Source organism: Ochotona princeps, chromosome 8, assembly GCF_030435755.1.
Source record: "Ochotona princeps isolate mOchPri1 chromosome 8, mOchPri1.hap1, whole genome shotgun sequence".
NCBI classification, from domain to species: Eukaryota; Metazoa; Chordata; class Mammalia; order Lagomorpha; family Ochotonidae; genus Ochotona; species Ochotona princeps.
This window is the reverse complement of record NC_080839.1, coordinates 4474879-4763236: the sequence shown is the minus strand read 5'-3', so window position 1 is coordinate 4763236 and position 288358 is coordinate 4474879. Positions and strand designations below refer to the sequence as shown.

At 47.7% G+C, this 288358-nt stretch overlaps 1 protein-coding gene across 3 annotated transcripts; it reads left to right on the top strand.

Annotated features, from left to right (window-relative positions):
- Positions 1-120347: 120347 nt before the first annotated feature.
- On the top strand, positions 120348-274564 carry NCK2 (NCK adaptor protein 2). Of its 3 annotated transcripts, none has more exons than XM_058667449.1 (6): positions 120348-120544; positions 195887-196070; positions 234135-234373; positions 256965-257009; positions 258026-258747; positions 273772-274564. In XM_058667449.1, the coding sequence occupies exons 3-6, from the start codon at positions 234148-234150 to the stop codon at positions 273964-273966; spliced, it is 1188 nt and encodes a 395-aa protein (XP_058523432.1). In that variant the 5' UTR covers positions 120348-120544; positions 195887-196070; positions 234135-234147; the 3' UTR covers positions 273967-274564. The 3 variants fall into 3 exon arrangements, with proteins under 3 accessions (XP_058523432.1, XP_058523431.1, XP_058523433.1); XM_058667448.1 differs by having other exon boundaries at positions 234132-234373; XM_058667450.1 differs by lacking the exon at positions 256965-257009 and having other exon boundaries at positions 120350-120544; positions 234132-234373.
- The last annotated feature ends 13794 nt before the right edge of the window (positions 274565-288358 follow it).

Sequence of the window (288358 nt, the reverse complement as noted above, 5' to 3'; positions counted from 1 at the left end):
TATCTGAGAGTTGCAAGTAAAGCAGCTGGTACCCAAGCTGGCACTCCAAAATGGGATTCTGGGATCAGAGGCAGTGCCTTAACCCACTACATCACAGTGCCATTCCTGGTAGAATATTCTACATTCTTGACATATGACACTTTTGAACAAGGAGCCAGTGCTAATTCAAACCTAATGATTCCACATCCCCTCCTGCCAGTATTCAGGCAGTTCTGAAATAGAAGTAACGGTGTGTACTTGGCTTCCCTGGGCACTTCTAGTTGATTTTCCAGCCATGTCTCAAAGTCAGCAAGTGATCTGGGACTTTGATGCTGTAGGAAGTGGAAGAGGGACTGAAGTGCCCCGTAGATCACCATCCCGGGATACTAAAAGGCAAACTAAGCATTGGTGTTAGACACAGACGTTGGGTGCCTACCACCAGCATTGTATGGGATAGTACTGACCCACATAAGCTGTAAACCTTGGTCCAAAGGACCCCCATTCTGGCAATAGGAAGGATCCAGAATCAGGGAGTGCTGTCACTTACTGGTGTTCAAAGTCAACAGTGGTTCTACCCTCTGCAGTTACGTGGGTCCCAGGACCCTCCACACCATTGTATATGGCTTGCTACAAATAGGACAGGCCAGTAGAGTGTAACAAGCTCTGGATACTCCCATGGCCAATTCAAGGTTCTTCTGCAGAAAGTGTGAACTCAGGCCCTAGTGACCAGCCCATGTCACCAGGCTGAATGGGATCACCATGTGCCCAGACTGTATGAGCAGAAGCCAGGAAGTCAGGGAAAGCCCAGAGACATGGATGGTCCCACAGGGTCTGAGCACTGTTATCCGGATCAGCAATGCATGGTCCCACAGGGTCTGAGCAGTGTTCTCCGGATCAGCAATGCATGTCAACTCTCTTCTTTCCCACACAGGTGAAACCCAACAATAATTAGGTAGTGAGTTATGGCGAATTTTCCTGCCGCCTATTCTTTATAATTCTAGATAGCCACATGTCCCAGTTTATGTTTTGATCAAATTTTAACTGCATTATTGGGGGGGTATTTTGGTACCATGGTGGTATCATTAAATTGTTAATAAAAGGATAGCAACCCAAAATTGCCCTTGTGTCTGACTCCAGAAGTGTACATGGGGCATCTTTACATGATGGTACTTCTCACCAAGATAACCAGAACTCAAGTCTGAGATAACACTAAGATAGTACATCTCAGATAACCAAACGCTCGTCAGCATCCCACTCTGGCCCTTTGAAAGAGCAGTACTGGGAAAAGAAGTAGGGAGCGTGGTTTTGCTATTGTTGGCTATGGCCATCTAGACAAACAATGGTGCTACATGACAGGTTGCCAGGAATCCCCAAGTCGGTGCCTGTTCAATTGATCACATGGTATAACGAAGGCCAGTCTGAAGTTGCTTATTAGTCAAAGAAAAATGAAAACACTGAGAAGTTTGAAGAAAAATCCCACACCCTTTGCACTGGTGCACATTTCAAAGCTGCAATCTTGGGTATTAATAAGGACTTAAAGCAGCATGAAAGCTCTCAGTGTTCGTGGGAAAGAAGCTTACTGCCATGTGATCTCAGCTTAGCACTGCCTCGTAGGATGTGGCCTGCAGCTCCACTGCAGGTGAATTCCTGGGGGAAATTTTCGTTATGTGGACAAATCAGACATGTCCAAAGGCATTAATGGAAACAGTGTTTGCAGCAGAAAAATCCCTGCCAGCAATGAGCATGCCCAGAACAGGGTGGCGGAGACACTGTGTAGATGCAGTACATGTGGCTACATCCAAGAGAGGGGGGACAAGAGGCAACCTGAGGACAGCTCCGCAGCATCCTTTGTTTAAGCTTAAAGGAATACAATTTCCTGCTGACAAATGCGAACATGTGCGGGAAAGACTCAAAGAAATGCACAGCAAAACACTCCAATCTAAAAAGGGGTTGAGCACCAAAGGGGTGTGCAAGGATGCTCAGCTGTTTCAAAAGACAGCATTTCATGTTTGAGGTCTTGGCTATAAAGACACTCTTCCTGTCTTTACGTGTTTAACAATGCAAGAAAGAAAACATGATTCTAAGAGAGGATACAATAGATTATCAGCTGAAAAAAAAAGGCAAGATATAAAAGCTCCTTCAAGAGAATTTCATCTGCATCTACACACACACACACACACACACACACACACACACACCCCAAAATACTGCTGTTTTTATCTCTGGGTGTTGAGATTACTTGTGATGTTCATTTTCTTCTCACATTTCTGCATTCTGAAATGAAATATGCTCTGTCACCAGAAAAAAATTATTGAGAGACAATTAAATTTTTACATGTGAGACACAGAGAGAAATGAAGAAAGAAAAAATGAGAGGCAAATCAAGCTGAAAGCAGGAGCTCGGGCCAGGTCTCCCACATGAGTGTCAGGGACTCAATTGCTTGAACCATCAACCCTGCATCCAGGGGAAGCTGGAATCAGAATGAGAAATGTGCCTGCAACCCAGACACATCAATATTATAGAACACAGGCATCCTGGTCAGCAGCTTAGTCACCATACTGAATGGCCATTTGTATCCTATTGGGTCTCTCATGTTTGAGTTCGTTTCAGGTTAGCTGCAAACTCCGGAAGCTCTCAACAGATGTTCTATTCCTGTAGAAGAATCTATGGAAAGGTCTTCATCAACAAGATAGCATTCTCCTCTGAGACAAAAATAATTGTGGTCAGAACTGGAAAAAGACACCTATTAGTACTTACAAGCCTTAGAAAAGGCCATCTACTCAGCAAGGGAACAAGTATGTTAGGGGAAGGGAAAGTGTTGGACACTTCCATGGGAGGCAGCAGCTTCCAGAGGTATGGTTGGGCAGTTTCAGAGCTGGGATTTCTGGCTTTCTCTAGCACCTCCTCTAAAGCTTTCACACACGACATGACCCAAGTGCTTTAGAACAGGAAGGAGGGACTTCAGGGTGCACAGTACTTGGGCTGAGAGGAAGCTAAGAATCACGTGATGTGGGACATGGGCAACTAAGGGACTGGAGGAGGTCAGGTGATGCTAAAGCCATCACCTAGTCAGAATTCTGTCTCAGAATATGTAGGTCACATAGACAAATAGGATAATTAGGTTCAGTTAGCTGTGCTTAAAATCTACAAAGTCTTTCTGGAGGCTGAGCACTTATCATGCATAATTAAAGGCACTCTACCTTGTTTGCAAATCTATTCTGGTGATAGCAAAACCTTAGAGTCTCAGGAAAAAGTTCTGTTTCCTTTTCTTTGAGAACTTCCCTGACCCAGCTGTCCACTCCGGTTGTTGAGCTGCTGGGAATGTGGTGATTGTGGTTCTACCTGCTGCTGTGATGACTAAAGCAAGCCAAGGAGCCTGGTTCTGAAAACTAAGTATGTGTGCGCGGGAGGCACCTTGCACTGTCTGGTCACATGAAGAACTTATTTAAAGAACCAAATAGGGAGCTGGTGCTTTGGCACAGCTGGTTAAACCATCATGTATGACTAAGAGTCCTAAATTGGAGCTCTGATTCAAGATCCAACTTCCTTCTGATTCACCTGGGAAAACAGCAGAGGCTGTCACAAGTACTTTGGCCCCTGCCACTCACGTGAGAAACCTGAATGGAGGCCCAGGCCCCTGAACAAGCTATTGCAGCCATATGGTGAATGAATCAGCAAATGGAAGATATGTGTGTGTGTGTGTGTGTGTGTGTTTTCCCTTTCTCTCCATCTCCCTGTCTTTCAAATAAACAAAGCAATTTTAAGAAAGGAAGGAAGGAAGGAAGGAAGGAAGGAAGGAAGGAAGAAAGAAAGAAAGAAAGAAAGAAAGAAAGAAAGAAAGAAAGAAAGAAAGCCAGCCAAGATTCTTATGAGTACTAGTGGGGCTCAGATTGGAAGGATGGGATGCCAACTTCACTTTTTGGTAGTTTATTAAACTATAGCAAACACAGACAATTGGTAGCATCATTCATACACGCTGCGATACATTTTAAGTAACAGTGTTAGGTTTCAAAGGAGAGTATACATAAATGAGAGGGTAAAGATGAAAAAACAAGCTCACTTTCTTTGTTCCTCAAGTGCAAACACAGAGCTGAAAGTCAAGCAAAACCGAGGATTTGTACCCCCAGCTCAATAGGCCATGTGTAGCGTATATAGGAAACCGTATGTGCAAAATTGTTCTTAGCACCAAGCGCCAAGACAGGTGGAGTAGCCTCCACTTCTTGGAAGAATACTCAGTTCTTGTAGCCCAGCTCCGGCCCACCCCTGTCTCTAATGCTTCCTTGTGTTTGCCTGGCTTGAAAACCGGCTGGGGAGACCGATGTGCTGAGACATATGTCTGGGTCTCCTGCGGCAGGTGCCTGAGGAGAACCAGGTGAGTGGTGGTGGAGGAGCAGGATCGGGGAGGCTTACCTAGTCCTGTCTTTGCTGGACAGCTCCTAGTTTCACCTCCTCTTTTAGTGGTCAGGGGAGGGGAAGTCAAAAGAGTGTATAATGGCAATCAGAAGGAGATATTGAAGGTGGCAAATACTTCGTCTCTGTTGATTCCTTCCCTCAGGTTTTGTGTTAGTCAACAGAACTCACAAGATGGAGAAGAGGTAGAGGAAGGCAGAGTCATTATGTATGAGTGAGTGCTGTATCCAGCAGTAGCCAGTCCTCTGAAAGTCATAGACACTTGCAACATGGTATAGTCTCACCTTAAAAATGCCACCTAAGGAGACAGTAGGGATATTCTTTATTTACCCCTCAATTCTGGCTCCCCAAGTACATAGCTTTCATGGAAATTTCTTGCTAGAAACCTCTTTTCCACCTTTTCTCAGGGTTGGCTTCTGTCAGTGCTATCTGGATTCCTTATAAATAGCTTCAATATTCTCACGTTGATTCCTAAAACTCAGAAAATGAATCCTAAACCAGTTTCCCTCTGCGTAGAAGGTGTGTGATCTCCAGTCAGGAGTTAATGCAAGGAAGTCTGGGAGTTTTATTTTCTTTACGATGTTCATAAAAACTCCACTTTGAAGCACAACTACAGAATGTATGAGATTAAAAATAAAACGATGTACAACCCCTAGAATTCGCTTAACCAAATTGCTGCCTGACATATGACACAGCATCTCCCTGAATTTGAGGAACTTGCTTTTTCTGGCATCTCTTTTATCTCACTGAGAATGGTCCCCATATGATACTCAACATGGGCTAGCAGGGGCATACAGGGCAAAGTCCAGCCAGGAGACACACAGGACGATGTCAACCCCGCATGCAGAGAGCCCCTTGCCAGGTCCAGCCCTCCTGCAAATCTGGCAAATTTTTCTCTCTTCTCTACCTGTTCATGGAGGGACCAGCTCTCCTCATCAGACAGAAAGTGAAGACATGGTAGAGGGGGTTTGTTTCTCCTCCAGCCATGGCATATTTCTGTGCTCCTTGGTTCCATCCCCTCTGCTAGTTGAAAGTTAGAAAGCAGACAGAAGGTCATTGTTGTGCATGTATTAATCCCTATGGTTCAGGGACTCCTTCCATCTGCACAACCCCTGAATAAATCGATAAAGGATTGGGCCCGGCGGTGTGGCCTAGCGGCTAAAGTCCTCGCCTTGAAAGCCCCGGGATCCCATATGGGCGCCGGTTCTAATCCCGGCAGCTCCACTTCCCATCCAGCTCCCTGCTTGTGGCCTGGGAAAGCAGTGGAGGACGGCCCAATGCATTGGGACACTGCACCCGCGTGGGAGACCCGGAAGAGGTTCCAGGCTCCCGGCTTCGGATCGGCGCGCACCGGCCCATTGCGGCTCACTTGGGGAGTGAAACATCGGACGGAAGATCTTCCTCTCTGTCTCTCCTCCTCTGTGTATATCTGGCTGTAGTGGAATGAATAAATCTTTAAAAAAAAAAAAAGATAAAGGATCAACAGGGAGTTTTCCTTTTCCTAGCGTTACTTTTGAAAAAAAAAGAGAGCGATTTATCTATTTTTATTTGGAAGGTTACAGAGAGTAGACGAAATGGACAGAAGGATCTTTCATTCACTGATTCACTCCCTACATCACTGTATTGACCAGAGCTGAGCTGATGCGAAGCCAAGAGCCAGGAGTTTCTTCCAGGTAGGTGAGGGTCCCAAGGACCTGAGCCATCCTCTTGGTGCTTTCCCAGTGCACAAGTGAGGCGCTGGGTCAAAGTGGAGCAGCCAGGACATGAGCTGGCACCCATATGGGATGCTGGTGCCACAGGCAAAGGATTAGCCCACTACACGGCCACCCTGATCCTAAGGGTGTGACTTTGACAGTTTTTCGTGATGACAAAATGAGTGGGTTTGCACGTAGGCAGTTAAAGGCCAGAATTCCCCCATTAGCTTCAGTAGAAATCATAGCTGGAAGAAGGAACGTCTTCAACCAGTCATCACATTGTAGAACAAGGGGTGGCGTTTGCCTCGACAGTTGAGAAGCTGGTAGAGATGCCTGCAGTGCCTATCATTGCACCGGGGGTAGAGTTCCGTTTCCAATCCAGCTTCCCCTGACTGCTCATCCTGGGAAGCAGCAATGATGACTCATGTAGTTAGGTCCCTGCCCTGCATATGGGTTTGAGTTCCTCGGAGCCATCAGCTGGAAATTCATGGTAAAGAATGAATTTCCGTCTCTTTTTCTCCTGCTATTAGCATGACAGCACATGTGAACTCAGTGGGTCAGCAGGAAACAGGGTCCCATAAATATCTGCAATTCAGTTACTCTCTGCAGGACCGTTATGGCTGTTATCTGGCTAGGCCCCAGCACACCACGTAAAATGAAAACTCACTGTGCCAAATATTCACACCCCTCGCCAACTGCTGGCATTGTAGAATATACTTATTCTGTTCACAGTAGTTAAATTAGCCTAGAATCAAATGACATTTGCTATGGCTTGAATATGATTTGGACTCCAATCTCATGGAAGATTTTAAACTCAAGAGTCATAATTTTACGGTACTAAAGACATGGAAACATAATCCATTCAGTGTTTGGAGATGGGCCCTTTGGGGAGAGGCTGGATGAGTTTGCATCACCAGGATAGAGCCCATGTGATCGAATCCTGCCAACTTTGTAAGGCAATATGCAGACTTTCAGAGGAGAGAAACATCTGGCTCGTGGCCTGAACAAGGCCCAGAAATCCATTTGCTCTGGATTAGCCAAGCCAACTTCGATGGGACTTGAAATGCAATAAATCAGTAAGGTAAACTTAAGTTGATGATTTTGTATGCCTATGAATGATGTTATAAATAACCAAGTGGCCCTCGACAAAAAAAAAGAGGTTTCGCAGCCCTGAAGACAGGCTCGTACACATGCGCCCTGTCTCCTGCCTTGTGGCTTCCTGGGCCATCTCAAACCTGCGTTCTCCAGAGGCTGCACCGCTGGGGCCATCAGACCCTAGACGGTGGACTTGAAGAAACTCTTCTCTTTATAAAGTTGTTACAGTGACAAGATGATGACTAATAGAATGTTTTAGAAGAAGAAATATGCATATTATGGATTAGCAATAGGCCTATGTATCTAAATATGTATTCTAGGTTCTTGCTCTCAAAGAAATAAGAGCTCAAAGTCCAGGAATAAACACGGTGCCTAGATCAGAGCAGGATTTATTTGCGAGCGAGAGAGTGCACAAACGTACTGCCACCCATGAGAGTAAGCCGCCCACATGGAGAGACACCTGATGAGTTGGTCAGAGAGCTGTCTAGGAGGAGACAGAATAGAGGAAGTCATACAAAAATCCGTATGTATGGCCAAGAAACCAGGAACAAAAGAAGGGCTTCTCCCCATTACCAGTCTGATATTGGGGTGGCCCTCTAATAGAATATACAGTGGGGTGGATTTTAGTGTGTGTGAGGCTTCGTTAGAGTTCCATAGCACCTCCACTTGGAGTTCAACTGCCACCTGGTCATCTTGGTATCTCCTCCTTTCTAGTCTTGAATGAGACCAAGTAACTTCATGGGAGAGTGGGAGCACTGGATTGAGGGATATTGTGATAAAATTACTACGTGAGGCTGATACAAAATTTGATTCCAGCTCACCTGTTCTTACCTAATCTTCCTGCTTCATTTCCCCATATCAGAAAGTGACTGCCATGTGACAACAGAAGATGCAGTGAACAAATGCTCTCCTCCTCCTGTGATTCAAAGATAAACAGTGAGTCCCTCTGACTGTGTCGAGGCACTGATGGGAAGTGGCTGCCTAACTAAGGAAGACATCTCTCAGCTTCCTCTCCAGAAAGAGAGGTTGTGAAATGAGAAGAAAAGAGATATGTGGCTTCCAAGCCAACTGATGGACCCTCTGCCAGGATGTTTCTGCCACCTGACAGCTCACATCAGCGTCCTGGGCTACATGAAAGATGTGTGTTGGACATGGTTAAGCCTACATCATCTTAAGTCCATGAATCACAGATCTGAACCCCACACGATTGCTGGATGGAATTAATATGATAGATTTACACTGTGTTAAGCCAATGGGTTCAGGGGTTCACCTGTTACAGCAGCTGGTTTCACTTGAACACTCAAGCATCACTCATTTGAGAAACCATCAGCCTCTGTACACATTGTAGCAGGAGCCACACTCTGGGCTACCACTCTGCACCCATGGTCTGCACAAATGGATGAAGATGAATATCAAGAACTGAGCTGCCCAAACAGGGACCACAGATTAGCAGTATCACCTGAGTTTTCAGAAACTGTGGCTATGTGCAGAGTTACTGGGGCCGGATCTGCCTTTTCATAAGATCCTCAAGCTAATAGTGTTCATGTCAAAGCTGGAGGATGTCAGTTATGAGCAGTGAGGCTGTCCTGCCAAAGTTTCCTATCATACACAGTTATCCTGTGATATTATGAGACATTGGCCCCAAGGCTGTCCCAGGTGCTCAAGTTCCGTGTAATGTATATGATGTATATAACCTATCCACACCTTCCTGTATACTTTAAAAGGTTTCTTAATTAATTTTGGTACCTAATAAAATGTAAATGCTATATAAGCAACTGCCATGCTGCTTTGTGTATGGAATAACAGCAAGAAAAATAAGTCTGTGTATGTTTAATGCAAATACATTTTTTTCTGACTATTATTGTAAGGTTGGTTGCTGAGTGCCAACTGTGTGAGTTGAGGAACATCTTTTGCTACAAGTTCAGGAATTAGTGGCTGCTGCCTCCATCCATAAGTGAAATACATTAGGATTGTGGCACTAGTAGGAATCTAGAGAGAAATAGCAAGTTGATGGCAGAGGAGACAGAATTTCACAGGCCCTTAAGTCATGCTTTGATCACGAAACAGCATCCGCAGTTGTGATTTTATGCTTGAAAACTTGATGCTGAGTTTTTACATTTAGGCATTGCGATGCCACTACTTGTTTCAAATTCCCTGCATTTTTCTTCAGTGCATGCAACACGTTCCCTGAAACCTGCTAAAATTCTATCGTTTTTCACAGCATAAAGCATCTTAAAAGGTAATGTGGTATTGCTTGAGACTGCTGGCTAGGCAGACAGGGAGCCCCGCCTTACTATCTGGAAATGAATCCCAAAAGACCTGAGAAAATTCAGGCAACCAGCCTCTGTGAAAGAGGCTGATGCCTGGTGCTAGCGTTTGTCATCAAGATTTTTCTGTGCCGTTGTACCTGACATGGGGAGCGAGGCTGTTATGCAGCTTGGGGCAAGATTCATGGATCTTCTGTTGTTTTTATCTAGGCTTACCTTTCCCCCAGTCAGCCAATGAAAACCATCACTTCTCAATGCCTCTCCCAGATGAGTCAGTAGAGCCTCTCCTATAAACCGCCTAGACAATCCACTCTCAATTGTGTCCACTTTCATGAACCCCTCTTGGCTGCTGGGAGCTTTCTCTGCTTCTTTCAGTAAACTACTCCTGCTTTATCCACATGTCCTTGTTTATGCTCCTAAAATCTTCTGGTCATGGGAAATGAACCTGAATGAGTAGAACCACAGACTGCTACAATAGTAACAATGTAAGCCTGTATCCTTGACAATCAAAATTAATGCTTGGAGGCGTGTGTTTTGCCTGGTCATTGACATGAGCTGGGAGTGTTTGTTAAATAGTTGGGGACATGCTCTGCTGGGGAAGTTTCTGTTCTGTTTTTTGCTTTTAGATACGTACCTCAGGTTTATAAAGCGAAAATGAATTTCTTAAGTAGTTAAGTTGTTTTTCACTGTTTCCTTCCTTTGATTAAATTTTTCTACTTTTTATTTCTTTTAAGGATAATCTATTAAAGCCATCAAATCATATTCATGAAAAAAAATCTGTCCTGAAGTATCACTGTAGGCTAGACTAGGCTGCCACCTGCAGCCCTGGCATCCCACATGGGTGCTGGTCCGTGTCCTGACTGCCCCATTTCGAATATAGCTCCCTACTTATGGCCTGAGGAAGCAGTGGAAAATGGCTCAAGTCCTTGGGTCCCTGCACTCATTTGGGAGACCCTGAAGAAGCTTGTGGCTCCTGGCTTTGGATTGGCTCAACTATAGCCATTGTGGGCATTTGGGAAATAAATCAGTGGATGAAAGATTCTCTCTCTCTTTCTCTCTCTCTCTCTCTCTCCTCTGAAACTATACCTTACAAATTAAAAAAAAAATTTAAACCTGTCCATACTAACTGTCCAACCCAATGTATAAGCAGATACCACTAAATGCCACAGTGAACGAACCATCTTTCTGCAGCCGCTCTCTCTACATGTCCTCAGTGGCTGCTTCATAGGCCCCAAGGGCCTTTTACAGGCTGATCTCCGCTCCCTGTTTGTGATAACCTGAACTTCAGTCTTTGGATTTTTACTTGTGACTTTTATGATGATCAGCGTTGGCAATCCATCCATTTATACGCCTATAATGCATGCAATAGACTCTCATGATTTTGCTGCATCTCATTCATTGTTAGATTCCACTAACGACAGAAACTAAGAACTCTTGCTGGATAGCTCCAAAGAGCTGATAGGAAAACAAACAAAAGAGGTGAGTTGATCACCTTCCTACTACTCAACAGGGTACTTAGAGAAAGACAAAGTGAGAGGCAACAAATGAAGACGAACTGAGGGGTCAACTTCCATTCAAAATCTGGTGCCCAGAGGCACCCTGAGCATAGGAGCCCAGTGCTGGGACCCTCCTGCCACCCCACACCTGGTGGCTTCTCTTGTCAGACCAGCATGGTTAAGACTTGATTTCTGGTGCTGAGGACAGTAAGGCTGCTTTCAGCCTAGAGAAGACAGGTAGACTGTATTGTTAATTAACAGATTTAATGAACTGAAGGCCCTGATGTGTATAAAAAGGTGTGTATTGTGTCTGTAAATATCCTCACTTTCCAGATGAGGACTTGCATTTATGAGGAATATTTTATTTTCTTAAAAATGACAGGTGTCCAAGGAAAGGTTGACTTCTGAGCCACGAAGATCCATGGGTGACTCTCACTTGGAACAGCTCATGATTTTGCAAGTACCTCTAAATTCTTTTTCTGGATTAATGCCCCTTTCTGAAAAAGAAAAATACATGGATGTGGGTTTACAGATGGCACACTGGAGGATCATTTGATGCTGCCTCCCACTTCCCTGGCACTGCAGCCTTCAGTTCCACTGGGTTCTGCTGGTTGGAACTTCTGAACCCCTCTCCAGAGAACACACTCCCCTCCCCCCGAACCTGAGGTCCTTAACTAGCGAGCTGGAATGAACAGACCTCCGTGTGTGTCAAAATTCAGTCCCACCCAGAGTGAGTAGTGCTGGGCCAGGATGGTTTGTTTCTTCTTAAAAACAAACAAACAAAAACCAACAAATTCCAAAACACGAGTGTACAGATGGATTTGAGAACATCTACAAATTTCATGTGTGAATTTCCCAATTAATTTTGCTTCCAATTAAGCAGTGCACAAGCAGCTGAGTGCTCCTTTCAAGCAACGTTACTTGATTACGTACGGTTTCGTTCTTTGACTATCCTCATTGCTCCAAACATGAAAATCCGATGTATTCGGAGTCATCCACACACTAGAGAATGAGAAGCTGGCGCACACAGCAGCAGCTCATCTTTAATTCAGAGAGTGTCACTCTCCCTATGTGCACAGAAAAACTACCGTTCTTACAAATGGAAGTAGCAACATTTGTTCTTTTTGGTCAGGTTAAGATCCTGTTCAAGTGATATAATATTTTAAATCTAAAAAAAAAAAATTCCTTACCAAATTTCCCACTACAAAATAGCCACCCCTTCAATTAAATAATCAGTGAGAAGCTGGTAAATTTGATACAAAAAAGTACTGGATAAGAAAAAAAATGCTGGGACACAACTTGCCTCACCCCCCGGAGATAAACACATAGGCTTCAGATACCCACTTGTTTATGTGGAGTCAAAAATGGGTCATGGCTGCCCGAAAAACCTGGGGACATCTTAAGCTGTATTAATAAAAGTATGGTATCAGTTGCAAAGGGGACAATAGTCTCGTTGTGTCATGCACTTGTTGGTGCGCAGTCCATCTGTGGGCTGTGGCCAACTCTGATGACTGCCCGGCTGTGGGACTCCATGTGCCAGGTGGCCTGATGGCGCATCTAATGACTCAGAGACGCCAGGCCTGGGAGGGGACGGCAGGCGACATCTACACTGCAGCATACAAAGAGCTGTGGTGGGAGAGGGAATCCACTCAGTGTGTGATTTCAAATGCAGAGCTAAGAGCCGAAGGGTGGAACTTCAAAGGAAGAATGAAAAGAGGATGACTCCAGGTATAGAGTGCAGCTAGACAGGAGAAGTAACTCCTCAAGTCCCACAGGAAAGCAGCTGTGACTGACAGCAAGTTCCTGTGGATTTGGGAGCAGCTGGAGAGTGGTAGCCGGCAGGCATTCAGTTAGGACCCCCATGTCTTATGCCAGAGAACCTGAGTTTGATTCCTGGTTCTGGATGTTGATTTCAGCTCCCTGCTACTGTGGATGCATAGCTCAAGTAATTGGGCTCTCACTCTTCACCTGGGAAACCTAGACAGGGTTCCTGGCTCCCAGATCTGGCCTGACCTGCTGGCTAGAGAGGGCATATGAAATATGTCCTGGTAGATAGCAGTGCTCTCTCTTTCTCTCTCTCTCTCTCTCTCTCTCTCTCTCTCACCCTTTCAAACAAATAAATAAATACATAGGAAAAATCCAGAAGGTTTTTTTAAAAAGTAGTGGAGAGCATTTCAAATGTTTCAGCACAAATAAACAATGAATACAAGAGGTGACAGAATGCCAGTAACCCTGATTTAAACATTACACATTTTACATGTCTTCAACTATCACACTGCACCCCAAGTATATTCACAATTACTGTGTGTGAGCTACAACTTATTAAAAAAAAACAGTTAAAGGGAGAAGATTGCTGCTCCACAGCAACCAAGAGAGTGGAGAGAGAGCTGAGCTCCCTGGGGGCCAGGTGAGCGACAAGGGGCCCCAGCACCACCACCTCAAGTGCTTGCATCCCGTAACAGCTACTGCTCTAACAAGAACAGAATCACAGTTGGCTCCCCTATTTCCACGGCCCCCATACAGGCCAAAATTTCAGGGTTCAAGTTCCTTGTAGAAAACAGCATAGCAGCCAGCCCTGTGGCACAGAGGACTATGCTGCTGTTTGTAATGCTGACGCCTCCTGTTCAAGTCCTAGCTGCACCACTTCTGATCCAGTTCCTTGCTGATCTGCCCAGGAAAACAGCAGAAGACAGCCCAACTACTTGGCCCTCTGCTTCTTATGTGAGAGACTAGGATAAAGTTTCAGGCTCCATGCTTTAAGCCTGGACCACCCCTGGCCATTGAGGTTACTTGGGGAGTGAACCAGCAGACAAAAGATCTCTTTCTTTGTCTCTCCCTCTATGTCTCTTTGTCTTTCAACTAAGCAAAATACATATAATATACAAATGTATATGTGTGTGTGTGTATAATATGGTTTTTTTGCATATGGCCCATGTTCATCCTCTTGTCTATTTTTTTTAATAATTTTCATGATATTTGTATTGTTGAAATTAATAAATGCCCATGTGGACCATCGATTAGGATGAAGAGTGTCAAGAAATGGGGCAAAGTGGGTGAGGCAGCTGCCTCCAATCTCCTTTTTTCTTCCTGTATTTGGAGAAGTGGGGAGAGAAAGCGAGAAAGCCACTCCTAGTAGCCCAACTACATCCATACCTGAGGATGAGATACAGCTACCCAATGTCATCCCAGGGTCCCCAGTGTAGAGCATGCTCTGAGGGTACTGCTCAACTGGTTTTGATAGTTCTGCAATGCTACTGATTTTATTGATCCAAGGTTGAGGAAATCCCTCCAAGGTCTATTTGCCGATATGGTTCAATTTAACAGTCTTGTTGTCAAAGCTTGGCCAGAAGAGTTGTCCAATCTGTTCTGCCTTCATGGCTCTAGATGTCCTTTAGATGCCTTCAGGCCCCAGTGAACTGGTTGTCATGTCCTCTATGAACACCTGGGCATGCCATCCCCTGCACAGGCCTCAACAACTGTGGAGATCCAGTTCTGACACATGCACTGCGCAATACTGTGATTTTCACCGTAGTTGGAGTATTGAACTTAATGGTTCAGTTGCGGGGGTCCCTAAAGAAACTTTGTCCAAGGTGATCCCAAACCAGACTCCTATATGTGCCAGTCAGTGTGGGATCTGGCTCAGTTTATCACCCACATGAGCCTACACATACAGTACTGGCTATGGTCACCCAGTCAGTTCTGTCTCTAGCCCCACAATTATGCAAACCAATGGTGCTGCAGCCCAGCCCAGGCCAACCCTGCCCAAGACACACTCAGCCCTCACATACACTAGTGGGAGTTGCAGCCTAGTCAGAGAGACCTCAATAACCCCCTCCAGGGTACACCAAAGAATTGGGTATTGAGTGGGCTGGGCCACAACATCCACCACAATGCACAAAGGCTGAGACTAGGGGACAGACTGTGTCAGGTAAGGGCCTAGCACACACTGGCATGCGTAATATATGAGCCTGGGAGTGGGCCTGGTGGGGGAACTTGGGGAACTCCTCCTGTGGGCTGTCACTCCCACTGGGAAGCATGTGAGTCAGGTCTGTGTGTTGGTCAGGACAGGCAGGGCTGCATCACTTTACTTTAGAGATGTATAGAAAACACACAGGTTGCACAAAGTTCAGGCATCTGCTAGGATTCCCAGAATGTTTTCCCTAAGGATACAGATTACTGTGTAAATGACAATAATCCAATTGCAAGGCACTGTGTACACATCAAATGCCCCAGGAAGTTAAAGGAGAAGAAGGTTAAGCTGCAGTGGAGGGACACTGGGCCTAAAAGGACAGCTGGGCTGCAGGTAAGAGGGGTGTATGGGAGAGCAAGTGGGAGCAGGGTGAGGAAGGCAGGCAAACCCTGCATTCGACCAACCGTAGTCAGGCAACCCTGAACTTGTTCAGTAGAGATGTTCATTAAGAAGTTCATTCACAATAGAGATCTCTGGGAAGGTGTCTCTCATAGAACATGATCTCTCTCACTTTCTCTCTCTCTCTTCCCATAACTATTTCAAATAAACAATTCTTTTTTAAAAGCTTTCAGCCAGAGAAAAGGACAGGGACATGGAAAACACATGGGTCACTTAACGATAGAGATACAGTCTAAGAATTATGTTGTAAATGAATTAAATGCAGGTGTGCAATCGAAAGCTGTTTCGCTCAGCTGCTACTGTTCAGATGAGCTGGAGTTTTCCAGGCAGAATTTGTATCCTCTGTTTGGGGAAGAAACAAAAGGAGAGAAAAATGAAGGCTTTGTTTGTATCCCCTGCTTGGTTTTTTGCTGGATCCTGAAGGGGGTGACAGTGAGAGAGCACTTTGGGGGGCCTTGAGCTGCTTGAGAACAGCACTTCCCTCTCTGTCTCAAAGCACTTGCTTGTATTTATCCCCAAACAACACAGTGGTGGTTTATTCAGTGACAATCAAATGGCAGTTTGCAAAGGGCCCTGACTCCAGGGAGAGAGAGAGCTCTATTGTGGTCCCCTGTCCACATGCCTGCCTGCCTGCCTGCCCAGAGAGCAGATGAATGATTTTGGAGACTGACATTTGCCAGTTTCCTGTTTTGCTGGTCACAAAACCAGCGTGTGATTTCTGTACTGCCAATGAGACTGTTCTATCACAGGCATGTGACTGCACCCAGCCTGGGGTGGAGGAGAACCCGGGGGAGAGGATGAGGAGCCCCCGCCAGCCTCAGTGTTTGCTGTGTTGTAGTTCCATCTGCCCGTGGGCCTTCCCAGGCCCAGTTCCCCACGTCCAGAAGGCACACCCAAGCAGACTCCATGGATGTCCTTTATCGTGTTGGGATGGGCTGCAGCACAAGAAAACACAGCGGGAGATAAGACCAAGCAAACGGACAGGGCAGCTGTGTCTTAATGACCTACTCACTGGTGTGGCATCAGGGCAGTGCCTGGCACACAGCAGATGTCAAATTCAAGCAAAATCATGTCAAGCAAGAAGCCAAGAGACCCCACACTTTTGGGAAACACAAAATACTAAAGGGGAGAACAGTCCTGAGGTTCAACTTCATTCATTAGAGATGTTTTCTTCTTGTTGAATGTGTCCCATTTTGAACCCACAGAGCTGACCCACAGTAGCCCTTTCTGCCTCTGGAATAACGGGCCTGAGCTCCAAGGTTGCTGTTTGGTTTCTGCTTGCTTTCAATGGGAGCACAGCTGCATTTGAAGTGGGGACCGTAGCACTCTACAGCTGTGTGACTGGGACATGCTAATGTCTGCAACTGACTTACATGGGGGTCGTAAGAATCTACCCGACAGGACTGTGAGAAGCCCCCCAGATCATGTGCTCTGTGCATGACTTCTATGAAGCTGCAAGGTGGGAATAGCAGCAACTTGATGACCTGACCAGGCATTACGGTTTGACTTCACAGCGGGGAGGCTGTGCATTTGGCTCTTGCCTGTGGGTGTGCAGAGCCACAGGACCAGGTCCTTCCTAGTGCTCCCTGTGCATTTATGCTGAGCCCTGCTCACTACAGTGACACAGTATGCATTACCCTGCCTGCAAGACCTCTTAAAGGCGAGTAGTGTTACCCACAAAGGATGCGTTCACTTATGCTGCAGAGAGAGGTCCCTCCAGGATGGCCTCAAGTTCCCTGAATCTCACACTCATGGAGACACCAGGGAATCAAAAGGAGGAGCCCCTGACTCCCTGTTTCCTTTCTCTCTCATTCAGTGTATTCAAGCCCCACTCTCTTTCCACCCTGGCATGCCTGCCATGTCCCAACAGGCTACTTATCGGAAGCAGAAAGCCGAAGCCCCAGCTATAAGAAGGCTCAAGGTCCTCCCAGCCAAACACACTTGACCCTGTTGGAGTCTTTAGGAACCTGCTCCCGAGCAGATGATCTTGGGGAAGCATGGAAAAAATTTGCTCAGCAAACAATACTCTGCTGTTCCAAGTATGTAAAGGCTGTGGCTGGTGGGGGAGGGAGGAATATGACTCAGAGAAGCCCTCTTGGAATCAGGGAGCTCTGCATTCATCCTTTCCTTTAAGGTCCGCAGCACAGCCTTCCATCAGCGTCCAGCGAAAGCCTGAATATGTCCCAGAGAAAACATGGGTTCCCAGGCTCATCTCTCTCTCTCTGGATGATCAGTTACTGGAAGGCAAGGTGTGGGGGAGAAAGAGTGGATTCTTATTCATCTCTGGGCTTGCAATTTTCTAGCACAGGCCTGCTACCCTGGAATAAATAATGAATGACTAAGCAATGGAATGCATGAATGAATAGAGCTGTTGTTACAAAGAAAAGACCGAATTCAAACAGCTAGCAAGTTGAAGTCCCTGTCAATCTAGAGACTAGGGGCACTGCAATAATCTGTGTAGCCCTTTTAATTGTGCATCTATTTTTTAAGGATCTATTTATTTTTATTTGAAAGGCAAATTTACATAGAGAAGGAGAAACAAAGATAGAGAAATCTCCCATCTGCTTGTTCACTCCCCAAATGGCTACAATAGCCAAAACTGAGCCGATCCAAAGCCAGGCGCCAGGAGCCTTTATTAGGTTCATCACACAGGTACAGGGTCTCAAGGCTTTGAGCTGTCCTTGACTGCTCTCCCAGGCCATCAGCAGGGAGCTAAATTGGAATTGGAGGAGGTGGTACATGAACCAGTACCCACATGGAATGCCGGTACTTGCAGGTGGAGGATCAGCCAATTGTGCTAGCCCCAGTTGTGCATCTATTCTGTGCAGAAAATATTGACAAGCAGGAACAAAGGCCTTCCCCAGGGTCCCCTTGTTTATTCAGACATGTGTTTTCCAGAAATAGTTTCTCTCAAGTATTTCTCTAATATCAGTTTTGCACTGTGGCCTCAGAGAAGGTATTTCTACAAAGATAAAGGAATGCCAAGAGTGGCAAGCCAGAAGGGGGAAAGGGAAAGTGAGTTCCTCCACTGATAAAGAATCTATTTTAAGATTCCATAGGACTATAAATGGGGCCGCTCTCCTCATGCTTCGGACACAGCTGATTTGCTAGGTACAAAAGCAGGTGATCTGCTCTCTTCCCCTAGTCAGGAGAGTGTTGGGATTTGTTCCACGCAAGGATGCTTTCATCATCTCAGCAACAGGTGTATGATCAGATTAGTGACTGGAGGATGCCACCAGACCTCTTGCAGCTTCAGGCCAAGCTATTTAGGGCAGCAGGGAACTCTGACATCTCTCTACACATCTGAAATGGTTGATCTATGCAGACAGATGAAGGATAAACACTGCATTGTTTTAAGATACAGCAGAGAGCACTCCCAGTCTTGCTAAAATTACTGTTGGCTGTGACCCACACCCAGTGTGCTGAGAGATCTGTGCCAAGAGTGGAGAATGCTATTGATCTATTTGGAAAGCATACAGCTTCTGCTTATTTCAGGACCTTTGCTATTTGTCTTTAGAGCAGGGCCAATACAGGAAAGACAGGGAAGTAATGAGTAGAAATAATGTCTGGAAGTGAGGGCTTCTGGTGTTGGCTCCAGACTTGTTGCAAAGTCTCTCAAAACTGCTGTGTCCTAGCTGTAATGCTGCCAGATTGAAGTGCTTTACACACAGCCAAGATAAACCGACAGATGAACTTCAGTGACCCTGGGGGCATGGAGCACCCCAGAGGATCCAGGGCAGGGATTCTCAATTCGATCTCTGGCAAGGAGGACTCACTGAAACAGGGAGGACTAGGTCCTTAGCTCTCTGAATTCTGACTCAATAGGATTGGAATGGCATTGAAAATCTGCATTTCTGGCAAGTTCCAGAGTGGAATCAAAGTTGATCATCTGGAGACTGTTCTTTGATCACCCCAAGTCGACTGGGTTCTGTGTCACTACACTTGCAACACCATTGACTGAAACTCCAGCCCTTGTGCTTCCTGGAGCATGTCTTGACCACCTTCCTCATCCTCTCCAAGCCTCAATTTCCTCATCTGCAAAGCAGGGACAATTGCTCCCCTCCTTTATAGGATGGTGAGCTTTGCAAAAACAAAGCACGAGTGAAGGCCAATGCCACGTGCTTAAACTGCAACCAGCATTTTTTGTTGCTTTTATCCGCTGTCCCAGTATATAGAAGCCTGGGGGATTTTAGCATGTCTTACGCCACAATCAAATTTTGTGTCTAGGGGGTGAGAAAATAAGGAACCAAGTCAGGGACAAGCAGAGGTCAGTCACCAGGCATTATGCCCACAAGGGAGAAGGGAATTCCCACGTTGCCCAGCTAGGTACACAACCAGAGTGGAGTGCTTGCAAAGGAACATCACCTCACCAGGAAGGAGGCTGGGTTCTGGTCCCTGTATCAATGGCTCAATGCCTCAGTCTCGTGAGCTCGGCTTCTCTTCGTGTCTCTAAGACTCAATTTCCTTCAAACAAGGAGGCTGCATTAGGTAACCTTCCATGACCCCTGAAGGTCCAAGAACCAAACATTGAAAAGCTCTCGTTCAAAGAAGCATGAGGACAGGGAAAGAAGTGTACAGGGCTGCAGAAGAAGACAGGGAGTCGGAGAGGAAGGACCCAAAACGAGGTGGCAGAAAGGGATGTTTCTTGTGCAATTTTCTCTCTACTCTTTTTTGTGGTTAAGAACTTGCACCCATTTCCAATCTTGAGGGTGCATTCCAGGAGCAATTGTTCTTGGCTCAGGCCTCAGGAGGATTTCATTCTGCAAGCAGCTATGAAGCTTGGTTGGTGCACAAGCCTGGAGCAACTACCTCAGGACAACACGAACCCTGCCAAGTTACTGGAAAGCGAGAAATCAAAGCCGTTGAGAGGGTTATTTTTATAGCAGAAGAAGGAAGGGAAGGGTTGCTGATTCTGAGAGTCCTTGGTCATGTGGAACCTGCACCATTCTGGGAGCTCCTGAAGATTGAGTTGCACGCATATGTAGAGGCTACTAATGACTCATCCTCAAAAACTGGTCTAAGGTGGGCATAAAAATAACATTCCTATAAAACAAGTGTTCTGGATATATTCCTTGGAGTGCTATTGCTGGATCATACAGTATGTTGAATTTGAGTTGTTTGAATGTTCTCCATACTGATTTCCATAGAGGCTGTACCAGCCTGCAGCCCCACCAGCAGTGGAGTAGGGTTCCCTTAGCCCCGCAACCTCGCCAGCAAGTGTTGTTGGTGCTTTTATTCATGTGGGCCAGTCTTACTGGCATCAGGTGGTACGTCATTGATGTTTTAATTTGGATTCCCAACATGCACTCCTATGTTCATAGCAGCACAATCAGTAATTGCAAAAACATGGAAGCAGCCAAAATGCCCATTAGCAGAGGATTGGATAAGAAAGCTATGGTTCATCTACTCCATGGAATACTACTCAGCTATTAAAAAAAACAAAATGCAGTTCTTTGTGGCCAAATGGGCCAAACTGGAAACCATAATGCTAAGGGAAATGAGCCAATCCCAAAAGGTTAAATACCACATGTTTGCCTTAATTTAAGATGATATGATGTTATGTATAACATGTTATGTTATGTATGTTATATGTTGTGTATAAACTAAAATTGAAATGTCAATGAGGTGGTCACAGAAGGTGGTTAAGAACTAGCATTTATTTTTAACATATTGGCTACTCATTACTATGTCAATTAATTCCATAATGATGTAAATTTTTACTGATGGTATGTTGGAGCTTTTAATTGATGATACTCTGCTGGCTCTGCCTTCAGACCAGAGAGGGTATACCTAAGAAGCCGTTGAACTTGACTGGACAATAAGATGCTGGACTCTATGTTTGGTATATGCTTGCAATGGGGGAATCTCAACTGAACTTGAACTGTGGTTATGCAACAAGGTGGAGGAATCCACCATGGTGGGAGGGTTTGGGGAGGGGTGGGGAGAATCCCAGTACCTATGAAACTGTGTCACATAATACAATGTAATTAATGAATAAAAAAAAATTCTATCTGAAAAAAAAATAAAATAACATTCCTACCGTGGCTTCAGTTTTGCCTTTTCTAAAGAAGGACATTAAGTTCTGAAGGGCTCTAATTTTGTTTGAGCAACTCTTTAGCCTTCAACTCTAGGCAGAAAGTCATGGCAGATGGCAATAGGGATCATAGGAGAGTGCAAAGTGGTGAAAGTGGGACTTCCTTCCATTGAAAGGAAAGCTGGTTTTAGGTTCGGTTAAAGCAGGGACCATTGAGGGATCATTTTAAATGGAGAAAAGAGGAGGCTACGGGGAGGAGGAAGGAGCTGGCAGTGCTTCCACCAAGGCCTCAGATGGGATCAGGAACAGGAGAACAGCAATCAGGAGAAGAAACTAGAACCGCGAGTTAAAGGGAAGGTTGGGAGCAAGTGGAGAGACGCCAATTTCCTCACCCCTTGGCTACCGCAGCTCACCCTGAACTGACCCTGATTCAACAGCAACTGGTCATCTTTCACACAGTCTCACACACATCTTACAGGCTTGTAGACTCTCACAGCTACCCCATATCTATTATCCCTAGTTTCATGGACAACAACATGCGAATAGAGCGAGCCTAGAGCACGCCGCATAGCTGGGCAGTGACAGGCTGCTCTGGGCCAGTTTGGGTCATCATTCTGCCCTGTAGTCCTTTGGAAAACAATGTTCCGTATAGGTCACAGTCAGGCTCAGCAGTGGCCAGCAGAGAGGGAGGAAATGCTTTGGCTACAGTCCTCTCTGCTTCCTTCTTGGTCTTCAGAGCTAGAAAGGCCCTTGGGGCGGGGGGCTAAGTGATGAGCTGTGATGTGAGCTCCCAGTGTGAAGCTTCTAATAACAACCCATTTACACGTAGCAGAGGGGACCTGTCAGGCAGAGTTGATAATAAAACATGCAACATGCACCCTGGAGATGGCACATGGGAAGGAGTGGGCAGTATAGTAAACTCTACAGAAGGGGCTCTCCCAGAGAGAGTGGCTTGAAGGAAGGCTCAGTCTGCCCCCACTCCTGCTGGGGTCTGCGTTCACCAGGGATTCAGAAGTGGGGAAAGTGGCAGGCTCCTGGTCATAAGGAGACAAGAAGTGACTCCATGCATGCTATAGCCCTGCCACTTCAGTTGCTCACAGGACTTCACCCTCATTCTGCAAATCAGCCCTTGAGCTGCCTCCTGGCGTTGGATGTTTGTAATGTGTTTGCTTTCCCTTCTAGAAGGCTTTAGGGAGAGGAGGCTTGTATAGACACGTTTATGTCTGCATGTACCTGTGTCTATCTGTATATAATACACTATTTTCTGCCTCTACCTATCCTTATTTTTCAAACTTTTAATTTATTTTTTCAAAGATTTATTTTTATTTTGATTACGAAGTCAGAAACACAGAGAGGAGGAGGAGAGACAGAGAGGAAGATCTTCCATCTGATTCACTCCCCAAGTGACCGCAATGGCCGGTGCCGTGCCGATCCGAAGGCAGGAGCCAGGGACTTCCTCCAGGTCTCCCACACAGGTGCAGTGTCCCAAGGCTTTGAGCCATCTTGACTGCTTTCCCAGGCCACAGGCAGGGAGCTGGATGGGAAGTGGGGCTGCCAGGATTAGAACCAGTGTCCATATGGAATTCTGGTGCCTTCAAGGTGAGGACTTAAGCTGCTGGGCCCAAGAGGAACCTTCTAAACTTGCTCTTCCATGATATTTGAGGACTATTCATGTCACAGTGGGAGGACAGAAAGACATATGGGAAAGTTCACTCTGATGCAGCAGACATAGTTCAGGGCTGTTTCTCACAGTGAGGCCACATCAGGAAAGTCAGACACAGGAAGACGAGGGAGCTTCTCTGCTTCTATTTCCACAATCATCCTGCTGGCCTCCTTCTCAGGCTGTTTTGCCTGGGTGGCCTCATGGGTCTCCTACCCTCTGCCAATGGGAAAGCAGGACACTCAAGGGGGTGAACAGAACATTCGAGGGAGGGAGAAAGAGAGAGTGTGCCTTTCCACCTCCATGGGTCGCTGTGTGCAGATCCCTTCCCTCCTGGGTGGACAGCATCTCTGTTTTCCCCTCCCTGTAGCCTAGGAATGCTGTCGGTACCTCTGTTGCCAACTTGCATGGCTGCAATGGCCGACAAGGCTTCCCTAGGGTTGTTTGGACAACAAAAAATCTCCAGTAATGCTCACTTGAGCAGTGCTACCTGTTTTCCCAACCTAATGTATATTATACAATGGTTGTAGCCAATGATAGATTTTCTATAACCAGTGCCTTACAAGTATATTTTAAGGTGTTTGTAAATAGCTAATCAGAGTGGCTCCATTTGTCTCTTGGGCTTCTCACTGAAATGATGCTTGTGTCAAGTATTGTATAAACAGGAAAAAAAGACTACGCCATGATTTTAAGTATGGGATCAAGTATAAAAAATTCTCATGAGTGCTTGCCATGGACCACGCGGGGTCTGGCCAGTGTCTTGGGCAATGACTTCATAGAATGGCATGAAATGCAGCCTTGGCATCATTCCATCTCATTTGATAAATGGTCGTTCCTAGCAAGGTGGAGTGGCTTAGTCTCTGAAAAAAAAATCCACTTTGCAGCCTAAATTATTCAGGTAACCTGTATATATTAATCACATCCATTGGAGAATGGCCAGATGTCCACTTTGTTTTGTGTGGCTTAGGGCTAAGATGGGATGATGAGGTGAGGTGGGGGACGGGGGAGGGGGCGAGGGAGATCTGCTTTCAAACCCCATCTTCATGAAGATGCTATGAGGGAAAGCCCACTCTGAGGTGTCTATCAAGGCCCTAAGAGTCTGCAGTGAAATCCTTGTTTTTACGATGGCTATGAGGTCCAGATAGGCTGTGTACCCCCAATTATGGATAGTCTGGGGGGAAGTTATTTACAGATATTTGGGGGATCAAATCATGCAGCCAGAAAGTATCTTTCTCTTAGTATGGGATAGTTGTCATCAACCACCAAGGATCTAAGTCTCAAAAGTAGACACAACGTCTAACTTCAAGCTTACAGATAATTACATTAGAGAAAGAGGCTCTGCCATGCTTAGTACTAGACAGCTCCTACTGTGTGAACGCCTGCGCTCTACACAGTAGGTAGAATGAAAATGAAAACTCATTGGAAGCACTGGTATCCAGAGTGTAGGGGAAATGAAATTACTGTGTTTTAAGAGCAATCATTACATGACAGTCATGTATCCTGGGATGCTTGGGATTATTTTGCCTAAAATGAGACTCCTAGTTTCTAGAAAGAAGAATCATGTTTCTGATCTATGAAGCCTTAGTGTGTGTGGTGTAATGCATGGTCCATGAAGGGAGTACATCCTAAGGGCAGCTGTAGGCCCAAAGGTTTGCTGTGACGTTTTAGGAATGCCAGGAAGGGTGAGCCCAGAAAGGCCCCTTGGAAAGATGCCCTTCAGTGGCTGCAGGTCAGCCCATTGCATTCCAGCTGTGCTTAATAGTGCTGTGTAGAGCGTTCACTCAGGCCACAGGAGAGGGATGAACATCCCACCTGTGCAGCCACCATCCCGGTGTGAGGTGCCAGTGGTGTGATCTCTGCAGAACTCATGCAAAACAAAGTCAGTCAGCCCTGTTGAGGAGTCTTTGACCGAAACAGGCTTGGAGTTTGCAAGAAAAATCAGTCATGGAGACAAGGTGGGGCCTCTCTGTAGGTGCTGCTCCCCATAGTCTGGCTCCCATGCTAGGTCTGGAAGTGTGAAGATGGGTCCCCAGGCAGACTAACTGACTGCACCCAGTGATCTTCCATTTCTGCACCAGGGACAAGCACTGGCGTTACATGTTTTGTTTTCTCTCCCTGCCCCAGTGCTCCTTAGTTTTATGTTCCACTCTTCTGTGAAACATTCATTTTTTTCTTGCTGAACTAATTGCTCAGGAAAAAATGAATGACGTTCTTAACAAATGCAGTCATCTTTTCTTTCATTTAAAAAATAGAAAGTTATAACACCAAGTGATTGATTTTTCATACGTAGCTACTCTCAATTTTTTTTTAAAAAAATCTATTTTTTCCAGCCAGCCTTAACACGTAGCTTTGAGTTACTTGCTATGAATGAGTACAGCCAGTTTTAAAATGGATTGTGTTATAGCACAGAGAAGCTGGAAGGATTACCTCCTTTGCCTTAACAATTCCACGGAGGATGGAAAAGCCACAGCTCTGGGTTAGGTTGATTGGATCTAAAAATTTGAAGGTCAAACTTCACTCAATGTCTTCAAGTCTGAACATCCTCTTTGAAAGGCACACAAATCAGGTGGAACCGTGAAACTGTTAGGGACTACTCAGCTTTCACTGCCACATGTATCTTTGTGAGGCTCTTCAGATGGAACACTGACACAGAAGCTGATATGCAGATTCATAATCTTCTTCTAATGATTTATTTATTTTGATTGAGAAAGTCAGATATACAAAGAGGAAGATCTTCAGCCCGATGATTCACTCCCCAAGTGGTCGTAACAGCTGGAGCTGAGCCAATCCAAAGCCAGGAACCAGGAGCCTCTTCCAGGTCTCCCATGTGGGTGGAGGGTCCCAAAACTTTGGCCGTCCTTGACTACTTTCCCAAGCCACAAGCAAGGAGCTGGATGGGAAGGGGGCCGCTGGGATTAGGACCAGTGGCCATATGGGATCCTGGGGCGTTCAAGGTGAGGACTTTAGCCTCTAGGCTACTGCACTGGGCCCACAGATCCACAATCTTACATTTTATTTTTTTAAGACTTATTTCTTTGAAGGGTAATTATAGAGCGAGCAAGGGAGAAACAAAGAGAGAAATCTTCTATCCATTGGTTCCCTACCCTGTTGGCAGCAATGGCCAGAGCTGGGAGAGGCTAAAGCCAGGAAACAGGAGCCAGGTGTGCCATGTGGGTGCAATGATACAGGCACGTGCTTGCATCATCCTTGCTGCTTTCCCAGGTGCATCAGCAGATAGCTGGATTGGAAGTGGGGCAGCGTGGACCAGAACGAAATCCCGCGTGGGATGCTGGTGTTGTAGCCTTGACTGGTTACGTCGCACCACCAGCCGCTCTGCAGTGTCTACTTTTCAGGATCTAGTGCTGAAGTAAGGAGAACTGGATACAAAACTTTTGGTATCAGGTAGAAATATGTAAATGGGAAGCAGATAAAGAGAATTTAAGAATCTCTCCCACGATCATATTATAACACTAAGCAGATTCTCAGGTTGTGAAAATCTGTAGTTTGGAGAATTCCAAGTAAGAATAGGGGCAGGTATTTGAGGCTCTGCCTGAATTCCACACCGGAGGACTGTGGTTTGAATCCCAGCTCCACTTCTGACCTGTCTCTTCTAATGTGCACCCTGGGAGGTGTTGGGTTATGGGTGCTGCAGCTGGATCCCTGGTACCCAGCAGGAGACCCAGATTGAGTTCTCCGATTCAGCCTGGCCCATCCCTGGCTGTTGGGAGTGAATGAACCAGATGGTGGAAGCTCTGTCTCTCTGACCTCAAATAAATACAATCATGTAAGGAAGAAAGATTCCCCCTCATATTTGCAGCCTGCGATGTTCAGGCTCTGTCTTTCCTGAGCACATGAACATGTATGTTCCCAAGAAGGGAAGTGTGGTCAGCCCGGTAAGAGTGATTTGAAGGACATCAAACACTCGTGACATACCGAGAGGCTGAGATCGACAATGGAAACAGAACATGAAGGCTTCTCAAGTCCGTTAGGGCAGCCTTAATTTCAATGTGTATAGCTAAGATAAAGTCTAGATCAAATCTTTAAAAGATGCCTTGTGTAAATTGTGAAAATCATGCTTTGCTGTGAGGATTTGTTGAAATTGTAACTAACTCTCATTTTCGCGTGGAACAGTGCCAACTGCGTTTTCAGTGCTATATCACTGTGTAAAACAAGTCATGCTTAAAATGGGTTGTATGAACACCAAGGATCCATCACATCGATTCAGAAATTCTCTCTGTCGGGGCCGGTGTCGTGGTGCAGCATATTAAGCATCTGCAGGCTGTGCCAGCATTCCACATTCAAATCTTGGTGGCTGCACTTCCAACCCAGCTAGTGTGTCTGAGGAAACAGTGCCTGATGGCTCCATTAATTGGGCACCTGCCACTCACATGCAAAACTTGGATGTGGATGGAGTTCTAGGCTCCTGGCTTATGCTTGGTCCAGCTCCGGCCATCGAAGCCATTTGGGGAGTAAACCAGTGAATGAAAGGCTCTCTCTGTCTCATTTTCTCTCTGAGTATCTGTATCGTTAAAAAAAGTAAATATATCCTTAAAAAATTCACACCAAACAGCAATAATAGAGCAGTTATAATAATACTCTACTATAAAATATTTATAGCATATGAGAGCAATGATAATAATGCACTGCTATAAAGTTATTTAGAGCGTATAAATGGCTTAATTTCGAAGTTTTCCATTTAATATCTTCAGATGGTGATTGGCCCAGGCTAGCTGAAACCAAAGAAAGTGAACCTGCTGGTAAAAGGGGCTTGTGGAGTGTTCCACATTTCTGCTACACGCACTGAGACTCCAGCAAGAAGTTGAGGGGAGTCTGAATGCTTCCAGTCTCTGAAAGTGGTCCTTTGTTGACCATTGGAAGTTGTGTCCACAGGTAAAGTCAGCATCGTTGAGCCAAGACCTAGTCCCCAGGGCTGGCTGAGCTTTCCCTGAGCTGCTCAGCCTGGGCATACAGCAGGCACTGTTCTCTACTGTTGAGTTCCCAGAGAAGCAGCCAGCCATGTGTCCATCACATCTGCACATCCTGCCTTCCCGATGCCACAGTCACAGAGGCAGCACGGAGGCAGGTGCATCCTGACTGAAGACGGACATCCCTTTACACAAGGAGCTTGGGATCATGAACTTCCTCCTGTTTTCCCTGCTTTCTTTCTCCAGAGTCTCAAATGTTCCAGAAGTCCCTTGGCCCCACCAGGACCTGCTGTGCATGGATCCCAACACCTTCTCTGTGCTTCTCATCTTTTGATGCCTTCTGCTCTGACTTGGTGTTTTTGTACCAGCTACTTCCCCAGCCTGCACCACTTTTCTCTGACATCACTCTAACGTCCTATGGAAGCCTTCCCTGAATCACTACAGCCATACTTGTCTGCATTTCCAATTCCCTCCACGGCCTACATAAAAAAAATACACGCTCAATACTTACCACCTCTTATTTTCACATTTTCCCTGTTGTAAAAGGAGAAGATGGCAGCACATTTGGTGCTGTAGCAGAAGAACAGAAGTAACTGGACAACAACCCCTAACAATGACAGCAAAAAATCTCGGTGAATGAAGCCAACGATCATTGGGAGGGTGACATCATCCTCAGATCGGTGAAAACAGCAGCATTTCAGAACTATCCAAGCCACTTGGACAGAACCCTCAGAATATGCACACAGTGAGACTCTGGGTTGATATGAGGTGGTGGTTCCTCATCCCTGGGTACTGGGATGTACGATAAGTCAAGAGTGGTTTCCCCCTTTGTCCCTCCCCTTTCCCCTAGAAACAAGAAGAAGAAATAACAAACCTGGAAGCAATGAGTACACCAGTGTTCCCTAAACCTTGATCTTTCCCATCCTGATCCACTATGCAATCATTGTAAAAATAAAATGTATTAAAAATTTCATGTCACATATATTTTGATGTGTATGTTTATTATTTCTTTTTTTTTCAGTAAAAGGTAAGAATTTTCTCTTTCCTGACTTATTCCAAACACAGCACTATGGGGCACAGAGTAGACACTGGGCCAGTACCAGCTGACCTGAATAGCTACACAAGTCCTGCAGTGAAGCACAAAATCTACAGCTCTTCCTTCTGGCTTAGACGTATGCTTCTTTTCATGTGAACTTGGTCTGGAAAACCAGTGCGGTTTTATTCATTCCTCACTGGACACACAAATCTAGAAGTCTGGCCACATCACCTGCGCTTTGTTTTGTTGTGAACAACATTGACTTGAGGAGGTAGCTCAAGTGGAGTCATCTTCCCCTCTTTTCATTAAAGCCACAATTATCTTAGCAGGTAAATCTTGACCAAACACTACAGAGCCTATGTACAGTTTCTAAGAAGGAAATTGCTTCTTTTGATATTTGTCCTTTATGCAAAGTGGTGTTGAGGTCTATGACACAACTGAAGAATACAATAGATGATGTTATATCTGCAGAGTCCCCTTGAACAGGCCAACTTGCCCTGGTGTTTGTCTCATTGGCTCATTGATATAATTGGAAGAAAAATCTCCATACACAAAGATTGGTTACTCTTCACTAGGGTATCGGGGATTTCTCTGCACACCCCTCCTAAAACTGTTATGCACCCAAACTGTTGACATATGTCTTGTTAGAGTTATAAGCCAGTCTAGACTACCCGAAAAAAAAAAGGAGAGGAAAAAAAAAGCCAAGTTTAGCAACATTATGCTTCAACGCTATATAATGCTAAATAGTATTATGAAAATAGACACGAGACAGCTGAATAGTACCCTATAGCCATTTTAAGGTGTATAGAACCCGGTCGTGTATAAACTAAAATTGAAATGTCAATGAAAAAGTCACAGGATGTGGTAAAGAACTTGCATTTTTTTTACCATATTGGTTACTCAATACTATGTCAATTAATTCCATAATGTTATAAATTGTTGCTGATGTTATGTCAGGGCTTTTAATTGATCGGGATGATACTCTGCCAGCTCTACCTTCAGACCAGAGATGGTCTCCCCAAGAAACCGTTGAACTTATCTGGACAATAAGATACTGGACTCTATGCTTGGTATATGCTTGCAATGAAAGAATCTCAACTGAACTTGAACTGTGGCAATGCAACAAGGTGGAGGAATCCACCATGGGGGGAGGGTTTGGGGAGGGGTGGGGGGGGAATCCCAGTGCCTATAAAACTGTGTCACATAATGCAATGCAATTAATAAAAAAAAGAGAAAAATCTCCATAAAATTAATCCAATTCCTTTTCTCTTCAGTGTGGACAAGGCTGCTGATGTCTCAGCCTAAGGACTGTGGGAAGGATACCTGGTCCTCCACCTTGGTGGGGGCAGTCCAACAGTTGTAGGTTCTACTCCCCAATCCCACAAGAAATGGTTGGCATTGTACAGGCAGACAGATGTGATGGGCCTCACAGCTGAGAAATACGGCCCTAGAAGAAAAATTTGCTTTAAAGATGTATGGTAGGAAAAATGCAGAAAATATGAAGTTGTGTAGAAAAACATACATAATTCTTCTTAGTGGCACAGTGATGTGTTGGCTTGGGTCTATCATTTAAAATGAGAACACTAACTGGCTCTTTTTCATTTGATGCATCAGATTTAAAAGCAAATCATCCTTTTCAATGTATGAAAAACAGTCTCAAATGCTCAATGCTTAATACTAAGCAGTGAGAATGACTGAGGATTTCAACATTTGTTTCCTCAACAACGACTGATTTTCAAAAAGAAGTAAAAGTATGTCACATCTATGTGCAAAGGCTTGTACAGACTTCACTTCGTCATCTGTTCATTGGTGGCCACGTGTTGTGGCTGAGGAGGAGCAAAGCGAATGGATGCAATTTTTATTCTCATGCGGCAAGTGGGAGAAATGCATCAAACAAACTGACATATAAATAAATCACAGACACGATTACCAATTGTGAGAAAGAGCATGAATGTTTCAAGGGCTGTGAGCTGCCTTGTGTCAGAGCGGGAAATCAGATCTTCTTAAGGGAAGCAGAACCCTCATTTCCTTCAGCAAACATACACACACTACACCCATACAAAATATAAACACACAATACAATACTTGTGATACATATAAAACATACGTGCATAAAAAGATATATACACCATGCAATCAAAGCACATGTACTTACAAAATTTGCATGCACACAAACATAAGCCAAATATAAATTCACATATAAAAAGATACACAGACGTACATACTTAAACACACATGCACACAGAACTCACATATAGATACAACACACACAAACACACAGACCTGAGAACACATATATGTATCACAAAACAAACTGATGCATATACATATAAACGCACACAATCACACACAGACCAGTGCACACACTAAGGGCCTTGGGGAGTGTGTCTACCTTGGAAGAACCTTCTAGGAAATCTCTGGTGAAGATCAAAGTTGTAGAAACTTTCTGGTAACATTAGGACCAGCTCTGTTAGCCACAGTGGGGTGTGCATGGAGCTGCAGAGCTAAAGATCCCATGGAGAACCTCATGGAGAGGTCTTCCAAGATAGTTGGACATGCATCCCCTGGGGTTGTGCTATGCCTGGAAAGACCATGTGGGCAGCCATGTCCACATGCCAGCAGCCTATACTATGCTCTGGTCAGTTTACTGTGGGGTCAGAAGTGCTAGAGGAGGACCCAGTGTTCCCAAAGCTCCAAAGGAAAATAATCAGGCCAGAGAAGATAAGAGTGCTGGGGCTGGCATCTGAGAGGAGAGCAGCATTTGGGCAGGTACCACTGGCTGAGCTGGAGGCAGGCAGGCATGTCCTCCAGGCATCCCCCAGCACAGATAGTCTGGGAAGCATTGCAGAGGAAGCCCCACTGCAGTGGCGTGGAAAGAGCTTTCTTCCTCCTTCACCATCACACTGAACAGTGTATGCAGTGGCCCATTTTGTACATATTGTGCTAGTCTCAAACGGAGCAACTGGGATATAAACACATCGAAATTTGGTACCGCCTTTCATCCTTTACCAAAGCACACACACGCGTCTTATTAATATATAGACGTTTTATGTCCTTCCCTCTCAGTTTCAAGTTTACAATCTACTTTCCCATTGAGGTATTCTTAGGTAATATATTTTCAGCCTTATTCTAATGTTATCCATACGTGCTTCTCTGCAAAACCAATAGGTGGACAGCGAACTTCAATTTCCACTGTAGCTTAACAAGCTTCTCCTGGACTCCGGAGTTGTCACACTGATTTCTAGTTTGGGAGTACGATAACAGGTGGCTTACTGACAGGGGTGTGTTCTGGGAAATATGCTGTCAGTTGACTTGGTCATTGCATGAACATTGTAGAGGGCATCACCAAGGCACAGGCCCTTGAACTGGGCTACCCAACGTGGCCCCTTGACATCATCAGGAAACTTGGAAAATACCACCACAGGTGGCTTTACACAGTCAGCTTTTTCTATAAGAAGGAGGGCCCTTTAAGGATCAATAGCAACGTGTAGTAAATACATAAGTCAGGGGCAGTGCCATTGATTATCAAAAGTTCCGACACGCTGCCGCATGCTCTGCTTTTGCGTCATAGGCGGGGCTGTAAGCGTGTTTACGCCAACATCCCCACAAACACGTGATCCTGTGCCGTGCTGAAATCTTTTGAGGAGTATTACATCCCTAGGCAACAGCAAGATGGTCTTCTAAAAATGCAACACTTTCAATTGCTGTCGACCTGGAGTTAAGACCTCTGAAAAAGGTGTGAGATCCAAATCCTACTGAGCCTTTTGGGCCTGGGATGTGTCCTGAAAGAACCCCAAATCCCAAAGCCGTTTATAACACCACAGATCAACTGTTAGGCACTTTCATTCAGACCCAGTGTGAGCCATTCAATAAGCCACTAAAACATATTCTATCTGCATGTATCACAGAATATTCACTCTAATTATGAGCTTGTGCTTCTGTATTCTCATGGGCTATGTGAAGGTTAGAGCATCTGCATTTGTAGAAGTCTGCATTTCTTTTGCATTTGCCCCAATCTGGTGCCTCACTCCTCCAATGATAGCAACAGCCGGGGCTGTCCCCATCCTGGTCTCCCACATGGATCACCAGAGCCATCTTCCTCTGCCTCCCAAGAGTGTCATTAGGAGGGAGCTGGATTGGAAGTGGAGTAGCTGAGATTGGAACCTTGCTTCCTTATGGATTGCTGGTATTGCAAATAACCACAGTGCTGCCCCCAGGTTTCACTAAGATATAGCTGACAAACACAAAGCTATGTCTATTCCGCCCCCCCCCTTTCTATTTCAGATAAGTGGCAATGACAGGGAATGCCTGGCTAGGATGTACCACCACAGCTTCCAGGCAACCACATACCACTGTGCAGCAAGAAGGCTGCAGATGACCCAGAGAAGGGGTCTTGGGGCCTACTGAGACCATGTTTGACAGGGTGAATGACTTCTAGGGTTTTTCACAGACCGAGCTACTGCACTTGCAGGACTGGAACTCCTCAGCTGCTGATGCCTATGCTGAGGACGGCATGCCCAGATGCACATGGGGGGCATGACAGCCAGCTCATCTAGACCAGCAGGGAACGCCAACTGCCTCGTCAGAGGATGGAAAGCAGACCGGTTTGGACAACTTTCCCGGCCAAGCTTTGCAGCAGGTTCTTGGGAGTGGACGCACTCGGTTGGACTTTGTCAACCAATAGACCTTGGAAAGATTTCCTGAACCCCAGAGCAATGAAACCAGCAACTTCTTAGAACTATCAACGTCACTCAAGGGGTCTCTAACATGTCATCAGATGACTGTCCCCCATTCCTGGGTGCTTTGACAAAAAGGAGCTGTCCCCTACCCCATTTCCCTTGTGGACACTGGAGAAGAAAAACTGAAATATATCTCCATCCCCCTTGCTCCTCACCCGAACCTCCCCAGCCTAATCAGAGGCCCACATAGGCATGTATCTCCCCCCACCTCAACTATGTAAGCAATATTAAAAAACTAAAAAATACATGAACAGACTTCAAGATATAATTAGTTTTGGAATTCATAACATACAAATACTAAAATATAATTTGTTAAAGGTGATTTTGAGCTCCAGAATAAAATAGTATGTATAATTCAAGTTGAATTTATTCATTTTCAAAGAACAGCAGAGCAGTCATGGCATTTGTGATGGAATTTTCAAGGGCATTAGCATTGTCATGCATATCCAATTTGGTATTTAAGGAGGTTGACATAATGATATATATTGTAGACATTTAATAAAACATTTATAAATGTTAACTTGGCTGCTTTCCTTATGACTTTTGCTTTGTTTTGTTTGCAGTTCTAGCTTGGGCCCAAGAGCTGTGGAGTCAGTCCGCCTGGAGTCAAGTGCGCATGCCGGCTCCCACTGTGTCTGTGACCACATTTGACCTGCCACAGCCTCTGTTTCATAAACAGCAAAATAGCGAGCCTGCTACCCTTTAATCCCCTGTGGGTGATTTGGAGCTCCAAAGATATGGAAAGCTCAGATCTTGCAGGCAAACCCTGACTGAGGCCAGCGGGAGGCCACTTGCGATTGATCCAAGGAAGATAAACACCACATGTTTCCTCCCCAGTCGGCTCCCTGGGTGAGGTGCTCTCCCAGCACTGCTGGGAGTCTACAATGATGTATGACACATGTACACTATTTCCATTCTAAACTTGGAGCATTTCTGAATCCTGAAACTCACTGACCCCAAAGAGTTTCCACGAAGGTCTGTGAACCTGTAAGACCATTCTCCAAGGGCTGGAAAACGGCAGAGTCAGGGAGCACACAGTGTGTGATCAGAGTCCCGCCTGGTACCTGGTGATCACTAGTGTGCCGGCCAGCGAGGATGGCGTCTGTTAGAATTCTTCCCCAGAGCTCTGTGAAGCTCCAAGAGCCCAGAGCCCATTGCTCCTTCTCTTCTTCCCTCCCCTCACCCTGTGACCATCACTTCCAACTGTACCACTCTGGGTTACTCAGATGGCCACCAACTACCCATCCCCCTTTTAAATTTAAGATTTATTTATTGGACCTGGCATGATAACCTAGCAGCTAAAGTCTTTGCTTTGCATGCAACAGGATCCCATATAGGTGCTGGTTCTAATCCCAGCAGCCTCACTTCCCATCCATCTTCCTGCTTGTGGCCTGAGAAAGCACTCGAGGATGGCCCAAAACCTTGGTACCCTGCATCCGTGTGGGAGACCTGAAAGAGGCTCCTGGCTCCTGGCTTCGGAGGCCACTTGTGGTCACTTGGAGAGTGAGTCAATGAACAGAAGATCTTCCTCTCTGTATATCTGACTTTCTGATTAAAAATAAATATTTTTTATTTATTTTATTTCTGTTGGAAAGTCAAATATACAGAGAGGAGGAAGATCTGATTCACTCCCTAACAGGCCACAATGGCCAGAGCTGAGCCAACCCGAAGCCAGGAGCCAGGAGCCAGGAGCGTCCTCTGGCCTCCCATGTGGGCGCAGGGTCCTAAAACTTTGGGACATCCTCGAGTGCTTTCTCAGGTCACAAGCAGGGAGATGGATGGGAAGCGGGGCTGCTGGGATTAGAACCAGCGCCCATAGGGGATCCCGGCACGTGCAAGGTGACCAATTCACTTTTAAATCATAGATTTGAACCCCCAAGGTTTCTTTCACAAAAAAACTTTACATTAAAAATAATTTTTTTCAAAGTAGGAAAAGGGAGAGGGAAAAAAAGAGAGAGAAAGAGTGAGAGAGAGAGAGAAATAAAAGTTCCCATCTGCTACAATGTCCAGGGTGTTAGAACTTAGGGCCAAGAATTCCATCTAGATCTGCTGCAGGTGTGGCATGAGTCAGCCCCACCTGCTGCCTTCCAGGTGCACATTAATAGAGTACCAATAGACAGCTAGGGCTAGAAATTGAGCCCCAAGTCTCCAGCATCCGACATGAGTGTCCTAAACACCCACTCTGAGATTTCATGACTCTTTAGTTTTAGACTTGACTGTTGATGGAAACTACCACACATTAGGATTCTGCTCACCTCCATCACAAACTGACTCCCCCTACGTCTCCGCAGGAGGATTATAGCTCTACATTTTCCCTTCGGATGCTAATCCTTGTAATTTTAATCAGCATTCTTCAATTTTTATTTCTTGTTCTATATATCTCAGACATGATCTCTTGTCTCCCACTGTCTTCATCCATTTGTACTGTTATGACAGAAATACCAAAGACGGGATCATTTATAAAGAATAAACGTGTAAGTTTCACAATTCTGGAGGCTGAGAAAATCAAGCTATGGTACCAGCAGATTCAGCTCTCTGATGAGAGATGGGAGAGTCCTCATGGACCAGACATCACTTGAAGGTCCCACCTGTTCATACTATCATGTTGCTGATTGTTTCAAAGCCTTAATTTGAGAAGAGACACATTTTATGGCTGCTGGTTCTAATCCCGGCAGCTCCACTTCCTCTCTGTCTCTCCTCCTCTCAGTATATCTGACTTTGTAATAAAAATAAAATAAATCTTTAAAAAAAAAAGAAATGAAGCCAGGAGAAGAGACACATTTATCTATAGCATCTACTTTACAAGATACAGTATTTTGGTTCCCTTACTCCCATGTTTCTTTCATCTCTTCTCTGGTTCTTTATTCCCAGCAAAATGGGTGCCTTTGAAACAGTTAAGACTAAATTCAGCCTCACTGGACCATTTCCTAGTGAAACAGTACAGCTGTAGCTGTCAGTGTAACAGGATGAGACCAACACACAATACAAGTGTGAGATGTGGAAGAACCAGCAATGATGAGGAACAGTGGTAAGCTGCGACTGTGGAAATCCCAGGAGCAGAGACAAATTCCAAAGCTAGATATCACCTAATCCGTGCCGCTGCTGATGAGAAAGAAGCATGGGATTTTGAAGTCCAATTGACCTCTCTCATCTTACAGATGAAAAAAATGGAAATTCAAAGGAACCAATTGACTTGGGCCAAATCATAAACACACTATCTTTGGTGATATCTGAGCTGTGGCAGGATCTAGTGTGTCCTGAAGGCCCCAGTTGTAATGAGAGTCTCTTTCTTCCCCTCCCTCAAAGCCAGAACAGTGTCTGTGCACTGGGAAGCTCATTGTGCATGCTCTAATGTATGTTCTATAGTGACTGTCCTTTGCAATGGGACCACTTCTGATGAGTTTTCTAAGATAGTTGTATCCATGACAAGTACATACACACCTTGCATCGGGCCATTTTCTATTGCTATAACAAGATACAGGAAGCTGGTCATTTACTAAGAAAAGTTGAGTAACTGGCTCACGGTTTTGAAGATTGAAAGGCCTAAAGATCAGGCAGCCCCACCTATTGGGCCTTTGGTGAGGCTCTGGAGTGGATGACCATGGCAGGAGCAAGTGAGGAAGGAGTCCCATGGTAAGAAAGGAAACAGGGAGTCAGGGACCACCCTCGCTCGTTCACAACTGCATGATGACTAACATGACAGCCCTCTTGGGGCACAGCGCCAGGGCCCTATCTACCTTCCATAGGCCCCACCACCTCTCAAAAATGATGGATTAATACGCAATACTGCATATCTTAAGGACTACAGTGCCATACACACACACACACACACCACTGATAAAGCCTGGCAGTTAGTCTTTCCATTTCCTTATCTGTGTTTGGAGCCAACCACCTCCTCCGTTCCAGTTCTTTAAACAGAATATAATACATTACCTTGAGGTGTAGTCACTACACTGTGCTAAAAAACTCTATTGCATCCACCCTTCTGCATTCTTGTATCCGCTATTCAATCTTCCCTAGCCATTAGTGAGACTACTTTAAAAATCAGATAGAACATATTTATGTGTTATTCTTACTATTTTCACTTCTACTTATGAAAGAGCAAACACTATTATCTTTCCATGTGTGGCTATTTTCACTTAAGACGATGAGCTCCTGTTCCATCTATTTTGCTTTAAATGTCACAATTTCGTTATTGATTCTGGATGGATAATATTCCAGTGTGCATATGTACCATGTTTTCATGATCCATTGATCCACTATTGGGTATCTAGGCTGATTCCATAGCTTGGTTTTTGTGAACAATATCATGCAATGAACATGGGACTGGAGGTACCTCTTACACAAGCTTATTTCATTTCCTTTGGATATATTCCCAGGAGGGGGTAGCTGGCTTTGTGGTAGATCTGGTTTTAGTTTCTCGAGTATCCTGTTCTCTATAATGGCTATGCTGATTTGCATTCACTCTTGCAAGTTCCACTATCTCCTGACTTTGCCACACAAACTTCTAGCACATGAATTCTTTGGGGACACCCTCATATCCGTGCCATAATAATGTATAAAGCCCCACACTGTGGCATTTACACAATCACATAACCCTATTTACCCGAGAACTTACATACTACATATATAGTCAAGTAGCAGAAAGATGGTTATTGCTTTTACAAGTGGACTAACGCATATATCTTGTGCCTATTTAAAAGGAGACATAACTCAGGATCATGAGAAGTTGGTGAAGCAGGCACAACAGACATGAGAGTTGGCCAGCCTCATCTTTTCAAGCTCTTTTAGAGTTGGAGTCTTGGACAGCAAAGTTCAGTGTTCATTCTGTTCAGTCTCTCCCTGAGGTCCAGAGTCCTAGCCAATCAGAAGTACCAACAAGTTAACAAACAGTTCACTTCCAGCAATCTTACACCACTGGCCTGATTGAATGCACAAATATCCCAGCTCCCTCCAACCCCATGAAGGATTCATGATCCAGAAGATCCCTCAGAGATCCCCAAAGGGACTGAACACCAGTTGCCCTCAATGGTCAATTGCTTAATAGCATTTTCTTGGTCAGCTTGAGCCATAGTAACAGAAATTCCATAGTCTAGGGACTTGTCATGCCTTTTTCATGATTGTGGAGGACAAGACCAAACGGCCAATCAATTCAGGTCCTGGTAAGACGCTTCTTTCTGTTTACAGGTGATACCTTCTCGTGCTGACACCAAGCGGAGCAGAGAGAGAAGCAGATTCTCTTGTGGCGCATCTTTTATAAGGGCTCTAATCCCATTACAAGGATTCACTGCTCATGATAGAATTATCCTTCAAGCCCCATCCCATAATACAGTTTTGCATAGGAATCCTTGAGGAAAGCACACGTCAGTCCCTGACACTTGTGGTTCTCAGTTCTTCCCTGTTCCTCTCCCGAAAGTTCTCTTTTCTCCTTGCAAATAGACCATTTAATTTAGGCTCTTTGTCAGAGGGTTGGCTCTGAGGAAGCCCCCCAAAAGTAGGGTAGCAAGAATGATCTCAGAATCAGATTCATTCAGATCAAGGATCCTAGATAACTGTTCGAAAGTGAAGGACCGTGTTTTCGATTATTGTTTTTCTCTTGGATATTGATGAAGCAAGATTTCCTAAGGATAAATGGCAGAGGGATTATTGCCTATAAATGGATTAGATCTGTAGGACAAGTTAGTAGAGAACCATTTCAAACAGAAATCCTTAACAGGTGTCTTAATTATCTACTTAAGGGAAGGTGTACATGAGGAGTGACCCTGGATCTGGGAGCCCAGGGCTGCAGGGCTGTAAGGCAAAGCTGGCTTGCAGTAAGGTGGGTGTGGTTCTTCATCCACAGAAACCCTCAACAGTGCCACAAGGGCTAGGGGAACACTTCCGGCAGCTAAGATGTCCACATTATATCACACGATTCCCAACTCTGAATCCTGACTCCAGTTTCTGGCTGATAGAGAGCCTGGAAGGAAGAAGGTGATCGGTCAAGTGATTGAGCTCCTGCCACCCATGTAAAAGGCCTGTGTATGTTTCCTGGTTTCAGCTTCTCAGCAGCCCAGCCTTAGTCCTTTCTTTCTTTCAAGGTGTATTTATTTTTATTGGAAAGTCAGATTTACAGAGAGAAGGAGAGACAGAGAGACACGGAGAGAAAGATCTTCCATCATCTGGTTTATTCTCCAAATGTCCGCCATGGCTAGAGCTGAGTCAGAAGCCAGGAGCTTCTTCCAGGTCTCCCACTTGGGTGCAGGGTGCCAAGCCCTTGGGCTGTCCTCTATTGCTTTCCCAGGCCACAAGCAGAGAGCTGGATGGGAAGTGGAGCAGCTGGGATTAGAACCAGTGCCCATATGGGATCCCAGTGGATGCAAGATAAGGACTTTAGCCACTCTTTCCGTGCCTTTTATACTACTTTTTTTGTATCTCAAATCAATAATAAAAATCTTATAAAAAAAGAAAGAGTATAATAGAGGAAGAAAGGGAGAGAGAGAAAGCGAAAGAGAGGAAAGAAAGAAAGAAAGAAAAGAAAAGAAAGAAAGAAAGAAAGAAAGAAAGAAGAAAGAAAGAAGAAAGAAAGAAAGAAAGAAAGAAAGAAAGAAAGAAAGAAAGAAAGAAAGAAAGAAAAGAAAAGAAAGAAATTCCTAGCCTAGCCTCTCAAATTTTGCAGCAAGATACCAAGGATCGCATTCTCAGAGCTTCCATGCCTGCCCTGTTCAGAGTAACAACACTGAAAATAGCGTAGACAGAACATGCTGCCTAGTCGTCACTTTATACAAACCTATACACTATTTCTACCCAGACCTGGGCTTTGACCCATTGGCTAGAAAATTGGCTGTGCTGCAGTTTGATTTACAAGAGACAAAGATGGCAACTGTGCTGAAGTGTGGCAGCATATTTGTCCTTCAAAGGCTAGAGATGGGGTGGGAGATTATCATGGGGAGAGCTCTCAAGCACAACCCCTAAAAGACAGAGTTCTCACGAAGAAGAAAACAAGAGTGTGGACATCTGTGCACACAGACAAAGCTTGTATTCAGTGCAACGGAGCAGGCTGAGGCTTTCCCGCAGAGCCCAGTGCTATGTGCTGGAAGGCTGCTCTGCACTCACTAAGCCTTCCTACAGGAAAGAGACTGAAAATAAAGCCAGTGATGGCAAACAATCTGAGAGTTGCCATGTTTCCAGACACCTTCCACAGGAGACCTCTTTGGCTGCTCTGGGAGCTGACTCTGGGGTGTAGCCACCTCTGAGATGAACAGGAGTCACAATCTGATGGATTTCTAAATGAATGGATGGATGTGGTGATAAAGACCATGACTAAATCTGTATACCTCTTGCTGGTATCTACAACATGATGTGTGAGCTAGCGAAGTTAACCTAAGGTTAGTTGGAAGTCTCTTGGGGAACTGGCGAGACAATCCCAGAACTGTAATCAGACCAAATCAACCTAGCTCAGAGTAAGTGAATCAAAACTTTTCTCACATGACCGGAATGAAGGTCATTTGATCACAGATGGGGTTAAAGCAGCAGCTGGGCCGAGAACATTCTCCTCTCCCCATTGAATGGTAGTCAATACAGTAGACTCCCTGTTCTAGCGAGGCAAGGATGCCTGTATGACTAGTTCAAGGAAAGCGTGGTTGCATGATGGGTTGCATCACATTCCTGCTGTAGTGAATAGCATGACCTTCCCTTAAGCCCTAGCAAATACCTTCATTGATGGCCTCTGTCTGCACAACATCGCCATGTAGTGAGTACTCATGTGAGCCAGTGGGAACAGGTGCACAGCAGATGGAATAAGTGGCATCCAGGGTCACCGTGGAAACAGCCTTGAGTAAACAATGTGAGGAAGAGGCAGGGCCAGCAAGGTGTGTGCTGCTGAAAACCAGCTGGTGCCACAGGGTTGTGGCACTCGGGAAATAGAAAATTAGGCAGGAGGAGCGATATGTTTGACAGTTAAAAATGTGAAAGGATGAATATATGCAATGTGTAAGGGTGCATACAGACGCACACACACACACAGAATATCTGCTGAGGGTCCCATATACCGAAAGGGCCACCTTGTGACATACAGAAAAAATATATTTCATTATCTTCTAACCCAAAATTCACTTCCTGTCTGCTACTATTCTTCATGTCACATGCACCAGAAACCTAGGAAATGTGAGGCCACCCTGGAAAGCATGTGGAAAAAGCAATACCAAACAAATGCATTTGGGTGCAAGGCATTTTTCAATCCATGTATATTATTTTTAAAATAATCATTTCTCACCAACTGTTCGAAGACTCTTAATATGCACGCATTCTTTGTTGTCCTGAATGTGCCCCCATCACACATGTACCTTTTAGTCTCCCCAGAGTCCCTCTCCTCATTGTCATCCTCCCTTTGAAAGCCTTGGCTCAGGAATACATTGCTTCTTGGCCTGGAAGGAGCCAGCTGTGTGGTCACCTGGCCTCTGTAAATTAATTCCAGCTTCTTTCTCACACTAACTTTTCAGCATAGTCACAAGGAACACTTGGCAGCCACAGGGTAAAAGACTTCTTTTTACAGCTTACAGAGCGAATGTTCAATATGAGAACTGCTGTTAATGGCATTGTATTACATAAGGTTCATCACAAATTACAGTAACTGCTCATGCATATACCCGCAACGCTCAACACCCCAAGAAGCAGGAATTTGCCTTGGAGATGGCAATGAGCTTTGGGAGACAGACTGACCTAAATCATATTTTTTCTTTGTAAGGATAAAATATTATAATAAAAGCAAATTTACAGACAATACATGCTTTCAGAGTGATTTTTTAAAAATTATTTTATTGGGCCCAGCGGCGTGGCCTAGAGGCTAAAGTCCTCGCCTTTGAATGCCCCAGGATCCCATATGGGCGCCGGTTCTAATCCCGGCAGCTCCACTTCCCATCCAGCTCTCTGCTTGTGGCCTGGGAAAGCAGTCGAGGACGGCCCAAAGCTTTGGGACCCTGCACCCGCGCGGGAGACCCGGAAGAGGTTCCTGGTTCCCGGCATCAGATCGGCACAGCACCGGCCCATTGCGGCTCACTTGGGGAGTGAAACATCGGATGGAAGATCTTCCTCTCTGTCTCTCCTCCTCCTCTCTGTATATCCGGCTTTCCAATAATAATAAAATCTTTTTTAAAAAATTATTTTATTTATTTTCTTTTTAAAATTATTATTAGAATTTTATGATACAGTTCCATAGGCCCTTGGATTTCTCTTACCCCTCTCCAAGCCCCCACCTCCACCCTATTGAGTTCCCCTATATTATTACTATAGTATATTTCTTCATACACAGTCATATGTCCATCATTGCAGGCACGGACAATGGCAGAGAGTCCAGCATCCTATTGTCAAAATATAGTAAACAGTTTCATTGGGAGTCCATCTTTGGTCTGGAAGTAGAGATGTATACTGCATTGTATCCTCACATCTGGATATGATAGTCTCCATTACACAGTTACTATACATCTCCATCAATGAAAAACCACAATCAACAACAGGAAGAAAGATAGAAATTTACAACTCCACGAAGTTCTCAAGAGGTTTTAAATTGTTGTCAATCCCGCCACTCCAATCGCGATGAAATCTCTCCAGAATCCACTGGCTGCTGTGATCCACCTTATTAGAGAGACAAAGTGACAGAGAGGGGAACACACACATAACACACACAAGGGGTAAGAAGTCAAGAGCCTCCGTCTGCTGATTCACCCCTCAAATGGCCAGAACTTCTAGAGCTAGGCCCAATTGAAACCTGGAGCCAGGAACTCCATCTGGGTCTTCCATGTGAGTGACACGGTGGACCCAGACCTTGAACCACCATTCATTGCCTTCCCAGGTAGCAGCAATTAATTTTACTCTAATCTTTCCATTCTATGTCTCAGTGTCAGTCACAGATACAGTTGCCCTTGATATCCATAGGAATTGGTTAAAGCAATACTGCTGATACCAAAGTCCATGGTTCTCAAGTGAGACTTGACATAGTTTTTTTGCATAATTTGTGTATATTCTGTATACTTCAAATTACCTTCAGATTTCTTGTAATATCTAATGTCCATGCTACATAATTAGTTGCATTGTTCATGGAATCAGAAAGGACAAAAATATTATTATTATTATTATTATTATTATTATTATTCTAATGGTAGAGTTACAGAGAGGGGAAAAGAGAGAGCTCACTTCCATCTGCTGACTGACTCAATGGCCTCAATGACTGGGCCAGGTTGAAGCCAGGAGTCTGGGACTCCTTCTAATTCTCCTATTTAGATCAGGGGTGAAAGGACTTGGAAATTCTTCTGCTGCCTTCAGAGACACATTTTCAGAAAGCTAGATCAGAAGTTGAGGAACTGGGACTCTAACTGGCTCCCGTATGGGATGCTGGCATTGCAGATGATGGATTAATATGCTTTTCCATAGCAAGATGCCCCATGTTAAAGACATTTTTGTAGTCATAACAGACTCAGCTTTTTACCCCTAATATTTTCAAACTCCAGTTGAATGTAAAGAGATAGATTTTGTGGTATGGAGGGTCAAGTGAAAGTACAGTGGGCAACTGGTAAACCTAGTTTTGCTAGTCCATCATCATGTGAGTTCCCCTTCTTTGCCCTCAGTGTTGCGTTTGACCAGAGCAGCCCAGTGATAAATCTCTCTTTCCTGGGATACAGGGATATATCATGCTGACCATGTAGATTCTCACAGGCAAGGCTCCAGGGAAAAAATCACATAAGACCAGGGAGACTCAAGCCTGGTGCCATAGCTCAATGGCTAAATCCTTATCTTGTAAGCGTGGGATTCATGTCCCATCTGCTCCACTTCCCATCTAGCTCCATGCTTACAGCTTGGAAGAGCAGTGGAGGATGGCTCAAAGTTTGGGACCTTGCACTTGTGTGTGAAAGCTGGAATAATCTCCTGGCTCCTGGCTTCAGATTGTTTTACCTCTGGCTGTTGAGGCCATTTGGGGAGAGAACCAGCAGATGGAAGATCTTTCTCTGTCTCTCCTTCTCTCTGTAAATCTGATCTGCCTTTTCAATAGAATAAATAAATCTTTTTGGTTACCATTTTATTTACCAAAAATCATTGCAAGAGAGTCTCTTGTGTGATGCTAGCAGCACACGCATCAGTCTCATGTTGACTGCGTCTCTGATGGCATCAGAAAGACATTTAGCACACAAACACAGTATGTCTTAGTGCTCGCAAGGAGGTTCACACAAGATCACCTGACAGCACTTCTTAAAATTTGTTCCCATTGTTAAGCAACACACGACTGCCTTGATGTTTAGCAACACATTCTCTCCTGAAATCCTTGCTTCTCTCTATTGATGTCTTCCTTTCAAAAAAATTTTACTTATTTTTATTTGAAAGGCAGACTTACAGAGAGAAGAAGGAGAGAGAGATATTCTTCATTTACTGATTTGTAGAAGGACATTCAAAATCTTGGCTATTGTGGGAGACAATAGCCAGTTGTCTCCTGAAGGCACCAGGAGCAATTAATGATGAGATGAATGAGCAGGATACATCCTAGTTCACAGGTTTAGATAAAGAACCTGCTAGAGGAACAAGCTGCGTTTTGGGAGAGTGCACCTTGCTTTTGAGAGATGTAAATGGCTCAAGCCCCTCCTCCCTGATGCCTATGTGACAACCTTCCTTTAAAAGTCTGGTGCAGTTAATAAACTTCAGCTATTGACCATCAGTCAGTAGTTCATGTATGTTATTATCGCCTCCGTGCACCAAGTTGTTTGCTGCAGAACTGCAACACTGGTTCACTTCGCAAATGATCACAATGGTTGGAGCTGAGCCAGTTGAAAGCCAGGAGCCAGGAGCTTTTTTTCAGGTCTGCCAAGTAGTTGTAGGGTCCCAAAGACTTGAGCCATGCTTCACTGCTTTCCCAGGCCATAAGCAGGGAGCTGGATGGGAAGTGGAGCAGCCAGGATATGAACTGGTGCCCATATGGGAGACCAGCATAACAGGTACAGGATTAGCTCATTATCAGCAAGAGAAAAGGCGGCATATGAAATGTAGGTGACATGTGAGCACACGTACATTTTTAGGAAGGCATCTTTGGAACTCAGTCACTCATTTCTAGAACCACTGTGTACTTGACTTATGGAGCCCCGCCTAACGAGTTGAGCTAATCCAGGAGTCCTGAGCACCTTTAATACAACTTTGCAATTTCTTCAGTTGACTGAAGTCTATTGACCAAGTTATAAATTTTAGGATTAAACTGCAAATGTCCTGGATTTTAATTTTTTTAACTTTAAACTTATTTTATCTTTTTAAGGAGAACTAAGAAAATACATGTATATGATAGTGGGAAGGAAGAGACAAATTGAGAACCTACATACCTGTGATTCTAGGACTAGTCCAGGCCGGAAGCCAGGAACTCTACTGTTTTGAGCCATCACGGCTCTGTCGTTGGGAAGTTGAAATCAGGATCAGAACCAGGATTCCAACCAAAGTAACCTGATGTGGCTGACAGGGTCTCAATCAGTGTCTCGGTCACTAGACCAAATGCCTGCCCTGCTTCTATGTTCTTAGAAAGTTATTAATTTTGATTTGAAAGGAAGATTTCCAGAGAGAGGGAGAGACACAGAGAGAAATCCTCTATCTGCTTGTCCACTCTTTAAATGGCTGCAGCTGGTTAGAGCTGAGCTGAAGCTGGGAGCCAGGAGCTTCATCCAGGTCTCCCCCACACATGCAGGGACAAGACTAGAGCAATCCTCCACTACCTTTCCAGATCATAGGCAGGAGTTGGATGGAAAATAGATCAGCTGGGATTCACTGTGGTGCCCAATAAAGGATGCTGTTACTGCAGGCAGAGGGCACACTGCCTAGGCCATCACGTCACCTCCAGCCCCTGCTTTTACTTCTGAATTAAAATTGTTCCATAGGAATAAATCCAACACCATGGAGATCCACTCCAATCACACTGGCCATGTGTCAAATTGATCACAGTGATCACTGAGTTGGATTTTGCTTCCTGTGATCCCTGGGCAGGTAACTGATCATTGCTCAGAGCATTTGCTTCTGGTCTAACCCAGAATATGCATTTCTTTCTCTTTTTTTTTTAAGATTTATTTTTTTCATTAGAAAGGCAGATTCACAGAAAAGAAAAGACAGAAAGATCTTCCATCTGCTAGTTCACTCCACAAGTAATCACAATGGCCAGAGTTAATCTAATCTGAAGCCAGGAACCAGATCTCCCAGGTCACAAGCAAGGAGCTGGATAGGAAGTGGAGCAGCCAGGACATGAACTGGCACCCATGTGGGATCTAGGCATATGCAACGCAAGGAGTTAGTCATTGAGCCATCATGCCAGGCCCCAAAAACGTGCATTTCTAAACCAGTTCCTTAAAGATCTCACACCCAATCAGTTATGAATATCCTTCAGGGATTTGGGGTTAATCTGGGACTACATAAGCTCCCTGTCCCCTACCCATGTAAAGCAACCACGTAGGAGGGTAGTGAGTTACACCCCAGGGAGGGAGTGATGGACCAAAGAGGGGGATAGGGATGGGAAAAGTTGGTAAATGAGCAAATCCAAAAGAAAAAAAAAATCTCTCTGGAAGACTTCCTTTTAAATAGAATCTCTCTCTCTCTCTTTTTTAAAGAAACCGACTAAGCACAGAATATCTCACCTGAATGTTTCTCTGTAGAAACAGTTCCCACAGCTGCTGCCTCATTCTTTTGCTTCCTAGTCATTCATTCGGTGTCTGGCCCATCACCTAGCTGCTGTTGAGATGATCAGAAGGGAGGCCTTCCTGGGTGGGTTTAACCTAATCTGGTCAGCCCTTCCAAAGAAGAGGAAACATCGTAGAGATATTCTGCTGTTCTTGAAGAAGACGGCTGCCATTAATATGCCACAGGGAATGAAATCCCCCTACCCTGTATGCTGAAGCAAGGCAGAGACAGACCCAGATCTCCATAGGAGAACTACAGCCCTACTGAAACTTTTTTTTTAATGTATCTTTCATTTATTTAAAAGAGTTACAGAGAAAGAGGGAGGAGACAGACAACAGATCTTCCTTCCTCTGATTCGCTCTCCAAATGGCTGCCGCAGCTCAAGTTGTGCCAGGCCAAAGCTGGGAGCCAGGTGGTTCCTCCAGGTCTTCCTAGTGGGTCCAGACGTCCAAGCACTTGGGCCATCTTCCACTGCTTTCTTAGGCACATCAGCAGGAAGCTGGGTCAGTAGAGGGCCAGCTGGGTGTCAAACCATTACCTGTGTGGAATGCCAGCTTGGCAGGTGGCATCTTACCTGCACTGGCCTTTGTCACTTTTTGTAAATCTAGGATTTAAAACTTATTAAGTTAATGTTTATTTATTTGAGAGTAAGGGAGAGAGAGAGAGAGAGAGAAACACTAGCTCTTATTTGCTGGCTCAATCCCAAATGGTAGCAGTGACCAAAGACTGAGAATCAGGAGCTCAAGTTTGGAGCTGAGTTGGGAGATTTGATGTTGCTCATGGACGTCTCAATGGTTAGATCAAATATCTACCACTTAATTCACAATTTAAAACTTTGAGAGATAGTGAGCAGTGGCCCCCAGAGCAGCATATCCACACTTCTGACATGCAGAGCCTGTGATATTAAATGAGCATTGTATTAAGGCAACTAATTTGTAGGAATGTGTCAGGCAGTAATACAAAACCAACAGACATATCCATGCTCTTTATCTGTGGCTATCCATCTTTGTGTGAGCAGATATTTTTATAAGGAAACTAAAATGATTTCTTAAAATGTAAAGTCTGTAGCTAAAACTTGGGGCTATAACTGCTTTTAATGTGTATGTAAACTATTGAACACACATCGGTGTGATGCCATGCTATAAAAAAAATTAATGAATTGGTAAATGATAGATTAGCTCATACTGGATTAACCCTCCAAAGGATAGTAACTATAAACTCTGAATGGGGCCCAGTGTGGTGGCCTAGCAGCTAAAGTCCTCAGCTTGAATGTACCGGGATCCCATATGGGTGCTGGTTCTAATCCCGGCAGTTCCACTTCCTTCCAGCTCCCTGCTGTTGGCCTGAGAAAACAGTTGAGGACAGCCAAAAGCCTTGGGACCCTGCATCCACGTGGGAGACCTGAAGAAGGTTCCTGGCTCCTGGCTTTGGCTAGGCCAGCACTGGCCGTTGCGGTCACTTGGGGAATGAATCATCGGACAGAAGATCCTCTCTGTTTCTTCTCCTCTCTGTATATCTGACTTTGCAATAGAAAAAAAAAATCAAAAAAAAACCAAACCTCTGAACAGGGTAATAAAAAATAATGGCTTGAAGGTGCTAGAGAACAACAAATAATATCTGGGATTTGAAGAAAAGGAAGTAGGGTAGGCATTTGGTAGAGCAGTTAAGGTACCCACATCCCCCGTTAGATTGCTTATGTTTGAGTTCCAACTGTAGGTCTGCTTCCAATTCCAATTACCTGATAATATACACCCTGAAATACTCTAGTATTTAGGCTCCTAGCATTTAGAAGGGAGATGCGGATTGGCCCCAACTGACTATGGTAGGCATTTGTGGGAATAACTAAGCAGATGTATGTTCTCTCTGCTTTTCAAATAAAATGAAAATAAACAAATGCATTTTAGAAATAAAGAATGAGCAATACTTGCTGGAGATCAACATTTACAAAGATTGTTCCCAAGCTCATTCCCAGTTCCTGAGCTGGGGAGAGGCAGGGAGCTGAAATTTTATCTCCACATTAGCTTGATGTGGAGATGATTTCCTCGGAAGCCAGAATAGAGGGAAGAACCATGAGCGTGAAAAGCCACAAGTGGATGAACTCCAAGTTCCACACATAAACTCCCTTCACACCTGTAGCTGACCATAGGACTGTTAATGTTTGTAAGGATCTCCAAAAAGCCCAGGAGAAAACAGCCGCTGGAAGACCCAAATAACTAGATGGAAGTTTTCAGTGTTGTTGCACTCGTCGGAGGAGACAGAATTTAGAACTAGAGTACTGGGGCAAGTTTGAATCACTTGGTGAACATCTCGAACTTTCCATCAAAACCCCAGAAAAGCCGTGCCTTACGAATAAATTCTGTGTCCCAGGACTGAAGATTCAGTCTGGTACTAAGAGGAAAACTATAAAAGATTTGCATTACCAAAGCATGAAACCAAAGTGATTGTCCAGTAATTGAATTGCCTGTTAGTTCAAATTCAATACTCTTCACCTAAGCAAAAGAATTCAGAATCTCTACAATGTGTCATCTATAATTCCAGTGTAAAAATACAATACGAGTCATGTGAAGAAACAAAAATGTTAACCATAGTTAAAAACAAAACGCTCAACACAAAGTGACGTGCACTGATCTTGACACTGGAGTTATCAATAAAGAACTCTGAGGCTGTTTATCTAAAGGTGGGCAAGGGACTTAAAGGAGCGGATGGTCTTCACAAGTGAAGAGACGGATAATCTCTGCCAGAAAAAAAATGAAAATTTAAAAAAAAAGAGATGGGAATTGGTGCTGGCATTGTGACATAGTGGGTAAAACCTATCATGTGGCATCCATATGAGTGTTCATGTCCCGGCCGCCATACTTCCAATCCAGCTTCGTACCAATATTATGCGAAAAGCAACAGCAGGTGGCCCAGCTGTTTGGGTTCCTGCATCCACACAGGCCATGACAGAAGCTTCTGGTTCCCCTAGCCCCAGCCAATGAGGCCATGTGGGGAATGATCGATGCAAGATGTATCCCTGTCCCTCTCTGTAAATCTGATGCTCAAATAAACAAATTTGCCTTTAAAAAGAAAAAGGAAAAAAAATGTTTTGGGGGGGTCTGAAAATTATAATATCCAAAATTTAAAATTTAGTAGACGCCCCAAGGAGCATATGATAGCTAGCTAGAAAGTCTAACCCACAGAAAAAATAACATGTTTTTTACAAGAAACAGAATGTCAGAGACCTGTGGAACATAAACTGAACAATCTAATATACATATAGTTGGAATCCAAAGGGTAGTAAAAACAGAAAATGGAGCAAAAAAATTGAAGAAATAATGGATGAAAATACCTCAAAATTGATGACAAACATCAATTTAGATTTCTGAGAATATAGTTAAAAGACTAATAGAAGAAATACCAACACCCTCTACATTCATACACACACACACACGATCAAAGTGCTGGAAAACAAAAATTAATAGGAAACACTGGAAGTAGCAGCTAAAAAGATGCACTAAATATGAACAACTTCACATAAAAAGTAGCAATGGCCAGAGATAATTAAGAAATATCCTTTAATGCTGGACTCTCCGCCATTGTCCATGCCCGCAATGATGGACATATGACTGTGTATGAAGAACTATACTTGAATAATGACATAGAGGAACTAGGTGTGTGGGGGAGGAATTGGGTAGCGGATAAGGGAAATCCCAGGAGCCTACAGAACTGTATCATAAAATGATAATAATAATACTAATTTTAGAAGAGATATGAAGGATATTAGAAAAAGAAATATCCTTTAAAAACCAATAAGAAAAAAGTGACTATGAATTAAATATTTTAAATTTGACAAGAATGCCTTTCTGGAAAACAATGCTTATTTATTTGAAAGGCAGAGAGAATAAGAGAGAGAGAGAATAAGAGACAGAGAGAGAGAGAGAGAGAGAGAGAGTAGCTGGTGCTGGGCTAGACCAGACTTAGGAGACTGGACCCACAGTTGGGTATCCCACATAGGTGACAGGGTTCCAAAGAGCTGGGCTATCTTCTGCTACTTTCACAGATGTGTTAGTAGGGAACTGGACCAGACGCACAGCAGCGGGGGCTGGAACTGTCACTCCAAACCAGGCGCTGATGTTACAAGTCACAGGTGAATAAGCGGTGCCACAAAACCAGTCCAAGACCTGTCTCTTAAACATTAAACAATAAGCATTTCAAGATTCATGGAAGCTGAGAGAACTTGTTGCTAGTGAATGTGCAGTACAAGAAAAAATTCCTTTAGACTGAATGGAAAATAACTGCAGTTTAAACTTGGATCACATCTGAAGAAAGAAGAAAACTGAAAGTAGCAATTGTGTGTAAGTATCTTTTTATTTAGAAGAAAAGACTATAGCTGTAGTTCTTTCGTGCTAACATTTTTAAAAGAATGACTAAAAAAAAGGTCCTATCTTTGAATTGTGAGGTTTTGATGTTGTGTGAAGATGAACAATATGAGAACAATGGCCGAACACAAAGAGGCGCAGAGAAATCTCTTAAACTTCCTGAGAAATGCTACAATATTATATCCATGTAGACTGTGGTAAGTTAAAAATACATATTGTGGTTTTCCGGGCAAAAGCCAAAATGTAATGGGCGGGGATGTGATTTAACACCCAGCAGAAGAATTAAAATCAATAGAGATAAATAGCCAATTATTCCCAAAGAAGCCAGAATGGAGAAGGAGTTTCGCGTAACTCACATGGGACAAGTGGGAAACCAACAGCAAAATGTTAACCTCAGATTGCAGTGTGTAACTAATTAAATTGTGTAATAAAACTAAATATTCTAATTAAAAGCCAGAAATGATCAGATCAGATGAAAAGGCAAGATCAAAGAAAATGACTTCTACTAGGAATTCATTGAAGATACTGGTAGGAGGTAGCAAAAAATAATGTAGGAAGATAGAGCATACAACAATGAACAAGGGACCTCCATATGATTAAAAAAATATGTTCCATATGTAATCCAGCTCCGGCTAATGTGCCTGGGAAGGCACTGGGATATGGCCTGTGTGCTCAGACTCTTACTCCAACAGGGGAGACCCCAAGGAAGCTCCTGGCCTCTCGCTCTGGCCCCTGGCTCCTGGCTCCTGCCCCTGGTTCTGGGCAATCGGCCCCTGGCTCCGGGCTCCAGGCGCCTGGCCCCTGGTTCTGGGCTCTTGGCCCCAGGTTGCTGGCCCCTGGCTCTGCCTCCTGGCTTCTGACTCTGGTTTCTGGCTCCTGGCTCTTGGCTCTTTGGTCCCTGGCTCTGACTCCTGGCTCCTGGCTCTGGCTCTGGCTCTGTTCCAGGCTCCTGGCTCCTGGCTCCTGGCTCTGGTTTCTAGTTACTGGTTCTGGTTCTGGCTCCTGGTCCCTGGCTCTGGCTCTTGGCTTTGGCTCCTGGCTCCTGGCTTCAAATCAGTCCAGCTTGGATAAGTTTGGGGAGTGATACAGGGCATGAAAAATCTTCTCTACCTCTCTGACTTTCTCTGTGTAACAACCTTTCAAATAAATGAGTAAATCTTTGTTTAAAAAGCCATAAAAAAAGGAGAGCAAATTAAAGTAAAAGTTAATGGAAGAAATAGAATAACAAAAATAAAGCAGAAATCAATGAAACAGAATACAAACACAATAATAAACATAAAGTAATAAATTACTTCCTTAAAATGTTTAATAAGATTGTTGAATCCCTGAAAGACTAATTATGATGAAATGATGCAAAAAACAAATTATAAATGATCAGCAATGCTAAATTGCAGACCCCACAGGTGTTTGAAAGCCAATAAGGGAATATTACAAAAACCTCAGTAACTTGAGAATTTACATTAAATAACCAAATTCCTTGGGAAAAAAACAATTTAAAATATCTGCTACTTAAGGAAATAGAACATTCCGAATAGTGCCCTATTAACTCAGTTATCCAAGAATTGAACTTGAACTTAATTCAAACTTCATCAATTAATTCTATCAGCCAGTCATTGAAAACTACTGTCAATCTTGCACGAAGTTTCAGAAAAATAGAAGGAAACTTCCCAATTCTTTTTAAAATGTTTTTTTTTAATTTCCCTTTTTAAAATTTTACATGATGTTTACATAATTGATCAGGGTGGGAAGGATGTAGGGTTAGGGAGCAGTGGGTGTGATCATTGCGTCCCAACTTTCTATTTCTTGTTTCCATTTCTGAGGAATGTGGGGAGATATGGAGATAGGCCACACTTAGCTTCCCAACCATCCCAATATCGGAGGATAGGGAAGGGCCACCTGATATTGACCCATAGTCACAATGGCACATGTTCCAAAGGTTCTGCCCAGGTGGATGTGATAGTTTTGAAATGCAGTCTATCTTTCTAATCTATGAATGAGGAATCCCTTCCAATGTCTATTGGCTGACACCATTGACCTTATAGTCTCCAGTCACCCAGATACTTGCTGTCATCATTTGACTGGGGTAGTTGTCCATATGCTCTGTTCTCCATTCTCTGCTATGGTAGCAGGTGTCCTCTGCAGGCCCCAATGAGCTAGCATGTCCTCCATGTGCACCGTGGTGTGCCATCCAGCACTCCATCCTCTACACTGAGGAGGAACAGTTCTCCTAGGTGGGCTCATGGACCTGAGCCAGGTGACCAGGAACATGCTGGAATCCCCACTCACCCTGCCCCCAGAGCTCACAGTTCCAGGACCACCTCATAGGCAGGACCATGGCCCCAGGCCATGTGACCCAGGATCCATCAGACCCCCAACTCTGGAGCTTAAGTACTAGGCCCCCACCATGCTGGCACAATTGGTGACTTGGACCAGGAGACCCAGGCCCCTTGAGGACCCCCACTGCTGAAGCTCACTGATTCAGCATGCACCACACAGATGGACCCAAGAACCTGGGCCAGGAGACCCAAGTCATGCTGGACACTCCACCCCCAGGGCTCACAGACCCAACACCCACTATGTAGGTCAGACATAGGACTTGGGCCAGGAGACCCAAGGCCCTTTGGACTCCCACCCCTAAGGCTCATGGGTTCAGCACACCCTGCGCAGGTGTGCCCAAGGTGCTGGGCCATGCAATCTGGGACCCACCGGATCCCTCATCCCCAGGGGCTCACAGACCAGGTTTCATCACTCAGGCAGGCCTGGTGACCTGGAGCAGGAGACCCAGGCCCCTGTGTTTCCCCCTTCCCAGAGCTCATGGATCCAGCACCCAGTGCACAGGCGAGCCCAAGGACCCAGGCCAGGAGATCCAGACCCTGCAGAACCCTCCCCAATCCCTGGGGCTCACAGATCTGACCCACTACATAGGTGAGCCCTGGAACCTGGGCCAGGAGACCTAGGGTCAAGCTGTACTCCCCTCCACTCCTGGCGCTCATGCACCCATCACCCACCTACAGACTGACATGGCCCATCTTTCCTCGACATCCACTAGTGGGTACTTCAACTGCAGAGTCAGCTCCCAGTCCTGGCTTAAGTGTGAACTGGCTGGTGATGCAGCCCAACTTGGCACCTCCTGCACACCTTTCTGGTTCTCAGATCTGCCAGTGGATGTTATGAACTGGCTCGGCCTGGCCCAACCCCTGACCTGACCCACATGTATGCAGGTGGGCACTATAACCTGGTCTGAGTTGGGCTGCTCCTTGCCTTAGTTCTTGTGTGTATCTGCAGGGACTACAACCTGAAAAAGGAGTTTACCAAGCTCCTCTATCCGGTCTTCTCCCAATGGCAGATCTTGCTCATACCAGTGGATCCCCGGCCCAGGCTGACTTTGTCCACCTGTTGACCTGGCTGGGATGATGTCCTTGCTCGATCAGCCTATGACCTTTCTGGTTCTTACTGTTGGGTGTTGCAGCCCATTCAAACCTGATCCCAACCCACACATAGCTCTCACGTGGTTCAGCTGGAGCCAAGACCTAGCCCAGCCCATTCTGCATTCACCCTGACTCTCACGAGTACCAGTGGGTGCTGGAGTCTAGCCCAACCTTGCCCTCCCAAGACCCAGGCCACACCCTGTGCCGAGGGGAATTGAAACTATGTTGAGCCCAGGACAATGCAACAATTCTGGCACTCGCATTCCCCAATGGGAATTCCAGCCCATCTTGGGCATCCCCTTAGCTCCCCAACTAGGCCTATTCCCAGTCACAGTACTTGCGTGCCAACGGATATTGCTGTTCCACAAGGGTGAGCCCACATATTACCCTGCAGATTCTACCCCCAGGCCTGATTCACTCACTTATTTTTTTATTTCATGGCCCAGCCTCACAGAACCTGTTCCCTTATCTGACACTGTCTGTTGGGTTCCATGTTGTAGCCCTTCAAGAAGAGTGGATTTGACCATGAAAGTTCCAGTGAAGTCATTCCTCACCAGGACCTGAACCCTAAGGTCCTTGCTGATTCCCACCTGTGCCATCTCTCTGACTTCCTGTAAGCCCATACCCCCAAGATCTCAGAGTGCACCCAGGCTGGGTCCCCCAGCACCACCACCTGGCTGGGACAGTGGAGCACCTATGCCTTCAGCTTCAGACTCACCTGGGCTTCCCCACCGAGATGGCAGTGGTCAGGGGATCCAGGGTCCTATGTCTGGCACACAGATTATACGAAAATAAAATTATAGATCAATATGCCTCTTGAAAACATATGGAAAATTAATAAAACTCGAGTGAATCAAATTCAACAAAATGCAAAAGGAATGTACATGTGCTCATGTGTTTTTTTTTTCCTATTTGCACTGAAGATTAGAAAATCAACCAAGCTAGAGAAAGAAAATTATCAGGCTGGAGAAGATGAGATGATGAACACTGAAGGGAGACAGAAAAGGCAATTAGCAAAATCCAGTGATACTCACGATGAAGATTCTCAGAATAAACACAGGGAATTTCCTCAAACGTATAACCTGTACAAACTTTCTAAACTTACAACATTTTCAGAATCCTGTGACTACTTAGTTGTGAGATATTGAATGTGCAGGACAAGGTAACACCATGCTATCTGTCTTAGTCAGTATGAGAAGACAGAAAAACAGAAGACCAAGATTGAAAAGGCTGCAGCTTTAGACAGGTGCCTAGGTTGCCATGTACCTAGGCAAGTGTTACACTGCAGGGTGAAAAACAGCCAGTAGCTGGCAGGCATGCTGGGCCTGGCTAAGAGTTGCCTATTCTATTTTTTAAGGTATGTAAGGAAAGCAGGGAATGCCAGGCTTGGACATGCCTGGGAATACCAGGCAGCAGGGTAGGGAAGGAGGGCTGCAAATTGCCTAGGAAAGGGGGTCTGGGGACATACTGAGATGGGCACAGCTGAGGGCATGTTGGACAGTAGAGGAATGATTTCTGGGGTCTTCCACAAACCAGATCACTGTACTGGCAGGTGGGCAAAGGGGGCTGACACAAGCAGATTGGAGGGGGGAAACTGGAGGATATATCTGGGTCAGGCCAAGGCACCCATCCACAAAGAAGACCTGGGCTTGCTTAAATGTCATCAATCTCCACGTACTGGTGCTGGCAAAACTGGATCTGGGACACACACCTAGCTGGGCTGGGCCACAGTGCCCATCCACAAGTGTTGGAGCAGTGGGTGGGCCATATCATGCTGGGTGAGGGCACCCACCCAGAATTCAAGAGATCCAGATCAAGCAGCAAATTCTGTGGAGGGATTGTGGGGTCACCTCTGTAGGACTGTAGCACCTGCCAGTTTGTGCGAGGGCTGAGGGTGGTAACAGGCCAAGCCAGGCTGGACCAAGTAACTCACCTTATAGGAACTCATCTGACATGCGGAGGAGCTGGGGTGGTGAGAATGCCAGGCTGGGCCAGGCTGGGCACATGCAACATCTGGGACTGGGAACAGAGCATGCCAAGTAGGGCGGCTGCACCTACAAGCATGCGTGAGATTTGGGCTGGGAGCAAGCCTGGTAGGGGAACCTGGAGAACTCCCTTATTAGGTCACAGCTTCTGATGGGGACCACAGCAGCCAGGGCTTAGGACAGGGCAGGGCAAGGCATGTTTTCAACACTTGTCAGTATTGTGTGAAGCAGGTCTTGGGTACAGGACAGCCTGGGCAAGGCTACTAGCAGCGGAGGATGGCCTAAGTCCTTGGGACCCTGCACCCATGAGTCCAACCCTGAAGAAGCTCCTGGTTTTTGGCTTTGGATCTATTCAGTTCTGCTGATTGTGGTCATTTGAAGAGTGATCAACAATGGAAGATCTCTCTCTCTGTCTTGCCTTCTCTGTATATTTGCTTTTCAAACAAAAACATGTACATCTTTTTAAAAATGTATATAGCCACATTGGAGAAACTTTAATGTACTTTTGATAATGTGAAATACCTCTAGCTTGTAAGTCACTAGCTCCACTCCTGTATAAAACAGACACAAATTTCCATGAGCAGATTTGTTCCAAATGTTTTTATTTTGTTCAGATTTATTCATAATAGTTTAAAACTGATGACAGCTCCAATGTCTCTTGACAGATGAAAGGGTCAACAAATCGTTGTAAACTCACAGTCAGCATGAATGACAGATTCATGCATCACCAGAGAGAAATCTTAATCATGTTGAGTGAAGCAAGCTGGTGGCTCCACGGCACATTTCCATCTATATGAAATTCAAGAACAGGAAAAGCGAAATCTATGCACTGACACCCATTGAGCCACTTTCTGCTGTCATAGTTTAGGGCTCATAGGAAAGGGAATCAGTACGTTATTATTTATTTAAGGTTTATTAAGGAGTCTTGAGTAACCAAGCTTGGTGATAATAGAGCACAGTAGAAATAGCAAATCACAAGTCCATATGGCAATCCAACCAATCATAATCCAACCAAACATAATCCCAAGGGGAACAAATGGTCATTACCCATAAGTCCATCCATTAAGCTGAAGACCTATGTCCCAACCTCCCCAACAGTACAAATTTAAGACATGCAACGAATAACCTGGACACACTTACAAAGCTGCAGACATTCACGGTTCCCTGGCTTCTCTGCCTACATTACACTACTGGTAAGTCTCACCTCTCCTGGAACTCCTGATAGTACACAAACCAGAAATAACATTGCTATGTCCATTGTCCGAGCTAAGCAGTGCACAGGGGATTACCTGTCCTGGGTCCATCAAGCTGACGCGCCAGTGCAACAGAAGCATCTGGCCAGAAAGAGCAGGAATCGGTAAATCATAAAATATTCTGCAGACAAACCATTTCATTGAATTCAAGAATGACTTAGCTGGTGGCTTGGGTGATTGGGAGTGCAAGTATAAAAGTGGAGGGCGTAGGACTATGCGGAAGAAACATTCTGTATGTACAATGCCACCTTCCTCCCCTAGCAGTATCCACACTCAAGCCTGTGGTAGCCAGTTGTTCCCAAACTGCTCCATGCCTTAGAGTTCCCTTGGTTCTAACCATCCTACTGAGTGTTTCTTCAGTAATTATTGCACAATTCTGCTGCTTGCGGAACCAAAATATCAGTGGAATTTTGTAAGGAATGTATCAGTGTTATTTCCCCAGGGTTGTTCAATAAGGATTATTGGAACCACAGTGTACCTTTTAAATCAAAATACACTCCTCCAGTGACATGTGTTTCGTTCACACAGAGTACTCTTGTGTAACTTGGGGTGCACAGGGAAGACACCTGACTGAGTGTAATCTTATGTGAGCGGCTATAAAACCAGAACTCTATTGTCCTATTCTGCATGACTTAACTGCCAAGCACCCAAGTTTCTGGCATCTGTCCCTTTCCTCTGACTCCCCCCACCAAGGCCCGGGTTTTTTTCCTTCCACTTCCCAGGTTTAGGAGGAAATGCTTCCTGGGAGTTCTGATTTTGAGAGATGAGTTAGTAGCCTCTAATCAGCCCATGCTCACTCCACTCTGACTTTGCTCTGTATCTGGTGTCAGGACTCAGAGGATTGCTTTCTTGCTTGTGCTGCCCCAGCCTCGTCCATTCATCGCAGCCCTGAACCTTGCCTTCCTGGCCACTCCCAAAAGTTCCCCTACCAGCCTGTGCTGCAGATCTTGCCTCTTCTAATGCTGGTTCCATGCATGGATTGCTCACATCTTTGGCTTCTAGACCCCTCTGTGAAGGTGCTGGAACATGTATATGTTCCCATAAGCCATTCCTATCTCTCTCACTTCCAAGACAGATAAACACACACATCCCTCCCTAACTTTCATTATCAAAAGCTTATTTGGCAGCCATGTAGGAGATCTACTGTTGTATATGGAGTGGGAAGGAGTAGAAATAATATCTAGAATGAATTTTTGGTAAATAGGAGGTTTCAGATAAGAACCGGAGCCTTGAGACACTTATCTACATTGATGGGTACTACCAATCTGGAGAGGTGATTTAGAGCTGACCTTTGGGACAAGGGTCACTTGGGTCCAATGAGAACCATTGATTTGTCACGTTATTTCATATCAATCTTTTGCCTTCACTGGCATCCAATTTCTTTAGGAAAGATGATGAATTTATAGAGATTTTTTTTCTACCATGGCCATTTGTTTGGTGCCATTGAGGATCAATGCTAGTTTTCTGCAAAAGGACCACTCGGCCACTTCTTAGAGGGTCCTACCTCATGGTGTACCAAGTTTTCCTTCTTCTATTCTGGGGAAACCTTTGCAAAGGCTGCCTCTGAGGGACGATAGGTGTTGCAGATCTTGCACATTTAATTTGCCCCAACAACCCGTTGGGGAGGTGCTGTTAATCCTACTTTCAGCACACTGAGGTTTGAAATGGCCATGGCTAAGAAGATGTGAAAGTTGAACCCAGGGCATCTGGCTTTTACCATTGCTAACCACTTCCCATCAAGGAAATCAGCTTGGGATCTCTCCCCACAATGCCTCATGCTCACCTGATTTGGGGACTTAGGAAATATTTATGGAGTAACTATTCAATACAAGCTGCTTTACCGCATACAAAGATGAGTGATACATATTTCCTTTACATAAATATTTTCAAATATGGGACCAGCAGCATTATCACCTGAGAATATGGTAGAAGTGCAGATTCTCACACCACCACAGAGGGACTGAGCCAGAAACCAATGGTGAGGGGCACGGAGGCCTGGGTCTCTGTGTTTTTACAAACCCTGTGTGATTCCCATGGCTGCTCAAGTTGGAGAACGTTTGCACTGGGTTATCTGGCTGCCCTCTCTGTGACATTTAACACCCCCAGAATCATTGCAATTCATCAGTTGAACAAACTTGCATAGTGTGCAAAGCACTTTGCCCTGCCCATCTTATAGCTGTGAGCTTGGAGGCGTAGGAGACTTTCCCACATGCAAATGAAGGTGGAGAGGCTGAATCTGGGGCTGCCCCTAGAAGCCCTCACTCAAAGTAATTCTTTCTATTTATCAGGTACCATTCCCTATCTTCCTGGCCCTATGCCAGGCCTGAAGATAAATAGCTAGATCATAAAATAAATAACAGCCTAAGTAAAGGTCCTCAAATAAAGTCTTGTTCTCTCCAAATGAATTGGTAATGCTCTTTGCTCTGGCATAGATCTTTCGGCCGGGTGGGTGTTTTAGTCTGACTTAGGGAAGTTCCCCAGACACCCCGTTCAGATCCACCCTGTCCATGCTCCCTTAATTACCTGCAAATGCAGTGGCCCAGTCTGTGGAAGCCCCCAAAAATGACTCCACACATGTCAAGCAAGCCTTCAGTGGCCCCCATTCTGGCCTAACCCCTGTTTTCTGGCCCCTAGGAATGCACAGCCTGTAGAATAGGAAACTATAGAATAGACAACTATGCTGGAACATTGGTATACTTAATACAGTTAACATGAAGGAGGCCTAGAATGACAGCCAGCTATTAATTGCTTTTTCCAGCAGTGTAGCACTTGCCTAGGTACAAGAAAATCTATGCAGTTGCCTACAGCTGGGGACAATACATGTTTTATTGTTGCACTAAAATTCTTTTTAGGATATATTTTTTTTTATTGGACAAGCAGATTTACAGAGAGAAGGAGAGACAGAGAGAAAGATCTTCTGTCCATTGGCTCACTCCCCCATTGGCTGCAATGGCTGGAGATGAGCCGATCCAAAGCCAGCAGCCAGGAACCAGGAGCTTCTTCTGGGTCTCCCATGCAGGTACAGGGCTCCAAGGCTTTGGGCCCACAACAGAGAGCTGGAAGGGAAGTGAAGCAGCTTGGATATGAACTTTCACCCACATGGGATCTGGCAGATGCAAGGCGAGGACTTTATTCACTAGATAACAGCACTGGGCCCTAAAATGTTGATTCAATGCACATACTACAGTGTTTACTGTTTAACCATTTGTAAGTACGTAAGTGTAATTCAGCACTTATAAGCACATCCATATTATTGTATACCCAAAATATCCAATATTCTGTATCCAATACCCAGAACACTTGTCATGCTGCAAAACAGAAACTCTTTATCCATTAAACATCTCTCAATTCTCCCTCTACTCCATCTCCTATAACTACTGTTCCATATTCTGTCTCTATGAATGTGAATGTGGTGCCTGTATGCAATGCTGGTGCCAAGGCAGAAGCTTAGCCTGTTATGCCATTGTGCCAGCCCCAAACCAAATATTCTGACTCTTATGAGACATTTCCCATGGGGATGGGATCACATGCTATGCTCTGTGCTCTGTAATAAAAGAAGCTGACTTGGGACCATGGTTGAACCAACTCTTGTCAGTGGATTCCCTCTCCCAGCTCTCTGCATTGGCTGGACTGCTTATAGAAAACATTGCAGTGGCCAACATGCCTCTACTAAGCTGTAGACTCAGTGGTGACGCACGGGCAAAGTCTTCGGACTGTTGGCTCCATCCTCCTATCAGAGGGAACTTTCAAATCCAGACTAGGAACAAAGAGATTGGGAGTAACAGTAACTTAGATCAGCTTGCTAAGGACTATTTTCCAACCTGCTTTGAAAATAGAGAGATCTCTTAAACAAGTAATGACTGTGGACTTGCGTTTTCTTTTCCTCTCCAGCTGCAGACACCCTAGTACTTAGGGCTCATCTCTGTGTAGGTGATGTTACGGGAAAGTGGAAAATCACGATGTATTTTGAATGCAATGAGTTGGTTTATTCCATTTTTTTGTCCGTAAAAGTGTGAGGCATTTCTTCTGTAGCAATTATTTCCTGTAATTAGGTGGCTTCATTGGCGCTTCAATTGTAATGTTAAGGTAAACATTGTGTGTGTGCGTGTGTGTGTGTGTGTGTGTGTGTGAGAAGGAAATAGTACTAGAATATCCATGACATTATGTCTTAGTAGCGTGAAATGCAAGTAACGTAAATTTGAGAAGTTGCTTTAAAAATGCATTAAATTACAAATTGTGGAGATTGATTTTTATTAAAATGGGTTATATATTTATTTCTGTGTTGAATTATACCATGGCATTCTCTTTTTTAAGTGCCCTCCAAGGGACTTCATTACAAGGAAAATGTGGCAGGGAATTTATGAAGACAATTATTTTGCTTTATTTTTATGGATTCTGCATCTTCCCAAAAAGTCAATTATATGCTTACACAAAAATCTAATTAATTCTTTTAGAGCGCATGCTGATGTTTTTGGGTGATAAATGGGACATCCTAGAGAAAACATTGCTTACCCAGTGCTCAGCTAAAATCCAATAGAACTTAAGAACAAAGGCTAAGTACTTCAAGTCAGAGAAGATAGTAAGTTAGACTAAGATGAATTTTCTTCCCCCATTGAGAATCATACTAGGATGTGATGAAATTTTGCACCAAAATCCCCTTTCTAGTCATAATAGAAGAAAAAAAAACCCTCCTCCTTCTGCTCCTTCCTTCTCCTTCTTCTTCTGGTCATACAATCACAAAGACTTTCTCTAACTGGTGAGCTCGGCAGGGAAGGTTATGCCATTACAATTCAGCTTGAAGCTTGTGATTCCAGTGTCACAAGACTCTCCGCTCAGTCTTGTTGACTCTTACAGAGCTGTATTTTACCCGAGTCTTCCTTAGCCCATAACTCACTAAGGCAGACTGGTTTAGAAAGCTAGATTTTTCCGCTAAGGCAGACTGGTTTACAAAGCTAGATTTTTCCGCTATCAGTTACAAGGCATGGATTTGGCATTTGTAGACCTTCCATGAGAAAATGAAGAGAAATCAGTTATCCAAAAAGGGAAGCAATGGCGAGGAAGCCAGCAGACACATGCACACAGCCTCCGAGGACACTCCTGCCATTTAGCACCGGAACTTTGTGACAAATCTATAGTTTCGGATAGTATGTGTGCCACCTACAAACTGAACCATCTAAAAACTAAACAAACAAGATTCAAATACCTTATTATTGTTTCAGCAAGAGGATCAAAAACTCAGAACAACTTTGCTTTTTCCCCCTTTAAACCACTTCAGTTTCCTTCTCTGTATTTTCTCGAGTCATCTTGCTAAGGACTTGTCTCATTTATCTACAGGAACCACATCTACTTCCATGCAGTTGGCCACTTGAAGAACTCACATGTGAATGTCTTATCTTCCTAGGCCTTGGGCTTTTGCAATGGTCTGACAGACAGTGTTAAATGCCAGCATGGAATCTGCTCTTGGTTACAGAAAATCATTTTTTTAAAAAGATTTTTATTTGAAAAGCAGATTTATAAAAAGGAGAGACAGAAATATCCCCCAGCTGTTGATTAGTCCCCAAATGGCCACCATGTCTGGAGCTGAGCCAATTCGAAACAAGGAGCCAGCAGCTTCTTCCAGGTCTCCCATGTGGGTGGAGCGTCCCCGTGTTTTGGGCCAGCCTCAACTACTTTTCCAGGCCACAAGCAGGGAGCTGATTGGAAGAACAGCCAGTACTCAAACCACCCATATAGGATGTCAGTGCTTGTAGGTAGAATATTAGCCAGTTGAGCCACTGCACAGACCTCCACAGAAAGCCATTTCCCCGGAGGATGTGACATATTTGTTCTTCCTTCTTTGTTTGCATGCTGCCCAACCATGAGCATGGGCCCTTCAGGATTGGAAACCACAAGCCACAGACCAACAGTTCTTCCAAAGTGCTGGAAGTTACCACTGGGATGTCATTTGGAATCCTATACCTCTACCTCTTTTAAATAAAAGTATCTAAAGGTAATTCACAGATTTAACTGATGGATCACCCAGCTTGCCAGAATGTGTAACCCCAAAAAGCTGAAACCTGGAAAAAGAAAAGTGAGGGGATGACTGACCAAGCAGGAAGTAAGGAAGCTGGTGGTGCTGTCCACAGTGAGGTCACAGAAGGGTGGTGGCTGTGGAGAGTGGCCACATGGCGATCCTGCTGTGGAGCAGGGGCCCTCAGAACAGAGACTGCTCTCATGGGGAGAGTCACACCGACGCAGGACCACATGGACCTTACACTTAAGGTGTTGGAAAGAGGGAGGGGAGAATGGGGAGAAACTGGAGAATCAGTTGTACACCATGTTCCCACATCAGTGGGCAGCCTCTTCTGGCTAACGAATGCCCACGATCCCTGCAGGGAATGAAAATGTCCTATAGAAAGCTGCCCCCTGGGAATTAGGGATCTGCTGTGATTTGTTCCTCACAGTTTCATGTGCTGGATGTATGGCCCCACTGTGGTGATATAAAGAAACCATGGGGACCCAGCAGCATGGCCTAGCAGCTAAAGTCCTCACCTTGAACGCCCCGGGATCCCATACGGCCACCGGTTCTAATCCCAGCAGCTCCGCTTCCCATCCAGCTCCCTGCTTGTGGCCTGGGAAAGCAGTCGAGGACGGCCCAAAACCTTGGGACCCTGCACCGGTCTGGGAGACCCGGAAGAGGTTCCTGGTTCCCGGCTTCTGATCGGCACAGCACCGACTTTGTAATAAAAATAAATAAATCTTTTTTTTTTTTTTTAAGATTTATTCATTTCATTACAGCCAGATATACACAGAGGAGGAGAGACAGAGAGGAAGATCCTCCATCCGATGACCCACTCCCCAAGTGAGCCGCAACGGGCCGATGCGCGCCGATCCGAAGCCGGGAACCCGGAACCTCCTCCGGGTCTCCCACGCGGGTACAGTGTCCCAATGCATTGGGCCGTCCTCCACTGCTTTCCCAGGCCACAAGCAGGGAGCTGGATGGGAAGTGGAGCTGCCGGGATCAGAACCGGCGCCCATATGGGATCCCGGGGTTTTCAAGGCGAGGACCCCAGCCGCTAGGCCACGCCGCCAGGCCCCCAAAATAAATAAATCTTAAAAAAAATCCCAACTGCATAATCAATACATTAAAAAAAAAAAAAGCATGGGCCTCCAAGGGGTGGAGTCTAAAGGGAGGTGGCTTGGTCACACGGGCTCCACCCGCAGAATGGATCTCAGTGTGGCTTGGATCTCACCATCAGCTCTTGTGACACTGGGCTATTCTCCAGCAAGGCCTCCATGCCTCGTGCCTGACTTCTTCTGTAGGCCCTCACTTCCCCTTTTGCTTCACTATTGTGCTGCAGTGCAGGCAGAGGGCATCACCAGGGACGCTGGCATTGTGTTATCTGAACCATCCAGCTAGCTTATCTACGGACCAAATAAACCTCTTAGAAAGCTCCCCCAAGTTTGTGTATTTTGTTACTGTCCCACAGAACAGACCAGCATAGGACTCCTAGCAGCCATCTACTTCCAGGCAGTAACCCTCCACTTCCCTCCATTAGCATGCCTCCACTTCCAGGCAGAGCCAGTCTGCTGGGAGGATGCGGGGCACAATCATGTTCGCCCCCTGGATGTCAGGGACTACTGTTCATCCTACCCCAGGGAAGCTCTGGTTAGGAGCCAGAGCTGGATATTGAAACCAGGCATGCCCATGTGGGACAAACACTTTAGCCACTGGGCCAAATGCCCACTCGTGCGGCATTCCCAAGTCAAGATCTTCCAGTTGAATCTAGACCACTGTTTAAGGTGTGTGCTCTCTTGTTATGCTTTGTAAGTACTTCCTCCCAAACTAGAATAAACCTTTCTCTGCCTGGGTTTGTGCAAAGGACAAAAACTGAAAGAAAACCTTCCTGCTATGTAGTTTCAGTTGTTAGCAGGAAACTTGGATTCCCACATGGGAGCTGATTAGGCTGTTGGTGAAATCTCTTCTCGGTGCTGGGGAGCCAGTTTGAGTGAGGGCAGGGCAGGCATTGGGCTGGACCCGGGTGGGTGTGCAGGTGCTGGGCAAGGTTTGGTGAGGGAAAGCAGAGCAGGTGTAGAAGATGAACTGGGTAAGTGAGTTAGAAGCCCTGGGTTTAAATCTGTCTCTGATCGAGGTTGTCTACATACGTCAGAAGACCTTCCTGCTGGCCTATGTGCCAAAAGAAAGGTGATTTGTTCACAACACACAGGCCCGAACTCCCTGTGTCCTGGGCCTGTGTGGCAAACCCACTGATCAGGAGACGTCTAAAGCCTCCCCTTAACCCTTTGGATATGTCCTTCTGTGGCCTGGTGTGCTCATAGACAACTGAATTCAAAAGACTGAGAGAGGATAAGCTGCCTTATGGATTTTGTTTTTATCTTTGAAACATTAGAACAGAATTTTCCAGAAAAATTCAGAAGAAAATCGAGTCCATCAAATGAATAAACAAAGCAACAACAAAAACCCAACTCAGCAGCCAGCTCACCCGCTAAGACACTATCTGCCTTCAACCTGGGAATAGGCAGCCAGCCAGCAAAGGAGATTCAGGTAAGGCCAGAAGGAAATAAGAAGTCTGGGACTGTGATCAAAATGCATCCTGATCATGGGGAGAGGCGCATGCTTGTTCACAGAGCAGCACCCGCTCACTGTTCAGAGAGCGGCACCAGTTCACTGTTCAGAGAGCGGCACCAGCTCACTGTTCACAGAGCAGCACCAGCTCACTGTTGAGTGCTAGCAAGCACAGGTGCATTCCCTTTCAGTTTTCCATCATAAGTGTCTGCAGCATCCATATGGACTCAGTGCAGCCAGCAACTATTCACATGCAGAAACAACTGTAGATGTTTCTAGAATCTTCTGAAATTTCAACACTGCCTCAGATAACTTTTTCTAGCCAGTACTCTCTGTGTGACCCTCAACAAGATTCTAAACTCCCAGTTTCCAGATTTGTAAGCACTAACCGTGCCTCCCGCTCAGGGAATTGCTGTTAGGGCTTACTGACACAGCACAGCTGGGGGCTCTGGAAGAGGGCAGGGGACAGTTCTCTGCACCTGCTAGAGATCAATTTCTCATGGATTCCCAGCTTCCATGTATGCACAATCACCCCAATGTCCACATGCTCCATGGCTGTGGTGCATCGGTTGCAACTGCATGGATGCGTCATTGTCATGATCAGAATCCATATTCACATCAAGTTCACCCTCTGTTGTAGTTCTGCGGGGTTGGCCAGTGTATAATGACACATGCCAGTCTTTGTAATGTCATGCAGATCATGTAGTAGTATGATGTAGCCTTGCTGCCTGCAGCATCCTCTGTGCTCTGCCATTCATTCCACCCTTCCTGCTTGCCCCTGGCATTCATTGCCTTTTCCAGAATGTCATATGGGTGGAGTTAAACAGAATGTGGTCTTTTCAGTTGGACTTTATCCACTCAGCAATGTGCATTTCAGTTCCTACTGCTTCTTGTCAATGCTTGGCTTCTCGTTTCTTTTTATAACAGAGCCACATTTATTGTTTTGTGTACCACAGTGTGTATCTCCAGCTATTATGTGCACTGTTATTCCTTTTTACATTACATCTTTACAATTTACTTGAAAAGCATATTGACTAAAAGAGAAGGTGGAGGGGGTAGAGAGGGAAGGGAGACAGTGATCTTGTACTCATTGGTGCCTTTCCCAATGGCCCCAAGTGCAAGAGCTGCTTCAGAGCAAAGGTAAGAATATCCACTGTGTTTGGTCTCCCATATGGTTGTCTGGACCCTGACTGCCTGAGCCATCATCTACTGCCTTTCCAGACACACTAGCGCAAAGCAGGGTCAGAAGCTATTCACCTGGGACTTGAACTGGCACTCCAAAATGAGATGTGGGTGTCACAGCTTTACTCGCTGCACCACAATGCTAACCCTATCTTATTTTATTTCTTTACCTTTTTGTAATCCCTTAGAATGTACATCCCTGGAGGAACTCTAAGCCAGCTGGCCAGGAAAGAAAAACACACAGAAAGATGGGAAGCTGCCCATTTGCCTTGTGGGGTATCATGAGTTCGTTGGGGAGCAGGCTGAGCAGGACAGTGAAGAAACAATGAGTTCATGGCTGCTACGGAAACCACGGGACAGGCTGGAGAGCGGTGCTGTTCTAGATGACAAGGTGAACAGATGGTAGCCAGGCAGTGGAGACAAGGGATCAAGACAGGGTGGCAGCTGAGACATGACTGAATACAACATGTATGAGAGAGAAACTTGAGAGATGAGTGAGAGTCAGATAGAAGCTCCCTGAACAATGGGTAGGTCACCAAAATAATCTCAGATAAATGTTTGGAAATAAGTGACTGAGCAAAGGGAGAGTTAAGAATGTGAGGCTTCTACTAAGGGAATGGAGACCAGGGAGGATGGATCTGGCCTGTTGCGGGCTGCAATGTGGGGATGCAGAGGGTCCCTAAGACTTGAACAAGAGACTAGAGTACGTTCCAAGGGGAAGGAGAAAAATGCTTGCTCTGCAATGCTGAAAAATGAAATGGGTTAGAAGAGTTGAATGGACATTCTAGAAGATGATGATGAATAGGATTTTGTTTTAGATACTTCAAGGTAGAATTACTTGTGACAATCTGTTCTGAAGCATTTAGAAATAAAACAATATATAACAATTGGTGCTTGAAAAGGAAGGAAAGCAGGAGTGAGAGACGGACAGAGGTCGCCATAGGAGGTACAGAAATAGAGGAGGAGACAGAAGGGAATAAACTAGTTCATGGTAGCTACAGCTAGGTAAAATATAGGAAAATGTAGAGCATAAATGGACTTAGAAAGATAGGTAGAGGGCCCAGCGTGGTGGCCCAGCAGCTAATGTCCTCACCTTGAATGCGCTAGGATCCCATATGGGCGCCAGTTCTAATCCCGGCAGCCTCACTTCCCGTCCAGCTCCCTGCCTGTGTCCTGTGGCCTGGGGAAGCAGTCGAGGATGGTCCAAAGCCTTGGGACCCTGCACCCACGTGGGAGACCTGGAAGAGCTCCTGGATCCTGGCTTTGGATTGGCTCAGCTCCAGCTGTTGCGGCCGTTTGGGGAGTGAATCTTCGGACCGAAGATCTTCCTCCCTGTCTCTGCTACTCTCTGTATATCTGACTTTGCAATAACAATAAACACATCTTGAAAAAAGAATGTTGCTCTTAAGGAACCTAGCTGAATTCCCTTCTGAAATTAATTTTTGGGAGAACATCCCCAGGGATGAAGGTCAGACCATCACTTGAATACCTCTCTACTCTCAAACTCATTTTTCTTCACCAGCTTGAGAGCTGCAGGAGGCTTGAAGGCTGAGCTGCAAGCTACGTCATGTAAAGTTCTGCCATTTTTTTTTACAGGGCAGGGGTGCTGAGGAAATCCCGTTTCTCCCTTCTAGGCCAGAGCCATTATCTCCTGTATCCAGATGGATCAATCCAGACACCCACCTGCAGTCGTCTGCATTCCCAGCTGACCGTAAATGACTTTAACTCAGTGTGCTTGGCACACAGGCAGCTCACAACTCGCTAATGAAGGACTGCTTCTGCGAGTGGTTTCTTCTCTGTGATATCCTCCTCATTCAATTATTTAAACAGCTTAGGAATATGCAGCGGCGCCCAGGGCTCCTTCTGCATTGTCACCTGCCAAGACTTGTTACTCTCAGCATTATTCTGATCTCCAGGGAATAAACCAAGCAGCACAATCTTGGGAAGATTGAGAGTTATTATCCAGAATGGCCATCTAAACCTGCAGGAATGCCTTGTCTCCCAGTTCTGAAAGCTCGCAGGCAGAGCTCACAGCGTCTGCGGATGTGGTTTCTCTGTGGCTGGTGAATTTCATCTCTCTGTCTCTTTACAAGGTTTTCCCTCTGTTCTTGTCTCCGTCCAAACCTCCTCTTCTTTAAGATGCCAATCATGTCGGTTGGCATGTACCCTGAAAATTACATTCTAACCACAATTCTTCTTTAAAATCCTTTTTTTGGGGGGTCAGCTTACATCCACGGGTGACCTTGGGAGGAGGACAGAAGTCAGCCCACTACAGGGCGGCGCCGGCTACAGTCTCTGGGCTGATCTGGATGCAGAAATGCTGTTCCATACAGCAGTTGGAAAAGCAGCCTGTACAGAAGGGAGTCTACTACCTCACCAGGCACTTTAGTTCTCTGATGCAAATTTTGGAGTGTGAAGACATTTTGACATTTATTGAATTAAAATGTGTGATATCTATAGTTTTTCATTGTGACCTTAGTTCTTCCTCCAGGAACAGCAAGGGAGAAGTCACATCTCTCTTCCCGCTCTTCATCGATGTGTAGGTTCTGCCTCACTGCTCACCCACATCAGCAAAAAAAAGACACCTCGACTGTTGCCTGAGAGCCAGCACTTGATTCTGGCAACTCTATTCACCTATTCATACTTACTCACCACAGGAAGACTAAGAAACTCATGCAAATGTAGAAAGCCAAGGGGCCCTCATTTGGCACGGAGGGTCTTCATGTGGGAGGCCAATGTTTCCACTCTTCTCCCATTTCCAGCTTCTTGTTCTTATACATCCAGGAGGTGTCAGGCCAAGTACTTGTGTCCCTGACAGTCAGGTGAGAGATCTTGATTGAGTTCCCCACTGCTGATTTCAGCCCAATCCAGCGATAGCTGTCACAGGCATTTTAGCACGGAGCCAGAAAATGGAAGATCGCTCTGTGTCTGTTTCTCTCTAGTTTTGTGTATGTCTCCAGATACGATTAATTTTTGAAATAGGAAACCAAGTTTCTAGGCCATAATTACTTCCCAACCCACTTCCAGGGTGGTTTGCTGTTGGAAATAGCCCCCTCACTCCAACTGCCACACTTACATGAAGAAGTGGTTCATTCCTGTATCCCACGTAGGAATTCAGGACTCATGCCTCACTGTGTGTTTGTCAACACCTGCTGTGTGCTTTCATGTCAACAAAGGATGAGTCAGACCCCTGAATTTTAGCTTATTCCTTTAATGACTTGATAAATAATTAAGGGACGGGGCTTTGTTTTTCAAAACATAAAATTTACTGCAAGCTAACACCATACAGGTAGACCTACTTTCTCTAGGTTTGTAGCTCTGCTGGCTGGGCCCCGCCAACATGGGCCTGCATTTTCTTGGCTCCCGTGTCTCTTCCCATCTGTTTTCACCAAGATTCAAGGGGCTTGCTTCATATGGACACTATCTATCTGCATGCTTCAATATTTCCTATGGAGTCCCTTATCTGCTAATGGCCTCTGTGAACCGTCAAGTGCTCTTCACAGGCTATCAGGATTGTTTCCTTCCAGGATTTATCAAGCATAAAAGTACTCAGAAAATGATCCCAGTCTACTTTCTTACCTTCCAGTTCGTACTCTGAACTCCAGTGCACTGGTCCATCTGCTGAACCAAATGTCGCAGGTCTTCAATCCTGATCACGCATCACAATAATTTAACCAACGTGAATGTCACTTTGTGGGTCCCACCCTCAGAAAGTTCCAGTCTATAGACCTGGATTGGGAGAACTGTGTGAGAATGCAGTTGTAAAGTGGGTGCACAGAGAAGGTATCTGGCTGGCCATGGGAAGTCCTGAGCCCAGGCATGGGTTGTCTCAAGTTTCTAGGTGATGGTCACGTGCATCCAGGACTGACAGCTACTTCCTTAAACCTCACCTTTCCTACCATACAGCTAGCATGGTGATCATCTCCTCTGTGGAATATGGCCATTTGTCCCTCTCATCACTACGTCATCAAGTCCCACTTCTGAGCCAATCTCAGATGAGCTTTCCCATGAAGTCTTTCAAACATGCAGCCAATCAGGACTAGCATCTCAGCATCTCAGGGGCAGTGTTTTCCTCCGTTTGCTGATAAATGCGGCAGTTCCACCTTCCCAGTGAACCTTCCTTCTCTCCCTAAGCATTTTAAATGTCTGTGTTCTAGGTTCTCCTCTTATCATTATTGTGAACTGGAACCTGTGGGTGTGTGTGGCAATCCGGTGCTTCTTCCAACTCCGTGTTGCACTCCCTTGTGGGAAGTGCCGTTTCTTCTCATTTCAAACACACTAGTCTCTGAAGCTACACCACCATGCTCTGTACCAGGAAGGAAGAAAACAGTCTGATAGATAGACTTTGGCCAGCCTTTCATTATAACACATCCCAAAGTCAGAGTCATGAAACCGAGCATTCTGGGCCTTCCTGGCTTTCTCCCTGTGAGCTATACAGTGGCTCCACATGTGCCTCCAATGATGGTCCACAATGAACTCTGGGAGTCAGAGCCACAATCCTCAGCTGTGGCTGTGCTCTTCTGCTCTCCAGTCTCTCCTCCCTGATCAGGTTACTTTGCACCCAGAGGGCATGCCCATTATTTAAAGAGTTTTCATTACTGTAAGAAGCTTGCGGGCATGGCATGATAGCCTAGCAGCCTTGTACGTGCTGGGATCCCATATGGGCACCAGTTCTAATCCCACAGCCTAGCTTCCCATCCAGCTCTCTGCTTGTGACCTGGGAGAGCAGTCCAGGATGGCCGAAAGCCTTGAGACTTTGCTCCCACATGGGAGACCTGGAAGAAGCTCCAGGATCCTGGCTTTGGATTGGCTCAGCTGCGGCCATTGCAGCCACTTGGGGAGTGAATCAGCGGATGGACGATCTTCTTTTCTGTTTCTCCTTCTCTCTGTATATTTGACTTTCCAACAAAAATAAATAAATTTTTTAAAACATAAGTGTATGTCTTGCATAGTTAAGGTATAGTCAAGAAGCTGAGACATCACTTATGAAATATTTAAGTTCTTTGGCAATATCTTTCAGTCCTCTTAGGAGATACCTCTGAAACATTAACTCAGATGATGGGAGCTAAAGTTATTTACTATAATAGAAGTACATGATGCTATACATTTGGAAATGCCACACTGTTTCTTTTTTCTTTTTTTTTTTTTTTTTTTTTGGTTTTACAGATTTATTTTTAAAAAACAAAACAAAAGGTTAAAAAAAGTCCTTCATTTCCAACCCTCCCTGGGGGTGTGAGTGGGAAGAGAACAAGCTGAGGCGGATGCCCAGCCCCTTGCTGAAGAGGCCCACCCCAACCCCAGGAGCCTTCTCTAAGGGACAGGACACGTGCCTCCAGCCCCGGCTCTTGTCTCCTCCTTAGGTAGCTCAAACTCACACTGTTTCTTGGTTGGGAAAACGTAATAAGTAATAATGTGTATTTATATTCACTTCACTCCACCAGATGAAACCATTTTTAGGTTCCATCACTTTACTGAAGCATTTTTGCTGAGCAGAATATACTAGAAAAGCTGTTTTTTCCAACATCTGTATTTCTTTTTCTTACATTATTTCTTACCAGCTCTAAAACACATAGAGACTTTTTTAAGGGAAAACCACACACACAAAAGATGTATCTTCTGTGATTTGATTTGGAGGAAGGAGCATCTCTTAAAACCAGAGCTTACTGTCTGTTGTAAACTACCTGGCGCATTATGCAGTGCAAGCAAGGGCTGTGTGGGCTGAGGCTGTTCCTGGGCAATAAAGGAAGATAGCTCTTCCTTAACCTAGGCCACATTCTCTTCTGATACTACCTTTAATAAAATGGCTTAATCTGATGTCTAAAATGCCAATTTCTGAGAAAAAGTTTGAGGGTTTAAAAATAAAGTCCTTGGGCCCAGTGGCGTGGCCTAGCGGCTAAAGTCCTCGCCTTGAAAGCCCCGGGATCCCATATGGGCGCCGGTTCTAATCCCGGCAGCTCCACTTCCCATCCAGCTCCCTGCTTGTGGCCTGGGAAAGCAGTCGAGGATGGCCCAATGCATTGGGACCCTGCACCCGCATGGGAGACCCGGAAGAGGTTCCAGGTTCCTGGCATAGGATCGGCGCGCATCGGCCGTTGCAGCTCACTTGGGGAGTGAAGCATCGGATGGAAGATCTTCCTCTCTCTCTCTCCTCCTCTCTGTATATCTGGCTGTAATAAAATGAATAAATCTTTTAAAAAAATAAATAAATAAATAAAAAATGAAGTCCTATTTTTTCCTTACAGAACCTTTCAGAGACAGTGCACACCAACTCTAAGACTCCCTGGCTTCCGTGCTGAGCTCTTCCAGTTGTTTGGGAGTGTTGTGTGCAGTAAGTTGCTAAGCACGCCTTGCTCTCTTTATCTGTCTCATAGTGACTGTCATAGCTAAATCACAGAGCTCCTTTGAAAAATAAATGGGATAAATACTAAAATGAAATAGACACGAGACAGCTGAATGGTACCTTAGAGCCATTTTAAGGTATATAGCAGCCGGTCCGGTCCTGTATATAAACTAAAATTGAAATGTCAATGAGCTAATCATAGGTTGTGGTTAAGAACTTGCTTTTTTTTTTTTTTTAACATACTGGTTACTCAAAACCATGTCAATTCCATAATATTGCAAATTGCTGTTGATGTTATATTGGGACTCTTAATTGACTGGGATGATATTCGACCAGCTCTAACTTCGGACCAGAAATGGTCTCCCCAAGAAACTGTTCAACCCATTTGGACAATAAGTAGCTGGACTATATGCTTGGTATATGTTTGCAAGGAAAGAATCTTGATTGAATTTGAACTGTAATACTACATCAAGGTGGAGGAATCCACCAGGGGGGAGGGGAGGGGGAGGGGAGGGGAAGGGGTGGGGGGATTCCCAGAGCCTATGAAACTGTCACATAATGCAAAATAATTAATAATTAAAAAAAGAAATAATTTAAATACAAAAAAAGAAAAATAAATGGGATATATATGGGATATATAAATAGTAAGAGGTATCAACATTTTAAACTCGTCTGCTCTTGGGTCTGGTAATTCCATTGTCAAAACTTAAATCATTGAAGATATACTGACACAATGTACAAATGTATCTGGATAGAAAGATTTGTTGTATTTCTAAAGGTGATGAAAACCCAAAAGAAGAAGAAGAAGAAGGAGGAGGAGGAGGAGGAGGAGGAGGAGGAAATTAAAAAGCAAATTATAAGTTTGGGAAAATCTGAAATGAGATATACACTCTTCAAAATTAAGAACCCAAAACTTAGGGGGGAAAATGGGCAAAGACTATAGTTGTTTAGAAAGCTAAAGAAAACCTTTAGGTCATCACCAAACATGAAAATATGTTAACATTCACCAGCAATAAAACACAATCTCAAATATGTCCACTACAAAATTGGCAAGCTATTTTGAGAATAGTATTGTCAGGCAAGTATATCTGTAAGCTCCATTCCCCATTGATAAGGACAGGAGCTGTATGCGCATTCTACATCCCATTTTAACAGGTATCAAAAATCTTAACCTTTGCAACATTCGTCTTCTTTGAAAGTGAAAGAACAAACAGGTATTCACCCAGAAGGAGGCACTTTGTCCGGTGGTTAAGGAAGGCACCTGTGTACACATGGAAGTGCCTAGGTCTGCATCCCACTTCCAGGTTTTACTCCAGTTTGATGTGAAGGCTGAGCTTGGGAACCGGCAGTTGATGTTCCAAAAGGCTGAGTCCCCGATACGCACATTAAAGACTTATCTTGTGTTCCCAGCTCTCAGCCCAGGCCAGGCCCAGTCCCATCACTGAGAACACCAGCAGATGAGAACTCTATTTCCTCTCTCAAGTAAATAAGTACAATTTTTAAATTACATATATGTATAATGTGGATGTACCTATTATCTATCTACTTATCTAGGCATCCATTCATAGAGATATGGATCCCTGCCTTTTGGCCTTTGCCCAGCCCGCAGCAACCACTGGTGGCTGTATTCTTTCTTTTCTTCTTCGGTCCTGTCTCTGGCTCTTCCCTGAGACCTGAGCTCACTGCTTGAACATCCAGACTGTGGACATTGTGTGTGTCAGGTGCTTGCTCCCCTGCACACATGCCTCCCAACTGCTCCCCAGAAACTATTGCCACTGGCCTTCCTCTGAGAACTTGTATCTCAGAGGGTAGGAAGGAGCTAGTGCCTACAGCAGACACAGTGCAAAATACGGTGATCTTTCCTAAGGATGTATTTATTTGCTTGACAAGAAGAGTTAGAGAGAGGTGGGGGGAAGATAGAGAGGTGTCTTCAGCTGCTGGTTCACTGCCCCAAACAGCCACAACTGCCAGTCCAAAGTCAGGAGCCAGAAGCTTCTTCTGTGTCTCCCACGGCGGTGCAGGGGTGTGGGTACTTGGGCCATCTTCCACTGCTTTCCCAGCACTTTAGCAGGCAGCTGGACAGGAAATGGAGCACCAGAACTTGAACTGGCACCTATGTGGAATACTGGCATTGAAGTCAGCAGCTTTACCCACTTACCCCAAAAGTGAACATTAACATTACTCAGTTGGAAGAGGGAAAAGGAGCTCTGTGTAACCAAATGCTTTAAGTATTATTATGTATGCTTTACTTTCTCAAAGTTTAGATTCTTTTCTGGAGTGTTCTTGCATACTTCCTGTTTATTTACTAGGTATGTGAAATGTCTATGCTGATTTTTAGTGGTATATTTTGTAAGTGATATTTTCTTCCATTGCTGTTACATAACAAGGAAATATTTTTAACCATTTCTATGTTGACTCATAAATTTTATGTAAATAGATTTTTCTTTTCAAATACTTGTGCTGTAGTTTCTTACTGCATCAACAAAGACTTCTGTTATCATGAGGATTAGAAAAAAGTGATAGTAAGGAATATTCCTATCATTTTATCACTAAATAAGATGCTTGGAATATGCCTATCATTTTATCACTAAATAAGATTTTTAAGGAATATGCCTATCATTTTATCACTAAATAAGATGCTTGCTATAGATAATTAATAGCTATAGTTTTTGACAAGAGGTTGTATAATAAGTAGGCGTTAAATTATACATATGATTTCATATTCATCTGTTAAAATGACCACTTTTTCTTCCCAGGGTATTCAAAAGGAATAAAGTAATCATGTTTGTACTGATGAGTATGGCCTGCAATTCTCCATTCTCCTACTGGTCTCGTCTGATTTGAGTACCAATCTTATGCTTGCCTTTTTGTGTTTTTTGGGTTTTCTTTTTGTTTGTACATCTTAACAGTTTTATTTATTTGGAAGAGTGACAGGGGCAGCTTTGTGGCTGAATAAGTTGAACCTTGCAATGCCAGCATCCCATATGGGCCCTAGTTTGAAACCCTGCTGGTGTTCTTTCAATCCAGTTCCCTACTACTGAGTCTAGGGAAATTAGTCAAATACAACCATGGCCCAGGGTCAAGGTCCAGGGTCAAGGCCCAGGATATCTGCACCAAAAAGGGAGACCAAGAAGTAGCTCCTGGCTTTAGTCTGGTTTAACCCACAGTGTTGTGGCCATTTCAGGAGTGAATCAACACATGGAAGATCTCGCTCTCTCTCTTTCTATGTGACTATGGCCTTTCAACTAAATATAAATGAATCGTACTTTAATTGTATAAATTTTATTTTTGTAATTTTTACATATTTGATTAAGGTGCAAAGAGTCAAGAGCTAGAGGAAAGTGGGTGAGATGATTGCTTTGATATTCTCTCTTTTCCTTCCTGTACCTAGGGGGAGGGAAGAGATAAGGGCAGAAGCTACACCCAGCCTTCCACCCATCCCAGGGTCCCCTATTGGGGCATGCTCCGAGGGCACTGCTCAAGTGGTTTTGATAGTTCAGCAGTTCTGTATTGCTGCCTATCTTGCCATTCCAATCACAATCAAATCTTTCCAGATTCCACTGACTGACATAGTCCACCTTAGAGTCTTCGCTTGCCCAGCTGTGCACTGCCAACTCTTGGCTGGGGTAGTTGATCAATTTGTTCTGTCCTCTGTTGTCTGTTATGGTACCAGCTGTCCTCTGCAGGCTGCAATGTACTGCCACATTCTCCATGTGCAACTGGATATGCTGTCCACTGCTCCATCTAGGCCACAGAGGAGACCCAGCTCTAACACACGCATTGCGCCGTTAGACCATGGAACTTGAAATTTTCTCCTTGGTTGGAGTTCTGAGTCTGGTGGTTCAGTTGAGGGAGTTCCCGAAGAAACTTCATCTGAGGTGATCCAGACCTGATTCTTGTGTGTTCATGCCAATACAGGGCCTGGCACAGTCCGTTGCGCGAATCGGCCTATGCGCACACTGTTAGTTGCAATTGCTGGGTCAGTTGTCTCCAGCCCTGTCTTCTATACAAACTAATGGGTGTTGAAGTCCAGCCTAAATCATGCCCACCAAACACTTGGCCTCCACACAAACCAATGGGAGCTGCAGCCTAGTCAGAGTGACCGCGGTAACCCCCACCATGCCTGTCTCCTGCCCTGGTTCCCATGCTTGCCAGTATGTACAGCAGACTGGTTCTGTCTGTCCCACATCCCATTCAGCTCTTATATATGTCAATGGACAATGAAGGCTAGTTCAACCCAACTAGCCCCACTATCCATCCCACACTTGTGCCTGGCAGGTACCACTCTCTAGCCATGCCTGTCCCAGCCCTGGTTCTTAGGCTCACCAGACAGAGTGGCAACCCAAGATGAATGTGCCTACTGAATCCCTACTGAACCCACTCCCACTCCCAAATATTGCACTCTCCAGATGATACTGCGGTTTAGCTCGACAGTTTTCTCCCTGTGTCAGCATCTGCATCTAGCTGATGCTGCAGCAAAGCCCAACCAACCCTCACCCCCTCTGGCTTATGCATGTACCAGTAGTTATAGTCTGCCCAGCCTGGTTTGTCCCCAATCCAGCTTACATGCAGGCCAACGTGTGTTGTAACCTTGCCCAATCACTGCTCTCATGCTCAGCAGCGGGAATAGTGGCCCAGCGGGGGAGCTCCCTGCAGCTCCCCTACCTGGTTTGCCCAGTTGGGCACTGTTAGTGAATCTTTAAAAAGAAAAAAAGGGGGGGGGAGTGTGGGAACTGGATGACAGCCCAGTGGCAAAACCCTCACTTTGTATCAACCGTGATCCCATACAGGCTCCGGTTTGCATACCACTGCTCCACTTCCCATCCGGCTCCCTGCTTGTGGCCTGGGAAAGCAGCAGAGGATGGCCCAAAGACTTGGGACCCTGAACCCACATGAAGAACAGGAAGAAGTTCCTGGCTCCTGGCTTCGAGTCGGTGCAGCTGCAGCCAGTATAACCATTGGGGAGTGAACCAGTGAGTGGAAGATCTTTCTATTTCTCCTTCTCTCTTTAACTCTGCCTTTCCAATAAAAAAATAAAATAAATCTTTTTTTAAAGAGTAGGAGCTAGGAGAGAAGCAGAGAGAGAGAGATACCTTCCTTCTGGCGGTTCACTCCCTGAACGGCCACAGGAAACCAGGCTGTAGACAGTTTTCCATTTCTTTTTTAGTAAGGTTTTAAAAGTAATTATCTCTATTTCCTTTTTTTTTAATGCTTTGAGTGATTTGTGGTACAGTCATGTGAAAAACAGAGGGTGGTATTCTAGAGTACTGAAATTGACATCTCAGTGAAGTTCTTTATGCACCGTGTGTCTACAGTGAGAGAGAACTGTATTAACCTGTACTTCTTCAACCACAGGAATGAGGAGCTGCAAAGCCAGCAACCCAGCCAGCTACTGTCACACTGTCCTCCACACAACATACTGCCTGTATGTTTTCCTTGTTCCCTACAATTTTGGCTCCATCTGGAAAAAATGAGGTCCAAGTCCTCTGGCCCCTTACTGCATCATTCCATTGAGCTGGCTGCTCCCAAGGTTGGAACATCAGGCCGCGTTTCCCTGGGTCTTGTCCCACCTTCAACTTTGCTGCACTTTGCAGCTCTTTCTTCATCACAAATCTGAGAGGGAGTTTACTGATGCTCTTGTGCTTCTTTTAAAAAGTGTCTTCCTATCTGTCTTTGGCTCTCCTTTAGTTCTGGGAGATTTCTAAAAGGAGGAAGGAGCACAAGATGCTACTCTGTGTTGTTATATAAAAGTGCTTGGATCTGCAGAGCGAGTCTGTCTTTAGAACGCTTCCCACATGGTCCCTTCTGATATTTGCTACTGTCTCTGCTTTTGCACAGGCTGGCTTTCCACTAGTCATTTCACATGTGCCTTATCCTCTAAGAAGGATCCTCTAGACAATACATTGGATGCTTTGTACCTTTTTATTTGCTTTGTCACATTTTATTCATGTATTTGCTTGCAAGACAGAAAGTTCCCATCTACAAATCCACTGCCCAAACAACTGCAATGACTGTGACCATGCCAAGCTGAAAATAGAAGCCAGGAGCTAGATCCTGGTCTCCCCGTGACACTGCTTGAACCCTCCTTGCTAACTCTCAGTAGATGCATTAGCAGGAGGCAGGATTGGGAAGAGCTGGGGCTCTAACCCAGGTGCTCCAATATATAATGCAATTTCTCAACCTGCAGTCTACAAGCTAGGCCAAATGCCTGCTCTGCTTTGACACGCTTGAAAGCACATTGAAGTATCCAGTATGCTGCTAAAGCTATGCCCTCAAGAACTCACTCAATCAAGAGGACCAACAGAAATGTTAAGACTCCATTTGTGATCATAATAAACGCAAAGGATTCGCCTCATGAACATCTGATTTCAAATTCTGCCTCTGACTAGTCATGGGATCTTAGTTTTTGCTTTGCTTCGTTTTGTTTTTCTGGTCCTCCGTAGTCTCAACTGCAGAGCAAGAGTAGCAGCAGACAGGAGTGTTTGAGGATTCAATGAGGAAAATCTCTGGCTCAGAAGTGTTCTTCGATGTCCCTTTCTGGAATCTTGTCACACCTCTGCAATACTGTATTCCCCTGGCTGCGGGGTGGAGCATCACCGTATGGTTTCACGTGCACTGTGAGCTGTGGACATCTGAAAGGGCTTGTGTGAAAGGGGAGAACGTGCAGACAGAAATAGGCCAAGACAAAACCTCCACAGCATGACTCAGAAGTAGGGGCAGCATCCTGCACTGCCCACTGCCCACTGCCTCTGCCCAAGAGCTCATTCTGCCTGACAGCGCACGGGGGAAAGCGGAGAGCAGAATCCACTAGCCTTCCTCTGCAGCTTTTGCAAAATATACTTAAGTAAAAGTCATTTTATAGAACAGCCAATGACTCCCCATAGACTCAATTATATGGGAAAAAATCTGTTGGTGAAAGCAAGGAAAGTATTTCCTGAGCTGCATAGGGAGGAAGTAAATGATTGAATTCCCACTACCTCTCAACAGCTGCCTTCTGTTTCACCGATACTTGATAGGTATCTGGGGCTCTTATTTGACTTGCCTATTCCACATTTAATATAAGGCAATGCTTTCCATCAGAACAGTATTCTCCCCTCATTTCAGCGACTTTCTTCTGTTGCTTGCTTGTGGTAAGGATTTATAGGGGAGTCTACTCAGACACCAGGCTCCGTGATGGATTGACTGTCATATTGCAAATTAACTTAGAAGCAGGCAGAAGCAGACCCCTTCCATTCTCCAAATTTATCTAGCCATCCCCCTGAGCCAACCACATCTCAGATTAAATTTTTTCTTGCAGTAAAGCATAGATAATATGAAATCTACCATCCTAAGTACCGCAAGTGGCCGTAAGCAGATCAACACTGTTGTGCTCTCCCCCAGCGCATTTGCGTCCTCAACTGGAACTCTACACCCATGAAACAAGCTTACAGCTAGTGTAATGTCTTCAGGGTCCATCCAGACTGGGTCAAAATTCCCTTCCTTGTGTGCCCATTTCATTTATTCATTCATCTGTCCGTGTACTATTTTTCAAATATTGTTGAGAGACAGGAAGTCACTGCTACATGTAGAAAGACAGCTCCCATCTGCTGGTTCATTCCTCAAATGCCAGTAAAAAGCTTGGGGGGAAGCTGGAAGACAGGAGTGCAATCCAGGTCTCCCACACTGTTCGCAGGAACCCACCTACTTGGGCTACCACCTGTTGTATTCTGGGTCCATAGTAATGAGAAACTGGAGTCAGTTCTCTTTAGTGGTACTTTCATGTAGGACAACAGGCATCTTCGTTGGCATTCTCATTGCTAGTCTGAATGCCCACCCCTCCGTCTTTCGACTCTTATGAATAAGTCTACGATGAACATGTCATCTGAATTTTGAGGGCAGATAGGTAAGAATTTGACATTTCAACATCTTCCTGAGTTGGCATGTATTTTTAGACATACACTGATTCATTCCAGACCTTGTTCCAATTGTCTCCTGGAAATTACCATGGGAGGGAGTTGTCTGGGGGAGGTATAATGGCAGGCTTGCTCTTGAAACTCCCACCTAGCTTTATGCAGTCATAGCAAATATCAGCATCAGCTGGAAAGAAAACATCATCCTATGGGAGAACCCGTAACAAATAGCAAAACTGATAGGAAATTTTCAGCGTTTCTCAGTCCTAGGCCATTCATCATTGTGATTGAGTTGGTGTTCTCTTTTTAAAGGCAAAATCAGAGGAACACTGTAGCCTCCCATGCTGTGATGTGGTCAGATAGCAACCAAAGCCAAAATGTTAAGTCTGAAGCCAGATCCTCCAGAAGCCAATTCCTGCTTGTTGAGGTATGGATCATGCAAGCAGGAGGCTGGCATGTTGGGAGGCAGGGCGTATGTTGAGATTAAGCTCTCGAGTAACAAAAATCCTGTTAGCTGACATTTCTGATGTCTGTTCAGCTTTATAGTCTTAGAACGACTCTGCCAGGTGATTTTTATTATTCATGCATCGTAAGGAGTTAAGTCATTTCTCCAAGCTCCTAGGAGTTAAGTCATTTCTCCAAGTTCACATAGCCAGTAATTGGCAGTGCTGGGACTCTAGCCCAGCCTTGCTTATCCCAAAACCAATTTCTTTCCCACTGTTAGACCAGCTCCACTGCATTTGAAATAAGAAGAAGGAGAAGGAGAGGAAGAAGAGGAGGGGGGAGGGGAAGGGGAGGGAGTAGAAGAGAAAGAGAAGAAGAAGAGGAGGAGGAGGAGGAGGACAAGGGGGTGGTGGCTGATGGCATCAGGATCATCCAGGAAACATCGGGCCCCAATCTAAAATGTAGACTCCATGTATCTGAGTGGATTGAGTGCCTGTATTTAATAAGGCCCAAAGGTTACTCAAGAGTGAGCTCCTGGGTAGCTGATGCCCTGGTCAGGGAACCTTGGTCTGTGTCAGGGCAACTTAGAGCAGAGGGAACAGCAAGTGTTAGAACTCCGGGGGTGCAATGCAAATTCAGGCCAGGCAACACTCTAAGCCAGAGCAGTGTGAGCCCATTCAAGATTGCATTGTGAGCTTACTGGGAGTAACTCTGATTTTAAATTCCCTAATCATCTACTTCCATCTTCCCTGACCTTTCACTGTCGCTTGCTGCAAGGGATCCTGGGAGTCTGGCATCTAATGGATACACACCACACTAGATTTTTTTAATAGATACCACATTCTTCCTTTTCTTAAAAGATGTATTTATTTTTATTAGAAAGGCAGGTAATATTTACAGAGAGAAGAGATGGAGATCTTTCATCCATTGGTTCACTCCCCAAATGGCTGCAACGGTCAGAACTGAGCCGATTCGAAGCCAGGAGCCAGGAACTTCCTCAGGTCTCTCACACAGGAGCAGAATCCCAAGACTTTGGGCCGTCCTTTACTGCTCCCTAGGCCACAAGCAAGGAGCTGGTAGGAAGTAGAGCTGCCAGGACACTAATTGGCATCCACATGGGATCCTGGCAGTGCTTGCAAGATGAAAATTTAGTCATTGAGCCAGTCTGCTAGACCCCACACTCTGTCTTCGAAGAATGTCAGTTGCATCTACCAGCACTCTCCAGTGGTTTTTCCCATTCACTGGAATTTCCAAAGGTTTTGGTTCTGTCTCTGTGCAAAGCTTTAGTAGCATTCTAAGTAAGGGGTGAAGGCACACTGATCATCAAATTAACCACCGACCAACCTGGACACTCTCCTTGAGTACCAGAAACAATAAGACAAATATGTTCAAATATTTGAGCAAGATTCTAAGGCAATTTCCAATTAGTGAGATGTCAACAGTGGTAAAAGTGATGAAATAAGGGGCCTTGACTTACCAAGCTTACAGATCTGACAGAAGTCTTTCCAGAAAACACAATGAAATTTTAACACCTTCCGGCACACCTGGCTGACATTGACATGCTGACACTTCTCTGTCGGAAAGTTCAAGGTATTGATGTGGCTCCCACCGTTGCAGCCACAGGGGCAAGACGTGGGCCAACAGGTTCTGAAGGACAGATTTCTTAAGAAAAGTGTTTTTGTGAGTTAAGCAAACAGGACAACAAACAGACACACAGATATAACGCCTGTCCTAACCACTCTGTTGCACATTTTCCTTCCACGAAGGTTATGTTGGCCATGCTTTTGCCAATGTCACTGTGAGGATGACCATCACACAGGAAGGGTGAAAATACTTATGCAGAAGTCACAATGAATTAAGGTCTTTGCTTGTGTTGAGTCAGCAGGGCTGACTCAACAGCAGCTCCTTGTAAAGTGAGGAGGCTGGCATCCTCTGCTAGGAACCTTCCGATACACAAGTGCATGTGGAATCGGTAGGCGCTTGCAGAAACGCAGTGTGGTGCAGTGGAGAAAGCCCAGACAGCCCGTGTTCAACCCTGCCTCTCCCAGTCACCAACTGTGTGGTGCAGGGTGCTCAATACCCCTTCTCCAGAGCTCGGCTTCTCCTGTAGAAGGGGGATGATCATGATGGCTTCTGCCCACTGCTTTGAGAAGGCACAGAAGAGCCTGGGTTCCTGAAGGTATCTGACAACAGTCAGATGTTCTTATATCCATCGTTGACCTGCTCATTGGAGAACTGCGGTAAGATTCAAGGCATCATTGGTGTCACTAAAATCTCCTACTTTGGCACATAGCTTTATTGTACCAATAACACCTCAAATATACACCTCAAATGATGCAAATAAAGAAGAGAAATTAGCATTGACTGAGAAGGTAGCATGTCAGGTACAGACCCAAGTTTCAAAGTCTGTTTAGACACATTAAAACCCCAAAATGTACTCTTTACTACCTTCTCTGTATAGTGAGACACAGTGACACCCAGCATTAAGTCCTGGATCACAAGACGAGGATCCGAAGCTAGAGCGACCCATTGTACACCTTAGAGTTCTGTCACAACCTGTGGACAGGCCCTCCCCTCCAGCCTCTCCCTAGGACCCCACTTCCATCTCGAGTGCCAACCACCCACTGGGTTGTCAAAGGAATTGAGTCTCAGGCTTCTCTTTCCACCACAGGCCCGGAAACAAATTTAACAAAACCTCAGACTGAGTTCAGTGCCTCCCTTTGCAGCAGACATGTTATCCTTGTTTTAATGCCTTTGTGAGCCAACTCCTTCTCAAAATCAGTGAAAATGTTAATTCCTATGCATAAGTGAAGGTAGAAGGGAGGGAATCCCAGCAGTACTCAGATCACAGTTTTGTTAGCTGCTATATGTAAACTAAAAATCCAACCTCCGGGTCAGACTTCCACAATCTATTTGTAGTTCATTTTGAAGACAGGGAAAATCATGGACTTTTAAGCTTTACAATTGGTTCAACAATGTAACTTAATGGTGGAATTTCCTTAAAATGCAGGAGAAGTTTCTCTGCAGCCTAACTCCGTCATACAGCTTCTTTGGGGGGGGGGGGCATTTGCTTTGTCAGATCATCAGAACTTCCAACAATTGGCATGTAACAAGAAGAGGGAGGTGGGACTCAGCACATGGGGGAGCCTAGATGGCCTGAACAAAGCTTACTGGGGTGCTGAAAGAGAACATACAGCTGGGTCTGGGCTATGGTTTGACATGCCTCTTCCGAGGCTCACTGGTCAGGATCTTATTTCTTCAATATGGCATTGTTCAGGGAGACAGGGCATGTATTGAGGGTTGTGGTGGCCAAAACGTCTTCATAAATTAGTGCCTTTCCTACATGAATGAACTCTCACTGTCGTAGGATTGGGTTAATTACTTAGAACAGGTCATTGTGGATCAAGGATACTCCTCCTTCACACACACACACACACACACACACACACACACACACATCGTCCTTTTACTTCCAGCATAAGTGGAAGCAACTCGAGGCGCTTAATAGAAACCAAACAAGTACGAGCACCATACTCTAAGACTCCCCGGTCTCCACGACTGTGAGCCAGAACAAGCTTCTTTTTCTCCATAAAGTACTCAGCCCTGAGGATTCTATTCTGATAGTAGAAAATGGGCTGTGACAGTCTGGGATGGATTCAGAGGGAGGTGAGCAGAGAGGCAGTGGTTGAGCCGACAGGATGGCTGAGTACTCATAGGAAAGGGGTGCTGTGTACCCTACCGACCCATTGGGAACACAGCAGACACACAGCCAGGCTCTGCAGATTCATCAGAACTTTCAGGACCTGAATGTCAATGATTGAACCTACTACGAAGGGAGACAATCACAGCGGAAGTCAAGAACATAACGAGCCGCGAACTAGTAAACAACAACTCAGCCCGTTACTGATCAAAAATCTACATCAACTTTCATGTGCAATGCCATAAAGATATGTCTTTTGTGCTGCTGAGTTCTCCATGCATTTTCTACTCAGCATTACCACTGGGAGATGTGGTAGGTTTTTCATACTTCCTGCACTCCTCACATTTGGGGATAAATAAAATGCTTTCAAATGTTCAAGCCAACATGGTTGGAATTATCCCTGTTTTCTCCTTGCCAGTCCCACATATCATTAGGACCTTCCATAGCTTTACCTTCAAAAGACATTTGGAATGCAGTCTCATCTAATGCAAACCTCTGTCATTCGCCTGGATGACTGGAGACCTGAATTGGTCCCCCGGCCCCCACCATTGCCCCTCCATTCCATTCTTAGTCCAAGAGAGAACTTCTCTAAAATTTAAGTCAAGACCACTCACCTGCTCAGGTCCTGCAATGTTTCCCTTCTTTCTCAGATCAGAAGCTCAATGTACCTGCTTGACCCAGCTTGCTTGTCACTACACTGCCATTCACTCATTCCATGCCAGCCACAGCGCCCCTGTCATGTCAGGTGTAGTCCCACCCTGGAGCTGAGCTTTGCCCCGGCATTCTCTTCCTGGACTACTTTCTCTTCAAACGCCCACCTGGCTAGACAAATATTTCATGTAGGTGTAAACACAGTGTTTAAAACCCCTGTGTTCTTATCAGTGTACCTGACTTCTAGTTCTGGCTGTGGCTTAGATGCCAACGTCCTGTTAATATAGAAACTGGGAGGTGCAGTAAGCTCAAATCACTGGACTCCTGCCACCCACTTGGCTGGCACGGAGATGCCAGCCCAGCCTTAGGGCCCGAGCCACTGTGCATGGTGAGCATTTGAGGAGTGAAATAGCACAGGGCTGCTGTCACGTACTCTCTCTTAAACCATAATCATAATTAGAACACACATTTGTCTAACTCCACCATTGCACTCAACTTCTTGCTCCACTCTTCCAGGGAGTTCCTGTTCGCATGTTTATTCTCTATTTCTTCCAACCCGAACACACACTCTGAGAGATCATGGATCTTTTTTTGCTCAGTGAAATAGACCTTGCTTTGGAACTTCTCCTGGCTAGCGATTAGCACTCAGTAAATATTTGTTGAATAAATAGTGAATGAATCAATTTAGCACAAGTCCGAAGGATTATTAAAGAAAACGAAGACATACACAGGCAAAGACAAGCATCTGAACTTGAAGATTGTGCTGAGAAGACAGAACTGGGATGAGACACACAGTGGACACAATGGGATTGGTGGTGCGACAGCAAAACATGAATGCTATGCCCATTTTAAAATATTTTTGAAGGATTTATTCCTTTTTATTGGAAAGCCAGATATACAGAGAGGAGGAGAGACAGAGAGAAAGATTTTCCATCTGATGATTCATTCCCCAAGTAGTTGCAAAGGCCAGAGCTGAGCCCATCTGAAACCAGGAGCCAGGAGCTTCTTTCGGGCCTCCCACGCAGGTGCAGAGTCCTAAAGCTTTGGGCAGTCCTCGACTGTTTTCTCAGGCTGCAAACAAAGAGCTGGATGGGAAGTGGGGCTGCTGGGATTATAACCAGTGCCCATATGGGATTCTGGGAGCATGCAAGGGCATGTGCAAGGCGAGGACTTTAGCCGACTAGGCTACCATGCCGGTGGCTAGAGTGTCAGGGGACCCATCTTGCTTTTGCCACTTAAAACATACATCAGCCTTCTTGTCACTGCTGCAATTTTTACCAGTATCATTTTAAATGATTTGTTTGTATGCCACTGAATAGATACATAATAACAAGTTCTCTCTGCCTGGGTATCTTGAGTCTCATGTTTTCCTACTATTGATGACATTGTTGTGAATATTTTCGTGCATACAGCCTTTGCAGGATTTCAGATCATTTCGTTGTAATAGACTAGCAAAGGCTATAGGAAATCCAATTCTTTTTTGTTTCTCCAAAAGGAGAATACCCAATTTTCATTTCAACACTGTTGGAATGTGTGTATTTCACCATTCTATGGGCAGCATTACCAAGAAATACATGGAAATGTTGGCATTTTGTTTCCAATACGTACTTGCTTTTCTGTGTGATTTTTATGCGCATCTTTTCCTTATTTCGTGGAAGCTTGCTGCATTTGTTTCGAGGATTGCTATTGTTTGTCAGACTGAGAAGTTAAAGTGCTATTTTTAACATATTTTTCATAGTAAGAGTGAATAGAATAGTCAAGAACTACTTATATGTTCTGTACCAGGAACTGTGGTGCCCGTTTATACAGGATTAGTTATTCTGTATCACAACAGTCCTTAGTTCATTTCACTTCCTTTGAAACAGAAAGGCAGACAGAAATATTTACCAACACCTGATTCACTCTCCAAATGCTGGTAACACTTGAGGTTGGGCCACGCCCAAGTCAGGAGCCAGGGACTCATTCGGATCTTTCACGTGGGTGAGAAGTATTCTGGTACTTGAGCCAGCACCTTTTGCCTTCCCAGGTGCGTGTTATTAACAGTACGTTGTACTCCAAAGCAGAGCTGGGACTCAAACCCAGACACCTCAAAATGGCATGTGGGGTCCCGAGACCCCTAATCAACACCCACCTTTCCCAATTACCTTGTTAGATGACTTCTGACCATTGGTTGTCAGAATCGAGGTCAGATCAGATGATAGTTTCTGCCCCCATAAGCTCAGGCAGGGAGCTGAGCTCCTTCCCTCGGTCACTCCTGAGGTGTTGTCTTCCTCCACATGGCCCTTGCTGGTTCATCACGGGCAAGTGTGCATCCTTTCCTGGGAAAAGGTAGGAAGAATGAATAGGGTGCACAAATAAGGCCACCATTGTGGTATAACAGATTAAGCCACTGCCTGCCAGTGCTGGCATCCTTTATGGGTGCCCTTTGCAGCCCCAGCTGCTCCACTTTCAATCCAGCTCCTGCTAATGTGCCTAAGGAAACAACCAAGAATGACTGAAGTGCTTGGACCCCTATGTGAGAAAATGTGAGAAGCACAAATGGAGTTCTGGGTTCCTGACTCAGCCCTGACCACTATGTCCCTTTGTGGTAAAATAGACGAACTAGTAGATGGAGAATCTCTCTCTCTCTTTCTCTCTCTCTCTCTCTCTCTCTCTCCCTTCAAAACACATAAATGAATATTTGTAAGAGAGAGACAAAGACTGACCCAGTGAGCTGCACAATTTATCTGTTTGTCAGGGAGCTGAGGGAATGGGAAATACAACTGGTCATTAAGGTGCTTTGACAAAACCCAGAGGGTTTATTTTTACAAAAGAATGGAGCAATGAATTCTGGGAGATTCCCATTTAGTGCTACAAAGTCAAAATGTGTTTTCCCGCTGGCTGCCAGTACTCATCACACACCATCCATTAAGTAAGACCTGCTTTTCCCAAGGGCATGGAGTAACCTCTCAAAGCACTGATTCTATATGAAGTTTGCATTTCTGGAGCAATAGCCTTACAGTGTTGTAATTGTTTGCTAATGTTTATCAAAGTGATATTCAATGTGTCAAATTATCAAGTTTTTCAAAGGCTAATACTATTAAATGATTCAGGTTTTCAAGGAGAGAATATAGATTTTTTTTCTTATATATGTATCGACAAAACTAAACCACGATTTCAGTTTCAACAGATAATAGTATCAACTCCAAAGACATTTTCAGTTTCTCACTGAATTACCAAGAAAAGAACAACATTCGTGATGTAAACTTAGGACAATGTTTATGGTAAACATTAGACCCTCTACTAGGGCCATGATTACAACAAGGGGACTTGTTGGAATCTCAACAAAGATACGATAGGAACAGCTCGAATTAACTTTCATAACATGGAAAAACAGAGTGTTCATTTCCTTCTCCATGGAAAATGGTTACACATGAATGGTAGAGGCTTGGTAAGATTTGAGATATCCGCCAGGAAGGTGTGATTAAAAAAAAAAAAAGGAATCCCGAGCACCTGAAGTTGGATTTCCACTGAGCTATGCAGGCTCTGTTCTGTCTCCAGCAATAATGGCTTCCACAGCTCCTCAGTGACTGCACCTCGGCCAGTTCTCGCCATCTGCAAAGTGGGGTGGGGTGGGGGAATAATCACTTCTGGGAACTTGGACAATCTTGACCTGTGGGGGTGGAGGGGTGGCTGGGACTGAATGTTATCAGAGTGTAAAAAACATACTTGCAATGTCGGGATGCACTTGAGTGGTGGAATAGGGATCCATGACTGTCCATGAAGGACTATGCAATGAAACGATCAGGGGCAAGTCGGTGGTGGCAAGTCCCAGAGCCTATGGAACTGTCGCCTGAGAACTAAGTCTCTAAATAGGAGCTTTGAAAACTTGCTGACTTCTCTCCATGTTGAGCAGGCTAGGGTTTTCCTTCCCTGTCTCCAGTGTGAGCAAAAGGCTGTGGAAAGCCTGTGAGATGCCACTCAATGCATGTAGCCGCCCTTGGGCAGGATGGCAATTCAACTCCCACAGAGAGCAGTGGTGAGAATGCTCCAAGGGTCAAGGTCTCTGCAGTTAGGCATCCAGGAGGTCCCAGGGAGCCAGAAGGTCAGTCAGGCAAGATAGAACACAGAACGGTCTATTCAGAGAGTGATATCAGGGAGCTTTGACCTGTCTGCCTGCCTGCCAGCAAGACAATGCCACAGCATGCGGAATGGAATGCCTTGCAGCCTGCCCAGTGGGAGGCAACATAAAGATATGACCCGTCATAGCTACTGCAGCTGTCCAACCCACCTCTGAACCAGAAAAGGTCAGTGTTGCTCCAGAATCTATTCCAGAATGCACAACCCTTTTAAGAGACCACCAAGTTGGGGTCAATATTGTGACAGAGCATATCAAGCATCTGCTTGCAATGCCAGCAACCCATACAGGTGTCAGATTAAGTGCCAGTGGATCTACTTCTGATCCACTCTCTGGTCATGTTCCTGGGAAGCCAGCAAAAAAATTAAAAAAAAAAAAAAATGGTCCAAGGACACGGGTCCCTGTCACTTATGTGTGAAAGATAAAGCTCCTGGCTCCTTCCAGCCATGTAGGGAGTAAGTCAGCAGGTGGAAGATCTCTCCCTCTGTCTCTCCTTTCAAATAAATAAATAAGTATGCCTTTCAAATAAATAAATAAATCATAAAAGGAGAGAGAAACAGAGATCACAAAGCTGTCCCACTCCTGGGAATGTAACCAGAGGAATTGAAGTCAATCGTTCAAAGAGAGGTTTGCACTCAAACATTCATTATTCACAGCAGTCAAGTCTGGAATCAACAAAGGTGTCTACCTGTGAACGAATGGACAAACAAAATATGGTACAGCCGCCAAATGGACTATTGTTCCACCTTTATAAAGAATCCTGACATTTGCAGCATTGTAGAAGGACTTGGGAGTTACTGTGTTTAGTCAACTAACCAGACACACTAAGACAAAGACTGTCTGCTTATAACACAATAGTTCCTAGAATGTAAAAGGGGTGAGGGAGAGGTGGAGGAACAGGCACCCAGACACAGTCATGAACAAGTGCTACCTGCAGTGCTCCACAGCACAAAGGAGACAGAAAGGCTCACAATGCTGGGTTACACTCCATGTGGAGCTGGGGGAGTGGAATTGGGGGGCTCCAAACAAAGAGACAAGATAAGGAAATGGAAAGGCTCGCTGCCTAGTTTGATGGGCCTGTGCTGGATGGAGGTGTTGAAATATTGCAGAGATCCATAAAATGTGTAATATGATGATCAAAAGTGTTAAACATCATTATCTTTTTAAGAAAGAGAATATAGGGCCCAGTGTGATCACCTAGTGGCTAAATACTTGCTTTGCATGTGCCAGGATCCCATATGGGCGCCAGTTCTAATCCCAGCAGCAACACTTTCCCATCCAGCTCCCTGTCTGTGGCCTGGGAAAGCAGTCGAGGACGGCCCAAAGCCTTGGGACTCTGCACCTGTTTTTCATTTAAGGGGATGTACAGTAACTATGTAATGGAGACTATCATATCCAGATGTGAGGATAAAATGCAGTGTGCATCTCTACTTCCAGACCAAAGATGGACTCCCAATGAAACTGTTTACTAGATCTTGACAATAGGATGCTGGACTCTCTGCCATTGTCCATGCTGGCAATGATGGACTTATGACTATTTACGAAGAACTACACTATAGTAATAATATAGGGGAACTCAGTTGTGGGGGAGGGGCTTGGAGAGGGGATAAGGGAAATCCCAGGGCCTGTGGAACTGTATCATAAAATGATAATAACAATAATAAGTAAAATTTTTAAAAAGCAATAAGAGAAAAAAAATTTCATTTAAAACTCTACCAGATATAAACTAATACACACAGGAACGCCTTCAATAACTTGAATATTATTTACCAAACTCCTATGGAAGAAGTTCTCTAAGCACCAAATTTACAGAAAGCATCAGAAAAGGTTGTGATCACATAGTCCTTTGAACCTTTTTATGGAAAACTCAAAACAAGAAATCAAACCATTGGCTAGGATTAATTTGACGATGAATGATGAATGCATTTATTAGAAAACAAATCCTAAGGATTTATGAGAGGATGGTAGCCTTGACACATAAGCAGAAAGACTCAAGCAAACTATTCATGGACAAGAAAATGAATGAATAAACAAAATATGGGGGAAATCTAGTACATCTTATAAACCAAACTTAGGAAAATAGGAACAAGAAAGTGAAAGCAATTTTTATTTTCATCGTTTTGAGAAACAGAGCGACAGAGAGGGGCAGACATACATAGAGAGGGAGAGAAAGAGATTTGCTGTGTAGTGGCTCATTTCTCTAAATGCTGCAATAGTGGGGAAGCCAGGTGGAAGCCAGGAAATCTAGCCCATGTCCCATGTCAATAGCATAAACCCAAGTACTTGGGCTATCACCTGTTTCCTCACAGGGGCATCAACAGGAACTTGGATCCGAATTTACATAGCTGAGACTTAAACAGGCACTCTGATACGGGGTGTGAGCAGCCTGAATGGCAGCCTAGCCCACTTCTGCCACAATACCTGTCCCAGCTTCCATTTTATAGTAGAAGTTACATATAAGTATAGATTTTTCTCGATTTTAATTAGAGTTTAGTGAAATCTGTAAGTCAAGGACATTGTATGGTGGAATAAATTTGGAAATGTATATAGAGAATAAAAAGTTTTCATTTAGAATCCAGTACAGTAGCCTAGCAGCTAAAGTCCTCACCTTGAATGTGCCAGGATCCCATATGGGCGCCAGTTCATATTCTAGTGGCCTCACTTCCATCCAGCTCCCTGCTTGTGGCCTGAGAAAGCAGTCGAGGACGACCCAAAACTTTGGGACCCTGCGTCCATGTGTGAGTCTCAGAAGAGGTTCCTGGCTCCTGGCTTTGGATCAGTTCAGCTCTGGCCATTGCGGTCACTTGGGGAGTGAATCATCGGATGGAAGATCTTTCTCTCTGTCTCTCCTCCTCTCTGTGTATCTTTGCAATCAAAATAAATAAAGTTTAAAAAAAGATTTAATTTGCTTGTTCCAGTATTCCCACTTACAAAATTATAGGTTAGGCAAATATTCTCAAATATGGAAATATACAGTACTTATAAAAATAATTACTAAAGAGTTCATGTGGAAAATTCAGAAAAATACGTAACAGCTGGAGTCTGGTGTATTCACTTAGCAGCACCCTGTACATAACAAGCACTGTTTATAAAAATTATAAGGCAGCATAGAGAACATATTATCAAGGAAAATTAGTTGTGAGAAATATGTGGACCATTAGGGCTACCCAAACAGAAAGGCCACAAACTTGGTGGATATGAACAGCAAATATTTACTTCCTTCCATTCTGGAGGCACTGAGGGGGCCCATTGTTCCCAGAAGGAACCTTCTCTCTGTGTCCTTACCTGTTGGAGGCCTAACAGGCCCTCCTGGCTTGTTCTGATCTCATTCCTAAAGCTTCCATCCTCATGACCTGATCCCCCCCAAGGCCTCCTCCATCCCCTAGCAACACCTCTTTGGGGATTAGCTTTCAGCATATGAAGTTGGATTAGAGAGGCACACAAACATTGAAAACATAGCATATAATTAGCTAAAGGGAAGAAAATCCTAGGGGGAAAAAAAAGTCAAATAGAAAATAGTGGCTGGGTTGTGGTCATAGAACTCTCTCTACAATTACCCTCGTTCATCTTGAAACATGTTGGTGTAAGTTTCATGAAATGTTTAATTTGCATTTGTTCTTCCCAATTTTCTTTTAAATGTATAGAGGAGAAAAGAGAGAGGGAGAGAGACTAACAGGCAGTTCACTCCCCGGATGCCTGAAATAGTTGGTGCCCAAGTCAGGAGTAGGGAATGCAGTGTGTGTCTCCCAGGAGGGAACAGGAGCTCCACCCCTTGAGATCGGTGTTACCTTCTAGAGTTTGCACTAGGAGAAAGTAGGGGTCAGGATCTCTGATGTGGGACCTAAGTTCCCGACTTGCATTATAACTGCTGTGCTAAACACCTACCCCAGACCACCTGAATTTGAAAAGCTGATGGGCATAGTCCTGGGAAGGGAACACACTGGTGCTTAGGCACCGCCCCTACCTGGTTGAATATCCGCCAGGGACCCCAAGCCCACGTCTTCGTTTTTTTCTATCTTGCCATGCAATCTAATCACTACAACATTATTTCAGGTGAGTCCAGACAGACCTGTATTCATTTTGTGTAAGTGTGGGAACATGTTGACACGGACTGAGTGGCTTACCATAAGAAATTGTTTGGGTTCTAGAGGCCGGAAATCTGAAGTGAGTGTCTTGGGGTTGATTTCCCTGCACAGGCCGCAGGGGAGAATTGTCGCTTGCCCTTTCTGCAGCCTAGGGCTTCCTTCCCTAAATCCTTGCTTCCAAGTCCCTTCCTCTATCCACAAAACTGCTTAGCGCATCCCCTCTCTGTCCCCCTCTGCTTCCATGGTCACACAGCTTTCCCCTCTGTCTATAAACGAGCCTCCTACTGCCTCTCTCTTATAAACACACATGTGTGCTTAGGGCCCACCTGGATAATCCAGAATAATCCCTCCTCTTAGATCCCTAAATTGAGCAAACACACAAAGACCCTCTCTCTGGATAAGCCAAGTCACAGGTTCCAGAACGAGGACATGAGTACCTCTGGGGGCTGACTCTCAACCCACTGCACTCCTTGTCTATACCATCTGCTCTTGCAACTGCATGTGAAAGGCATAATTTATAAGATCAATTTTACCCTCAACAAAACTGTTAAGAAAATAAAGTATCATTCTTCGTTGCATGACAGAGATTCGCTGAGCCGACATGATATTCTTTTGGGGTTGGTGTAGTATGATTCTGCAGTTGAGCGATGTACAAGTACAGCTTCCCAAAGTGGCCTGCAGGGACAGTAGGCAAAAATCCCAGGCTCAGGGGAGTCTGAAGCTGGCTGTCACTGAGTTGAATGCTCTCGGTAGCATCCGGTTTGCTGCTGGCACTCTGCCTCTGCTCATCTAAAGACTCTTTTCCCAGGGGGACTATCTCTTGGAGTATACTCAGGAAACCACATCTCACTAACTCGCTCACTTCTTGCTGTCCTCCCATGTGCAGGGAACAGGTAGCCATCATAGGAACACCAGAATCTGCTGAGTTTGTGAAGTTGCCTCAGAAATGAATGATAACGGGCATTTAGTTTTGCCTAACACATCTACACCCCATATTGGATGGTTCAATCCTTGGCACTAGCTCCTGATTCCAGCTTCGTTATAACGCAGACCCCAGGAAGCCACAGGTCACAGCTCCAGCAGGTGGCTCCTAACTCTGACACTTACACAGCAACCCTGAACTGTGTGCCTGGTTCCTGGACGTGGCTCTGGACTCAGGCCAGTGGAGGCCCCTTTGGGGAGTGAACCAGTAGATGGCAACTCTCTGTGTCTCTCTGATTTTTTAATAACTTTTTAAAAATATTAAAAACCAACCAAGATACAGAGACACATTAAACCACATAGAAATCATCAAGGAAATGTTGAACCAAGCAATGAGCACAGAGTGTCCTATGACACAGAATGGGAAACAATGTGGAGAAGGGACCCTTGGTCGCTGTCACATTGAGCTGTATTCCCATGCTTGCTCACACCCCCTCTTACACTGCAGAACACAGCGGTTTTCCCTCGGTAATTTTGGGAGGGCAAATAGCCAGCCACAACAAACCCTTTATCCATTGGTCTCTAGGGCCAAGCTTTCCAGAGAAAGACAGATTCACAACAGTGAGTGAAAGGCATTTGATGAGAGGCAGAGAGTGTATTAAATAAAAGTACATCACAAATTGCGCCCTAAAAACTGTTTTGCTGTTCAGAAGAACCGAACTAATTCCCTCTTTTATCAATGCTGAAGGTTGTCATCTCGCATTCACTTCAAAAGGAAGACAGTTGTTGTAAGCGAAAAAAAAAAACCCTCTTGTTATAAATATTTTGCACTCCAAAAATAGATTCCAGACATGCTCAGAAATCAACCGAGGCCGAGCAGGAGTGACTTGGATGTCAATGGCCTGTCAATAGGCTGTCCAAATGCCGTGTCTGCCTCCCTTGATCACACATCTGCCCTTTATTTTTCTCCTTAGTCTTCCTCCTAAGCTCTCTTGGCGAGCTTGTTTCAGCCAGACTTCATTCAACATAAAATGATAAGTCCCCAGAGCTTCATGTCAGGGGCCTACAAGAGCCGGAGTCTCCCATATGCTGCCCAAGTGGAGAAGCCGGAAGTGACATGTTTGAAGAGCTGCTTGGAGAAGCATTCTCATTTCACCGCGGCTTCACACTGAGGGGCTGACTGAGGGTCTGCCGCACGCTGAGTGCATCGTAGGCAGCTAATTACCATATTTCAGAATTCATCTCATTCCAGGTCAAGAATGACTTCTACAGACTTGGAAAGAATGCTCAAGGGGCAGGTGTTCGACGCTTGCTTCCCCTCTTAGCGTGCCTGGGTATAGGTCCTGGTATCATCTCTAATTCTGGCCCCTGGTAATGCACATCCCTGGGGTCAGTAGGTAATATCTTTCAGGCTTTGGGTTCCTGCCACCTGTAAGGGAGATGCTGGTTGAGTTCCTGGCTCCCGGTCTTGACCTGGTGTACCCCTGGCTGTTGTGGGAATTTAGGAAGTGAACTAGTGCATGAAAAGTCTGTCTATTAGACTTTCAGATAAATAAAAGCAATACACTTTAAAAGAGAGAGAGAAGAAGAAGAAGAAGAAAGCTTGAAATGGAGGTAAAAAGGCCCCACCTACTAACCCTGATCTTCAGGCTTGGTTTTTAAGTAATAGAAGTTTATAAATTAGGGCTAAAAATAGCTGTGCTTCTTCAGTCGATGTTAAAATAGCTCTCGACAGAGCTCCTTCCTCCCCCTGCAATCTGTACTAAGGAGAGGCGGAGCAGCCAAAACCTCAGGGAATCAAGTTGCTGCTGGCACTGTATTCACCAACATTCCTTCAGAGCCCAGGCAGCCCTGGCAGCCCTGGCAGCTGAGATCCAGATCAGCCTCTAGAGATGGCAGTCCTAATTGAACTTTCCCAAAGAAAGGTCTTCATTTGGAATGAGTCTGGAGCCACACACAGGCCTTGCGCTCTGAAGCCATTAGACAGACACCAAAGCCTGTCGTCACTGATAGCTCCTCCATCACTCTTCTTGGGGGTGCTTACAGGAGCGACCCTCTCTTGTCCCCAACTGGAAATACTTTCTCCTCTTGTTGACTTTGTGTTTTGTGTGACATACCTCATGATGCCGGGTTTCCCATGGAAATGTATATTTCCCAAACATAGATCTAGCACTTTCTTAGACCCCAGCAGGAAGATGCTATTTTTAATAGCAGGGGCAGCTGACAAGTAAGCAAGCTGCACCCAGGTGGCATTTCACGCAGCTGCTACTCATGGGCGAGGCAGAGATTGGTCATCTTGGCACTGTCAGCCGCAGCTCTAAGTAGCAGTTAAAGCAAGAATAGGATTGAAACCTGGGTGCACCCCTGTAACAAAGTTCCCCAAACTGCTACAGCAGATGGCCAGGACAGCAAGGGGGAAGAATTTAGAGGAACAATTGCTTTAACCTTTAAGAAAAACAGTCATTTTATATGCAATGAGGCATGGTCACACACTGGCGGCTAGGACCAAGGTATGATTACGGAAGATGAGAGAAGCTCTGGGTCCCTTGTAGTGTACCCCACAGTTTCTACTGATCGATTGGCATCACTTTTCCAGGGTATGGGCTTGAAAGCTCAGGGTTCTGACAGTGGGAGTGCTAGGCCCTTGATCACTGCCACCACCGCCCTCATGTTCTAGCTGGACAGCTACGACATTCTGATAAGATGGTGAGGGGAAGCCAGGCTTTCCTGTCCATTTTGGAATAATTTTATGTCAGTCCTCCGGGCATGTCTTATTAGTCCATTTTCTGTTGCTGTAATTGAATACATCAAAATGGGTAATTTATAGAGAACAGAGATTAATTTTAATTTAATTCGTGTTTCTGGAAATCTGACATCATTGCATGGGAATCTGCTTGCCATGTGGTTAGGGTTTTCCAGCTGGGTCATGATAGGGCAGGGGCCATTACAGAGTTTGACAGGGTAACTGGGCCCTATCAAGTTTACTTTTACAATAAAGTAACTCCCCAATAATACATCAATCAACGGATGCATTGATTTCTTTTTTTTTTTTTTTAAAGATTTTATTATTATTGGAAAGCCGGATATACAGAGAGGAAGAGAGACAGAGAGGAAGATCTTCCATCCGATGTTTCACTCCCCAAGTGAGCCGCAACGGGCCGGTACGCGCCGATCCGATGCCGGGAGCCTGGAACCTCTTCCGGGTCCCCCACACGGGTGCAGTGTCCCAATGCATTGGGCCGTCCTAGACTGCTTTCCCAGGCCACAAGCAGGGAGCTGGATGGGAAGTGGAGCTGCCGGGATTAGAACCGGCGCCCATATGGGATCCCGGGGCATTCAAGACGAGGACTTTAGCCGCTAGGCCATGCCGCCGGGCCCGGATGCATTGATTTCTTAAGACATTCATGAAGGCAGATACATCACAACTCAGTCCCACCTGATCTCATTTCTCTCCCTGGTTCATGTCCCAGCTGACCCAGCTCCCATCCAGCTCCCTGCCTGTGGCCTGTGAAAGCAGCAGTGGATGGCCCAAAGCCTTGGAACCCTGAACTCATGAGGCAGATCCAGAAGAAGCTCCTGGTTCCTGGCTTCAGATCAGCTCAGCTATGGCCATTGTGGCCACTTGGGCAATGAATCAGATGGAAGATCTTTCTCTCCATCTCTCCTTCTTTGTAAATTTGCCTTTCCAATAAAAATTAATAAATCTTAAAAGAAAGCAAGGAAGGAAAGGAAAGGAAATAAGGAAGGAAGGAAAAGAAAGAAAGAGAGAAAGAAAGAAAGAAAGAAAGAAAGAAAGAAAGAAAGAAAGAAAGAAAGAAAGAAAGAAAGAAAGAAAGAAAGAAAGAAAAGGAAGGAAGGAAGGAAGAAATGCTGGTTCACTCTCCAAATGACCACAATGGCTGGAGCTGCACTGATCTGAAGCCAGGAGCCAGGAACTTCCTCCAGGTCTCCCAAATGAGTGCAGGATCCCAAGGCTTTGGGCCGTCCTCTTCTGCTTTCTCAGATCACAAGCAGGGAGCTGGATCGGAAGTGACTAGCTGGGATGTGGACCAGCGCCCCTATGGTATCTATAGGATTTTCCATTAGCTGGTTCCTAAATGGTGGTAACACCTGAGTCTGGGTCAGGTTGAAGCTAGAGTCCATAATTACATCCTGATGTTTCAAGCGGGTGTCGGGGCCCAAGTATTTGAACCATCCTCCACTGTCTTCCCAAGCACAATAGCAGGTAACTGGATACAAAGTGGAGCAGCCAGTATTCAACCAGAACTCTAAATGAGAAATACAGTATCACAGGTATTAATATCCTGTGCTACAATTCAGGAACCATGTGTTTTCCAATTTTGTTGTTGCTGCCATTGTTGTTCCATATAAATTATCCCATTTATCTTTCAGTGAAAATCTAGAAGCACAATGAACTAGACCCAAAGCATTTAGCTGGAGGGAATAACAATGAAAAATTAAAGCAGACAAAAAGGTTGCACCTGAATTGTATCACAGGAATAAAACAGAAACAAATCAAGCACATATTTGTGTGTGTGCATACATCAGCACATGTGTGTGTGTACATGTGTGCTTTTCAATGTTGAAATTGGGCATCCTAATCTAAAGTGCTTGGGATCGAATTTCAGACTTCAGGCTTTCTTTTATTTTGGGTTATTTGCACATACATAATGAACTAACTTGGGGCGGAGACTGAAGTCTAAACAGAAAATTCGCTTCACTGATCACTTAGGCTGAATATCATTCTACACAGTATTTTCGTAGACCTATGTTTTGATTGTGATCTGTCACGTGAGGTCGGATGTCGAACGTCCCACTTGGACTTTGAGAATTTCAGACGTTGGATTTGCAGGTTAGGGAGACTGAACTTGAATATACCTAATTCAGTAACATTTAAGTCTTTCAGAAAATACAGAAGTTTGAAGTTCAAATTAGAGGGATAGAATCTTCACAAATGAAAGACTCTTAAAAATTCATTGATCCAGGGACTTGTAAAACATTTTTTTACTCATAGAATTATTTTACAAAAGCAAACTCTTATGGAAAATTCCAATATGTAAAATGGGAAATATGGTATTTTATTACCATGTGTGTTTTATACATTGAAGTGAATAGTATTTGCTCATGTAAGAAGCAGTTTGCAGTGGTCAGAAAAACACCAGACTAGACTTTAGGGTTTCTGGATTTTAGTCTTCTTCTGCCACTTCTGTGCAGTTGTGTAATTTGAAACAATTGCAATTCACAAAGCCAGGTAGTTCCAAGTAATTTTTGAAAAATATCTAGCAATGGAGAATTTATGTCAATTAAGCTCATTCAGATGCTTGATATAGTAGGGAAATTATATCTAACACAGTCATTTAATGCTATTATTTCTTAATTGATAGTTGTCACATTTAGAACAAAATGGCTTTGTCAATTTGAATTCTCACTGGACAAAATAAAGCTTTCAAATGCATGTCACACCCTCACAAATTGTGTAACCATATTAGCTTTCAAAAAGCAGAGAGATCATGTCAGATGATGATTTGAGGTTCTTAAACGTTTTAATTCACTTTGTTTTGCATGCTAAGTCCAAACTTTAGCTCTCAGTTTCACTGCTGACATTTTAGCTGTAAGTTTAGGTCTGGTAACACAGAGGCCTTACATTGCCAAATTTGGTTCCTTAAAAATATCGCCAAGATTTGCATGCAAAGCAATGCAGTTACGTTCTATTTGAGAGTTTTCACTGAGATGCTTCTACTATATGAGAGTAATTTTCTGTCTCATTTGGAGGAGTCACTCTGGTGTCCTTGCTTAGTATAACCAGTAAACTTCAATATGAAAAGTAAATTCTAGAATCTACCACCTTGGTTGTAAATAACTGAAAAGCTTGCCATATGAGAATCCGTGAATAAAAGTGTCATTTGGTATGGCAGCATCCAAAACTTGAGAACAATGCAGTTGCCTTCTCTGTAACAGTGCTTGTTATGCAAATACACTGCTTGCACATATATTTGCAATCATTTGCTGTGAGCAACTTTTCCACCACTGCTGTCACTCATTATATAAACATTCTGCATTTTCATAAAACTATTAGTGGTGTGTGTGTGTGTGTGTGTGTGTGTGTGTGAAGCAGTTCAAATTTCCTGCACCTAGTAGGTGTATGGTTGTTTCATAAGTAATAAATATTCCTTCTAATTGTCTGAAGGAATTTCGGCAAAAACCATAAAGACAGAAAAACTCACCCACATGCGCTGAGTTGACTCCATGAAGTAGTGAGAGTTCACTAGTCTCTGCCTTTGAGTCGTCCAGCTGAGAGCCTTGGATCTGCACTTAGGTTCTATCCGACCGTGTTAGCGGACAATAGCGGTCATCATACGGTGCAAACTTTTTTTCAACCTACAAGTTTAACACGTTCTTTGCTTTTTTTTGAAAGGCAGCAAGAAGGAGTTTTCCCTTCATGCACTGTGTCACCCCTAACCATCCACAGCATCCGAGGCTGAGTAAGGAACATGTCAGAATTCACACAGGAGTCCTGGACAACTCTGGCTCTCCCATAGGGATGGCAGAGATGCAGCTGCCTTCTTCTTTTTTTTTTTTTTTATTGTTGTTCAGTTATTTATTTATATATTTATTTGGAAGGCAGAGAGAGAAGGAAAGAGAGACATCTTTCATTCACTGGTTTACTCCTTAATCAACCAACCACAAGTGGGCCAAGCTGAAGCCAGGAGCCAGGAACTCCAGCTAGCTCTTCCACATGAGGTCCAAGTACTTGAGTCATCTGCTGCTGCTTCCTTGGGTGCATTATCAGAGGGACGGACCAGAAATGCAATAGCTAGGACTCCCGTTGGCACTGACATGGGATGCTGGCCTCTCGGGCAGCAGCTCAACCTGCTTGTGTTACAACGCCAAGTCCCAGACACCAGCAGAAGGCTGGAACTGGTGGTGGAAGCAGGGCTCAAACCAGGCACTCAAACATGGGATACTGGCATCCCACGTGGCACCTTAACTGCTATGTTAGACGCCTGCCGCTCGGTCCACTGTATCGGTAATGCCAGCACCATGGTAATAGTTTCTGAACATTCAATCTGAGATTTTACCTGACCTGTTATCTATACAAGATCCCTGAGTCAGAGACAAAGGGTTTGGGGACTCCCAAGTCAGGAAATAGTACGAGCTTCATGTCTGCTTTGCTTCTGCCTTTTAAGTCTTACCAGGTAACCAACGAGGAGTAGACCAGGGTGATGCTGTGCCCAGAGACACCCTTGTTTCATCACTGAGGATCCCAAGGCTCAGGAAACCAGGCTTATCCTGGGAGACAAGCAAACTTGCTAAGCCATTGCACTGGAGAGAAACACTATCCCTGACAGGCGAGAGCCTAAAGAAACTACCACTGGCATTTGGAAGAGCCTGCCTTTCTTTTCCAGTACTTCCTGCTATACAATGTCATTGACGAGTCAAGCTGGAGCAAAGGCGGCCAGGGCCTCTGTCGTGAGATGCGCAGCCATGGCATCCTTGCCCTTCACTTGCAGCCTTGAGACTTCACTTGAAAGATCTATAAATGCCTTTTCAGTGCTTTTCAACTGACTACTGGAGACTCCTTCAACTACGCCAGTGCTGCTGTGCCAGTACATTGTTTATATGAAAGAAACCCAGGTATAGAGAGAAGCAGCTTACCTATATTATAGTTAGTTATGTTTTAAAAAAGAGTTATTTTATTTTTATTTGAAAGGCAGAGTTAGAGAGAGAAGGAGAGACAGAGAAAGATCTTCCATTCATTGCAGTTGGTGCCCAGCCCTATGTCACAGAAACGCACTGGGCCTGGAACCCAGCTGTCCTGACTTCCATTGGTCCCCACCTGCTACAATCTGCCCAGCACAGTCTGCTTACTGGGTACAGCCGCCCTTTAAGGTTTTGTGGACACTTGGGTGACTCTTCCTCATCTTGTTGTTGGCCTCTGACTTTAGAAGCAAGCCTTCAACCTGACGGGATACATGCGGAAAGGAGTAAGATGACTTTTTCTGAGAGAGAACGCTTCAACCCACCACTGTACTAGCACAATCCCCCAGATTTCCAAAATGGCTGTGATGGGCTGTGCTGAAGCCAGGAACTGGGATCTCAATGCAGATCTCCCAAAAAGGTGGTAGGAATTCAACTACTTAGAGCCATCACAGGCTGCCTCCTTGATTCTGCATTATCAGAAAGCTGAAGTCAGGAGCCAGGTTTGGGCACTTGTTAAAGATTTATTTATTTTTATTGGAAAGTCAGACATGCAGAAAGAAGGAGAGACAGAGAGGAAGAGCTTCCATCCACTGATTCACTCCCCAACCGGAAGCAATGAACAGAGCTGAGCCCAGCCGAAGTCAGGAGCCAAGAACCTCCTCCAGGCCTCCCATACGGGTGCAGGGTCCCAAGGCTTTGGGCTATCCTCAACTGCTTTCCCAGGCCATAAGCAAGGGGCTGGATGGGAGGCAGGGCTGCTGGGATTAGAACTGGTGCCCATATGGGATACTGGAGCGTTCAAGGTGAGGATTTTAGCTGCTAGGCTACCACACTGGGCCTTGGATTTGGGCATTTCACCGAAGTCCTCTGATATGGCATGCTGGAACCTTCACAAAAACGCTAACTGCTAGGCCACATGCCCATCCTGAGAAGGCTTTCTGATGAAGTGGTGACTGCAAAGGGGCATAAAGAATAACAGAGAATGGGGCCTAGTGGCTGAAGTCCTTGCCTTGCACACACCGGGATCCCAAACGGGTGTTGGTTTGTGTCCTGGAAGTCCTGCTCCCCATCCAGCTCTCTGCCTGTGGCCTGGGAAAGCAGCAGAGGACAGCACAAAGCCTTGATACTCTGCACCTGTGTGGGAGATCCAGCAGAAACTCCTGGCTCCTGATTGGCTCAGCTCTAGCTATTGTAGCCACTTGGAGAGTGATTCAGTGGATGGAAGATCTTCCTTTATGTCTCTCCTCCCTGTATATCTGAATTTGCAATAAAAATAAAATCTTTTTTAAAAAAAGCATAACAGAAAATGTTGATCGAGGTGAGAAGGGGAAAATGTAGCTGATCAGAGTGGAAAATACTTCTAGGAGATGACAGAGAGAGAAGAGGAAGAAAGAAGCAAAGAGAGAATGAAAGAACCCTGGCACAGGGAATCTCTTAAGCAAACTCCAGGGCTGAAAGGTCATGAACAGAAAGCATATCATAGGTTCTGCTCCTCGGCCTTGCCAAAGCTGACTCAGCTGAATGAGTGAATCAGTGTCTTTGTTACAGAAGAGAACAAAGCCTCCAGCATTTGGCATGGGAGGATCCCTTCTTACTGGGTTTTTGAAGACCTTCGTGTGTTCTTGGTTGTAGCTTATCCTCTAACTAAAAACAGAAACTGACAAAGTCTTCTATGAATTCAGTAGCACTACAGGGTGAATCTGTGCTCTATTCAGCACTGCAGGGTTGCATGTATTTGGAGAAAAAGTGGGAGTGGGTGCAGGTGCAAGCTGGGAGACTGCTCAGGCCCCAGGAAGGGGAGAGCCCTGGTCCTGTGACCTGCCACCATGGCTCTCAGGGGGATGATTAGCCACAGGCTGATGATGGTCATGATGGGAGGAAACTGGAACAGGTCCAACAGTTCTATGTGTCTAAAATGGTTGTTATATGCATTCGATAGGCAATGAAAGACAGAGAGAGAGAGAGAGAGAGAGAGAGAGAGAGAGAGAGAGAGAGAGAGAGAGAGAAGAGAAGGATCCTGTGCACAGATTTACTCTCAGTGCTCACAGTGAGTGGACCAGGGCAGAAGCCTGAATCCAGGAACTCAATGCAGGGCTCCTATCTGAGTGGCAGGAATTCAATCTCTGAAATCAAGGTCACTGTCTCGGATGGCATATTCTTTCAGGAAGCTGGAGTTGAATGAAAGCCAAGAATTCAACCCAGCCATGTTGATGTGGGACATGGCTGTCTTCACTGCTGGGCTAACCTGCACCTGTCTTAGATACATACCAAGGAAACACATTATATGAAGCCTCCTGTCTGTCTTCTAAATTTCCTCCCATCAGTCAAGATTAGGTTTGCACACAGCTGCCTTTGTGTAGAACAATGGCAACAGATTGGCAGAAAGGAACCAGCTAGAGAGAAGGCAAACAACTGAATTCATATGTGGGCTCTTTTAAGAAGAAATGCCACCTGACTACCCACTTTATTCTCGGATGGTGCTATCCAAAACAGCAGAGAATCTAGCTGAGGGCTCTTAGTGGCATATTTCAGTTTTTATTTTTAAAATTTTATTTGAAGGAGAGGGAGAATCTTCACCAACTGGCTTGCTTCCAGTTGCCTACGATGGCCGAGGCTGAGCCAGGCAGAAGCCAGGAGCCAGGGACTCAATCCAGATCTTCCATATGACTGGCACACATTCAACTGCCTTAATCATCACCTTCTGCCTCCCAGGGTGCACACTGGGAGGAAAAAGAAATGAAAAGCAAAGCCAAGACTCAAACCTAGGCATTCTAGTAAGGATTCCTGGCATCTCAAATGACACCAGGTGTGTGTGTGTGTGTATTCTTTATGAAGCTGTGTTAGCTTTGAATTAGACCCAAGTTCATTTGGTAAGTTTTATGCACTGAATGCGTCCCCTCCCTAACTGTGAATATATTTAGAGACCAAGATTTTGAAGAGGTAATGAAAGCTAATCGAGCTCATAAGGCCGGAGTCCTTAGAAGAGGAGTCCCTATGAGAGAAGAAGACACCAAAGATGTCACACACAAACAAAATGTCATGTGAGGACATGACGAGAAGGTGGCCATCTGCAACACATAGAGAGGGGGCCCAGGAAAAAACCAGTCTGCTGACACCAGGTCTTGGACTTCAGCCTCAAAAACTGTGTAACAATAAACGCATCTTTAAGGCCGTCTAGTCTGTGGTGCTTTTTCATAGCAGCCTGAGCAGACTAATATGGCGGGTGTCCCTGAAGCAGGGAGGAGTTAAGAAATGAGGTGGGGAAAGAAGGAAAACAGAGGACCCAGCTGCTGGCAGGCCCTGTGGGCTGTGTAGGACACACAGGGTTGTGTACAAAGCTTGGCTGCTTATGGACAGGTGCATTCTTCCATTGGTTGGGTTGTTCATGAGAGATAGCCCTCCAACCCTTCTAACCTGCCCACATTGCAGGCCAGGCACACACCCATGAACAGTTAAGGCCCCCAGTAGGAGCAAGCAGATCCTTGAGATGGAAAGCCACTGGTGTGTAAGGAAGCAGAGTACTTATCCTATGGCCTGCTGTTGACACTTAGGGTGTAGGACAGCCACCAACGGCAACTGCTACAAGCACGTGCTTTACGCAATAATAGCTTCTTATGGTTTACTTTGGTGTTCACCAGATTAGCACAGATTTTAGATCGATGTCATCAACAGCATCACGTGTTCCCACACCCCACTTACAAGAACCAGAGAGAAAAGGTCACTTATCAAAGTGCCAACTGCTTTCATTTTCTCTACCTTAGGAATCAAGTTATGAAGACCAATGAAATCTAGAGGTTTCGGAGTGTAAGGCAATCTCCCTGGAAGATACGACTGTTTGTGAAATCAGGCTTAAGGGATAGTCAAGGGAGGTTTGGGAGCGGAGATGCAAGCAGCAGCCGCCAGCAGAGGAGAAACCCTGCTAGGGAAAGGGGAATCTGAGCAGACCCTGAGAGTCCTTGGAAGAGGAGTGATCAGCAGAAGGACCGTAAGGGCTTCAGATAGCAGGGTTCCAGCTGACCTCTGACTTCCGGGATAACTCACTTTCAGCATCACAAGTACAGGGTGTTCAGAGGTGGTATGAACATCTCAAAAAGCCAAGGCTGTCTTCAGCAGGTTCCTCACACAGAACAGAGAAGCTGCCCCCAACCCCAGTTCAAGATTCCTTTGCTCAGTAATTCTGAGCAGTCACAGAAAGTTCTCCTGCAAAATGTGACCAGTTACCTTGGTTGAAGGAGATGTGGTTCCTTCTCTTTTTCATACTGAAGCCCACACTGTTTCTGAACCGACTCCCCAGTGAAAGCAACCAGAAACACCAGCAAAAGTATTTGTTATTTGTCTAACAATGTTACCAGATATGGAGTCAGTGTTTTATTAAGGTCCTGGAGGCTGAAATCCAACATTAAGGTGTTGGCACACTGGTTTCTCCTGGGTCCTCCCTCCCTATCTTGCACCACCCAGTGCTGCCGACTTTTCAGTGTTGAGCACAGTCTGTTCAGAAGGACCACACTCTTGGCTTCACTCCTCAAACAATCAGTTGCCTGTCAACCCTTGCCCTTTGTGGAGGGAGCCAGGTCAGGGCATCTCAGGAAGTTCCTGACGGTCCAGGGACTCAGGTGTCTAAGCAAGGGTCAAAGCTAGTGTTAGAGCGGGCTCCTCAGCTGTTGTTGTGTCTTCCCATTTGGTGAAGATGTCAGTGGCTTTAGTCTATTAATGGTTACTGCTCTGGGTGACACATTCTCTTTCAGTAAATCTTCACCATGACCTCCATGAGCAGGCTTCACATCCAACGTCTACGTCACAACACAACTTCCATCTGTTTACACTTTTGCCTGCATCCCATTGCCTGACCAGACTTACCAACATAGATAATGAATCATTTTATTGAGAAGTACAGTGTACCCACAGAAAACCACATGAAGTAAATGTATGGTCTAATGGCTATTGTAATTCAAACACTCTTATAATCATAGGTATTGCTGACATCTCAAAGGCCCCCTCCCAAACTCCAACTCCTCCTCTTGCAAGCGCTCCACTTTCTTTGTGGTTTGACATGTGAGCATGCATCTGTAACTGTTATGATTTAGTTTTCTTAGAGAAAGATTGATTTTCCATTTGTATTAGAAAGGCAGAGAGGGAGGGTGGGAGGAAGAGAAGAAAAGAGAGAGAGAGAGAGAGAGAGAGAGAGAGATGCCCACAATAATCAGGGTTGGGCCATGATGAAGCAAGGAGCTTGGTATTCCACCTGCATCTCCCACATGAGTGACAGCAATCCAAGTATTTAAATCATCAGCTGCTGCCTTCATGGTTGCGCAATATGAGGAAGCTGGGAGCTGGGTCAGAGGCAGACGAGTCAGTATGCAACCCAGTTGTTGTGATACAAGTACGGGCATCCCAAGGAACATCTTCACTGCTGTGCCGAATGTCTACCCCTAGGGCTTACTCTGCCTGATTTTTAACTGCTGAATGTATTCAAACCTTTCAGCACATAGGTTCAACGTTCACGCCTGTTTTTCTTAGTAAGATTGGTGGAAGAAGCCAGATCATTTGTCTTTTACAGTCTCTTCCAGTTGGTTTCTTTTGCTTGCTTTCCCAATGGATCTGACCTCTGTACTTCCTGTAATTTGGTGGTTAGATCCAAAATATCACCTTAATTAGTTCCCTTCCTGGCTCAATAAACAATAGGCTTCCCTGAACACTGCTGTGTCGTTCTCAGGCAAGATACGTAACTCATGAATGGGAGTTAGGCAAACACTTCCTCTAACCCACAATGTTTGGGGCAAGAGGCTCCAGAAAGCACTTCCGGCAAGATGTCACCTCCATGTCCAGGGCTCAGTCATTCTCCCATCTTCCTCATGCCTTCTCTCTGGCCTCAGCACAAGCCTTCCACGAAGCTCCCACAGGATTTGAACTTTGTTCCCTGAATAATGTTCCAAAAACAAAGACCCACAAAGCTATTCTCCCCTAATTTCCAAGATCTGTGAATAGGTTATCTTACATGGCAAGGACCTTTGTGGAAATGAAAAGGATACAGATCTTAAGATGACTTTGCAAGTGGGCCCTCGGTAGTTACAGACTGCCTTCACCTGTGCTGTGGTTTGAATACAGTTCAGGCGTGTTTGGGAGCCTGGTCCTCAGCATGGTGATGTTTAGAGATAGGGGACCTGCAACAGGAGGGTCTGGTAGGTGGTTTGTACAGCTCTCTCCCTGTTCTCCAGCTTCCTGGGTCACCCTGTGAACTTTTCTTCTCACACTTGCTCCCATTGTAGTGCCACCCACCATGATGGGATGCAGCGAGGGACCTTCTCCAGAGCTGGCATGATGCTGTTGGGACTCACAACCACAAAAATTGCAAAGTATGAACCTGTGCATGTCAAGTAAAAGTACGTCACTGCAAAACTTTTTTTTGGAAGAGATAAAGAAGGAGGAGGGTGGGGAATGTGGGCAGGAGGGAGAAGGAGGAGGGAAGTACCACTGTCTTTCTAAGTCTGTATTCTAAAATATATGAAACTTCTATAAATAATAAATACTTTAAAAAATCTGTGAACTAAATGAGCCTCGTGCTTGGGCTCAATATTTTCTTATAACAATAGAAAACACTTTGCTTCTGGGTGAAGGTAAGAAGGACCAGAAAGGCCCATCATTGCTGACTTTGAAGACTAAGGAATAGCCCACCAGCAGAGGAGAGCAGGTTTCTTATAAAAGCTGGAAAAGATGAAGAACTGAATACCCCCAGAGTCCCCAGAAAGTAACACAGCTCTGCCAACACCTTGACCTTGGCCTTGGGGAACCTGTGTTGGACTTCCGATGTGTAGACTGTAGGGCCACATTCTGTGGTTTACCTTCTGCCTCTGTGGTGATGTGCTGCAGCTGCAGAGGGAATCTCCCAGCCCATTTCCTACCTGGCTGTGAGTGTCCATCGTATGCCTGGCATGCGTCTACCTTGGGCAGAGTCCATGTAGAAGGCAGCAGTCACACCGGCATTTCCCTATGCCTTCATCCACAGTCCAGTACAGACAGAAGAAATGCTTAACAACATTGGGGAGAAATGGGGGAGAATCCAGGCTTTGTGAACAATTCAGTGTGCAAATTGATGTAAGAGGGGATTAAAACGTGTGCTACATACTCATCTTAATTGTATTTCTCAGACACCTTGCCACATAATATGATACATTTGTAGGTGAGATTATGAAAAAAAAAATCACAACCGTCGTACACTTGAGGAATGTAGGCAAGTTTAAAAAGTCTTTATTTAGGTCTTTTCTTATCAGTACAATGAGAATCATTAAGCCTTCCTCCCTCCCTCCCTTGGTTGTGAGGACTAGACAGAATGCTGAGAAAAAAGGACACCATCAATGACAGCTATTAGCAAGTGGAGTGTTAATAACAACCACATTACAGGCTGAAATGCTTGGGGAGGGTAATATTTCAGATTTTGGGACTTTTGTGTATTCATAATGAGGTGTCATTCACATTTCCTATACATCTGATGTATACAAGCTGAAGGCAATTGTATATAATGTATTTAGGGTGCCAGAGCAATGAAGTGCCTGCCACATGAAGCCAGGTGTGGAATTTTCCACTGTCATTCCATGTAGTCCTCAAAACAGCTTTGGATCTTGGATTCTCAGATTAGAGGTACTCAACCCAAAGGACATAGATAAACATGCACATTAAGATAATATCTATGAACCGTTCATTTTTATCCTACAACTTTCTTTTAAAAGAATATTCTTCGGGCCCAGCGGCATGGCCTAGCGGCTAAAGTCCTCTCCTTGGAAGCCCCGGGATCCCATATGGGCGCCGGTTCTAATTCCTGCAGCTCCACTTCCCATCCAGCTCCCTCCTTGTGGCCTGGGAAAGCAGTTGAGGATGGCCCAATGCTTTGGGACCCTGCACCCGCGTGGGAGACCCGGAAGAGATTCCTGGTTCCTGGCATCGGATCGGCGCGCATCGGCCCGTTGCGGCTCACTTGGGGAGTGAATCATCGGATGGAAGATCTTCCTCTCTGTCTCTCCTCCTCTCTGTATATTTGACTTTGTAATAAAAATTTAAAAAAAAATCTTTAAAAAAAAAGAATATTCTTCACTGAAAGTTTTGTGTGCAGTGTCAGCGAGATACTTTGAAAATCTCAAAAAAAAGTCCTTTTTTGTCCTTAACTGGTTTGCCATCTTGGAAAATCACATAGACATGAATCAGTGGGAAACAAGATGTTTGGGGCTGAGAGAGCAAGCAGAGGTCCGGGGAATGAGACAGCTCCAAGGTAAGAGCTGTTTGAGCGCTGAGTGGAGAATGTGTTTTGGCAGGGAGGGTCTCCCAGAACACTGGCTTTTATTAAACAACATAGGATCATTCCTTGAACAGAGCTGAATCTCACGTGGAAATTTTCCAACAAATTTCCAGATGAAAGCTCTTCTGAGCAGGTACACACACACATAGCGCAAGAGGGGTCGCATCCCAGCAGCTGTAAGATCTGCAAGTACCACCAGATGAACTCACCTCTCGCTTACAGAGAAAAGCCATCTATAAAAGCACCTTTCTAGTCACCCGTGCTCAAGCTGGGAATTGTTTCATCATTTAAAGACTTTCCCTTTTAAAATATGCATGCGACTGTTGACCAACTAGACACTGAGAAATTGGAGGCGTCATTCAACGGAAATCTCCCTTCTCAGCACTGAACTTTTTGGGGAAAATAGGGTGAGAAAACCAGTGAATTTTATGAATTCTTTACAAAACAGTTTCAGTATATGGCTGGGACTTAGGACAAAGTCCACCTAACCCACCACTCAGCACGTGCCAAATGATGAGAGAGCCATTACAAGGCACCCCAACATCAAAAAAGACTCATTTCACACACTCCGGATACTGGGCTTTCTAAGACACCCTATCAGCTTGCAAAGAAATTATTTTTGAAAACTTTTTAATGTATGCTCCAGCTGAAGGGGCTTTCTGGTTAATCCCCAACCAACATGGAAATTTAATTCAGCAGAAGAGCTCCTTCCTGAGGCATTCTGATTAATTGAGGGTTTATTGTAGCTAACAGAAATGGCTCATATGTGATGTTCACCTACAGGCAGATTTCAAAATGGAAATTTGAGTAAAATCCTCTTAGATTTTCTAATGTTATGGAGCTCTCGTAAGATTGTGCCTATCTGAATTAATTCTGCCTTGCTACTCACAATCAGAAACAATTTGAAGTTTGGTCATTTTTATTTTTTAGAGAAAGCAGCCTTCAAGTTCCAAGGTTATTGTGCGCTGTGTTTTCCACCAGAATCAACATTCTTTGACAAATTGATGCTAATGGGTTTGTTAGTATTTAAGTTCATGCACATCCCTTTTCTTTTTTTTTTTTTAAGATTTATTTATTTTTGTTGGAAAGTCAGATATACAGAGAGAAGGAGAGACAGAGAGGAAGATCCTCTGTCCGTTGATTATTCCCCAAGTGGCCACAATGGCTGGAGCTGTGCTGATCTGAAGCCAGGAGCCAGGAGCCTCTTCTGGGTCTCCTATGCAGGTGCACAGTCCAGGCTTTGAGCCATCCTCAACTGCCTTCCCAGGCCACAAGCAGGGAGCTGGATGGGAAGTGGGGATGCCGAGACTAGAACTGGTGCTCATTTGGGATCCCGGTGCTTTCAAGGTGAGGACCCTAGTCGCTAGGCTACCAGGTCGGCCCTCCCCTTTTTTTATTTTAAGCTTATTTAAAAGGTGAGGCGACCACAGATACATGTAGAACATGTTTACGGGCTAAATGGGTTGGGAAGGAAAGGTGGTAGAGAGGAAATATTTGTGCCTTCCATTCTGCATTCATGGGAAGAGATCTTTCCTCCACACTGAAAATGTATTTTCATTTTATTTGAGAGAGAGAGAAAGAGATAGAGAGATCACTCTTCCCCTGGTTCCACCTCCAAATGTCTGCAACAGCCCAGGCCCGAACTAGGAACCCAAAACTTTATCTCAGCCTCCCATCTTGGTGGGAAGATAAGAAGTTGAGCCGTCATCCCCTGCTACACATAACAGGACGTGTATTGGAAGCAGAAGAACCAGGAATCCGGTCAGGTGATCCAAGATGGGATGTAGGCACCCCATGGTGGCAAGTGAACTTCTAAACCTCTAAATCACAGGTCCACGTCTGTATTCACGATTAGAAAAAAAAATGCTGTCACTCATGGAAAGGAGAGGTCCCTAGGTTTCCAGCTTGCCTCTCTTGAATCTGAAGAGCCCGGGAGGAGTTTCTTAGAAGTCTGGGTGGAAACCAATGGCTACGTTAATCAGACTAATTGGACTATTCGTCCCTCTGTGCAGATAAAATGAAACATGGAAACCTACACGTGCCTCGGCACTTTGTCCTGAAATGAGTACAGTGAGTCCATACAGCGTTCTCAGGAAGACTCCTAGTCCTCTGTCCTCTTCTGCAAACTCTTAGGGTGTAGGATCTCCATCCACCATGAAGCGTCTGGGAAGTACCTGCTCTGTTCTGGGTAGACAGGACTGGTTCTCAGGACGTACATGGAACCAGACTTGGAGGCTGCCCTCCGGGTGTTCATGTCCACACTCAGATGGGCATGGAACCCTTTGGAATCTTGGCAGCCATAATCACTCCTTTCATAGCCAAAAGTCGCTCAAGAGCCAGCAACTGTGACATGTTCATTTCTGTGTCTTCTGTCCAGCCTCTTTGTCTATTAAGCTGGCAATAAATGATCATACAATCAGAGAATGTACCAAGAACTGCTCAGCCCTCAATGCCTGTTTCTGCTATTGGCAACATGCTCTGCTGGACACCCAAGCTGTCAGGGTCTACATATACCAGCCTCCCAGTCTCGTGGGTACCCCCACATTCAGTCAGCTGCCTGTGCCTTCTGGGCCCTCCCCCTCTATCTTTCCTGTACCACTTCCCCATCTGTTCTGGATTGCTAGCCTATCTCTACCCTATCTGGGTTATTACCTCTTTAGGTAACACAAACTGAGGCTTGCTCTTCCAAATTCAGACATTCTTAGGCACAGATACCAAATGAGTTGTCCAGACCCCAGTCTGAGTCAGATCATGGCCATGTTTAACGGCTGCATCTGCTCAGGGTCCTCTCCCAGCATCCTTAGCTCCATTTATGCAAACAGCCCTTGCCTGCTTCCTTTGACCTCTGAGCTGTAAGCTCCCTCCACTAGGAATTTCCTTCCTTACCTGTCTCCTGCTTTCAGAAATCTTACTTTTTTGTGTCATTCAGGGTTTTAAGTTGTAAGACAAAGAAGTGCCTCTGGCTACCTTAAGCAGAAGGGGAGAATTTCTGGAAGGATATTTAGCAGCTGGCAGGAAGCAGAAAATGGAAGAGCCAAGGTTAAGTGTTGCTACTGGAACCCTTCAGTCATGGCAATGGATTTTTCCTGACATCATGACCTGTTTCCTAAGTCTTGAGTGAGAGGGGTTTGTTGCCAGTCCCAGGAACGCCACTCAGCAGCACAGTGGCCTCCGGTCTAATACTACTGCCTTTTAGGAAGCCTGAAACCTTTATTGATTGCTGCTTAAAAGTTTGACATTATAGTTATCCAAGCACTGGCTCTACCTTCTTTTTGCATATTTCCTCTCAACTCCTTTTGAACTAATTTTGTACCAAAGTTCCACCTGCTCTTCTGAACGCTAGGCTGCCTTGAGTGTATGTGCCAAATTCATGAATCTTGACTCTTTCAAGGCCTTTCACAAAGAAATACATGAGGTAGGCTTTCCTGAATTGCACGTGAGTGTTTATCACGTGCCAACCACATAGCCCAAATGCAGTGACATGCTTTCGTCTCATTCTGGCTGCTCTCTGCAGGAGAGTTGTCCCTTTTTGTTCACAGGTGCTGCCTTCACTCATTCAACTAACCACAGAAAGCACACGGTGTCTATGCTAAAAAGCTACAGACATTTTCCCTCGTCGCTTCCCTACACAATCCGGTATGATAACTATTTACAGGGCATTTGCATGATGCCAGGTCTTGGATGCCTTCTGGAGATGATGGAAGGTACTGGGCATATGCAAAGCCTGAACCACCAGCTACAGAAAGGACTCAGATGCTGGTATCCAAGATGTACCTTGGAATCAATCCCCTGCAGACCCCAAGTGAAACTTTAGTGTCTGAGAATTCTGGGTTCAAGTGACCCCAATCACAGGTTTTTGGGTTGGCGTGGAGCTTCTGAGGTCAGCAAAGGGAAAAAGCCTCCACCTGGCCCTGTGCTGCCAGCGAGGGGCCAGACAGAGCTCTGAAGGAGGGGGAAGGGCCAGCAGGTGGAAGTGAGTATGACTCATTGAAGCATGGTGGTGACAGCAGGGTGATAGAACAAAGGGCTATAATGGGACTGAGGTGGAGAGGCCTTTGGAAGAGAGATCATACGGCTAAGGCTGTTGCAATTTCAGGCAAAGGAGTGCACTGTGCTTCTAAGACTTAACGCTTAATCATAAGCCAGACTCTAAGGGAGTAGCATGAAGACACCCACATGCATTTGCAGATAAAGCAGAGGTTGCAGAGACGTCTCCTCACGTTGGGCCCTATGGTGAGTTGTTCATCCAGAACCTGTGACTGTCACCTGATTTTCTAGGCTGCTGGGTGAGGCACCATGGATTAGGGTGGGCTGTCCAGTCCATGGCAGATAAAAAGAGAGAAAGGAAACAGGGACCAGGGGTGTGAAGGAAGAGACGCTGATGACACAGCCCCAACCCAAGGCATGCCTGGAGCGACTGGAAGCTGCAAGAGGAAGGATCACCCCCCACACACCTCCGGAGGCCATGGGGAGTGAAGCCCACACCCCAATGTCACATTCCTGGCCTTCAGAAACTTGGAGGTATTAGTGCTGTTTTAAGTTATCTGCATAGAAATCCTTAGCAGAAGATGTCCCTGGAAGCTAATGCACACCTCCAAGGACTAAACTTGCCCAGGCTCTCTCGGACCAAATGTTCAAAGCTGGACTTTTGGGAGGACTGGGGTGGGTGATGAGGAGCCACAGGAAGGTCTTGAGTGAGGGACGGGGCAGATAGCGGCCATGTTTAGGACAGTTAGGATGACATGGGCATCCAGCAGGAAGTGGGGGATGCAAACACGTGAGACAGTTGGAAGGAAGGGATCACTGGGGCAGGTTGAAAGGGGTTCCCATTGGGTTAGCTACTGTCTGTCCTTTATGCTTTCCCCTTGGGGAGACTTTGGGAGAAGTAGCAGGAAGCTGTCCGGGTGGCAGTGAGATTCTCTAGGGAGAAAAAGAGTGCCTGGAGAACACTAGGCCATGTCTGAGACTGTGGAGGAGTTGGTTTGGAAAGCAGATGGGTTTTCTTCTGATGGTGGTGACCTGATAGAAATGAGCTCCATAGAGTTGCAGAGCTACGAGTTCACTGGTCACAGCCCAGCAGTTTGGACCAGCAGTTCAGTTGTGGCTTGTAGATCAGTCCCACGTCTTAAATGGGAGTGCCTGGTTTGGGTCCCAGCTCCTCTGTTTTGAATCCAGCCTAGTGCCCATGGGCACCCTACAGGGTTGCAGGTGATGGTGCTTCTGCTACTTTGATTCCTGCCACCCCCATGGGAGGTCCTGCTGGGATCCCCATTCCCAGCCAAGTCCTGGCCCTTGCAGGCATCTGGGGAGGGGAGCAGCAGAGGGAGGACGGCTCTGTCTTTCAAGCAAAGAATAAAGAGAAATACATTCTGTGGTAAGCATTAAGCCTTGGAATATAGACTGGATAGTCAAACTAAGAGGAGTATATATCAGATGAAAATCTCACTTGCTCTGAGGTTGTCACTGCTGGAGGCCACAAAGACAATGGACTTTCTTTTTTTCTTTCTTTATTATTTTTAATTCATTAATTACATTGTATTATGTGACACAGTTTCATAGGTACTTGGGTTCTCCCCACCCCTCCCCAAACCCTCCCACCATGGTGGATTCCTCCACCTTGTTGCATAACCACAGTTCAAGTTCAGTTGAGATTCCCCCATTGCAAGCATATACCAAACACAGAGTCCAGCATCTTATTGTCCAGTCAAGTTCAACGGCTTCTTAGGTATACCCTCTCTGGTCTGAAGACAGAGCCAGCAGAATATCATCCTGATCAATTAAAAGCTCCAACACTTGTTTTATGAGAAACCAACATGCACTCCTATGTTCATAGCAGCACAATCAGTAATTGCAAAAACATGGAAGCAACCAAAATGCCCATCAACAGAGGATTGGATAAGAAAGCTATGGTTCATCTACTCCATGGAATACTACTCAGCTATTAAAAAAAACAAAATGCAGTTCTTTGTGGCCAAATGGGCCAAACTGGAAACCATAATGCTAAGGGAAATGAGCCAATCCCAAAAGGTTAAATACCACATGTTTGCCTTAATTTAAGATGATATGATGTTATGTATAACATGTTATGTTATATATGTTATATGTTGTGTATAAACTAAAATTGAAATGACAATGGACTTTCTACAGGGAGAAAAGATGGGCCGGGTAGAAGGCGGCAGGATTCAAGTCAATCATCTGGGATAAATGAAAATGTGATGGTGTGTCAGGAGACAGACATGTCACATGTTTCAGAAGACCCTGCAGGATATGGGCAGGGAAAAGGTTTGTTAGGGTTAGAGAGTGGCATCAGTGGGCCTTGCACGGAATCACAGGAAAAAAAAGAGAACCACCACTCAAAGTCTACAAACCTGTGAAAGTTTGGGCCTATTTGGAGAAAGCTCATGGCAATTTGTACGAGGCCACTGTCTAGAATTCCTCATGGTAAAACTAGATATTCATACAATGAGGCTTGCACCAAAGGAGTGAACCCAGGCAGCTGCTTCCCCGGGAGTCAAAACATAGAGACGGCTCTGTTTCCCCAGACCTTGCACGGGATCTCTGCTCAGCCCTGATTCCCCAGACCTTGCACGGGATCTCAGCTCAGCCCTGATTCCCCAGACCTTGCACGGGATCTCTGCTCAGCCCTGATTCCCCAGACCTTGCACGGGATCTCAGCTCAGCCCTGATTCCCCAGACCTTGCACTGAATCTCTGCTCAAGGTCTTGACTCCTGCTTCCCTCCACCTACTGAGCTATTCCAGTGAGCACCTGCCAGGGCCTGCACCGGCTTCTGTAGCAGGGTCAACATTATCTGCCTATTGCACACTCTTGCGAAAAGTGAAGAAATCTCTGTGTTCGATTCCATGGCTCAGGAAGTTCACAGTCCCAGCCAGCCACGGGTGAGGGGCTGCGGTGACTGGTTACCCACTCTAGGGCACTTGAGATGGAGTGAATCCAAGAACATCACCATGCCACCCGGGGTGAAATGTTACTGCCTTCCTGAAGATGAGATGCCAGAAACTGGGGAAAGACTCTCCCCGACACAGAGGTGGGCTATCCCACGGGGGCTTCAGACATCCATCAGGATGGATGTCTTCTGGGAACCCAAGAAAAGACATCCGGATGCCTGTTCTGGTGTACTCGCTCTCGGGTTGCCCGCCCCCTTCGCGGGTTTTCATTGTCCAAGTTTCTTTACAAACCCGGGGCGGGTGAGGCTGGGTGAGCTGCTCTGAGCCACCCCCTCAGTACCACTTCTGCCAGGACCCTGGTACAGGCGGCTCCTTACTGGGCTCCAGCAATGTGAATCCCAGCCTTAGGAGCCGGCTGGCCTGGAAGGCAGCAGAGGTCGGGTTTCCGCTCCTTCCCCACCCCACCCCCTTTCGTAGGAAGTGCCTCCGACAGGGAATTGTGGAATAAAAACGTGTCTGGTTGGGAAAGTAAATAGATGCAAGGCAAATAAATAAAAAATGCCCACAAGCAATCCTAGGGAGGAAGTGGCATTTTAATGTAAGTCACTTTTTTTTTTTTAATGCACAACAGGCCTGCTTTGGCTAGAGTGCCGTGGGAATGCTTCCGGAAAGGGGGCGATCGCCTCCCCGCCGGCGCGTGGTGCAAAGAAAATTAAACAAACAAAAAAGAGCACCCGAAGCCCACCCGGCCATCATCCCAAGCTGGAAGCTGCTGTTCGCATTTGCACCGCCGTTTCCACCCCACCCCACCCCCACTCTCCCGCGCCCGCACTTTTGGGGCGCGGGGACCCTTCCCAGAGCTCGGCGCCCGGCCCTCTCCTGCCTCGCTCTCCCCCGAGCGCCGCATTCTCCGGCCCCGGGCCACTCCGGCGGCGGGGGTGGGGGGTGGGCGTTCCGGGGCCGCGCGGCCGTGCTCGGCGTCGCCCGGGGGGCGCTCCCCGGTGGGGCTCGGGCCCCCGCCCGGGGCGCGCGCGGGCCTGGGCCGGCCCCTGGGCGGCGTCACGGCGCGGCCGGGGAGGAGCGCGGGCGGACGAGGAAGAGCGCGGAGGAGGCGGGCGTTGCGCGCCGGGGGAGGGTCTCCGCCACCGCCACCGCCGCCGCCGCCGCCAGGGATCGTCAGGCCGAAGCGGCGCGGCCGAACGGGCGGCGGGCGGGTGGGGAGGGCTCGCGGCGCCCGGGCCGGTGGGGTCCGCCCGGCGGCAAGAGGAGGGAACGGCGCAGACAAAGAGCGGCGCCTGAGCGGGCGCAGCGCGGCCGCCGCCCCGGGACCCGCGCCTCTGCCCTCCGGCCTCGGCGAGGTAAGTGGTGCGGGCCGGGGGGCCGCAAACTTGGATCTCTTCGGTGGTGGAGTTGGGAGCGCGGCGGGGCGCACGCTCGCGGGCCGGACGCGCCCTGCAAGAGGCTCCGGGAACGGGGCCCCCCTGCGCTCCGTGGGTGCCTTCGGCCCCAGCGCGGCCTGAGCGCCCCCACCCCCACCGCCATCCCAGCTAAGGACTGCTCGGCACCTCCAGCCTCCACACCTTTCTGCTCACCTTTTCGGGCCCCACTTCCCCGTGTGGCGGCCGTGGGGGTAGGGGCAGCCACCGCGGGCTCGGGTACGGCGGTGGGGCCCGGGAACGGGACCATCCCCGGTGCGCAGGGCAGTGTCCGGCCTGCGGGACGGCGGCGGGCGCAGAGCCCCGGGCCGGCGTGGGACCGAGCGGTGACCGCGGTCGCTCGGACAGAATCGTCGGATCTTGGGGGTCCCCCCCACGCAGGAACGCGCGGGAGGGCCTCAATGAACTGGGAAAACTTCCCCGTGTTTATTGGAACTATCTTTGGATCCCGCACAAAGCTGCTGTCACATCGCATGGAGGAGGTTTTCGCCCCGGCGAAGGTTGCTTTTGTGCCGGTTACAGACTCTGCGTTCTGCCCCAGATTCTCCCAGACTCCCGTAAGGCCACCTGGAAGCAAAGTTTTTCCGGATCGCTCTGCCCTCTCGGTTTCTTCAGGGCCCTGTTAACCACCAAGTCGTCCTGGAAATTCTCCCTGTGAGGTTTCCAAGGCGCCGACTGTGGCTCTGTGATGGGTGCAGCCGGCTTGACACCGAGAGGAGGGACTGAAATTGCCAAGACGCGCTACTTTGTGCACAATGACGACTGCCTTGGAAGGGTTGTCGGTGGTGCCGGGTTATCTTGGGCTGTAGGACAACTGGTACCTGCCTTAAACTACCCTGTTAACAAGGGGCTTCAGGGACGATGCGCGGGGGAGGGCGCAGTACTGAATCCACCGCGGGGCCCCTTCCGACTGTTGGTGGCTATTTGGCTTTGTTTATTCTGCCAACAGGTCTAAGGCTCAGATTTAAGTTTGTATTTGCATAATGGGGTGAGCCGGCCCGAGGCTGGGTTGGAAGGGACTGACTTGCCTGCTAGGCCTGTTCTTGCGGTGACCGGGGAAGAAACCACCCCAGCGGGCGGTGGGCGTGGCTTGCCGGACCCGCAGGTAGGAGTCCCTTCCTGGTCCACACCCAGCCCTGGGAGCTCTGGAGGGATTTTTGTGTAGATCAAGGTACCTGTTTGCTGCTGCTACCGCCTCTCGTGGAGTTCTCTACAGAGCTTTTTCAGGTCCCTGGAAGCAAGGGAAAATGAAATTCACCTGGGTTGCTTTAACTTATCAAAACAGATATGAGTTTCCGAACATTCCTTTGGGTTTGCTGGCCACGTGTTCCTAGATTAAGGGTGAGTTCACAGTAGGATTCCAGGCTGTGTGTGGTGTGCAGGCCAAGAAGGAATGCTGGAGGCTGTGGGTGTGGGAGAGAAGGGCTTTCCCTAGGAGGGGCTGGTGTCCTTGCCCACCCAGCGCTGCACACAGGGATGGTTCTCTCTGCGGGCTTGGCAAACCTCAGTTTCCATGCACCGCTGGTCGTGGCGGCCTCCTGGAGAGCTCCCTGCCCTGCAGTGTTTGCTGGCCTGGGCTCTGCTGTGGCCATGATCCTGAAGCACAAGACCAAGTTGAGTGGCCAGCCACCACTGAGGAGGCTGGTGGCCTCACATCCACGTGCGGAGATGCTGGCTGCTTTTCCTTTTTTTTTTTTTTTTTAAGTGGAAGGTGCATTTCAGGTAGCTGTGGTCAGCTTTCGGGCTTTGAGTTTTGTGCTGTGTATTTAAGACTTCCTTGTCCCGCCCCGTTGGTCTTTTACCGTATTTCCAGCCTCTGCCATTTACTTTGGGGACAATTAGGCTCTTCCAACTGACAGCCAGTTCTGATGTACACGGTGCTGGGGATGTGTAACTATCGTCCACAGTAAATATATCGGAAACCTCTGGATAACCTTTTAAAATAGCAGAAGCCATCTGATTGCATGCAGTGACCTGGGCTGCCTCTCCCTGTCCCTTGCGTTAGCTTTGTTTTCCTGGCAAGACCAGGCTCTGGGGCTGAAAGGTACACCTGCTTCTTAGGGCTCCGGCCCCTTGTGGCACGCTGGGGAGTGAGGGCCTGTGTGGGTGGTTCTCCAGCAGGAACGCAGAGGCTTGCTGTCGGACAGTCTCAACTTTGCTTGCTGGAGCTGTAGGGCGGGGTGGTGAGCCATGTTTCAGAAAACTGGGAAGCTTACTGGAAAACTCCCCGCAACTGCTCCCAGAGGCACAGGAAGTTCATTTTCTCAGCCAGAGGGACTGCAGATCGTGAAAACACATTGTTTGTCCGCATTCTCGGGTCTTTCTCAGAGAGCCTTAGCTAAAGCTAAATAAATGACTCGAGTGTTGTGGGATGCCTGAGTTAGGCAGCTAAGGAGGTCAAGACCACCTTGATCAGGTTACCGGAAGATGACAGCTAAAGTCAAAATAGTTGCTCAAATTTTATTAATTACTATTGTGATTATTATTTTTTATTGGCAAGGCAGATGTACAGAGTGGAGACAGAAAGATCTCTCTGGTGGTTCACTCCCCAAGTGGCTGCAACTGCCAGAGCTGAGCCGATCTGAAGCCAGGAGCCAGGGTCTCCCGCACAGGTGCAGGGCCCCAAGGCTTTGGGCCATCTTCCACTGGTTCCCCAGACCACAAGCAGGGAGCTGGATGGGAAGTGGAGCATCTGGGATATGAACTGGCACTCATATGGGAACCTGGTGTGTGCAAGGTGAGGACTGAGCCTTCGTGCTGGGCCTAGTTGCTCAGCTTCTTAAACCACTTTATCCACATGGTTTTAAACATTCTGACTTCCCTTCCTTTCCTGTATTTCACTTTGAGCATGCTTATTTCTGGAGGTAAATCAACAATAGCAAATTATACCTCTGCCTAACGCAGGGACATGCACACATACAGACACCTGTGTTTTTGCATCAGGAATTGGGCCTTAAAGCCACACGGTGCAGAAGTGCCTTTGTTTGAAGTGTCCTTGTCCCCGCTCAGCCACCCATTCCCTCTGGGCTGGGTCTCTGGGTGTCCCCAGTGCCAGGGACATTTTCTGAGGCTTTTCTTGGCCACTTCTGGCCAGCAGCCTCCATGATGCCCTTCCTTGGAGTCGCTAGGGCCCTAGCCTTCTGTTTTCTGTGTGCTCATGGTGTTTTAAACATAGTCCAAGGCCCCTGGAGGGCAGCGGGATGTTGCCTCTTAGTGTCCATGCAGCAAATACTGAGTCCCTGACGATTGAGTTCCGAGCCTGTGGGCAAGGGGGCTGTGGGTTCCCCTGGAGATTTTGGTCATAAGAGAATTCTAGAATCCTTGTACCTCTCTGTCAACCTGTGCATGGCTTTGTCCCCAGTGTGTCCAGAAAGTGGGACAATCTCATCTCGGTCTTGTCATTTGCTATGTTTTGTCACATGATTTATTTGGAGCTTGTAAGCTAGACTTAAACCCAGAGCAATGAATACAACTGTGTAACTGTCGGTGGGCTGCCCGGATGTTTTCCTTACCTATCCGTGTCAACCAGAACCGGAAGTTCTGGATACACCTTGGTCACTCTGGTTTGCTAAGGTTAGTGCTCGCCCTCTCCTCTTTCCTTTCTGTGTGGTATTTTTTAAAAAAGAAATAGCCTCAGGTACTTGCAGGATTTTAACTACACTCTGAGTAATCCTAACTTGGAAATCTGAAATGCTCTCAAATTTGAAACGTTGAGCACCAACATGGCACCGTAAATGGAAGATTCCACAGGTGACCTCCTGTGACAGGTCATAGTGTGCTCACAATACTGTGCATGATCAACTTCAGGTTCTGGCTTTCCCTTCCGGATCGGGAGACTAGGGTTCAGGGCCGCGGATTCCAGAACTTTGTCAGGCAGCGGTTGAGGTACCCCAGAAGGGCCTGGACGGTAGGTGGAGCAGGGTGCTGCTGACCGCTCCTTGGCCGAGCTGTGGATGTGTGTGGCTCCTGGTGGGAGCGTGCGGTGTCTCTTTGGCAGGAGCAGGCAGGAGCTGTTGTGCTCCACCTGTGTGCTGGTGGCTGTGAGCTGGAGTCACCCTGGAATGTCGCCACGGCCAGGAGGGCCTGCTTCCTGCCTTGTGTTTGCTTGCTTGCACGGCCTGCAAGTCACGGCTGTCTTTCCTTCTCAGGATGTGTCTCACTGGATTGGGGCCTCACGTCTGTGTCCTCATCTAACCTTCACTATCCCCCGAAATGCCCCTGTTTCAAGTTCCGTTGGCCGCTGGATTTGTGGGTTCTGAGCTTGAGGACTCCACCGGGTGTGGATTGGAAAAAAGTGTTGTAAAAATTGCCTCTGTACTGAATGCCTAGACCGTTTTCTTATTATCCCAGAAATAACACAGCATACCAGCTATTTACATGGCGTTTATGCTTTGTTAGGTGCTGTAAACGATCCAGGGAGGGTTTTGAAGTGTCTAGGAGGATGTGTGTGGTTTATGCACAAATGCTGTCACTTCAGCTGAGGAACCGTGGCCTCCATGGGGCTTTGGCACCTGCAGGAGAACTGGGTAGAAGCGTATAGCGAGGCACAGTATCTTCCTTTAGTGTGACGCTCAGTGTCGGAGTTTAGGGGGATCCGGTTGAGTCCACGCCAGCCTGGAACTGTGCGTTCTAAACCAAGGCTGACTATTTGATGAGCTCCTGTGGCCACCTTCACCCGGATCTGGGCTCTGTGTGTGGTTGAAGAGCCCTGCTAGGGAGGGTTGCAGAATATCCTGAACAGTGTTCATCCTCCTGTGAGGGAGGAAGCCATGGTGTGGCCTTGGGAAGCCTGGAGCGGTTCAATCTGGGTTGGAGGATGGGAATCTAGTGTGGATTCTGTCCCTGGATGCTTCCCTTCAGCTTTGCCTGGCAACCTAAACGTGAGGACACTTAGGGAGATGGGGGAGGGAGCTTGCATGTTTGTTGGTTAGTTTGTTTGCTCACGTGTTGCTCAGGTATCAGAGGTGTGGACAGTGGGGTTCTGGATGAAGAGCCAAGCAGAAGGGCAGTGCTGGAGGTGTGTGGGGGGGATTTGAAGGGGAGATCTTCTGCAGTCGCTGTGACAGAACAGCAGCGGTCCCTTTGTGGCTCTCCTGGATAGGGGAGCTTGTCCCCAATTCGGGAGGTGTGTGGCTGCAGAACGGTTTCTGACTAAGGCCACTTTGCATTCATTTTTCAGGATGGCTGCGTGAGGCAGGCACCGTGGGCACCTGGCCCACCCACTGCTCAGCTGCCCATGTGCTTGTTCATTCAGTGGTCGGCTGGTTGTAGCTTTATACAGTCATATGAACTGGCACCTAAAACTCCTTCCTCCTTGTCATCTCCTGACCCCATCATGGCCTCACGTGGCCATCTTGAAATTTTCTCTCACCTCCAAGTCCAGCGTATGCGCCCCTCTCCTGCGCCTTCCTCCTGAAGGCCCTTTCCATCAGTCTCTCTTCTTTCACTCTCATTTGGGCACCAGTGCCAATCCCTTGCGCTTGCTGCATCCTCGCTTTTGGGTCTGGCCACAACTTGCCCTGATTGGTGCTTTGTTACCTTCGGTGGCTACGCCACATTCCCAGTGTGCCAGATACGGCCTACAAGCCTGGACTCTGGTCTGAGCTTCTGGGTGGCCTGTTCCGCGCACTGAGCAGCCGCTGACCAACCGAGAGAGCAAAATGACCAAAGTCGTCATCAGTTTTTAAATTTGGTTTTTAAATTTTATTTCAAGATTTATTTGCTTGAAAGTCAGAATTACAGAGAGGGAGAGACAGAGAAAGATCTTCCATCCTAGATATCAGCCAGGGTTGAGCCAGGCCGGAGCCAGGAACCAGGCTGGTGCCAGGAGCCAGGGGCTTCATCTGGGTCTCCCACATTTGTGACAGGGATCCGAGAACTGCGGCCATCTTCCATTGCTTTCTCAGGGACATTAGCAGGGGGCTGAATCAGAAGCAGAGCCAGCTGGGACATGAACTGGCATGCAGATTGGATGCCGCTGTTGCAGGTGGCAGCTTCATTTGCTATACCACAGTGCCAGCCCCCATCAGGGCGCAGTTGTCTTTCATGACAGGGCCATGGTTACACAACCACACTTGTGTGTGGAATGGTGTGTGAGCCTGGATCTCCTTCATGGGGGGTGGAAAGACTGTGTGTGTGTTGGGATGTGGAAGGTTCCCCTGCAATGTCTGTGAAAACGATGGTTTGTCAGAAGCAGGAGTGTCTCACTGAAACAGAATGCAAGCTGCAGATGTGTTTTAAGTGTTCTGGCAGTCACGGTAAAAAACTAGAGTAGTAATGTACATTCCCCAAATGTATGTGCCTTAAAAGTTCAAGGACAAATACAGTTAAAAGGTGAGTTTGTTTTGATGTCGAACGTTTGAAATTCTCGTGCAGTTTTTCGTCATATACTTCTATGGACTTCTTAAAAGCCCCTTTGGTAGATCTATGCAATAGGTATAAAACATGATTCATGGGACAGTTCATGTTCTGTCTTGCAAGCCAGCATGTGGTATATGTTGACAGCACAGCTCCATTCTCGCTGGATTTTGAGTGGCTGGTAGCCACATGTGGCTAGTGGCTTCCACATTGGCCAGCGCTGTTCTGTTCATGTCTTACGCCTTAACTTCACTTATCCTATATTTTCCATACTGGAGATCGCAAGATGACATAGCGGGGAATGTCCGGACCCTGCAGAATTATGTTGGTGGACCCTGCCAAGGCAACATAGGCAGCCTAGTGTTTAACTTGATACCGTTGTATTTGTATAGCCTGTGAATGTTGTTAGAAATATCCAAATGGCCCTTGGCAGAAACAAGGGTCCCCACCCCTGATTTTGAATAGCAGCAATGGTCATTTTTATTGTGCTTTCTTGGGAAAAGGCCAGACTATGTAGATTTCAGGCACTCATGTTTCTATCACTAATATTGCAGGCACTCAGAGTACAAAAGTCCGGTTTGGTTAAACATGAATATGTGTGATCAAAACACCTTTTACAAGCACATTATACTGATACGTTAAAAACGTGTTTGGGATTCTGCAGGTTAAGTTACCCCGGTGAAAGAACTGTCTTGGGCATGAATGTTGAACATATTTCTGACCCGGAAGGACAGAAGACTAGATTGGAATCATTTCCTTTTAGCGATCGTTCGTTTCTGTCCACACATAACCAGGCACCTAGTAATTATTGTACTGAGCAGCTGCATGTGGCAGTACCTCATGGATTCTTACTCTCTGGCTTGGTTCTCTAGGGAGAAGCGGCACTGCTTACTGGCCTTGAGCTCCGCAGCTTGTTGGTGGGAGATCTGAGTTCACATTGCCAACTGCCTGGCTTTGAGTGTGCGCCTCACTCACGACCTGGGTCCCAATGCCATCACTGACAGGCACCTGGACATACATAAAGCAGCGCCATGCTCATTGATCAGTGCACCAGTTTGGGAAATATAGATGGGGACCTTGCTAGGGAGTGGAGCGTGGGTACAGGGACCTCTCATCAGCCCGGTGGAGGAGGCTGCCCTGAGCTTTGGAAGGATGAATGAGTGATGACTTACTGGGTGCCTGGTCACGGAGGGGTAGCTTGAGCACTGCCTGAGAGCCTGCCTGGGCACCAGTGTTGTGTCCCTTCAGCTGGTGGTTTTCTAACTCTCAGGCCCTCCCATCTTGAGATCTGTCTCGGCCGGCCTGGGAGAGCTAATCCTCACCAGGGGTACCCGAGGCAGAGATCTGAGGGGAGCCTGGGGACTTGCTTCACTGATGTGTTCCCAGGTGTTCTGCGTGGAGGCAGGCTTCCCATGTTGGGAACAGCTGCTGGAGGGGATGGTTTGCAGTTGCATTGAGTGCAAAGCTTTCTCAGTTGTGTGTGATGAGTCTCCGTGGCTCCAGAAGTGTTTAGGATTTCAGATTTCGAAATAGTTCCTGTGCACAGTGAAGAGGGGACTCAAGCAACATGGGACAGTTGTTGATGCTTCACATGTGCCTGGGATACACAGCCTGAAGGTGACTCACAGTACTCTTAGTGCAGCAGCATTTTGACTGCAATGGATCATGTGAGGTCATGTGTGGAATTCTCTGTTTGTGACGTCACATCCGTTTTGGATTTCGGAGCATTTTAGAGTTTGGATTTTCAGATTAGTGTTGCTGGGGTTGGCACAACAAGTTGCCCGCAGCCTGGCCTGCAGGACTGAAGTGTAGACCTGTGCTGTGGTCCGGGTCACACCCTGTCTCAGCTTCAGTGAGGCCCAAAGCAAGATTTTCCGCTGTTCCAGTCAGCCCATATTTTTGATGGTTTGAGCCATTTTCAGCTGCTGCTTAATGAGATGCTGTTGTTCAAGTGAAGTGGGGCAAGTCTCTAGATGGGCTCCTGCCAACAACCTTGGAATGGAATGTAGCAGATCCTGTTCCCTTGTGTTCTCCTGACATTTGGGATGGCTTGGAAGAATAGAGAAGCAGCCAAGTGGCAACTTTGACTTCTTCGAAGACAGCAGCTGCAAGGTCTTCAGGAGAGGGACTGGCCACGAGTAGAAGTGAGTTCTTATTCCCACTAGCCTTCCGTGTTTGGGGAGCCCCAGAGGCCTCAGAAGTGTGGCAGCTGTTCCCTGGGGCAGAGGGGACTGGATGCATGGTGAGTCTGTATCTTGTGGGAGAAGCTTGTGAATGCCAGGGTCTCAGGTAGACTGTGTCTTGGGTGGGCATGGATGCGCAGTGAGCAGCCTTGTACATGGCCAGTGCTCATATGCTCCAAAATGAGTAACACAAACATTAATGCATGTCATTATATTATCATGTCAAGCTTAACAATGCTCGCAGAGATGGGGGACAGGGAGGAGGGGACAGGGCAGCCAGTGAGAGATGTGTTGGAAGGTCCTCTGGTGGTCCTCCTGAGATGCTCAGGAGGGTACCTGAGGCCACCCTAAGGTCAAGGTCCACCTCTGTCCCTGTCACTCCTCCCTGATAGCCAGGCCTCTATTCTGTGGCAGAGGGAGGTTCCCTGCAAGTATTCCAGTGATGCACTGATGAGCCTGGCCATGGAAGGGCAGTAGCTATCCCCTTCTTGCTGCTCTGGGTTTTTGGGGCTATCATTCTACAAAGCTGGTATCCTAGGGGTTTTTCTTTTCTCTCTCTCTGTGTCTCTCTTTTTAAAGATTTATTTGTTTTTATTGGAAAGACAGATTCACAGAGAGAGGGAGAGTTGGAGAGCAAGATCCTCCATCCACTGGTTCACTTCTCAAATGGCTACAGTGTTGGACTTGAGCCAGCCCAAATCCGGGAGCCAGGAACTTTCACCCATGTGGGTGCATGGTCCTAAGGCCTTGGGCTGTGCTCAGCTGCTCTCCCAGGCGGCAAGCAGGGAGCTAGATCGAAATGGAGTGGCTGAGACATGAACCTGGATGGAATGCCTGTGCTTGCAGATGGAGGACTAGCCAGTTGAGCCATTGCACCGTCTGCGGTATCCCAGTTTTGACGTGTGTGTGTGTGTCTGTGTGTGTGTGTGTGGTGGTGGTGGTGCTGGTGGTGGTGGGGTGGGTTTGGGTGTGGGTGTGTGGTCAGCACTGGTGATAAACAGCTTTTTCCCTTACTGCTGTGGGTGACGGAAGTCAATTTAGGGACATTGACACGAAAACCACATGCTGCTGGAGTATTTTTAAAAGGCTGAGAAATAACAAGGGATCCTTTTGGCAGCAGTTTCAGGAAACTTGATAGAGGTGCACAGTGGATTTTCATCACAAGGCTTTTTTGTTTTTTTTTTTTTAAAGAAACAGCAGAAGCTGCGTGCATGGACTAACACCAGCGTTGCTTTCTGCTCACTCCTTGCTTTTGGTTCTCCCCTCGCTTTTTCCCACTTACTCGTTTGGCCCAGGCTCCTGCTTGGCAGGCCTGTGTGTTTTGGGGGTCTGAGTTTTCTGTCCTCATCATGTGCTTCCAGCATCTTCTCCTTTATAACTGGAGTATCTTCTTGGGACCTATCTGGGATGCAGAAGGCACACTTTTCCTTCTGCGTTGCCATCTTTCTCTCTCCAGTTCCTCATTCATGGCCCTCCTTGTGAGAATCTGACCTGTACGGTTCAGGATCAAGTCCCGGTGGTGATGACGCGCAGGCCTTGATGACATTATTGTCTGAGAAGCAAAGGCGGCGTCGGCGTGCCTGATTAATCAGCTGTGGGTGGAGAGTCGCGTTTCCTGCCTTGCACCTGATGGCCCTCGGCCTCCTGCCTTCCAGGACAAGCCGCTGCGGCTTGCGTGAGTGCTTCTGGGTGATCAGGGCTCCCTGTCTGTGCCATCACACAGCATGTTGATACCTGCTGTGTTGCCATTTTTGGAGCTTATTTGCTGTTACATTTGGTTTAGGAAGTATGAACAGTTTGCCTTTTATGTACACTTTTTCATGGTTAATATTTTTAAAAGCTTAATTGAGATTTGAAGCTGCACACAAGGCTACTGATTTGTACACACACACACACACACACACACACACCACTAGTAGCTCTCAACCTAGGACAGGCTTGGCCATGTGGACATTTGGCAATGTCTGGAGGTATTTTACTGTTAATATTGGTGTTTTTTTAAATGAATTTAATTTTATTGGAAAGCAGATTTACACAGGGGCGATACAGAGAGAAAGATCTTCCATCTGCTGAGCCGCTCTGGAGCCAGGAGCCTGGAGCTTCTTCCAGGTCTCACAGTCCACAAACAGGGAGCTGGATAGGAAGTGGAGCAGCCAGAATACGAGCCCGCGCCCATATGAGATCCAGCGTGTGCAAAGTGAGGATTTAGCCACTAGGCTATCACTCCAGGTCTATCTGGAGGCATTTTTAAAAGATTATGTATTTGAAAAGAGAGACAGACACCCGTAGGGTCAGATGGTACACTCCCCAAACGCCTGCGAGTTGGAAGTTCAGCTGATCTCCTCCACATGGGTGGCTGGGATCCAGCCGGTTGAGCATCACCTGCTCTGCAGGTGAACTTCCTGTGTCTCAGTCACCGTGCCACACACCCTGTGCCTGAGGACATTGCTGTCATGCCTGGAGGTTGCTACTGACGACGAGGAGGAGGAGGAGGCTCACACCCGGGCTGAGCATCCGGCAGCACACTGGGCAGCGCTCCGGACAGACGCCCTGACCCGGCGTGCCAGTATTAAGGAACCTCCGATACCAGTGAGTGCTGCTCGGCTTTGTCCCAGCACACCTCTGTGCTTTCACATTGTTGCCTTTTCATGAGAAGCATTTTTATGTTAATAAGCTGGGAATACATGCTAGATGATGTTAAGGGTGGGTCTTTGGTGTAACCGAGTCTTTCTTGATTTGTTCTTTAGTGTAGGCACGTGGTGCCCGTTTTGCTTTGGTTTTCCATGTGCCTGTCCTGAATGTCACAGCCCGCCAGTGGGGAAGTCAGGGGGTAGGGACTTGGTTTCCAGGGTGGAGCTAATCAAAGACACCTGTGTTCTTACACCAGCCATTTCACAGCGGCTGGTCAGGAGGAAAAATTCCTTTTTTTTTTGTTCTTACCACAGTGTCCAGGATACAGCCTGATAACTTTGGAGTCGGCCCCGTCGATTAGCTTTTGAATGTGTTTTGCCCCCCTTTGTTGCATCCTACAACTCTCAGGGAGAAAAAGGACAACAATGCCACAAGTTAGACCCTGTGCAGGGGGGAAAGAAAAAGGATTATGCTAACTTGCTGTTAGTCCCCAGCTCCTGGCGTCTGCAGAGCTGCCCACTAGGCGGCCTGGAATCTGATGTTGATGTCTTTTTTTCCTTTTTTTTTTGTCTTTGTAAATATAAGGCTCTTTCTTGATTTAGCAGAATATGCCTAGGAATGGAGACAGCTCCCAATGAGCTGTTTTCTTGGTTTATCATGATCTGTTTGAATTATCTCCTGTCAATTACTCTGTCTTTTGACTGAGGTTCCTTATCTCCGGTCGTCCTGTTCTGTTCCTAGGAGGAACACGGAATCAGCACTTTGCTCAAGTTTGGACTTTCCTCCCGTGGAGATGGCTCAGAGTAGCTCAGATGGCTCAGAACATCTCTGAGGGATTCCTGGTGGGGCTGACAGTTTTGAAGTTGTGTGGTATGGAACCTTTGACTCCTTACAGCCTGCGGTGGGGTGAGGGAGACCTCTGTGGCTAGTCAGCCTTCTGAGGAAGAGAGGAGTGTGGGTCTCTTGAGATTTAGGGTTCTGCTGTGAGTGGCAGCCCTGTGGGACATGAGTCAGGTGGTGTCAGGGTGCTGCACTCTTGGAGCCCGGAGAGCGTGGCATCTTCGGGAGCTGGTTCAAGACAGTGTCACTCTGAACTTTGTTAACCACTCGTCTCATTTTGAACTGTATAGATTTTAGCTGCTAGCAGGAATGTGTCGCTGTCCTGCAGCGATGGACTTGGTGCACGGAGCCGAAAATAACACGCGTGGACTACTGACTGATGATCAATAGCCAAAATTTATTAGGGGCAACAGACTTTATATGCTGAGGGTCATACAGGATTAGGGTAGAGATACTTAGTTCATCAACAGAACCATCAACTGTTTCTATGCCTTAGTTTGGAAGTCCTTTTGCCTTGTATATTACTTCCCACTCAACTGTTCTTACACAAATGATATCTCATCAGGTACACAAAAGGTAGCCATTCAGTTGTTCTCATGCAAAGGATATCCAATCAGTCACACAAGACATCCATTCAGTTGTTTATCATACAAATATTGTCCAATCAACTGTAATCCTGTGCTCGCTGGCTGCCTAGGGTCACAATGTCCCCCTACAGGAATGGTTGTTGTTTTGCTCTGCTACTGATGGGGTTGAACCTGACCTCTGCCGTGTGTCCTGTGGGAGGCGGGGTTGTCGCCGGTGTTAGTAGGTATTACTCTGTCCTCCTCTGTGTTAAGGGGCGGGGTGGAGCGGTTTGTTCAGCGCTGCAGATTCATTCTTCAGAGCCGTGGAGAATGAGCTTGAGCGGTGAGTGTGTCGGTGTCTGCTCCTTTGGTCTGAGTCCTGCTTGGGAGGGCTGGGGAAGCTGCATTGCTGGTGCTGGTCTGACCTGTCCCGGCTGTCCTTGCAATTGTTCAGTGAGTACTCCTTTGGTGCCCGCCTTGGGCTGGGCACTGTGCCGGTGCAGTGGGAATACCAAGGTGAGCCAAAGTTCTACGCTCATGGAGCCTCCAATCCAGGGCTGGGTTTTACAGGGTCAGCTTCAACTCTCATCTTCGTTAACAAGTGCATAAGATGTCTCCCGGCCACCTCTGCATGGTGGAGCACGGTGCCGTGGGAATATGGGGAGTCCTCCCCCTGCTTGCCTGAAGGTCAGGTAGCGTTCTTCTCATGCATTCCAGGGAAAAGCTAGTGTTTTCTTGCTTCAGGCTCCACAGGCAGCCCCTGGAGAGGGAACTTGTCCCTGGAACAGACATTCCTGCTTGCCATTCGTCAGCCCAGTTACGTCAGCACGCCTGAGCCCGATTTCCTGCCCACGGGTTTGCTGCTAGCTGCTATTCCAGCACCTGGATGAGGGTGAGGTCATTCTGCTCATGAAGAGTGCTTGATTTTGGGGCCACCTTGTTGGTCTGTGGTTTTCAGATACTGTAAACTCTGCGTACTTGTTGTTCATCTTCCTTGCTTTTTGTAAATATTATTTCATATTTTAGTCGAAGTGAGAGAGTTAAGAAATTTCCCCCATCCATTGGTGAACCCTCCAGGTATCTGTAACAGCTGGGGCTGGAACAGGTCCAAACGGGGAGCCAGGAGCTTGATTTGGGTCTCCTGGGTGGGTGCTGGGGCCCCCTGGACTTGAGCTGTCACCTGTTGCCTCCCAGGGTACACCTTAGCAGGAGGCGCTGACCCTGACCCTGACCCAGGCGCATCAGTGAAGGATACAGGGGGCCGCCGGCTGGTGTCCTAGCCCTGTGTCAAGCAACCACCTCTGTAGTTCACCTCTAGAGATGATTAACACAACTCCCAATGGGTGTTTTAGTGGAGTGCTGGCATCAGGTAGCTCTCTGGGACATTTCCGTTTCTATTGATAATGTTTTTCCTTCCCATTTCTCCCTTGGAAAGGTCTGCTTAATCAGACGACTACTGCGGGGTTAGCTACTAATGAGTACGGCAAACCACGCCTGTCCAGATAGTTTTTTTCCCCCCTTTTTATCCTACAGATGGTATAATTTGAACAATTCCCTTTGAAACAAAGTTTTTTTTTCTTCCTTATGAATGTGTTTCTTTCAGTGCAGTGTTTTAACTTGGCTTCTGTTCATTTTCGTAGCCATTCGCCTGCTATTTCACAGCCGTTTCCAAAAGTAGACTGATGCCTGTGCTTGTTTTTGGACAGCTTAGCACCTGCACATTATTGAGGTGCAGTATTAAAAACAAATAGAATCCTTAGTGACTTGTGCTGTATTTCACAGTGAACCCCGGGTGCATTTCTTGTAGCTTTTGATGACGTGGCTTAGTGTAAAACGTCTTGTGATATGCTATCACATATCGGTGATAGACTATAATTAATGCGTAGGGTTACACATGAACTTAATTTGAGGGGATAATGAGAATTTAGCTTGAGATGGGCATTTTTTTGAGGCATTTTGACAGTTAGAATGAACACTGCAGGTTCCTGGCCCTTCCGTAGAAGAGAAGGCGCTACGTGTATTTCACCGGTTGATTCCGTTCAAGGGAACAGAATTTGGTTTGTTGTTTACCATTTGGCATCTCCTGGTTCACAGAGTAAGGTGTCCTTGTTTGAGAGCTAGCCAGGCTCAGCCTTTGTAACGCCTCAGCGTCCAGCTGAGCTGCAGGTGCGTGTGTCTGTGCTAGGTGTTTGACTAACTTCCGGAGGGCCGGATGTTGGTGGGGCAAGTAAAGCATGTTACATTCTGTATCTGCTTGACAGATGTAGACAGATGTGTGTGCTTCGCCTGTAGGAGGGACAGAAACCTTTGAGGGGCCCTCCAGCGCGTCCCCGCAGACCTGGGGCCCACTCGCTGCCACAGTGATGGCGTCCTCAGCACAGATGAAGTAATACTGCTTCATTCTTGTTAACTGAAGTCCGTATATTTTGCTTGGGGTTTTGTTGTTTGGAGCTGAGTTCCCAGTGTCCATTTCTGCCTCTGGTACTGGAGGGATCGGTCCTCACAGATGCTTGGCTGCTCTGGGCCCTGCCTTTGAAGACCTGGATGGTCTTGAGGAGTTTTGCATATTGTCATGCAGTTGAACATTTCCAAATGTTCTCACTCTCAGATTGGGTTTTGGGGACGAAGACCAACAGAGGTAAAGCCTCCTTCTTTTTTAAAAAGATCTAGTTTTTCTAAATTTTTATTACAAAGTCAGATATACAGAGAGGAGGAGAGACAGAGAGGAAGATCTTCCATCCGATGATTCACTCCCCAAGTGACAGTGGCTGAGCTGAGCCAATCTGAAGTCAGGAGCTAGGAACCTCTTCTGAGTCTCCCAAGGCTTTGGGCCATCTTCGACTGCTTTCCCCGGCACAAGCAGGGAGCTGGATGGGAAGTGGGGCTGCTGGGATTAGAACCAGTGTCCATATGGGATCCCGGTGCATACAAGGCTAGGATTTTAGCCACTAGGCTCTGGCGCTGGGCCCAAAGCCGCCTCCTCATTTTGTCATCGGGACGCCTTTGTTGACATTGTCATGGTTGATGCTGACCTTGGCCTCCTGCCTGAGGTGGTATCTGTCAGGTTTCTCTGCTGTAGTTACTGACGTCACTTAAACGGTGTCTCCATGAGGATTGCGTGTACGTAGTGGAGTTCTTTGTGCAGTCCTGCACATGCCTGACACCTGCTCTGCGCTTATTCCAGACTCCTCAGCTGGGTAGTTCTGTAACCCTTCCAGTGGGGTGAGCTCCCTGGGTGATGCTGAGACGTATTCCAAGTGGAGAACCCTTGGTGTGTGGTCAGTGTTTGGACCCTTCTTACTCTTCTTTCCCGCAGGCAGAGATGTGCTGCCCCGAGTCCGATCCCCACCTGCTTCCTCAGCCATGAGGTCTGAGATGTGCCTTCAGGGGGCCTCTGTTGTGACCATTGCTCCTATGGGGTGGCTCCGTGCAGTGGCTGTCTGCTAATGAACTCCAGATCATTCCTTTGTTTCCTGATGGCCTCATCCTTGGTTTGATACACTTGGAGTTTCAGTAGAGGAGGAGATTCAAGCGAGAACAGAGAACCCTGCCAGGCAAAGATTGGACTGGCCGGCGCAGGGACATTCTTCCTTGTCTGTAGGCAGTTTTGTTATTCACGTGAGAGAGACAGATGCCAGAACCTGTGTAGGTTTAATTTTGAGCTAATAGAAAGTCGCTGGTAAATGTTCACAACTTTTGGCTTTACCTTGGACTCCGGCTTCTGGGCAAGCATCCCGTTGGAAGTAGGAGGGCAGTGGGTGGCTTCAGAGGAAGCCCTGGATCACGATGGGGTGGCTTCGGGGTGCTGGCCGTTCCGGCGGCAGCTCTCTCATGTGTGCACATGGGCTGGAGTCGGCCCCTCCTGTTCTGTGGGCCCCTGTTTTCCATCCTGCAGAGTCCGCTGAGCCAGCTGTGCCACCTGCTTCCCAGGTGCTGCGAGGCTGCAGTGTGCGTGTAGCAGGGTGGGACGTGGCCCACGGGTTGGCTTAGGGAAGGGCTCTTAGAGCAAGTATTCCTGTGAATGGTTTTCGGAGAGTAGTTGGCTGAGGGTGGGATCGAGGGCCAGTTGTGAACAGACTACTTCCTGCCTTGTGTGCGTGTAACTCGGGACTCTGTTTATGACAAATGAGTGAGCACAAACATGTGCAGTGGCTTTTCTGAACAAGGTTCCCTTTTCACTCTATGTCTGTGTCAGCCCAGTGTGGTTTGTGATCGCTGTTTTGACTCGCAGATTTCTGGTAGGAGGCATGGGCAGCACGGGCGGAGTCTTCGCTGCTGTACTATTGGTTCACTGCCCACGTGGGTGTTGTCCGCGTTGAAGCCAGTAGGCTGGACCTTCATCTAAACCTGCCATATGAGGGCTAGGGGCCCAAGCTCTGAGGCTGTCAGCTGCTGATAGAGACCTGGGTCAGAAATAGACAGCTAGGATTCTGGCTCACAAGGGATGCCCGAGTGTAGGCAGTGACTTCATGCACTGTGCCGCAACGCCGGGCCGTTTCCCACTAGTTGTTTTTTTAATGGCATTTAGGATTTCCTCAGAGCTTGCATGTACGTTGTGAATAACCCATGACTTTCAGTTGTCAGAGAAGTGGCAGCTCTTCTCAAAACACAACTCGTGTTGCAGTTTCAAAGTAGACGCTGTCACTGTTGCTGTGTTGTTAGCGTAGTTACCAGATGTGGCTGTTATACCTTTTTGCTTCTTGTGTTAATAAAGAAGTGTATAGGGGCAATTTTGTGTACTGGATAAAGTTGCTACCTGCTATGCCAGCATCCCCTATGGGCACCTGGCTGGACCACTTCTGATTGAACTCCTTGTTTATGGCCTGGGACAAACAGTGGGAGATGGCCTTAGCTGTTGGTGTCCTGCTATGCGCTGGGAGACCTGGATGAAGCATTTGGATTTGATCTGGCAATCCTGGCTTTTGTGGCCATTTGGGGAATGAAATAACAGATGGCTGATCTCTGTCCCTGTCCCTCTTTGTAGCTCTTTCAAATCAATAAATATTTTTTTATAAAAGAAATATATAGATCTTATGTGTTTTAAATAATGTATTATTAACTTAATATTTAGCTTGTATGTAAAATGAAAAACATTTAAAAGCATGCTGATGATCATAATTTGGTTAAGCAGTATGGTACCACATGTGTTTCCAGCATCATGTGGATGTGCACCCTGGGAGCCAGTGGATGACGGCTCAAGTGCCTGGGATGCTGCCATCCACGTGGGAGACCTGGATTGAGTCCCAGTCTTCTGGCCTCAGCCTGGTTCATCCCTGGCTGTTGTGGGCTCCTGGGAGTGAACCAGTTGGATGGAACATGTCCCTCTGTCAAAGAAATAAAAATGAACGCACTTGCCAGGACATGGGCGCAAGCTTTGTGGAAAAGTGATTTGATCTCACTGCCCAACAGATCCTTTTCCAGTCTTCCTGGGATCCCAAAACATCTTCCGTGTAAAGAAAATGAAACCTCTCGTTCCCCAAAAGAAAATCTGGAATTTTATTTAAATCCAAGAAAAAGTCAGTTACTTTTTTTTTTCTGCCAAGTTTTAATTATTTAAAACAACATAGTGGGGGGAATATCTGATCAGTTTATTAGCTTAAAGAAACCCTGGCGTAAATGTGTGTTCTGGGATCTATGGTTATTTAATGTTATCACTGTTAGATTGTGAGTTGGGAGACTTAGACTGTGTAGAACAGCGTTTTCAGTGTTAGGAAAATGTCAGTGACTTCAAAAGTGTCTCTCTTATGAACGAGTCTGACTTTTTGGTGCTCAGGGGATATTGTGGCAAATTGCTCCTTGGAGCGTTTGAGCCTGTGCTTAAAGAACCTGCTGCATAACAAGGAAATGATTTCGAAAAAGAATTGGTGCATGTATTGCGTGCACGGTGTCTCCGCACAGGTGCAACTGTAAATACCAGCTGCTAGAAATTCCCTTGACATGATGGGCTGAGGGAAGGCACATTCTTAAAGTATTCATGTGGTGTTATTAATAGCTGCTATTTACTGAGCACTTAATGGGGTTGAGCATTTCATAATGTGTTGTCTGACTTGATCCTCTCTGCAACCCAGCAAAGCTGCCCTTAACCCTGTTTAAGAGAGGAGGCGGCCAGCGGAGAGAAGCTAGGCCATTGATCCAAGTGCTGGTGCTGGCAGCCTTGCCTGGGGTGTTTTCTCGTTGGGGGTGATATTTGCTCTCCTGTGCGGTGATCGGTGGGGTTGGGCACAGCTGCTGTCTGCAGTGTGCAGGTTGCTGGGAGCCTGCAGGCAGGCTGTGCACGTGCTTGCCTATTTTAGTGCTGAGACTCCGAGTGGAAATGCTTCCCTGTGTGCAGCTGTCTGAGTCCTGTGTTTACCAGTAGCCACCCTCCCAGGACTGGATTTGTGCAGCAGCCTGCAGCCAGTCCTGCTTCAGGAGTCAGCCACGAAGCTGCCTAGGAATATGACCTTGTCTGATCGAGAAAGAGCCGAGTGGGAAATAACAGAGGATCCTAGTTGCTTGCTTAGGTCTGAGAAGTTGGGTTTGTGGCTAGTTTGTATTTTGTTTCTATAACAAAATACCTGAGGTTGGGCACCTGGGTGCTTCATCAGGAAAAGAGGTTTCTTTAGTTCAGGATTGTGAAAGTTGAAGGGCGTGACACTGGCATCTCAGCTCAGCTCTGGTGAGGACCCTGTAGATGGTGACCCATCACAGTGGGAGGAGTGAGTGCAAGAGAGAGGAACACGTGGAGGGACAAGAAGTCAGAATGTGAGTCAGGAGTCAGTCTGAGTCTCCCTGTCCTGCTAACCCTGGTGCTAGGGGAACCATGGCAATCCCTTCCTTGGGCGCTGACCCCACATCCTCCACTTGTTAGAAGTCCTGAAATCTTCCAGTACTGTCACAGTGGGGATCAGGCTTCTGACATAGAAACTGTAGGCGGGGCACAAACCACATCCAGACCACACAGCAGGTTCAACCATATGAAGAGCATGCAGGTACTTTACTAAGACCTGGGTTTCTTTCTTTCTTTTATGTGTTTGAAATTCAAAATTGCAGAAAAGAAGAGAGAGAGAGAGAGATTCTTCTACTGATTCTCTCCCCAAATGGTTGCGATGGCTAGAATTAGGCCAAGCTGAAGCCAGGTGCCGGGAAGTTCTTATGGGTCACCCACATGGATGCAGTGGCCCCCAAGCTTGGGTCATCTCCTATTCCTTTCCCAGGAACTTTAACTGGGTTCTGGATCAAAAGTGGAGAGGATGGATGAGGGGTTGGGGAGGTGGTAGCTTAATGGCTCATTCTGTTCATTCTTCACCTGCAAGTGCTGGTATCCCTTATGCGCACTGGTTTGTGTCATGGCTGTTCCACTTCCCATCCAGCTCCTTACCTGTGGTGTGGGAAAGCAGCAGAATATGGCCCAAACCCTAAGGACCCTGCACCTACATGGGAGACCCAGAAGAAGCTCCTGGCTCCTGGCTTTGGATGGGCTCAGTTCCGGCCATAGTGACCATTTGGAGAGTGAACCGTTAGATGGAAGATGTTTCTGTCTACTTCTCTCTGTAAATCTGCCTTTCCAATGGCAAAAAAAAAAAAAAAAAAAAGGTGGAGCATCTGGGACTTGAACTAGTGCCCATGTATCATAGGAGGCAGCTTTACCCACTGCAATGGAAACTTAGATTTCTGAGACTATGAAGGTGCTTCAGAAAGCTGCTGGAGGGGGGCGGGGCTGAGATGGAGGAGCCACTGCTTGGATTGCCTGCGTTCTTGGTCACAGAACTGGTTTCCATCCCAGCTGTTGCACTTCAGGTCCAGCTCCATGTGCCTGGATCGCAGCAATGATGGCTCTGCTCTGTGGGTCCCCCCTGCTCTGCTCTGTGGGTCCCTGCTCTGCTCTGTGGGTCCCCCCTGCTCTGCTCTGTGGGTCCCTGCTCTGCTCTGTGGGCCCCTGCTCTGCTCTGTGGGCCCCTGCTCTGGTCTGTGGGTCCCCCCTGCTCTGCTCTGTGGGTCCCTGCTCTGCTCTGTGGGTCCCCCCTGCTCTACTCTGTGGGTCCCTGCTCTGCTCTGTGGGCCCCTGCTCTGCTCTGTGGGTCCCTGCTCTGCTCTGTGGGTCCCTGCTCTGGTCTGTGGGTCCCCCCTGCTCTACTCTGTGGGTCCCTGCTCTGCTCTGTGGGTCCCTGCTACTCAAGGGGAGTTCTGGATGAATTCACTGACTACTGGTTTTGCCCTAACTCAGCCCTGGTTGTTGGCAGGCATTTGGAGAGGAAGCCATCAGATGGAAGATCTCACTGTTCTTCTTCTCCCTCTCTCTTTCTTCTTTGTATAACTTTCTGTTCACAGTGTGACCAGTCCTTTCCCTTCTGTTAGTAATCTCTGTGTGGTATCCCTTGGAGAGGGAAGTCCTCACACTTGTATTTGCTGAGTTGGATGCTTGCATTTTGGCTCTGGTCGGTGGGGTGCCTGCATATTGGCTCTCATTGTAGGGTGACTGAGTTGCGTCCTCAGTGTCAGCTCCCGGCAGAGGCTGCGGAGTCCACCCTAGGACGTCTTGAGGACCTCTGCCTTGTCATGCCCCGATGGACCTTCACAGGGTCACGGTGGCTCAGTCGGGTACGGGAGTCTCTTTCTCCTACAGAGCGTCAGCCACCCCTCTCTTGAGGCATTGTTGTTGTGATGGTGAATGGTGTCACTGCAGCTTTAAAACAAATCCAGGAGAATCTGTACACACCAGGACGTTTGTTTACAAATCGGTTGACTATGAAAGTGTTTTGGGGTGGGATGGGAAAAGGGGGCGAGCAGCATTGTAGCGAAGCAAGTGGAGCTGCCACCTGCAGTTTCAGCAGAAGATGGTCCAAGTGGTTTGGGCCCCTGCTGCCATTTGGGGGACCTGGTGGAGGCTTCTGCCTTCAGCCTGACCCAGCTCTGGCTGTTGCTGCCATCTGGGGAGCGAAGCAGTGGATAGAAGATCTGTCCCTCTCTCTGTAACTCTTTCCCACAAATAAGTATTTTATTTAAAAAATAAAATCATTAAAATCATTCTTGGACTCCAGGGGGGCCTGGCTGTACCCACTGAGATAATGCCCCCTGATTGTCATCTCTGGTTGGTCTTGGTCCTTGCTCGGAAGCCACTCCCTAAGTGCAGGTTAAGTGTCTTCAGCCATGGCATTGTCCTCCTCCAGGGGCAAAGTTAGCTTTCATCAATAGACTCTTCCTTGGGGCTTGGTTGGGGACATGAAATCAGTGGCGGAGGTGAGGTACCCTGTTTAGGTTAGCGTCAAGGTGACATGATGGTCGTACAGCCTAACCATCTTAAGATGTTTTCAGAAGGAGTAGCAGATATTTGTGATTGGCTTGTCATGCCTGGGAAGGGAGCCTCCCAAAGCTGCTGTTGACAAGAATTTGCATGCGTGTGTGTGTGTGTGTGTGGTAGCTGTGTGTTTCTATGTAAACAGGACCAAGACCCCAGACTCCTCAGGGGCTGACATGAACAAGGCACTAAGTTTAGACTGTGGGCCTTGCCATGTTCTATGGTGGCAGGTGATGAAGGCTGCACACAGATGTCATCCTCTGTGATCCCGGGCCTGCTATTGGATGACACTCCCTGAAATTCCTACCCTACTTCTCTGTTTTTAAGATGTTTTAAAGGCATTTATTTATTTCAGAGAGAGGGAGGGAGACAGGATGTATGAGAGAGAGAGTGCTCACAGGTAGTGTTTTACTCCTACATTCACTCTGATTAGAGCTTGGCTGAAGCCAGGCCCTGGGCATTCAGTCTAGCTCTCCTGCATGGGTCATGGGGGCCTGTCACCTGTCGCCTACAAGGTGAGTGTAGAGCAGCGGGCTGGCATTGGGAGTCGAGTCGGGACTCAGACTCTGGCACAGATGCCTGCCCTTAAAAAGATTGGAGAATGAGGACGGCAGAGTCAGGGAGAGGCTGCTAGGACATGGTGAGAGTGCACTTTGTAGCACTAGCAGCGTTCTTGAGCTAAATAGCACATCTGCCTGTGGCAGGGACAGCTTAGCAGCAGAACTTGACTTTCCCCACTCAGCATTGTTTTAGTAACATCTTCGTGTCTTGTGAGAGAGATGTTTATGTTTCATGGGTTCTGTTGTGCCACGCTGATGGCAGAAGCATGTATTTGTTTGGGAATCTGTTCCTGTTCATGGAGAACAGGGTCATTCGTTGGTTTGTTGCCTGTGGCTGCCTCCCTGGGAAACAGCGGCCCACAGAACCTGAGGTATGTGTCAGAAGGAGTCCTCCAAGCGTGGTGCACAGAGACAGAGGTGACCTCGGAAGCTGTTCCGCTGGGATCCTAGTCCTGTAGTTTTCCTGCCACAGGGTATCCCACCTTTGGGATAGGAGGAGGATACTCCCAGTGTTAGCAGTGAGGTCAGGTGTGGTATGGGTAGATCCCAGTACACGGATATTTCAAAAAGTACATGGAAAATGGCATGAAGAAGGTAAGTTGATTTAGGTGTAGAAAATAATGAAGTTTATGCATTGCTCATAATTCACTCTGCATGACTGTTTTAAAATTGTAGTTGTTTGAAAGGCAGAGAGAGAAAGAGCTGTGGATATTAGGCAGGTATTTCCCACCCACTGGTTCCTCAGATGTCTGCAGGAGCCAGAGCTGGGCCAGGCTGGAGCCTGGCACTAATTCCAAGCCTGCCATGGGTGTGGCGGGGACTTCGGTACCTGAGCTATCCCCCGCTGTCTCCCGGAATGGCTGTTGGCAGGAAGCTGGAATTGGAAGTGGAGCAGCTTCAGAAAGGGCTGCAGGTGTCCTGGCAGCAGCTTAGCTGCTGCATTAAGCTATCCACTTCTCCACTAACTTTTTAAAGGCCCATTGCCCGCATGGGTTTCACTTTTTTTTTTTTTTTTTTTTTTTTTGTACCAAGATAAAGCTGCCTTTGAATTCCATTTCGCAGGAATTTGGGAAGTACATTTGTGTTTGTTCCTTTTTAGTCTTGATTATATCCTCTTCACTCGTCCTCAGGCAGTTGCTGTTTTTTCATTCCAAACTTGAAGATTTGAGATGAATGGTGGGTTTCAGTGCCTGGATTTTTAAAAATGAAAACATCTCTCAACATTGTCCATGAGAAGTAGAAGACAAGTCACAAGTGGATGCAGACGTGTAACTTTCTACTTTGCTGTAGCTAAATATTTTATTCATGTCTTAGTCGAAAGTAGCAAGGATTTTAAAACATGTACCCAATATGAAAAATTACTAATTAGGTACTCCTTCCCCCCACGCCACCCCAACATCTGAGTCCATTATCAACATGTTTTGCTCTTAATATAGCATGGCTGGACTTGCCAATCACTCCTTCCTCCATTCCTTGCTCATGCATCCCCTCTTCATCTCTCCTTTCCTTCAGTTTACTGGAAAGGAAATGGCAGGACAGAGAGAGAGAGGTATCTCCCATCTCATGGTTTAGTCCTTTTTGAAGTCCACAGAAATTAGAGCCAGTTCAGGCCAAAACAAGGGCCTGGAAATTCAGTCTGCCACATGCGTGGCAGGGACCCTATTCCTTGAATAGTCCTCGGCTGCCTGCCGGAGTGACCATAGGCAGGAGGCTGAAATGTGGAGTAGAGCCACAACTGAAGCCCAAGGGTTTCTGTGCAGGTTGAGGGCGTCCCAAGCCACACCTTTACCATTATGCCCTATGCCTGTCCCGTGCCCTTTGTTGAGTATTCAGTAGCCATATGTGGCCAATGGCTACCTTATGGCTATATCTCTGATTCTGTAGTTTGGTTCAGTTCTAGCAGCAGACACTCAGAGTTAGTGCAGACTTCAGATGCTTGGAGGGCCTGTCTCCATTTCACCTGCCAGTTGAGAGCCCCAGGAGCTGCCTGCACATCTCCCTGGCCAAACTGACTATCAGCGGTGCTGTGGTCCCCTCCTCAGGTTTGATAATTGGCTGGGAAAATTATTCCTCAGACTCAGGAGAGCACTTAATTGTGTCAAGCACAAAATTACGAAGGTTTGGTTTAAAGGGCTTAATTGGCTTTACTTTCAACTCCAGAATCGGGCAACTGGTTCTGTGTAACAGGAGCTGAGAGGAAGAGGTGGCTTTTGTAGACAGGGGAAGGTGGAAGAAAGCAGAAAGTAAGGAAAGAAGAACATCTCCGAGTTAACTTCCCAGGCGGGGCGCTGACCGTGTAAGGGCAACTGACGGCCTAACATCAGGTCGTTCAGGCTTCCGTTTCCGTGTGAGCATTAAGGCAGGTGGAGCTCTGGGATCAGGCCAGGGGAGTTGGTCAGCTCTCATTTATTTCCCTGGTGTTTTGGGAGGTCAGCTAAACTGCTTAGTTCCCTTTAGGTCCCCAGTCACAGTGACTCAGTTCTGCTGCTGTACCCTGGAGGCAGCCAAGGTCAGCAGGAGAACAAATGAGGCTGAGGCTGAGTTAGGTATGACACAGCTGCCTCCCCTTGGCTCGGAGGAGCCCACTTAAGTTTTGGCCTGGCTCTTGGTGCAGAAGCTTGAATCAAACTCAGAAGCTTGAATCAAACGTCGGCCTCCTCTTGTAATTTCTCCTTCATGCTTCTGTTGAGGGTTGGTTATAAAGCATATGGCTCAGAAACATCCAGAAGGCAGCGTTGGTTAGGGGGAAGGGATGGGGAACAGTCTCTGGAAGCGCTGACCTTTCCCCAGGCTCCCAGCCCAGAAACTCCAGCCCTCTGAACCCCATGTCCAGTCCTGCCTTCCATGCAGAGGTGTGGGTGGTACTCTTCCTGAGGTTTTTTAGGGTCCCACCCAGAGCCCCTTCAAAGAGCATTTACCCCTGGGAGCAACAAAAGACACTCCACTCCCATCCAGGAAATTCCAGGGCTTTGGGGAGCTCAGTGCCAGAAAGCAGGAACAAAGGCCAAGGATGTGATCCTCTGGCAGCTTGCAGCGCTGGCTGGCCAGCTCTCCCCTTCTCCGAGCCCGGCTGATGTCTTCTGGCTTGCCATTCCTCCCTGCCCTCTGACTAATCATGACTGTCCTCATGCTGACTGATGCCTCCCCAGTTCTTAGTCCTCAGGAAGCGAATGTAGGGAAAATATAGTAACATTTCTTAGTAACATTTCTTGGGAGGCTCTGAGATACAAACCGCTTAAATGTAGCACACCAGTTGTGACTCTGCTTAGAAAAAGGAACAGGGAAAAAACCCAGGCCAGGCAGCTCAGTCTGTGGTTTCTAAGAAATGGGTGGTGTGGGATGTGGGTGAACCCGGTGCGGTGCCTGTTGCCCTCTGGGAGGAGAAGGGTGAGTGCCTTTGGCCAGGGCCAGCGGGGGTGGGACGTGTGTGTGTGTGGGGGGCGGGGGCGTTGTCAGTAAAATTAGTGAAGGCCCAGCAGAGAACAACTCGGCTTTTTATTCCTTGCTAAAAATGCTTGGTCTCTCCTTCTCATGTGTGACGTAACTGTACTTTTAAGGTTTACCTTTCTAGCCTTTTCTTCTGATTTTCAGTTTGGAATTCTGGAGCCCCAGATGGCCAGGGTCAAATCTTGGCCTCGTTGTTGGGTCCCGATGTAGATCCGTTTCTCACTTGGCTTCGTTGGAAACGGGGTTTTATGTTGAGTGAAAAAAAATGGTCTTAAGGCCTAGAACACACTGGCTTGCCTTCCTAGGGGTCTTCCTGGTGAGGAGTGAAGAAAGGGTGGGTTACTGGAGTGGTTGAAGGTGGACAAGGATGTCAGGGAGCCGTGGGGAATGGTGGCTGTGTTGGGGGTGGGGAGGGCGTGATTGCTACAGAAATCTCCAGGAGTCAGAGGTCTAGGACATTATTGTGGATCTGGCTTCCCGAACAATTGTTTGAATTTGCTAAGAGCAGGACTGAAGCTTCCACTGCCGTGTGACTGGGGTTCGAGGCAGACCTGGCTGTATCTGCTGTGCAGGGCTTTTCCTCGGGTGGCATTTGCACTTGACTTTCATCTTTGTGAGAGCCAGGTGCATTTCCGTGATCATGGGTAGTACTTTTCTGAGCCCCGTAGCTCGCGGCCAGGTGGATGTGTGTGTGTGTGTGTGTGTGAGAATGTGTGAGTGTGTGAGAATGTGTGAGTGTGTGTTTGAGTGCGCGTGCTGTGAATGATCGTGTTTCAAGTCGTTTGCGCAGTTGCAAAGGACTGGAGAGCAGCTGCCGCCTTCACTGTGTCTGAGACACAGACCCCCTCATCGTTCAGAGTTTGATTTAGCTTCTTGCAGAAGGCCATTGGGCCTCAGATTGGACGTTGATATTTAGTAGTATTTTTTTTAATAGGTCAAGAAGATTAGCATTTTTGAAGACCCTTTTTTTTTTGCCTTTTAAAAACCTTTTAGATATTCAAGACAATCATTTTGGGAAGCAAGTGATGTTACATGAGGTGGTTTGATCTTCCTGGTGGCTTGTCATTTCTGTTTTCAGTATGCACTCTCTGTCAGTGGTGCTGATCCTGTCCTCTTTTGCGTTTCCTTGACTTGTACATGTGACATGTCGTGAGAGAGTTTCCTGTTCTTTTTGCTTACGAGCTGCAGTTAGAAACCAGTATGCTTTTCTTATGACTGAAAACGGCAGTTTACTGAATGCTCATGTTAAAGGGAGGCTGTGGAGACTTGCTTGGAGCTTCCAGACCTTTCTAGGAAAAGCATGTCATTTAGTTGAATGCAGCTGGAAGCGGTTTCTAAACCTCCTCCTCCTCCTGTTTGCAGTAAAAGCTCTTCTGGCCTCTGCCTCTTCTTTCCTGGGCCAGCCGCAGCCCACGCTCACCTCTCTGTTTTTCCCTTGGAGCTGTTTCCCAGAGCTTCCTCTGGCCACCCTGGCTCTCCCAGGGCAGTGGGAGGCCCTGGTTTTGGCATCACTCCCTGGCCCCTACCCTCGCTACTTAGGCATTGGGGATGCATCCAGAAGCCCTGCTGCCTTGGTGTCCTTGACAACTCCACCCAGGGCCAGGAGTTCTGAGCTGAGGGCGCCACAGGGCGGACCTCGGATGAGGGAGCCAGTGGCTGGTCAGCAGTCTCTATGTATGTCTCCCCTCTTGGCCTCTTGGAGTCTTGTGAGTTGAGTGAGTGCCAGGGGCTTCTCTAGATTGTTGGCTGTTACTTTCTCAGGGCTCAGCAGAAGCGCTTGCTGTCTGTTGTAATACCAGGGGAGATCCTTTCAGGCCCTTGGAGTGAATGGCAGGTGTCTTGCCCAACTGCTGCTGCTCGCTCAGGCTCAGGCTCAGGCTCAGGCTCAGGGGGAGGGCGACCTTCCTTTGTGCCTATGCAAAGAGTACAGGTGTTGTCCTGGGTTTCACTTTACCCCCCCCTTTATATTATAATCTTTCTTTTTAATTTGTATAAGGCAGAGAAGCAGCGATCTCCCATATCCTGGTTCACACTTCAAATACGTGCCAGAGAGGGACTGGATCGGTTGAGCTGGGAATCAGGTAGAGATTCCAGGTCTCCCACAGGGATGGCAGAGATCAGATCCTTGAGCCATCTGCTGCCTCTCAGGGGTGTGCACTAGTCAGAAGCTGGGTCAGGAGTGAAGCAGCCAGGACTTGACCTTGGAACTCAAGTTGCATCTTAACCTGTAGGCTAACCTGCACCCAGATATTTATGTCCTTTAGTGAGTTGTGTTGTCACACAGACTCATTTCTCCGGAAGTGGCTGGCCGGCCTCCCCTTTGCATTGCCTTGGGATGTTTTAGATGCCCTATGCAGTGTTGCGCTGCTGCTTGTGGTCCAGCGTTCAGCTGTATGGTCATTGCAAGGGATGGAGAGAGACAACAACAAACAGGGATGACTTCTGGCCTCCCGGAGCTCCGGGTGTTGCTAACCTACAGGAGTTTTCCCAGGCCCCCTGTGCTGGGAACCGGCTGCTGCTCTCCCCCTCTGGAGGATTGCTCCATGAGGACTGCTTTGAGTCATCCTTGACCCGTCCTCCTGTACTCCTGGTTCCCATGCTCCTGGTCTCCCACGGCTTTCCTGGCCGCCTCCACCATCCTCCACGTGTCCAGCATGCGGGCACTCACCTTCCTGTCGGGTGCCACTCAGGCCCCCACCAGGTGCTGCTTTAACTTTTGCCCCGTTACTCACTCGCGATGATGGGCGTTTGTCCCTCTGTGCCACACTGGGTTTCGCCCTTCTTTTTCCCTCTGGTTTCCAGCTGCTCGCTCCAGGCAGACCTGTTGTCGAGGCTGTGGGAGGGTTTCACGCTCAGGCTGCTCTTCACCCTTCACCCCGGAACTCCGACTCCTTAAGGTGTCACATCTGTATTACCATCCACTCCACTGGGCGGGTAACTCCGGTTTCAGTAGGAAGACCCATGGAGCCTGTCATTTGTGCTGCTCCTTCTATAGGGCTTGGCTCTGCCTTGGCTCAGCATCCTGTTACTGATATGTACTGTGTGGTTAGACTTAAGACGATGGTCCCTGTGTGTACTTACTTTCTGGCTGTCTCATTCCCTAAACAATGCAGTTCAACAGCTGTTTATGAGGCATCTACCTTGTATTAGGATTATACGTTAATGTGGATGTTTTCTTTAAGGCAGAATATGTGTAGATGACATGCAATTACTGTTGCACTATATAGAGAATCTGAGGGGACCACACAATGGCTCAGTTGGCTAATCCTCCACCTACGAGCGCATACGCTGGTTCCCTGTATGCTGGTTCGTGTCCTGGCTGCCCCACTTCCCATCCAACTCCCTGTTTGTGGCCTGGGAAAGCAGCGGAGGGTGGCTCAAGTCCTTGGGACCCTATGCCCTTGTGAAAGTCTCAGAAGAAGCTCGTGGCTCTTGGCTTTGGATCAGCTCAGCTCTGCCCATTGCGGTCATTTGGGGCGTGAACCAGCGTATAGAAGATCTTTCTCTCTGTCTCTCCTTCTCTCTGTAAATCTGCCTTTCCAATAGAAATAAATAGATCTTTAAGAAACAAGAAGGAATTTGAGCATCTGAGAATTTTGGTATTCAAGAGAAGGATCTGGAACCAATACCTTGGAGATACTAATGAATTTTAGTATCCTCTAAAAAAGCCACCTTTCTGTGGCTGGCATGGTGGCACAACAGATTAAGATGCCGAGTGAGATGGTGGCAGTCCATATGTGTGCCAGTTCAAGACTTGGCTTCTCCACTTCCAATCAAGCCTGGGAAAGCAACAAAAGATGACTCACGGTCTTAGGCCCCGACACCCGGGTGGGAGTCTTAGATGGAGTTCAGGTTCCTGGCTCCACCCTGGTCCAGCCTTGGCTGTTGTGGTCATCTGGGAGGGAGCCAGTGAGTGGGGAATCCCTTTCTCTGACTCTCAGTCTCTCTATAATTCTGCCTTGCAAATAAGTAAATAAATCCTTAAAAAAAAGGCCATCTTTCTGTTTTGGGTTGTGTGTTTATCTAAATATGCCATTTGTTTATTTATTTTGCAGGTTGAGGAAATCTTACTCAAAATGCTTGGGGCAAGAAGTGTTGGTTTATTTCTTTATTTTACATTTGGGCCTATTGCAAATGTGTAATAAGATATTTTGGGGAAAGGACCCGAGTCTAATTGTGAATACATAAATTCAAATTCATTTCGTTCATAGACATTTTATGTATATGCATGGCCATAATTTTATGTTCTTTACAATTACGGATGAAGCAGTTCATGGTTTAGAGTTTTTCATTTCTGGTATGTTGTCAGAATTCATAAGGTTTCAGGTTTTTGGATCATTTCAGATTTGGATTTCTTGGATTAGGGATGTTCAACCACAACCTATGTACGCCTTTGGGAGGTAGAGGCTGAAATACTGGTTCAGTTCTCAAATACTTGCAGTGGCAACGGGGTCGGGCAGAAGGTGGGGGATGGGACCGGCGTGGGTGGTCAGCACTGCCTCTGAGGGTCGGTATTAGCCACAGTTAGGATCCCAAACTAGTCAGCAAACCCAGGAGGCCAGATGTGGGATGAAAACATCTAACCACTGGGCTGAATGCCTCTCGTTTTGGTTTTTTAATCACTATGTGATTTTAGTGGTGCTGGTTCGTGTCCCAGCTGCTCCACTTCCCAGTCCAGCTCCCTGCTTGAGCCTGGGAAGCCAGCACGGGACAACTGAAGTCCTTCGGCCCTGTCCCCATGTAGGAGACCCAGAACACGCTCCTGGCTTTGGGTTGACTCAGCTCAGGCCACTGTGGCCATTAGGGGAGTGAACCAGTGGATAGGGGATCTCTCTGTGTGTAAATCTGCCTCTCAAATAAAAAAAAAAAAATTAAGTTTATTTTTAAATGTTTTGTACATAGGTGAGGAAAAATAAATACATCTTTTAAAAATGCAGTAAACTACATTTGAAGAAAAGAAAAATATAAAAAATTTGGCTTCAAATTCAGTTTGCACTTAATTTTTAAATTTTTTTTGGACCTGCTTATTTTTTTTCTCAGTTGGCCTTAGAGCATTTTGATAGGTCCTATCTTGGTTCCTTTTGGGGTTTACCATTATTTATGACTTTATGGCATAACTGAAATGTTTGCTGCTGTAGATAAAGGAGCTATTTCATGCTGCCTTTCAGGAACAGAATAATCAGCCTGTTCCAACTGCTGGAAAATGAGCTTCCTCTCGCCAACCCCAGCTCTCCCCTCTTCCTGGCCCTCAGACCCTGATCTGCACAGGTTCCCAGAACCACCCGGACTCACCTGTCTTCTGTTCCCTGCAGTGTTGTTTTCTCTGTGCAATAAAGGGTGCGCCTCGTCTCTTGTGTAGACGAGAGAATGGGGTGATTGTCAAAGTTCACTTTGGGTTTTGTGGTTACCATAAAGCAAAAACAAAGCAGTATAGGGCATAATTGTTTATTATCAGTTGCTAAGGGAATTGATGGCTGCCTCTTGGGAAATGGTTTGAAAAAAATGCCCAGTTGCATTTAAGCTTGGCACACCGAGTGCCCCTTCCTTTAGGCCATCTCTGCATAGCGTGCAGATGCCCACGCCCGCTTCTGGGCCATCCCTCTGCAACTGTGGAAACTTGCCCTACTAGTTGAAGTCATTGATGCCTCCCACTTCATCTGTGTCCCCTGGGTGTGTGTGTGTGTGTGTGTGTGTGTGTGTGTGTGTGAGTTAGAGAGAGAGAGATATACGCCTGCTTCCGTTTAAACCAAGGTAACCAGATATCCTGGATTTTTTTTTTTTTTTAAGAAAGCTCAGTTTTTCTACCTTTTGCCACATATTCCCGTAAATTATCTTTAGATTTCAGCATTTGCTGGAAGGGTGTTTGGGGGAAGGCTGAGGACTCTGGGTCGTCATGCCTGCGACAGGTGCCATGTGGCTGCCCTCTGAGGCCTGCATTCCCCAGCTGGAGGCTGGGGCTGCTTCCTGTGCTGTGCCACCTGCAGGCATGCTTGCTTGAGTGCCCAGGCTCAGCTGGGGACATCTGTGGCTTTGTGAACATGAGCAGAATGAGAGAAGGTGGGGATTGTCTTCCGGGTTTAGCCGGGAGCAGCTGGTGTGGTGAATTGCCTGCCTTTTCCAGCTGGTCCAACCCGTTCTACCTTGGCCGTTCCACAGTGTGATCTCTGGTCAGATCATAGGTGACTCTGAGGAGCAGCACAGCCCTCTGGTTTCTTTCTGTTTTGAGTCAGCTGGGAGTCAGCAGCTGGTGACCTCATTTTTCAGATGACCTCTGCCTGACTTCAGCCTTGCTGTTCTTGCTCACCTCTGGGAGCCTCTGTTACTATATAGAGACATCTTGGGTATTTAAGAAGGTGGAATCCAGTATAGGGAATTGTTACCAAAAGTGTGAAGAGCTAGAGGGGGCCTCAGGTGTGTTCCCCAGGGAGCAGATAACACATCTGCTATTGTCCCTCTTGGTGGAGACCTGGAGAGGGACCCAGGAGTGTCTCAGGAGCTCTGGGTCCATGCTCCCCACTGTTGCTGCTGTGGAACAGGAAGCCATAAGGGCAGCTAGTCCTGCCAGTCCCTGGCTGCTGTTGTGGGGGACCTGATGCCCCCCAGCTGTGAGCAGGGCAGTGCTAGAGAATGCAAGGCTTTCTACTGGCTAGGATGCAGCTGGCCAGGGCCTGGAAAGTTCCTACTGTGCATCCCCAGCAGGACGGAGGAGAATACAGGTGACAGCCTCAGGCTGCAGGTGACACGCGGGCTCTGGACTGAGGGTGGGTGGAGTTAAATGGCCCTGCGTTTGACCTCCTGGCACAGCGTGGGCACGTTGTTTTCTCTGTGTGGCCAGTGGGAGCTGTCTTTGGCAATATGCTAATCATGCAGAACAAGCTCCCTGCTAGGACTGGAAAACAGGAAGGAGCGAGAAGGCCACCAGGATTTAGTCTGATGGGTGAGAGGGGTGATGCTGTACTGCAGGTGACAGTTCCTGGATGGCGGGGCACATTGCTGTGGGGGTCCTGAGCACAGCCATCGCCGGGGCTTCGGTGAAGGTGGAGGGACCTAGTCTAGCCTGTGTGCCTTGGCAGGGACTGTGCCATGGCCTGTTGGGGAACCATCTGGTGCCTCTGGAGAAGCTGTGCTCCTGCAGGCGCTGGGAAGACACTGACAGGGAGCGAGCGGCGGCACGCTGGCCGGCCTCACCCATCCGGCCTCTGCTCGTCTGTGAGTCGTGGAAGGCTCTTGTTTTAGACCCAGATTTGGTGCGTCTTCCCCAGCTTCCTTGTTTGCATCCCTGCCTTTTCTCCTTGCCTCTGGTAACAGACCTTCCCATGAGCAACTTCAAGCGAGAGAGATGTGTGCCCAGGGACAGGTGTCTCAGGAACGTGGGCGTTGGGATGGGGGAGTAGGCAGCATGCTTCCCTGGGCTGGCTCCCAGGCTCGCACCCCAGAAGGCCCCTTGCCTTACAGCTACGTTCTGCACATTACAGACTGGGTGTCTGCCTCCTAGCACACATGGTACCTGGTGGCCACCGTCAGCAACGTGGACCTGGGTGTCTGGCAGAGGCTGCCATCTTCTGGGTCTGTTCTCTGTTCCACCCATCTAGGGAGGGGCTTCGTGGTCCCAGCTGCGTGAGAATGCTCTTGCCCTTCCTGCGGCCATGTGTGTGGGGACTGGGAGGAGAAGAGGGTAGAGGGAAGAGCTCATGGTTCCAGGCAACCGGGTGTGGTTTACCAGCAGAGCATCTTTCACACAGAAGCCAAGGTGTCCGCCACACTGGTCACTTACAGCGGGTTCTCTCCCTAGACTGGGCAATAGTGAGTGTCCTAATTGTGGCACTTGGCATATGTATGCATTGAAATGATAGCTCCTAAGAGAAGAAGCTTTGAGAAGGCCAAATTGAGAGAGAGAGAACACGAACTTGCTTCCCTCTGTTGGTTCACTCCCCATTTGGCCACAGCAACAAGGGTCAGGCCAGGCCTAAGAGCTTCTTCCAGGTCTCCCATGTGGGTGGCAGGGTCCAAGTACCTGGGTCATGTGCAGCTGCCTTGCCGGGTGCATCAGCGGGGAACTGGATCAGAACTGGAGTGGCTGGGACTCGGACTGGCTTCTGAACGGGATGCTGGCGTGTGGCCTGTGGCTTCACCCACTGTACAGCAGTGTTGGGTGCTGTAGATGTTTTCTTAGACTCGAAAATTCATGAATATATTAACATCAAATAGTTGAACATGGATTTTTATTAAGAAAAACTAAGTGAGATTTGTTTATTAAAGTCATTCCTTAAAAAAAAAAAAGCTCGTGGCTGTGAATCTGTTCATGTCAGTTTCATTAAAGAGGATGTTTGACATTGATGACCGCTCGATTGTTACACATGGCTGTTACTCTCAGAATGTGGCAGGGCCCTGTTTGTCCCCACCCAGTGACACCGTGCAGTGCTCCAACTGATGTTGGCTTCCCAGAGTAGAGGGCGCCCAGGTCTGTGTAGAGGAGAGTGGTCATGCCTTAAGCCTGGCTCTGACCTGGTGGTAGGCCTGGGACGAGGCTGTTCCCCCACGTACACCGCGTGGAGCAAGCTCTGACGTCACTCTAGGTTTGAGTTGGTTAACGTGTGGTTTCAAATGCCCCCAACACACGTGCACAGTAATTAGCTAATAGACGTTCTGCCTTATGACATTTCTGGGTTCCACGAGGCAGGATTCTTAGTCACAGGAAAGAAGCACCTGACCTGAACAAGACAGCGGGACACCACAGGCTCCCCAGGCATGTGTGTGGTCAGCCCTGCCTGCCTCTGTTATGTGGTACCTAATGGAGAATAGCCACACACTGGAGGGAGTTCTCAGCACTTATTGTGCTTCCTCAATTATTGAAGTCTACCCTTTCCATTTATTCTGTTTTGCCTTTTGCTAACTATATGATGTTCTTAGAAACGGAGCATTTAAAAAAAAAATTCTGGCTGCAAGACTAATCAAGAATGATAAGTATTTATTGTATACTTTGGGAAGGCTTTTGTTTGTTTAGTCTTGGCAGACAGAGAGCCAGAGTGGAAGTTAAGTCACCTTCCATTGGCTGGTTCACTCTAAATGCCTAGGACCCAGGCAAACCCAGAACCCAGAGCTCAAAATTCAAACGGGGCCTTTCATGCGGGGAGAAGAATCCAGCTGTTTGACACATCAGCTTTGCCTCCTGACGTTGGTGCTGGCCTGGAGCTGGAGTGGGTCCCTGAACCAAGCCCCTGTCATGTGGGACACTTGCCATTTTATTTTGTTTATTTTTTTAAAAGATTTATTTAATTGGAAATGCAGATACGTGGAAGGAGAAGCAGAGAGAAAGATCTTCCATCCACTGGTTCACTCCGCAGGTGGTTGTAGTGGCCAAGCTGAGCTGATCCATAGGCGGCACCCTCTTCATGTCTTCTACATGGGTGCAGGGTCCCAAGGGCCACAGGCAGGTTGCTGAAAGGGAAGTGGAGCAGCTGCGGTTAGAACCAGTGCCCATGTGGGATCTCAGCGCATGCAAGGCGAGGACTTCAGCCACCAGGCTATCGCTCTGGGCCCAACACTGGCATTTTAACTGGTGCCTTAGGCCACTAGACTAAATGTCTGACCCTGGAAGGTTTTTGAAATGGAATTTTTGATATTAAAAGCTCTGCATCTAGTAATAAATATTTAAGTGTTTAACATATTTTTTTTCTATAGCCCAGCTTTCTTGTATGTAAATTTATTGAAAGGACACACACAGAATGTCTCTTTCATCTTGTTTCTGTTTTTAAATTCTAATTTTCATCTTTGCATACGACTTGTCCTCATACCTTACATCGAGTCCAAGTGGGGATTTGGTAACAACTGTGTGTCTGTCCTCTATAACAGGGGACCTTTGAGAGTGGAAGGAGCTATTCCTCTTTTTTTTTTTTTTTTTAGAAAATCTATTTATTTTTATTGGAAAGGCAGATTTACAAAGAGGAGAAGAGACAGACAGATTCTGTCCACTGATTTGCTCCTCAAGTGGCTACAAAGGCTGGAGCTGAGCTGGACTGAAGCCACGAGCCAGGAGCTTCTTCCAGGTCTCCCATGCAGGTGCAGGGTCCCAAGGCTTTGGGACGTCCTTGACTGTCTTCCCAGGCCACAAGCAGGGAGCTGGATGGGAAGCGGGGCCGCCTGGATTAGAACCTGCATCCATACGGGGTCCTGGGCATTCAAGGATAGGAGCTGCTGGGCCATCATGCCAGGCCCAGGGGGCACTCTTAGTAGTTTATTCACTGAGCCACATGGCCACTGCTGTGAGTTTTGTGTTCTTTCCAAAGTTCACGTTGAGCTCTTAACCCAGAGGTGACAGTGTTTATTCCTGTTGTGATCTTGACTTCAGCCATGGGACAGTAAGGTAGCTTTTGTCGTTGGTATGCCCTCTGATGTGTGGGGTGTAGGTACCAGTAACCTGCTGTGGCTGAGGCAGCGTCTAGCCTGGAGTGATCCTCCCTCACCTTTCTCACTGCCTACATTGGGCTTTTGTCTTCTCCCTGGGGCTCTGCTGCTCTCTGCCCCCAGGCTCTGGCCTCCCATCCACCTCTGTGCATTGTCCTGAGCTAGCTGCCGGAGGTGTAGGTGTGGTTTCCTTCTCTGCAGCTCTTTGTTTCTAGGCTCTGTTGTGTTGGTCATGGGATTAACACATCTGACTTTTGCCTTATTTTCTCAACACTGTGCTTTTCTTTCCTTTTTTTTTTTTTATTATTGATTGCATTGCATTATGTGACACAGTTTTATAGGCACTGGGATTTCCCCCCCACCCCTCCCCCAACCGCCCCCATGGTGGATTCCTCCGCCTTGTTGCATTACCACAGTTCAAATTCAGTTGAGATTCTTTCATTGCAAGCATCTACCAAGCATAAAGTCCAGCATCTTATTGTCCGGATAAGTTCAACGGTTTCTTGGGGAGACCATCTCTGGTCTGAAGGTAGAGCTGGCAGAGTATCATCCCAATCAATTAAAAGCCGCGACATTACATCAGTAACAGTTTATAATGTTATGGAATTAGTTGACATGGTATTGAGTAACCAATATGTTAAAAGAGAAAAAAAAAGAATGCAAGTTCTGAACCAAATCCTGTGACTTCTACATTGACATTTTAATTATTAGTTTATATACAACCGGGTGCTATACACCTTAAAATGGCTCTAGATTACTGTTCAGCTGTCTCATGTCTATTTTAATTTTAGTATTTAGCCGTTCATAGCGTTGCGTAACACTGTGCTTTTCAATTTCACGAATATGATTCCACTGGTGAATCCCTGCCGGGCTTTGTTCTTTCGCACTTCTCTGTCTTTGTAAGTCCTCTTGCTCTTGTTGTTGATGCCTGGGCTGCCTTCTCTACCACCCCCTCCACTTCCACCTGCCACCCTCCCCTGTTGCAAACCTTGGTGCAAAGTGTGTTTCTCCTTTGGAGCCTTCAGAATGCCCCTAGCTAGAATGGGTTCCAAGCACCTGAATTGTCTGCTAATCTCCTTGTATCTGTTCCTTGCAGTGATTCCTAATGCAGTCCAATGGTAAAATCCTACCTGATGGTTGCTGTCATTCTTTGGTTTTTCTCGGGTAGTACCTGGTTTCTGTGTGGTCACCGTCCTCTCTTTACCCTGTCCACAGAGGGTACATGCCAGGACCGCCAGAGGATGCCCTGAACCAGGGATAGCATTGAATCTTTTTTTTTTTTTTAAGATTTATTTATTTTATTGCAAAGTCGGATATACAGAGAGGAAGATCTTCCGTCCGATGATTCACTCCCCAAGTGACACTGGCTGAGGCTGAGCCAATCTGAAGACGGGAACCAGGAACCTCTTCCGGGTCTCCCACGTGGGTGCAGGGTCCCAAAGCCTTGGGCCGTCGTCGACTGCTTTCCCAGGCCACAAGCAGGGAGCTGGATGGGAAGTGGAGGTGCCGGGATTAGAACCAGCGCCCATATGGGATCCCGGGGCTTTCAAGGCGAGGACTTTAGCTGCTAGGCCACACCACCTGGCCCCGATAGTATTGAATCTTATGCAGAGACATCCTGTGTGCTTTTCCAACAAGTATACATCTTAGAAAGTGCCTCATTAAGAGAGTAACAATGATAACTAGAAATCAAATACAATGATTATGACAGGATACTATTAGGAAATTGCCAACATGGTGGCAACTTTATAATCAAGAGAATAATGAGTCTTGTGTTTTGGGACTGTTAAGTAACCTCAAGGTGATCTGAACACAAACCCTTTGACAGTGAGGACAGTGGGTCTGGTAACTGAGGCATCTACAGGGTGGGTAGCACATACTGTGTGGTCACGCTGGACAAAGGTGTGGTCATGTCCCAGCAGGACAGAACCGGAGGATGCCAAGATTTTGTTACACCGCTCAGAACAGCGTACAGTTTAAAACATGGGAAATACTGATTTCTGGAATCTTCCATTTACTATTTGAGGGCCGTAGTGGACCATGGGGGAGATGGTCCATGTAGATGTGTCGGATGATGAAAGTTGACCATTTCCTCCAGCGTGAGGATCCTGCTCGTGTGCTTATGGTGGCCAAAAGCCTGTGCCTCCCAGAACCGGATTCAGGTCGTTTGTGTTGGCATACTCCCCCTGGTGTTGCTGAGGTGACAGGCTGATTGATCTTGGTGAGTGCAGCAGGCTTGGTCCATTGGCAGCTGATGGAGCCTGAGGACCCCAAGGTGCTTGTGGTTGAGTACTTAGGATTCAGTTGTGGAGCAAAACCAAAGGGGAAGTTGCCTTTTTGGTGCTTTTAACAGGTTAAGGATTCCTGGAGGCCAGGGCTCTGAAAGGTGTTGTGTGCTTCCTCCGAGTTCTGCTGGGAAAGCAGCAGCAGGCCACATCTCAGCTGCTCATCTGCCATCAGAAGGATAGCCAGCTTTTATCTTTGGTTTTCCTTGAAATGCTGTGCGGTCATACACAAAGGGAAAGTCTGGTCAGTGCAGTTGTGAATGCTGCTGGTCACATGGCTGATCCTAGGTGATGTCCCAACTCCTGCCTCTGGCAACATTTGTTGGTGGAAGAAGGCCTCCCCGAGTGTCCTTCCTTGTGTTTGTGTGTTATGAAGAAGGAGGTTATTCCAAAGCCAGAAAGTTGGGCGGCATCTTGCACAGACTGGCAGTGGAGTCAGCCCCTGTAAAAATGTGCTCAGAAATGCTGATGACCTCTTCAAGGACCACCTCCGTCTCTTGTGTTACTATAAGGAAATACTTGACACCTCATGCTTTATCAAGAAAAGAGGTTTTGCTTACCTCACAGTTTTGGAAGCTGAAAGTCCGAAATTGGGGGATTCTCTTTTTGTGGCCTCTGATGAGGATCTTGTGAGAGATGACCTCCTGGTTGGGAGCACATGGGAGAGGAGGGGGATCGTGAGGCAAGACAAGAAGACGCTAGGGTTTGCTGCTTTCTAAAACAGTTCACTGTCAAGGAACTCAGGTTCCTAGAGAACCACCTAATCTTTATTCAGGGGCAGCACCCCTAATGGCCCGATTGCTGTTCCCAGGTCCTACTCTTGCCATCCTGAGGACCAAGCTTGCAGTACATGAACCCTTAGGGTACACCAACCCTATCCAAACCACCACACCGGTGTCATGGGTTGCTTTGCAACCAAGATCCCGGATTGCGCTTTTTTTCACACACCAGTCGTTGGCCAGGTATTTTGTGTTTCAGATATTTTAGAGATTTATTTATTTGTACTTGAAATGTGCAGTTAGAGAGAGAGCAAGAGACAGAGAGGTCTTCCATTGCTGGTTCACTACCCTGGCTGGGCAAAGCCCAAAGCAGGAACTTCCCCTGAGTCCGCCATGTGGGTGCAGGGGCCCAAGCACTTAGACATCTTCCGCTGCTTTCCCAGGTGCGTTGTCAGGAAGCTGGATCAGAAGTCAAGCAGCCAGGGCTCCAGCATGCCCATACGGAATGCTGGCCTTGCAGGCCACAGTTTTACCTATTAGGGCACAATGCTGGCCCCATGCTAGGTACTTCCTACCTGCTGCTGATGAGGCTGAAAGAGAGAATGGAAATGGGGGTGCAGATCATCCTGGGAGGTGAATGGGACAGCTTGGGACACAGTCCTGTGTCAAGCAGAAATTTGAAGTCAAGTTGTCGCTGGCTGCTGTTTGCTGCCACTGCTCCCCAGTGGTAAATTAGGTGTCAAATTTGCCTCAGCTCCCAGCAGCTGTCTTGGCTCAGATGTCTTAGCTGATTTGTAGTGTTCTATGTATGTTACATGCTTTATAATTATTACATGTGAAAGATTATGTATCTTACTCTTTCTGATAATGTTACTTTTATTCATGTTGAATTTCTCTCTTTAAAAATACCTCGCAGGAAGACCATGGTGTAATTGTTAACACTCTGGGTCTGTACCCAGTGATCCGAGTTCAAATCTTGGTGGAACCTTCCAAGGTCTCCCTTGCTTTGGGCCCCAGCACAATGGCTCAATGGCTGAATCTTTACTTTGCAAGCCCTGGGATCGCGTGTGGGCACCCGTTTGTGTCCCAGCTGCTCCACTTCCCATCCAGCTCCTTGTTTGTGACCTGGGAAAGCAGTAACAGCCCTGGGACCCTGCACCTACCTGAGATACCTGGAAGAAGCTCCTGGCTTCTGGCTTCAGATCAGCTAAGTCATGGACGTCACAGCCATTTGATGAGTAAAGCAGTAGATGAAAGATCTTTCTCTGTCTCTCCTTCTGTCCGTAAATCCAATTGGCCTTTCCAATAAAATAAATCTCGAAACAAAGTATAAACCTCACTTTAGGAGAGTTTTAGATTCAGAGACATGATAGAGTTCCCAGAGACCCCACACGCCCTTTTCTCTGAACCCAACACCTTCTGTTACAGGCGCTTTCAACTCTGTGAATTGGTTTCAAATGCAAACTCTTCAGAGAAGATCCTGCATTGCTTTTGCACTAGCTTTCCACCTAAGGGAGTGGTTTTTTTCTTTGTGATGTCTTCAGGGCACTGGTTTTTCCGAAGAGTGTTGACTGTGGTAATAATGCCTGCAGTTACCTTTCCGGAGAGGCGCAGAGTGACTTATCTGATCACGAATGTTTTCATTTCATTGGTTTTGCTTAAGAAGTACAGGTTGCGTAGCCTTGCTGGTTTGAAAATTGAAAACTTCTTGAGTGTTGACATGATGTCACAAGTGAAAAATTCAGCTGACTTCATGAGATGGGGAAGCAAAATGCAGTTGTACTGAAAATACTGTGTAATGTAGATGTTTGTAGAAGCAGATAAAATGTTCCTTGGTTTGCATTATCCCCTATCAGCATGTTTGGATTCTAATCCTGGCTATATTATCAAGTAAAGTGTGTATGAAAAATGTTTATAGACCTAGGTTGCAGGACACGAAGTAAAAGTTTGTGGGAGATGAAATTAGAAGATAAACTTTGTTTCACATTTTTTAAGAGATTTGTTTCAGGCCCAGCACCAGAGCTTAGTGGTTAAAGTCCTCGCCTTAAATGCTCTGTGATCCCATATGGGCGCCAGTTCGTATTCCGGCTGCTCCACTTCCCATCCAGCTCCCTGCTTGTGGCCTGGGAAAGCAGTTGAGGATGGCCCAAAGCCTTGGGACCCTGCACCTATGTGGGATATTCGACGGAGGCTCCTGGCTCCTGATCAGCACAGCTCTGATCATTGCAGTCACTTGAATCAGCGGATGGAAAATCTTGTTCTTTGTCTCTCCTCCTCTCTGTATATCTGACTTTGCAATAAAAATAAATAAATCTTTTAAAAAGCAGAGGGATTTATTTCTTTTTGGAAGTCAGAGTTAAAGAGAGGAGAAGACAGAAATTGTCTATCTGCTGGTTTGGTCCCCAGATGGCTACAGTGGCAGCGCGGGGCCAGGCCTATGCCAGGAGTCAGGAACTTCCTTTGGGTCTCAGATATGGGTGGCAGGGGCCAAATGCTTAGGGCAGCTTTCTCTGCTTTTCCCAGGCCCTTAGCAGGGGTCTGGATTGGACACAGAACAGCAGGGACAGTAAACTGGTGAGCACTGTCATGTGCTTCCACAACACTTGTTCCCATATGGAAAACTTTGAAATCCACATATTTGAGAGTACTTGAAAAAGTTTATGAAATTGCATATTGTGAAAAAGTTGCTTGGATTTCAAACATTTTGTGCTCAACTATGCTTCTCTTCTAATTCCATTTTATCATGAACTTTTGGGAATTCCTTCACTTGTACAAACATTTCTAACACTCTGAAATGTGAAACATGTTTTGTTGCAAGCATTTCAAATAAGGACAGCTCAACCATGTAACTGTGCAGACATGTTCACAGCCTCTGGAAAGAAAAGTGCTCTGTTCTCCATAGTTTGGGCTGATACCATCAGGATCCTCTGAGGAGCTGCAGCACAGGAGGTACTGACTGGTAGCCTGGGCAGGAGACTTGTGGGATGTGGTCATGGAATCCCAGACGCTGGCAGCACACCTGCTCTGATGTCGGCTGCACAGCTGAAGTCCGGTGCGTGGCCAGGGGTCGGCTGCCTCTAGCACCTCCAGGCTGTCCCTTCCCTGCCCCTTGCAGCAGCTGCTGATGGCTGGCATCTTCCGTAAACCTTGGCCGAGGCCACAGCCTCCGTGACTAGAGGAGAAGACCTTGGCCTGGTTGACCATTCTGTGAGAGTTGCTTGACAGAAATTTCGTTTGGTGTGTATGAGAATGTCTCAGTTAGCAAAGTTCAGCGTGTGCAAGTTGACTCAGGTTCTGATGATCTTTGGGGGAGTGGGGGGGCTGTGTCCTGTGAAGTTAATCCTTTTGATTGCAGAGTGACATGGGTCCCACTGTCAGCCCCCCCCCCCCCGTGTCATCTGTGTTCGGGCTCTAGCCACATACACATGCATTGTTCTCCATCGTGAACCAGCAGTGTGGAAGACAGTGTCTGAGGACGTATTTGTTGCCTATAGTTTTGGAAGAAGCAGTGTCTATGTGAACTTGCACTGCCAGTTGATGTGTTGCAATGTTCAAGACTGCACACTCTTTTTAAATTTTGTCTCTTAGCTTTGCTGAGTGATCTCAGTAGTTGAATGCCTGGAGACTTGTATCAAGTGTGATGAGCGGTTTGAAAGCTAAGAGGACCTGGCGGAGGGTGTGGTGTCATTTGTTTTGCATAAAACAAATTTTTTGAAGAATCTATGTGAGACGTTTTGTCTATTGGAGACTGGAAGAGCTCTTGTCCGTTTGTTCGCTCTCCGATGTTTGGCTGCAGTGTGTGGAGCTGGGCTGGGTGGAAGCCAGAAGCTGAAAATCCAGTTGAGATCCTGGAATAGGCAGCAGGGACCCAACTGTTTGAGGCATCTCTTGCTGCAGCATAGGGTCTTCATTAGCAGGTGGCTGGAATTTAGAGCTGGAGCTCAGAATCTAACCTGGCACAGGAGTGTTACCTGCTGGGCCACGCCCTTTCCCAGGTGCAGGTTGTGCTTTGCTTCGGGAAGTCTCCTTGGCCGAGGGCCTGAGGCTGACTAGTCTGTGATACTGGGCGGAGCCATTGCTGATCTACTCTGGGCCTGCTCTGTGTGCTCCTGTATCCCATTACTTGCTCTGTCTATTGAGCCAGCCCACCCTGTCCTGTCTCTGCGATGGCCTTTACTGATCTGCAGCTGACTGGTGGGAAGCAGTGTGCATGCTGTGTGACTCCGTCGTCGCTCCCCGTGGGCTGTGTGTGACCCCACTGGCCATGCTGAAGAAGTACACTCTTGCATTTTGCTACAGCAGCTCCTGGCTCTGAGAGCAGGCTTCCCGCTCTGGGCCACTGCGAGGCTCCCTGCTGGTCAGGCAGCTGCCTTGGCACACACGGTGTGTCATTTTGTAGCTCCTGCCAGTCCCTTCAGTTGCTTGAGCCCATAGCCAGGTTTATCTGCTGATAGTAGGTGGGCCTTAAAGAAGCAGTGCTAATGGTCTTGGATGCTGGCCTCCTTGTTCTCTTGACAGCCTGCTGAGAAAGCCAGTGGCTAGTCAGGCTTTTGTCATGGTAACAAGCGCTTCGAGAAACTACTTACGCAAGAAGGAAGCTTGCTTGGGCTCATGGTTTTGGAGGTTCACTGTCCAGTCCATGACTGGGTGGGTCCCTTGGTTTGGTATCTGCTGAGTCCGGAGGCTGGCAGTGGTGGAGTGTGGGCAGAAGGTTCGTTTGGCGACCCAGGTTGCAGAGAGAGAGAGAGAGAGAGAGCAGGTGCATCCGGCTGGCCCTTTTCCACCAACCACCTCTTGGGAGAACTACCTTCTCATAGTGACCTGAGGCCCTCTCACGAGGCCAACTGCCACCACGGGAGTCAATTTTCATCCCGTGCTGCTGAGGTTTAAATGTGTGGATTGGGAGCCAGTGATGACAACTGGAAAGACACTGGCTTGTCTCACTGTAGCCCTCTGTGCAGCCAAAGGCCTGGGTGACATGACTCCCCCAAGTCTGGGGCTCAGACTGGCATTTGTGTCATCCCTGCTGTCCTGGTGCTGGTGGGCACAGCTGGAGGGGAAGAGGGACTGAGAGGGCCTGTGGCTGTGCTGAGGTTCTGGACAGGGCTGTGATGGTGTCGTGGAGCAAGGTGGAGCCTTCCCACCCCATGTTGTTGGCAAGGCACACAGCTTCCCTGGGATGCACCTTGCACCGTTCACTTCTGTGGGGTCTGCAGCCGAGGATTTGACTCCCAACGTTGTGACATGGCAGACACACCTGCTGCCTGTGATGCTGGCATCCCATATGGGCACTGGTTTGAGTCCTGGTCTTCCCACTTCTGATCCAGCTTCCTGCTCATGGTGTGGGAAAGCAGCAAAAGATGGCCCACGCGCTTGGGCTCCCTGTCAGCCATGTGGGAGATCCAGGAGGCTTCTAAGTTGCCTGGCAATGACTGAAACTGCTGTGCCTTCTTTAGTAAGGAGCTTGAGCTGAGCCCCTGCAGGTGTTGGTCCACATCGAGGCCCTGGAGCCAGTGAGCAACGTGGGATCCATTGTGGTAGTGTGTGACACTTGCCTTTGCACTGTGCCTGCCCCTCTGTGGATGCTCGGCTATGAGCAGTGTGTGACTTGTGACCCTGACTGAGACCAGGAGCTCTTCAGTAAGTGTCGAAGGGCGCTAGCCGAGCCAGCACTACATTCTCAGTAGCAGAGTTCTGTAAGCAGCCGGGTGAGGGAGCAGGGCAGGAGCCGTAGAGGTTTGGGGCAGTGGCTGCTCTTGTGTGGGCCTGGGCTTGGCGTTTTGGTGCTTGTCCTGTTCGATGTGCTGGGCTGCCTGCAGCTGCACAGCAGATCCCCACTCCAGCCTTGGCTGCCTGCAAGATGATGGGTCAGGGCAGGGAGAAGAAATGCACCTGGATGCTCTTCTTGGCCTTGGGGTCAGGGAATGGGGTCCACTCCCGGAGGAGAAAGCACAGGATGAGTCGCCAAGAGGAGCTAAGAAGCTCTCATGATGGTTTCAGAGGTTGATGGAGGAAGCGCTGGTTCTCCCCGCTAAGGAGCTGTGAGGGCGGAGGCGGGGTCAGCCCTGTTGCAGTGAGATGCTTTGCACAGGTGCAGTGCACCGCTAGGGCTAAGTCTTCATGATGAGAGAGCTAGACACTCCGCTGCTCCGGGTTCTGCAAACAACGGCTTGATGCTGACGTGGCCTGAGCCCTTTCAGAGACTTTGTGCACCCACTCATGCATGTCAGCTTGTAGCACTTCCCAGGGCAGGTGTAATTACTGGAAGGCAGCCATTAGTGGGGGGATAATGGTGAATTTTATCTATCTGATTCCTTTGAGGATCGTAAAATGCATTACCGTGAAGAAACTCAATAAATAATCCAGGTGATAGCCCTACATAAGTACGCACAGGTAGTGCTTTTTCTGTAGGAAAAGAATTAAGGATGAAGACCTCTGCCCCTTTCAGGAGTTAATCAGCGCGACAGCTGATTTCCCTGAGCCCAGGATGGAGTGCTGGCCCTCATAGGGGCCTTGCAGCTGGGAGCAAGGTCTCTGCTTCCCAGAACATGGGGATTGCTTTTCTGCTCCCTTTATGTTACACACCTTGAGCAGGTAGGGATGTGGGATTTGTAGGATGAAATGGAGCGGTCCCTTTTCTGTAGAAGGTAGCCTGCCCATTGTGCTTTTGGGTCACCTCATAGCTCTCTGGACCCCACTTCAGCTCTCTGGACTACATGGCATGTGCAAAATGCAACTCGTTCTTATCAGAAAGGCATTGACTGTTATTCGAGAGACAGAGGCATGTTCCAGGTGCTTTTTCACTCATCAGTTGCCTGCCACAGCCAGGACTGGATGGAGGGCAGGAGCCAGAATTGCATCTGGGTGTCCTACCTGTTTGAACTGCTGCAATTTCGCAGGGTCTGCATTGGCAGGAAGCTGGCATTAGGAACCAGAACTGGTCAAATCTAGGCTGTCTGATATGGAACTTGGGTGTCCCACTAACTCAATTTACATGCATGCCAACAGGTGTTGTAGCTCTGCCCGGCCTGGTCTGCCCCCGGTCTCGATTCTCATGCTCACTAGCAGGAGCAGTGGCACAGCAGGAGAGCCCCCCAACAGCCCTCCCTACCAGATTTGCAAACCCTCCTTTCCACCAGGCCTCACCTGTGCTGGTGGGTGCTGCAACTCAATCTGGCATGGCCCATTTCACCAGCATTGACTGGCGGGTGCTGTAGTCTGGCCTGGCCTGCTCTGCCCTGAGTTCCAGCTCATGCTGGTGGGTGTTATGGCCTAGCCCAGCCCAGCCAGCCCCCAGTCCTGGTCCAAATGTGAACTGGCTGGTGTTGCACCCTGACCCGGCCTGTCTAGCACCCCATCCTGTTTCTCAGATCTGCTAGTGGGTGTATGAACTGGCCCAGCCTGGCCTGCACCCAGACTTGACCCGCATGTATGCCAGTGGGTACTGTAACCCGGCCTGGTTTGGGCTGCTCCTAACCTTGTTTCTTGAGCTCACCTGCAGGGATTGTGTCCTGACAGGAATTCTCCAAACTCCTCTATCATATCACCTCCCAGTAATAGATCTCACACTCTTCAGTGTGTCCTTGGCCCAGACCGACTTGGCCTACCTCCTCTCCTAGAAGGAGCAGTGGCCTTGCCCAACCGGCCTGCACGCATTCTGGCTCCTACTCTTGTATGAGGAGCCCAGCCACGTCTGGTCCACTCGCAGACACAGCTCTTGTGTGGCTCAGCAGGAGCTGAGACCTAGCCTCATCCGTGCTTACATCTACCTTGGCTCTTGTGGGCACCAGTGGATCCCGGTGCCTAGCCCGCTATGGCACGCCTGAGACTCAGTCCACATCTATGTCAAGGGACATTGCAATCATGTCCAGCCCACCCTACTGCCCCCATTCTGGCTCTCACGCTTACCAGTGGGAACCACAACCGTTATGAGGCATCTCCTTAGCTCCCCAGCCAGGCCTGTTTCCAGCCACAGATCTTGAACATGCCAGTGGTTGCTCTGACTCACCTTGGCACAACCCATCCTCCAGCCTGGCTTTTGCCATCAGATGCTGCAGCTTGGCCTGTCCCGGCCCGTCCCCAGTCCCAACTCTCGCTGGCAGGTGTTGTAGCCTGTCTCTGCCCAGTTTACTCCCATCTCTGGCTTTCATGCAAACCCGTAGGTATGATGGCCTAGCCTGGCATGGCCCGCACTCCCGCCTAGCTCCTGCACATGCCAATGGGCTGGGCCCTGCCAAGTTCATCTTCCTCAATAACCAACCCCCACACTTGCTGATGAGTGGAGCTACCCTGCCCAGCCTGACCAACATCCAGGCCTGAATCACATGCTCACCAGTGGGAGCTATGGCCTACCAGGGGAGTTTCCTAGTGCCCATACCAGACTCGGATCTCACATGTGTTGGAAGGGGCTAGGCTGTTATCTGGCACAGTTTGCCCACTCTGTCCAAACCTTTGTATGAGCTGGTGGATGTTGTGATCTGGCCTGCCCCACACCCTGTTTTTGGGTGTACCTGCGTGTGTTGCATCTTGGCCCAGCCTGGCCTATACCCAACCCCAGCACTCATAGACTTCAGAGGTTTCCATGGTCATGCCTAGCTCAGCCCGTCACCACCCCCAGCTGTTAAGCAAACCAGTGGAAAGTACAGTTCCACAGGGGTGGGTCCATATATCCTGCCCAAAATCTGCCCCCAGACCTGGTTCTCTCACATGCTGGTTAGTGTCATGGCTCAGCATAACATTACCCATCTCCTGTTCCTGTTTTTACTGGTGGGTTCTGTGATCTAGCCCTGCCAGGTAGGCCCCCGGCCCTAGCTTTAGTGTGCACTGGAACGTGGTGTTCTGCAGTGGTCCGTGCTAATAAGGCCAGCTCAGGTCTCCCGTGTCGGCTGGCCCTTCAGTCTGACCCAGAAAGGTCCTCCAGCTTACCCCCTCCAGACCACCCTGTCTCAGCCCCCTCACTTACCTGCAAGTACAGTGGCCTTCTTCTCACCTGTAACATACTCCCCCAACGGCCTTCCCTTCCAACATCTCCTTACCCCTTTTCTTGATCAACCCATGGTCCTTAGGCCCGGGAGTGCATGGGTCCCCCAGTGCAGGCTTTTGTAACCTGGCCCACCTAGGACCCCCCACTGCACCCAGTGCTATGCAGGTGGAACATCCCACGGCTCTGCTCAGCTTGCCTGGATGTGAGTCCCCAGGACCCTGATCACCCCTGCCGGTGCCATCCCCCAGGCCCCAGTGCAAAAGGCAGCGGTGGGCCTGGCCACTGCGTTGCCGAAGGCCAGTACTGCTTTAGTGCTGCCACCAGGTATACCTGCCACCATGTTTTCCTGCTCTGTACACAGGATAGAGCGGTAGCTGCAGGCCTAATTGGAGCCGCGCCCAGTATTCCTTTTATCTGGGCCATTCTGATCCTTCGTCAAGTCTGCCTTTGTGCTTGCCAAGCCACTGCCTGGTCCTCGGGCACGCACAGTGTCACGCTCAGGCTTTTTTGGAAGTTGGAGGTAGGGAGCCCGATTCCTAATGGGTGCGTGTCAGCTTAGCTATCTTATCTGGTGCACTGGAGGACATGAAGGCCACGGTCAGGAGAAGCGCAGCTGCACTCTGGGGAGGCATGAGTCATTGAGCCTGGCCGCCTTCTTCCCTGTACTTTAGCTAGGGGTGGGTGTGTGTGTCCCCACTCTGGCCCATCTGTCTGTTCTCATGTCCCTGCTACTACACACCTCTCTCTCTACCTGTTGTTAATGCATTCACGTATCCAGTCTCATTGATCATTTGTGCTGTTTTTGGGGACCCTGGTCAGTGCTGTGGATGAAATCGTCAGTTGCAGACCATCCCAGCCTTCCAGCTCTGATGACAAACAAGTGGCACTCGTTCTGGCTCTTGATACCTGATCACATGCCCAGGCCAGGCCCATCTCTAAGCCTGGGGAATGGCTGCGAGTGGACAGCCTGGGTACAGGGCAGGAACTCGGGCAGACTGGGCTGTACGGAGAATGTCTGTGGGTTCGGAGATACGGCCTCGGCTCAGGTCTGGGGTCTGTGTTTGCTGTTCCCCTTTAGCCATGAGATGTTAAGTGGGTAACTTCCCCTCAGAATCTCATCCACGGCCTTGGGAAGGGGGATGTGGCCGACTCCAGGGCTTGTGAGAGTAGGAGGTGCTCCTGGCAAGGACCCAGTGGCGCCGAAGAAGGTCGGTGTGGTCCAGGTCCATGGTGGTGATGGCCTGGCCTGACCCTGCTGCTCACAGGTCATGGCTCCCAGCTCCACACAGCTATTACTTCTCAGCCTACTTCCCACCTGGCCTCTGCCCTTCCCTACTGCCCACAGATGTGGCTCCCAGCTCTGCAGCTGTTACCCTCTCCCTGATTCCCACCTGGCCTCTGCCCTTATTGCCCTCAGCTTTGTACCTCCCTCTTCCCCCAGTGTCTCCGGCCTATCCTGCCCTTGATCCCACAGCTGCTGGCCCAGGGTGGGTTCCCAGCTGCTGCGGCTCAGCTCTCGTCGCCCTGCCCTGTAGGGCTGTTATCAGGCTTGCTGAGGGTTTGGCCCAGCAGCCTTGTCACTTGAAGGTCAGGGGCCCAGCAGGCATTCAGCTTTCCTGGTTGGGGGTGCTGTCTCCTTAGTTTTGCTCTTGGCCCACCCTTTAGTTCAGCCTTGCCTTGGCTTTGCTTCTGGCCCCACTGCCACTCTTGTTCTTGACTTCAGCCCTCGGCCCCTGCGATTCCTGTAACTTTCTTTCCCCTGGGTCAGGCCTTCTCTCCCAGAAGGAGCCCCAGCCCAGCCCAGCCCAGCCCAGCCCAGCCCAGCCTCAGCTGACTCCTGCACCTGAATCTACTGATTCACTGAGTCCGCCTGCAATCCATTGGAATTCACAGGGTGAGGCCCCGCCCCCAAGTGCTGATCTTTGGAGATGGGACTGTTAAAGAAGCGCTTAAGTGAGGGTGGGTCCTTCCGGAGGAGGAGTTGTGTCCCTACTTAAGAAGAACCCGTCTCTGAAGACGCTCTCTGTCTCCACCAAGCAAGGACGCAGGAGGAGGAGCCTGAGACCTGGCGGTTCTTTGCCCTGCAGCCCCCCAGAACTGTAAGAAGCATGGCTGTGTTGTGTTAACCTCGCGGGTTTGGGTTTTGGATTAAGGCTCTCTGAGGTAAGCCTCACTCAGTCCCTCTCTGATGAAGACATGGTCTCTTGGGGTGTTGAGGTGCCTCAGGGATCGCTCTGTCTTCCCTAGGGGTGCACCGGAAAGGGTCTGCTTTGGTTTTTTAAAAATATTTTATGATTTATTTTTATTGGAAAGTCAGATTTACAGAGAGAGAGGAAAACATCTTCCATCTGCTGGTTCACTCCCCAGGAGGCCGCAATGACTGCTATGGAGCTGATTCAAAGTCAGGAGCTTCTTCTGGGTCTCTCAAGTGAGTGCAGGGTCCTAAGGCTTTGGGCCGTCCTCTGCTGCTTTCCCAGGCCACAAGCAGGAACTGGATGGGAAGTGGAGCAGCCGGGATACAAACCGGTTTCCTGTATGGTATCCTGGCACATGCAAGGTGAGGCTACTGCGCTGGGCCCCAAGGGTCTGCTTGCTTAATAACAGTGATAGATGGCGGACAGAAGATTAAGACTAGTTCTTTTCTTTTTTCCTCTTCTTCTTCTTATTATTTTTTTTTTTAATCTATCTGCGATTCACTTTCCAAATATCCACAGTGATCAGGGCTGGGCTAGGCCAAAGCCAGAAGCCTGGAACTCATTCCAGATCTGTTGTGAGTGGCAGCGACCCAAGTATTTGAACCATCCCAGCTTCCTGTCAAGGGACTGCATTTGCAGGAGCTGGTACTTGATCTCGGGTACCCTGCAGACACCTTAGCTGATGTGTTAACTGCAGAGTCCAGTGCCAGGCCCGCCTTCAGTAACCTCTGCCCAGGTGGGGAGGTGAGCTCATCCTGGGAGAAACCCATGTGGAGACCTGTGACTTGCAGATCCTGGGCTGGCTGGGGCACCGTGTGGCCCTGGAATGCCCTGCTGGTCCCTGGCTCTCCACTGCCCTCTGCACCTACAGCTGCAGCCAGTCAGTGACAGATCATTGGGCCTCTTCATTGTTGCTGGGCCTGCTCATGTCAAGATGAAAGGGTGGATCTGGGCTTCTGAAGAGTTTCTGAAGTTTGACTTTTGTTGTGCTTTTGTATGTTTGACTTACTGGAGGAGGTTAGAAGTGGGAGGTGGAGAGGAAAAAGATCAGTTCTGAAATGAGTCTCTCTAATCAATTATGTAAATTGAAGATGCAAGTTAGAAGACCGAAGTACTGTTGTTGCCTTGAAGGATTTTTGTGCTCTGAAACTTCTCCACCAATCAGATGTTCTTCAGCGGAGTCAAACCATTGCTTAAAAAAGGAAAAATGGAGGTTCTCCGTTTCTCTGCTCCTTGGATAGGTCATGTGTTGCTCCCCTCTGCCCTGTCGCCTCTGGCTTGTGTACAGGTGCTGTTTCATTTATGATGGTAGTATGCGCGCTGATGGAGACCTAGTGAATTGAACACATGCTAAGTCGAAGGTTCCTTGACTCCTCATGGTGTACTGAGAGTCCTGCTTGGCCTGGCTCCACGGGGTATGTTCAGACACTTGCTGTAGACCACCGTGGGCGAGCTGGTCTTGTACAATGCCTAGTGTTGAGTGTTAAGTCTCCCATGCAACAAACTGAATGCCTTGTGCTCAGGCAGAGTGGCACAGTTCAGGGCACTGGTGTCTTTGCGTCGTGATTACCAGGCTGGCAGGGAGCTGAATTTGGCACAGCATCCCCAGAGAGGATGGAACTCTGCAGCCTTAACCTGGGAGAGGATGCGTGTTCAGGATTCAGGCTGTGGATTACAGAGTGGGTGTCGTCGTGGTGGTTAAGACAGTCGCTGCCTGAGATGCTCCTCGCCTTGTATCCTCATCTCTGCTTCTGTTCTGCCTTTGGCTGAGGTGGGCCCGAAGCTGACTGTGGCTTGAGTACTTGGGGCCTTAATGCCCATGTGGGAGGCCAGGGGACATTCTCTTGGTTTTTTCTAACTTTCTGTCCCCCCGCCTTCCCCATATTCAATTCTTGGAATGCATAATTTTTTTTCTACTTTCCCTCCAGTCTCTTCTTCATTCTTAGTTCAAATAAAGTACAGGCCACTTTAATTCAACACTCAGTGCTTTAAGAAAATTATTCTGTCAAGTTTTTAACAGCAAGACTGTAGGCAGGGCTGCATTTTCTGATCTGAGTTCTTAAACATGAATTCTGAATTCATCTCGGAATTCTGAACGAAAATGGGCAGATCTTTATGAAGAAGTATCATGAATGTGGCATGCCAGCTTGTCCGCCGGTCTCCTCCCCAGCCTCTCCTATGCCCACACTGCTCCAGGACCAGAGCCTGTCCTCCCCCCAGCTCACTCCCTCTTATTGACAGGGTCCCTGGACTCCCAGAGGAGTGAGGAGAGGCCAAGGGCCAAGACTACAGTTGTTTGGGCCTCGTAACCCAGGGGTTTGACAACAACTTAAGTTTCGGTATAAAAGCGATGGGCCTGCGTCTTCCAATACTTGTTGGAGTGTTTCCAGTTGAAGGCGTGTTTCTCTTGAGTCTTCCTGGTGAAAATCATGCTCTTGCTAGATAGTCTCCTAATAGGAACCAGAAAGTGAGCCTGAGGCACAAATGTGTCCCGTGGTGTCACCCTGGGGGTTCCCTTCTCCAGAGGCACAGGTGTCATTTGACAACACCACTGCTACCCCACACACCTTCCCTTTCTGTTTTGGTGCTTTGCGTTTCTGACCCATCCCCAGGTGATGGCCTGCCACGTGTGAAGGCAACTAGAACACAGATTGGCTGTGAGAAGGTGTGATAGGGCGGTTCCCAGGAGCGCCTGCTTGATCGGCCTTCCTGACAACTTGCAGGTGGAGAGCGCAAAGTAGTTAGTGTGTTGTTTGAACACAAGGGCGCAGGACTGGCTGATCTTCAACATATCTTAATTTTTATCTCTTCTGAGTGGAATGTGGTTTCCTGTTTGTAGAACCAGAAGAATTAGAACCTGGCTTATGAGCCAAAATCAGGATATAACATTTCTGCTTTATGAAAACCCGTAAAAAAAAGATCCGGACATTTAGTTGTGAAAGTAAACCTTTGGGGCCATTGCCATGGCTCAACAGGCTAATCCTCCGCCTGCAAGCACTGGTATCCCATACTGGCACTGGTTTGTGTCCTGGCTGTTCCACTTCATATCCAGCTCTCTGCTTGTGGTCTGGGAAAGCAGCAGATGATGACCCAAGTCCCTGGGTCCCTGTACCCATGTGGGAGACCCAGAAGAGGCTCCTGGTTTTGGGATAAGCTTAGTTCTGATCATTGTTGCTATTTGGGGAGTGGAACTGTGGATGGAAGATCTTTCTCTTTGTCTCTCCTCTCTGTATCTGCCTCTAATAAGACAATAAAAACATCCTTTTATATATATATATATAAAGGAAAGTTATCCATTAAGAAACAGTGCTCTAGTCAGTTGGATTCTTTAATCAGATTAGAATGACAGACTGTCATTTCTCCATTTCCTGCAGCTTGGGTAATTGCTTACTGCCTATTTTTAGACACTCCGAGTAGCAAGCGACATGACACTCTGGGCTTCCCAGGACCGTCAGCTGTGGTGGCCAGGCCCTGAAGATGGGCACTGCTCTGGACTGCTCTGGCAGGCAGCCTGGGATCCTGGCCGCCTCCACTTCCCCTTCTGGTTTCTGCACCCACATGAGAGGGCCTGTGGCTGGAGTCCCAGTGTGCTTTGCTGCTTGAGAAATGCCCCAGGTGGTGCTGCATAAGAATCTCATGGCCTTCTGGGCTGTCCTACTGCCCCTGCCACCTGAGTCGAGCCTCAGGGGAGGGCCGTTGGAGTCCCTGACCCGTGGTATCCCTTCTCCACACCTGGGGCACTGGTGTGCAGAGGTGGAGCTTGTCTTTATGGGGCGTGACCTTGTTCTTCAAGGCACCTGGCTGGGTGGTTCTCCGGCCACCAGCTCATGCTGTGAGCAGCGCCTGGGTAGAGCATCGGGCCTGTGAATTGTGCCAGAGGAGGGGCCACACTAGTCGTGGCTAGTGAAAAGCAGCCTCGTCCCTGCAGAGGGTTCGTCCGGGAGCCAGGCAGAACCTGCGCAGGCGGGAACAGACCTCAGGGAGACTGCTGTTGGCATTGGACCTCAACAGGAACAGGGTAACCCTCTGGCTCATGTGACTTGGGGACTCTGAGAGCAGTCAGCGGCCGTGGGAGCCACTCGACACCACGGTGGCTCAGCCTTGACCCTTCTGCACCCTCTCATTCATTAAATGAAGGATTAGCTTGGAAGGGGTTTTATCTTTGCCATCAGGCGTGATGGGAAATGGCGTTTCTGCTCAGACGTGGGTGGTCCCGTGTGACTGCATACCTCCGTTCTTGCTCCTCCCCCTGAGAGAAGAGCGGCCTGATGTGAAGGGGTCCCTGGCCGAGTGTTGCTTGGGCGCAGTGCAGAGTGTGGGTCCCTATCCCCTGCTCTTGCACCCTCCCCGGCTTGGCTGGTCCGGCAGTTGTGTTTTTGTTCTTGTCCTTGGGCTATGGTCATGGTTTGTGTGTGTCCACACCACTCATGATGTGCAACATCTGCAGAGAGCGCAGCGTTGGTGATGGGCTCCTTCTGTGGTAGGCCTGATTACTTTGGTCTCTAAGTGGTTGCTTGGTAGGGTGTTTTTCCAACTGTGACGATTCAGGCACATGGTGGTAGCCCATGAGTTGTGTCTGGTGTTGGACCTGTGTGGAGTGGCTGTGTGTTGATGGACCATGGAATGTCGGCCTCTGGATAAATTCACAGGGTTTGTACTATTTCCTGGGGAGCAGGAGTTCAAACTACCAGAAAACCGTTCTTTGGCAAAATACACCGAACAGTGGTAGTAACAGTAAGGCGGAGGCAGAACATTAAGTGTCTCTGCGGGGCCTGATGCATTGATGAGTGTGTCTCACGCTCTCTGCAGACTCTTTTGAAGATGTCTTCTGTGGTTCTGCCCTGGCTGGCACTGTGCCCTTTGGTGAAGCAGGGCTGTAGCAGCCGCATCTCAGTGAGCCCAGCCGGTCCCAGGGGCTGGTGCCCCCAGTGGGCAGTGAGCTGTGCTGCTCAGCTAGCACGCTCAGGGTGTTGTTGACCATCCTGCTCATCAGGACGCACCCCTATGGCACGTAGAAGCACATCGGCAATGTAAGTTATTGCTGCATGGTTTCACCCATCACCTTTGGCTCATTGCTGTTGAGAGTCCCAGTTTGGCCAGAGAGAGCCACCCGTGGTGGCCTCTGTGCGGCTCCAGCCGAGGCAGGGAGATGCCAGGCTCGGGGCTGTCCAGGCGGGGTGACCATCCTGCACGGGGGCTCCTGCACTTGTGAGGGAAATGTGGTCCCTTTGGCATTTGAGTTGGTCATTGCTTCTGGGCCTTTTCAGCAAAGATTGTTTTTAACGTAATCTGATATAAATTCACACTGATTAGAAAATTCAAATTTAGGATTGTAAAGTGTTTCTTTTTTCTTTCGTATCTGTTTCCTGTTGGAACATGTTTGTCCCAGGAGTATTTACGTAATTGCTTGTTTGCTTAATTATTCTGCTTTATTTATGCACAGTACATACACATGTGTGAGATTACCACCAGTATTATTGCCAGCAGTGGGAGTAGTGGCTACAGCTGAGGGTGTTTGCGGCCTCAGGGGTTTTCTCATGAGTGAAGTTTCTGTAGGGAGAAATGCTCTTTGTTTATGCCACCAGCTCAATAGATGCTGTAGTCTCTTTCTTCTGCTTTTATTTTAGAGGTCCTAATAAAGTCAGTTTCAGATTATAATTATGGAAGCTATTTACGTGACGGCAGAGCCAGCCCAGGTGTATCTGGAGAAATTTCCTTCTGGGTTACTGGGCTCTCTGCTCTCCTTTTTGCCATTCATTTTCACAGGGTTTTCTCCCCCCCCCCCTTTATTTGTTGCTTTTTAAAAAATCTTAATGTTTTATAAGGCAGCTTTCGGTTTACAACAGACATGAGAGGAAGCCACAGAGGACTCTGAACCCCTGTCCCCACAACATGCACAGCTGGCCAGTCCCCAGCACCCTGCCGCAGGGCTGTGGCGGTTGCAGCGAATGTACCTCATTGTCACTTGCAGGTTATGTTCAAGTTCACTCTTGGTGTTGAGGATCCTGTGGGATTGGACCCAGGCAGTGTAGTATTTATTGCAGTACGATGGGAGCCAGTTCGTATCTGTAGTTATGTGTTTCCGCGCACTTTTCTCAAGCTAGAGTTGACCAGTTGTCTCTCACATGGCCTGTTTCTAGTTAAGTTGAAGGTGTTCTATGCCCTGATTTGGGGAAGGGATGCTTACAGCACTTGCTGCCTCAGTGTTTTGATCCTGTTCCGGGGCAGTTAGAAAATTGATGGATATTAAACACTTGACCTGTGTAAGTCACATGCGTGCTAAGTCGCTGGTTCTCACTGGACCTGTGATGATACCCGGAGATGTCTTTGGTTGCTGCCACTTGAGGGTGGGAAGAGGTTGGTGCTGAAAACCCTGCAGTGCCTGGGATAACCCCCTGACCGAGACGACCCTGCAGTGCCTGGGATAACCCCCTGACCGAGATGACCCTGCAGTGCCATAACCCACTGACCGAGACGACCCTGCAGTGCCTGGGATAATCCCCTGCCCGAGACGACCCTGCAGTGCCTGGGATAACCCACTGACCGAGATGACTCTGCAGTGCCTGGATAACCTCCTGACCCAGATGACCCTGCAATGCTTGGGATAACCCCCTGACCGAGACGACCCTGCAGTGCCTGGATAACCTCCTGACCCAGATGACCCTGGCTCCTGAAGAGAAGGCCTGCTCGGTCATCCGGGCATTTCCGAGCTTGGGTCCCTTCCTCTCCTGCTGCCGCTCTCTCTTAATTAGTAAAATAGGATCTTGAAAGCTGACTCTTTGGGAAACTACCAGCCATTTACAGTGAAAATACTTAAGACCATCACCGACGTGGTCTCCACCTGTCTTGTGTAAGGTGAACTTGAAAGCCCTGTTGTGGTGTGCTCTGGTCTAACTCATCCGGGCAGTCAGGATGTGTTTTGGAAAGCTAGTCCTGCTTTGCTAACAGATCCCGGGAACACGGGTTTCCTTGTTGAGATTGCAAGCGAAGAAACGTGTACGTGCACTTGATGAGGTTGCACAACAGTGTGATCTCCCAACCACCCCGTGTCTCACACCACAGCCCTGTACTCTTCACTAAAACCAGGAGGGCACATTGAAGTCTCGTGAATGCATACAGATGAATGGGGGAGGGTGTCAGCGATGTGGCCATGCGGGGCAACACTGGGTGTGTCTGTCTCTGCTTGGGGAACTCACGTTTCGGAAGGGTGGTAGCAGTGTTGTTCCCGAAGTGCCCAACTTCATTTCAGATGTGTCTTTGCGCATTCCTAGAAGGTGAATTGAATGAATAGGGGAGAACTGGTATGGATTAAATCCATGGGAAGAAAATAGACATTAATGGTGCAATAGACATTAATGGTGGGAGTTTATGCATTTGCCCACCTCTCTGCGGAGGGCTTTATTGACCTTACTTGTCTGTGCTGGTCCTGGGCCCAATCCTGCATTTGTCTGTATTAGTCCTGGGCCAAGTCCTGTACTTGTCTCTGCTAGGTCCAGTCCCCTGTTTGGGGACCAGTGTTTGCTAGGGTGCTGGTTACAACAGTAGTCCTTCAGAAAGGAACTCCAAATCCCCTTTTGTTTTGGCTTTAACTTCATATTGCCACGATGTAAAAATTGCCTGTCCTTTTATGGTTTTCCATGTACAGCTTACCCCACCAACTGCTTCCTTTCAGCATCTTCTACTACCCTGTTAAGAAAAATGTCCACATTGACTCTTAACCCTTTTTTTCCTGAGCAAAATCGGGATCTTGAGCAGTACTTGTACCCACCTCGGTCCCTAGGCTGGTGGGTCTTTTGTTGTTTGCTTGTTTTAAGGAACCCTTTAAGCGCCGATGGGATTCTGAAGCCTTCATTGATTTATCTTGTCAGTGTTAGGGGATGACGAAGTGAAGAACTGACGGTGCTGTTGCCGAGTGGGGATTGTTGAACTTTAGGCTTTATACAAGGAAGGAGCTGCCAGTCATGCAGTTCCAGATTGTGCAAACCAAGGGCAAAAGTGATAGGCCTGCCCAGGCAGCATGCTGCCACTTGCTGCAGGTGGAGGGAGGGTCTTCAGTATTCCCTGCATGGATACGGGGACCCAACTTGCAGCTACGTCTTCAGGCGGGTGGATGGGAGGGAACTTGGTCTTTCTCCCGGTGATGCCTGTGGAGGGATGAGTTCTAGGGGTGCTCTGAATTGGGGCCCAGTGTGTTTTTCCTGGCTCGGGCTCAGCAGCACATGCAGCCTGCCCTAAGCTAGTCAGTTGAAACAAAGCACCCCCCTCTGTGACTCTGTTGAGCTTTTGCCTTCCTGTCCAAACACGATGCTTCCAGAGAAGGAAACCAGCTTGTAAAGTTAGCGCAGAAAAAACCCTTTGGCAATTTGGTATGGACTCCGCTTCCTAATTTATGATTGCATCACTTTTTTAAGCTGCTGGCACTAAGGACAGACTTTTAAGCTGCTTAATCATGCTGAGGAAGGCCTGACTGTAGGGTGATAACCATGTTAATCCAATTCAGTTCATTTCCTGGGAGCACAAAATTTTAACTACAGTTTCATTAACTTACAGTTTTGATCCATCTATTTCAGAGCCAGTTTTAAATTACCTCCTATTTCTAGAAGTTGTGTTTTGGAAGGCAGATACTAAGGTTTAAGATTTTTGTGGAAAGAATAGGAGTCAATGCTATCTTGTAACATTGTTTCGTTGGAAAAAAATTTACTTGAAAAATAACACATATTTAAAAAGGTGAGGGGCTGTAAAAATCATGCTTATGGAAGCCCCCCTCCTGCTCCATTCATTCTGGTGGTCTCACCAGATCATCATTTCCAGACCTTCATGTTCTGGAAACTTGGGAGTACTCAGGTAACCAAGTCATTTTGTCCCCCTTTTAGTGTTAACAAAAGCGAAAGAATCCAGACATCACAATATACCCTTGAAAACAAGACAGACCACTGGATTGCACATGTTAAAGGGTGGATGTTTTAGCGTGTGAAGTATACCTCAGTTTAATAAAAAAAAGTAACCTTGGAGTTTGGGGCCCGGCTTGGAGAGAAATAACCGTTTATGAATGTTTTCATCTTGACATTATTGGCTATGAAAAGTGAGATCCCCTAAGATCTGTGTAGCTTGAATTAAAGATAAAAACCTTGTATGGATTAGAGAGCCTGTGGTGAGCCTGCCGGGGTTCCCGTAATTAAATCCATGTGAATAGTTGCACTGACCGTGAGGAGGGTAAGCATGGAGTGCCGTTGGGGCAGCTTAACTGACAATGTGTTGGGATTTTTGCCTTCTGAGTTATAAGGTGAGTCTTGACAGTCTTTCCTGCTTAGAACATGGATTTCTCCTGCTTGACGGTGAATAGCATTTCAGTGTAGACAGAAATTCACCTGCTGACCTTGTCATAAGCGTTAGGGAAGTGTCCATTTGAAAACTGCGACCGCATTGGCCTCCAGAGAGGTGCTCGCTTCACAGCAGCCCATGGCATCCTCCGTGTGTGTATGTGTGCAACACCTGCTTGCACCTGGCCACGTTGTGGGTTACATTTTCTAGCTTCCAATTTGGAAATGTGTAGGTTTACAGAGTTGCAGAAATAGTTTAAAGAACTCCTGTGTGCTGTTGGCCTGGCTTCCTCAGACGTGAACATGAAATGACTACAGTGTTAACCTTGATACAGTGCTGTTGACACCATGCTTTGATCTCTGAGAGCCTGACGGGTGTCATTGAGTTTCATGCTAAGTTTCCAATAAGCAAAGTCCAGCACCTTTCCTTGTGTTTTTGGAAGCCAGGTTTTCTTCCCCATTCTTACTTTGCCCAATTTTCTTGGCTTGTTGGTCTTGTGGTTGGTCTCCAGGAGCTCTGTTAATTTTTTTTTGAAAGGTTTATTTTTATTACAAAGTCAAATACACAGAGAGGAGGAGACAGAGAGGAAGATCTTCCATCCGATGATTCACTCCCCAAGTGAGCCGCATCGGCCGGTGCTGTGCCGATCCGAAGCCAGGAACCAAGAACCTTTTCCGGGTCTCCCACGCGGGTGCAGTGTCCCAAATCCTTGGGCTGTCCTCAACTGCTTTCCCAGGCCACAAGCAGGGAGCTGGATGGGAAGTGGGGCTGCTGGGATTAGAACCGGCGCCCAAATGGAATCCTTGCGCGTTCAAGGAGAGGACTTTAGCTGCTAGGCTACCACCTGTCCTATGTCTTTTTTTTTTTTTTAACCCCGCTGTCAATTCTAGGTGCATTCTGAGCTGATGCTGTTGTACCACCAGAGCAGTATTCTTCCAGATGACTAAGTAGCCTTGACTGTTTCTGAGTGCTCCTCTCCCCAATGCCCAGCTTGGTTGTCCATTGAATTCCTAGATAGACTTGGGTCCATTTACTGTGGTCCTTTTTGCTTGGTAGTTACTTTTATGCTTCTTGTATTGGTCCCTTTTCTTTCCAAGAGCAAATGCTAGAGGAGACTAACTTTATGAGTTCTTTGAGCCACACAATGGTGGAGATTCAAGGCCAGAATCGGGTGTCTCATTGGCCTGGCTTCTGTTGAAGGCAGTGTGGGAAACAGTGTGCGGGATCCCAGAGTGAGCTACGACACACAGCGAGTCTGGTACCCACTGGGGCTTCTCTGTAACCACTTTCTGGCTACTTTTGTTTTCCAAGGGCAGTCTCCCTGATGACCTTTGATCTCCTACTAGGTCCTGCCTGGAGGTTTTACCTCCTGCCCATGTACCTCTCATATCACAAGAAGCCATTGGCTCCCCAGGAGTTGTTTTGCGGGCTCTATGCTTAATAAGGGGAGGCAAGTCAGGGTGGCCTGGGGCATACCAGATTGAAGGTCATGAGCGATTTTGGAAAGTACCTGAGAATCCCCGCAGTTGCCTTTAAGTTTACATTCTGGTGACAGACATTGCCCCTTGGCCACGTTCTCTGTTTACTGCACTAGCATCTCACAGTGCTCCCTTCTTGTTTTATGCTTGCCACCTGCTTCCTGCCCAGTACAGGGAGCACAGGCTCAAGGTCAAAGTTTCTTCTGCTGACCAGACACTTGTGTGCCATTCTGCCTGTGCATGGTGTTGTCTTTGCATGTCGGAACGGGGATAAGGGAGCAACATGGTGCAGTTAGGTCAGAGTGTGAACATATGTGGAAAGTGCTTAGGCTGCGTCACGCTGGTTGGTTGGTCGGTGGTGGCTGTTTGCATTGGTCGGTTTCCTTTCCTTTTTAGTGCTTCACCTAAAGCTTTAGTGCTGAGGCCAAGGGTGATTGGATAGAGTCATCCCCTCCCTTCCCTCAGTCCCTGGGAATACCTCCCAGGACTCCTCGTAGCTGTATGAAATCATTCAAGAGAACACACTGAACCCTATACAATGAAACTTTGAAAGTTTGAGGGGGGAAAAGGGAATTTGAAAGAAAAGTTGGAGTGGATATTTAGCTTAATGATGAAGACAGCTGCATTCCACAGGCTTAGTTCCTGGGTTTGGTTCCTGACTACAGCTTCCTGCCGCCAGCCTGGAAAGCCTGAGTCAAGTTTTTGGCTGCCGACTTTGGTCGCATTCCAGTACTTTCCCAAAAACGCTCATGACCTTCAACCTGGGAGAGCTCTCTGTGTCTTTTTCTGTCTCCGGGTACCTACTCTCTTTCTGAGCATCTCAGGAGTTTTATTTTAAAAAATGTTTTCTTTTGTGCTTTCTTTTGGTGTAGTTTTGAAATTTATCCCTGCAAGGCATCTCCAGGAAGGTAATAGGAAATGCGTATGATACAAAAAGCATTGTGTTGATTAGAGAAAACATTTGTACCAAAGCTAATTTAATAGCATTTTTCTACTAGCTTTTTGAAGTCCCCTTGTCTGTAACCGTGTGTTTTCGTATGTTTGTGACCATGAAGAAGTTGAATTTGCAAATTATGCGTAGTCAGAGATGAGCACAACCAGCAAAAGAACAGTCCTACCAATAGGCTGTAATAAAGTCACATGGATGCCCTCCACCTAAATTGTGTTACTTCCTTGTTGTATTGTGGCAAGAGTTTTGGCCCATGGTCAACCAGGGTAACTTGAAACCTTGGGAAGCAAAGTGAGCAGGCAGCAGAAATGTTGAATTCCTTGTGTGCATGCGTGTGATGGGCACACAGAGAAGTGGAATTCCCCTGGGGTAGGATAGCCCAGGAGTCCTGAGGTCTGGAAAAGGTCCTCTTTCTGTGTTTGATCTGAGAGGGTAGGCTCGAAGCTCACAGCCGGAAGTGACTCATGGCACGGACATGCTGGATGGCTGCACGTGCACCTGGTTTGTCCATTGTCAAAGAGAAGCGTCCTCCAAGTAAAGCTGGTGGAGCAAATGGCTCCAAGAAGGATTGAGGCTCATGAGGAGCAGAGGGAACGGGAGAGCCCAGCGCTGCCAGGTATCTACAGCCAGCACGCCCGTGAGCTTGGCACCTTGGCACATGTCTGTGTGGTCCCGCCCAGTTCTTGTCGATGTCCTGTGAGTGGCCTCATCAAAGGGGAGAAGCAGTAGGTGACCAGAGATATGCACATGTTTTAGTTTTCTGAGCGGAGGAAAAGGCCGAATCGGGGAAGACACATTTTGAAAGATGAGAAGTGGGAGGTGAGAGTTGCCAGACGTGGGCGTTGTCTCAGTGCTGCTGGGTGTGTGCATGCGGACAGGCCCCCTGACGTGTCTGTTCAGTCTGGTGTAACTGTGACTTCTAGCCATGGTCCCCATCACTCAGAATTACCATCTCCTGGGGGACCCAAGTCTGCCCTCTGTTGACCAGCTCAGTGAACCGGCCTGCTCTCTCCCCCACATCACTAACACAGCCCCCCTTGATTTTTTTTCTTCCTACACTAGTGTGCTCTAACTGCACACCCTAACCACTTCGGAGCTTTTAGAAGCCACAAATGTTTCAGCCCCTCAGTCTCAGGTGGAGACTGGAATGGATAGGCCTTCTTGTTCCGGAGTGTGTGGTCAGAGCAGTCGTGGTTCTGGCTGTTGTAGATGGGTGGAAGATGCCCCTCTGTGAGCTGCACCTTGGAATGGGGACTGCCAGGTGCAGGAGCAGCATGGCTGGTTGGCTGAGTCTGTCTGCTTCCCGTGCCTCTCCGTGAAGCAAGCTTCGTCTGCGCTTGCTTATGGGATGGGTTGCTTGCATCAAGATAGTGTGTTCAGGATTTCCCTACTTCCGGGATGTGCTGTAGAAAGTAAAATCATGAGTTCAGAGAGAGCTTGGAATCTCTTCAGTGCCCAAGGCTGTGTCGTGGAGCCGAAGTTGATCATTTCAAAGTGCGTGTAAATGAACCAACCAGAGCTTTTCTTTGAGGCTTACATGCAGTGGAGATTACTTGGGAAACCTTGGCAGGACAAGGAAATGGATTTGACTTTCTGCCAGAGGTCACTGAAATCTCTTTTTCCCTTCTTTGTGCCCGGTGAAAATGCCAGGCATGTCGCCCTTTGCGCTCCTGTCTGGTTTCGGTGTTCACACAGCTCATCTGGCCGTTGTGACTATTCCCACTTCTGAGCTCAACAGGGGGCTCTTTGGGGGCTATCCAGAGTGAAATGACTTAACTGGATTTCAGCCCAGACGCTGTGTTTGAATGGCTTTGTGGGTGGCGTTCCCTGGGCAGCTGCCATGGGAAGCCACATGCAAGGTTTTGGTTTTAGAAATCACTGGCACTCATTGATTCAGTCCTGCTCACTGCTAATTTATTTAATAAATGCGACACTTGAGAAGTACATTTCCATTGCTGAAATCAAGAACTACAGTTGAGTGTGATTTCTGCGTGGCTTCCGCTTGCCTGTTGTACAGCCCTATGGTGCTACTTGCAGGGTGGCTGTGGGAGGGAACTGGGGTCTCTGAAAACTCAGGCAAGAGGATTATTGACATTCCCCGGGAGAGCCCATTGCTCAGGGCTGGGCTGGGCAGTGGCGTTGGGAAGCTGGAGGCTGAAATATTCCCAGGCGGGACTCCAGGGAACAGGTTCGTAAGTGGTACTAGCATCTGGGATGAACAAACGCCGACGGTTTTAGGAGTATTTTAAAGCAGGTGAATATAGACTTTGCAAGTAGCAATATCGAAGTGTTTATTCAATTGAAATAATCAAATTTTCCCTTCATGAAAGTATTAGCTCTTTAAATTTAAGTTAAAAAAGAAACAGAATTAAAACAGATCTCCAGAACTTAGTCGTTTTGAAAACTGAAGCTTTATGCTTGCAAACCAAGATCTGACTGAGCCACCTTTCACTCCCGGTGTCTGTGAGTGCAACACCTTTAGACTGCTCAGATGCCTGAGTTCCTGCTGCACCTGCCTTGCTGTGGCTGACTTATCACACTTTCTAGTATCATGTGCTGCAGGTTCATGCCTGTTGCCACAGATGGCAGGGTTTCTGTTTTTAGGGTTGAGTAGCATTCTGTTGGCTTTTCTTCATCCATTCAGTCATCAACAGATGCTCAGGTTATTCCCATATCTTTATTGGCGTTTTTTTTTTTTTAAATAAGGGATTGTATGGGGTTTGGTATTGTGGCATGCTGCTGCTTGCAACACTAGTGTCTCATATGTATGAGTGCTAGCTTGAATCCTGGTTGCTTCACTTCTAATCCTGCTCCTTGCTAATAGCTTGGGAAAGCACCCGAGGATGGTCGGTGTTTGGGCTCCTGTACCTGTGTGGGAGACCTGGAGGAAGCAGCTGGCTTCAGCCCAGCCAATCCTGGCTGTTCTGGCCATCTAGGCAGTAAACCAGCAGATGGAAGACATCACTCCACGTCTCTTGCTCTCGGTGTGTCCTGCTCCTTCCTCTTTAACTCAGACTTTCACATAAAGAAATACATCTTTGAAAAAAAAATTAAAAATGAGACATTGTAAATTTTCCTTTTACATGGAATGTTCCAGAATGTATTTTTGGAATGCTGTGATATCTATGAGAGCATCATTCCTATTTAAGAATGGAGGAAAAGTATCAAGTTAATTCTGTACTTCCTGAGGTGGAAGAAAATATGCCATGACTTTTTTTTTTTAAGGTTTATTTAGTGGGACTAGTTGCGGTGGGTTGAGCCACAGTCTACGATACCAGAATTCTAAGAAGTAATTGGTTCATCTTGTGGCTGTTCCACTACCATCCAGTTTTCCATTAAAGTGTCTGGGAAGGCAGTTAAGATGGCCAAAGTGCCTGTTTCCCTGCCACTCACATGGACCACCCAGATGGCACTCCTGGCTTCAGCCTGGTCCAGCCCTGGTCCCTGCAGCCGTCTGGGGAGTGAACCAGCCGATGGAATATCTGTCTTGGCAATCTCTTTCAGTGGAGAAGCCAGGAGCCTGGAACTACATTGGTTTCCCACTTGGGGGATAGTGTCCCAAGCATTTGGTCCATCTTCAGTTGCTTTCCCAGGTACATGCATGAGCAGGGAGCTGGAAGGGAAGAGGAACAGCCAAGAGTTGAACCAGGACTTCAGTGGAGAAAATGAATGTTGCAAGCTGTTATTTAACCCGCAACAGCAGCCCTTTTTTTTTTTTTTTAAAGATTTATTTATTTTATTACAAAGTCAGATATACAGAGAGGAGGAGAGACAGAGAGGAAGATCTTCCATCCGATGTTTCACTCCCCAAGTGAGCTGCAACAGGCCGATGCACGCCAATCCGATGCCGGGAACCTGGAACCTCCTCCGGGTCTCCCACGCGGGTGCAGTGTCCCAATGCATTGGGCTGTCCTCAACTGCTTTCCCAGGTCACAAGCAGGGAGCTGGATGGGAAGTGGAGCTGCCGGGATCAGAACCGGCGCCCATATGGGATCCCGGGGCTTTCAAGGCGAGGACTTTAGCCGCTAGGCCACGCCGCCGGGCCCAACAGCAGCCCTTTTATAGTTTCACAGAAAGAAGCAAATCCATTCCAGATGAGACTTCTCAGTAATCGGTAACTTATAAAATGAGTTAAAGAATGCAAGCTTCCTTCACCCTTTCCCTTCAGCGTCTGGTTGAATTCCACATTCCTGGGAACTTCTGCAGTGCCAAGGCCGTTGGTCATTCCGAGCTGGCACTCAGCCATGCCTTTGTCTGCTTGCTGTAATGTTGGTTGGGGCTGAGTGGCACTTGGGAATCCCTGGATTCCCCCTCTCGTCCAGGACACAGCAGCTGAATCCTGGACTAATGAGGACCTGGCCTTAACTGGGGCGGCACTGTCTGGGTTGCTGGTGTGTGTAGCCTGCTGCTCTCTGCAATGAAAATATAGTTCTGAAAAAAACCAGCAAGGGCTTCTGTCATGGGGCAAAGTGTTTGAGTGACATATGATGGAGATCAGTGACTTCAGTCTGGGATGGGTCACTTGGGACATGAACTGCCACCCTCCTGGGGTGATGTGAAAACATGTGCCGTCCACACTTGTTGCTGGGAATCAGTGACATGAGCCCTTGCATGGGTTCCTGTGCCCCAGGACATGGCTTCTGGATCAGAAGCAGAACACCCAGGACTCAAAAGTGGTGCCCAGTTGGGATGCCAGTGTTGGTCCTATAACTTTTAGCCTTAAATTTCTGTGTACTTCTCTGCATTGGAAACAGAGAGCAAGTCTCTTTTTCTGGAAACGACCGTTCTTTCCCTCCCCAAAAGCAACACCAAGGGGCACGTAGTGCCAGGGAAAATCCCTTCTGACGTTGGCAGCCTGGGAAAAGGCAGAGGACGGCAGGGCTCGCCACTTGTTAGCTCGGCTGAGTTCCTGTTTCATTTACTCAATCACTAATTAATTGGGCTGCTCTCAGTGCCACATACCAGGCCAAGGCTGGGCCAGCGCTCTATCTAAGGAGTCCCCTAGGCTAGCCAGTGCCCAGTTGAGCAGAAACGCTAGGGTCACGGGAGAAGGGAGGAGTATAGTGCCACTGAGACAGAATCCCCCGGGTGTAGAACGCCTGTGGTTCCGCAGGGCAGGTCACTGGTCTCTGGTCAGGAAGATGAAGCCAGCTTCAAAGAAATGCACAAGAAACTAGCTTGTGGATACAATTTGGATCCTAATTTAACCAAGGCAGCTACAGGAAGGCATTCTACAGTACACTTAGGAAAGTCAGAACATTAGCTTGATATAAGACTAATATCAAGGAATTAGTTAAGGCATGATAACACAGTGATGTTTGTGGGCGACAAGATGTGGCATGAGCTGTACTCTAAAGTCACCTGGTGAGGGCTGAGGGGCCGCTGGCTGTGTACTTGGGACTGTTGACTTTGGATGACCAGGTCAGTGAGGTTATCTGCGTCTCGCCCACATCTGCATACAAACATTGCCACTGCAATGCAGGTGTCCTGATGGTGTTGCAAGGTGATGGATGCTGCTCTGGAGCTTGCGCAGAGGAGGACCCTGAGGGTAGGAGAGGGAAGAATGTGGTCATTCCTGCTTTCAGTGGGGCCAGAGCCATGTTTTAGTACTGGGACAGTAAAAGCTGTTCACAGCAGCAGGGAGTTGGGAAATACTGCCTGGCTTCTCTGGAAGTTTGGGATTGAGTCGCTGCATTTGCTCAAGAAGGATTTCTGAGGTTCCTGTTGTATGTGTATCTGTGGCTGAAAGAAGAGCTGTTGATTCTGTCCTGGTGCTGCCAGTCCAGGAGGAGGTTGGGCACAGTTGGTGTCTGCTGGGGCCTCTGCCCAGAACTTGCAGACGGGCGCTTCCTTCCCGTGGTGCCTTCCTGTGGCCTTGCCTCTGTGCACGTATTCCTGCTGGTCTCTTCCACCACTTAGGAGGACCCCAGTCCTGGGGGATTAGGGCCCCACCCTGACTACTTCATTTTCACCTAATCACCTCTCTAAAACCACATTCTCAAGGATTAGGAGGTTGGGACTTTAGCTTTGATGCTGGGGAGCAGGTGCACATGGTTCGGGCCTTGGAAAAAGGGATCTACAAAACCTCCTGATGCTGCGGGACCCAAGGGGAAAGAATGTTTCCCTGCCTAGGAAGTCATCCCAAAAGTTTTTCCTAAGTGGGAGCTTCTGCAGAGAGGTGGGGGGTTTCACCTCACCCGCTAAACTGAGCTTGCTCTGTGAGGGGAGCTGTGCAATGGGAAGTGGGGGAGGGTGCCAGCAGTGGAGGAGGGCTCTGCAGAATGGTGGTGTTCAGAGCAGTGGTGGAAGGCCCCCCGAGCTGAGCCCTTGCTTGGTGATGACCCGGTGGTGAGAGAGTGAACAGATGAGGCTTCAGCTTCAGGACATGGCCCAGTGACAGGGCAGGGGAAAAGGCACAAAGTCACACACTTACACCCGGAAGTGTGCAATTAAAAGGATAATGCAGAGTTTGAGAACTTTCCACCTCCCCCTCCTGTGTTTCAGTTGCTTTAAAACAAAACAAAACAAAACAAAACACTGTTTAAAAAGATTTATTTATTTTTATTGGAAAGGCAGGATCTACAGAGAGAAGGAGAGACAGAGAGAAAAATCTTCCATCTGTGGCTCACTCCCCAAGTAGTTGCAATGCCTGGAGCTGAGCTGATTTGAAGCCAGAAGCCGGGAGTTTCTTCCAGGTCTCCCATGCAGGTGCAGGCTTTGGGCTGTCCTTCACTGCTTTCCCAGGCCACAAGCAGGGAGCTGGATGGGGAGTGGTGCAGCTGGGACAGGAACTGGTACCCACATGGGATTCTGGCATTTAAAGGGGGAACATTATCCAATTGTGCCAGTGTACCAGACCCCGCAGTTGTTCTTTGTTCCAAACTAAGGCATATTGTAAGAGTTCAAGTGTTGAAGCCAATGAAGTTGAAGGTGAAATGATGTGCCTCATCTCCTGGTTCCTCTCCTTAAATTTGTTAGCTGTGACCACAGTTAAGAAGAATGTGGTCTGACTGCTTTTCAAGATTCTGTTTCTTAAAATGTGTGTGTGTTATGAAAGGTGGGTGAGGTGACCCAGAGAGAGAGGATTTGCTCCCCTGCTGACCTTGGCTTGCCTTGTCCTTTCAGACTTTCTCCCTACCCCGCCCCCCATCACGTGGCACATGCTAATCCACAGAGTGCCTGACACTTGTACAGCAGCCTTCAGGTCACCCAGTGCACTGCGACAGTCTCGCTGGAGAATTGAGTCTGTCTTTCCATTCTTCTGTTCAAACCCTCCCCTAGTTTTCATTCAGTTGTGTGTGTTACTGGTTGGAGTTTATTTTTGTTTGCACGCTACTCCTCGTAGTTGTACTGATTTGGGCACCTAAGCAAATCCTGTGGGTGCTGACTAAGGAACTGCCAGGGAGCCTTTTGAAAAGTGGTAGTAGTTAGGTGACCAACTGTGACGTGGAGATCTGCAGGCAGGATTAGTCTGATGATGAAAATTAGGCTGTAGACCAGGGGCGGGGAAGCAGGAACTTAGGGAAACGCCTGTGGAGAACCTGTTAGGAAATGAAATAAGCTGTTATGCAAGCCTAAATCCTTGCAATGCCTGAGAAGCAGTATCACTAATCGATCCCTGTGTTAGAACCTAGGGCAGCAAACTGAGATGTGTAACAGATACATGGCCATAAACTTTTGACGTCTTGGGTTCAATTTTTTGTCTAATTTATTTCATCTAAAAGGCAGACTCAGAAGGCCACACACACACACACACACACTTCCTTCCATCCATCCATCCATCCATCCATCCATGGTTCACTCTCCAAATGGCCACACCTGTCAGAGCTGGAATCAGGAGTCAGGAGCTTCTTCTGCGTGCAGGCTCCTAAGGACTTGGGGTCATCCTCTACGTTTTCCCAGGCTATAAGCAGGGAGTTGGGACACAAACCGGCACCCGCATGGGATGCTAGTTTGGAAGTGGAGGATTATCCTGTTAAACCATGATGCCAGCCCCAGTTTGTTTTAAAGATTTATTTGGTATTATTGGAAAGGCAGATTTACAGAGGGAAGGAGAGACAAAAAGATCTCTCCCCAAGTGGCTGCTGCAATAGCCAGAGCTGAACTGATGCGAAGCCAGGAGACAGGAGCTTCCTTTGGGTCTCCAATGCAGGTGCAGGGTCCCAAGGCTTTGGGGCTGTTCTTGACTACTTTCCCAGGCCACGGGCAGGGAGCTGGGTGGGAAGTGTGACAGCCAGGACATGAACCAGTGCCCATATGGAATCCTGGCGTGTGCAAGATAAGGACTTCAGCCGCTAGGCTGCTGCACCACAACCCTGATTTTTGATACTTCTGAAGCCTGTGCCCACGTGACTCGAGCTTCAGAATTGACTTGTGGTCCTGGCCAACCACTTGGGGCTGTGGATGAGAGGGTAGGTGGTTTGGTGGCCGAGCCAGACAAGCTGCCCATCATCCTGACCCACCCGTGCTTATCAGTTGTTCTGGCCTGCATTTTGCTTCTCATTGCTTATGGTTGACTCACTGCCCACATGTTTTTCTTTTTTCGTGCTGGAATATTTGCAGGCAGAATCATTATTCCAGAATCCAGAGCTGTCTGAATTTGAGATAGCACCCTTTGTTTTTACATGTGACTGGGGCCAAGGTGAGGTCTCTCTGGCAGCTCAGTGTGGAATGGGGTCTGTTGTTTTTTCCCTCCCCCCCCAACTGTGGTTGTTTCGTTTTTTTGGCCCCGCGTAGAGGGGACACCAACTTCTGCTCAGCCCAATCATCAACATTGCCACTTGGATTTGACAGGATTCCAGCCTTGGGCAGACAGCCGACAATAGCAGTCCTGCTGTGAGTGGACTTTGATTTGGGCTGTGCTCGGTCCTCCCTGTGCCTGGGAACCACCGTGCTGAGAGAGGACTCAGGTCGTTTCCCTGGAAGTCCTTGAGTTTCGAGTTGATAAGTGCAGCCAAGCTGCTTGTGATGGATGCGCCCAGGGCTGAGCTGCGGTGTTGAACTTCAGCTAGACTGCTCCTGGGGACTTGCGGAGCACTGCACTGCCCCACTTGCGGAAACGCCTCGTACAAGAAATTCAGCAGGGGCCCAGCGTGGTAACCTAGCAGCTAAAGTCCTCTCCTTCACCCACCAGGATCCCATATGGGCACCGGTTCTAATCCCGGCAGCCTCACTTCCCATCCAGCTCCCTACTTGTGGCCTGGGAAAGCAGTCAAAGACGACCCAAAGCCCTGGAATCCTGCACCCGCGTGGGAGACCCAGAGGAGGCTCCTGGCTTTGGATTGGTATAGCTCTGGCCATTGCAGCCGCTCGGGGAGTGAATCAACGGATGGAAGATCTTCCATGAGCGTTTTGAGGCGCCATGGGGTAAGACCTTGTGCACCGAGAGCCTAGGCTGTGCGCTTCACTTGGCACCTACCCACTTTGCTGCCTTGACCACTGACAGCTAAGAGAGCAAGGGGCTGTGAAGGTGAGGTGTCAACTGGCCTGCCTTAGCCTCCCACGGTGGAAGCAGCACATGCTGTTAGCTGGGTGTTGTGGAGTTTTGTTCTTGCAAGGGCAGCACTGTAGGTAAAAAGAATGAAAGACGCTTTGGCTCAGTAGGTTAAGCCGCAGCCTATCCTATCAGCCTCCCATAGGTTACTAGTCCAAGTCGCAGGTGTTGCACTTCAAGTCTAGCTCCCTGGTAATGCACCTGGGAAAGGAGCAAAAGGGTGCCTTTGGTCCTTTGCCAACTGTGTGAGTGACCTGAATAAAGCTGCTAGCTTCGACCTGGCCTGACCCTGGCCATTGTAGCAATTCGGGCTGTGAATCAGCAGATGAACTCTCTCACTCATTCTGTAGAACTCTGCCTTTCAAATATGTATGTCTATGTTTTAAGTTCCTATGCCTGGCTTTAACATCAGTCAAGGGGAGAACTTGTATTCCCCGGGTTAGGACACCTGCCTCCAGCGTTGGTGTGTTTGGGTCTGATTTGTAGCCCCCAGCTCTGGACTCTAGCTTCCTTCTGTGCAGAACTGGGGAGGCGCTGCTGAGGGCTCAGGTAACTGGGTTCCTGCTGTCCCCGTGGGAGATCTGGGCTGTGTCCTGGGCTTCTTGCTTTGACCTCCAGCCTGCCCTTTCTGTTCTAGGCATTTGTGGAGTGACCCAGTGGCTAGGACTGCCACTCTTAAATGAGTGCATCTGTTAATTAAAGAAAAACAACGGGACCCACTCAGAGGACATTGTGTCCTTATTCTGCTGGAGGCAGCGATGGGTGGCGTTGTGGAGATTGCTGTGGCAGCAGCTAAGTGGCTGTCCCCCTTGACTGATGTTCTTCCTGCTTGCAGCTCTGTGCTGGCAGGGAGAAAAGAGGGGGCACCCTGAGCTTCCATCATCTGGACAAGCCAGCCAGCTTGGAGGTGGCGGGAGCGTAGTGCCGTACGCACAAGGCATGCAGTATGGGGCTGTTGTCGGGACCCCAAGTGGCTACACTCCAGTTAAGTGCCTTGGTTATGGATGAGACCACCACAGGGCATCTGGTCCACACTGAGGTTTGGAGGAAGTAGCCTGGGCATTGTGCCAGCACTGCGGGGATTTGGGTTGGGCTGGGACAGCTTGCCTAGGGGTCACTCCACGCCTGTCCCTGCACCTGTCACAGCTAAGGGGAACAATAGGACAGAGCCTGCTTCTGCAACTAGGAGAAAATCTGCCTGAACTTTGTGGTGTGACTCCAGGTCAACAAGTGAAAATCTCAGTGTTCCAGTGAGCTCAGAAAGTACCTTAGGATTTATGGTGGTGAAGCTTCCGTTCACTGATTCACTCCCCAAGTGACCGCAACGGCCAGAGCTGAGCTGATCTCAAGCCAGGAGACAGGAGCTTCCTTTGCGTCTCCCACATGGGCACAGAGTCCCAAGGCTTTGGGCCGTTCTCGACTGCTTTCCCAGGTCATAAGCAGGGAGCTGGAAGGGAAGCAGGGCTTCCGGGACACAAACTGGCACCCATATGGGATTCTTGCGCGTGCAAGGGAAGGATTTAAGCCATTAAGGCTACCACGCTGGGCCCAAAGTCCGGTGTTTTTATGAGTTGAAATTCAAACTAACAAAGAGGTGCTTAAGCTGAGTGAGTTGATCGCTCCTTCTTGCCTTCCCTTGTCATGGTTTATTTCTGGAAGCAGAGGCTCAGGGTGCTACGGTGGAGTAGTTGTGAAGAGTAGTGCATGCCTCCTTCATATATTTCCATGTGCCTGAGGCCGGTGATGGAGAAAGCATTCCTTGGCCTTCTACCCTGCCGGTGACCCTGGACCCGACAGGGCTCACAGGGAGGACCGTTGTTGGTATTTAGCACAGCAGTGTCTGCTTTCCCCGTTGAGTTTAGGTTGTCATTCTGAGGTTTTGCATGGGCAGGGTTCGACCGAGGCATTGGACAGACTTCATCGGAACTCATAGAGAAACTGGGATCATGGTGGTTACTGGCAGGCGTAGTGCAGTGACAGTTTCCCGATGAAGTGCTCTTCTCAGAGGAAATACTGCAGCCTTCACGTTTCCCTCTTGAATCCAGTATGGCCACTGGTCCCGTGCAGTGGATTTTAAACAGATACACTTGGGCTGGTACTGCTGGGTTAGTTCACGTCTTCCCATCGGCTCTCCAAGCTTGGAGGATTCCAGAGCCCCGTGCAGCTCCTCGCTCTTTGGTGCGGTTCTCCAGGCTGTTGCAGGGAGCATCCAGGCAGAGAGTGCTTGCTGGGGGAGGCCTGTAGTGGGCAGCTCAAACAGAGAGAAAGAGAGAGAGAGAAAGATGCTAACATTGGCCTAGGGAGGTCTCAAACTAGGCAGTTACTTTTCGGTTCAAGTGTTAATGATCCAGCTTATTCTATGTGGAGATGGGGGTTGGGAGTCCGGGCTGCCGGGCGTGTTGCTGTTATTGGTCACTTGCTTCAGTAAACAACAATCGTCAGTTGTTAGTGTCCACTTAGAAATGAGGCTGCGACTTGGGTCTGGAAAGCAGCCCTTCCGCTTCCGGACAATCTGCCATGTCGTTGGCAGCATTTAGCTGAGAAAAGGCTGGAATCGCCTAGTGCGTGGTGGCTGTCTCGCCAGTCTGCCGTTCCTGTTCCGATCAGCCCCCTTCCCTCACGTTACATCCTGTTTAAAAAAGAACAACACAGAGAATACAGCTGGAGGAATTACTTTTGAATCATAATTTCTGCACTTGGCCTTACAGCATTTTTGCGATAGGCCGACTTGCATTAGAATTCGATTTTTCTGTAGGGTATTTAACGTTTTGGGTCATCATCATGCCAGGGATGAATGAACAGATGTTCTCTCAGTGAACGGTTGGGACAGATCCCCTCTGGGGTAGAAAGGTAATTAAACACACTGGTGACCTCCTGGGAGGTCCACAGGATGTGACAGGATCCTGTTGAAACTCTTAAGTCACAGCCAAAAAAACGCTAGCCCAAGCCGTGACCTTGAGGCCAGGCAGGAGGTACATGTCAGCTGTGTGCCACTGCCAGCCTCCTGGCCCACTTGTGCTGTGGGGTGGTGTGCTCAGGTCTCCTACAGTGAGAGGATGTTTCAAGCCCTAGGCCAAGGGCCCTTACCAGTGAGCTGGCTGTGTGGGTCTCTGAAAGAGAAAGGTTCTAACCAATGCCTGTGCTCCGTGCCTTGCTGTGCTATGCTGTCCTGTGCTGGGACCTCCAAGCAGCTTGTCTCTGTGTGTAGGGGGCCCTGTGCCCACCCATGCCTTCTTCCCTACACCTACTGTTGACAGGTGTGAAGGGCCCTTCCTGCCATTTGCTCAGAGCTCATTGAAGAGTGGTGGGTGGAAATGGATGGGACACTTGACTTTGGGTAGAAATCTTTCAACAACAGGTAGTTTAAAAAAAACAAAGTGAGAAACACTAGCAGGCATTTGGGATAGATGATCTCCATATCTATATTGCTGTCTGGTTCTCTCCCGCAACCCCCTACCACTCCACCAAAAATAATAGTAATCCCTGATTGGTTTCAGACAAATTAATGTTTTGAAACATGGTTACTTAGAACAAGCAAGCTGACCCGCTGTATACTTCTTTGCATTTCCTTTTTAGATTTCTTGTGTTTGCTTCGTCCGAGGGATGTCCCAGATCGTAATGCTCTGCTGAGATTCGAGTTGGGTTTAATTTGGAGAATTCTCGCCACATGGTAACCTCAAACGTGTGAGCAGCTGGAAGATTCGTCTTTCTGAAGAGTCCTGTGTTTTGCCAGTCACCTCTTGTTCACTGTGTGCCAAAGGTGAGTCTGCAGTTTTGTGCTTTGAACAGGCAGGTCAGTGAGCTGGTTTGGCTTCGAGTGCTGAGTTGGCAGGATGCGTTGTAGACTCCTCAAATAGCAGCGCTGTAGCTGTAATTCACAGTAAGCTTAGGCTTCCAAGGGCTGGCTAAAACAGCAGGTTCTCTGTTCCATCTCTGTCGTGGGATGGTTTTGAGGATGTCCACAGGCCTCAAGATAGTGAGCATCCCGCACCTGAAGGCCGTGGCTGTGCTTCACCTGGCCAACCCTGTGTGTGATGAGTTGGCACCTCCTGTGTACTGCCCACTAACATCCTGACGCTAATGCAGCAGGATGATGCAGGACCCAGGGCTCCAGCACTGATAGATTTTAAACAGAAACTTCTACTCCTGTGTGGTGTAATTGTTGCCTAGGTGTACCATTGACTTGGAATCCCAGTTGCCGAGGGGCTATTGGTCATGTCGAGCAGGGTGCTGCCTGGTTCTGGCGGAGCAATCGTAGGCTCTTTATCAGAAATGAGTTTCATCTCCAGAAGACCATCTCAGCCTTGCAACAGCACCCCACACCAGCCTTCCCTGAAAAGCTGCCGTGGCTTCCACCTTCTACAAATTAATAAATCAGTAGTTTTGGACAGAAGACTTTCTTGGTATAATGGTTTCTAAACATTTAAATATAAATTGGAATTTCATTTTCCTTGGTGTAAAACTGCCGTAGTTGGGCTGCTCAACAGGGGAGATGCTTTCAGGGAAATGGGTCACCTGGTGAGTTCAGTTGGCTTGTGCTCACATGAGCTGTGTCTGTGCCATCCCTGTTGGGCAGGCCACTGCGGAGCAGATGGTCTGCCGTTGACTAAGGCATGCTTGTGTGGCTCATGACTGGTTTGGAACTTTGCTGGGTGTATTCTTTCTCCTTGACTCCTTTATTTTTAATCTTCTAGGACCTTCTTAATTTTGGTTCTGCCCCTTTTGATGTATAGTATTTAGAGTAGCATAAGATTAATATGTGTATTTTGCAAGGGGAGGATTAAGTATCTTCGTGTCTTGGGTTATCCTGTATGATTTCTTTTGGAGAAAATAGCATACTTCTTGATGTATTGTTGGTTAAGACCTGCAGGCTTAGCCTCTCGTTTGGACTCGAGAGCTTGGCGCGCATGGGGCATGACCCAGTTCCTTGCCCTTGCCCGTCCTCCCTGTGTGCTGTGTTGCCCTGGACTTGCCTGCCCCAGGCTCGTGAGCTCTTAGGTTCAGATCCCTTCGAGCAGGTGTAAGGCGTGCCCAGACGTCCTTCCAAGAGCCTCAGCTAGGTGATCATCACCGAGGTCTCTCCATTCTGATCCTGGGAGATTTCTGGGTCTCTCCATTCTGATCCTGGGAGATTTCTGAGCAGTGAGAAAACTCTTTTGAAATCCATGGTCACTCAGTTCTTTGTTCCTTGTCACTGAAGCGGGACCTTTAAGCCTGAGTCATTTGAAGAGGTATCGTATGTCAGTCTGTCTGTCAACGGATATTTCAGGGGAAGATAAGCCAGAAACTGCCAACTCTCAGATCTCATCATCAGGGGTTTCAAATAGTTCATCAGTAACGGAATCTGATTCTGTTTCTGTAGAAAGTTCATGATCACTAGTGGCATCAGCAGACTTGAAGTTTTCGGGCATCCCCTAGAAGTCTGGAGGAAGAAATACGAGCTTATCCGTAGCAGCAGGGTCTGCATGAACACCCAGCAATGGTGTTGTACGTGCCGAGAGCTTCACATCGATTATCATTAAAACAAGTGTGTTACTGAAGGCTGTCTGTACCCACGTGGTTTCTTTAATTTTGAAGGAGAGCAGGAGGAGACCGAGATCATTCACTTGTTGGTTCACTGCCCAAAATGCCTGTGACATCCAGGATAGGGCCAGCCCAAAGCCAAGAGCCAGGAAACTCAATTCATGTCTCCCACTGGATGACAGGGGTTCAGGCATTTGAGCATCACTTGCTGTTCCTAGGGTGGTCATTAACAGGATGATGGAGTCAGAAATAGAGCCAGGACCCCAATCAAGGCATTGCAGTGTATAATCGAAGTGTCCCAGGAAGTATCCTAACTGCTGTATCACTTATCAATGCTCATTTTTGCTTCATAAGTTCATGACTTCCAGATAGTAACCCTAGTTTACTTGTTCAGATTGACTTCTTTGGTTTAGAAAAACATTCCTTGGGGAGAAGCTTGAGATGTCGCCATTGATGTGGTAAATATTGATTGTGAACACCAACTGTATTATTCTAGACAGTTTTTCTTGCAGTAGTTGCCTTAGCAACTACGATAGATCAAATGTAGTTATGGACACCGTTTCTCATGCTGTTGGGCAACTGACTGCCCTCTGACACCTCGGCCACGGTGGTGACTCCTGGAGTTGGGGTTCATTTGCTAGTCCCTGCTGACGCAAGGAGGAACCAGCCCTTTGGGGAGGGATCTGAGAAAGCTAGGGCATGTTAAATTTAGAACAAATGGCAAAGGACAGGCAAGGTGGAATCGCCTGGTAAAGGTTCGTTGAGATTCCACATCATCTAGGTTAATAATGGATTGGTGACCAGTATGTGCTGTTTGATTGGCTGTGTGGAGGTGCCAGTAGGAAAAGCTGTAGCTGGCTCACCCCCACCATTGAGTGAATGAGAAGGAAGTAGATTCAGTGCTGGGCTGATAGCACAGTTGGGGGAACATCGGCCTTGGATGCCCAGTGTGGGCAGTGTGTGATGATCTGGACCAGCACAGGAAGGGGGTGGGGGTACTCAAGCCAAGTGGCAGAGGGGCCTGCCAGGTCTCTCTGGAGAGACAACCCCCTGTTGGGCAGGTGGTGTGCTCTCCTGGCTTTGGGATGTGGAAGCTGTGGGATGAGTTTGGTGGCAGGCTTTTTCCTCTCAGGTAAATTACTGCCAGCAGGCCCCAAGGCCACCAAAGGGTGAGGCAGTAGTGTTCTTCAGCCGCAAGATCACTGGGGACAAAGTGGTGAGGGATGTCTCTTTATTGTGAACAAAATACAAGCTTACATAAAATAGGGATGGGGAGGGCAGGAGGGCGTCTCCCAACAGTCCGCCTCTACCAACCAGCAATGACATTGCAATTGGCTAGAAGGTGCGTCTATTTTCCTAGACCCTCTGTTCATGTCACAGGTCATGTTCTGCATGCAGGGCTGGGAGCTATGCCTCGGATCCTGGGCAGGTGATCTGTGAGTAACGCCCACCGGGTAGCAGGCAGAGATCCAAGGCTGATCTCTCACAGTTCCCTTTAGATGCAAAGCTGTTAGCTGAACACGTGGATGAGCTGCAGTTAATCCCCTTCCCATGTGCGCTTCGAGATGGACTGTGATTCTTGCAGTTGGAAGCTGATAACGCCTTACTACTGGCAAAGCATGTGACAAGTGCCGTCTGCTGGAATGGCCATTCTCCCATAGATGCAGTGTGGCTCTCAGTGCATGCTATCCAACAATGCTCCTTTGAGCGATATGACCTTTGACTTATTCCAGAACAGTTTTTTCCAGTGTACTCACAGGTATATTTAAGTCTGTTTGGTAGTAGTCAAGCAAAATGCCTCAGGCTGAGTAGCAAGAAAAAGGGGCTAAGGTGTGTTTAGTTCATGGTTCAGTCCACAGTTGATGGCCTTATGGCTGAGTCTCAGGGTGGCATGCAGCTAGCCATGGCAGAGGCAGGTGGCACACATGTGCCTTGTGGTCTCTTTCTCCTTATAAAGCCGCTGGGATTTAGTCAGAGTTCCGCCCTTCTGTCTCACCAAACCTATCACCCCTAGAAGGCACCACCACTAAAGCCATCACCTGCGTTCCCATCCACTTGGTACCTCACAGTGAGGGGTTGATTCCAGCTCAGGATCTTCCCAGGCTGTGTTCAAGTGGCATCCAGACCATAGCGGGAGACTTAGGAAAGCTCCTGACATTGGCTCTTGCTTCCTTCGTGAGTTTAGCTTCTTGGAGTTTTGGAGCTTTCAGCCTAGGATTGTGTCTTCACAGGAATTAAAATTTTTTTAAAAACAAAGTCCAATGAATGACTATTTCAGTTTCTTACTCTTGTTTGTTTTTTTTTTGTTGTTGTTGTTGTTGTTTGTTTTTTGTTTTGGTTTTGAGAAGTACAGTGCTCCCAAATGTCCACAGGAGCTGGGGACTGGACCAGGCAAAAGCTGGCTCTCCCATGTAGGTGACAGGAACACAGCTACAGAGCCGTTGCATGCTGCTTCCCAAGGTGGGCATTAACAGAAAGCTGGACTCAGAAGCAGAGCTGGGACTTGAACCCAGGGACTCCAGGATGGGATATGGGCATTCCAACTGACATCTTTTTTTTTTTTTTTAATTAAATTTATTCATTAGTTACATTGTGTTGTAATTACATAGAATCTGGGATTCTCCCCCCACCCTCCCCCCATGGTGGGTTCCTCCACCTTGTTGCATAACCATAGTTCAAGTTCAGTTGAAATTCCCTCTTTGCAAGTATATGCCAAGCATAGAGTCCAACATCTTATAGTCCAGTCAAGTCCAACTACTTATTGGGTAGACCCTCTCTGGTCTGAGGGCAGAGACAGCAGAGTATCATCCCGGTCAAATAAAAGCACTAATATACCATCTGCAGCACTTAACATCGTTATGGAATTAATTGACATGGTATTGAGCAGTCAACATGTTAAAAATGCGAGTTCTTAACCACTTTCTGTGACCCCCCATTCACAGTTCAATTTTAGTTTATATACTACATATAACATAATATCCGTAACATAACATGTTATGCTTAGCATCATATCATCTTAAATTAAGGCAAACATGTGGTATCTAACCTTTTGGGATTGGTTCATTTCTCTTAGCATTATGGTTTCCAGTTTGGCCCATTTAGCCACAAAGAACTGCATTTTGTTTTTTTTAATAGCTGAGTAGTATTCCATGGAGTAGATGAACGATAGCTTTCTTATCCAATCCTCTGCTGATGGGCGTTTTGGTTGCTTCCATGTTTTTGCAATTACTGATTGTGCTGCTATGAACATAGGAGTGCATGTTGGTTTCTCATAAAACAATTGTTCTGGATATATCCCTAGGAGTGCTGTAGCTGGGTCATATGGTATGTCGATTTTGAGTTGTTTGAATATTCTCCATACTGATTTCCATAGAGGCTGTACCAATCTGCAGCCCCACCAGCAGTGGAGTAGGGTTCCTTTTTCCCCCGCAACCTCGCCAGCAAGTGTTGTTGGTGTTTTTCATGTGGGCCACCCTTACTGGCGTTAGGTGGTACCTCATTGATGTTTTAATTTGGATTTCCCTTATTGCCAGGGAACTTGAGCATTTTTTCATATGTTTATTTGCCATTTGGGATTGTTCCTTTGTGAAGTGTCTGCCCATTTCCCGTGCCCATTTCTTGAGTGGCTTGTTTATTTTGGTGTTTTGGCTGTTTTGTAATTCTTTGTATACTCTGGAGATCAGCCCTCTATCACCTATGTCGTGCGCGAAGATCTTCTCCCATTCTGTGGGCTGCTTTTTTACTTTGTTGATTGTTTCCTTTGCTGTGCAGAAGCTTCTTAGTTTGATGAGGTCCCATTTGTTTATTTTGGCCTCGATTTCTACTGTTTTTGGTGTCCTTCTTAGGAAGTAGGGACCTACCCCTAGATCTTGCAGAGTATTTCCAACATTTTCTTCCAAAAGTTTGAAGGTTTCTGGATGCAGGTTTAGATCTTTTATCCATTTAGATCTGATCTTAGTATGTGGTGAGAGATGTGGGTCTATCTTTTTGTTTCTACAGGCTATCAACCAGTTGTCCCAACAGCATTTATTGAAGAGACCTTCCCATTTGCCTGGATTATCGTTTGTCCTTTTGTCAAAGATTATTTGACTGTATCTGTGTGGGTTCCCTTCTGGTGTTTCTATTCTGCTCCATTGATCTTTCTCTCTATCTTTGTGCCAGTACCAGGCTGTTTTGATAACCACTGCCCTGTAGTATGTCCAGAGGTCCGGGACTATGATTCCCCCTACTAACTTCCTGTTCTTCAGGATGGTTCTAGCTATTCGTGGTTTTTTGTGTTTCCAGATGAACCTTTGGATCATTGTTTCCAGTTCCGTAAAGAATGTTTTTGGCAATTTGATTGGAATTGCGTTGAATGTATATATTGCTTTTGGCAATATAGACATTTTAATCATATTGATTTTACCTATCCAGGAGCATGGGATGTTACTCCATCTTTTGAGGTCTTGTTCAATTTCTTTTTTAAGTAGTTTGTAGTTTTCCTCAAATAGGTCTCCTACATTTTTGGTTAGGTTTATTCCCAGATACTTAATACTTTTCTCTGTTATTTTGAATGGTATCTTGCTGGTTAAATCTTTTTTCCATCTTGGGGCTGTTCGCATACAGCATGGCTGTTGATTTTTGTTCATTAATTTTGTACCCTGCCACTCTACTGAACTCTCCTATAAGTTCTAGTTGTCTCTGTGTTGAGCCTTTTGGCTCTTCCATATAAAGGACCATGTCATCTGCATATAGTGAAAGCTTGACTTCTTCATTTCCCATTTGGATTCCTTTGATTTCTTTTTCTTGTCTTATGGCCTCAGCGAGTACCTCTAGAAATAGCAGTGGAGAAAGCGGACATCCCTGTCTTATTCCAAATCTCAGTGGGAAGGGTTCCAGCTTTTCTCCATTCAGTATGATGCTGGCATTGGGTTTTTCATATATGGCTTTGCTTATGTTGTGGATTTTTCCATCTATGCCTACCTTGGTTAGGGTCTTTAGCAGGAAGTTGTGCTGGATTTTGTCGAAAGCTTTTTCTGCGTCTATTGATACTATCATGTGATTCTTGTTTTTCAGTTTTTGGATGTGGTGTATCACATTTATGGATTTCCGGATGTTGAACCATCCCTGCATTCCAGGGATGAATCCTACTTGATCTGGATGAACGATCTGTCTGATGTGTTTTTGAATTCTATTGGCTAGGATTTTGTTGAGTATCTTAGCATCGATGTTCATCAGAGAGATAGGTCTGTAGTTTTCTTTCTCTGTAGGATCTCTGTCCGGTTTTGGGATTAAGGTAATGTTGGCTTCATAGAATGAGTTTGGAAGGGTTGCTTCCTTTTCTATTGTTTTGAAGAGTTTGTAGAGGATTGGTGTTAGTTCTGTTCGGAATGTTTTGTAGAATTCTGTAGTGAAGCCGTCTGGGCCTGGGCTTTTCTTTGTTGGGAGGTCTTTAATCACTGATTCAATCTCTACTTCAGTTATGGGTTTGTTCAGGTCGTTTGTTGCCTCTGGGCTAAGTTTTGGCAGGTTGTGTGAGTCTAAGAACTTTTCCATTTCTTGGTGATCTTCTGATTTGTTGGAGTACAGTGCTTTGTAGTAATTTCTAATTATGTTCTTAATGGTTGTAATGTCTGTTGTTATGTTGCCTTTTTCATCTTTGATGCTGTTAATTCTTGCCTTCTCTTGTTTTTTCTTTGTCAGTCGGGCCAGTGGGATGTCTATTTTGTTTATCTTTTTAAAAAATCAGCTTTTTGATTCATTGATGTTGTGTATGGCTTTTTTTTATTTCTATCTGGTTGATTTCCTCCCTTGTTTTGATGATTTCTTGTTTCTGTTTTGTGTGGGGCTCATCTGCTGCTGCTTTTCCAGTTCCTGGAGGTGTGTGGTTAGTTCCTGTATTTGGCGTCTCTCTTGGGCCTTGACATGAGCTCCAGTTGCAATGAATTTACCCCGTAGCACTGCTTTGGCAGTGTCCCACAAGTTCTGGAATGTTGTGTCAGAGTTTTCATTGGTTTCCGTAAATTTTTTGATCTCATCTTTAATTTCTTCCCTGACCCATTGTTCGTTTAATAGCATATTGTTCAACCTCCAAGAGTTTCTGTATTTCCTTGGGCATTTTGAATTGCTGATTTCCAGTTTCATTCCGTGGTGGTCTGAGAGGGTACATGGTATGATTCCTATCTTTTTGAAGTTATTTAGGTTTGCTTTGTGTCCTATCATGTGGTTGATCCTGGAGAAGGTGCCATGCACTGCTGAAAAAAATGTATAATCTGTGGTCTTAGGATAAAAAGTTCTATAAATGTCTACCAAGTCTAGTTGTTCTAATGTTTGTATTAGCTCTGTTGTTTCTTTGTTGAGTTTTTGTTTTGTTGATCTGTCTATTGTTGTTAGCAGAGTGTTAAGATTGCCCACTATTATTGTGTGTATATCTATGTCTCCCCTTAAGTCTGTAAGTAATTGCTTCACGTAGCTAGGTGCATTGGAATTAGGTGCATATATGTTCACGATTGTAATTACTTCCTGATGGATCAGTCCCTTCACCAATATATAATATCCTCTGTCCTTTTTGTTGTCTGTCAGCTTGAAGTCTAGGTCATCTGAGATTAGAACAGCTACGCCAGCCTTTTTTTCTCATCCATTGGCATGAAATGTCTTTTTCCATCCCTTCACTTTAAATTTCTTAGAGGATTTTCTGGTTAGATGTGTCTCTTGTAGGCAACATATAGTTGGGTGCTGTTTGATGATCCATTCCGTTAATCTATGCCTTTTGATTGGTGAGTTTAAGCCATTTGTGTTTAGAGATAATATTGGAGGTGTGATTTTGGGCTGCCATGAGTGTAAGTGTGCAAGTGTATATTTGCGACTATTAGAGTTTCTGATTGGGTGACTTTCCTTGTATGGATTTTAGTGGGGAGGTCTTCCCATTTGCCATCTTTGATTTTGGTTTTCATTTTTTCTTTCTGGGTTTAGCACCTTCCTGAGGAGATTTTCCAGAGCTGGTTTCGTGTTGATGTATTCTTCGACTTTCTCTTTACTGTTGAAGTATTTGATTTCATTCTCAAATACAAATGAGAGCTTTGCTGGGTACATTATTCTTGGTTGGCAGTTGTTTTGTTTCAGGATTTGATAGGTTTTACCCCATTCTTTCCTTGCTTGGAGCATTTCTTCTGATAGGTCAGCTGTGATTCTGATTTGCCTTCCTCTGAAAGTAATCTTATCCTTTTTTCTTGTCTTACAATGGTTTCCTTGTATTCATTTGAAAGTAGCTTGAGGACCACATGTCTGGGTGACGATCTGTTTGGATCGTATCTACTGGAGGTTCTTTGTCCTTCCTGGATTTGTGCTGGATTTATATTTCCAGTGTTCTGGAAGTTCTCCTGTGTTATCTCATTGAGCACCCGTTGCAAGCCTGTCTCCTTTTCCACTCCTTCGGGAAGGCCTATTATTCTAATTTTTGATTTTTTGAGGTTGTCTTTCATTTCCTGTATGGACCTATTGGCTTTCTCTAGATTTGTCTCCAACTGTTTGATGAGCTGCTGCCTTTCATTCTGATTGTCTTCCAATTCTGATATTCTGTCCTCTGCTGTGTTCATTCTGTTGGTTAGGCTTTCAGTTTTGTGCTCTATATCAAGGATTCCCTTTTTGATTTGATTTATTTCTGCAGTGACATGGTTTTCGAATACCTTTGACTCTTCCCAGCGCTTCTCACTGTCTCTGAATTTCATCACTAGTTTCTTAAAGTCCTTATCTGGTATTTCCTCTGTCTTAATCTTGCATCTCAGATATTGGGATTAGTTTTTGATTGTATTGGGAGGGAGTGCTTGATCTTTCCTCTGGGTCATTGCTTTTTCTGATACTTCTCCTCATTGTGTTTTTGCTTCTTGTTGTTTTGGGATTTTAGCGTCGATTCAGCTGAGCCAGCTCTGGTTTGGGGTCTCCGGCTGAGCCCAGCAGGGCGTACTGCCTGAGTCACCAGCTACTTTCAGGGTTTGTAGATCACAGCCCCGAGTTGGGTCAGGAGGCTTTGTGGGCCAGCCCTAGTGCCAGGCCCCTTCCCCTGTGGCTCCCTCTCAAAGGCGGTGCCCTACAGATTCACTCTGCCGAGCCACACCTCGGCTCTGGGTCACAAGGCTAGTACAATGGGGTTTTCTGCCTCAGTGCTGAGCCGAGACTCTCCTTCAGGGCTTGAGGTTAGCACAGCAGAGGCTCCTGCTGATTGAAGCCTGAAATCCCCAACCCCGGGCTGGGCTGGAAATCTCCGCCGCCCCAGTGCCGAACTCCGAAGCGCTGTTCCACTGAAGAGTCGCCAACACCACAGCCAGGTCTTTCCGAGCGGGCTCCTGCTGGGAAAACCTGTTGGCCGATTCTGCTGAGCCCAGCAGGGGACTCCGCCTAGAGAAGCCACTTCCTCAGCTGCACTCTCTCAAGGGTGGAAGCGGATCCCTGAGAGGCACAGAGCTGTGAGGGGCACGCAGACGTGCCCCCAGCAGTCTGCTCCTCTGCCCAGGACGTGAGGCCCTGTCCAGCGTTGCCCAGCCTCTGGAGCTCAGGCCGAGCCCAGCAACAAGATCCACTGGACTCTCCAGCAGCCAGTCCACAGCTCCGAGCCGATACGGGGATCTCTGAGCCCCAGTCCCACAGCACCGCTCCTGTTCCCTCTGCACTCTCCCAAAGCCGCTGAGCAGCTGGGAGGCAAGCCTCTGGGAAATCTCCCCTGCTTGTCCTCCACTTCTGCAGGGGATGATGCCGCCTATGATCAGGCCAGTAGCCTCCTCTCGGGACGGTTGAGACTCTGCCGCCTTCCCCCTGCCTGGGATCGTGACTCACCAAGTTTCTCGCAGCGTGCTGTGTTCTTTCTTTTTGTAGTTGTTCCTTCATGCTGTGTAGATCTTCTTGCTTTAGTGAACTCCAGTGACCTTCTCGCTCTTCTCCCTACAATTTCGCGCCTCCTGGCCTGTTTCTCTGCTGGATCGGCTCACCTCCTTCCCTATTCCACCCTACACCAGCCCTCTGCGGTAGGCCATCTTTCCTCCAAACACCCCAACTGACATCTTAACCACTGAATACGCAGCCCAAACTTTTTAGGGCTGGAGTTACTGTTGTTGGAGGACCAGAGATCTGTTCTTACCTGGAAGGCACTTGCTGATTTTCTACCAACATAAAGGTGACCATCCCAGCCCCTTTCCTGTCATGGACATGGGCCCCTAGGAGGGCCCAAGGGAGGAGCCTCTGCCGTTAGACTAATGGCTTCTTCCCTGCTGGACATTGGGTGTCAGGAAGGGGCCACAGCATTTACAGTGAGTCGATCTGTGATGACTGTCTAGAGAGTCCTAGCCAGTAAGTACTGGCTACATTTCTAGACAAACATGATAGGGGCATCAATGCCAGCACTGTTACCCTGACAGCACAGTTACTGGGCGTAGCCTTAATGCACAATCCCTTGGTGGGAATCTGGCGGGCCTGCCAGCCTTCTGGGCACTGTCCCTTGTCTGCAACACAGAGGTTGAGCTTTTTTTGGTAGACAGAGGAGCCTAAGGCTGTGGAATTGAATATACACGAATGCATTTTCACCGAGATCTGCTGCCTGCAAGCGCACGTTCCTGTCCCCCACGCTACTGTCTGATGTGCTGTGGTGAGACATACTGACAACTCCTTACTGTCAGCTGGGCCTCAGGGACAAAGTTAGTCCTTGAAGGAAGCAGAGCAGGCCAGGAGCTCATGTCTTCCTAATGAAGGGTTTTCCTTGTTTCTGTAGCACGAATTCCATGTGTCCCGTTTCCTCCTTCCTGCCTTCCCCCCACCTCCTCCCTTGCTTTCTGTCCTTTTTTTTTTTTTTTTTTCTAGAAAACTCTCCAGGAATAAAATAGGTAGAATAGTTCCCTTTCCAAACCGTAGGAAGGGAGAATGACGGAAGGATTTGGGAGGGGTGGGAACTAAAAGGACCTCAGTGCCCCCAGGGACCCATGGCACTTCCTGAAGGCCCTGGTCAGCCAGGCAGTCGAGGACAGAGCAAGGCAAGGACTCGGGTGATGTTGTTGGGCACCACTCAGAAATGCTACATCTCAGATTCCCCACTTAACAACAGAGCGCCGAAAGACATGTCCGAGAGGCTAATGGGCCATGTGTTTAGTAACCACGTGGACAGCCAGGTCCTGTCTGTGGCCCCATCCACTTACCACAGCTCCTCTGTAATGCCAAACAAAAAGTCGCATGGGTGCAGTTCAGCGTTCCCTCAAGGGGCATGGGGCCAATGGGATGATCACTTTCTCCTAGTTGAGGAGATGAGCTGTTAAACCAAGCATTCTTTCTTTCCGTCTTATGGAAATGAGCTCAGTTAAGCCTAGCATCCTTCCCTTTTTCCATATATGCCTTGTCAGTGTGGATTGTAGAATGCTGGAGAAACAAAGGAAAAACAATGCACTGTTTCTACCCTGCTCTTTTCCAAATGACAGATTGTGAAAACAGAATATGTAACATTCTGTCCATTTCTCAACTATAGTAGCCCTCCCCTTGTTTTCTTTTTCTGAGATTTCAGTCATGCCTGGTATAACTGTAGCCCAAAAATGTTAAATTGTGGAAGTATTTCCAAGGTTTGGAATTGCATGTCTGCCCAAGTACTCTATGGAATCTCATGCCATCCCAGTCCATCTTTCTCTGGACATTAGTCATCTGCTTGTCCCCGTATCCACAGTGTATACACTACCCACGCCTTCATCCTTTTGTAACCATGTCAAGTTATCAGCCAGCTGTCACTGTGCTTATATTAGCTTTAGGGCTCAGTACTCCCCAGGTATGTTGTCTACTGTCTATTGAGGGTCTTAGAACACATGCAGCGCTCTGGTTTATGTCTTAGAATTTATACAGGGGTTGGTGTTGTGCTTCTGATCCAGCTCCCCACTAGTGTGCCTGGGAAAGCAGGAGAAGGTGGCCCAGGTGCTTGGGCTCCCGCACCCATGCGTAAGACCTGGCTGAAGCTCATGGATTTGGCCTGGCTCACTTTGGCCGTTGTGGCCATTTGGGGAATGAAGCAGAGGATGGAATTTGTCTGTCTTTTTCTATCTCTGTAACCCTGTATTTCAAATAAACAAACTTTAAAAAAAGAACTTATTGAAGAATTTTCACGAATCCTCTGGTGTTAAACCAGGTGATGTAACTACCCTCGTTTCCTTAAACTGGGATCTTTTACAGCCTCATTTGTTCAAAATTATTTTTCATAGCATGGAGCCTGTTCTGGTTCCAGAGAAAACTTTTACAATGTTGTAAAAATAAAAATCAGCGAGAAAACTCCCGACATATTCATACTGCCTTCCCTGCCCACAGTAGCAGGCGAAAGTCCCAGAGCACCTCTATCCGCTGTGTGTGCCCTGGGGGTACCAGCCACTTTATGCCAGTGACACTTGAGCAATTTCCCACTCAGACCTGTGGAGCAGCACACTCAAGCCTAAAGCCGTAAAGTCATTCTCACCCCGATAGAACACTGTTACAAAAAGGTGTGTGGCCGGAGTTTTCACAGTCGGACATCGGGTATGAGCCTGCAGCCAGTGTCCTCCCGTCTGGGCTGTGTCAGGCCAGTGTCCTCCCGTCTGGGCTGTGTCAGGCCACTCATGTGGCTTCTGTTTTCTCTAAGGTGAAGCACGCGGAGCTTTAGTTTTTATTTCTCTCCTGCCCCCTGCCTATCAGTTGATTTTCTCACTGATTTGAACTATTTTAATTTTGTAAACATTTTCTTTAAAAGTAGTACTGGCTCCAAGCCCATTGTAGAAATATTTTTGAATAAAGGAGGCTGTGAATGATCACAGTTGAAGGAGAAGTAGTTTTGGTCCTGTTAACCAGGAAACTATTAACACAGTGTCAGTTTGGGGTGCAAACAAATGACATTCGTTGGGGTGGAAGGTGACCTGTCCTACCTGGCATGTGACCGAGGAGGCTACCCTTGCAGCTGCCTGTGTCAGCCTCATCAGACTATCCAGTTTCCCCAACGCAGACAAGTTCGTTGACCAGGATGGAGGATGACTGCTATCCACAGGAGGTCAGGAAGAGCCTTGTTTCCACTGTGGCTGTTTCCTGGCCAAAGCCCTGGCTCTCCTGCCTTGGCTTCTGGTAATTTGTTTTATCTAACTTCTCTTTGCTGCCAACACATCATTTTTCCATTTGGTTTCAATTGTTTTCCTCTTACTTTGTGTATGTGAAATACATACATAATGAAATACTTAATCTGTGAATGTTACGTATCTGTAGAATGCGCTACTCTACCCCCTTATCCTTCACAGATGCATCCCAAGACCCCTGCTGAAAGCCTGAATCTGTTTTCTCCTTGACATACAAGTCTGAGAAAGTTCAATTTATGAGTTAGCTGCAGTAAGATAAAATAGAGCAGTGATCGCAGTTACATGAAAGTGATAACTCCATGCAAGTTACATGAAAGTGGTTTCTCAAAATGCCTTTATTCCTCATTAAATTAGGGTACATGATGTTCCCAGACTGCCTTGGAGCTGCAGAGAACTGAAACCACAGAAAGCAGAGCTGCAGATAAGGACTGCGCTGCTGTCTGCTTGGGCCCCTGCCACTCTCAAGGAGAACGAGTGGGAGACACAGCGGGCTTGAGACTCCCACTCCATTCAGACTTGGTTTTCCTTTTTAAATTGTGTATTTCAAAGAACAGCAAAAGAGATTTTCCATCTGCTGGTTTCACTCCCAGATGCCTGCAAAAGCCAAGGCTGGGCCAGAGCAAAGCCAAGAGCTCGGAACTCCCTTCTCATCTCCCATATGGGTGGCAGGGGCCCAGCCCTGTTTGCACTCTTGCACTGCTTTCTGAGTTCTGTTAACAGGAGCTAGGTTGTAGGCAGGGCAGCCAGGACTGAGAGCAGGCACTCTGGTGTGTGTAGGGTTTTGTGCAGGAGCTTGAACGACACATAGCAACATTTTGATCTCACCCAGAACTTCTATTGTGGATTTTGTGGATGCATTCACTAAATGAAGGGTAAAGATAGAAGTTGTGGGTTGCAGGAGGCCAACACAGACAGCAGGTCTTCTCTGCCTGTAGACTGGGTCTGGCGAGGCTCTTGTGGGGGAAGCTCAGTGCAGACTGTCTTGGAGTGATCATGTTTTCTAACCAAGAGCTCATTTAGTGCTTGCCTACCAAGTCTCTTTGGCTTGGGGGAGGAGGTGTCAGGTGTTGGGGAGTTGTTTGTCTCCCACCTCTTTGCCCCTGCGCTGTGGAGATAGGGTTTAGATGAGAGGCCTGTGGTCTAGGGTTTGTGGGAGGAAGTGTCAGGTGTTGCCGGGGCGGGTGTTCCCCTGCTGCTTCACTCTCTGTGACTGCTCCATGGAGGGAGGGTTTGGATGAGAGGCCTGTTGTCTTGGGACTCCAAGGATGGTGCCCACAGGCTGTGTTGGCTGCTGTAGCACACAGACTCTTATGCAGGAAATGTGGCAAGGTTGTGGATGCCAGTGATGCCCTCCTGCCCAACTGCAGCGAGTTCAGGAGCTCGTGTGCCACTGGAGTCCAGAAGTCAGAGCGGGGGCTTCCCGAGCTGCAGGAAGCCAACACTACTGACTTTGCCAGCTAATGGCTCTGTAGGTGGAAGAATGGGTTAGGTGCGTGGGCAGAGTAGAGCTGGGCCTGACCCCTCTGACCTCTGCCTGCCTCCAGGAGCTCCCCAGTCAGTGCCTGCCAGCTGCATGCTGGGGTCACCTGGGATGCCTGGGATGCTGTCTGGAGCGGGCAGACAGGGCCTGGACATCTGCATTGTTATGTTCTCTTCCTTACATCAGGGGACCTTCTCTGAGCGCCTCCACCAGCGAGCTTTCATGCTCTTGTATCGACGTTTTCCATAATGTGTTAGTCTTACGGATCCCAGGCCATGACTACATGGTATTTGTCGGTATTCTGATCCTTGGTGCTGACAGGGGGCTCACCCTGGGCTGAGGTGTAGCTGAAGCACAGAAACTGAACAGAAGGTGGACGAGATGCAGGAAGCAGGCCCGGGCACCTAGCGCTCCACAGCCTGCCAGCAGTGTCAGCACTGCGCTTGCTCATCACGCCTCACCTTTCCCACCATGGAGGGTCGGTCTGCCCTGGGGGATGGTGGGTCACTGCACAGGGGTCAGCAGAACTCACATTGCAGAGCCCGTATTAGCCTGTGGCTGAGAATGGTCATTTTCTTAGGAATTTTTTTTTCTAAATTTCTGCCCAGTGGGACTGTTATCTGGGTCACCGGTGGTGCCCAGAGGGATGGAAGTATTTATAACCTTCAGCAGGAAGTGTGTACACGTTGCCCTGCCAGTTGCCTTATCCCCCCAATGTTGGCAGTGTGTCCTGTTACATAACCAGACCCTCTGTCCTCAGCATTGGATGCTCAGGATGGGGACCAGGACTGGAGCTTCTGCTTAGCCAAAATGACTGCATTCTGTCCTTTTTAGCTCTAAAACAGGCTGCTGGAACGTTCCATGAGCTTTGCAAAGCTGACCCCCTTGGGGCCCAGTTTTGTCACCTCTGCTTGCTTGTGCAGTTGTGGGGGAGGGATGGCATTTTGACTGCTTCAAGAATGGAAAAATTAGGCTTGAATATGGATTATATCACTTGGTTGCTCAGGTGTTTGCTTTTTTGTTTTTTGGGTTTTTTTAATCTTGCCATTATAGTTAAGAAGTCAAACCATCTCATTCTCAATTAAAACCCAAATGTAAGTGGATTATGTGGTAAAAGGCCCAGAACTCTTTGCTCAGTTCCAGGTGCCCTGGATTTGACCACCCCAGTATATCTCCATAGGACTCTCTTCTTGACAGCAAGTGCTGCCACATGTATGCCCATTCCTCTGTCCTCTTGGGAATGGCCATTGTCCCCTCTCTTGTCCTGACAAATTTTAGAGACATGCTGTACAAGAAATCTTCAAATTTATGGAAAGTGCATGTTATGAAAAAACTGCATGGATTTCAAAACTTTTTTCCACCAAAATAAACTTATTTTTTTTCTTAATTTATTTATTTGAGAGACCGCAAATGTGCGCACTGCCCCTTGTCTACTGGTCCACTCCCACATGCCCGGCATGGCTGGGGCTAGCCAAGGGCCAAAGCTGGGAGCCAGGAACTCAAGCTGGGCTTCCACAGAGGGGCAGGAAGGCAGCTACTGGAGCCCTCATGAGCATCTGCCATGGGCTTCATTAGCAGGACAGTGCAGTCAGGAGTTGGATCTGGTGTGGAACATGCTGTTATACCAGCGTCTGGTTTTAATACTATTTTTCCCTAGACTGTTTTTTGGTTTTTGTTGTTGTTGCTGTTTGAGATTTAGTTATGTATTTGAAGCACAGTGAGATCTTTCACCTGCTGGTTCACTTCCCAGATGGCTACAACGACCAGGCTGGGCCAGGCTGGGAGTTCATCTGTGTATCCTTGGTTGCAGTGGCCCAAGCAGTGGGGCTGTTCGCATGGGTTGGAATGGAAGTGGAGCAGCTGGGACACAGACTGGTACCAGTAAGGGATGCCAGTATCACAGCCGGCAGCTTTATCCACTGTGTCACAATGACAGCCCCTTCATAAACTTATTTTTATTGGAAAGTGAGATACACAGAGAAGATCTTCCATCCACTGATTCACTTCCCAAGTGGCCTCAATGGCCAGAACTGAGCTGATCCAAAGCCAGGAGCCAGGTGCTTTTTCCAGGTCTCCCGCCCAGGTGCAGGTTTGCTAAACGTTGGACCATCCTCAACTGCTTTCCCAGGCCACAAGCCAAGGAGGTGGATAGGAAGCAGGGCTGCTGGGATTAGAACCGGTGCCCATGTGGGATCCCAGTGTGCAAGGAGGGGACCTTAGCCACTAGGCTACCACACCGTGCCTTTCATCAACTTTTTACTTTTGTTGGTATATGTTGAAGTTAAAAGCATGAAGATATACTGCACAAAATTGAATCAACAGAAATTATGAGTGGCTAGGGTAATATCAGAGCACTTAAGAGTAGAGACAATGATCAGGGACAGAACGATCTTTACCTAGAAAACATAGTATCTCTAAGCGTATATGCACCAAACAACAGAGCTGTAAATTGAGTAAAACACCAGCTGATGGAATTCAAGGAAATGCAGACAGACCACAGCTGGAGAGTGAACCAGTGGACAAGAGATGATCCCTCTGTCTTCCCACCCCATCCCCTTTCAAATAAACGAATAAATTTCTATTTTCTTTAGCTTCATTTGAAAGCCAGATATAACAGAGAAGGAGGGACAGCGAGAAAGATCTTCATCTGCTGGTTCACTCCCCCAGTGGCTACAGTGGCCATAGTTTACCCAATCCAAAGCCAGGAGCCAGGAGCTTCTCCCCAACTCTCTTGTGTGGGTGCAAGATCTCAAGGCTTTGGACCATCTTCCACTGCTTTCCCAGGCCACAATAGGGAGCTGGAAAGGAAGTGGAGCAACTGGAGAATGAACTAGAGCCATATGGGGTGCTGATACTACAGGTGGTGGATTAGCTCGTTATGTATGCTATGGCACCGATCCCAGAAATAAATTTTTAGGGGTAGGTTTATTTTGTTACAAAAAATTTAGAAAAACAAAAATCACAAAATTTCACTATTTTATGATTCCATTTGTATAACATTCTCTTTTTTTAAAGATTTGTTTTTTATTGGGAAGGCATATCAGATTTATGGAAAGAAGGAGATACAGAGAGATCTTTCGTCTGCTGGTTCACTCCCCAAGTGGCTGCAATGGTCAGAGCTTTGCTGCTCCAAAGCCAGGAGCCAGGAGCTTCTTCTGAGTGTCCCACAGGTACAGGGTCCCAAGGCTTTGGGCCATCCTCACCTGCTTTCCCAGGCCACAAGCAGAGAGCTGGATGGGAAGGGGAGCAGCCAGGACTGGAACTGGTACCCATATGGGATCCCGGAGCTTTCAAGGCGAGGATTTAGCCATGGAGGCATCACACCGAACCCTGTATAAGATTCTTAAAATGGCAAAATTCTGGAGATGGAGAAGAGATTTGTGTAGCCTGAGGAGCTCTGTGTGATTGTGAGTGCTGGTGCGTTCCTGAGTCTGCACATGTGGTTGGAAGGGCAGCGTTACATACACACTGTGCTTGCGTCAGTTTCCTGGTTTGGGTACCACACTGCAGTTAGGTGAGCTGTGGCCCTTGGGAGCAGCTGAGATGTAGGTACAGGACAGCACTCTACTGTTAATTTCCTATGAGTTCTTATTGAAGTATTTTTTAAAGGAAAAGTTAGCATAGGCATTTAGCCTACTGATTAGAATACATGAATGTCTGCGTCTCTCGCCTGTTACTTACCGAGCATGTAAATAAATAATAATTAAAAAAATTTAGAAGCTCAACATATATAATATATAATATATAATAATGTCAAAGCCGGGAGCTGCATCCAGGTCTCCTGAATGGGACCATCCTCTGCTTTTTCAGGTGTATTAGCAGGGAGGTGGATCAGAAATGGAGCTGCCGGGACATGAACCCCTGGCCCTGTGGGATGCCAGCATCACAGTAGTCACGTTCGACTGATGTTCCAGAACACCGGCCCTTCTACTCATGGATCTGAGAAGCTTTCACATTTGCTTGTTGATTGATGAGAACGTCATAAAAGATGAAAATGTAATGGAAGCAGGGAGAGCTGGTGCAGGTTGCTGGAGGACCTGGTTTTCTCGGCAGCAAAAGTCCCTGTTCACATGGAACACATCCCTATGATAGCACTACAAAGTTTGTGAAAATGAAATGAAAAGATAGGTGTTTTGGTACAAGCTCTTTGAAACCCACACAGGGATTTTTCCCTGCACACCTGACTTTCACGTGTATGGAATGTGCACTGGACAGGGAAAGGACATTCTGTTGCTGGTGTTTTTCAGCTACACTCACAAGAAGGTTGTCCCAGCTGGAAATGGCCTCCTCTGATAGACACCAGAGTCTGTGTCTGAGTTCAGACATTCCTGGATCTTCCCAGAAGTAGGTATGATGATGGTGATGGTGATGATGGTGGTGATGGTGATGGTGATCGTTACTGTTATTACTAACTCCAGATGAATTGATGCCCTAGTTCAGGTTCCCGACCTGGGTGGCAGTCATGTGGCAGTAGAGTGCCAGGCTTGGAGGCCCAGGCACTCATGCTGGCATCTTGGGAAGGCTTGACAGAAGGCAACGGGTACAGCACTTCCTGTGAGCACCTCTGTCTTTCTGCTTGGCTTCTGCTTTCTTTCATAATATTTGATAGTGACAACTTAGGTGCCATTTACACACATAGGGGCATAATCATAAAGCAAGCATCTATTAATACTCCTTCCGACCTACAAACTAGAATGCTGTCAATGTAAGGGTACATCAGAGGCTCACCAAAATGCTCTTTGTGCTTTTTAAGTACCCTCATAGTGTGAAAATCCCAGTGTTCCCCATCTGATCTTATGCCATTAAATGGTTTTGCATTAAAAGAAGTATTAGGAAAATAGTACAGAGTTCTCATATACTTAGCTTCCAATTTCCTCTGATTTTAATCTCACATTACTGTAATCTTTTGCTCATGACTAATGAACAAAACAGTATTGATATACTATTGTTAACCATAGTCCCATCTTTATTCGAGTTTTGAAAAATGTACCCAGGGTTCTTTTTCTGTCCCAGGAGCCCTGCCAGGACATTATGTGACACTAATTCATTGTCTCTCCTTAGCAACCCTGCTGTTTGGAAGGAAGTCTCCATGTGCAGCCACATGTCAGGGTGGGCACTCCTCAGGGACAGAGCATCTGCTAAGTTGTTTAGAATTCTTCTGCCAGTCAGTCTGACGTATTTCCTAGTTTGTCATCCTCTCGTGTGAAACAATTACTTTCTTCTGGGTCTCCCACACAGGTGCAGGGTCCTAATGTGTTGGGCCATCCTCTACTGCTTTCCCAAGCCACATGCATGACCACATTGTATAGTTTTGCTTATCTCAAGGCTTTGTACAAAGGGAATCATGTTGATTTCCTTGGATTTTTTGTTTTACCATTCTGTGGTGTTTCTCAGAGTCACCTATATGATTGGAGGAAACCATGGTTTCTTTGTTTTCACCACTGCGTGACGATTGAACTGTGTGATGATGTCACCCACTTGTCCTGCCTCCTGTGGACTAGGTTATCTTTGTTTTGCTATGTAAGCAGTGCTGTTGTGAGTGTACTTGTGCAAGTTCCCTGACCTACAAGTTCCATAGAAGTAGGAGTGGCATTTCTGCCTTCGGCTTCAGCTTGTGCAAGGTAATTCCAAATGCTCTTCCAAGGTAGTTATATTATTCTCTCTTCTATTATCAGCCTTTTCTGGTTTTGCCCATCTAGTGTAAAGTATTATTGTGAGCTCAAATTATGAATGTAATTGTGTGTGTTTAATGTTTTAGCGGTCTGTGCATTTTCTCCGCCTTTGCCCTTTTCTAGTGAAGTGTTGGTCTTTTTCTTCTTGAGCTGTGGGAGTTTTTATATAGTCTAGATACCAGTCCTTTGGCATGTATGCTCCTTGAAAGTATTTGCTTACAAATATACTCTTAGGCACATCTTCATTTGTGAATACCTGTAGGAATCCACCGCCTGGATAGATTTTCTGTTTAACTACATTCTTTTTTTTACTGTACCAACAAGATTGAATGCTTGTTTTTTGTTGTTGTTGTTGTTAAGATTTATTTATTTTTATTAGAAAGTCAAATTTGCAGAGAGAAGGGGAGACAAAGATCTGTCCACAGGTTCACTCCCCAAGTGGCAGCAAAAGCCCGAGCTATGCGGATCTGAAGCCAGGAGCTTCTTCGTGTCTCCCACATGGGTGTAGGGTCCCAAGGCTTTGAGACATCCTCTACTGCTGGATGGGAAGTAGGGCAGCCAGGACATGAACCAGTGCCTGTATGGGATCCCGGCACTTGCCAGACAAGGATTTAGTCAATAGGCTAGTACGCCAGGTCCTGTTTAAAACTTTGATTGTTGTGTTCAAGAGCGAATCTTGTATTCTTTAACCTTTGTTGCATTGACTGTGGACTTTTTGTGTTGTCTCAGTGTTCAGTGGCCCGTTTTAAAATTGAGTTTCAAATGCCTAAATTTGATTAAAAGTACTAAAATTGTTTAATATAGTGTTAAGCTCTGCCTTCTCGATAGTGTAATGGGCTTTGCTGAAACATTTTTCTATCTGTTATACTCATCAGTTTTTGGAAACAGGAGGTTGACATCATTGCTGCATCATCTTGTGCATACTTGTTATATTCTGCTTGCTTTCATACTTACTCAAGGTTGCTGGGTACTGTGCATTAACATTTCTTAGAATTTTTACATGGCATGCATCAGATGAGCAAAGAGCACTTGGTAGGTAGGATGACAGTGGAGTTCTATTCCATGAGATCTTGTGAACTTGAATCCAGCTGTTACACAGACCTTCAGGATGAGGTCTGGATCTCTTTGGCCATTAGGCACCCCTGATAAAGACACAAACACCCCAGACCATACATCTACTCAATTTCCCCGCTACTTGCTAGGTGTCTAAGGCATGGCACCGTTCTTGGAGCTCACTTTACAAGGAAGCAGAATTCTTGGCTTCAAGGAGTCGTGAAGTATCTATGTGCTGGGGACGAGAGAAAACCAGGAGAGGGGTGACAGGCAGTGCTGCAGCTGTTTCAGATAAGCGGACAGATGTGGCTTGGCCGAGAATTGAAGTGAATTTGGTGATGGGATGGGGTCGTGGTGAGAGAGAGGACATTTAAAAAGCAGCCCAAACAGAGGGAGGGAACTGAGACTCAGGGTGAGATTAGGAGGCTGGCAGCTTGGAGGGAGCTGGCAGCCCCATAGTTGAGCTGTTCTAGGCCTGGAGTCCAGCGGGAGGGGGACAGAGGTGAGGTTTGAGCAGAGGAGTGACACAAAGCCCCTTGAGGCTTAGGAGTGCCTCCAGACTGCCAGTGGAAACCAGACTGGGTAATTGCTGGGCTAGGGACATAGGGGCAGGCCGGGGCGGGGCGCTGGATTAGGAGATTGCTGCAGACTTAGCCTTGTTGACATGGATTGGTGTCAGCAAGCAGTGGGACACTGGGGGAAGGCAGTTGCCTGTGAGGTTGCTGATGCCGAGGAGAGAAAAGCCTGGAAGCCAGTGTCTGGCTTTTGGCCTGAGTACGCATGTGAATGACTGATTGTTAAGCGTGTCATTCACATCAGAGAAACGAACGTGGTGGAGGCCCAGGAGGAGGATTGTATTGCTGCTTGCTTGGCGTTCTTCTGTTTTTCTTGGGCAGAATCAAGAGTTGCTTTTTGTGCATGTGGTTTGGGGTGCACACTGGACATCCTCATGGAGAATTCTCGGGGTGGCAGGTAGAGCCGTGGTAGAGATCTCCCTGTGGGAGCAATGAATGATGATGCTTAGACCGGATGGGGCTGCAGGAGTGGTCCAACACACAGTAGTGCAGGTAGGCATTTAGGAGGGGATAGTCAAAGGGTGACACTGGGGCCTAGTGGGTAAAGCTGCTGCCTGCCATGGCGGCATCCCATGTGTTCAAGTGCTGGCTGCTCTACTTCCTGACTCACTTTCTGCTCATGACCTGGGAAAGCTGGGGAAGATGGCCCAAGTGTTTAGTCCCCTGCACAAATGCATGAAACCAGAATAAGCTGCTGATAGCTGGCTTCAGCCCTTCTCAGCTTCGACCAGTGAAACCTTCTAAGGAGTGAACCAGCAGATGGAAAAATCTCTCTAACTCTGTCAAATGCGTAAATTTAAAAAAAAAGTAGTAGTAGGAATGGGAGGCAGTAGGCAAGCAAGGAAGAAGTTCACGCCATATTGCGAACCCCAAGGCCTTGTTGCAACAGAGTGGTGAGGTGAGGACCCCTGGGTTTGGCATGCTGACATAGCCAGGTAATCTGGAATAAAGAGCAGGTGGGAGATGGCTGAGTGTTGTTGATGAGTGACTGTTGCACTGCTATAAAAGAGGGATGGTGGGCAAAGAGTCAAAAAATATTTTTTTAAACAATCACTAGAAAGTCAGAAAGACAGATAGTTCACGTCCCAAATGCTCTGAGCGGCTGGGCCAGGCCAAAGCCAGGAGCTGGGCACTCAGTCCAGTCAAATCTATGTGGATGGCAGCAGCTGTTTTAACCATCACTGCTGCTTCCTGATTAGCAGGATACCCGAGTCGGGTATCCTGGTATCCTTGGATTGGCCCCAGGCATTGTGTGTTGGGGAAGTGGGCTTCTACAGTGGCATCCGAACCCTCGCACCAAGTGCCTGACCCAAAGGGGAGAGCATTTGTAGGTGGGAGGATAGCTCAGTGTGCTTAGCACTAAATGGGTGATCCCGAAAGACGGAGCAGAGGAGGAGGATGGGCTTTCGAGGAGCACCCAGACCCCTTGTCCGTAACACTAGGGCAGCAGAGCATTCACGCCATGGGCACGTGGGGACGTCATCTTGTTGCTTCCGTCATTTTCAGTCTAACAAGAAGGAATGTCTTTGATCAACTACGGTAGCAGAAAGCAGAGAAGGATCAGACGGAAAAGAAAAGCTATGAAATAGACACGCTAAGAGGAAGTTCACTCCGAAGTGTGACTGAGTGTGTAAGGTACACGCCTGAGGCTGCTGAGCAAAAACATGAATGGGACCAGCTTCCCAGGGCAGGGCACGGCGTGGCGCAAAGGGCTGTGGCTGGGATTAGAAAAGGAGTCTCTGTGAGGGTTTTACTTTCTGGACATAAAAATGGTAGAAATCCTTAAGGACTGAGGCAAGTTCTTAACTTTCTTCCCTGTATGCTTTCAGTACTTTTTCAATGAAAATAAAACTCTTTGAAAATGAAAACATGGACTATATTATACATGTATCTTATGACCTTTCTCCCAAACCTTTATTATGTCTTTTCCTGTTGCACTACATGTTTTTGTAAATGTTTTATGGTACCCAGGTTGGACTTCTGCTTTTCAGCATCAGAGACCTTTTCAGGCACTCCTGACACGAGTTAACTAAGTCATGTCTGACTCACTGCATGTGGAGTTGTAGGAAGCACCTTACGCAAAGCCTGTAGTATAGTGGCTCAAGGAGCCTGGCTAGTTGGAGCACTAATCAGTGTGGGCTGCTGATAGAATAGAGCTCCATGGTGGTCTTGGAGAGGACTCCTGAGGGGCATGGCAGATGCACAGTGGCCTCTCCTCCCCCGTCCTGCATCCCCCCCAGAAGCACTGCTCGGGAGCAGGTGCCAACAGACTCACGGTACGTCTTCTTCACGTTCTTCAGCAACACATGGCCCAGGAGTTGGACCAGGGTCAGTACAGCGAAAGCCTCAGAATCCTTCTGTGTTGTGATCCACCTGCCTTGTTTGGGGAGGGATTCATATGTGAAATGGACACAAATAGGCTATTGATACCAGTGGTTACCATAGACTCAGCTGTACTGAGTCTTCAGGTTTGCATTGGGGAGTGAAGGATTATCTTGTGCCAGAAAGCAAAGATGTATTCAGAAAACTAAGATGCAAACTCACCCTACCGATCATCTCTCAGAGGTCACAGGAGCCAACTGTGACTTCTTAATAGCCCCAGTTGGAACATTTTAAGGAGCAAAGGCTTACCGTGCTGTAACCTAGAGTGTGAGATCAATGGCCATGAGACGATGTTGACAGATAAAATGCTCTGGCAGCCAGTGTTGTGCTGCAGTGAGTTGAGCTGCAACTTTTGACAAAGGCATTCCTTTTGAACATGCCGCTTCTACTCCTGGCTACTCCCCTTCTGATCCAGCTCCCTGTTATTTATTTATTATTATTTATTTTAAAGATCAAGTAAAATAATGGTTGAATAAATTAGCAACCAAAGGCAGAAAAGGGAGACAGGTCTGTCAGGGTTACAAGTCTTCTTGAGGTAGAACATCGCTCCCTACTTCCATGTGTGAGCCAAGCTTGATTCCTTCTGGGGACCAGCGTGCTTTGCAGTGGAGACGCTGCCTCAGCCAGGGGAGGTTACAGTCTACATTGGTGGCAGTGGTGTCACATTAATGTGTGTTTGCATCCTTGTCCCTAGACCCGGTGTTCCTCCCTTCCAAAACCATACCCCTAGACCAATCAGGAGAATAGTGTGTGGAAGATCCTATCCAGTGGGGAGAGGCGGCTGCAGAATGCCTGTTGATCAGTACACCTCCAAACCAGAGAGGTCTGAGAGCTGTCACACGCTCAAGGAGCCTGCAGGAGACCTGGTGGCAAAGTATGGGAAAGGATTCTGGATGGGAGCTTGGGACTTCATGGGGTGGGCCTTTGGCCTGGTGGGTAAGGAGACATCACCAGGAATGCCTGCCTGCCTTGGCAGGCACCTGGCACATGCCTCCAGCTTCCTGCTAATGCACACCTTCTGTGGCAGCAGGCGATGGCTCAGGTCACCAGGTCCTCACCTCTCGCGTGGGAGGCCCAGACCGAGTTTTTGTCTTGGCCCCAGGTTTGACTGTTATGGATACTTGGGAATCAGCCAGAGGATGGAAGATCTCTCTTGTATATTTCTCTGTCTTTTAGATAAAGGTGTTTTTTATTTAAGACTTTAGGAAAAAACTAAGGAGATTTGAGCGAAAGTATGAACCTCAGTTTTGTTCCTTAATTATAGCAAATAATGCCTGGTTAGCGAAAAATATTAATAATAGAGGAAACTAAAATGGTTCCCAAAAGTAAATTTGTTTTATCAAATCAAACACAGGTGCTAAAATAAATAAGCAAGCAGTCCAACACAGATGTTAGAAAGCTTTATTTCTTCATTCTGTTCCCTTGGATTTATAAGAAAGATTAAGATCGTAAATTTGGGATAAATATTAACAGTTATCTTTACAAAAATCTTTTGTAGAGAGGTTTCTGTATGGGGATTAAACTCCCGGAGTACTGCACATCTCGCCTTCTCACTGGATCTCCGTCCTCGCTCCTGCAGAGCACGGAGGGAGAGGCGCTTGTCCCAGGGTGAGGTCCAGAGGGACTTTTTTTACTAGTAATTTCCTCTCCCATTAAATAGAAAAATATGAAATAGATGCTATGTTTAGGATGTCAGCCTAAACCATTTGACAGCCTGATCGCATTATGAGATCTACATAATAAAGAGTTCCATTTTTTCAAAATGCCAATGCTTCTGGTTTCAGAACAAGTCAGGAAATCGTGAATAATAAGGCAGTAAGGAGAAAAGTTAGTCATCAATTAATGTAGTTGAATTCGTTGGTGAGAATTGAAGTGGTTTGTGGTGTTTAGGGTTTGGTATGTTTGTGAGCAACGTGTTGAAGTTATACAAGGTAGAGTTTGATGATTAGGGGAATAAACATTAGCAGGCCCAATTACTCCCAATTCTAGGTTGGATTTCACCATGAGCGTTGCTGCTCATCCCCCTAGGTTAGCGTTTTCCCATTGCTGACGCTGTGATGCCGTCCAAGTTGGCAGAAGGAAGGCAGTGTGGATTCTAACCCCTGTGCAGTGCTCTCGGGTTCCATTTGTTAACACATAATGTTGCTTAATAAAGCTGGTTATTAAATGGACAGGGGCTCTCCAGAGGGTGATCATTGGGTCCTTACTGAGCTTTCTGGTGAGATCGGTATCTCAGACAGCCAGAAGGAAGCTGAGGAAAGCTAGGAAAATGTGCCCTCCCATGGCTTGGGAGGTGATAGTAGCATTCCCAACCCTAGCTGAAGCAGCTGTGCCACTATGTCGCTTTCTTCTGTAAAATCCCTCAGTCGCCTTGGCAGCTTTGGCGTGCTGGTGTGTGTGCCCAGGGAAAAGGAGTTGCGCAGAGGAGGAGTTGCTGGATGGTGAGCTCCTGGAAACTCCCTGATCAGCTTGCATTTTAAGATATTTATGTGGCTTAATTTGAGGACAGAGCCTGGTCCATGCAATACAGGTGTACATCATGTACAAAAGATGGGGGTCAGGGAGAGGAAGGGGCATCAGATGCTTACAGATCTTTCCCTGTCAGGAAAGTGCCAATGAATCCTAGGGAGCGTGCATAACAAGAAGGCTTACTTCAGAAAGTAGGCGCACTTCAGGCTCAGATGGGTGTCTGAAAACAAAGTGTTGGCAGGATGTGGAGAAATTAGACCCCTGTGCGCTGTTGCTGGGATTGTGAATGCATCAACCACGGTGAAAGCAGTTCCTCAAAACTTTAGGTATAGACTCAACCATGTGGTGCAGCAGTTCCACTTTTGGTTACGTAGCTTGGAGAACTGAAAGCAGGTGCCTGCAGAGATAATTGTTTCCCTGTGTTCCTAGCAGCCCTGTTCACAGTAGCCAAAAGATGGAAGCAACCCAGGTGTCCGTCATAGGATGAAGAACTAAATGAAACATGGTGTATGCCTACAGTGGAATATTCCACTAATATGGGGTACCTAGAGTATTCCAGTTCATAGAGGCAGACCATGGGATGGTAGGGGTCTCGGGCTGGGGGAGGTGTAAGAGTGAGGGTGTATAATGTGTCAGCATGTGTGGCTGGATGGTGGTGATACTGGTACGACTCTGTGTGCGCGTGCATGCGTGCGCTTCTTGCCTGTGAACTGTACATTTAAAAGTGGGTATGATGAAAGCTTGGCTAGGTGTGTTTCACCACAGTTTGTAAAGGATGCATCATATGGTATGGTTGAACTCGGACAGTTGATGCTCTGGAGTCGTGCAGTGTGTCCTGTGAACAGGTGCAAATGCAGGTGTTCACTGGAGCAGCCCTAGGGACAGAGCCTTGGAGTCCAGAGCTCAGCAGCCTGTGGGAAGTGGATGAGCCTACAGGGGTTCCTGGGGAAGGAGCAGGAGGCTGAAAGGACCAGGGACACTCAGGGTCTGAGGGGCTAGAGGGGGTCGCATTGTGGGTAGGGAGCTGGGGTATTCCCCAGGGATATTAGGGAGTCTGTAAAACTTTCTCAGTGGTGTTCATGATCCTCACAGTGTCCCTGATTGCTTTGGGCCTCGTTGTCTTAGTTGTCTCTTTGCTGGTGAAGGTTGCCGTCTGCCTCCCCGAGGTCCTGTAACTGTTAACTCCAGTCCAGTGAGTTGTAGGTGGATGCCAAGGGGGAGGGATGAGCAGTGTTCGCCAGCCTGGACCTGGACAGGTGCTTCCTGTGGACTGGCTCATTTCACCATCCCAGAAGCTCTGCCCTCCACTATAAACACAGGGTGGGTGAACACCTTCCTTCCCATTGACATCCCACAGCTGGCCCCAGGTCAGCTGCCAAAGCCTGGCTGCCCCTGACTGGCAGGGAACGTGCCTGTACGTGGCTTCAGAGGAAATCTTCACAATTTACAAGACAGATTTTATAGGCCATAGTCTGTGTGACCAGTATCCAGTGCAACTAGAAACCACATCTCTCCCAGATGACCCTGGGAGCAGAGGCCCAGAGGTGTTGCTGATTGATGCCTGACCCCCGCGACCTTCCGCCTGCTTCAGGACGCCCTGCAGAGGAGACACCCCTTTGCTGCTGATGCTCAGCAGGGGTTGTCCCCATCACCCAGGGCCCCAGCGACCAGGAGCTGAGCTTGTCAGCTCTGGCTTGGCCTGTCAGTCAGCTCAACTCTCCCTTGCCCATCCCCAGTGAAGTGTTAAGCGAGTCCCTTCCCAAGCATCCCTGCTGCAGGACCCACCTGCTCCTCTTCTTCCCTGAGTGTCTCACTCTCTCATTCTATCAGACAATTGAAATTCTGTTCTTGTTTATTCCCCAGCCACCTTCTCCTGGGGATTTATTTTGTTTTTTAAGTGATGCTGTAGAATTCTGCTACCGTTATCACTGGCAGGCAATGAGGGCAGTACATATTGCTGAGGTTGTGTGGTAAGACACCTCTGGTGGGTTGAATCCCAACTTGGGCACTGTAGCTTCCTGAGTGAGTTACTTGCTGTCTCCGAGTCCCGGCTTTATAAGCTATCTCTGTTGTGTGCGTGGAGTAAGCTAACACATACTTGAAGCAGTTGTCACCTTGTGGGTAGGAGGCCATAAACTCCCAGGCAGTGCTGTGTACTGGCCGCTTTGCCTCTGGGTGGGGAAAGGTAGCTGTGTTTATTTTCTCTCTTGCATGTAGTGTGTCTGACTCTTGTCACAGCTTAATTAACTTACTGGAGTTAGAACAGTCCCTGGATTCTGTAGTGTGTCCTTGTTAAAGTGGAAGTGCATTAACTGTAATTAGTGACACTGATTGTAGAAAGCCACAGACCAGCCTCCCTGTTCCCCCACAGGAGGCCACAGGCTCCAGGATAACTCCTGTCGGATTAGTTGGTATCTGGTAGGCCTTTTATCTGCGAACAACTTGAAATTTTAATGAAGAGTTTTAGTTGCTTCTCTGTTTTATGAGTAAGTCTCCTGAATGTAAATGCACTATTTAAAGCTATTTGCAAATAGACACAAGCGGGGTGCTGGTGGAGGGGACACTGTAATAACTGGGGGAAAACACTAAGCATTCCCCTGAGTGGACTGACCTGAGCATACATACTCCTGCATTTGTTTCCCATGGCTGTGCTAAAACTGCCGTGAACTCGGATTCCTTGGGACTGCTCTGACAGCTCAGGTCGGAGTTCTGAGATCAGAAGTCTGGTCCACCTGTTAGGTGTCGACTGGAGTGGGTTGCTTCTGGAAATGCCTTTTCTGGCTCTGGAGACCACGTGCATGTTTGGGCAGTAGCACAGGGGTTTCCATTCTGTGATTCCTCAGCCTGCTTCTCCCACATGGAAGGGCCCTGTGGTTCCTCTGGGCCCCTGGATAACTCAGGGGGCTGTGCACATCTCAGGCGAGTGGATCAGCAAGCTCAGTTCCTCATGGTCCTGCATGTACTCCCAGATTCTGGGTGTTAGGTGTGGATGTCTGTGAGGGACTGTCAGTCTCCCATAGCTACCAAAAACCTATGCTTTTTTGGAGGAAACTCCCATAGTTGGATCAATTTTATTTTTCTCTTGAAGACACGAGCTATTACAAAAACAAATTTTATAAGGATCCTCAGTGAAATAGTTTAAATTCGAATAATTCAGATACTATGTTGAAAGTCAAGATATAGATGATACTTGGTTTGTTTGTTTTGCTTGTTTTTTTAGGAAAAAAATTCTCAATTTCCTCTCATTTGTTTATCTGCTAAACCACCTAGTAGCAAAAACTCCATGGGAAAAATGAAATTAAAAGACAAATTCAAGGATGATGTTGTAATGTAACGAGGAAACATACTGCGAATAATGCCAGTCAGCATCCCGTATTAGCAGTGGTTCATTCTGACTGCCCCACTTCTAATCTAGCTCCCTGCTAATGGCCTGAGAAAGTGGCAAAAGATGACCTGGGTGTTTGAGCCCCTGCCACCCATGTGGGAGACCTGGCAGAATCTCCTAGCCATTGTTCTGTCTCTTGCAAATAGATATGTTTAAAATTCATTAGCATGGGTACTTGGCCTGATGGTGAGGACATCATCGCTTGGGGTGTCTGCATCCCACACGGAAGTGCCTGATGCCAGGTCCCTGTGCCTGATACCAGCTCCCTGTGGATGTAGGCTCTGGAAAGCAGCAGGTGACGGATGGCTCAGTAGGAGTTGCCGCTGCCACGTGCAGGAGACCTGACGTTCACCTGGCCCAGTCCTGGCAATTGTACATGTTTCAGGTATGAACTGGTAGATGAGGGCCATTCCTCCTTCTTCCTCCCCCATAGAGATAAGTAAAAATTTAAAAAAGATATCATGTTGTTAAACATTTTGAAAGCATAGTCTTTTTTATAGTAGTCATTTTCCGTGAAAATTTTACAACTCCTCTAAACATGGATTTCTTTTTTTTTTAATTTTTATTTATTTATTTATTTTTATTGATTTCATTGCATTATGTGACACATTTTTTTTATGCACTGGGATTCCCCCCGCCCCTCCCCAAACCCTTCCCCCACCCACAGTGGATTGCTCCACCTTGTTGCATTTCCATAGTTCAAATTCAGTGGAGATTCTTTCATTGGAGGTTTTGACCAAGCATAAAGTCCAGCATCTTATTGTCCTGGTAAGTTCAATGGTTTCTTGGTGAGACCATCTCTGGTCTGAAGGTAGAACCAGCAGAGTATCATCCCAATCAAGTAAAAAACCCAACATAATATTTACAACCATTTACAACATTATGGCATTAATTGACATGGTATTGATTAACCAATATGTTACTAGGGAAATGCAGGTTCTCAACCACAACCTGTGACTTCTTCATAGACATTTCAATTTTGGTTTATATTCAACCATGTTCTATATACCTTAAAATGGCTATAGATTGCTATTCAGCTGTCTCTTGTCTATTTTAATGTTAGTATTTAGCATTTTATAGCATTGAAGCCTGATTTTGCTGAACCTGGTTGTTTTTTCGGGTAGTCTAACTCTATAACTTTAACAGGACATATGTCAACAGTTTAGGTGAACGTTTTTGGGAGGGGTGTGCAGAGAAATCTTCAATACCCCAGAGAGGAGTAACTGATCTTTGTGTCCCACCCAGTGAGTTATAAGTGCATCCCGGCTGACCATTTCCTGTCTGTTTCTAAGCTTTCCTAGTTGTTCTCTGTCTATTCCAGTTTGTTTGTTCATTTGTTTGTTTGTTTTGAGGGGTTTCTGGAGCGTTCCTGATGGTTATTACGAGAGAGGGTGGGGACCCAAAGTTGGAAGCAGGCAAGGGCCAGAGAAAGCTCCTCTCCCTAGTCCCGAAGGAAGTTTACTGTTCTTCTGTTTCTGTGGACCGCTCAGGGATCCTGGTTGTCATTCCGATGACCCTGGATCCTGCAAGGCAGGACTTGGGCTTCTTCCATCCCACATTGTAGATCCAAATGGGGGTGGGTGACCTCAGAGTTCTTGCCTCCGAAGGCACTCCATTTCCCCGTGGTCTCCTTGGCAGTAGGGATGTAGTCCTCGGTGCTCGTACTGATAGTCCTTGGTGAGGCTCTGGGAGTCCTCAGGGTTGGGATACAAGCCTCCTCCTGTCCGCCTGCTCCACTCTGGGGTCCCCCCCTGCTCTATGCGTATGGCCTCCTGTTAAGAGGTTGTTAGGATTGCTCCTGATTCCCCCCACATAAACATGGATTTCAAAATTGTTTTTTTTATCAAAGTAAGTTTTTGGTTCAATTTGCATAAGCTTTTTTTTTAAAGTGTATTTGTATTTGCTCATTGACAGATTTTTCGTATATCTCTGTGCACGGTACCCATATATATTTTTCTGAAATTTCAAGGTTGATATCCTTGAAGGTAAATGTCAGACTTGTCTATTTGTGCATGTGTTTTGAATGGAGTCGAAGAAATCCTAGCTCTCCATCTGTGGTTTACGTTATCGTGTGACTGAGTGTTCTGAACATGTCCAACCCTGGTTTTCTCTCCAGCAGGCCAAATTGGTTAGTCAGTTGAAGGGTGAATGAGGCATATTAACCTTGAATCATCAGCGTTCTCCTGAGTTTCCAATGAAATCAGCCTTGTGGCTGAAGCCCAGACAGCCATTGTCAACACATTGTAGGGCTTCCTAGACAAAAAAGTGAGGAGTTTTTTCTCAGGTTAAATGCCTTTCAAAGATGTAATGCGAGTTGCCAGCACCCTGCAAATGACTTGGATAATGAGGGAGGTGTCACATAATCTTGACCTTGAGTCCTGAGAGAGTGGACTCTCTGTATTCCTCAGCAAAGTACCTTGTTACCCATAAACACTCAGGAAAATCTGATTTGGATGAAGGGGTGGCTAGGACATGGTCTTGCCCATGTATATAGAGTGCAGTATTCCTGGCTGGGACCAGTCATCCCCGGGTTTCCACACATCCGTTTCCCACCATGGAGACCGGAACTACAGATGTCTCAGTCCCTCCTGTAAAATCATGGAGTGTTTGCATGGAACCTAGGCACAGCTCGTCAATAAGAAGTTCAGGTCAAATGTAGAGGACTTACCATGCCTGATACGCTGTATCAGTGCCATGTAAATTGTGATGATGCCGTATTGTTTGGGGATTACAAGACAAGGAAAAAAAATCTGTACATGTTCAGGTTAGATGCAAATTTCTTCCTGAATATTCAGATGTTGGTTGGTAGAAATCTGAGATGCAGAACCTGTGCATGTGAAACTCACAGGTGTGGAACCCTGCAGACAGAGGCACACTGTGTTGGTTCATGAGTCTGTCCCGTGCCAGGCAGTGGCCTCAAGTGCTTTTGTTTTCATTTCATGTGCTTCTAAATGAGGTACCGATACTGCCCTACTTTGTCCAAGACGCAGCTGGACTAAGGTGGTGTGGCAGAAATGCAGCCCGTGGCCTGGTGACATTGAGCCCCACCCTCTTAACCCTTGACATTATTGTGGATCATCAGCATGGTCTTAGACTGCAACCTTTTCTATGAAAAGTGAGTAGCCTCTGAAAATATCTGTGAACACTTTTGGATATTGAAGAAATGCTGTCTGTTACAATGCTGCACAAACCAGCATGCCCCAGTTCACAGCATCAGGCTTAGAAAGAAAATAGGGTCCGAGAGTAGGATTGGTGTTCTTTTAGGGGCTGGTGAAAACTGTTCAGCCAAGACAGATTTTTTTCAACTATTACATTTTCTGGGTTTTAGTTTTTTCTCCCTACATCTTCCAAGACTGGAAAAGACAGTCTAATTTGTAAGGCTCTCTGGGCATTTCTTTTTCTCGTATAATTCGAGGCTTTTACTAAGCTCTGTATTCCGGAGCAGTGATGTGACTAGTGGAGGTGATCTCATGGTATAATACCAAGTGTCCGGCTCCTCTCTCCATGCGTTAGGCCCAGGTGGTAAACTTAACAACTAGCTGTGCGTAACAAAGGCAAGGTTAGGTTTCCTTGAACTGGCTCTGCTGGAGTTCTTTGGATCTGACCTCCATGATTCTGTGTATGGAGTTGTTGGTTAGGTAGAATGTGCAAGACTTCATTTTGTGAGTGCTGTTCGCGTGTTGGCAATCCTGGTCACTTGGTGTGTCTGCTTTGTTGTGGAGTCATGAGGCATCTGCAGGTGCTTCCTCTCCCAGTCCGTCATGTGCACGGTAGCACATCATTCTTGAGTGAAAAGACCGTGTTCTCTTGCTGGACTCCCAAGAAGCAGCTTCCTGATGCCTCAGTGGGGGGAAATCTCAACCCTTCTTTCCCAGCATGCATGCCTTTCAGAATGGCCTTTCCAATCTGTGTGGGCCAAGAAAATGAAGATCAAATTCTGCTTCAATACAGGGCAGTGGCATTGCTGGGGGCTGGGAGTGTCTCCCCCCCCCTTGCTTTGGGGTCCCTGGGGGCAATGACCCAGCCTTGCTATGTAAATGAAGAAGCTGCCTCTTTATCAGAATTAGAAACTGAGAGACAGACTGCTAAATCAGTTTCCTGTGCAAAGAGTTTGGCTTTCCTGCGAAGAATTTTGGCTTCCAAAATTCCTCAAGTTTCAAAAGTTAGAGCTGTTTAAGGGTTGGTTGGTTGATATTCATGTGGGATGAGGAAGTGGTTGATTGGCCGACTTCACTTGCTTGTGGCCGTGGTTGGTTGCGTGGACCTCAGAAACAGCCCCCAGAAGTGTTTTTGTTTGTTTTTATTGATAGGATATGGTAAACAGTTGGAATAGGGCTAAAACCTATTAGTGTGGCCCAGAACAGCCAGTCATTCCCTAATGTGCATAGGAACTTTGAATACTTGCCAGGGCAAGGAACCTAGTTTCCTGGGATGGAAAAAGCCTGTTGGAACATGGACCACACCTGGCGGCCCTTGCCAAAGCCATCCCTTGAGTGAGCACTTGAGTGCGGTATTGGGAGTCAGACCTGGGCTCAGCTCCAGTGACTGACTTAAACAAGTCACTTTGTTTCCGCGTTCCTCATGTCCTAGAAGGTAACACCTCCCAGAAAGGTGTTGTCATGATGAAACACGGTGGCAGGTGTTGAGTACCAAAGTTCCTTCCTGAACTGAGCCCATTCAACTTTACTGTGGTCCACAGAACTCCCCGTGGGACCAAGGGAAGAGTCCATGAGGAGGAAGAGGTGCCCATGGCTCTGTTTCCTCTGATTTAGTTTTGCGCTGAAATTCTGCCTGGCCAGCTGTGAGAGGCTTCTCATCCCGAGAACCCTTGGAAGTGCTGAGACAGAAGGCTGGAGCTCAGGCCTCTTAGCTCCTGTGTGATGTTCTCTGTACCCCCAAGTGGACCGCGGCAAGCTGGTTGCTTATGTGACTTCTGTGTGTGTGTGGCAGAGCAGCTGGTAGAGCTTTCATTGGCCAGATCTCGGCAGGTGCTATTCTTGTTTGAAAAATTAAAAAATTGGAAATTTTTGAGGCAGCAACCCTGGTATCCAAAAGCCCCATGCCCATTATTGCTGCCCATCACCTCTCTTTAGGAATTGGCCTTTCAGAAGCCTAAGCTGACCGGTGATTAAGCTAGGGGGTATGGACTTGAGGTTTTCTGAAAGTAGATGAACACCATTACTTCCGGTTGTAAAATGAGTTTTGTGTCACCAGTATCCTCTTGTAAAGTGCGTGCAGTAGTCATAAGGTTTACAGAGCAGTTCTTCCTTCCCCAAAGGTTTGTTATCTCTGAGTTTGGAAATTAATTCACGAAAGAGGAGGACATGCATTATGTATAAGCATCTTCCGCTTCTAGAAGGAAGTGTCATGTTACTTAAGAATGGTGTGCATGTTTCCGTAGAGTCAGCACTCCAGGACACCTCTGTAATCCTGGAATCATCCCTTACCATAATGAGACCCGCTCTGTGCTGGGGAGGAAAGGTGTTACGGTCAAGAGAAATCAGTGCCTGGTTTGGGGGAGGTGTGTGGTCCATTGAAGGAGTGAATACTTGTTTTTCCTGCTGCAAGCACACTGGTCCATCTTCTGCCTGAAGAGTGTGGAGTTGATGAAGTAGTTGATAACTGTCTGGCTTCTGTTTAATCAGGTACAGTTTTACTCTGTTGCTATTAAAATTGACTTCACTAGCTACAGAGTATACCAGATTCATTGCTATTTTGATGAACTTTTGCTTTGCAGAAATTTTAGGTGACATTGACTTTAATTGTTGTACATTGTTGAACCCTTGACAAATGTATTGTGATGTGTATCTGTCATTTGAAAGTTAAGTAGAGCCCTGTTACTGCCCTGAAAATTCTGTGTGCTTTGTCTACTCGTCTCTTCTCTCCCTTGCCCTTGGCAAACATAGATCTTCTTACTGTCTTCATAGATTGGCTTTTTCCAGAATGTCTCATAGTTGGAGCTATTAAAGAAAATAATTATTCATGGCATTTGAACAGCAAGGCAGACTTTTTTTTTTTAAATAGGAAACTCCTGTCATAGTTGTGTAGTAGGGTTGATCAGTGGAGAGAAAATTGGTAAGAGGAGTGGCAGGACTATGGGAGATTCTGGTGACCCAACAGGATTCTTGTTGAAGGGAGGTGAAGATGACCTGACGCGACAGGGCAGGAGGTGGCGAGGGCAGGGAGGGAGAGGAACCTGACCACGTGGTCAAGGGACAGAGAGTCCAGCTGGACCAACTCTGCAGGAATCTTCCTGAGGCTGAGTGGGGCAGAGAGGGATGTGGAAGGACAAGGCTGAGGCCCACTGGGTGGACGATCCTGAGGAGCCAACCTGGTGGAGTTTGGACTGGCAGCTTTGTCAGAGTTGTACTGTGGGCAGTCTTTCTGGGTTGGCTTCTTTCGCTCCCCAGGGTTGTTCCATGGCTTTACAGCTCATGACATTGTATTGTTGAGTAGTGCTCCATCATCTATATTCTCCAGTTCATTCACATACTAACTTGGGTTCCTTCCAGGGTGGGGCAGCTGTGGATGAAGTTGTTGTGAATAACCTTGGTAGGTTTTGGTGTAGATCTGTGTGCAGCAATAATTTTGTATTTACAGAGAAGGAGGAGATAGTAGGCAGCATACATATGACCCTTCCCCTACTTCTCACATAACGTTTAGCAGGTTGTGGACACAGAAATTAGCACTGGCGCTTTGCCGTTACCACTCAGATCTCAGCAGTGTTTCCAACCGATTTCCTTGTTTCATCCAGGATAACTCATGGTGTCAGTACTCCATGAATTCTAACTTTCAGGAATGGTTTGTGTATCTTGTGTTTATTAAGCACATTTGAGAAACTCGGCTCATCCTGAGAAATGGCTGTACACACGTCAGCTCCCTTAAGTGAGCACATTGAATTTTGCACTATTGTGATCCTTGGTTAAAAGTTTGTTTTCGCTCTTCGTGGAGCTCACAGGCATTCCAGGGCACAGCTCTCGGTAAGGTGGGATCTGGATTTTAGGGCTGCTGTTACTACACATGCTCCTGAAGCCTGATGGGAAAAAAATAGTCGCTTTGAGGTGGAGTGATTCGGGCCCAGGAGAGCTTGAGTTACAGAGCAGCCATGGGAGCTGCCACTGGCTAATGTCTGAGGCTGAGGATGGAGGGCTGGACCACTCTCTAATGAGCCTCTCCAAATGTTTTTCTGACAGAAGGACTCCATGAAAGATGACAGAAGAAGTTATTGTTATCGCCAAGTGGGACTACACCGCTCAGCAGGACCAGGAGCTGGACATCAAGAAAAACGAGCGCTTGTGGCTGCTGGACGACTCCAAGACGTGGTGGCGAGTGCGGAACGCGGCCAACAGAACGGGCTATGTGCCATCCAACTACGTGGAGCGCAAGAACAGCCTCAAGAAGGGCTCCCTCGTGAAGAACCTCAAGGACACGCTGGGTGAGTGTCCCCACTCCGGGCCCAGGTCACGGCCCAGCCGCCTCTCTGTGGAGTGCGGAGGCCCTGGGCATCTCAAGGGCAAGTTGGTCATCTCTCTGATCAATCTCCATTTCTGATTTTTCATGGCATTTGTTCAGCTTGGATTTTGATTTTGCTGGTTTGAGAAGCAGAGACAGGCCCAGAAATTGGGTCAAAGCCAAGAGCCAGGAACTCACTCCAGGTCTCCCAGTGGCTAATGGGGGCCCAATTCCGTGATCTCTCACTTGCTGCCTTCCGTGGGGGCTGCCTTAGCAGGAATTTGCAGTCTGGAACCAGAGCCAGGTATCAGGCCCAGGTACTTCAACACAAGATGCACATATACTGGCTGGCATCTCAGCCAGCAGGACACAGGCCAGTCCTAGTGGTCATTTGAGTGTTGACATCTTCCTAGAGGTCTTTTGGAAAATTGATGAGCATTAAGAGATAAACATGGGGAGATAGTTTGTCATTTCCTGGGGATTTTAGAGTTTAAAAGCTTGCGTAAACTGATGCTTCTGTGTGCTGTGGACGCCTACAAAGGTGTCTGTCTCCTTCAATTAGAATTGGAGAAGAGCTTGAAATGGCATTTCCACTCCCACTGGTATCATCAACACGATCAGATCTTACAAAATCCCATCCATTTGGACTTTACACATAGAGAAGGAAATGGCCAGCTCACATTTCCCTTCTGAAATTGATGACATTTCAAGCCCCAGTCCTGGATGCTGTCTGCTGAGGTGACAGCTGGGACCCCAGAGGGCACACTGGTGGGGACTGTGCCGTGCAGTGTCGGCTTCTCTCCCACGCCTTTCTCTTCCCTGCAGTCACGTCATGGGAGATTCTCCCAGAGTGGCATGACGTCACTTGTGTCCAGTCTTGCCTCTGTGCGTGCCTCTTGGGCTCACAGAGTGGGCGGCAGTGACGGCCTCAGAGGCTCTGAGAGTGAATGCTCTGAGCTGACGTCGGACGTGTGCTCCCTCCTTACGAGAGTGGAATGATTGTCTCCAAGACTGCCAGGTTATCCCTGAAATAAGCCACAGTGATCATGTTTTGTGCTACTGACTGAGGTTTCCCTTTTATGTTTTTACTAACAAGGTTTGTGACAGAGAAAACCTGAAAAATGACACCGCCCAACGTGGGGAGTGTTGCAAATGGGCTTCTTTTGTTTTATGTAGTCTAGAGAACTCTCAGCTCTCTCTTCTAAACCTTGTGAAGCCTTTGCCGATGGAGTAGCACGTCTCTGCTCACAGGTGAGGGTGTTCTCTTGATCAGGTGAGAACTTGGGGCGGATGACATCAGGTCACAGCTGGCAGAGGCCCTGAGCCCAGTGTCGAGATTCCATCTGCCACCTCTTGAGCCTTTTAGCTATTTGCACAAGAGTGGCACTTGCTTGCAGCACAGTTGTCCTCTGTAAGTCTGGCGCTAGCGTGAGTACCACGGCACTGTAAGGTGGCCTGAGTTTCTTGGTACTCAGTTTTCCAGTTCCCGCTCGGAGCACCTTCTTTTTCTGATTGCTGAATCTTGTGGGCTTAATTTGGCCTTCTTTTTGTACTTTTTTTTTTTTAAATAAAACATGAAATGCCCAGAAATCCATAGGCAATCAAAGGCCAGACAAGCCCTCTGTGTCATCCAGCCGTTCCCTGGAGTTGGTTGTTGCTTTTTGCTTTTCTTCTTCAGATTTTCAAAGAAACATGAGGATGGTGTGTGGGTTTCCTGGGAGCTGTGGTCAGGGTGTTTGCGTCCTCTGAGACTCACAGGCCCAACCGACCTGCTCCCACTGGAGCCCTCACAGGGCCTGCTGCCCCATCCCGACAGATGGATGGCCACCCCACTCTGCAAGAACCAATATGGAGTTGGATGGTTCCGTGTTTGGGAAGCAGAGATTGTTAGAAATCTCTTCCTGAAATAGAATCAAAGTTACGTCTGTAGCTGCCTCCTCTGCCGTGCTGTGCCATCACAGCTGTCTTGTAGGTTTCACTCTCAGTTCAGAGGCATGAGTCTTTGAAAACACTTCTGTTAAGCTTTGGTTTATAAAAGCAGAGTGCATAAGTGTTGTTCTGTTCTACGGTGTTGTGTTTTATGTTTGGGAGCGTGTGTTTGGCCCTTGCAGTGGGACTCCTGCCTCTCCGGTCAGAGCCCCTGAGTTCAGGCGCTGGCTCTGCCTCTCCCTCCAGCTGCCTGCTGATGTGGAGTCGGGGAGGCAGCAGTGAGGGCTGAAGCCACTGGGCCTCTGCTACCCTGGGTGGGAGACCAAAATCGAGTCCTCAGATCCTAGCTTCAGTCCTAACCTCCACTCAGGCAGGCATTGGGAGAGTGAGCCAGTGGGTAGGGGGTGAGTGCCTGTGTCTGTGTGCATATGTCATGTGCCTGTGTGTGTTTGCATCTGTACGTGTGTGTGTGTGTGTGTCCCAGTCCCTTAGTAGCAGTGGGTATCCATAGCATAAAGGTTTTGGTGGGCTACACTCAGCGTCAGGGAGAAGCGTCTTGTATCTTTAGTACTAACATTTGCTTTACTGTGCTTGTCATGCCTACTTGAGAACTTGCATTTCTGGGCAGAGAGGGAACCGTTTTCTGCTGACCTGTAGAGCAATATCCAATGGAAGGGGAGGCTCCAGCCCTGAGCAGGGAACCACCATTCTGTGGTGATGACTTCATAGTCCAATGTCCATGTCAAACCTGTAGACACGAAAGGTGAGTGGTTTTCTGTTAGCTGTTTCTGCCTCCCACTGGCCTCTCTTTCATTAGGAGACTTACTTACTTATTTAAGAGGCAAAGTGACAGGAGGGATAGTAGGGGAAGAAATGGAGAGAGAGAGAGAGAGAGAGAGGGAGAGGGAGGGTGATGAACCATTTACTAGCTCATTCCCCCAAAGTCCAGCCAGCGCTGTTACAGGGCAAAGTTAGAACCTGGTAGCTCCATGTGGCTCTCTCCTGGACACCAGGACCCAAGGACGAGGACCAGCATTTGTTGTCTCCCTGATCCCAGCCAGTCTGCTGTGGGGTGTGGGAATCCCTGACCACAGCATAACCCACTCCCGCTACTCTCTCTCTCGCTAAAAATCACTGGAGCCAGAACACTCATGACCTCATATTTAGTTGTCACTAGTGTGGTGCCGAAATTACTGTGTTTGGACAGCTGAGCAGTCAGTAGGAATGATTTGTACTGTGTATTAGAAAGAGTGGAAACAAGACCAAAAAGCAGCCCTGGGTACCTTACGCTATGATGGCGTCATCTGTGTTGTTAATGCACCTACTTCTGAAATCCATAGTTGAATTTCCCTCGTGAATGTCCAGCTTGGGTTAACATAGTGTTGGTCTCTCCATAAAGCCACAGGCTTATACGTCCCCATCGCTAGATGCTGTAGGCTTCCCAGCTTCTTGTACTCGTTTGCTGCACAGAAGGGGACAATGTACTGTGTTAAAGTGACTTACAGGAAGCAGAGCTTTTGACAGAATGACCATTCACTCAACAGAAAAGGCTTGTCACCTTTCATGACTGATCATCTAGCCAAGTTGTACATTCTTGTTCTTGCTTGGGCACAACACTTACATGCTACATGCCCTTGCTTATTCCACCTAGGATCATGAGTAGGCCAAGAGAGCTTAGGGAGTGAGTAGTGAGGGTTAGGAGGAGCCAGGATCAGGGGCCGTTTCTGCCCCACTAGGGCCCACTCTGTGCTGCAAGGGACTCAGATGGCACAGTGCTCAGCTCAGGAGCTCCTGGACTGTGATCTGCCCTGACACTGTAGCTTGACTTAGCCAATCATGCCAACTGGGTGTTAACAGAAACATTCTGCCAACTCTTTTGAAACAGGGCAGCTGCTCCCAGAGAGGCACTTTTCAAAGATTTCCCTTCAAGCTGCTGTAGACCAGCTTTTGTTAGTATTCTATGCTACCAGCTCAGATCTACCCTGGCTCCCTTTTCAGTAGTTAATGGAGGTCCTTGAGCTGACTTAGGTTACAGTTCTGTTTGAAACTCAGTCTTCTTCTCCTGGGGAGGGTTTGTTCAAAGCCATACCTGCCCCTTGCTGACTGCACCCTGGAGTCTTCTGGGGCCAGAAGTGTCCTGTCCCTTCCCATGAGCATCCTGAAGGCCAGGGAGTATCCCTGAGAGCCTCTCCTGTGGGGTTCCAGGTAACAGCCGAAAGAGGCTCCCCGCTGCTCACTGCTGGGAAACACCCTTTGCACTGGTTTGAGCTAATGCTTTGGGGCAGTTGGGAAGGAATGGCTCCTGTGGGTGACACTCAGGTTCTTAGGGGCCACTCTATGCCAGGATTGACTTTGGCACTGAGCTGATCAAAGACACTAAAAATTATGAGTGTGATTCTGTTACAGGTGATCCAAAAGCAGTGAAAGCGAATCCTTGGCATGAGGAGTCAAGTTCATGATCATTTGGGGGGGAGGCCCCCCCGACAACTGGTTGGTTTGGGGCACAAGCTCTGTGCCCAGATAATTGAACGTATGCTTGGAAGAATAGACTCAAAACCACCACCACCACCACAGAAAAGCTTTTAGAGCATGGGTCATGAAAGTGCCACATCTTCAACTCTGGCTTCAGTGTTGCTTTTTTGTTGGGAGGAGGGAAGAAATAACTGCTGTCAGATTGCTACTTTTCCGAGCTTACAGTGGGAAAGTAGAGCAGTGGAGAAGAGACAGGGAGGACCCTGCACACAGGTGGTGAGCTCCAGGCTCTGCCTGCCTGGTGACTGAAGACTGCCAGGCAGCCGTAGCCAAGTGTTGATTCACGAAAGCCACCACCAGGCATGACGCTGCTGTTCCTTGCCGCACACTATCAGCCTCTGTCCTGGCTGTCGGGATAGACGAGGTCCATGTTTGGGGACCTTATATGTTCTGTGTGGCTGTGCTGTGTCCCAGAATGGCCAGTAGCATGGTGTTACTGAAATGTGAAGCCCCTGTGAGTTGCAGTTAGACGATGAAGCCAAGTAGAGATAGGTGGGGCTAAAGATGGAAGCCTCCATAGCTATGCCCACAAGTTGAACCCCCGTCTGGGTGATCGCGCTTAGTCGAAGGTTTGAGCAGGGTGCCCTGTGGTCTTTGGCAGGGCTAAGGAGAACCTGTGGTTAAGGAAGGCAGAGGGCAGGAGAGGTGAGCACACTCAGATTCAGGAAGGAGACTTGGAGGCCCCGTCTGCCTCTGCAGCAGGGAATCCCTGCTCCTCCCACCTGCTAGGCACTCTGAGTTGTCTTTGACTTTTTGCCAGGTTTCCTCTTGGAAGATCCTCCACTGCTTCACTGTGAGGGGAGCAAGGGCCCACAGAACCCCCAACGACGGGGCTCTGGCCAGGCAGCCAGTCTGGTATGGGATCTCCACATTGACAATGTTGGACTGTTTTAAAAAGGAAAGTGAGGCATACAGATGCTTCTCTGAGGGAGACGCGAATAATCTCAAATATATATATGTGTGTGTTTGTTCTAAAGCACAAAATAAGTTTCTCTGTGGATGTTGCGTTTCTTTTTTCTTTTTCCCATTATTTATCTTAGGCTCAATATGGCTTCATATGGGTTCTGTACACTGGCTGCAAGAAGTAGCTGGCAGGGAGTGCGGGGGCCGGGGTCTCAGCATCACAGAACGGAGCAGGAGAAAGCAGGCTTTGCCTGGGGTTACAGAATACTACCTGCAGGTCAGCGTGCATACACATCGTAAGAGCATCATTTGCAGTTCATACGCCAGGCTGAAGTTTACCAACCAGCTGTCTCCTGCCAGCAATAAAGCATCCTGACTCCGTGCAGGAGGAATTCAGTGGCTTCCAACTAGAGACCAGGGCCTCTTGAACCTGCGCTTCACACAAACACACCCAGTCGGCTTTGATTGGAAGGTACAGGTAGTAAAATTGTCAAGCCAGGTGCTTGAATATCTGAAAACATGTGGGTTAATAGCAAAATAATGTAACCCAGACCCAGGCCTTACTACTGTTGGAAATCATAGATGAGAAATGCGTCTTATGTCGGAGACCCAGCAGGGGTGACAGCTGGAGGCCGGAGTGTTTCGCTGTACTGGGGTGATCGTCCAGATTTACAGCTGGGCCTCTCTGTGTGTTTGATGGGACTCTGTTCTGGACTCGGGTGGTACTTTTTGGAGTGTCAGAGGCAATTTTAGCAAATCCAGATTATTTATTTTACAGAGGAAAAACTAGGGTCTGATTAGCAAAATACAAATGGACCCGTGTAAGCTTCCTGATTTTGATGAATGTCCTTGTTTTTTGAAAACATGTACGAAGGTTTGGGATGATGGGACATCGTCTTGGCAGTCTCAGGTGGGTCAGGAAAAGGAGTGGTTTGTTTTTTACTGTCAGATGGGAGCTTAGTTCAAAAGCTGATGAGACTTCATGACACGTGTGGCTATGAGTGTTCCCTCAGGGTCCGAGCAACAGCAGAGCCCCTCAGCTCTGAAATGAAAGTGGGTGATGAATGCTGCAACCTGGTTATTGTGCAGGCTGAGGCCTCTCCATCACTTGCAAATCCCTCCTAATGCATTCCCTGCGGAGTGACCTTTGAAAACAGTTTGCGAAGGTTTTGCAGTAAGATGTAGATGAAGTCAGGATCACCACCACGAGCCAGGGCATGAGCACATCAGACGTGCCAGCCTGCTCTGGTGTGACTGCATCAGGTTGAGATATGAAGGAAAGATCTGATTCAGTCCCTGGTTTTCTGAAGGTAGGAATATGATTGGGGCAATAATAATTGGCACACAAAGACCAACTTGATTCAACCAATAATTTCATCAAGGCTTGTCTCACTGGAAAGTGAGCTAAATTGTGCACTTTCTTCACCTGTGTGTTCGGATAACAGTATGGCATTGTGCTTAGCAGGGACAGCCCTGGAATGGTAGATCCCCTGCCTTCAGCACCAGGCTTCTGGGTGACTAGGGGCAAGCCATTAAGCTGTGAACCTTGGTTGCATCATCTGTCTAAAAAGATAAGTGATTGCTGCGTGAGACTTCTGAGAACCAGATGAAGTAATTCATGTAAAGAATCCTCTGGGGTTGGTGGAGAAAGATGGGAAGTGGGGTTTCCATTACAGGAAGTCGAAAGGCCGCAAGCCACGGGTGTCTCCAAGGACTTGCAGGGAGCCAGCCAGGTCGGAGTCAGCAGGGGTGCCGGGGAATCCCTACTCTGTGACGGCCCTGGCCTGATTGCGAGAAGAGGGAACCCCAAAGATTTCCACAGGACTCAGAAGGGAGGGGATAGTTTAGGTCTCTGAACTGGAAGTCCCTGAAAGGTGCCTTTTGTAATTTGTCCTCCCATTTGTCAATCAAAGCACCCCACTTTTCCTGGGATGCACCTGTTTTATTTGGGACCCAAGTTTGAGCTCCATGTGGAACTTGGTGGTGGTGCCGTACAATTCCCAGGGAGGGTCGCGCCTTTGCAGCTCCCATCCCTTACCTCATGAAAGAGGCCAACTGCTGGGCAGAATGAAGTGTCTGTTGTTTATTAAAAAATGATATTTTTGTTTTATCTCTTTGTGCACTCTACATGTTTTTGCGTTTAAAATGCTTGTCTGTCTACCAGCCCAGAACCTGGAGTAAGATGACTGCACCTGTACCCACGTCTCTTTGCATGTATGGTAGGTGTCCTCATCCTGTCTTGCGGATGGGACTGGAGGCAACAAAGTGTTTTGGGGTGGAGTGGAGCTGGAGATGAAGCCTAGGGTGACCCAGAGATGACACTGCAAGCCCTGAACCCAGCAGAGAGCAGGTGTCAGGAAACCCCTCGGGAGTCAGCGATGAATGCTGTAGAGCTTGAACACCTGCGGAATGTGGGAGAGAGGTAGGAAGTGGGAGGAGTGACTGAACCACCAGGCAAGCGTGGTTTGACTCAGAGGCACAGACAGTCAGTCAGTGGAGGAGGATGCTTCAAGCATCCAACGGTAATGGTGTTATTCTGGCAATGGCATGGCCCTCCTGGCCTGATGACCCAGTCATCTCATAAAAACTCCACCTTTCAACCCTGATGCACTGGGAATTAAGTTTCCAACACATGAACTTGGACAGGGTACATTAAGTCCACCGTACATGATGCCTTTGTTTCAGGGAACTGGGTCTGGCACTCCATCAGTGATGCCATCTGGGCCCCCAAGGCAGCGCTTGAGGAGCTCAGCCAGGTTGGCAGCCTCTTGCCTGGAGGACTTGCCTCAGGCTTCCTGTCCATTTGGAGATTCTTTCATGTCCCTTGTAAGGATGAATGCGGCGTTTTCAATCCCTAGGAGAGATCTGTGACCTAGAGAGGACCCACCCAGCACATTATTTGCAGATGGTTGGCTTTGGGCGCAGTTAAAGTGTATAGCTATGCTCTAAAAGTGCAAAGAACCAGGAAGCCACCATAAGGCCAGAGAGAAATCCAGGACAGTGACTTAAACACAAATTTCCCGCAGTTAAAAGCCATCACTGCAGCCTTCCACTGCCAGGAAAGCCCAAAGAGACCTCTTGGTGGTTGGGAGCAGGTACTTGGGCCTCATGGCATCTCCACTCCCCATCCTTCCTACTGAGAAGAGAGGCATATTGTTCCAACCTTGAAGCTCAACAAAAAGCTCAGCCTCCTGAAAATCCATCCCAGCCCAGCCCCTGCTAATTCTTCTGTGCAGCTTTCCAGTGGATGGACAGCAGTGAAAATTCATCTTTGAGTGCCTCACTTACGCCAGATACTACGATGCTGGGTACTCACGTGCCTTTTCCTTCAGTCACCACAACAACTGAAAGAAGGCAATCAGAATAGCTTCATTGTTCCAGGGATGAGTGGTCGGGTGGTGGGGGGGGACGAGGCGGTGAGATTCTGGAGTTCCTTGATGTGCCCAGGAACACACGATCTCGGGAATTGCTAGTTCACATTAGGGGCAATGCACGTGGCTGACCCCTGTGTGGCCCTGGCAGTACCAGGCCCCACCCACACGGCTGCTGGGTAGGTACTGGAGTATGGGAGAACAACTCCATCACTGAGCTTGGGTTTCTCCTTGGCCCGCAGGAATTCACTTCCGGAAGACTCTGCCTGGTTCCTTGTTCCCGATGTGAGCAGGAGCCAGTGCTTACACTGATTCAGGAGTCAGGTGTCCCAGGAGCTTTTCTCCTTTATGGATGGATTTTTTTTTTTTAAACTGGGGCTGCATAATGTTTCAACCATCTTTGCCATCTGCTGTGTCTTCGTGTGACATAGGTTTCTGCAAACAGGTACTCCTCTAAATTGTCATCTCCGAATCGTGCTTTATACACTGATGAGTTGATTGTCCTCACCCTTAAAGGCTGACATACTTAACCCAAGAAATTGGAACATGGAAGCACTTACAGAGGAAAGCAGATCTCATCAGTCAGAAGTAATCAGTTGTATCTAAGTTCCAAGTGTTTGTGTACATTTCCTGGGGTGCTCTTAAATGTTCAAGGAAAATGGATGGGGAGCAGAGCTGTTTCGGGGCAGGTGCTTAGCATGTCAGCGGAGTCCCCTTGAGATGCCCTCATGCCAGAGCAGAGTACTAGATTTGAATCTTGGCTCTGCTTGCAGTTCAGCTTCTCGCTGCTGCTCACCCAGGGAGCACCAGGATGCTGCCCATCACCCGGGGAGGTTCCCGTCACATGTGTCACGATGTGGATTGAATCCTGGGCTCCTAATGTTGACTTGGCCCCTTCCTCCGCTGTTGGCAGCATTGAGAGAACAAACCATTGACTTCAAGCTCTCACCCTTTCTCTATCCCTGCTGTTCAGATAAAGTGAGTATAACGAAAAATGTTTTATAACAAAACTTTATCTTGATGTAAAATGATAGCCAATCCATAAATACAAGGATCATCAAAAAGCTTACGCAAATGCATATTACAACAGCATGCATGAACTTTAAAAGTTTTTGGCACCAAAATAACCTTTAGTTCTATTTTTTTCCATGAACTTTGAAGGACTCTTGTATGATCAGTATCACATTTCACAGATGACTTCTGCATGTTCTGCGTATTGCCTGTCGCGGCACCGTTAAGTAAGTCTAGAGAGAAAACAGTTTTTCTCCAGGATGCCAGCTCCTGCCATCTGCTGCAAATGAGATCGATTGAGTTCTTTTCCATGTAAATACATCCTGGCTTTGTGTGGTGGGATGCCTGGGGGGTGTGTGTGTGTGTGTGTGTGTGTGTGTGTTTTCTATAAGTCAGACAGGCTGATTCTTGATAGTGCATTTGTCTTGGCAGTAGTTTGTTTTTCTCGGCTGCGTGTTATAAGAAGTTTGCTGTTCCCCACCCTTGATGTCATTCAAACAGGTTCCCTAAACCAAGTTCCCCCTCTAAGGAACCATGTCTTCACTTCAGGACGGTACAAAGCAGGAACTGTTCCTCCTGAAAACTGCATATAAGGAAAAAAAAACATTAAGACATCCCCATTCTATTTCAGATGCTCTGCTTTGCCAACCGATTATTAATCATCCTTTCCCTGTATTCAGCAGGGTCTTGGTGGGTGCTCAGAGTTGTATTCTCTTTAATTGAATCGTTCTTTTTCAAGGTTTGTTTGAGAAGACTGGGCTAGGCTGAGCCAGGAACTCCATCCAGGTCTCGTATGTGGGTGGCAGGAGCCCAACCACTCGGGCTGCTTTTCTGCTGCTTTTCCCAGGTCATCAGGGAGCCAGATCAGAAGGGGCAAGGCATGTGAGATGCCAGCCTCGCAGATGGCGACTTTACCAACAGCACCACAATACTGGGTCCTGGATTATTGTTTCTTTGAGATTTTATTTTTATCTTTTATATTGGAAAGTCAGATATGTAGAAAGGAGGAGAGACAGAGGAAGATCTTCCATCTGCTGATGGCACTCCTCAAGTGGCTGCAATGGTCAGAGCTGAGCCAATCCCCAACCAGGAGCCAGGAACCTCTTCCAGGTCTCTCCCACGCGGGTGTAGGCTCCCAAGCCATCACCAGTTGACTCTCCAACTGGCTGTAACAGTCGGGGTTTGACCAGCTCAGAGCTGGAAGCCAGGTTTCCCACATTGGCAGGGACCCCAGTACCTGTGCTATCAGCCGCTGCCTTCCTGGGCGCATGGGCAGGAAGCCAGATCAGAGACAGAGCAGCTGGGTCTCGAAGCACTGCTTGGATGTGGGATGCTGGCATTGCCGGTGGTCTAACCCACTGCACAACTACGCCGGCCCCCTCAGTCTTATCTGTCACTTGAGGTTTACTTTTTCTGCATCTGTGGTATAGTCTACCGCTGTGTGAACATGAATTATTAAACAACGTCGCATCATTTAGAGTTCATCAGGGTTCTGTCCTGTATGATTATTAGCAGCAGAAAGACCTGGTCACCTGTGTGGTTTCCCGCACTCTGGGGAAGGAAACATAAACTCAGATTTGCTTTTATAGATCAGAAGCTTCGAAGTATTTGGAACCAGAAATGTAAAACAAGCCACAACAAATTAGCAGGAGGCTAATTAGGGAGAAAATAGAAACAGATTGTTTTGGAAAATAGAGCATTGAAGAAGGGGGAAGCCAGGAGGGGCCTGCACCCCCTGGAAGCAGATGTGGAGTACCAAAAGCCCAGATGGCACTGGGCTTTCAGCTGGGCAAGACCCCTGTGCCCCTCAGTGCCTGCCAGCACCCAGCCACCCTTCTGTGTCTCCCACACTTGCAGAGGCAGCTTCCCCCAGCTCCACACTGAGCATGCACAGACTGGGTGTCCCTGTCGTCATTCCCAAACAGTACAGCACAGCAAATACTGATGTTGCTTTGACTTTGACTGGAAATGTGCAGGTGGGTCTGTGTGAGTGCTGTGTCTGCACTGTCTTCTAGGATGGACTTGAGCTTCCTGTGGAGTTGGTGCCCTTGGGGGTCCTGGCACCAGTGGCAGGAGATGGTAGGAATGTCCCAGGAAGTGGCAGCTTGATTGTCTTGCTTTAGGATTGTCTTGCTCCGGTGCAGCTTTCTGAAGAACACCCCTTGCTGGCAGAAGAGTTACCCAGGTGGGACTCTGAAGTTTTTCTGTGAACAAGTGTGAGTTAAAAATGCCTAGAAGTTTGAGTGAAATCGGCTTCGGACTACACGTCCCAGATGGCACTCTCTCCTTTTTAGATCCCGTCCATATGTTTAAAACATTCCCTTTCTCTCCCACTTGCATGCTTGTCTGTTCTGAGACAGGGTGGGAGAAGCCTCAGAGTATTGTTGACTCTGTGATGCTAAATGCTGGCTGCCCAGGCCCAGAGCCTCCAGCCCTGCAGTGCCCTGCCTTGTCCAGCCCATCCCTGTTTTGCGCCTCCAGCCCAGCCCTGTCCTGTCCTTCCCAGGCCCCAACCCTGCTTCCCTGTCCTGCCCTGTCCTTCCCTGCCCAGGCGCCGACCTTCCTGCCCTGTCCTGTCCTGCCCAGCTCCTGACCCTCCAGCCCTGTCCTGCCCTGCCCAGCTCCTGACCCTCCAGCCCTGCTCTGCCCTGCCCTGTCCTGCCCAGTCCTGCCCACTGCTCAAGGCCACTCTATGCAGAAGGCAGATGGGGAGGGCTCTTGCTTGGCCAGGCTAGGCAGGGATTTGTCTGATGGAACTCAGCCAGTGCAGGGGGTCTGGCGCCTCTCTGAGCATCCACCTGCATGAACTCGCGTGCCATCCACCCTTGGCTAGAAGTCTGTCTCTGCTGTCAATTCTTTACCCTACCGCTTGCTTTTCCTAACCCCCTGTGCTGTGCATGCACTCAGGTGGTCCTCCGTCCCTCTCAGGGGGTGGCCCCTTGCACGGTTCCGAGGCTGAGGCCGCTCATTGAGCCTGGTATTCCTGCAGCAGTTGTCTGCAGGAAATCTTGTTTGATGTGTATTGTTTCTTCTTAAGGAAATGCAGCCATCGATGGGTTGGCCTGTAGCTGTTACGGGTGAATGGTTTGAGTAGAACATGAGTTAGTAGTGCCAGGGCAGCTGTTTTTATGCTGCTGAATGGACGCACTCTGTCATGTTTCACCCAGTGTGTGAAGATGAACTCAGCAGTGGCAGAGATGGGCGGCAAGGCCCAAAAGGCCACTTGGTTGCCTTGTGGCTTTTCCTTCGTTGCCTAGCCCACACTTACCTTTGTTTTTGTTGAACATCAGAGCAGTAGGGAGAGGGAAAGAGATGACTTCCATTGTTGGCTGTCTCTCCAAATGGCCGCAACCCCCAGAGTTGGTCCAGACCCAAGTTGGGAGCCCAGAGCTTCATTCAGATCTCCCTTGTGCAGTCCGGAGTCCAAGCACTTAGGCGGCCTTCTGCTGCTTTCCCAGGTGCATTAGCAGGGAGCTGGATCAGAAGCAGAACAGCCAGGATCCAGTTGGTGCTCCGACATGGGATGCTGGGGGGGGGTTGCAGGCAGCAGCTTAGCTCACTGTGCCACAGCAACAACCTGTACAGTTACGTGTCAAATGAAAGGCTTAAGCAGTCATTAATCAAACAAGACAGGTGCCTCAGCCACAGTCAGGCCCAGGCTGGGCATTGTGCACTGCTGGCCACAGGGGAATGAGGGTCTGGAGACAGAAGCAGGTATAAAGCGCCTGGAGAAAGGTGCTTAACCCTTGTCTGCCTCATTTAGAGCAGCATGTGACCCTCTGAGCCCTTCTGCCCTGCTTTGGGAAATAGGGCTGGCTCCTCCCCCCCCCCAACCCATGCGCAGTATTAAAGCCCAGTTTGAGCCCGGGTGTGTCATTGTCTTCCGACTGCAAGCAGGAGGGAGTGGGGAGACCTGTCCGAGGAGCACCATGAAGAACAGATGCTTTGCCACCTGTTAGCCTCGACTCGACCCCATCTCTGTCCCTAGCCAAGTTAATTGGCTGATGCAACTGTGGCAGCTGACATGTTGGCTCTTCACCACTCCCAGTGCTTGCTTCAGTACAGGACCTTATAACGACCCCAAAGGGTCATTTACAAATGGGCGATGCTGCTGAAGACAGGTGCTGTAGGATTGCCGAGTTCAAGAACTGGGAGGTGCAGAAGCTGGGTTCCATATGGGATCGTTCTATTGAGTCTTCGCCAACCACACGCCACCTGCATGTTCCCCTGGAATGTACTGTCCTTCTCCTCGTTGCTGTTGACTTGTCAGATTGCGCAGCGCTGAGCAGGTGTTCTGAAAAGTTGCCCACATGCTGGCCTCTTGCCAGTGCCTGACAATCTGAGCCTGGCTCAAGGTGTCACATCTCATCCTTGCCAGATCTCATGCGCGGTTTTGCATATTCAGAAATGCCTGTGTTCAAGGATTCATTCAATGTGCTGAGAGACATTAAATATATGCTTTTTAAAGTGAAAATTATGAAAAATTTTTTTGACAAATTCTTCTAGTTGGCATCTGTGTTAGCCTTTGACTTTCACATCAGTAAGGAAATCCTTAAATTTGTTTTTCAGGCTTAATATTCAGTCACGGCATTTGCACGCATGCTCACAAAGGAGCAGACTTTCCTATGACCAGGTTCAAGGCCACCCTGGGATCTGCCCAGGGAGACAGGGACCAACTGGGCATTGGAAGATGCTAGAGTTAAACTTTTGCAGGAGAAGAGGTTTGTGGGCCACCTACCCCAGGGCTTCCTTTGTGTGTGACATGTTCTGGCTGTCTAGGGACCCTCACAGAGGCAGGAGGAGGCCACATGGCTGGGGTCCGGGGCACATGAAGTCCATACCCAGAGACTGGCATGGAAGTCCTGGAAGCTGCTGGCGCATTGAGTGACTCATCTCCAGGGTGGTTAGGAGCTTCCTTCTTTACACTTAGCCAGGTGCTAGCGGTCAGTCCAAGCCAGCAGGTAAAGAGGGTTTCTTCTCTTTCTGCAAAGTATTTGTTTATTTACTTTGAAAGTCAAAGTTTGAGACAGAGGTCTTCCATCTGCTGGTTCACTTCCCAAATAGCTACACTGGCCAGGTTGAAGCCGGGAGCTTCATCCATGTCTCCCACGTGCGTGCAGGGCCACTGCTTTTCCTGGGTGCTTTCGGAGGGAGCTGGTTTGAAAGTGGAGCAGCCAGGACGTGAGCCAGTGCCCATATGGAATGCCAGTGAAGAATGCTACGGTTTCACCCTCTAAGCCCAGCACTGGCCCCAGGAGTGTTTCCCACCAGCACAGTACTCCGTAGGAGTTGTTGAACCATTTGTGTTTTTGCCAGCTCTGATGGGAGTACTCATGTCCTTCCATGCACTGCTCTGGTCTGTGGTTACTGAGTCTGCTCCAAGTCTGGCCCATCCCTACACTGTCTCTACTGAGCACTCTCCCGTTGCTGTCTGCAATGTGCCCCAAGACCTGCAGGTCTGAGCACTTCCTGGTCCCGCCTTTTGCAGCTTGTAAAGCCCCAGCCTTTCCCGAGTTCTCTGCCAGCTGCACCCTCCGCACCTGGGCTCTTCCTGTCGCCACGCTGCAAGGTCTCACTCTCCGAGAGGTCTTCCCTGGTACAGTCGTCACTGGTGGTTGACATAAGGACATCTTCCATTACCCTGGTGAGGTTTAGGGGCATTGATCCTGCTTTCCCTTGGACAGCAGAATTTAAAAAGGAAAAAAAAAAGGTGATCGGCCTGAGGTGGTGGTTGTGGGTTTGTAGTTAAACCTTGGACAGCACTGCTGGGGTGCTTGCGTGCATTATCTGTCCCTTAAGATGTTTGCACCTTTTGCTAATGGTCCCCATGTCGGTAAGGAGGATGCTGCAATGAGAAGAGTGAGTGGTCTCACCCCCATTGGCCGAGGTTCACGTTAGTTGAGCAGTGTGTGTGTTCAGGATGCTTTCTGAGAGGTGGACACTGAGCGGGAACCTGCCCGCTGTCCTCCCCAGCAGACATGGACCAGACCATTAGTATCCAGGGCCTTTCGCCCAGTTGTCATGGAACTTTAGCATCCTTCCTGATCCCACTCTCTTGGCCCCTAACACGGTAAACCTCAGTAACACAGTTGAGCTCCTGTGTGACAGGACAATGCCAATCAAAACAACCACAGGGTAACATTTGTGTCCAAGTCCATTTTGGCTTAAATGCAACCCTGTTTGAATTCTCTTCATGCCAGAAAATCTATCCCACTCTCCTGAGCTGCTCTCCCAGGATTTGTCTGGGAGTGAATTCTTTAGGGGCCACCCGAAGTCTAGTGTGATAGGTTGCAGTAAGTGGAAGTTAGATCATGCTGTTGGTGAGGCCTGATGGCTGTGACCAGCCACTGGCACTGGTTCCTCATGGTGGCTTTCGCACTGACGGTTGCAAACCCTAGAGTGTCTGGGCTTGGGGAACAGGTGCACCACTCCAGCGGTTTGCCATGTGTGCTACAGTGGATGTCTGTTCTTCACCACACTGCCTGACCTCCTCACCCAAATGTGGGTGCTGCAGGGTTAGTACTGAGCTTTTTGAGCTTCTGCATGGGTGCCGCTCTGCCAGGTGAGACTGCACAGTGTACAACACAGAAAGAAGTGGGAAAGAAGGAATGAGGTAGAGGAAGGGGAGGGTTTGGTTTTGTTTCTGTTTTTTTCTTTTAATTTTCTTTCTAGGGATCTTAATTGAAATGGCAGGAAGTCAACTCCAAAATAGATAAAGGAAAAGAAAAATTTAGGTTGGATTCGCCATTGGGAAATACGACTGGGTCCAGGGACTCAACCCGGGCATCGTTTGTCTCTCTGGGTCATTCCTGCTTGCCTCCGCATCTTTATTTATTGCGTGGACCCCACCCGTGTGGGCAGGTTGCTGCTGACCGCAGCTAACCACATCCTCTAGGGGAAAGGTTTGCCCTGTGACTACCCAGCAGTTCCAGGGACTGCTCTGCCCACACACAGCCTCCCCCAGACTCAGAGGGGAGGGCTGCTTAAGGAAGGAGTGCTGTTGAATAACAGAAGGGTTAAAAGCGGCTGGACAGAAATGCAGTGTATTGATCTTATGTGATTACCGTCTGAAAAAAAAAAAAATCCTAATATCCAGTAAGTTTGAATTTTTCCCCTGTTATTTATTCAAATATCTTGATGTTAAAATTTTGTGCTGGATTCTGTCCAAATGGTGGAAGCTATTCTTCACAGAACATTTTAACCAGCTGCAAATTAGATGACTAGAAGGTAACATTTGAAGCTATTAGGAACCAAACAGTAAGAGTGTCCTGTTTTGGTCACTTTGTGTGTTAATTGGATCTTGGCAGTTCTCCTTAGCGGTGATTAATAAGGGCATTTTGTTCATTTTTGTTGGCTGTGTTTGATTCTAATCTTAATGGAAGGGAATTTCCCCCACCCCCAAATGAGTAACCTTTGTTCCTAACTTTTATAAATAGCATTGTATTTGGAATGCTTCAGTTTCTTTGAAACAAGAAAGTCTTCTAGTTAGATTTGGTTAATGTTACAGATCTGACTGATAGCAAAAATGAAATGACTCTGTCGTGGAGCTCCTCCAGTTTGTGCCGTGTCTAAATGACTTGGTGTGAATATATTTCTGAATGATTGAGTTTGTTTGACGTTTTTATCTCAGATCTTCAGAACTCCAGCTGGAAGCTGACAGCGAGAGCATGTTTGAAAGTTGCCAGTGAGGATGCCCCTTCATCTTTAGAAGAGTGTATACAAAATTTTGACTTTAAAATTGCTAGCATTAATAATGTATGATGCAGTCAAGCTTTCGTTAGAACCCAGTCCTTTAATGTGTGATTTTATTCAGGAAACTGAAAATGTGCTCATTATCATCAGTACAAATGTAATTCTGGATCAGAGATCCAATAGCCTGATGCCAGAAAATTGTCACAAAACCAGAACAGTGCATTTTACGTTTAAGTCCATCCCAGCCATTTGCCACTTAGAATTATGCCGTCTGCTCACAGAGCGAGAAGCGGCATTCCCCATGGTGTGTGTCTTCTTTTGTTGTTATCAAATGCAGGTGAATCCTTGCAGTCCTCCAGGAACTCGGTCACTTTGTCCCTGGCCCCTGACCCTGTCCGTGTGAGGCAACTTTGCCCCTGCTAGCAGGCATTGTCCAACCTGGCTACCAACGTTCCTGGGCAGAGAGCCTTGGAGTGAGTGGGCAGCCTCTTGGAGAGGGTCGCCTGTGTCATTGCAGAGCACATGGTAGGTAGTACTCCTTCCTGCTGGGACCCCTGCGTAGTTCAGGCAGGGCAGTGGAAGGACAAGGGGTGGGGGTGGGGGGCTGGATACAGTCCCCCTGCTCTGTCCACAGCAGCCACCAGAGAACATTCCGCCCCGCTCCTAAAGCTTTGTTTATATCCTCCCAGAGTAATGGGGCCTCCGGCAGGTGACAAAGTCCTCAGAAATCCAGCCCTCGTGATTGGGATCAATGCCCCCTATAGAGAAGGCCCAGAGAGACACGTTACCCCTTGCACTTGAGGACACACTCCAAACACCCTCCCCAAGACGTGACCTAGCTGTATCCCCTGACTTTGAGCATCCGGAACTGTGAACAGTACAGGTCTGTTGTGTGTAAGTTACCCGGTCTACACTATTTTGTTCCGGCAACCAGAGCAAAGGGAAACCTAAGTCGGGTCTCCAGGGTTCGTCCTAGACGTTAAGCACTGTAATTTCATGATTGGATTTCAGGAGACTTGAAATGCTGTCAGAGCTGAGTCTTCAGTGCGGGAGACAGACCTCTGGGCACATGCGCCTTGAGTCAGCCCTTTGCCGATGGTTTTATTTCACACCAGTTTCCATTCCTTCTTTGTTCTGTTTATTTTTTCAGCCAGAGGTGCTGCAGCTTATATGTTAGTAAGCAAGCCATAAAGTCATTGTTTTGGGGAATCAAAAAACGAACTGCGTATCTTCCCCTGAAATCCAGGCTTGCCTGCAAGTGGCTGCTTTGTAGATAATCTGGTCCATGAAGGGGTTCACCCAGAGCATGTTGCAGCAACAGCTTGGTGAATGCTGTGCAGTGGGATTTTTAGGACTTGTTTTTCTGGAAAGAAGATCTTATCATTTGAGCTCTTGTCCAAATCATGCTGAAAAGCTTTGTACCATGGGCCGTGGTAAACACGAGGTGTAGTGGGTGCTGGGACTGTCTTGGCATAGATGGGGTGCGCGGAAGTGTTGGTTAATGGTGGTTTCCGATGTGCCCCATTAGGCTTAGTTTGGAAGGTTGGTGTGTCTGGGGCCTTTTGAGAAATGGGAGTGAAGATTCGCTTTTATTTAGAAAATGTGTAAAACTTCTAGAAGGAAAAAAAAATCACATTGACCCATCACAATCAAAATACACATTGAAGTATTAGATTGTGTCACCATGACATGACAACCGGAAGAGATGGGTAGTATCATTCAGACAGGCAGATGAAACCAGAAACATATCAAGAAAATGTGCAGAGACTGGTGTTGTGGCACAACCAGGGAAATGGCCTGGCAGTGCTGGCATCACACATCCAAGTGCCCAGACCCAGCTGCTCTGCTCATAATGCTAGCTCTGTGATTGCTACAGCTAAGAGAGCAGTGCAGGGTGGCTCAAGTGCCCGAGCCCCTGCCACCCGTCGGGCAGAGGTGGATGACATCAGCCTGGCATCATGGCCACTTGGGGAGTGAACTAGCAAACAGAAGGTTCTCTCTGTCTCCTTCTCACCTTGCCCCCTGCCACTCTCCTTCCAAATAAACAATACAACTAAGGGGGAGGGCAGGATGGGAAGAGAAACTACAGACAGAATGTGAGGACGCCATGATATTCCCACACTACCTCTATCTACAAGGTCACAGGTTGCACTTTTAGTGAGAGCTGCTTGCTTGGGGCCCACGTTTTCAGCAAAAACCAGGGCCTGGGTCCTGTACGTGGTCAGGCCAGGCTGCCTCCCAGGCTGTTATGTAACTCTTGCTGCTGGTGAATTTCTCTCTTAGTTCTCCCTTACTGGGCCTGAAGAACCTGTCCCAGCTACCCCTGCCACCCCCGGCACCAAGGCCACTGCAGTCTCGCTGCTACAATCCTGAAAGTGGAGCAAATTAAGTCTTGTCTTGCCAGCACTCAGGGACTACCACTGTTCCTTCTGGTCTATACCACCACAGCTCCGGCTGTGGCAGAGAAGCATGGAAGGAGACTTGGGAAATTCTTTCCTTAGCATCTTAAGTCACACATTTCCTACCTAGCACTCCCTGTGGCCTGGCCCAGCCTGTTAGGAACCTTCCTTATCCCAAAGCTTCATTAGCCTGAACCTCAGTCCCAGTCCCAGCCTTCATCCCCTACAAGCAAGGGAAGTGTGTCCCTACTTGGGAAGGTGAGCAGGTGTAGGGATTCTGTTCTGGACCCCTCAATTCTGAGTCCTGGATGTGCACCGCCCAGGCGGTGTGCTGTGTACCAGTCTCTAACAGCACTGGGTTGTGTGTTGGCTGTTGCAAGATAAGCAAGCAGTTACTGGGTCTCTGCCTGGATGCCACGTCATGACTGGGTGTGTGGGGTCAGCTCCCCTCACCTCTCACTGCCTCTGTTTCCTCATCTGTGGCAGTGGGAAGAACGCCCTGACTTGGTCTCAGGAGTGTTAGCAGCTCGGGGGCCTGCCTCCTCCTATCTGCCAGTGTGACTGTCCCTGGACTGGTACTGACCAGATACCACAAGCCTAATGGACAGGCTTTCTGGCTGCTGGCCATCTGGAATCGCCCAGGTCACAGCCAGGAGCTTTTCTGGAGGACTTCTGCATGCTTTTGTGGAAACACTGCTAGCAGCTGAATCGTGTCTCCCCATGACGCCCCTAAGTTGAAATCCTAATCAGGCTCCCCAGTGCCTCAGAGTGTGACTGTATTTGGAGATAGGGAAAGAGAGAATCAGGTTAAATCAGGTCAACAGGCTGGGCCCTAATCCAGTTCTGCTGGTGTCCTTGTAAGTGGAGGTGCTTAGGATACAGGCACCCCCAGAAGAGAGACCATGTGAGGATGCAGAGAGCCAAGGGGAGACCTCAAAAGGAACGCACCCCGCTGACCGCTTGGTCCTAGACATTAGCCTGCCGGCCGCTGCTACAGCAGGCCCAGCAGTCGCCACCAGTGCCCGTCGCTATCTGTTGTAGCAGTAGGAATTAGGAGATAGGGATTAAATAAGCTAAGAACGCAAAGCTAGAAAGTGGTGGGCTCAGGCCCGCACCGTGGCAGTGCCAGGGTGGCCATAAATACCATTTACATCCCAGTAGAGCAAAACAGTGCATTGTCCATGGTTTTGCTCTTTAGAACGTAACAGGAATGGCAGAAAAAGTAGGCACTCTGGGTGGGCTCGCCTGTCTTTTTTTTGTTTTTTTTTTTTAGGATTTATTTAGTTTTATCAGAAAGGCAGATTTGCAGTTAGGAGAGTCCAAGAGAAAGATCTTCCATCTGCAGTTTCACTCCCCAAGTGGCCACAGTGGTTGGAGCTGAGCTGAGCTGATGCGAAGCCAGGAGCCAGGAGCTTCTTCTGGGTCTCCCACGAGGGTGCAGGGTCCCAAGGCTTTGGCCGTCCTCGACTGTTTTCCCAGGTCACAAGCAGGGAGCTGGATGGGAAGTGCAACAGCTAGGATGCGAACTGGTGCCCACATGGGATCCTGGAGGTTGCAAGGCGAGGATTTCAGCCACTAGGCTACCATGCTGGACCAGCTAGACCAGCTACACCAGCTCACCTGTCTTGGTCACCCCACTCTTCCAAGCGTCTAGGAGGGCACCTCAAGTCGCAGCATTCCAGTGGCAGAATTCATGCAGATGGATTTTTTAAGGGCTCTGAAGTACCATTCATAAATCAGTTATAAAGCATCCTTTACAGTGTGTTGTGATGACCACCGTTGCTAATGCTGTCCTTTCTGCCAATCTTGTCACAGCTTCTCCTCTGGCAGCACGTCAACTATTAAGCTTGTCTCGAAATGTTGTTTGTTGGCATCTTTGTTCCTGCTCGTTGCCGCTGTTGTGTCCCTGGAGGCTGACTTGGTGTGTCACCCGACTCTTGGTTTATCCCAAATGCTGGGGATCTGAGGTGTTCTGGATCTCAGGTGTTTCTAGAATTGGAGATATTTGCATCTGCAAAAAGTTCCTACTAAGGTGTCTTGAGAATGGAACCCAAGGCTAAGAGTGAATTTCAGCTGTTCCGCACACACCTTAGGCGCACAGTCCGAAGGGAGTCTGAGTCATGTTTAGCCACTCCTGTTGCGACTGCCACTCGTCATGTGCAGTCCGGTGTGGGATTTTTCTCCTGGTGGTGTCATGTTGGTGCTCAAAAAGGTTCAGATCTAGGGGAGTTTAGGATTTCTGATTTTCAGGTTATGGAAGGTCTACCTGTCCTGTCTGCATTGCGGGTTAGGAAGGTACCGCAAGAGCACGGCATTGTCTCCCAGTGAGGCTCAACTATCCTGGACTTGACATTGCCTGCAGGGATGACTTCTGATCTCAAGAGGCTCGTGGCTTCCTGTAAAGCAACACAGCACAGAGGAGAAAGCTAGCGTTTTAGCACAGCCTGATGCTCTGCCTGCCGTCTGTGCCTCCCATGCCTTCGAGTGGGGACGATGTGTGCATTCACGCACACCACTGAAGCCGCAGCCCCTATCCCACTATAATTGGGACACTTTTTTTTTCCTCTGCCCACGTGCCCCGCCCCCAGAATCCAACACACACCTGAGGCGGCTTGCAACCCTTTAGAGGGGTTTGTTGATCCACTCGTGGGCCTCGAACCAGCCTATTACCAATCCTGCCTTTGACTTAATCTCTGAGCTGATTTTTTTCTAACTCACTCATCGCAATCTGTTGTAGGAAACCGTCTGCTGAGGAAATCCAAGAAGAGAAGAAAGGAAAGCTGTAGGTTTCTTCTTGGGAAGTTGGCCGTGCTGCCAGGCAACCAGGGAGGGTGTGGGGCGGGGGCCTGGGGGCAGGGCACCTGGGCTGACTTGCAGCCTGAGATGGACCTGGGATGGACGGGTCTTCCAATTCACTTAGTCCAGCATTTGGCCTGATAAAGACAAAGCAGAAGACGTGCTGTGTGTCTGTAAGAAGTCTATAGGAAGTGGAATTGAAAGATGAGCTTGTTTGCATGGAGTTCCATAACCTGCCTTTTTATTGAACTTTCCCCAAATCTCTCCCATGCACAGATGCCAAATTTTTGCAGTACAGTAAATTTCATTTTTACTTCCATTTTTAAACCAGCTTTGTGAAGCACCCACATACTGATCTTCACCATTGTTTTTCTAGGGTTGTTACACCTTTACATTGCTGCTACCTTTGTTTTTTTATGGGTAGAGGAGAGAAATTGATGTTAGTCATTCTCAGCTTTTAGTAACGTTACGGCTGCACAGTGCCCTTGCCAGCATTTTTTTTATCTGATGGTGGTTATACAAGGGTGCATGCATTTCCTGTGAGCTTTTTATGCAAACAAAAAAGTACATTTTAATTTTTTTTTAACCAAAAGAGCTTTACTTTTAATACAAAAATTACTTTTTTATTTAGGAGGCAGCATACATGAGAGCATGCCCCCGTGGCAACCCTCTCCTCTGCCGGCTCCTCCAGAGACCTGCAGAAGCAAGGGCTGGGCCAGAAAGAATCTGGGGGTGCAGGGAGACATTCACTCCCAGGTCTCCCTGGCATGTAACAGGGATGTAGCATTCGCAGGAAGCTGGAGTTGGAGGCCGGGGCTGGGAGCGGAATCCGGGTACTCCAGTAGATCAGATGTCTGAGCTCGTGGCTAGGTGGACGTTGCCCCTCTAACCCTGGTGTCTGCGAAGTACCCTTGTAGTTGGTACCCACCGGGGACCTGCGCCCAAGGCCTGCTAGGCAGGAGTCAACACGTGCCCCTGACTGAGCCCCTTGTCTCTCCACAGGCCTCGGTAAGACCCGCCGAAAGCCGAGCGCTCGCGATGCATCCCCGACGCCCAGCACGGATGCCGAGTACCCTTCCAATGGCAGCGGCGCCGACCGCATCTACGACCTCAACATCCCCGCCTTCGTCAAGTTCGCCTACGTGGCCGAGAGGGAGGATGAGCTGTCACTGGTGAAGGGCTCACGGGTCACCGTCATGGAGAAGTGCAGCGATGGCTGGTGGCGCGGCAGCTACAACGGGCAGATCGGCTGGTTCCCCTCCAACTATGTGCTAGAGGAGGCGGATGAGGCGGCGGCCGAGTCCCCCAGCTTCCTGAGCCTGCGCAAGGGTGCGTCCATGAGCAATGGCCAGGCCGCACGGGTGCTGCATGTGGTACAGACACTGTACCCCTTCAGCTCGGTCACCGAGGAGGAGCTCAACTTCGAGAAGGGAGAGACCATGGAGGTGATCGAGAAACCCGAGAATGACCCCGAGTGGTGGAAATGCAAAAATGCCCGGGGCCAAGTGGGGCTGGTGCCCAAAAACTACGTGGTGGTCCTGAGCGATGGCCCGGCCCTGCACCCCTCGCACGCCCCACAGATCAGCTACACAGGGCCGTCCTCCAGCGGGCGCTTTGCTGGCAGAGAGTGGTATTACGGCAACGTGACGCGCCACCAGGCCGAGTGCGCACTCAACGAGCGGGGTGTGGAGGGGGACTTTCTCATCAGGGACAGCGAGTCCTCGGTAAGTGCCTGTCATCACACGTGCACCAGGTGCCCGCTTCCACCCACTCTTGGAACACCTGCCAACCCCAAGAGCCAGAGAGCAGCAGGTTCCAAGATTCAGCTAGGGTTTCTTACAGCATGATGTAATTGTTCTACCTTACTGCTTTATATCTTTCTTCACTTACTGTGCCTAGCTTACAGGTTTGACTTCATAATAGGGATGTATGCATTGGGGGGGGAAAACATAAGGGTATGTCAAGAAGGTCATAGAGAAGTTATTTTGATGCAAAAATGTAAATTCAGTGCCCAGCTTTTTCCTAATACACATTTTCGCATTGCGTGTTTTAGTGCTAAAATGGTTTTCACATCCATGCATGCTTTCTTCCTAGTGTGCGTTTTCATCCTAGCTGTTTGCTGTGAGCCTCAGAGCAGAAAGCTACAAAGGCTTCGTGGAAAACCTGAATTCTCGTTTGTGTTCTCCATAGTTTGACGAAATCCCCTTGTAAGGGATTCGCTGCAAGAACCCACAGGGGCCTTGAATCCTCTCCCCTTAACAAAGAAAAAAATGACCTCATGGCTGTTGTAGATGATATGAATAAGCCAGGACTAGCAAATGAGTCCTGGGGGCTCTTACTCAGCGGGGTGAAGGCTCAGATGCAGTATAAGGTTGCAGCCCGGCAGGTGCCTGACTTGATACTTGCCTTGGATCTGGTGAGTGTCCATTCTGTGGTGCCACGTGCTGTTCCGGCAGAGGGCAGGATCGGATCTGTCCTGTGCTTTCCTGCTTAGGGAAGTGGCCGTGCCTCTTGGCCAGGATTACCCCCCTCCACAGACACAGGCATCCTCTTTCCTCCCGGTTGGCAGTTCTGCCCGCATGAAAGACGCTGGTTTTACGTTGTTTCTGCACGCAGTAGGCAGGCATCTGGTTTCTGATGCAACCTCTCATTGGTTAGCTTGTTTTTCTCTGTAAACCTCGTCAATCCCAAGGTCGTTTCTGCTGCACGCTTCGCCTCAGAGTTCATCTCTGTAATGCTTTTCGAGCACTCACAGGCTCAATGGGAAAGCGAGCTACGGTCTTGAGAGTGGAGTTCTGTGTGTCTATGCTGTGGAATTGGAGTCACACAAGGCAGCCTGGTTGTGAATGTATTATGAAAACGGGCAGTTTTGTAGGCACCTTTCCAGATATACCCCCTACATTATACAAATCCCAAAGCAAGAGTTCTAAGGATAAAATCCAATGCATTCAAATTGCACTGGTTCTAATGGACTTCGATGTCCTTAGTAAATGCAGGTCATAAAGCCAGTAAGAATGGGGTACTTATAAAGCTTGTGGGTGCAAATAAGAGCTTAGCCTAGCCATTAAGACACCCGCTCCTCATTTCCAAGTGCCTGGCTTTTGCTTTCCGCTTCCTGCCACCACACACCCTGGGAGGCAGCAGGCTTGGGTAAGGGGTTTCCTGCCCCCCATGTGGGATGGTTGGATTAAGTCCCGCACTTGGGGCTTCAGCCTCAACCCAGCCTCAGCTCTTCTGGATGTTTGCATGGTGAATCCTAGGATAACAGTTCTCTTATTGTCTCTTTGTCCCCACCCCCTTTCTGTCTGTCTGCCTGCCTGCCTCACAGATAAATAAAAACTTTTCAAAACTCTGTGGGAACTGCAGTTTTAAAAATGTGTGTGTTGGTGCCTGGTATTTTGAAATCCACACCTAACTTTCTCATAAGGTGGTTCTTCCATGAGCTGTTTGAAGACCTGTCGTATGCCCGATGTCCTGGGACTGTTGGGTCTGAGAATTACAGCACCCTTGAGGTTCCTGCCAGCTGATCCTAGGGGGGACTGGGGTCATCCTTTGATGCAGCATGGTGGAAACCAGGCGTATTTGTGATCTCAGCAGCTCCACTGAGCTGAGGGCAGCCTCAGATGAGCCTGAGAGCTAACTGCATTGGAAACGGAAGGCTTTTCTCATCAGGCTGATAGAGCCGATCATTTCTGGAAAGACATCACATGAAACCAATCTCATGAACGTAAGCTCTCTGCTGCGCTTTCTTTGGACTACGTGGGAGGACTTCAGGGAATGAAGGGCAGCAGTGTTATTAACAGGTTCGAGCAGAAACTTCTAGAAAGCACTGCACACCCAGTTACAAGATGAAACGCTCAGGCCGGAGTGTCTTACAGAGCCAGCGAGTATCATCCTGACTTTCAAGTTAGGAGTATTCCAGGCTTCTTAGGAAACTCAGGAGCTGGAGAAAGCTCACACTGTAGAGGTACTGGCTCATTCGCTGCCCTTTCTGTCTGGGACTCAGAGCAGTGTTCATGAGAAAAGCCTCCTACAGGCTGCTGCTCTTAGAAGGGGATTTGTTGCTTTTCTGGGGGAAAGACACACATGTAAGACAGTCAGACACACACATACACATACACACACACACATGAGGTGGTCGTCTCTGTCTGAGCTCACATAGAGAAGGTTCCACTCAGTGTCTGTGTTTCCAGAACCCACTCCACTGCTCATCCATCTCACATGATCAGAGAGTAAGCTAATTTTTTTTTAAAGTAAGGGTGGTGGTCACTTGACTGTATTTTGTTGTAAGCATTACCTTGGGTAGCCTTTCCAGATTTTTTGCCTTCTGCGTTAAGTTTGAGGGGTGTGCATTTGGCCAGGCAGTTAAGACTGGTCAAAATACACACACCCCACATGGAATGCTGGGGTTGGTAACACGCCTCTGGCTCCTGACATTTGCTGCCTGTCCTTGCAGGGCCTGGGGAGCTCTGCTGGGGGTTCAGGTGGGTTGCTGCTCTTCACATCCATCCCCGCCATCGTGCGCATGTGCAGTGAACCAGCTGAGGAGTGTTTGCTCTTTCTCCCTGACTCTATTTTAAGTGAGTCACTGTGAAAAGAAACTCAAGATGGAATTTGCCCGTTGTGTGTTGGGCCTTGGATGCTAGGGCTGTGGGTGCAGAAAGGCCTCCCTGGGCCTTGCAGCGACCGTGTACACAGCAGCACCACCACGGGCTGAGGCTTTGTGTGACCTGGTGTGCTGTGCGGGACAGCCTCTCCCTGAGCATCCTTGCCATGCCTCATACCATTTCAGCTGCCGATGTGGCTGCCTTGGGCCCAGGGCACAGCCCGGGGGTTCCAGGGAGTGTTAGCAGGCCAGGGTTGCTGGCTGCTTGTTTGTGGCCAGGTCTTTGCCTCCTACGGACCCCTTGCTTAGTCTGCCCACCGCCCGCTGCCCGCCCAGCTGCTCCATCTGCTGCCCATTGTCTTTGTTCTGTGCACTCGGCTTTGCCCAGCTTAGAGCCTGGCTTTTGCCGACGCTCCCTGGTCATCCAGAGCTCTCAAGTTCATTGTGGAACATGATGGCGAGTTGCAGTGTCTGGGGACAGAAGGGCTTTTGAAGGACTCGGCTTTCCTTCAGAGGCAGCATCTTGGTCTTGGGGCCTGGGACTTTCCCTCAGTGGAGGCCTAGCTTCTGAATAGAGGACAGCAGTGGGCAGTGAGGTACATCTTCAAGATGTCTGTTGTTTTCAGCAGATTCCAAGAGAGGGGCTGGCCCTGTGGCATGACTAATAAAGCTACCTCCTGTTTCACCCAACATTCGGTACGGGCACCAGTTCGTGTCCCAGCTGCTGCACTTCCGATCCAGCTCACTGCTGATGCTCCTGGGAAAGCAGTGGAAGGTGGCCCAGATGTTTGGGTTCCTGCCACCCATATGCAAGATGACCCAGATGAGGCTCCCGGCTCTTGCCTGGCCTGATTTCCAGCCATTCTAGTCATTTGGGGAGTGAACCAGCAGGTGGAAGATTGTCCAACTCTGACTTTCTAAATAAACTGTAGTTCTTTTAAAGAATATTCCAAGTGACTCTCTTATAAATGAGCCAGATGGTCAGTTGGCAATATTTTGCATTTAACGTTATTTCCTGTTTTCTTTGTTTTGAGAAGTAAGAGTATGTCCTTCTCTTGAATGCTCTTTGCTACTGTCAGGAGCATGTGTCGATTTCCAGAGTAGCTGTAGAGTGTGGCCCTCTGTTCCCACAGAGGGCCTTGGCGCAGGTGCTTGGCGGATGGGTGTGGCGAAGTTCAGTGGCCGTGCTGTGTCGCCTAGCACAGGGGCAGTGCAAGTGGCCTCTGTTCCTCCCCCCACTCTGGATGACAGCCCCTCACCCAGCTCCCGCCCTCCCACCACCCACCTGATACAGGCTTATTGCTCCTCTTTGTTCAGGAAATCCTGGCTCACTCGCAGGCCATTGCTGCATGCTGCTAGGTCACACTGTCCCTGCCACTCAGTGTCATGGAGCAGGTGTTTTACTTGGCCACATCACCCTGTCAGCAGTCGTGTCAGTGCACAAACAGAGTACTGTGTCTTTCTTGCTTGGGGGCCACCATGGGACTCCCACCAAGAAATGCTGCACACTTCAGGCTCTGGATGAGCTGTCTAGAAGAGGCAGATCCTCCTGTGGTGTGCACACAGAACCAAAGTTAGGCCGAGCTTCTTAGCAGTCCTGCAATAATGAAATTAGCAAAGGGATGGACTCATGGAAATTGGTAAGAGTAAAGTGTTTTTTAGCAGTACATGAACACACACACAGAGATGCAGACCGGCTGGGGGGCCAAGGGAAGATGTAGGGCCACTGGCGGGCATGCCCTGGCTACTGCATGAGACTGATCTTGTGATGGATGTAGTTGGGATTAGTGACATGCAACAAAAGGGTTCAAGGGAAGCAAGCTCTGTCACCACCTGCAGCCCGGTGCTCTCCTTCGCTCCCGAGCAGGCACACACTATTCTCCATAGACAGGACCTGTGTGCACTCCCCATGTGGCAACAGGGTGCTACCAGATGTTCTTTGAGAACAGTGCCTTTGCATTTTGCAGGAGTGTGAATGGTTTGGTGTCCCGGTTTGTGTGGCAGGAAGGGCACGGGCCAGGCTGAGATGGTTTCTAAAGTGCTTTACAACCGCTTCCCTCATAGCAGACTTCACAGAGGGGCCCCAGGCCCAGCAGCCGGGACCAGTGGGTGCTGCAGCAAAACACACTTGAAAGCTGGAAACAAGGGTGACTCACTGAGGAATCTGTACCGGCACATCAGCCAGCAGTAGCCTTGACAGAAGGTTCAAGGATCTTTGCTGCCTGAGGCCAGTTCCCCTGTGATCCCCCAGCCTTCCACAAAAGCCAAAACTGGTCTCCAGGTGCCACAGGAAGCACGGCAGCACTGCTGTGCCCACTGTAGAGGGCAGGCACTGCCTCAGGCTTTGCAACCTGTCCTCCCAACTTCCTGCAACTCGTCCCAGTCATGGAGGATGCCACTGGGTCCCGGCCAGGGAACTCTGTGATGGGATGAGCACACATTTCCCCCACGCCACAATACTTTGATTTCCTGATGTTCCCTCTGGAATTACACAAATGTTTTAGACCACATGACCTCTGCAGCAGAGCAGCCAAGAATTTTCAGACCACATGACGTTTTGTAAGACAGACATGAGGTGGCTGTCGTGCAAAGACCTCAAGTCTCTGCTTCCGGTCCTTTTGTGTGCCTACGCGGAAGTGGATTGCTGGATCCAGCAGTGTTTCTATAATTATGTGAGGAGCTGTCATTTTTGCATTCCCACCGACAGTGGATAAAGATTGCAGTTCCTTCACAGCCTTGCTTGCTTTGGCTGTTTGCTGTCTCAGTCCTCACTGTAGTGGGATGGGGTGGCTTTGGTTGGCAATATCACCGTCATCCCCTGTCTTCAGTCACACCTTCTGCTTATCCTTAGCCATCAAGGCTGTACCTCACCTTCTGAGTTGTATTCCTGTTTGGGGTCCTCCAGGTCCCTGTTCTTTGGTGTACTAACACTAAGCATTTCCTTCACATGACCTCTGCAGCAGAGCAGTCAAGAATTTTCAGAGCACATGAAGTTGTAGAAGACAGAAAGCTATTGAGGGTAAATTGGGTTGCTGGGGTCACTGTTGTGGAGCAGTGGGCTAAATTGCTATTTGCTACTCTGGCATCCTTCCTCTGAGTGCCTGTTCAGGCTCCTGCTGCTCCACTTCCAGTCTAGCTCCCTGCTGATGGTCCTAGGAGAGCAGCAGATGGTGGCACACACATTTCCTGCCACTCCCGTGGAGGTCCTGCAAGGCGTTCCGGGCAGTCCGGCCCATCCCTGGCTGTTGCGGCCATTTGGCCAATAAGCTAGCACGTGGAAAACGTTTCTGTTGCCCTTTCTCTGTCACCATGCCTTTCAAATAAATCAGTCTTAACAATGAATTCAATCAGGTTGATTGTGCAGTAATCAGTAGTGAAGCTGGGAGCACACTTCCTCTTCCCTGTACGCGCTCTCGGTATTTTAAAAATCCCAACGGTGTGACCGTGACCGGAAGTGTGACAGAAGTAGGTCCTCTCACAGATGCGTTTGAGAACACCTGTGTAAAATTGGGCCCCCGTGGGAGTGGTTCTCGCTGTGGCTCCCAGACCAGAGTTGCCAGTGAACTGGAGAGAAATGTGGCTCGCCAGACCCCAGGCACGCCCGAGAAATCAGAACCTCCAGGGCCAGCGTGTGGGCGAGGATGACGATGGTCTCCCCAGTAATGGGATGGGAACTTGATTCATGCCTGTCAAGCACCAGTGTTGCAGGCGAAGATTCCAGATGATCAGCACTTACCCTTAATCACATCAAGTGTGGCACTGCAGAACAACAATGACAAGGACAGCACAAAGGCCAGATGGGAACAATCTGTGCGCGCACACACACACACACAGTTTGAGTCTCCTCAATGCTTGAGAACAGAAATGTTTCTGATTTGGAAATATTTGTGTTTACATAATAAGAGATCTTGGTAGTAAGGCATAAGTTTAAGATCACCCTTGTCACTCCTTGGTCTGCGGGTCATTTACTATGGCAACTCCAGGGCACCTGCATTTTGACTGCAGCCTGTCACATGATGTGGAGTTTTCCACTGGTGACGGCATTTTGCTGCATCCACGTTAAGAGACGTGCAGCTCTTTGGATTTCCGGCTCAGCGACGCTCACCCTGTAGTACCTTGCAAATGGATAGTGGAAGCTCCAACATTTAATGAGGAGGTAGATGAGAATTGGGGAACTGATTGATTTTGCTGCTTCACTGGTGTGAATTTATTTTGAGAGTGAAGCTTGTGCGATCTTGTCGCAAGTGGGCTGGCCCCGGGCCTGTTGAGTAGATCCTGCTGGGATGGACGAGAAAACAGGCGCGGCTGGTGACTCACCACGCTCGATGAGCGCGTCATTGGACGTGGAAGAGTAGCTGCAGCTGACTGTAGTAGCGTCAGCATGGACAGGGATCCACATCTGACGGCTAGGGAGAGTGACTAATAGAATGATGAGCCTGAAGGGTAGTGTTTCTCAGATAAGAACAGAGAGAATGTTCCTCAGAGAAATGCAATCTGCCTCTAAGCCCTTGGTTCCTCAAGTTGCTCTTTGGCAAAGGAACCACTTTTCTGGACAGGGATGTCTTTCCTTGAAAAAAAGTAAAGAGAGAAAAAGATGATCCATTTACCAGCTTAAAAGGAAGAATGATACTGCTCTGGCTAAGAAACCAGTGGGTGGTGCCTGCTCACTGGGGCAGGGGGGAAGGGTTGAGCCTAAGTGTAAATTGTCACTGTGGGTAGACCAGGGAGACCACAGCCTGCCTGCCCAGAGTCCCTGTGGGGCCCTGTGTGTCACAGGAAGGCAGCTTCTGCTCTCATCTCAACGTCACAGGAAACCCAAAGGAGAGCTGGAAGGTTCTTCAAGAACCCTGAGTGCCTGGGAGCGAGGTCTCACCCTTGCTTTCTGTTCCCTTGTGCTTAGAAAAGCCCCTTAGCTCTTAAGCTCCCTAGGGATAAGGAACTAGTAAAGGACATTCCCCACTGTGCTCCGCAGGTTTCCCTCATTGAGAGCATCGTGATTAAATCTTTTTTTTTTTTTTTTTAAATATTTTATTGTTATTGGAAAGCCGGATATACAGAGAGGAGGAGAGACAGAGAGGAAGATCTTCCATCCGATGTTTCACTCCCCAAGTGAGCTGCAACGGGCCGGTACTGCGCCAATCCGATGCCGGGAACCTGGAACCTCTTCCGGGTCTCCCACGCGGGTGCAGGGTCCCAAAGCTTTGGGCCGTCCTCTCCTGCTTTTCCCAGGCCACAAGCAGGGAGCTGGATGGGAAGTGAAGCTGCCGGGATTAGAACCGGTGCCCATATGGGATCCCGGGGCTTTCAAGGCGAGGACTTTAGCCGCTAGGCCACGCCGCCGGGCCCTGTGATTAAATCTTGAATGAAGGGGAGAAGTGTCTGGCCAGGGCGTCTGTTCTAGAAATGCAAAGGTGCTCCACTGGAACAAACTGACTCTGGGAATTGGGCAAAGAGTGAGTTACCAAACAGTTTCTTTTTTTTTTTTTCTAAAAGCACTTGTTACAAGCAGAAACATGGCAAAGAGATGAGCTGTAGAATTACCCAAGGGAATCAATTTTGGGAAGAGATGGTCAAAATTGTGAATTCCAAAGTCATTGCATTTACTGAACACAAGATACTCTGAGCCCACTGCAGAGACGTGGAGGTAAATTGGACTCTTCACAGAGTTTATAGCCAAGCTGAAGATCTTAAACCTGAACAGAGCTAGTGGTAACAACAAGAGCTCTGAGAGCTCACTAACCTAGCCAGGTCCTCAGAGTGCACTCGGAAATGACTTTCCAGAAAGAGTGAGAGGCTTGTGTAAATTGCTCATTTTTGAGAAGCTCTGATTGAGGGTAGGAAAATTGTCCTGAAGCAGGAATCCTCGGGGAAGATAACAGATGGAAATGTGGGAACATTGGTACGGGGAGCTAGTCATCCACAAAGAGGAATTATGCTGCGTAAAGTTAGTGTCTGGACAAGGAAAAGATGGGGAAATTTACAAGGGTTTTCCCCCACATCACATTCTTCCTCCCCTCCCATCTTCCTGCTCCTTCCCACCTCCTTCCTCTCTCTTCATTCCTTCCTTTTCTAAATTATTTTTATTTTTGATGATTTTTACATGGTTGATTAGGGTGATAAGGGTCAAGGGCTACAGGAAGGAGGGTGAGATCACCATTTCCACATTCTCTTTTTTCCTGCCTGTATCTGGGGAAAAGGGAAGAGAAAGGGAGAGAAGCCATGCCCAGCCTCCCAAAAGCCTCTGCATCCTGGGTCTAGCTACCCGACACCACCCCAGCGTCCCCGATGTGAGGAATGCTATGAGGTCCTGCTCAAGAGGTTTCTATAGTTTAACAGTTCTGAATTGCTGCCGATCTCGCCCCTCCAGTCACAATCAAATCTCTCCAAAATCCACTGGTTGATGTAGTCCATCTTAGTCTCCATTTGCCCAGATATTCACTGCCAACACTTGGCTGGGGCAGTTGATTGATTTGTTCTGTCCACTGTCCTTTGTTGTGGTACCGGGTGTCCTCTGTAGGCCCAAGGGACTGCCATATCCTCCATGTGCACCTGGATGTGCTGTCCACTGCCCCGTCTAAGCCACTGAGGAGGCCCAGCTCTGACATACGCCATGATCAGACCATGGAACCTGCAGTTCTCTCCATGGTTGGGGTTCTGAGTCCTGCAGTTCAGTTGGAGGGATCCCCATAGAAACTTCATCTGAGGTGATCCCAGACCTGATTCTTGTGTATGCCTGCCAATACAGGATCCAGCACAGTCCATTGCTCCAATCAGCTTACGCACATGCTAGTAGTTGCAATTGCTGGATCAGTTCTGCCTCCAGTCCTGTCTTTTATACAAACCAATGAGTGTTACAGCCCAGCCCGATCCTGCCCACCACACTTGGCCTTCACGTATGCCAGTGGGAGCTGCAGCCTAGTCGGAGCAACCCACCATAACCCCCACCAGACCCGTCCTCTGTTCTGGTTGCCGTGCTTGCCAGCATGTACAGCAAACTCATCCAGTCTGTCCCACATCCCATTCAGCTCTCATACACGTCCTCATTCCTCCCGTTTTTCCTGGTTTTCCAATGTTCTTGGTGGCTTTGAATTTTATTTCAGTTCCCAGAATGCATCAGAATCCCCCAGAGGCTCACAGGAAGTGACACTGCAGGTGCCCCGGGCGAGTGTGCTTCAGCAGTTCCAGGCAAGGTCTGAGAGTTCACTTTGCTCCAAGGTTCCAGATGTTGCTAATGCTGCCAGTCTTTTTTTTTTTTAATTTACTTATTTTTATTATATTTTTGACAATCTTTACATAGTTAATTACAGTAAAAAGGTTCAGTGGCTATAGGAAAGTGGGTAAGACTATTATGTCCATATTGTTTCCTTCATGTATCTGAGGTAAGGGGGGATACTGAGGGAGAAGCCCCACCCAGTTTCCCACCCTCCCCAAGTCCCAGATGTGGGGCATGCTCTGAGATCCTTGCTCAAGTGGTTTTAATAGTTCACCAGTTATGAATCGCTGCCAGTTTTGCCACTCCCAGCTTGGTGAGGTCGTTGAAGAATCCACTGATTGACATAGTCCATCATAGAGTCTTCATTTGCCCAGTATTTCGCTGCCAGCATATAGCTGAGGTAGTTGATTGACTTGTTCTTTCTTCTGTCTTTTCTTGGCTAGAGTTCTGAGTCCAGCAGTTCGATTGGGGAGATCCCAAAGAAACTTTGAGGTATTCCCAGACCAGATTCTTGTATGTTCTAGCAAGTACAGGGCCCGGCACAGTCCATCGCCATGATCAGCTGGTGTTTGCAATTACTGGGTTGGTTCTGTTTTCAGTCCTGACTTCCACTGGAACCAATGGGTGTTGCAGTCTAGCCTGGTTCTGCCCAGCACATACTCAGCCCTCACATCAACCAGTGGGAGCTGCAGCCTAGTCGGGGCGACCCACAATAACCCCCACCAGGCCCGCCCCCTACCCTGGTTTGCCAGTATGTGTAGCAGACTGGTCCAGTCTGTCCCCCATCCCATTTGGCTCTCGTACTTGTCAATGGGTATTAAAGCTTAGTTCTATCTAACCAACTCAACCATCCAGCCCTCACGGATGTTGTTGAGTGCCTCTCTGTCTAGTCACCCCAGCCCCCATCCTAGTTTTCATGCCCTCCTGCGGGAGTAGTAACCCAAGAGGGAGAAGCCCACTATTTCCCTCCCAGGTCTCTCTCAATCCCGGTTTATGCACCCTTCGGGTGGTTCTGTGGTTTGACTTGACAGAATTAGCCCCCATTGCCAGCTTCTGTCAGCTGATGCTGTGGCTAAGCCCAAACAACCCTCACCCACTCTAATTTATGCTTGCATCAGCAGGAATAATCCTCCCAGCCTGGTTTTTCCCTGATCTAGTCCACATGCAGCGCACAGGTGTTGTAGCCCTGCTTAGTCTGGTCTGTCCCCATCCCAGTCCAAGCTGTCCAGTGGGAGTAGCTGTCTGGCGAGGGGACCAGCCCCTTAATCCCTCTGCCGGCTCTGCCCCTCCCTTCCTGGATCTTCACATGCTGGTTGGGTGCTGCAGTCACATCCAGTACAGGCAACCTCACCCTGGCATTCCGTATTGTCCACTGGTTTTGGTCGCGACCAAACCCGGCTCGACCCACACGCTGGCTGATGCTGCCAGTCTTAAGAGCATACTTTCGAGGTTTCTCCTTGTCCTCATCGACAACCCTTATTCATAAGTGCAAAATTCCATGCCATGAAACTTGGATTCAGGCACACAGTCAGTAAAAAAATATTACAGAAAATGGCCTTCAGGTTATGAGTTTCAGCTGTAGATGAAACACAAATGAAATTTGTCCCATTCCAAGGTCGTTCGTTCCATAGGTGCAGATGTTACCGAACCAAAACCCCAAAACCAGTTCTGACGTTGGGCATTTTGAGTAAGGCCTGCAGGACTTGTAGCTTGCCATGGGATGTGCCAGTTCATAGCTGGTACCGTTTGGGGTTTCCTGTGGAAAATCTGCCTGATTTGAATTAAGAACACTCCCAAACTTTCAGCCCTCCTGCGTCACATAAGCTGGTTCTGAGTGCGTCCTTGACCGTATGTATGCTTTCTGCGTGGTGGCCCATGAAATGGAAAGCACCTTTCACGCTGCCTCAGTTTTCCTGCTGCAAGCTGCACAGGCACGCGCTGTGATGTTTCACTGAGCTATCCTGAAAGGCAGAGGCCCCCTGTTAAAGTCACCCACTGACACTCGGCGTCCGTCTGGACCACAGCTCACCTCCTGCTGCCCCCACCAAACACGGCCACTCTCTGAGTAGATTCAAGTCCCTGTAAAACGGGCACAGAGACCGTCCCAGTAGGCACACCCTCCGTTAGTCCCCTGCGGGCACAACTCCTAGCACAGTCTATGGTTGTAAAATATTAACGAGGAACTTGAAACCAGAATAAAGATCGCTAAAACCCGAAGCCACTGGGAGGGGGGCTGGGCCCTTTGTAACTTTTGTGCTTCAGAAGGTCCATGCAAGTCGTCTGCTTCAGTGCCAGAATGGTTGAGCTCCGAGCATGGGAGGCCGTCTTCAAAGAGCGCATGGAAAATGTGTGTAATGGAAAAACCTCACATGGATTTCAAAACTGTTTTGCACCATAATAAACTTACCTTTTAATCCCATTTTCCGTGAATGCGTTAAAAGCCCTCTGAGTGACTGTTGTAGACTGTGTGTGTACTGTGTGATAGGCTGGAATGTTCTGGCTCCCCAGTGACAGTGATGCCAACGCTTGGATCTTCCCTGCAGGTGCTGTACCTATTGGCCAGAATTAGCTGGTTTTTTCTTTAAAACACACGAGGACTCTAACTTGGCTGCAGACAGTGAGGAGAGCTTGTGTTGACTTGTTGTTTGGTTTGTTTTGTTTTGTTTTTTAAGATTTATTTGTTTTACTTGAAAGTCAGAGAGGAGAGAGACAGTGATCTTCCATCCGCTGGTTCACTCCGCAGATAGTTGCCAACGGCCAGAGCTCGGCTGATTTACAGCCCAGGGTCAGGTGTTAGGAGCTTCTTCTTTCGGGTCTCCCACATGGGTGCATGGCCCAAGGCCCTGAACCATCGCCCCCCGCCCCCCGCTTCTCTAGACCACAAGCAGGGAGCTGCATTGGAAGTGGAACAGCTGTGGCATGAACTGGCCCCCCACGTGGGATGTTAAATGCCACTGTGCTGTCCCTGCTGACTGAGGTTTTGTAAGATTGATTTGTTTGAAAGTCACAGTGGACAGATTGTTCCATTTGACAGTTCGCTACTCCCCAGATGGCCACACGGTCAGCAGCCAGGAGCTGCTTCCTGGTCTCCCATGTGGGTAGCAGGGGCCCAGGCACTAGGGCCATCTTGCGCTGCTTTCCCAGATCCACAGGGGGGCTGGCTCAGAGGCAGAGCAGCTGGAACAGGAACTGACACCCATAGGGGATGCTGGCATTGCAGACGGCGGCTTTACTCCAGCCCCTTGCGTCACCTTTTTCAGCCCTGTGGAAGCAGTGGCGCTGTGAGGTGGAGCCCTTGCACAGCGGCTGTGTGCCATCTCGTGCAGTTGAGATTCGCCTGATGGTGGAGCAGGCCTGCACCATCCTGGGATTCTGCGTGCCCTCTCCCGAGCCTCTAGGGGCTGTGAAGAAGATGCATAGCCTGCAGTCTCGTTGGAGATGAATCTTTGGGACGCTTCCTGTAGTTTCACTCACCAGCACTTCCTCGGGCCTCGAGGGAAGCATGGATCCAAAGGGGAACTTTTCCCTCAGGTTTATTCCGGTTCTCGTGGTTCTGGGGTGGACACAGCGTTTCCTGTCTTAGTGCTGACAGCTGTGGCTGGTGCGTGAGCCCAGCTGCCCTCCGTACTTTGGTTCAAAACCCTTCCCCCTGTGTTGTCACTGGTGCGGATGCAATTCTGCCTTGCTTTGCAGGATTTTCAACTTTCTCTGCAGATGTTATCTGGGATTTTTAAAAACCTCTCTGGCTGGGAGGCTGGCAGTGTCGGGGCAGAGTGTCCCCAGGAATTGAGAGCAGCAGGAAGTCGGTTGGCCGCCGGCACTGCATCCGCCATGTGGTGCTCGGAGGCCTTTGCACACTCACTGTACGCTATACACATGCACACGATATACGTGTGTTTCCTGCACGCATGGACACTCTTGGTCACATGCTGACTCTTCATACAACTTACGTTTTGCAACTGTACTTCCACCTGTTGTCTGTTTCCTATTGGATTGTCACCGGGGATGTATGTGCCCCATGCACACCCATGGATGTATGTCCAAGGATGACCCATCTGACATGGAATAACTAATTGTTATTTACTTACCCAGTACTTTACCAGGAACATTTCCTCAGTATCTTTCATGTGTGTTTTTCAGTAAGTGAAATAAGAGACCAATTTTAATAACAATAATAGGATTTGAAAAATACACCTAAAAAGGCATTGACATAATCAGAGTTGGAAATTTCTTAACAGTGCTCAAATCATGATATAATCTGCCTGTGATGTTAAGAACTGTGTTAAAGGTTACCAGAATTGTCCACGGCTCTTAAACGTTTTTTAAGGCCACTGAATCCAGGACTCCCATGGGGTGGTCGGGTCCAGCTGCTTTAGAAGGTTCTGCAGGAATGAGTAGCTGGGGTTGGGAGCAGAGCCAGGTGTACCCAGCCCTCCAGTATGCAGCACTGGCACCATAAGGCACGTCTTAGCCGCTAGCCCAAATATCTGCCCCAAGCGTTTGGTTTTAAGTAGCTTAGAATTTAAAAAAAAAAAAAAATTGGTGTTAGGAAGTTTGTTAATCATTGCATAGAAACCTCCTGTCATAAATCCCCAGTTTATCTTAACTAGTTTGAAGGAAGTGAAAATGGAGTTTCCTGAACATCCAGGTTAACGTGGGTGTCCCTGCCCTCATGGCAGAGCTGCGCGCATTTAGCACGCAAGTTGCTGACTGGAATGGCACTTTGGTTGACTCTAGGCGTTAGCATCAGGGTCCCAGCCTGCCCTGCTTGTACCAAGCATCAGGTCATGCTCTGGATACCTGAACAGAGACCCCGTGGACTCCTGGCTTGGGTTTGGGCAGCAGATTCAAGCAGAGGTTCCCCAAAGCAGAGTGAGGGAGTGACCCACCGGTGCCCCGTGGTAATCATGTGTGCTGTTTGCTCCGCAGCCCAGCGACTTCTCCGTGTCTCTCAAAGCATCAGGGAAGAACAAACACTTCAAGGTGCAGCTCGTGGACAATGTGTATTGCATTGGGCAGCGGCGATTCCACACCATGGACGAGTTGGTGGAACACTACAAGAAGGCCCCCATCTTCACCAGCGAGCACGGGGAGAAACTCTACCTCGTCAGAGCCCTGCAGTGAGGTCGTCCACCTTGGGCCCCCTGGGCCGTGCCACGCCCACCAGCTCCAGGCTCCAAGCTCTGGCTGCCCCTCACCGGCCTGGGCGCTGCGGGTCTCCGGATGCAGCCATCTTGCAGTTGTCGTCGCCTGCTGGAGGCCTGAGCTGCCCTGGAGCCCGGCCCCGCTCCGCTGCCTCTGTCTGGGCAATCTTTCTGATCTAGTTGGCCGTTGGGTTCGTTTCCTGTTTGCCACAATCCCTCAGCCACACTCCAGCCCAGCCCCTTGGAGCTGTTGGAGGTGGAAGGGCCAAGTAGGTTTACTGTATCCCTTTTGTTCCAGCTCACCGAAGCCCGGTGCACGCAGCAAGCTGTGTCTGGAGCCCCAGCCCCAGAGGTGCTCTCCCAGAGCCCTGGTTGGCAGTGGCCCTCCTAGCTGGACAAACAACCTGGGGCCAACGGGCGAGGGGGCGGTGAGGAAGCTGTCCAGTGCCTTGGGGCTGTGCTTGCAATAAGAATTTCCTCGACAGGCAGTCTGCAACCGAGGGAACTGGTTGGTGACTCAGAAAGACACACGTTTTGGTAATTGACCCCGAAATGTGCCATCCACCTCGTGCTCTTTCCTCATGAGATTTCACAATGATGTATTTAATTCTCCAAGCCCTATGTATCTGTAGCCATTTGTTGACACTAATAGGGATGATTCAGGAAAAAACAGATGATCTGTGGGGAAGGGGAGCGACCCACACTTCCTACACACATGCATGCTGTACACACGTGTGTGCGTAGATGCGTGTGTCTACGTGTATGTTTGATTTGCTTTACAGGGAAGCTTTTCAGGGTTTACAAAAGAACATGTGATTGGTAGTCAGACGCAGAATGTTTATGAAGAAATTGCATTCTCTTTTTTTCTTTACATTGAAACTTCTTTATAGTTGAAATATATACAGTCTTGAGGTGGCACATTCCTACGATTGAAGAAGGGGTCTTGAGATCCCAAAAACTTGCATACCCAGTTTTTTTGGATATTGTAATAAAAAAAAAGTATTATAACATGACTTCGTGTGCATTTGTGTTTGAGGGGACTGTGACTATTGTGGGGAGGGCGACTGCCGAAATGGGCGAATTTAATTTTCCCTGTGGGGGAGACCTGATTAGAGGGGAACATAAGGGATGCATTCAGTGTGTGTGTGTGTGTGCGTGTGTGTGTGTGTGCGTGCATGCACATGCCTCTCCTGCCACCATGGTTTTGCATATTGAAATAATCCCTTTAATTAGTGAAATTCCAGGAGAACCCAGTTGAGCCTGCTCTCTGCTCTCCTCTTTGCGACTGACTGGCTTAAAAATGCGTTTTCCAAACAGTTGCCTGGCAGAGCCCTCGCATGCAGCGCGCCCCTCTCTAACCTGACTCACTCAGTCCATCTGTGTGTTGGCTGGCCATGGTCTGTCAGGCCCCGGGAGTGCATTCACAGTACACGGATCCATGTCCTCCTCCCAGGCAGACCCCAGCTAATACAGCAGAGGCAGACGTCTGCACCCGTCCCAAGAGCTGGCTCCTTCAGTCCACCCCATCTTAAAGATGAAGAGAGTGAGGCACAGTCACGCACAAGGGCCCAGTTTTGGGGGAAGGATTCCGGAGCCATTGATGTGTGCCCTGAGAGCGTGCTTTCGCTCGGCCATGCCTGGTTGCCTGAGTTCATTCAAGCATCGGTTGCCTGTGACGATGGTCCCTCGGAAGTGGGTGTTTGGAGGCTGAGGTGAACAGGTGCAGAGGAGCCGCTATGTCTTACAGCTGTGGACACTTGCAGGTCTCACTGCCGCGTGCCGCCTTCGGAGCTGCAAGGACCCTGCGACGCCGTGAAGGCCTGCACTGCCAGGAGACTAGACTGTCATGGAGCAGCTCTGTGAAGAACCGAGTGATTAAGGGAAAGGAGACAGATGCACATTTTGGCCTCAGGAACTTCTCTAAGGTCTGGGGTTATATCCAGCAGCTTATGTTCAGTCCCGGCACCCGCTGCCTTGGGCAATAGAGCAGGATTTAAAGTTAAACAACCGGTGCCCCGTGGTACCAGGTGGAAGGTGGGTAGATGAGATGAACCTCTGGTGGGAGTGGAGGGGTCAAAGCAAGACCACGAATGCTGGCAGCCCTCCCACACGTCCACAGACTGCCCGGATGAGTCTTAAAGGAACGATGAAGGTGAATTGTGTATAGCTTGACAACTTGGTTCTCTTGTTTGCATTTCAGTGTGTCTTCATTTTACATAAATATTCCATGCAAGGACCCCGCTGTATTACAGCCACTGCTGCCAAGCCCCTATGTGCCTTATGAGCAAATGCATTAAATGTTTCCTAGCAAACTCTACTGTTTTTCCAAGTGCATCACAACGTACATCTACACTATTAGTAATGACGGAAACTGAAATTTGCGAAGTTTCTCACATTTCGGGAGCTTTGTCTGCAGTTGCTGTGTGCTGACAGGTCTGCAACATATTTTTCATCGTGAATGCCAAAATAAGAACAAAGTTGAGGAGAAAAGGGATGGAAAAGTTGGAAAGTATCATACGTAAGCCAACACCTGCAATGCTAGCATTTCTATGAGCTCCTGTTTGAGTCCCGGCTGCTCTGCTTCCCATCCAGGTCCCTGATCCTATGCTTTGGAAAGCACAAAAGATGGCTCAAATGTTTGGGTTCCTGTCACCCACGTGGGAAACCTGGATGGAATTATTTTTTTAACAGTGTTATTTTAATGTGATGTCTCAACAGGCATGGGTGTGGTTTCAGCCTTTTTCTCACTTACACCTTCAGTGCTTATTACTGACCAGTGATTTTGTGACTAGTGCAGTTATTGGCATGTGCCTTGCCGGGCTGCTGGCGTATGTGATAGAATGTATAGCGTTGGTTCTTCCACAGACACTGGAACACCTGTTCAAAGTCAAGTGTGAAGGTGATTGTCCTCACCAGTCCTGGAATTGATGGCCAGTCACCAACTTCTCTGGATGTGTTTGTTCAGGAGGGGGGTGGGGCTGCTGTGAGCTTCTGGGATTCCCTCAGGGCAGGAGGCGTTGCTGGGGTGGTCCAGGTGAGTGTGGTCAGTATAAAGCACAGCAATAATGGGTGCCAGGGAGGTCTGCAGAAAATCTGTGAATGTTACCTCACCTGGAGCTCACAGTGCCTCCTCAGCCATCGCCTTCCCCAGAGGACTCCCAGAAGGGCTAGCTCCATCAGACCCTGGTACCCTCACCTGGTAGCTTCCGAAGCAGTACAGCCCTACCTTAAAGAACTTCAACTCCTCACATTGCTAGAAGCAGATTGCTCTCGCAGGATTCTGTGGCCGCTCTTTGCTGAGAAGCCTAAAACCAAAACCTGTGGTCCCCTAAGACAGGGACCGCTTTTTAGGTAGATGACGTCTTTGTTCTTTGGTGAGGTGGGTCACATCCCCAAGTCAGACAACGCGTTGATGTTGAGTATGGGCAAGAGCCCATCCAACATCCAGGAGCCTTGTGCCCCTGCTCGGTAGGTGGAATTCACACGCTCTGGAGAAGCTGGTCACTTGCATTGTGAGTCACTCACACTCACAGGCTAGTGGTAGCCACTAGAGCATCTGCTTAGTCGCGGGAAGCTCCAGTCCCAGGTGGGTCAGGAAGCTACCATCAGTGCTTGGTTGAGCTTATATGCACCCAGTTGTTTGGGATAAATGGAAAACACATCCCCCAACCCCCCATCTGCTGGTTCACTCCACAAATGCTCACCAGGGCTGCACGAGTCTGAAGCCAGGAAGTAGATTCTCAGTTTAGATGGGTAGTAAGAACCCAAACACATGATCCTTCCAGGGTGTACATTTGCAAGAAACTAAGCCAAGCTGGCCCTGGGACTCGAACCCAAGCACTCCAACCTGGGATGTGAGTGTCTTCATTATTGTCTCAACCACTGAACCAAATGCCCACCCCTCGTTTTTATTTTATACCAGCATCCACCATCAGAGTGTTGGTTCAAATCCTGGCTGCTCCACTTCCCATCCATCCTCCTAGTAATGTACCTACCTGGGAGGGGAACAGATGAGGGCCCAGCTCTCTGTGGTCCCTGCCATTTGGGGCTGAGATGAAGTTCCTGGCTCCTGGTATTGTCCATTCCCAGTATATAATCGTTTTGCTTTGTTTTTAATTTTCAACCACCAGAAATGCAGTCTGTTTTCTCATTGCATTCTGCTAGATTAAGCAGTAATGTTTCTAACTGCACAGCTATCGTATCATTTCTTTTCTTGGCATTCTATCCTTCCTGAACCACTGCTTTATTCACATCACTTTACTGCACTTTGTGTTGGCTGTGGGCTCCCATCTCCTTGAGATAGAAGATAAAACCCAAAGTCTGGACAGTCAACACAGCTCCAGGCTCTCAAAGCGACCCAGGTCCTCTCACACGTCCATGCCAGTGTCTCAAATCTCTGTACTGGAGATGGTGTCGCTGCAACTCTGCAGGCAGGCTCGGCACAGGCGTGGACACTTCCCTGCCTTGTTTAGCCCCTCCTCCCGAGATGCCAGGATGTGCAGAGCCGCCTCTGATGTGTTGGCCCCACCCCCAGCTCCTCCCTTCTGCTGTGCTCCTGGGTGAACCACAGCCTTCCAAGGACACTGCTACTCTGCTGTACCTGAGTCCTTCTCCCATCTGACTGACAAATGATGTGGAATTGCCATTACTTTTGTTCAAGCAAGACGATTAGCAATTTCACAGTTCAAAGAAAAAAAACTCATTTCTAAGTTCCCAATACTGTGCTCTGCATACATAGTGGATTTTTTTTCACAGACAGTACTCATTCACCGCAGAATAAGAAAAACCTCTCACGATCGTGTCTCTCCCACTTGGAGATAAACCAAAGCCTGTTGAAATAAACACTGGAAGATTTCATGTGAGCGTTGGCTGAAGAGAGGGCTTTAGGCAGGAGTTGTGTGTCAAGGCTCAGAGGTACAGCCCCGCATCTCCATCTCTGATAAGAATTGGAAATGAGGTTAGTGAGACATCCAAGGCCAAGATCGATCACCACGCACAACTGCTATTTCCTCATCTCCATCTGCCACGGAACTTTTGAAAAGTGTGAAGTCGCATGCTGGATGGTCCATGACTCACTGCGATGTTTAAGATTGTCTTGGCGCATATGTGACATGCAGTGTGTTGTCTTCCCTCCTGCTCTGCGGGCAGCCCAGCGCTGCTGAGCAAATCCGCTCCTTTGTGCACCCCTTACCTCCAGCCACCTGCAGAGGCCTTTCATCTTCCCAAATGGAGATTGTCCCCATGAAACATCAGCCATTCATGCTGCCTTCGGCAGCCCTGGCAACCTGGCAGCCACCACTCTCTTCTTTGCCTCTGTGAACTTGACCATCCGGGGAACGCATCAGTGGAATCATAGAGCTCCTGAATTTTTTTGCAACTGACCTAATGTGATTGAGGTGCATCAGGGTTGTAGCAGATTGCAAAATTCCCTTCCGTTTTTTAAGATGAATAACATTACGTTGTATGGAGGAACATTTTCAAAAAGATCTTGGAAGGCGTGTGCCATCAAAACACTGCATGGATTTCTCTTTTTTGCTGTTTTTGCACCAAAATAAATTTGCCTTTTACTTTCATTTTCCGGGAACTTTCTAAAATTGCCCCTCTCTGGTTTTACCATTCACCCCCAAACACACACTTGGGTCGCTTCTCCTTCTTGGCTGTTGTGAATAATTATTCTGTGCACATCACTTTGAGTCTTGTTTTTAATTCTCCCATAGATGTCTGGATCACCTGGAAATGCTATTTTAAATCGAGGAACTGCCATTGTATTCTCCTCAGTGGCTATACTGCTAGCATTTGCACCCACAGTGCACAATTAATCCCATTTCTCCACACTTACTGTTTTCTGCAGTTTGGATTGTGGTCACCCAAATGGATGTGTGTATGGTGACATTGTTTAAAAAAAAAAACACAGAGAAAGGGACACACCGTTAGAACTCATTCTCATGCCCGTAACTGCATGAGGGAACTTAAACTTCGATGTCTGTATGGCCTCACTCCCAGTCACAACATGGTTTGAAAGTTTCCTTACACTTACAGCTCCCTACTGGCCAAAGACTCTCATCTGAGGATTCAACCAACTGCTGATCAAAAATTCTCAGGACAACAGCAAAAATAAAGTCATACTGAACATGTTCAGGTCTTTTGTTCTCATCCTTATTCCTAAAGAATACAGTATAAAAACTATTGAGGCAGCCTTGACAATGTTTTAAGCATGCAAGTCATCTGGAAGTGACTTAAAGCCTGTGGAAGGAGGTGTGTAGATTCTAGGCAAATACCATACCATTTTATACAAGGGACTTGAACAGATTTTGTTACTTGCAGTGGAAAAGCAGGGTCCTGATCTAGTTATCCCAGAGATACTGGAGGTCAACTATCTTTATTCCGTGAATTATGGGATTAGCACACAAGTACAGATACTCTAGTGCAGAAAAGTCAAAATCTGAAAGTGAAAGTCTGACCAGTTCTAAAAGAAAATGCTAAAAGTGACTAGCATTTAAATCAGCTAAAAGGAGCAATAAAAAGGGTAACCTTGTCACAACAGTCACCACATCCCCCCCGCCTCTGCCTGTAATTGATTCAATCCATCAGGATCCAAGTAGGCAGTCGAGCTCCACTCAGACACTCACACTGTCTGCTGCATGTCTCCCTGTGAGCCTATGCGGGGCCCTCGGTGCAGTAATGAGGAAGGAGACATGGTGGCTGTCCTCGGGGAGCTTGCGTTTTGTGAGGGTGATGGAGGGCCGTGATTAGGGAACAGCGTTGTGGATTACAGATTACTGAGGCACTTTGAAAAACCACAATATCTCCCTGGGAAATGAGAAGGCTGCCTAACTTGACTACGGTGAAGTTTTTATAAGTGGGGCTTCTTTGACACTGGGCTGAAGGAGCAGGTGTCCCAAGCACAGAGCATGACACGGGAATAGTATCTGCCTGGGTTTCAAAGAAGGTAGGGAGGGACTTCAGAGCCTGCAGTGCCTGGAGACGGTGTGGTGTGAGGGTGGACTTTTAAGAGGACCAATGGGAAATTGCTCATAGTAGAAAGACATTCAGTTCAGGCTGGATTGGTAGTCGAGTGGGTTAAGCAATTCCTAATGATGCCTGCATCCCATAGCACTGTGCTGGCTGGAGTCCTGGATATCCTACTCCCAATCCTACTACCTGTCAATGTGCCTGGAGAAAGCACCAGAAGATGCCTGAGCTCTTAGGCCCCTGCCACCCACTTGGTTCTGGCGTTCTGGTTTCAGACTTTTATAGCCCTGTTGCAGCCATTTGGGCAGTGAACCAGAAAACAAGATCTCTCCTCTCCTCTCCTCTCCTCTCCTCTCCTCTCCTCTCCTCTCCTCTCCTCTCCTCTCCTCTCCTCTCCTCTCCTCTCCTCTCCTCTCCCCTTCCCTCCCCTCCCCTCCCCTCCCCTCCCCTCCCCTCCCCTCCCCTCCCCTCCCCTCCCCTCCCCTCTCCTCCCCTCCCCTCCCCTCCCCTCTCCTTCCCTTCCCTTCCCTTCCCTCCCCTTCCCTTCCCTTCCCTTACCTTCTATCCTGGTTTTAAATGGCATCTGTATTGCAGCAGTGGAGTATTCAGAAGGTTTGTGGAAAATGAGCATTATGAAAAACTAGACACGTGAGCACCTGGCTTCTGCTGGAGCAGGTAGGTTCATGAGGGTCTTGGGATACAAGCTGGAGGGAACCCCAGGGATGGCACTGGAGGAAGTATGAGAGGGTGTGGGAGCTTGTGCCTAGGCACACTGGGAAAGCCTGGGGATTTCCACAGATGCTTAATCCTAAGCAGGGCGGACAGGGTGGAGAGCCCTAGGACAGCATGCTGTATGTAATGTGCTGGTGGCCGGGGCTTGGGGAAATGTGATCGTGCTTGGACTTTTGGTGGGTGGAGGGGTAGGGTCCTAGACTGGCACACCTGCCAGAGGTGTCTAGGAAAAAGGCATGCACTTTGGTCTTGGGTGGACAGACAGGGCTCCCAGCCAGATGTTTGCACTGTGGAAACCATGTGCTCACAGGCCCTGGGACTGTGGATTGCTCAGGGAAGGGGGAATCGGATGTGAGGGAAGGGATACTGCTGAAGGAGTACATTGCAGGTGAGGAGTGACTTCTGGGAGATTTCCATGGGTAAGGCCATTATACTTGCAGGTAAGCATGGCAACTGAGGCTAAATGGTTTTGAAGAGGTCAACTGGAGGATCTTCCTGGGTCAGATCAAAGCACCTTCCTATGTGGGAGACATGGGCTGGGCTAATTAGCAACAACCACTGCTGACCACCACCCACTGGCACACATGAAAGCTAGGGCTGAGGGCCATCTGGTTGGGCTTGACCACAGTATCTGCTACTGAGTGTCAGAACAGGGCACAGGTCATGTTAGGCTGGGCCATGACACTAGCCAGCATGACAGGGAACTGAATCTGGCGCCAGATTCTGCAGAGGACATGTTGTCTCACCTCTGTGGGACTGCAATATCCATTATTTTGCTCAAGAACTGGGGTGGGGACAGACCAAGCTAGACATGACCATGGAACTCTAAATATTCATGGATACTGGGGTTGGGAACAGGCCAGGCTGGCCAGTAGATTTGGTAACCGGAAGAATGGGTGCTTTTTGATTGTCCCTAAGGCCACAGAAGAGTCTAAGGCAGTCGTTGGAACATTTTTGTGTCCTTAAGGATGCTTTGTGAATGCACAAAACATTATTCAAATGAAAGTTATTTGCATTTAGTAAAATGAAGACGCTATCACTACACCCTTGCTCTTCCTTCAGTTTTTAATTCAGGACATCAATCTGTTTATTCTACTTATGAACTTAACATTTAGCAACTCCTTTTAAATGAGTTAAACTTTGTGTATTGTAAACTGCTTTTAGGTACTGTTAATTCTGTTTCCTTGCTTAAATAGTCATATACTTGGTGAACAAACCTTTCCAACTACCCAGCTGCTTAAGCAGTTCTTGAAAATCTAGTAAGTTGAACCTATAAAGTTTGTGAGTCTTGCTTTCTCTTAAATGTGCTCATGCTACTTATGCATTTAGTGAGAACGAACCTAAGCTCAGAAATCCGAAGTTTAGTATACATTTAAAAAATTTTTTTAAATTTTGTTAGTGATGATGTTTACGTAGTTTATCAGGGTGGGAAGGGTCAAGGATCAGGGGATAGTGAGTGAGACCATTGTTTACACATTTTCTTTTTCTTCTTCTTGTATAGGGGGGAGAGAGAGATATAAGAGGAGAAACCACAGCCAGCCTCCCAACTGCCGCATTAATGGGAGATGGGAAACTCCACCCAATGCCATCCCAGGGTTCCTGATGTGGAGCATAGTCTGAGGGTTCTGCCCATGTGTTTTTGATAGTTCTGAGATGCTGCTGATAGCACTGCTCTAAGGATGAGGAGATCCTTCCAAGGTCGAATGGCTGTTATAGTCTACCTTCAAGTCCCCATTGGCCCAGAAATTTTCTGTCAAGCTTCACTGGGGTAAGTTGATAAGTTTGTTCTGCCCTCCATCTTCAGCAAACCAGTAGGTTCTGAAGCCCAGCCTGGCCCAGCCCTGCCTAATACATGCTGTATCCTCAAGAACCACAGGAGAAGCTAAAGCGTAGTCAGAGCATCCCCCAATAACTCCCACTGGACCGGCCCCCTAGTTCTGATTCCTTGCCTGCCAGCATGTGCAGTGGACTGGTCCGGTCTGTCCTACATCCCACTGAGTTCTTGTATACATCATTGGACACTGAAGCCTAACTGAATCCAACTGACTCCATGCTCCAACACACACTCATGCCAGTGGGTGCCACTAGCTGTCCAGTCAGGCCCTCCCCGAATCCTGGTTCTCATGCTCATCAAAGGGAATTGCAGCCCATCAGAGAGGAGCCCAACAACCTCCCATTCCCACTGGACCCACTCCCTGCACCAGATCTCACACTCTCAAGGTGTTTCTGAAGTCTAGCTTGACAAAACTTGCCCCCAGTCCCAGCACTTGCCAGCTGATGCTGTGGCAAAGCCCAACCAGCCTGCCCTTATTCTGCCTCATGCCTGTACCAGCAGATACAATTGACTACCCCCAGCCTGGCTCTCTCCCTAACCCAGTTTACATGTAGGCTAACAGGTGTTGTAGCCCTGACCAGCCTGGTCTGCCCCTCATTCCAGCTCTCACACTTGCCAGCATGAGTGGTGGCCTAGCAGTAGTCCTCACTACTTCCTACCAAGATCACCCACTTATCCTGGTCTCACGCATGCTGGTGGCTGCTATGGCCCAATCTGGTGCGGCCTGTCTCACCTTGGCATTTGCCAGCAGGTGCAATAGCCTGGCCTGGAGCAGCCTGGCCCCATTCCAGCTCTTGCTGGTTGGAGCTGCTGCCCAATCCGGCACAGTCAGCCCCCAGTCCCAGCCTTAATGTAACCGTCTGATGATGAAGCCAGACCCAGCCTGTCCTGTACCCCATTCTGGTTCTCAGATCTGCCAGTGGGTTTTATGACCCGGTCAAGCCTGGCCCACCTCCACACCTGAGACACACATATGCCAGCAGGTATTGTAACCTGGTCTGCTCTGAGCTATTCCTTGCTTTGGTTCTAGCACTCATTTGCAGGGACTGTGCCCTAACAAAGGAGTTCCCCAAGCTCCTATAATGGGTCTCCTGTCAGTGGCAGATCTCACGCACACTGGTGGGTACTTGGTCCGGGCTGACTTAGTCCACTTACTGTCCTGGCAGGAACAGTAACCTTGCCCAACTGGCTCATACCCAACCAGGTCTTACTGTTGAGTATTACAGCCCAGCCTGTAATACTGACACAGCTCTTATGTGCCCAGTGGGAGTGAAAACCTAACTCAATCTGTCCTACACCATTTTGGTTCTCACGAGCACCAGTGGATGCTGGAGTCTAGCCCAGTGTGGCATGCCCAAGAGCCTATCCACGCCCATGCTGAAGGACACTGCAGCCATGTCCAGCCCAAACCTCCACCCCCATTCTGGCTCTTGTACTCAACAATGGGAACCAAAACCTAGCCAGGGTGTCCTTTAGGCTCCCCAACCAGGCCTGTTCCCAGTACCAGTAGTTTCTGTTACCCAGCTCTACATAGCCCATCCCGTCTCGACCTTTGCCGTTGGATACCTGGCCTGACCTGGTGTGCCCCCAATCCCAACTCTCATTGGTGAGTTCTAGAGCCTGGCCCTGCCCAGTCCATTCCCGTCCCTCACTCATGCAAACCAGCAGGAGTGATAGCCTAGCCGGGCATGCCATGCCTGGCTCCTATACTTGCTAAGGTTGGCCTGCCCTGCCAGGTCTACCCCCTTCAAAAACCACCCCACATGTATGCAGACAGTTGGAGCTACCCTGCCAATCTGACCAATACCCAGGCCTGAATCACATGTTCATGAGCGGTAGCAATGGCCCATCAAGGGAGTTTCCCTAGCTTCCCCATTAGACCCATTCCCAGACCCAGACTTCACACGTGCCAGTGGGTGCTAGGCCCTTACTGGTCATTAGCTACCCTCTCTGCCCTGCGTAAGTTTGAGTGGTGGATGCTGTGTCTCAGCCTGCCCCACACCGTATTTTTTGTCTGTTGGTGCTGCAGCCTGGACCAACCCAGCCTGTACCCAACCCCAATACTCATGAGTATCGGGGAGTTCTATCATCATGCCTAGCTCAGCTTGTCACCACCTCCTGCTCCAAACAAACCAGCTAAAATTGCAGATCACAGGGGTGGGCCCACACATTCCCCACAGAATCTGCCTCCAGTCCCAGCTCTCGTGTGCTTGTTAGTGCATGGCCCAGCCTAGCGTTACCTGTCCCCTGTTTCAACTCTCATTGGCAAGTACTGTGATTTAGCCTTGCCAAGTAAGCCCCCAGCTCTAGCTTTAGTGTGCACCAGTGAGCGGTATTCAGCATTGGTCAATACTAACTACCCAGTTCTGCTATCCCTCTAAGGTTGCTGTGTCAGTCTGAACCTTAAAGATCCATGCGTTCCTTTCTCAAGATCCCACCACTGGGTGGCCCAGGCACCAATAGCACTGGGCAAAGTCCTTAGGTCACATGGCCAGAGCTCCGCCACCTGGGAGCATACTCCTGTGGCTAGCTCTATATCTTTGAAATTAACAAGATAAAATCTTTTCAATTCTACAAGTAAATTAGCTACCAAATATGCATCGGGTTAAGCCTCCACCTGAGATACCAACATTTCATGTGCATGCCAAGTAGAGTTCCAGCTGCTCCACTTGTGATTCAGTTCCCTGCTAATGCACCTGGGAAAGCAACAGAAGATGGCCTGAGTGCTTGGATCTCTGCTACTCACCTGGGTGAACTAGATTTGTCCTGGCACAGCCCTGGCCACTATATCCATTTGCAGAGTGAATCTCCAGTTGGAAGATTCTCTCTCTCTCTCTCTCTCTCTTTCTTTCTCCTCACCCCTCCCACAACTATCAAATGAATATCTTTTTTAAAAAGCAGTTTCTAGTTTCTAGAACCCAGTGCAGTAGAAAGTCCTTGCCTTGCACGTACCAGGATCCCATATGGACACTGGTTTGTATCCTGGCTATTCCTCTCCCCACCCAGATCTCTGCCTGTGGCCTGGGAAAGCATTAGAGTACGGCCTAAAGCCTTGGGACCCTGAACCCATGTGGAAGACCCGGAGGAGTCTTCTAGCTCCTGGCTTTGAATCAGCTCAGCACTGGCTGTTGTGGCCACTTGGAGAGTAAACCAGCAGACAGAAGATCTTTCTCACTCTGTCTCTCCTTCTTTCTGTAAATCTGATTTTGCAATAAAAATAAATAAACCTTTTAAAAAGGCAGTTTCTATTGCCTTTCAAAAGGGTGATATTTTGATCCCCTTAAGCACTTCTATACATGATGTGAAATCTTCCTATGCTCCTGGCCTTAAGAAAAATACACTTGCAAAAAGAAATTGTCATCCCCAGAATGCTGCAATTTCTGGGGGAAATTTCTTGGATTTGCCTTTCCAGCTGCTAGGATTTTTCAGTTTTCATTTATTTTCGCTAAAACATCAGCAGGACCCCTGGCACAGGTAGTGATTGGCTATTCCCATGACAGGTGCTCCTGCTCACACCACTGGATTCCAGACACAGTGTGGCTAACTGCTTTGCTGCTCATAGCAGCCTGCAATCACTTGCACATTATTAAATGCACCTTAGCTCTTTTCTGGACCATTCTGTAGGAGATGCTTTTCCTATCTATCATGCCATTAGAGCTGCCATATTAAATGGTATCAGGCACCTGGTTGGATTTTTCGTGACCATGAGTGGTTCTGCCATCCTCCAAGGGACAGAGGCAGGGGCACTGGCTGGAGCAATATTCTCAGAAGGCTGGACGAGGAGCAGGAGTGTCTGAAGAGGGAGGAAATGCTGCGAAGTGGCCTTCGAGGAACACAGGGCAGCCACGAGATGGTTTCACTCATGAGCGTCTGCACACTGTGCTGTTCAAGAGCATGACAAGTAGCAGTTCTATTTGTTCTGGACTTACAGCTGACCCGGCACCGGTCTCTTCCAAGCTTACATGCTATGGCACATGTAAGCTTGTTTAAGTGCCATTCACTGTTCACTCGACTTTAAAAGACAAATGCTCTGGCAATTGTGGAGGAGGTTTTGTAGTAACATTTGCAAGGAAAACCACTCAAAACTCCAAACAGAAGATGCATTCTCAAAGGAAGCACATGGACCTCGCTCAAACACTGGTAAATTAACATATCTGCTTGTATGTTACAAGCTGAAATAACAACCTCAACAGTGTGAATATAATCTTTTAGAACCTCCAGTTAACATAAATATTTTTTACATTTGAAGTTTTCAAAAATTAAGTTACTAGGTGTCAGTGTTGTGGGATGGTAGATTAAGGTCCTGCCTGCCAGCCACTAGCCTCTCATATCAGAACTCTTTCTCTCTTTCTTTATTCCTCTCTTCTCTCTCTGTTTTTCAAATACATAAGTCAACAAATCTCAGAAAAATTGAAATGCCAATTATTAAACCAAACCATACTGGATAAAATAGCCTTTACTCTGGTTGTGAACATAAATACAAATCGGATAGAGAAATTGGTGAAGGAAGAAAAACATGCAGAAGATCAAAGATCAGGATCCTAAGGAGGACTGAAAGATTAATGAGCCCAAAGGATGCAAACTGTGGTTGGAAAACAGGATGTGTGAATTATAAATTTGGAGGAGATATGGTTGACGGCAAAAGGGGGTGGGAGGAAATATCTTTGGAAAGAAGAAACAAAGCTGGATTTGTTTGGATACCTTGACCAGTTTTAGACCTCTGAGCCCCTTCCTTCAAGGGGCAGTGTTTAACCTAGTGTTTAAGCTACTGACTGGGACACTCATTCCCCATATGGAAGTGTCTGAGCTTGATTCTAAGCTCAGCTCCTGATTC

Excerpts from the sequence above, each read along its gene's own strand:
- NCK2 (XM_058667449.1), top strand. The coding sequence starts at position 234,148 with ATGACAGAAGAAGTTATTGTTATCGCCAAGTGGGACTACACCGCTCAG. Across the intron at positions 234,374-256,964 it reads GAACCTCAAGGACACGCTGG|GAAACCGTCTGCTGAGGAAA; the intron begins GTGAGTGTCCCC and ends AATCTGTTGTAG. Across the intron at positions 258,748-273,771 it reads TCAGGGACAGCGAGTCCTCG|CCCAGCGACTTCTCCGTGTC; the intron begins GTAAGTGCCTGT and ends TTTGCTCCGCAG.